This window comes from Apodemus sylvaticus, chromosome 22, assembly GCF_947179515.1.
Source record: "Apodemus sylvaticus chromosome 22, mApoSyl1.1, whole genome shotgun sequence".
Lineage (NCBI taxonomy): Eukaryota > Metazoa > Chordata > Mammalia > Rodentia > Muridae > Apodemus > Apodemus sylvaticus.
This window is the reverse complement of record NC_067493.1, coordinates 930,866-1,219,223: the sequence shown is the minus strand read 5'-3', so window position 1 is coordinate 1,219,223 and position 288,358 is coordinate 930,866. Positions and strand designations below refer to the sequence as shown.

Here is a 288,358-nt window from a genome sequence, read left to right as displayed (position 1 = left end):
TAACTTTAAGTAGTGACTTTAGGAAACAAGAGTTTTCTTTTCTGGCTTCATGCTGGGCTCAGGGAAATTGCAGCTCCCTTTCACTGGAAGACAAGTCCTTGATTTTGAAGTTTCCCTTGGCCTTGGCAGACAGCCATTATTAGAAGAAGAGGACAACTGTCTCTGAGACATTATAGTAAATCTTCTTTCTACATACACAGAAAAATTCACCCTCTCTATGAGATATTTTGATCTAGAGAATTTGTGCTAACACAACTGTGGGTTTTTTCTCCCACCTTGCCATGGAGAAAGATGTGCTGACTATAAGTAGTGTTCCACACTGTTTGTCATCTGTTTCCTGGTTTTCTCCCAGCTTTTATTAATATGTATCATCTAGTAGAAGGGAATTGTATGAAGCCACATAGCAAACACATGTTTCCTAAAATCCCTCTTTAATGTTAAGAGCCTGGGCTCTTAACTGGGCTTCTTCTACTGATGGGCCAGCTTTATACCTCCAGTGGAAGTCAAGTAACAGGTTATCCCCCTAGATGTCAGAAAGAAGAAGGGAAAACGCTGTGCGGAATTCTCAAACAAGCTATGTAGCCAGGTAATGATGAGCGCAGGATCACTGCCCACAAAGGGGAAGAGAATGCAGCTGAACAATTCCTCACAACCTCAGTTGCAATGGTGTGTCCTCCTCCAATGCTGGGTGGAAGTGCACATGGATGACATTCTTGGAGGACAGGCACAAATGCTATGTATGTGCAAACCTGAACTGACATATGTGAAAAATCTGGAATTGGACTGGAAACACATTCTAACCTTGAGGAGGAGTAAGACACTAGGCAGAACTGCCAGTCAGACTAAGAGGCAGGTTCTTCCTGGTGACATGTTAAAGTTTGTTTTTTGGCTTAACAGGTTTGAATGGTTCTCTGTGTCCTGTTTGAGTGCTAGTCTTGAGTGCTGTGTGGTGACTTCAAGTAGGTTCTGTTTTTGAGACATGTTGAGCACAGGGTCTCTGCCCATATTTAGGAGAATGTGGATGAGCAGTGGAGCTGGGATGGTGGATCCTCCCTGGTGCTGGATGGGAAGCATCAGTCACATGTAGCCAGATGTGGCCACCTGTGAGGTCCCTTGTGGTGCTCCTCATTTGGTACATCAGGTGGTGACCTCTGAATAACTTCACTACCAGGGCTGAATCTGCTCATAACATTTGGACCAGGGGCTTGCTTTTAGAAATGTCATGGGCAGGATGCCAAACATGGACAGCCCTAGTTTGTCTTGATTCTTATACAAGTCCTGCCCTCAGCATTTACCACTTATGTGTAAGATTCACCTGCAGTTAATTGTGTAGAGCTGATGAAAGGCATCTCATATATTGGGGAGCACTGTCATATTAACCTGTGATGACGAAGAGTAGAATTTATAATTGAAGGACTTACCAAGCTTAGGAAATAGTTACAGTCAGTAGCATTTACTTGATAGCGACTTCCTCAAAAACACCCCACAGATGAGTAGTGTGATAAGCAGTCTGGTTAGAGGCTAGGATGCTAGGATTCACATATTTGTTGACCAGGTTTCTCGAGATACATGGCTGCAAACCATAACAGGTGAGGCAACTGTAATGTACAACACAAATGTCCATTTTCTTGGCACATGCCCATAGCAAAAATCAGGACTGTAATAAGCATTTCCATGGGTCATTACAGCATCATAACCAACCTTAAGGCCTGGTGTGCCTCAAGTGCCCATTTTCTAATTGAGAAAAGCATAGTTCTGCCTCAGTGGAAAGACTACACTAGCTGACAGCCATTTGAGAGGGAAAAACACCTATGCACTCACAGTCAGGATCTGAGCATGACTGTCTTCTGAAAGGCTCTAACAACAACTGAGACAGATGCAAATACTTACAGCCAATCATTGGACTCAGGTCAGAGTTAGGGGAAAACTTAGGGGAAGGAAGGAAGAGGCTCTGAGAGACGCCAATCCCTTAAGAAGACCGACAGTGTCTAGTAACCCAGATCCCTGGGAGCTCACAGAGACTAAGCAATCCACCACAGAGCATGTATGGATAGGTGAATGGCCCCAGGAACATATGTAGCAGAGGACCGCATTGTGTGTACTCAGTGGGAGACTATACACCTAATCCTGCAGAGACTTGATGCCATCAAGGAGAACGGCAGATGTGAGGTGGTTCTGGGTGCATGGATAGCAGGAGTAGTGGTGGGGTGATGGAGCACCTCTCAAAGTAAAAGGGGAGGGGGTATTGGGTAAAGAATGCTGGAGCCTAAAACTAAAAGAGCATTAGCCAGACCTGAATTCATGCTGTCATTAGATATATTTTTAAGTAATATTTATTTGTGTATAGAATGATTTCTCCCTGGGAAGGCATATTAATTCTAAGACATCTGTATATTTAGCTGTTTTAGAAAAAAATGTTTCCAAAAAATGTTATGTTGACTCGTGTCACCTTGCTGTCTGTATGATGCTCCTCAGGGAAATGACCTTGCTTTCCTCTTGATTAAACTTCCTAAATTCTTCAGTTAAAAGGCTGTACCACAGCAAAGTTTTAAAATTACCCATTGAAATCAAGTATTGAACTATCCATTGCAGTAACAGTTAAAGGGATTTCATGTGAATGATGGTTTCTGATTTCAGACCAGAAAATGAGGAACAGGTTAGTGTGTATACTGCACAGAGAAATTGGATAGGCAATAGCTTCATCACAAATTTAAATTTAAGGGTGTCAGGTGTAGGTGACAACATTATGAAGAAATATCTGTTACAAGTAGGGTGAGTGATTTTGTAATTACCCAGCATGTATTAATTCATGGATCTGAATGAAAACACACCAAATTGTGGAGGTGTACAATTTGTGTAGGTTATCTTGAGCCAGTGAATACTGAATTACCAATGAGGGGAATATCCTGTAGAGATATGTGGAATGCTCACTGATATAGTTAAGTCAGCTCAGAAATTTGAGAAACAAACCTTTGGCTGTGCTGTGTTTGTCAGCAGTAACATTGCACATAAGAAAAAGGTCAAAACACTGTCTTATTAATGTCATTCCCTGGTAGTCTGCTCCTTTTCAAAGTTAGTATACCTATGCGTTTTTTAAAATATATTTTTTTAAAAATGTTAATTGTTAGTATTACTTTTTTGTATTTTATTTTCTTTATTTTCACTGCTCTAATCTCTTATTTGTTTCTATCATCCAAAGTTTCTTCATCATTAAGATTTGCATTCCATTTGCTCAGAAGCTTTGATATTTTAAAAGCAGAGTCCCCAGCAATGACGTCACTGTGTGTCAGCAGATCCAACTGTCAGCGCTTGGGCAGGCTGATGGGGTCAGGGTTTGCAAGGTCAGAAGTTACAAGGTCAGGGATTTCAGAGGGACTAGCTAATGAAATATCCATGTAATAAAGAATACACATGGAATGATTCAATGTCCTAAATAGACTTGTAGAAAAGAAATGACAAAATTATTTGTTTACACAGTTCAAGGCTCTTAGCCATTTCCTGAGGTGAAGTTTTGTAATGACATTCCTCCATGGGAACCTAGGGGGTAGTAGGGACGGGGACATACAAAATATGTGGTCAGGATAGGATCAGGTGTGCAAAAAGATGAGAGACAGTCAGAGGGTCAGGAAATAATATAAATATGTTGCACTGGAGGATGAGGAATGACCCAGTAGAGGAGGTAGCCTCTAGAAAGTCCCATATACCAGGGAAGTGAGAGGTTGCCAGGGCCCAAGGGTAATGACCTCAGTCAAAATATCCAACAAAGTGGAGATATAACCCGTAGAGACCACTTCCAAAACATAGGTCCAGGCACCATTTGAGGGGCAAGGCCACATATCCATATCAACACTTTAACCCAGAATTGTTCCTGTCTGAAGAAAGGAAAAACCCCATCAGAAGAGTGAGGGGAAGGACGGAAGGAGCTGAAGGGGATTGCAACTCCATAGGAAGGGCAATATCAACTAACCAGAGCCTGTCTATTGAGTCACCTATTATGCTTAGCTCTAGACAATTGCATCCAGAGTGAGGGGATTTTATTTTGAGAAGTGTCACATCCCATTTTTACCTGCTTGTTTTTTATTTTGAGCCTAGGTCACAGGAATAATTTTTTTTTAAGAAGTCTTCAGGCAATCTTAGGAAACCTGGTTCTCATGTGTCCTGGGCCATAAGATAACCAGCACACCGGGAGTAAACTTGAGAACTTTGAGAAACTTGTGTGCTGAATCAACGTGGATGACAACTGTTTTGAGAGTGTAGAGATCCAACACAGCCCAGAGATACTGAGAAACAATGGCAGCTGATAGGACCTAAAAACAAAATGAAACTGGGTCTGGATCACATTTCTCATATAATCGCACACAGGCGCCAGGGATTTTTGCAGTATTTCCTCCACTCTTTCTGGACTCTAGGTTTTTGCAAAAGATCCTAGTAGAGCCTGGAAAAGTCTGGTTCCTTTGGAAAACTAAAGCACCTAGAAACAACATCAACTATGCTGTTTGCAATCAAGGTGTGATTTAGGATCAGACTGCTGACAGCACAGCATCATATCTCCTGCACACTCACATTCTAATGCCAAGCATTTTGGTTGGTGTCTAGGCACATGGGGTCTAGATCTTGGGTTCACACACAATCCCATTGTAGCCTGCCTGGCAGTGTCTGATCCCGTCGGTAAAATAAAAGCACAAAATAATGTATGAGATCTGAAATCACTATCAGATTTCAGCTCAGAGGTTGTTGACAGCCTAGTGGAAATTGCATAAGCAGAAATTCTCAAGCACTCAGGGATAGGGCTGACCAGGGGGAACTGTCACAGTGCATTGTTAGCTCCTGAGCACCCTCCACTGGAAGCAATCACAGGCTTGCAACTGGGAGCCAAGAAACATTCATACTTCTGGCCAGAATTATTCATTGCCCAGGCTCCTCTTCTAGCTACTGCAGTTGTGGCCTTGAGATGCCAAATCTTTTAAGTTCAGCTCCATTTTAGATAACCTGACCTATGTTTGAACACAGGTAAAGTAACTGGCTGGTACCTAACATTAGTTTCCACATTGCCCCACAGCAAAACTCTGCCTCGAGGCTAATCCCCAACAAGACCAGCATTTCCAGGTTACACTTTCGAAAAGACCTCCATCTCCAGGTCATTCCCCCAACAAACACACACCCCCAGGTTGCAAGCTAACCCCTTGCCTAACCTTCACCAATTCAGAGGAGAACAGAAATTAAGTTTATAACTCCCAGCACCAGGCAACTTATTAAAGGCCACAGAAACTTTCCAATTAGATACTTACACCTGGACTCGCTGCTTACAGCTTTCTATAAAACTTTGCCATGAGAAACATACATGGTTTCCCTTCCAACACACACACACACACACACACACACACACACACACACACTCACACACACACACACACACACACACACACACACACACACACACACACACAAACTGTCCTGAGTGAAGGTGGTGCGAGGTAGGGATGACTACAAGCTAGCTGGAGTAAATACCCTGCTGTGAGTTGAAGCAATTAGCTCCTGTCTGTGTTTTGGAGCTCACTAACGTCTCCCTGACACTACAGACAAAGGAGTAGGTACATTAATTATGGACTTCACCAGGATCACAAAGCTGGCCCCAAACCCTGCATGTGTGAGTGAGAATCCATCAGTTAGCATCTTCTGGCATGTTACACACTGGACAAGTGTTCACCAGGAAGATAGCCATGGAGTGACTGCAGAAATGAAGCTAAGCTCGAGAAAGTCATCTCAGAGAGCAGAGCTTTGGTGTCCTGGACCTTGCTGTCCTGGAAAAGCCTCTTCACAAACAACCAAAAAAGCAGCTACAGTTTAGATTCAGGCAGAGAGCAGTTTATAGACCTCCAGAGGTGGGATGGGATGGGGGAAGGCAGCTGACTCTGTACACGTGCAGGGCCTAAAGGGTGCCTTTGTCAAGACTGCCTCACCATGCATTCAACAATGGAAAGAAAGTGGACAGATTTTCAGCATTTAGAAACAACATGAGTGCAGAGAGAACATGAAACAAACTCAAATTGCAGATTCTGCAGCTCATCTCCTTTATTCTCCCACCCAGGCACCTGGCATTTCTGTCAGCATTTAGTAGCACTTCTTGGTTTCTAATGAAATCTGACCACAGACCATCAGTATAAAGAGAATACCTAGAAACAAAATCCTAAAAGTGTTTTGAAATCATCTTCAGATTGCAGGTCAGGCCTGCTGACTGCCTAGCAGAACTTGTTTAATTTTTTTATTAGATATTTTCTTATTTACATTTATTTCTTTGTTTGGTAGAACTGTGGATCTGCAAATGGAGACTTTTGCCTTCTTGCCAGGACTCCTTCCTTGGCTCTGGCTCCTGCATTGCCCTCAATAACCACAACCACCTGATGTGAGTGAGCAGCTGCTTCACACTTCAGAGTGGCATTTCCCCACCATGAGGGACTTTACTGTGAACCGTGAGCTGGAATAAACCTGTTCACCTGACAGAGTATTTTATCAAAGCAGCAGCAGTGATTAAGATACTTGTGAATTGACCTTTATCCATTCAAGGTGGTCACAATGAGAGGTAATGTTGTGTTTTGTTTAAAGAATTAATTAGATGTTTTCTTATTTACATTTATTTTTTTTTTGCTTTTGTTTTTTTGAGACAGGGTTTCTCTGTGTAGCCCTGGCTGTCCTAGAGCTCACTCAGGCTGGCCACAAACTCAGAAATCCACCTGCCTGTGCCTCCCAAGTGCTTTTTTAAAATTATTTTTATTTTTATATTTATTTATATTTTTTATATATTTTATATTATATATTCATATGTTTATATTTATATTTTATTTACATTTCAAATGCTATCCCCTTTCCACATTTCCCCTCTGAAAACCCTCTATCCCATCCCCCCTCCCCATGCTCACTAACCCACCCACTCCTGCTTCCCTGACCTGCTTCCCCTACCCTGGGGCAATGAGCCTTCATGGGTCCAACGGCCTCTCCTCTTATGGATGTCCGACCAGGCCATCCTCTGCTACCCATGTGGCTGGAGCCAAGGGTCCCTCCATGTGTACTCTTCGGTTGGTGGTTTAGTCCCTGGGAGCTCTGGGGTTACTGGTTGGTTCATATTGTTGTTCCTCCTATGGGGCTGCAAACCTCTTAAATTCCTTTGGTCCTTTCTCTAGCTCCTCCATTGTTGACCCTGTGCTCAGTTCAATGGTTGGCTGACAGTGTCCCCCTCTGTGTTTGTCAGGCACTGGCAGAGACTCTCAGGAGACAACTATATCAGGCTCCTGTCAGCAAACACTTGTTGGCTGGCCCCGATATGCTTGCTTTACCCTAACTCACCCAGACAGGGATTGCAACACCATCGAAGGTAAGAGGAGGCCTTTTGTCCACCGTCCATCTCTGCTGCCTGATCTCAAGGTGGTCACAAGATGGCATGAAAATTTGACCAGGGTGTATATTAGGCAGAGAGAAAATAAAAGCCCTACAGATTTTTTATACAGGGTCATGGAGGCATTTTTGACAATACACACCCATGGACCCTGAATCAGCAGAAGCAAAGGAAGGAGACCTCAAGAAATTTTCAACTTGGGAGATGAAATAGATAAAATAGAAAGAACAATTCAGAGAATTAATGAAACATGGAGTTGGTCTTTGGATCCTTTTATTAGACAATATAAACAAACCCCTATTAAAAGATAAAGAATATACAAATTAATGAAATCTAAAATGAAATGGGGGATTAAATAACAGGTAATAAAGAAATCCAGAGAGTCGTAAAGACATAGTTTAAAAAGGGTGCATTCCACCAACTAGGAAATTCTAAAAGAAATAGCTAACTTCCTCAATAGATTCCACATCCCAAAATTAAACTAGAGAAAAACAACTTAAACTGACATAAACATGAAGGAAAACAGAATTCATTAAAAATATGTCCCCAGTATGATCCCACATCCATGAGTTTTAGGGTAGAGTCCTACCAGACTTTCAAAGAGAATTTAACAAGAATTCAGTGTATTCAACAATATAGAAACAAAATGAATATTAGTCAATTTATTTTCTGAACCCCTGATTACTCATATATCCAGTCAGGAAAGATTGAGCAATTAAAGAGAATTACAGACAAATTTTCCCTAAAACCACAGATTCAAAAATACTTAAAAGATAAAACAAATAAAATAAAATATAAAACTCATCAAAAGATCGTCTACCATTAACAGTGAGGAAGGCTTCATTCTAGAAACAGTGAGGTTCAACCAAATGGGATTAAAGTGTAAGAAAAACCAAGAATTGATCATCTCATGAGGTAATGTAAAATTCTATGACAATATTCAACACCACTTCATGATAAAATTCTCAGAGTTCTGGTGCTTACTGGGGCTGGAACGTGGCTCCTTCTATTCCATTATCAGCAGCTTTCAATATTTCAAATATATCACTGCCTGATCTTGGCTTTCCTGGAACTTGCTTAGAGATCTACCTTGATCTCAAAGATCTGCATGACTCTGTCTCGTGAATGGTGGGTTAAAAAGCATGTAACACCATGGCTGGAACTAAGTCTTTCTGCTTATATTTTAAACTCAGAACCCAGAATCCAAATCTATCTCTTGGCAATTTGACACATAATTGTATCTTCATGTGTCTACATCAAAACAGTATCCAGGTAATAATAATTCCTATCATGATACAGTTCACTTTCATACAACTGCAAATCCATATGTTTAGCTGAATGTAATCTTGTCCTAATGTAACCATTCCTTTAATGCCATTGAATATCCTTGATCACAAGATTAAACGTCATTCAACTTCCTAATGATGCCTTGTATTTTGAACCTTTCTTTTTTTCTTTTAATTTTACATTTTTATGCTTGTTAAAACCTTTCAGGCCAAATTCTCTGCAGTGAGTTTCATGATGTACTTTGCCAATACAATTATTATAAACAGTTTTACCTTTAACCTCAAGGAAACTCTTCAGACAAGGGCAGCAAACTTCTTTGCAAAAGCATCAAAAAACAACTCCAGAGTGGAAATAATCCCAAGCACCCACGTCTATCATATCCTACTATGATACCCTCCTAATTACCACTCAATTCATGATCATATTCATTACGATTTTCTCCAGTAAACAGAATTTGGAGACTTATCCCTGATAAAAACACTTTACCACTCTGATTACATTAACAAGGTTTCTGTCCGTTGTGTGTTCTTTTATGATATTTGAGATTACTGTGATAGGCAAAAGCTTTACCACATTGATTGCACTCATAAGGTTTCTCTCCAGTATGTGTTCTTTTATGATATTGGAGAGTACTGTGCTGTGTGAAGGCTTTACCACATTGATTGCACTCATAAGGTTTCTCTCCAGTATGTGTTCTTTTATGTCTTTGTAGATCATGGTGACATGCAAAGGCTTTATGACATTGATTACATTCATAAGGTTTCTCCCCAGTATGTGTTCTTTTATGATATTGGAGATGACTGTGCTGTGCAAAGGCTTTACCACATTGATTACATTCATAAGGTTTCTCTCCAGTATGTGTTCTATTATGTCTTTGTAGATCACTGTGACATGCAAAGGCTTTATCACATTGATTACATTCAAAAGGTTTCTCTCCAGTATGTGTTCTTTTATGTCTTTGTAGATCACTGTGACATGCAAAGGCTTTACCACATTGATTACATTCATAAGATTTCTCTCCCGTATGTGTTCTTTTATGATATTGGAGATGACTGGGTACTGCAAAGGCTTTACAACATTGATTACATTTATAAGGTTTCTCTCTATTATGTGTCATTTTATGTCTTTGTAGATAGCTGGGTCTTGCAAAGGCTTTTCCACATTGATTGCATTCATAAAGTTTCTCTCCAGTATGTGTTGTTTTATGATATTTGAGATTACTGCATCTTGTATAGGCTTTACCACATATATTACACTCATAGCGTTTCACTCCAGTATATCTTCTTACATGCCTGCAACGATAATTAACACATGTGAAAACTTTACAGCATTCATTACTCTAATCAATCATGTAATCAATATGAATTATGTTTACAATTTGTCTAATGGTAAAAAAAAGCATCAGATCTTAAGGATTTAGCACTTTATATGTTCATGGTGTTCTCACTCATCATGAGTTGTTCAAGACACCTGTGATGGTTATTACATAGCTCATATTTATAGTACCCTCTTTTTATATGATGTATTTTAGCTATCTGAAGAAAGTTATAAAAACTCTGATCTTTATAACACTGATTGTATTCATATTTTTCCTCTACTGTGAATTACAACATTTTTGACTGGGAACCAGGACCCAAAGAAAAATTTCCAAATTCCTAAGTGCCCATGAAGGTTTTCTACACTTTCAGTTTAGGGATATTCCATGTAAAACTAAAAAAACCAAGTAATTGCCAATGTCTTTCATATTCCTAATTACTTTCAAAGGCAGAATACTACATAACTTCTTCTTTCAGAACAAATATTTTATGTTTCTTTTTTCAATATCCCAATGCTCACATAATTATTATCCATTACAACACATGATATTCCTAATAAAAAGAGTCATAAGTGAAAGGTTTACACATTACATTCACAGTGTTTTAATTTTTATTTCTTATAACATGTGCAATATGGATTAATGTTTCTCCACAACAACATTCTTGATTCTCATAAAATGCCCTCTCACCAAACTTAACCATATTACTACAAGAATATGAGTATCACCAAATTTTCCGTGGACGATTTTCTTATTAAAATGTTTTGGATATAAATTTATCGCTATTCAATGTGCAGTTTCTAAATACTATGAGACACTACCGATTTGCAGGTCCACAGCATAGCTCTAAAGTAGCTACTTATCAAATGGATACACAAATCAGGTATCAGACCTTGAGGCACATGGTTTTGTAAGAATATTATAATCATAGTTACAGTTAAAGGACTGTTATTTTACACTCTTGTTTTTGCTGGAGATTCCATAAGATATTAAAATTTCCTCAGAGACAAATTTGTATCAGCTTGCACATGAAAATTACCTTTCATGTCTTCCAATACTATGAAAATGTTCTTCAAGATGATGGTCTTCCCAATTATAGCCTAAAATACAATACCGGAAATGAATGATAAACTATTAGAAATTAGGAAATAATCAAGGTACTGTGAATTTTCACTGCACCATGAAAGTTACAGTGAAAATTTAGTGAAACTGAATTATTCAGTTCAATCTTCATTATTCACAATGAAAATAATAGAAGATCATCAATAATGAATAAACATTTGTTTCCTTTAGAAAAAAATAACAATATTACCTATAGTTTTGAGGTTCAGGTAGGTTTCCAACATCACATCTTTGTAGAGATTCTTCTGGGAAGGATCCAGCAAATTCCATTCTTCCTCAGTGAAGTTCACATGCACATTATCAAAAGTCACTGCATTCTAAATTTCCCATACATGTGAACAACACAAAGCACGATACTAACATCAATGTAAAGGAAATACATGCTTTTTCAAAAACATATTCACATAATTTTGGCACTTGCTCCACTTATATTCTGACTCAGAATTTACAATCACTGTGTCATTTTAGAAGGAGCTTAAATTATAAAATTCATCTGTGTTGCTTTTGAACACTTTGTATAGGATAAAGCCTTGCCACAGAAATGCCAATTAAGAGGGAGATGCAGGAGAAACAGATCCACAACATTGAGCACACATCTGAAAAATTTTATGAACATTTACTAACTACAAGAGTGATGGGCAAGCTGGATGTATTTGCCCATGACTTCAATCACAGATGTACAAACATGTGTATGTCAGTGAGTTGGATGGCAGCATGGCATAAGTATCAGGATCTAGGAGATCAAAAGTTATATATTAAGACCCTCAATCCCTATAAAAATCAACCAAGGAAATAAAAATAATAGAGAACTCAGAGTTCTTTAGTAAAACTTCCCACAATGAATTATACATTCTCTTCAGATTTGTATTCATCTTGTAGAAGCATTAAGTGCAACAGTTTAAACTATAACATTAATAAAATTTTACTAAAGGGAAATGCATGCTTAACCAGTTACAAATGAACAGATGAAAATATAGTAATTTAAATGTTGATCATAAGTAAGCAATATAGGATATGAGAGATAGCTCAGCAATGGAAAGCTCTAGCTGGTCTTCCACATTGTGGTTGTCAATTTCTCACATACAGATGGAGACCAACAACTCCTCATTACTTCAAGATCAAGAGTTCTGAGGCCATCTTATGACAACAATAAAGAAGAGACATATGATATTCATATTCATGCACATAGGACAATACTATTTATTCAAACATTTCAGAACAATCACAAGTGTGAGGAAGTATATCATACACCTGGAATCCAAGGACCCTGAAGGCCCAGGTAGTATTGACGTAATGAACACATATCAACTTGAGAAATAGAATATAACCTATATATTTGGCCAAATTTCAAAGTGATACATGAGATTTAAAAGTTTCACAAAAGCATATCCTTATTTTGCAAAACCATGTCAGGTGGCTTATGTGGTTCCTATATCGACTATCAGGAGAGTAAGGATTTCACAGAGAGATTTTGTCTTGAAAAACAAAAACAAAGAAATAATATTTAAAAAATATTAAACCACTGGGATTGCAAAATGGCTTAGCATTAAATGCAAATGGGTTTAAAGCATTTTATGTGATTTATGGACAGAGTACAAATGTTGACTGTATGGGAGCATGTGAAGAATCCTGATGGATCAGTTTCAACTACAGCACAGTAGACACATAGAACAAAATTTGTCCCATCTAAAAGAAAGGCAAGGGCACACCTGAAGCACAGAATGAGGGAATTGCCAATGAAAACTCGCCCAACTGGAGACCCACCTTATGGGTAATCTCCAATCCTTAACATTATTATGGATACAATATTATGCTCACAGACAGGAGACATTCATAAGTGTCCAATGAGAGTCTTCAGCCAGCAGCTGACTGAAACAGATGCAGAGAACCAAAGTGAACAAGGGATGAACCTTGTAGATGCTTAAGGAAGAGTTGGGGAAGGATTGAAGGCCCTGAAAATGGTAAGAACTCCACAGGTAGTCTAGCAGACTCAATGAACTTTTAACCTTGGGGACATTGACAGACAGAGCCATCAACCAAATAGGAGACACAGGCTGGCCTAAGGCCTCTGGTACATAAGTAGCAGAAGTCCAGGTTAGTCTCCATGAGATTCCTCCAATAACTGGAACAGGCAGTGTCCCTAAAGCTGCTGCCTATCTTTGGTATCTGTTCCTTTAACTGGACTCCAATGTCTGGCCTCAGTGGGAGAGGATGCACTTAACCCAGCAGACAATTGAAACCCCACATTTTGGGGATACCCAGGGGACCCAATGAACTGCATTCTGAGCCTGGATGCTATAGGCTCATGTTTATCCTGTGATGAAAATGCATTCAGTGTACAGTGATCCTAATAGTCTGCAGGAACTCTTACACAGTTCAAATGTCTAAAGTGTCTTCTGACACTCAAGGCAATATCTAGAAAGTCGAATCTTTTAAAATCAGAAAGCAAGTCCTATCTTTCCAATATAAAAATGGTACAGAATAAACCCTTCCTCTTCCAGTAGACAGGAGTATACACTCCTTTTTCAACCTCATGCCATGCCTGCTAGGAGAAAATTTAGGCTTTCCATAAGATTCACCACACAATTTATTATCCCACATGCAATTTACACAGCTCTATCTAACACTGTACAAAAACCGGAGACAGCATAACCTCTCTCCTGACTAAGTCTCCTGGGGGATTGTTAAGATCATAATTTCCTGCCTGAGACTTCTGCCAGCTTTCAACATGAGCAAGCATTCCCTCTTGAACATACCCACCAAACAGGTCAGTAAAATGGGAAAAAACGCAGTTAACATTCTCTGAAAATACAGACAGCAAACAATACCATGGGAATAAAATTACCACCTAAACAAGACAAACCCAGAGACAAGTATCTAGACATATCACCACAAACCCAGATACTTAGATATCAGCATAGGAATATAATTAGCATAAACCAGGAAAATATGTCAACAAGAAATACAAAGTGTCCTGTCACAGCAGGTCCTCAAAAATTAAAACATGCAAGAGTTCTGATACAAAAGAAGTTGTTTGTGGAAAGGAGAGGAGTGAGAACCTGGGGAAGGGATAGGGATGCACAAGAGGGCCTGTGGACTGGAACACATATAGGAAGCAGAGAGCCTGGGATGAGAGTAGAGAAAGACTATAGCGGGGGCTTGTGTAGAGAACAGAAACAGGGAACAAATATAGAGAGCAGCTGAAGCTAGTGCTCCATGTATATAAAGCACACCTGACAACATCAGCAGCTGAGGGAGGCAGGTAATGACTTAAGCAGGTACTCAGTCCCTGAGAGCAGGCCATTGAAATTCCCTGCACGTTGACAACTACAGAGGCAAGGTTCACACACACTGAACAAGAAAGTAAGATAAATAGAATAAATGAGCTTATTGGTCAAAAAATAATTTGTGTATAAAATTTTACTGGCACTAAATAATGAGGAACACCACAATGTATCAAAAGCAGAGGCTTCAATTGACTGTAATAAAAGAATATCACCTCAAAGGTCAAGAAAACAGTTTTTATGAAATCTTACATGAATAATTTCTAAACTAAAGAAAAAGATTCCTATTACGGTACATGAAGCATCCAAACTACCAAATAGAGTGAAACAAAAAAAAGTTCCCTTGCCACAAAATATCCAAAACACTATACATGTAAAGAAATATGAAAACTGCAATAAAAAATGAAACAAAAACAAATCATAGTTTAAAATAGACCTATTAGTTTCATACCTGCCTTCTCAATGTGTAGTGTAAAACACAAAATGTTTTGGACATATCCTTCAGAATCAAGAAAAGCACCCATGATTCTTCTACAAGCAAACCAATGGTACAAATGATTTGGGAAGATCCAGTCTTGATAGTAATGATATTCAGAGGTCACCATCTTATTTAGCATGTAAGAAGCATCACTAGAAACCGCACAGGTAGTCACATCTAGCTGATGATTCCCATCCAACCACTGATAGGAGCCTGCACCTCAGCACCCTCTGATCAGCCACCTGTTCCTCCCCATTGTGGGGAGATATACTGTGCTTACCATTTTCAGATTTCAGGGCTTCCCTGAGGTCCTCTCACAGCACAACACAGAACAGCAGAGCTCAGATCAGGAAACAGTGAACTATCCTGGTCTGCAAAGCCACAGGGAACTTGAACAAAGGTACCCGGAAGACCTCGCCTCTTTCTTTGAATGGCAGGTCTGGCTGGAGGTCTGGATTGGCCAGTAAGCCTTACCACTCCTTAAGGTTAATTGCGCTTCTAATCCAGGGCAATTTTTTTTTCCAGATCTTAGGATTGGTTTGCACTCACTTAGCATTTGTGCCTGCCTTGCAAGAGCACTTTCACACCACCCAGGCCCAGGGGACAACCCACTATTCCAGCTCAGGCTACTCAGCTGCCTGCTACTCCCCTTGTGAGCAATGACCCTGCAGTTACTTACCAGGACTTAAATTCAGACCTTTCCTGAGATTTCCTCACAGCACTTGCCTTCCTCTTCCTGTAATCAAGGCGAATAGCTTGCATAGCCCATTCCTCAGGTGCAGTGAGGGAATCAATCTGACCCACAAGGGGAAGGGTACCCAGGCTATTAACTGTAAAGAGTGACTTTACAAAAAAGAGTTTTGTATTATAGCTTCATTCTGGGCTTAGGGAAGTTGCAGCTCCATTTCAACAGAAGATAAGTCTGTGATATTGAAGTTTCCCTTGTCACACAGTAATTATTAAAAGAAGAGGACTACTGTCTCTGAGAAATTATCATAAATCTTCTTTCTACATAATCAGAAAAAAATCACTCTCTCTATGAGATATATTGATCTTAAGAACCTGTGCTAACACAACTGTGTGTGTTTTTCCCCACCTTGATATTGAGAAAAGTGTGCTGACTAACAACAGTGGTGCACAGTGTTTGCCATCTGTTTCCTGATATTCTCCCGGGATTGTTTCATACCTATCATCTGGTGGGAGGGAATTGTATGAAGCCACAAAGTAAAACATGTATTTCCTAAAATCCCCCTTTAATGTTAAAAGCCTGGGAATCCTTCCACTGATGAGCCAGCTTTATATCTTCATTGAAAGACAAGTAACAGGTTATCCACCATGATTACACAAAGAAGAAGGGGAAGTGCTGTGAGGAATTCTCAAGCAAGCTATGAAGTCAGGTCATGATGAGTGCAGGATCACTGCCCACAAAGGGGAGGAGAAAGCAGCTGAACAGCCTCAGTTGCAATGGTGTGTCCTCCTCCAGTGCTGGGTGGGAGTGCAGATGGATGAGGTTCTTGGAGGACAGGCACAAATGCTATGGAAGTGCAAACCTGGCCTGAGATATGTGAAAGGTCCGGCCCAGGACTGGAAGCACATTCTAACCTTGGGGAGGGGTAAGACTCACTGGCCAATCAAGGACACCAGGTGGACCTGCCAGTCAGACTAAGAGGAGGGTTCTTTCTGGAACCTTGTTGAAGTTTGTTTTTGCTTAACAGGCTTGAATGGTTCTCAGTGACCTGCTTTGAGTGTTGCTCTTGGGTGCTGTGTGGTGACCTCAGTAAGTTCTGGTTTTGAGACATGTTGAACACAGGGTCTCTGCCTATAATGAGGAGAACATGGATGTGCAGTGGAGCTGGTGGTGGTGGGTCCTCCCTGGGGCTGGATGGGAAGCATCAGCCAGATGTTGCCAGATGTAGCCAGATGTGGACACCTCTGAGTTCCTTTGTGGTGCTCCTCACTACCTATATCAGGCTGTCAACTCTGAAAAACTAACTTCACCAGCAAGGCTGAATCTGCTCAAAACATGTGAGCCAAGGACTTGCTTCAAGTAATAATACAGGTAGGATGCTTAACGTGGAGAGCTCTATTTCCTCTTAAATCTACAAGCTCTGCTCTTAGCATTTACTACGTATGTATAAGATCCATTTGCAGTTTATTTTTTGGAGCTTTTGAAAAGCATCTCATGTGTTGGGTGGAACTCTAATATTAAATTGAGATACAGAAGAGTAGAACGGAAGATATAAAGGATTCACCAAGCTTAGGAAATAGTGACAGTAAGTAGCACTTAGCTGATTGAAGACGACCTTAAAATCACCCCACTGATAGTATATTAAGCAGGCTGGTGAGAGACTAGGATGCTGGGGGGTTACGTGTTTGTTCACCAGGTTTGTCTACAAATCAATCTCCAAACCATAACAAAGGAGACAACTGTAGTGTACAACCAGTGAAAGTGAACATGCTGACAGCAAGTTAATAATAATAATAATAATAATAATAATAATAATAAAAATTGTAGTAGTAGTAATAATAATAATTAATTAATAAAATAAACGTCTATGACAAGCTGCTCACAAAGTCATTAGAGAATCACAACCAACATTAAGACCTGATGCCCCCATTTTCTACTTGAGGAAAGCATAGTTCTGCCACATGGGAAGACTACACTGGGTGACAGCCATGTAAGATGGAAATACACCTTTGAACTTGCAGACAGGAGCTGAGCACGGCTGTCCTCTGAGAGGCAACACCAGCGATTGACTGAGACAGAGGCAGATACTCACAGCCAACCATGGGACCCAGGTCATGGATCCCTATGGAGAGTTAGGGGGAGGATGGAAGGAGCTGTAGGGGACACCAATCCCTTAAGAAGACCAACAATATCAAGGACCCCAGACCCCTGGGAGCTCGCATATTCTAAGCCATCAACCAATGAACAAGGGCTGTTCCATGGCCTCAGGAACATAAGTAACAGAGGACTGCATTGTCAGTACTCAGTGGGAGACTATACAGCTAATTCTGTAGAAATGTGATGCCCCTGAGAAGGAGAATGGGCGAGGTGAGGAGGTGGTGTGTGGGTGGCTGAGAGGAGTAGAGCTGAGTGTGATGAATCACCCTCTCAAATAAATGGGAGGAGGAATGGGGTAAAGAGCCCTGGGAGTGGAGACCAGAGAGTGGGGCAACAATTGGAATGTTAATAAGTAAACTAATTAAAAAGTAATTGAGAGAGAGAGAGAGAGAGAGAGAGAGAGAGAGAGAGAGAGAGAGAGAGAGAGACTATTGTATGGAGGGCTAGCCTTATCCAGCATGTCTTTCCATAAGGTATTCATGTATGTAGACTGAGATAGCTCTTCTCAAACCCAGGCACACACTTGGTAGAGACAATAACAGCCTGAGGCTTGGGCCTTGGGATCTTTTCCTGAGGCCACAATGCACTGAGAATAAAATAGAGCTCCTTGTCTAAAGCCAGGAATATGCTAGGAGAGCTGGTAATGATCTGGGGCCAGGGCCTTCAGGACATTTTATGTCCTCAGAACCCACCTCTGTCCACCATATGGGGCTGCGGTTGTCAGTCCTAAGGCCACTGTAGGCTTGGTCAGTAATGTTCCTGAGATAAGGTCGTTTCTCCAAGTGCAGAATTTTATGATAGCTTCTGCTGGCTTCCTGTTTATTTCCATTTTCCCTCTGTAAGTAATTCACAAGATGGTTTACTTAAGAGCTTTAATTAGCATAAGACAGGGCTTCTGCAAGATATCCTCATCACAATATTTATACATAATTTTATCATTTTAAAGATTTATTTTAAAAGGCTTATATATTTTTATATTCATATTTTTGTCAAAAATATATTTTATATTTATATAAATACATATTTATGTTTTATAATCATATTTTTATAATTTTATTTTTGTTTAAAATATAAAATAAATATGTAAATATAAATATATATATAATACAGAAATACATACACAATTATATGAATAAATATGTAAATATATGCTTTTCTTAAGAGCTTCATTTAGCATAAGGCATGGCTGCTGTAAAACCTCCAGCCCACAACTTTGATTCTTATGTTTTTTTCTTTTTAAGTATATATATATATATATATATATATATATATATATGCAGTACTTATTTACATACACTTCCTGAAAAATGAGGTTTGGAGAGCAGTATATACATATATATACAAACATATATATAAACACATATATACAAACATATATACATGTATATATCTATATTATGTATATATATGTATATGTGTACCATAAATAGGGACAGTCTCCTTTCCCTATTTAAATTGTGTCTATTTCATTTATATATTTTATTAGCATACAGAATAAAATCTGACTGGAGATGTTGCGAGTCTCTGGAGATACCCACTAAATGTCATTAAGGCTGCATCACATGGTGACACTTAAGGTAAAACCACACCACACATATTCAGTGTGAGCATCTGATGCATGGAGACCCATCACCCATGTACACACAATGCCATCACCACACACAAACATTTATGGGTGTGCACAGCTCAAGGAGTTCTCACAAAATTACAGAACCACCATAATTGTGGCCGCCACTGACACGGGAGGTGGGCGGAGCTCAGAGAGACTGACTGTTACTGTGGGCATCACTGACACGGGAGGTGGGCGGAGCTCATTGAGACTGACTGTTACTGTGGGTGTCACTTATAAGGGAGGTGGGTGGGGCTTCATGTTTTATAAGCCTTACCACTGTTGGTCTTTCTTAAAGTTTAACCCCTCAGTAGGCTAAGTCATGCACCAGACTAGAGAGTGGTCACAAACCTCTCAGTGTGAAGACGACAAATAAGTATCATTTCTTACAGTTTGCTCTCTGACCATCATTTTTCAGGAAGTGTGTGTAGGAAATAAAATAAACACTGCACAGAAATACTGAGCAAAATGTTTTTCCTTGAATATTCAACATTTTCTTTAATTCACACCACATGGAATTCTCAACAGAGATGGGAAGTTTCGGGTAATTCATCCTGCATTCACTGAGAGAATGACTCATCCCTGGGTATCAGGCTGCTCTGTCAGCATTAGTAGCTCACCCTGGGTTTGAATCAAGTCCCATTGAAGCTTGCTGGGCATAATCTGATTTGGTTGTTGAAACAAAAGCACCAAGAAACAAAATCACCCACACACTTGGAAATGATTTCAGCTTGCACAAGCCAAGAGCCAAGAAGAAATTGGCTGTGTGGGAAATTCGCAGTTAGCAGAGCCCTGAGCTTCCAAAGATGTGCGCAGACCATTGCCATTCCTCTCTGGAGGAAGAGCAGCCCCACAGCGACCCCTGCTGTGAAGAAGTAGCAGCACCTGGACCTCAGGGTCAGAGCTGTGGATCTATGGATCATTGTAGATACTGGCTTCTTGGTCCCTACTACAGCTGTGGCCTCGGCAAGTATAGACAAGCCAACAAGGGGACTAATTATGAACCTGCCATGCCAGGATTGCAAGACTCTCCAAAAATTCGGTGTGTGTGTGAGAGTCAACCGTGGTCATCCTGTGTTTTCCCTCTCTGGCAAGTATACTCTTGAGCCATGTCCCCAAGGCAACAGGGAAACTACAGCTAGATGAAAAGACCAGCTGGGACAGAATACCAGTTGAGCACTTGTCTGCGCCATCTGGAAAATCTTAGAACAGAAAGGAAAGCAGTTGCAAGGAGATTTTGTTTGCACTGAATTTGATGCACTGTGTGAGAGGGGGACAGTGTGGCAAGTCTTTGCAAACTTTGTAGGGCCGAATGGGTCATTTACCTAAGGCAGGCAGTTTGAAGCCTGCTTTTTGAAATGTCAGGAAGCTGAGCTGGTTAGAAAGCAAACCGAACCCACAGCACCTGCAATGCAACTCCATCCTTGAGCCCAGGGGCTAGGCGTTTGGGTCAGCCTTTAGGAGCACACATTCCAGAACCTGAGCTCCTGCAGAATTCCAACTCTCCCTGGCTGGCAGATTTCAATCTTGTCAGTGAATGTTTAGAGGAACAAAATCACATATGAGGTTTCAAATCACCTTTGGAAAACAATTAGGGCCTCCTGACACCCTAAGGGAATATGGCTTGGGTGACAGAAAAAATAGAAATAAAATAAAATAAAATAAAATAAAATAAATTAAGGAGCATAATATTAGTTACATCAGTTTGGCTCCAGTCTGTTATTTTGCAGATCACTAACATTTCCCTAGCACTACAAATATCTTCTCACCTCATTGGAACTCACTTTGTAGACCAGGCTACTAACAGAGAGATCCACCTGCTTGATTCTCTCCCATAGTGTTTGGATTAAAGGTCTGAGTCGCCACACCTAGCAAAAGACACTTGCCTTTAATCCAGAGATTGAATCTGGAACACACACCTTTAATTTGGGTCACACCTTCATCTTGAGGCCTATATAAAGACACAGAGGAAGTAAGTTTTCACATTGCGTGCTTGCTCTCTCCTGGATAGCAAGGATTAGGACTTCCCTGGCATTATTTCTTACTTGTCTGTGATTGCATCTTCTACTGAAGACCAGCTGAGACACCCAGCCTCAGGGACTGAGACCTTCTGGATTCTTGGACTTTGCTTCCCATCCAGCTGTTGTGGAATAAGGCAGCCTGCAGTCTGTAAGTCATTCTAATATAATCCCCTATCAAGAAAGAGAGAGTTAGTGAGAGATCATTCTATGTTATCTTTTACTCTTTAAAACAGGCAGCCCAAGTAGATTTTCTGACCCATGAGCCCTTCCCCCATTGCCTGTTTCATCAGTCCATTATAATTTTAACTCTAGACAATTGCATCCAGAGTGATAGGATCTTAGCTTGAGAAGTTTCACTCCTTTCCTGTTTGCTTGCTTTGATTTTCGAGCCTAGGTGCTCCTGTGTAGCGCTAGCTGTCTTGAAACTAGGTTTGACTACCAGTTTGGCCTTGAGATCAGAGATCCAAATGCTTCTACTTCTATGCCCAATCTGCTTCATTCCTATAGGTGCTGAAACTAAATCCTTGCACCACCAGACTGGGCACAATCTTGCCTCCTTAGGCAATGCAAATAGATGCTAGTATTGTGGGTTTAACACCCAATTTTGCACAGTGTAATGATTGAGAGGGTATTAATAACTAACTGGAGATTCCTCTATATCAGAAGGTCAAGTACTTTCCCTCGGCATTCCATGGATAACCTGAAGGTTCTAAAGGAGTACTGTTTCAGTTTTCTCAAAAATACAGAAGATTCCGAAGAGCATGGACTGCCGAGTGCACGAGACTTGCCAGCCCTGAGTACAAGATCTTCAAAATCTCAGCCACTTTCTTTCTGTGGAGAGCCAAACCACAACTTTGAGGCTGGCTGGATTTTTGATTGGGATCTATACCCCTTTTACTATGTATTTGAGAGTTTGGACAACCTGAGATACAGCAGCAGATCGAATTGTGTCATGAAGGGCACAGGGGTCTTTCAGACTGAGAGTCAGAGGGAGCCACAAGTGTCCTCAAGAGATGTGGACAATGACAAAAGCAAAGGTATAGAGGAGCCAGACAACCCTCGCCAAGTTTTCTCAGGGAGAAAGGCCTGGAACTTGAGACCTGTGATGGTGGAGGCTGCACTGACTAGGATCCTGCTTTTGACAGTCCCAGGAACCTAAGATGCTGCATGTGGCTTCAAAGGACTTTCAGCCAGAAGAAGAAGAAGAAGAAGAAGAAGAAGAAGAAGAAGAAGAAGAAGAAGAAGAAGAAGAAGAAGAAGAAGAAGGAGGAGGAGGAGGAGGAGGAGGAGGAGGAGGAGGAGGAGGAGGAGGAGGAGGAGGAGGAGGAGGAGGAGGAGGAGGAGGAGGAGGAGGAGGAGGAGGAGGAGGAGGAGAAAAAAATCACCCAGGATTCTGTTTGAGGCCCAGTAACCCTGATGCCTGCTAAGATTTGCAATTAGGAAATCTTCTGTCAGCTCCTGTATCACAAAAAAAGAACATACAAAGGCAGCCAGGTTTCTGCAGCCATCTACTTCATGTTTGGTTTTTTACAACTTTCTTAATAGCAGTGTTGAAATGCTGGAAATTTGTGTCCTTCTTGAAATGGACTTAGGGAAAAGGTGAAGTGTAGCGTGGATACAGATCATGATACACTGTTCTCTAAACCAGGCACCCGAAATAGATTTGTTGGCCCATTATCCCATTCCCTTTGCCTGTCTATTGAGTCAGCTATTATGCTTACCTCTCGACAATTGCATCCAGAGTGAGGGGATTTTATTTTGAGAAGTGTCACATCCCATTTTTTTTCCTGCTTGTTTTTTATTAGGAGCCTAGGTCACAGGAATAAATGGTGTTTTGTTTTTGTTTTTATTTTTTAAGAAGTCTTCAGGCAATCTTAGGAAACCTGGTTCTCATGTGTCCTGCGCCATAAGATAACCAGCACACCGGGAGTAAACTTAAGAACTTTGAGGAACCCCTGTGCTGAATCCACGTGGATGACAACTGTTTTGAGAGTGTAGAGATCCAACACGGCCCAGAGATACTGAGAAACAATGGCAGCTGAGAGGACCTAAAAACAAAATGAAACTGGGTCGGTATCACATTTCTCATATAATCACACATAGGCGCCAGGGATTTTGTCCAGTATTCCCTCCACTCTTTCTGGACTCTAGGTTTTTGCAAAAGATCCTAGTACAGCCTGAAAAGTCTGGTTCCTTTGGAAAACTAAAGCACCTAGAAACAAAATCAACTATGCTGCTTGCAATCAAGGTGTGATTTAGGATCAGACTGCTGACAGCACAGCATATCTCCTGCATACTCACACTCTAATGTCAAGCATTTTGGTTGGTGTCTAGGCACATGGGTTCTAGATCTTGGGTTCACACACAATCCCACTGTAGCCTGCCTGTCAGGGTCTGATTCCGTCGGTAAAATAAAAGCACAAAATCATGGATGAGGTCTGAAATCACTCTCAGATTTCAGCTCAGAGGTTGTTGACAGACGAGTGGAAATTGCATAAGCAGAAATTCTCAAGCACTCAGGGATAGGGCTGACCAGGGGGAACTGTCACAGTGCATTGTTAGCTCCTGAGCGCCCTCCACTGGAAGCAATCACAGGCTTGCAGCTGGGAGCCAAGAAACATTCATACTTCTGGGCAGACTTATTCATTGCCCAGGCTCCTTTTCTAGCTACTGCAGGTGTGGCCTTGAGATGCCAAATCTTTTAAGTTCAGCTCCATTTTAGAGAACCTGACCTATGTTTGAACACAGGTAAAGTAACCGGCTGGTACCTAACATGAGTTTCCACATAGCCTCGAGACAGAATTTTGCTGTGGGGCAAATTCCCAACAAGACCGTCATTTCTGGGTTCCACCTTCGAAAAGACCTCCATCTCCAGGTCATTCACCCAACAAACACACACCCCCAGGTTACAAGCCAACCCCTTGCCTAACCTCCACCATTTCAGAGGAGAACAGAAATTAAATTTATAACTCCCAGCACCAGGCAACTTATTAAAGGCCACAAAAGCTTTCCAATTAGATGTTTACATATGGACTCCCTGCTTACAGCTTTCTATAAAGCCTTGCCCTGATGGACATATGGGGTTAGCCGCCCAATACACACACAAACTCTCCTGAGTAAATGTGGTGCGAGGCAGGGATGACTGCAAGCTGGCTGGAATAAATACCCTGCTGTGAGCTGCATCAATCAGCTCCTGTCTGTGTTTTGGAGATCACTAACATCTCCCTGACACTACATTCAAAGGAGTGGGCAGATTAATTATGGACTTAAGTAGGATCACAAAGCTGGCCCCAAACCCTGCATGTGTGAGTGAGAAGCCATCAGTTAGCATCTTCTGTCATGTTACACACTGGACAAGTGTTCACCAGGAAGATAGCCATGGAGTGACTGCAGAAACGAAGCCAAGCTCGAGAAAGTCAGCTCAGAGAGCAGAGCTTTGGTGTCCTGGACCTTGCTGTCCTGGAAAAGCCTCTTCACAAACAACCAAAAAAGCAGCTCCAGTTTAGATTCAGGCAGAGAGCAGTTTATAGACCTGCAGAGGTGGGATGGGATGGGGGAAGGCAGCTGACTCTGTACACGTGCAGGGCCTAAAGGGTGCCTTTGTCAAGACTGCCTCACCATGCATTCAACAATGGAAAGAAAGTGGACAGATTTTCAGCATTTAGAAACAACATGAGTGCAGAGAGAACATGAAACAAACTCAAATTGCAGATTCTGCAGCTCATCTCCTTTATTCTCCCACCCAGGCACCTGGCATTTCTGTCAGCATTTAGTAGCACTTCTTGGTTTCTAATGAAATCTGACCACAGACCATCAGTATAAAGAGAATACCTAGAAACAAAATCCTAAAAGTGTTTTGAAATCATCTTCAGATTGCAGGTCAGGCCTGCTGACTGCCTAGCAGAACTTGTTTCATTTTTTTATTAGATATTTTCTTATTTACATTTATTTCTTTGTTTGGTAGAACTGTGGATCTGCAAATGGAGACTTTTGCCTTCTTGCCAGGACTCCTTCCTTGGCTCTGGCTCCTGCATTGCCCTCAATAACCACAACCACCTGATGTGAGTGAGCAGCTGCTTCACACTTCAGAGTGGCATTTCCCCACCATGAGGGACTTTACTGTGAACCGTGAGCTGGAATAAACCTGTTCTCCTGACAGAGTATTTTATCAAAGCAGCAGCAGTGATTAAGATACTTGTGAATTGACCTTTATCCATTCAAGGTGGTCACAATGAGAGGTAATGTTGTGTTTTGTTTAAAGAATTAATTAGATGTTTTCTTATTTACATTTATTTTTTTTTGCTTTTGTTTTTTTGAGACAGGGTTTCTCTGTGTAGCCCTGGCTGTCCTAGAGCTCACTCAGGCTGGCCACAAACTCAGAAATCCACCTGCCTGTGCCTCCCAAGTGCTTTTTTAAAATTATTTTTATTTTTATATTTATTTATATTTTTTATATATTTTATATTATATATTCATATGTTTATATTTATATTTTATTTACATTTCAAATGCTATCCCCTTTCCACATTTCCCCTCTGAAAACCCTCTATCCCATCCCCCCTCCCCATGCTCACTAACCCACCCACTCCTGCTTCCCTGACCTGCTTCCCCTACCCTGGGGCAATGAGCCTTCATGGGTCCAAGGGCCTCTCCTCTTATGGATGTCCGACCAGGCCATCCTCTGCTACCCATGTGGCTGGAGCCAAGGGTCCCTCCATGTGTACTCTTCGGTTGGTGGTTTAGTCCCTGGGAGCTCTGGGGTTACTGGTTGGTTCATATTGTTGTTCCTCCTATGGGGCTGCAAACCTCTTAAATTCCTTTGGTCCTTTCTCTAGCTCCTCCATTGTTGACCCTGTGCTCAGTTCAATGGTTGGCTGACAGTGTCCCCCTCTGTGTTTGTCAGGCACTGGCAGAGACTCTCAGGAGACAACTATATCAGGCTCCTGTCAGCAAACACTTGTTGGCTGGCCCCGATATGCTTGCTTTACCCTAACTCACCCAGACAGGGATTGCAACACCATCGAAGGTAAGAGGAGGCCTTTTGTCCACCGTCCATCTCTGCTGCCTGATCTCAAGGTGGTCACAAGATGGCATGAAAATTTGACCAGGGTGTATATTAGGCAGAGAGAAAATAAAAGCCCTACAGATTTTTTATACAGGGTCATGGAGGCATTTTTGACAATACACACCCATGGACCCTGAATCAGCAGAAGCAAAGGAAGGAGACCTCAAGAAATTTTCAACTTGGGAGATGAAATAGATAAAATAGAAAGAACAATTCAGAGAATTAATGAAACATGGAGTTGGTCTTTGGATCCTTTTATTAGACAATATAAACAAACCCCTATTAAAAGATAAAGAATATACAAATTAATGAAATCTAAAATGAAATGGGGGATTAAATAACAGGTAATAAAGAAATCCAGAGAGTCGTAAAGACATAGTTTAAAAAGGGTGCATTCCACCAACTAGGAAATTCTAAAAGAAATAGCTAACTTCCTCAATAGATTCCACATCCCAAAATTAAACTAGAGAAAAACAACTTAAACTGACATAAACATGAAGGAAAACAGAATTCATTAAAAATATGTCCCCAGTATGATCCCACATCCATGAGTTTTAGGGTAGAGTCCTACCAGACTTTCAAAGAGAATTTAACAAGAATTCAGTGTATTCAACAATATAGAAACAAAATGAATATTAGTCAATTTATTTTCTGAACCCCTGATTACTCATATATCCAGTCAGGAAAGATTGAGCAATTAAAGAGAATTACAGACAAATTTTCCCTAAAACCACAGATTCAAAAATACTTAAAAGATAAAACAAATAAAATAAAATATAAAACTCATCAAAAGATCGTCTACCATTAACAGTGAGGAAGGCTTCATTCTAGAAACAGTGAGGTTCAACCAAATGGGATTAAAGTGTAAGAAAAACCAAGAATTGATCATCTCATGAGGTAATGTAAAATTCTATGACAATATTCAACACCACTTCATGATAAAATTCTCAGAGTTCTGGTGCTTACTGGGGCTGGAACGTGGCTCCTTCTATTCCATTATCAGCAGCTTTCAATATTTCAAATATATCACTGCCTGATCTTGGCTTTCCTGGAACTTGCTTAGAGATCTACCTTGATCTCAAAGATCTGCATGACTCTGTCTCGTGAATGGTGGGTTAAAAAGCATGTAACACCATGGCTGGAACTAAGTCTTTCTGCTTATATTTTAAACTCAGAACCCAGAATCCAAATCTATCTCTTGGCAATTTGACACATAATTGTATCTTCATGTGTCTACATCAAAACAGTATCCAGGTAATAATAATTCCTATCATGATACAGTTCACTTTCATACAACTGCAAATCCATATGTTTAGCTGAATGTAATCTTGTCCTAATGTAACCATTCCTTTAATGCCATTGAATATCCTTGATCACAAGATTAAACGTCATTCAACTTCCTAATGATGCCTTGTATTTTGAACCTTTCTTTTTTTCTTTTAATTTTACATTTTTATGCTTGTTAAAACCTTTCAGGCCAAATTCTCTGCAGTGAGTTTCATGATGTACTTTGCCAATACAATTATTATAAACAGTTTTACCTTTAACCTCAAGGAAACTCTTCAGACAAGGGCAGCAAACTTCTTTGCAAAAGCATCAAAAAACAACTCCAGAGTGGAAATAATCCCAAGCACCCACGTCTATCATATCCTACTATGATACCCTCCTAATTACCACTCAATTCATGATCATATTCATTACGATTTTCTCCAGTAAACAGAATTTGGAGACTTATCCCTGATAAAAACACTTTACCACTCTGATTACATTAACAAGGTTTCTGTCCGTTGTGTGTTCTTTTATGATATTTGAGATTACTGTGATAGGCAAAAGCTTTACCACATTGATTGCACTCATAAGGTTTCTCTCCAGTATGTGTTCTTTTATGATATTGGAGAGTACTGTGCTGTGTGAAGGCTTTACCACATTGATTGCACTCATAAGGTTTCTCTCCAGTATGTGTTCTTTTATGTCTTTGTAGATCATGGTGACATGCAAAGGCTTTATGACATTGATTACATTCATAAGGTTTCTCCCCAGTATGTGTTCTTTTATGATATTGGAGATGACTGTGCTGTGCAAAGGCTTTACCACATTGATTACATTCATAAGGTTTCTCTCCAGTATGTGTTCTATTATGTCTTTGTAGATCACTGTGACATGCAAAGGCTTTATCACATTGATTACATTCAAAAGGTTTCTCTCCAGTATGTGTTCTTTTATGTCTTTGTAGATCACTGTGACATGCAAAGGCTTTACCACATTGATTACTCTATCAATGAGAGTATCATAAGATTTCTCTCCCGTATGTGTTCTTTTATGATATTGGAGATGACTGGGTACTGCAAAGGCTTTACAACATTGATTACATTTATAAGGTTTCTCTCTATTATGTGTCATTTTATGTCTTTGTAGATAGCTGGGTCTTGCAAAGGCTTTTCCACATTGATTGCATTCATAAAGTTTCTCTCCAGTATGTGTTGTTTTATGATATTTGAGATTACTGCATCTTGTATAGGCTTTACCACATATATTACACTCATAGCGTTTCACTCCAGTATATCTTCTTACATGCCTGCAACGATAATTAACACATGTGAAAACTTTACAGCATTCATTACTCTAATCAATCATGTAATCAATATGAATTATGTTTACAATTTGTCTAATGGTAAAAAAAAGCATCAGATCTTAAGGATTTAGCACTTTATATGTTCATGGTGTTCTCACTCATCATGAGTTGTTCAAGACACCTGTGATGGTTATTACATAGCTCATATTTATAGTACCCTCTTTTTATATGATGTATTTTAGCTATCTGAAGAAAGTTATAAAAACTCTGATCTTTATAACACTGATTGTATTCATATTTTTCCTCTACTGTGAATTACAACATTTTTGACTGGGAACCAGGACCCAAAGAAAAATTTCCAAATTCCTAAGTGCCCATGAAGGTTTTCTACACTTTCAGTTTAGGGATATTCCACGTAAAACTAAAAAAACCAAGTAATTGCCAATGTCTTTCATATTCCTAATTACTTTCAAAGGCAGAATACTACATAACTTCTTCTTTCAGAACAAATATTTTATGTTTCTTTTTTCAATATCCCAATGCTCACATAATTATTATCCATTACAACACATGATATTCCTAATAAAAAGAGTCATAAGTGAAAGGTTTACACATTACATTCACAGTGTTTTAATTTTTATTTCTTATAACATGTGCAATATGGATTAATGTTTCTCCACAACAACATTCTTGATTCTCATAAAATGCCCTCTCACCAAACTTAACCATATTACTACAAGAATATGAGTATCACCAAATTTTCCGTGGACGATTTTCTTATTAAAATGTTTTGGATATAAATTTATCGCTATTCAATGTGCAGTTTCTAAATACTATGAGACACTACCGATTTGCAGGTCCACAGCATAGCTCTAAAGTAGCTACTTATCAAATGGATACACAAATCAGGTATCAGACCTTGAGGCACATGGTTTTGTAAGAATATTATAATCATAGTTACAGTTAAAGGACTGTTATTTTACACTCTTGTTTTTGCTGGAGATTCCATAAGATATTAAAATTTCCTCAGAGACAAATTTGTATCAGCTTGCACATGAAAATTACCTTTCATGTCTTCCAATACTATGAAAATGTTCTTCAAGATGATGGTCTTCCCAATTATAGCCTAAAATACAATACCGGAAATGAATGATAAACTATTAGAAATTAGGAAATAATCAAGGTACTGTGAATTTTCACTGCACCATGAAAGTTACAGTGAAAATTTAGTGAAACTGAATTATTCAGTTCAATCTTCATTATTCACAATGAAAATAATAGAAGATCATCAATAATGAATAAACATTTGTTTCCTTTAGAAAAAAATAACAATATTACCTATAGTTTTGAGGTTCAGGTAGGTTTCCAACATCACATCTTTGTAGAGATTCTTCTGGGAAGGATCCAGCAAATTCCATTCTTCCTCAGTGAAGTTCACATGCACATTATCAAAAGTCACTGCATTCTAAATTTCCCATACATGTGAACAACACAAAGCACGATACTAACATCAATGTAAAGGAAATACATGCTTTTTCAAAAACATATTCACATAATTTTGGCACTTGCTCCACTTATATTCTGACTCAGAATTTACAATCACTGTGTCATTTTAGAAGGAGCTTAAATTATAAAATTCATCTGTGTTGCTTTTGAACACTTTGTATAGGATAAAGCCTTGCCACAGAAATGCCAATTAAGAGGGAGATGCAGGAGAAACAGATCCACAACATTGAGCACACATCTGAAAAATTTTATGAACATTTACTAACTACAAGAGTGATGGGCAAGCTGGATGTATTTGCCCATGACTTCAATCACAGATGTACAAACATGTGTATGTCAGTGAGTTGGATGGCAGCATGGCATAAGTATCAGGATCTAGGAGATCAAAAGTTATATATTAAGACCCTCAATCCCTATAAAAATCAACCAAGGAAATAAAAATAATAGAGAACTCAGAGTTCTTTAGTAAAACTTCCCACAATGAATTATACATTCTCTTCAGATTTGTATTCATCTTGTAGAAGCATTAAGTGCAACAGTTTAAACTATAACATTAATAAAATTTTACTAAAGGGAAATGCATGCTTAACCAGTTACAAATGAACAGATGAAAATATAGTAATTTAAATGTTGATCATAAGTAAGCAATATAGGATATGAGAGATAGCTCAGCAATGGAAAGCTCTAGCTGGTCTTCCACATTGTGGTTGTCAATTTCTCACATACAGATGGAGACCAACAACTCCTCATTACTTCAAGATCAAGAGTTCTGAGGCCATCTTATGACAACAATAAAGAAGAGACATATGATATTCATATTCATGCACATAGGACAATACTATTTATTCAAACATTTCAGAACAATCACAAGTGTGAGGAAGTATATCATACACCTGGAATCCAAGGACCCTGAAGGCCCAGGTAGTATTGACGTAATGAACACATATCAACTTGAGAAATAGAATATAACCTATATATTTGGCCAAATTTCAAAGTGATACATGAGATTTAAAAGTTTCACAAAAGCATATCCTTATTTTGCAAAACCATGTCAGGTGGCTTATGTGGTTCCTATATCGACTATCAGGAGAGTAAGGATTTCACAGAGAGATTTTGTCTTGAAAAACAAAAACAAAGAAATAATATTTAAAAAATATTAAACCACTGGGATTGCAAAATGGCTTAGCATTAAATGCAAATGGGTTTAAAGCATTTTATGTGATTTATGGACAGAGTACAAATGTTGACTGTATGGGAGCATGTGAAGAATCCTGATGGATCAGTTTCAACTACAGCACAGTAGACACATAGAACAAAATTTGTCCCATCTAAAAGAAAGGCAAGGGCACACCTGAAGCACAGAATGAGGGAATTGCCAATGAAAACTCGCCCAACTGGAGACCCACCTTATGGGTAATCTCCAATCCTTAACATTATTATGGATACAATATTATGCTCACAGACAGGAGACATTCATAAGTGTCCAATGAGAGTCTTCAGCCAGCAGCTGACTGAAACAGATGCAGAGAACCAAAGTGAACAAGGGATGAACCTTGTAGATGCTTAAGGAAGAGTTGGGGAAGGATTGAAGGCCCTGAAAATGGTAAGAACTCCACAGGTAGTCTAGCAGACTCAATGAACTTTTAACCTTGGGGACATTGACAGACAGAGCCATCAACCAAATAGGAGACACAGGCTGGCCTAAGGCCTCTGGTACATAAGTAGCAGAAGTCCAGGTTAGTCTCCATGAGATTCCTCCAATAACTGGAACAGGCAGTGTCCCTAAAGCTGCTGCCTATCTTTGGTATCTGTTCCTTTAACTGGACTCCAATGTCTGGCCTCAGTGGGAGAGGATGCACTTAACCCAGCAGACAATTGAAACCCCACATTTTGGGGATACCCAGGGGACCCAATGAACTGCATTCTGAGCCTGGATGCTATAGGCTCATGTTTATCCTGTGATGAAAATGCATTCAGTGTACAGTGATCCTAATAGTCTGCAGGAACTCTTACACAGTTCAAATGTCTAAAGTGTCTTCTGACACTCAAGGCAATATCTAGAAAGTCGAATCTTTTAAAATCAGAAAGCAAGTCCTATCTTTCCAATATAAAAATGGTACAGAATAAACCCTTCCTCTTCCAGTAGACAGGAGTATACACTCCTTTTTCAACCTCATGCCATGCCTGCTAGGAGAAAATTTAGGCTTTCCATAAGATTCACCACACAATTTATTATCCCACATGCAATTTACACAGCTCTATCTAACACTGTACAAAAACCGTAGACAGCATAACCTCTCTCCTGACTAAGTCTCCTGGGGGATTGTTAAGATCATAATTTCCTGCCTGAGACTTCTGCCAGCTTTCAACATGAGCAAGCATTCCCTCTTGAACATACCCACCAAACAGGTCAGTAAAATGGGAAAAAACGCAGTTAACATTCTCTGAAAATACAGACAGCAAACAATACCATGGGAATAAAATTACCACCTAAACAAGACAAACCCAGAGACAAGTATCTAGACATATCACCACAAACCCAGATACTTAGATATCAGCATAGGAATATAATTAGCATAAACCAGGAAAATATGTCAACAAGAAATACAAAGTGTCCTGTCACAGCAGGTCCTCAAAAATTAAAACATGCAAGAGTTCTGATACAAAAGAAGTTGTTTGTGGAAAGGAGAGGAGTGAGAACCTGGGGAAGGGATAGGGATGCACAAGAGGGCCTGTGGACTGGAACACATATAGGAAGCAGAGAGCCTGGGATGAGAGTAGAGAAAGACTATAGCGGGGGCTTGTGTAGAGAACAGAAACAGGGAACAAATATAGAGAGCAGCTGAAGCTAGTGCTCCATGTATATAAAGCACACCTGACAACATCAGCAGCTGAGGGAGGCAGGTAATGACTTAAGCAGGTACTCAGTCCCTGAGAGCAGGCCATTGAAATTCCCTGCACGTTGACAACTACAGAGGCAAGGTTCACACACACTGAACAAGAAAGTAAGATAAATAGAATAAATGAGCTTATTGGTCAAAAAATAATTTGTGTATAAAATTTTACTGGCACTAAATAATGAGGAACACCACAATGTATCAAAAGCAGAGGCTTCAATTGACTGTAATAAAAGAATATCACCTCAAAGGTCAAGAAAACAGTTTTTATGAAATCTTACATGAATAATTTCTAAACTAAAGAAAAAGATTCCTATTACGGTACATGAAGCATCCAAACTACCAAATAGAGTGAAACAAAAAAAAGTTCCCTTGCCACAAAATATCCAAAACACTATACATGTAAAGAAATATGAAAACTGCAATAAAAAATGAAACAAAAACAAATCATAGTTTAAAATAGACCTATTAGTTTCATACCTGCCTTCTCAATGTGTAGTGTAAAACACAAAATGTTTTGGACATATCCTTCAGAATCAAGAAAAGCACCCATGATTCTTCTACAAGCAAACCAATGGTACAAATGATTTGGGAAGATCCAGTCTTGATAGTAATGATATTCAGAGGTCACCATCTTATTTAGCATGTAAGAAGCATCACTAGAAACCGCACAGGTAGTCACATCTAGCTGATGATTCCCATCCAACCACTGATAGGAGCCTGCACCTCAGCACCCTCTGATCAGCCACCTGTTCCTCCCCATTGTGGGGAGATATACTGTGCTTACCATTTTCAGATTTCAGGGCTTCCCTGAGGTCCTCTCACAGCACAACACAGAACAGCAGAGCTCAGATCAGGAAACAGTGAACTATCCTGGTCTGCAAAGCCACAGGGAACTTGAACAAAGGTACCCGGAAGACCTCGCCTCTTTCTTTGAATGGCAGGTCTGGCTGGAGGTCTGGATTGGCCAGTAAGCCTTACCACTCCTTAAGGTTAATTGCGCTTCTAATCCAGGGCAATTTTTTTTTCCAGATCTTAGGATTGGTTTGCACTCACTTAGCATTTGTGCCTGCCTTGCAAGAGCACTTTCACACCACCCAGGCCCAGGGGACAACCCACTATTCCAGCTCAGGCTACTCAGCTGCCTGCTACTCCCCTTGTGAGCAATGACCCTGCAGTTACTTACCAGGACTTAAATTCAGACCTTTCCTGAGATTTCCTCACAGCACTTGCCTTCCTCTTCCTGTAATCAAGGCGAATAGCTTGCATAGCCCATTCCTCAGGTGCAGTGAGGGAATCAATCTGACCCACAAGGGGAAGGGTACCCAGGCTATTAACTGTAAAGAGTGACTTTACAAAAAAGAGTTTTGTATTATAGCTTCATTCTGGGCTTAGGGAAGTTGCAGCTCCATTTCAACAGAAGATAAGTCTGTGATATTGAAGTTTCCCTTGTCACACAGTAATTATTAAAAGAAGAGGACTACTGTCTCTGAGAAATTATCATAAATCTTCTTTCTACATAATCAGAAAAAAATCACTCTCTCTATGAGATATATTGATCTTAAGAACCTGTGCTAACACAACTGTGTGTGTTTTTCCCCACCTTGATATTGAGAAAAGTGTGCTGACTAACAACAGTGGTGCACAGTGTTTGCCATCTGTTTCCTGATATTCTCCCGGGATTGTTTCATACCTATCATCTGGTGGGAGGGAATTGTATGAAGCCACAAAGTAAAACATGTATTTCCTAAAATCCCCCTTTAATGTTAAAAGCCTGGGAATCCTTCCACTGATGAGCCAGCTTTATATCTTCATTGAAAGACAAGTAACAGGTTATCCACCATGATTACACAAAGAAGAAGGGGAAGTGCTGTGAGGAATTCTCAAGCAAGCTATGAAGTCAGGTCATGATGAGTGCAGGATCACTGCCCACAAAGGGGAGGAGAAAGCAGCTGAACAGCCTCAGTTGCAATGGTGTGTCCTCCTCCAGTGCTGGGTGGGAGTGCAGATGGATGAGGTTCTTGGAGGACAGGCACAAATGCTATGGAAGTGCAAACCTGGCCTGAGATATGTGAAAGGTCCGGCCCAGGACTGGAAGCACATTCTAACCTTGGGGAGGGGTAAGACTCACTGGCCAATCAAGGACACCAGGTGGACCTGCCAGTCAGACTAAGAGGAGGGTTCTTTCTGGAACCTTGTTGAAGTTTGTTTTTGCTTAACAGGCTTGAATGGTTCTCAGTGACCTGCTTTGAGTGTTGCTCTTGGGTGCTGTGTGGTGACCTCAGTAAGTTCTGGTTTTGAGACATGTTGAACACAGGGTCTCTGCCTATAATGAGGAGAACATGGATGTGCAGTGGAGCTGGTGGTGGTGGGTCCTCCCTGGGGCTGGATGGGAAGCATCAGCCAGATGTTGCCAGATGTAGCCAGATGTGGACACCTCTGAGTTCCTTTGTGGTGCTCCTCACTACCTATATCAGGCTGTCAACTCTGAAAAACTAACTTCACCAGCAAGGCTGAATCTGCTCAAAACATGTGAGCCAAGGACTTGCTTCAAGTAATAATACAGGTAGGATGCTTAACGTGGAGAGCTCTATTTCCTCTTAAATCTACAAGCTCTGCTCTTAGCATTTACTACGTATGTATAAGATCCATTTGCAGTTTATTTTTTGGAGCTTTTGAAAAGCATCTCATGTGTTGGGTGGAACTCTAATATTAAATTGAGATACAGAAGAGTAGAACGGAAGATATAAAGGATTCACCAAGCTTAGGAAATAGTGACAGTAAGTAGCACTTAGCTGATTGAAGACGACCTTAAAATCACCCCACTGATAGTATATTAAGCAGGCTGGTGAGAGACTAGGATGCTGGGGGGTTACGTGTTTGTTCACCAGGTTTGTCTACAAATCAATCTCCAAACCATAACAAAGGAGACAACTGTAGTGTACAACCAGTGAAAGTGAACATGCTGACAGCAAGTTAATAATAATAATAATAATAATAATAATAATAATAAAAATTGTAGTAGTAGTAATAATAATAATTAATTAATAAAATAAACGTCTATGACAAGCTGCTCACAAAGTCATTAGAGAATCACAACCAACATTAAGACCTGATGCCCCCATTTTCTACTTGAGGAAAGCATAGTTCTGCCACATGGGAAGACTACACTGGGTGACAGCCATGTAAGATGGAAATACACCTTTGAACTTGCAGACAGGAGCTGAGCACGGCTGTCCTCTGAGAGGCAACACCAGCGATTGACTGAGACAGAGGCAGATACTCACAGCCAACCATGGGACCCAGGTCATGGATCCCTATGGAGAGTTAGGGGGAGGATGGAAGGAGCTGTAGGGGACACCAATCCCTTAAGAAGACCAACAATATCAAGGACCCCAGACCCCTGGGAGCTCGCATATTCTAAGCCATCAACCAATGAACAAGGGCTGTTCCATGGCCTCAGGAACATAAGTAACAGAGGACTGCATTGTCAGTACTCAGTGGGAGACTATACAGCTAATTCTGTAGAAATGTGATGCCCCTGAGAAGGAGAATGGGCGAGGTGAGGAGGTGGTGTGTGGGTGGCTGAGAGGAGTAGAGCTGAGTGTGATGAATCACCCTCTCAAATAAATGGGAGGAGGAATGGGGTAAAGAGCCCTGGGAGTGGAGACCAGAGAGTGGGGCAACAATTGGAATGTTAATAAGTAAACTAATTAAAAAGTAATTGAGAGAGAGAGAGAGAGAGAGAGAGAGAGAGAGAGAGAGAGAGAGAGAGAGAGACTATTGTATGGAGGGCTAGCCTTATCCAGCATGTCTTTCCATAAGGTATTCATGTATGTAGACTGAGATAGCTCTTCTCAAACCCAGGCACACACTTGGTAGAGACAATAACAGCCTGAGGCTTGGGCCTTGGGATCTTTTCCTGAGGCCACAATGCACTGAGAATAAAATAGAGCTCCTTGTCTAAAGCCAGGAATATGCTAGGAGAGCTGGTAATGATCTGGGGCCAGGGCCTTCAGGACATTTTATGTCCTCAGAACCCACCTCTGTCCACCATATGGGGCTGCGGTTGTCAGTCCTAAGGCCACTGTAGGCTTGGTCAGTAATGTTCCTGAGATAAGGTCGTTTCTCCAAGTGCAGAATTTTATGATAGCTTCTGCTGGCTCCCTGTTTATTTCCATTTTCCCTCTGTAAGTAATTCACAAGATGGTTTACTTAAGAGCTTTAATTAGCATAAGACAGGGCTTCTGCAAGATATCCTCATCACAATATTTATACATAATTTTATCATTTTAAAGATTTATTTTAAAAGGCTTATATATTTTTATATTCATATTTTTGTCAAAAATATATTTTATATTTATATAAATACATATTTATGTTTTATAATCATATTTTTATAATTTTATTTTTGTTTAAAATATAAAATAAATATGTAAATATAAATATATATATAATACAGAAATACATACACAATTATATGAATAAATATGTAAATATATGCTTTTCTTAAGAGCTTCATTTAGCATAAGGCATGGCTGCTGTAAAACCTCCAGCCCACAACTTTGATTCTTATGTTTTTTTCTTTTTAAGTATATATATATATATATATATATATATATATATATATGCAGTACTTATTTACATACACTTCCTGAAAAATGAGGTTTGGAGAGCAGTATATACATATATATACAAACATATATATAAACACATATATACAAACATATATACATGTATATATCTATATTATGTATATATATGTATATGTGTACCATAAATAGGGACAGTCTCCTTTCCCTATTTAAATTGTGTCTATTTCATTTATATATTTTATTAGCATACAGAATAAAATCTGACTGGAGATGTTGCGAGTCTCTGGAGATACCCACTAAATGTCATTAAGGCTGCATCACATGGTGACACTTAAGGTAAAACCACACCACACATATTCAGTGTGAGCATCTGATGCATGGAGACCCATCACCCATGTACACACAATGCCATCACCACACACAAACATTTATGGGTGTGCACAGCTCAAGGAGTTCTCACAAAATTACAGAACCACCATAATTGTGGCCGCCACTGACACGGGAGGTGGGCGGAGCTCAGAGAGACTGACTGTTACTGTGGGCATCACTGACACGGGAGGTGGGCGGAGCTCATTGAGACTGACTGTTACTGTGGGTGTCACTTATAAGGGAGGTGGGTGGGGCTTCATGTTTTATAAGCCTTACCACTGTTGGTCTTTCTTAAAGTTTAACCCCTCAGTAGGCTAAGTCATGCACCAGACTAGAGAGTGGTCACAAACCTCTCAGTGTGAAGACGACAAATAAGTATCATTTCTTACAGTTTGCTCTCTGACCATCATTTTTCAGGAAGTGTGTGTAGGAAATAAAATAAACACTGCACAGAAATACTGAGCAAAATGTTTTTCCTTGAATATTCAACATTTTCTTTAATTCACACCACATGGAATTCTCAACAGAGATGGGAAGTTTCGGGTAATTCATCCTGCATTCACTGAGAGAATGACTCATCCCTGGGTATCAGGCTGCTCTGTCAGCATTAGTAGCTCACCCTGGGTTTGAATCAAGTCCCATTGAAGCTTGCTGGGCATAATCTGATTTGGTTGTTGAAACAAAAGCACCAAGAAACAAAATCACCCACACACTTGGAAATGATTTCAGCTTGCACAAGCCAAGAGCCAAGAAGAAATTGGCTGTGTGGGAAATTCGCAGTTAGCAGAGCCCTGAGCTTCCAAAGATGTGCGCAGACCATTGCCATTCCTCTCTGGAGGAAGAGCAGCCCCACAGCGACCCCTGCTGTGAAGAAGTAGCAGCACCTGGACCTCAGGGTCAGAGCTGTGGATCTATGGATCATTGTAGATACTGGCTTCTTGGTCCCTACTACAGCTGTGGCCTCGGCAAGTATAGACAAGCCAACAAGGGGACTAATTATGAACCTGCCATGCCAGGATTGCAAGACTCTCCAAAAATTCGGTGTGTGTGTGAGAGTCAACCGTGGTCATCCTGTGTTTTCCCTCTCTGGCAAGTATACTCTTGAGCCATGTCCCCAAGGCAACAGGGAAACTACAGCTAGATGAAAAGACCAGCTGGGACAGAATACCAGTTGAGCACTTGTCTGCGCCATCTGGAAAATCTTAGAACAGAAAGGAAAGCAGTTGCAAGGAGATTTTGTATGCACTGAATTTGATGCACTGTGTGAGAGGGGGACAGTGTGGCAAGTCTTTGCAAACTTTGTAGGGCCGAATGGGTCATTTACCTAAGGCAGGCAGTTTGAAGCCTGCTTTTTGAAATGTCAGGAAGCTGAGCTGGTTAGAAAGCAAACCGAACCCACAGCACCTGCAATGCAACTCCATCCTTGAGCCCAGGGGCTAGGCGTTTGGGTCAGCCTTTAGGAGCACACATTCCAGAACCTGAGCTCCTGCAGAATTCCAACTCTCCCTGGCTGGCAGATTTCAATCTTGTCAGTGAATGTTTAGAGGAACAAAATCACATATGAGGTTTCAAATCACCTTTGGAAAACAATTAGGGCCTCCTGACACCCTAAGGGAATATGGCTTGGGTGACAGAAAAAATAGAAATAAAATAAAATAAAATAAAATAAAATAAATTAAGGAGCATAATATTAGTTACATCAGTTTGGCTCCAGTCTGTTATTTTGCAGATCACTAACATTTCCCTAGCACTACAAATATCTTCTCACCTCATTGGAACTCACTTTGTAGACCAGGCTACTAACAGAGAGATCCACCTGCTTGATTCTCTCCCATAGTGTTTGGATTAAAGGTCTGAGTCGCCACACCTAGCAAAAGACACTTGCCTTTAATCCAGAGATTGAATCTGGAACACACACCTTTAATTTGGGTCACACCTTCATCTTGAGGCCTATATAAAGACACAGAGGAAGTAAGTTTTCACATTGCGTGCTTGCTCTCTCCTGGATAGCAAGGATTAGGACTTCCCTGGCATTATTTCTTACTTGTCTGTGATTGCATCTTCTACTGAAGACCAGCTGAGACACCCAGCCTCAGGGACTGAGACCTTCTGGATTCTTGGACTTTGCTTCCCATCCAGCTGTTGTGGAATAAGGCAGCCTGCAGTCTGTAAGTCATTCTAATATAATCCCCTATCAAGAAAGAGAGAGTTAGTGAGAGATCATTCTATGTTATCTTTTACTCTTTAAAACAGGCAGCCCAAGTAGATTTTCTGACCCATGAGCCCTTCCCCCATTGCCTGTTTTATCAGTCCATTATAATTTTAACTCTAGACAATTGCATCCAGAGTGATAGGATCTTAGCTTGAGAAGTTTCACTCCTTTCCTGTTTGCTTGCTTTGATTTTCGAGCCTAGGTGCTCCTGTGTAGCGCTAGCTGTCTTGAAACTAGGTTTGACTACCAGTTTGGCCTTGAGATCAGAGATCCAAATGCTTCTACTTCTATGCCCAATCTGCTTCATTCCTATAGGTGCTGAAACTAAATCCTTGCACCACCAGACTGGGCACAATCTTGCCTCCTTAGGCAATGCAAATAGATGCTAGTATTGTGGGTTTAACACCCAATTTTGCACAGTGTAATGATTGAGAGGGTATTAATAACTAACTGGAGATTCCTCTATATCAGAAGGTCAAGTACTTTCCCTCGGCATTCCATGGATAACCTGAAGGTTCTAAAGGAGTACTGTTTCAGTTTTCTCAAAAATACAGAAGATTCCGAAGAGCATGGACTGCCGAGTGCACGAGACTTGCCAGCCCTGAGTACAAGATCTTCAAAATCTCAGCCACTTTCTTTCTGTGGAGAGCCAAACCACAACTTTGAGGCTGGCTGGATTTTTGATTGGGATCTATACCCCTTTTACTATGTATTTGAGAGTTTGGACAACCTGAGATACAGCAGCAGATCGAATTGTGTCATGAAGGGCACAGGGGTCTTTCAGACTGAGAGTCAGAGGGAGCCACAAGTGTCCTCAAGAGATGTGGACAATGACAAAAGCAAAGGTATAGAGGAGCCAGACAACCCTCGCCAAGTTTTCTCAGGGAGAAAGGCCTGGAACTTGAGACCTGTGATGGTGGAGGCTGCACTGACTAGGATCCTGCTTTTGACAGTCCCAGGAACCTAAGATGCTGCATGTGGCTTCAAAGGACTTTCAGCCAGAAGAAGAAGAAGAAGAAGAAGAAGAAGAAGAAGAAGAAGAAGAAGAAGAAGAAGAAGAAGAAGAAGAAGGAGGAGGAGGAGGAGGAGGAGGAGGAGGAGGAGGAGGAGGAGGAGGAGGAGGAGGAGGAGGAGGAGGAGGAGGAGGAGGAGGAGGAGGAGGAGGAGGAGAAAAAAATCACCCAGGATTCTGTTTGAGGCCCAGTAACCCTGATGCCTGCTAAGATTTGCAATTAGGAAATCTTCTGTCAGCTCCTGTATCACAAAAAAAGAACATACAAAGGCAGCCAGGTTTCTGCAGCCATCTACTTCATGTTTGGTTTTTTACAACTTTCTTAATAGCAGTGTTGAAATGCTGGAAATTTGTGTCCTTCTTGAAATGGACTTAGGGAAAAGGTGAAGTGTAGCGTGGATACAGATCATGATACACTGTTCTCTAAACCAGGCACCCGAAATAGATTTGTTGGCCCATTATCCCATTCCCTTTGCCTGTCTATTGAGTCAGCTATTATGCTTACCTCTCGACAATTGCATCCAGAGTGAGGGGATTTTATTTTGAGAAGTGTCACATCCCATTTTTTTTCCTGCTTGTTTTTTATTAGGAGCCTAGGTCACAGGAATAAATGGTGTTTTGTTTTTGTTTTTATTTTTTAAGAAGTCTTCAGGCAATCTTAGGAAACCTGGTTCTCATGTGTCCTGCGCCATAAGATAACCAGCACACCGGGAGTAAACTTAAGAACTTTGAGGAACCCCTGTGCTGAATCCACGTGGATGACAACTGTTTTGAGAGTGTAGAGATCCAACACGGCCCAGAGATACTGAGAAACAATGGCAGCTGAGAGGACCTAAAAACAAAATGAAACTGGGTCGGTATCACATTTCTCATATAATCACACATAGGCGCCAGGGATTTTGTCCAGTATTCCCTCCACTCTTTCTGGACTCTAGGTTTTTGCAAAAGATCCTAGTACAGCCTGAAAAGTCTGGTTCCTTTGGAAAACTAAAGCACCTAGAAACAAAATCAACTATGCTGCTTGCAATCAAGGTGTGATTTAGGATCAGACTGCTGACAGCACAGCATATCTCCTGCATACTCACACTCTAATGTCAAGCATTTTGGTTGGTGTCTAGGCACATGGGTTCTAGATCTTGGGTTCACACACAATCCCACTGTAGCCTGCCTGTCAGGGTCTGATTCCGTCGGTAAAATAAAAGCACAAAATCATGGATGAGGTCTGAAATCACTCTCAGATTTCAGCTCAGAGGTTGTTGACAGACGAGTGGAAATTGCATAAGCAGAAATTCTCAAGCACTCAGGGATAGGGCTGACCAGGGGGAACTGTCACAGTGCATTGTTAGCTCCTGAGCGCCCTCCACTGGAAGCAATCACAGGCTTGCAGCTGGGAGCCAAGAAACATTCATACTTCTGGGCAGACTTATTCATTGCCCAGGCTCCTTTTCTAGCTACTGCAGGTGTGGCCTTGAGATGCCAAATCTTTTAAGTTCAGCTCCATTTTAGAGAACCTGACCTATGTTTGAACACAGGTAAAGTAACCGGCTGGTACCTAACATGAGTTTCCACATAGCCTCGAGACAGAATTTTGCTGTGGGGCAAATTCCCAACAAGACCGTCATTTCTGGGTTCCACCTTCGAAAAGACCTCCATCTCCAGGTCATTCACCCAACAAACACACACCCCCAGGTTACAAGCCAACCCCTTGCCTAACCTCCACCATTTCAGAGGAGAACAGAAATTAAATTTATAACTCCCAGCACCAGGCAACTTATTAAAGGCCACAAAAGCTTTCCAATTAGATGTTTACATATGGACTCCCTGCTTACAGCTTTCTATAAAGCCTTGCCCTGATGGACATATGGGGTTAGCCGCCCAATACACACACAAACTCTCCTGAGTAAATGTGGTGCGAGGCAGGGATGACTGCAAGCTGGCTGGAATAAATACCCTGCTGTGAGCTGCATCAATCAGCTCCTGTCTGTGTTTTGGAGATCACTAACATCTCCCTGACACTACATTCAAAGGAGTGGGCAGATTAATTATGGACTTAAGTAGGATCACAAAGCTGGCCCCAAACCCTGCATGTGTGAGTGAGAAGCCATCAGTTAGCATCTTCTGTCATGTTACACACTGGACAAGTGTTCACCAGGAAGATAGCCATGGAGTGACTGCAGAAACGAAGCCAAGCTCGAGAAAGTCAGCTCAGAGAGCAGAGCTTTGGTGTCCTGGACCTTGCTGTCCTGGAAAAGCCTCTTCACAAACAACCAAAAAAGCAGCTCCAGTTTAGATTCAGGCAGAGAGCAGTTTATAGACCTGCAGAGGTGGGATGGGATGGGGGAAGGCAGCTGACTCTGTACACGTGCAGGGCCTAAAGGGTGCCTTTGTCAAGACTGCCTCACCATGCATTCAACAATGGAAAGAAAGTGGACAGATTTTCAGCATTTAGAAACAACATGAGTGCAGAGAGAACATGAAACAAACTCAAATTGCAGATTCTGCAGCTCATCTCCTTTATTCTCCCACCCAGGCACCTGGCATTTCTGTCAGCATTTAGTAGCACTTCTTGGTTTCTAATGAAATCTGACCATAGACCATCAGTATAAAGAGAATACCTAGAAACAAAATCCTAAAAGTGTTTTGAAATCATCTTCAGATTGCAGGTCAGGCCTGCTGACTGCCTAGCAGAACTTGTTTCATTTTTTATTAGATATTTTCTTATTTACATGTATTTCTTTGTTAGGTAGAACTGTGGATCTGCAAATGGAAACTTTTGCCTTCTTGCCAGGACTCCTTCCTTGGCTCTGGCTCCTGCATTGCCCTCAATAACCACAACCACCTGATGTGAGTGAGCAGCTGCTTCACACTTCAGCGTGGCATTTCCCCACCATGAGGAACTTTACTGTGAACCGTGAGCTGGAATAAACCTGTTCTCCTGACAGAGTATTTTATCAAAGCAGCAGCAGTGATTAAGATACTTGTGAATTGACCTTTATCCATTCAAGGTAGTCACAATGAGAGGTAATGTTGTGTTTTGTTTAAAGAAATTTTTATTAGATATTTTCTTATTTACATTTACTTTTTTTGCTTTTGTTTTTTTGAGACAGGGTTTCTCTGTGTAGCCCTGGCTGTCCTAGAACTCACTCAGGCTGGCCTCAAACTCAGAAATCCACCTGCCTCTGCCTCCCAAATGCTTTTTTAAAATATTTTTATTTTTATATTTATTTATATTTTTTATATATTTTATATTATATATACATATGCTTATATTTATATTTTATTTACTTTCAAATCTTGTCCCCTTTCCTTGTTTTCCCTCTGAAAACCCTCTATCCCATCCCCCCTCCCCATGCTCACTAACCCACCCACTCCTGCTTCTCTGACCTGGTATTCCCCTACCCTGGGGCAATGAGCCTTCACGGGTCCAAGGGCCTCTCCTCCCATGGATGTCCGACCAGGCCATCCTCTGCTACCCCTGTGGCTGGAGCCAAGGGTCCCTCCATGTGTACTCTTCGGTTGGTGGTTTAGTCCCTGGGAGCTCTGGGGTTACTGGTTGGTTCATATTGTTGTTCCTCCTATGGGGCTGCAAACCTCTTAAATTCCTTCGGTCCTTTCTCTAGCTCCTCCATTGCTGACCCTGTGCTCAGTTCAATGGTTGGCTGAGAGTGTCCCCCTCTGTGTTTGTCAGGCACTGGCAGAGACTCTCAGGAGACAACTATATCAGGCTCCTGTCAGCAAACACTTGTTGGCTGGCCCGATATGCTTGCTTTACCCTAACTCACCCAGACAGGGATTGCAACACCATCGAAGGTAAGAGGAGGCCTTTTGTCCACCATCCATCTCTGCTGCCTGGTCTCAAGGTGGTCACAAGATGGCTTGAAAATTTGACCAGAGTGTATATTAGGCAGAGAGAAAATAAAAGCCCTACAGATTTTTTATACAGGGTCATGGAGGCATTTTTGACAATACACACCCATGGACCCTGAATCAGCAGAAGCAAAGGAAGGAGACATCAAGAAATTTTCAACTTGGGGGATGAAATAGATAAAATAGAAAGAACAATTCAGAGAATTAATGAAACATGGAGTTGGTCTTTGGATCCTTTTATTAGACAAGATAAACAAACCCCTATTAAAAGATAAAGAATATACAAATTAATGAAATCTAAAATGAAATGGGGGATTAAATAACAGGTAATAAAGAAATCCAGAGAGTCGTAAAGACATAGTTTAAAAAGGGTGCATTCCACCAACTAGGAAATTCTAAAAGAAATAGCTAACTTCCTCAATAGATTCCACATCCCAAAATTAAACTAGAGAAAAACAACTTAAACTGACATAAACATGAAGGAAAACAGAATTCATTAAAAATATGTCCCCAGTATGAGCCTACATCCATGAGTTTTAGGGTAGAGTCCTACCAGACTTTCAAAGAGGATTTAACAAGAATTCAGTGTATTCAACAATATAGAAACAAAATGAATATTAGTCAATTTATTTTCTGAACCCCTGATTACTCATATATCCAGTCAGGAAAGATTGAGCAATTAAAGAGAATTACAGACAAATTATCCCTAAAACCACAGATTCAAAAATACTTAAAAGATAAAACAAATAAAATAAAATATAAAACACATCAAAAGATCGTCTACCATTAACAGTGAGGAAGGCTTCATTCTAGAAACAGTGAGGTTCAACCAAATGGGATTAAAGTGTAAGAAAAACCAAGAATTGATCATCTCATGAGGTAATGTAAAATTCTATGACAATATTCAACACCACTTCATGATAAAATTCTCAGAGTTCTGGTGCTTACTGGGGCTGGAACGTGGCTCCTTCTATTCCATTATCAGCAGCTTTCAATATTTCAAATATATCACTGCCTGATCTTGGCTTTCCTGGAACTTGCTTAGAGATCTACCTTGATCTCAAAGATCTACATGACTCTGTCTCGTGAATGGTGGGTTAAAAAGCATGTAACACCATGGCTGGAACTAAGTCTTTCTGTTTGTATTTTAAACTCAGAACCCAGAATCCAAATCTATCTCTTGGCAATTTGACACATAATTGTATCTTCATGTGTCTACATCAAAACAGTATCCAGGTAATAATAATTCCTATCATGATACAGTTCACTTTCATACAACTGCAAATCCATATGTTTAGCTGAATGTAATCTTGTCCTAATGTAACCATTCCTTTAATGCCATTGAATATCCTTGATCACAAGATTAAACGTCATTCAACTTCCTAATGATGCCTTGTATTTTGAACGTTTCTTTTTTTCTTTTAATTTTACCTTTTTATGCTTGTTAAAACCTTTCAGGCCAAATTCTCTGCAGTGAGTTTCATGATGTACTTTGCCAATACAATTATTATAAACAGTTTTACCTTTAACCTCAAGGAAACTCTTCAGACAAGGGCAGCAAACTTCTTTGCAAAAGCATCAAAAAAACAACTCCAGAGTGGAAATAATCCCCAGCACCCACGTCTATCATATCCTACTATGATACCCTCCTAATTACCACTCAATTCATGATCATATTCATTACGATTTTCTCCAGTAAACAGAATTTGGAGACTTATCCCTGATGAAAACACTTTACCACTCTGATTACATTAACAAGGTTTCTGTCCGCTGTGTGTTCTTTTATGATATTTGAGATTACTGTGATAGGCAAAAGCTTTACCACATTGATTGCACTCATAAGGTTTCTCTCCAGTATGTGTTCTTTTATGATATTGGAGAGTACTGTGCTGTGTGAAGGCTTTACCACATTGATTGCACTCATAAGGTTTCTCTCCAGTGTGTGTTCTTTTATGTCTTTGTAGATCATGGTGACATGCAAAGGCTTTATGACATTGATTACATTCATAAGGTTTCTCCCCAGTATGTGTTCTTTTATGATATTGGAGATGACTGTGCTGTGCAAAGGCTTTACCACATTGATTACATTCATAAGGTTTCTCTCCAGTATGTGTTCTATTATGTCTTTGTAGATCACTGTGACATGCAAAGGCTTTACCACATTGATTACATTCATAAGGTTTCTCTCCCGTATGTGTTCTTTTATGATATTGGAGATGACTGGGTACTGCAAAGGCTTTACCACATTGATTACATTTATAAGGTTTCTCTCTATTATGTGTCATTTTATGTCTTTGTAGATAGCTGGGTCTTGCAAAGTCTTTTCCACATTGATTGCATTCATAAAGTTTCTCTCCAGTATGTGTTGTTTTATGATATTTGAGATTACTGCATCTTGTAAAGGCTTTACCACATATATTACACTCATAGCGTTTCACTCCAGTATATCTTCTTACATGCCTGCAACGATAATTAACACATGTGAAAACTTTACAGCATTCATTACTCTAATCAATCATGTAATCAATATGAATTATGTTTACAATTTGTCTAATGGTAAAAAAAAGCATCAGATCTTAAGGATTTAGCACTTTATATGTTCATGGTGTTCTCACTCATCATGAGTTGTTCAAGACACCTGTGATGGTTATTACATAGCTCATATTTATAGTACCCTCTTTTTATATGATGTATTTTAGCTATCTGAAGAAAGTTATAAAAACTCTGATCTTTATAACACTGATTGTATTCATATTTTTCCTCTACTGTGAATTACAACATTTTTGACTGGGAACCAGGACCCAAAGAAAAATTTCCAAATTCCTAAGTGCCCATGAAGGTTTTCTACACTTTCAGTTTAGGGATATTCCATGTAAAACTAAAAAACCAAGTAATTGCAAATGTCTTTCATATTCCTAATTACTTTCAAAGGCAGAATACTACATATCTTCTTGTTTCAGAACAAAAATTTTATGTTTCTTTTTTCAATATCCCAATGCTCACATAATCATTATCCATTATGACACATGATATACCTAATAAAAAGAGTCATAAGTGAAAGGTTTACACATTACATTCACACTGTTTTAATTTTTATTTCTTATAACATGTGCAATATGGACTAATGTTTCTCCACAACAGCATTCTTGATTCTCATAAAATGCCCTCTCACCAATCTTAACCATATTACTACAAGAATATGAGTATCACCAAATTTTCTGTGGACGATTTTCTTATTAAAATGTTTTGGATATAAATTTATCACTATTCAATGTGTAGTTTCTAAACACTATGAGACACTACCGATTGGCAGGTCCACAGCATAGCTCTAAAGAAGCTACTTATCAAATGAATACACAAATCAGGTATCAGACCTTGAGGTACATGGTTTTATAAAAATATTATAATCATAGTTACAGTTAAAGGACTGTTATTTTACACTCTTGCTTTTTGCTGGAGATTCCATAAGATATTAAAATTTCCTCTGAGACAAATTTGTATCAGTTTGCACATGAAAATTACCTTTCATGTCTTCTAATACGTTGAAAATGTTCTTCAAGATGATGGTCTTCCCAATTATAGCCTAAAATACAGTACCAGAAATGAATGATATACTATTGGAAATTAGGAAAAAATATCAAGGTACTGTGAATTTTAACTGCACCATGAAAGTTACAGTGAAAATTTAGTGAAACTGAATTATTCAGCTCAATCTTCACTATTCACAATTAAAATGATAGATCATCAATAACCAATAAACATTTGTTTCCTTTAGAAAAAATAACAGTCTTACCTATAGCATTGAGGTTCAGGTAGGTTTCCAATATCACATCTTTGTAGAGATTCTTCTGGGAAGGATCCAGCAAATTCCACTCTTCCTCAGTGAAGTTCACATGCACATCATCAAAAGTCACTGCATCCTAAATATCCCATACATGTACAACATCATTGTAAGGAAAACACATGTTTTCTCGAAAACATATTCATATAATTTTGGCACTCCACTTATATTTTGACTCAGAATTTACAATCACTGTGTCATTTTAGAAGGAGCTTGAATTATAAAATTCATGTGTGTTGCTTTTAAACAATTTGAATAACATACAGCCCTGACAGGGAAATTCCAATTGAGAGGGAAATGCACAGGAAACATCCACAATACTGATCAGACATCTGAAAAATTGTATGAACAATTCCTAACTACAAGTCTAATGGGTAAACTGGGTGTATTTGCACATGTCCTTAGTCATAGAGGTACAGGCAGGTATATGTCATACAGCTGGATGCTGGCATGGCCTATGTAATATGTTCTATGAGACCAAAAGTTATATATTAAGACCCGTAATCCCTACAAAAATCAACCAAGGAAACAAAAATGATAGAGAACTCACAGTTCTTTACTAAAAAATTCCCACCAAGAACTATTCATTCACTTCAGATCCGTACTCATCTTGTACAAGCATGAAGTGCAACAGTTTAAACTATAACATTAATAAAATTTTATTAAAAGGCAATGCATGCTTAAACAGTTACAAATAAACAGATGAAACTATAATAATATAAATTTTGATCATAAATAAGCAATGTAAGGCAGGAAAAAGAGCTCAGCAGTGGAAAGATCTAGCTGGCCTTCCACATTGTGTTTGTCAATTTCTCAGATACACATGGGGACTATCAACTACGAATTACTTCAAGATCAAGAATTCTGAGACCATCATATGACAAGTGTAAGGAAGAAACATATGATATACATATTCCTATACATAGGCAAAATATTATTTATTCAATCATTTCAGAACAGTCACAAGTGTGCAGAAGAACATCACACACCTGGAATCCAAGGGTTCTGAAGACTCCGGTAGTATTGATGTAATGAACACATACAAACTTGAGAAATAGAATATAACCTATATATTTGGCCAAATTTCAAACTGAAACATGAGGATTAAGAGTTGCACAAAAATATATACTTATTGTGCAAAATCATGTCAGGTGGCTTATGTGGTCCCTATGTCGACTATGAGGACGGGAAGGATTTCACAGAGAGAATTTGTGTTGAAAAACAAAAACAAAGGAATAAAATCAAAAAGTTAAGCCCCCAGGCTTTCAAAATAACTTAGCATTAATTGCAAATAGGGCTAAAGCTTCTTATGTGATTCAGGGACAGAGTTTAAATATTGGCTGTATGGGAGCATGAGAAGAAAGCTGAAGGATCAGTTTCAACTACAGCACAGTAGACACACAGAACAAAATGTTTCCCGCCTAATAGAAAGTCAGGAACACACCTAGAACACAGAATGATTGAATGCCCAATGAAAACTCGTCCAGCTAGAGACACACCTTATGGGCAATCTCCAATCCTTAACATTATTAAGGATACATTGTTATGCTCCCAGACAGGAGACTTTCATAAATGTCCAATGAGAGGCTTCACCCAGCAGCTGACTGAAGTAGATACAGAGAACCAAAGTGAACAAGGGATGGACCTTGTAGATGCTTAAAGAAGAGTTGGGGAAGGATTGAAGGCCCTGAAGATGGTAGGAACTCCACAGGTAGTCTAGCAGACTCAACTAACCTATAACCTTGGGGACATTGAGAGACTGAGCCATCAACCAAATAGCAGACACAGGCTGGACTAAGGCCCCTGGCACATAAATAGCAGAAGTTCAGGTTAGTCTCCATGCGGGTCCTCCAACAACTGGAACAGGCGGTGTCCCTAAAGCTGCTGCCTATCTTTGGTATCTGTTCCTTTAACTGGACTCCAAAGTCTGGCCTCATTGGGAGAGGATGCATTTAGCCCAGCAGACAATTGAAGCCCCACGTTTTGCGGATACCCATGGGACCCAATGAACTGCATTCTGAGCCTGGATGCTATAGGCTCATGTTCATCCTGTGATGAAAATGCATTCAGTCTACAGTGATTCTAATAGTCTGCTGGAGCTCCTAAACGGTACAAAGGTCTAAAGTGTTTTCTGACACTCAAGGCAATATCTAGAAAGTCGAATCTTTTAAAATCAGAAAGCATGTCCTATCTTTCCAATATAAAAATGGTACAGAATAAACCCTTCCTCGTCCAGTAGACAGGAGTGTATACTCCTTTTTCAAAAACATGCCATGCCTGCCAGGAGAAAAGTTAGGCTTTCCATAAGATTCACCACACTATTTATTATCCCACATGCAATTTACACAGCTCTACCTAACACTGTACAAAATCCAGAGACAGCATAACCTCTCTCCTGACTAAGTCTCCTGGGGGATTGTTAAGATCATAATTTCCTGCCTGAGACTTCTGCCAGCTTTCAACATGAGCAAGCATTCCCTCTTGAACATGCCCACCTAACAGGTCAGTAAAATGGGAAAAATGCAGTCAACATTCTCTGAAAATACAGACAGCAAACAATACCTTGGGAATAAAATTACCACCTAAACAAGACAAACTCAGAGACAAGTATCTAGACATATAACCACAAACCCAGATACTTAGATATCAGCATAGGAATATAATTCGCCTAAGCCAGGAAAATATGTCAACAAGAAATACAAGGTGTCCTGTCACAGCAGGTCCTCAAAAATTAAAACGTGCAAGTGTTCTGATACAAAAGAAGTTGTTTTGTGGAAAGGAGAGGAGTGAGAACCTGGGGAAGGGATAGGGGTGCACAAGAGGACCTGTGGACTGGAACACATATAGGGAGCAGAGAGCCTGGGATGAGAGTAGAGAAAGACTATAGCGGGGGCTTGTGTAGAGAACAGAAACAGGGAACAAATATAGAGAGCAGCTGAAGCTAGTGCTCCATGTATATAAAGCACATCTGACAACAGCAGCAGCTGATGGAGGCAGGTAATGACTTAAGCAGGTGCTCAGTCCCTGAGAGCAGGCCATTGAAATTGCCTGCACGTTGACAACTACAGAGGCAAGGTTCACACACACCGAACAAGAAAGTAAGATAAATTGAATAAATGGACTTATTGGTCAAAAAATAATTTGTGTATACAATTTTACTGGCACTAAATAACAAGGAACACCACAATGTATGACAAGCAAAGACTTCAATTGACTGTAATAAAAGAATATCAGCTCAAAGGTCAAGAAAACAGTTTTAATGAAATCTTACATGAATAATTTGTAAACTAAAGATAAAGATTCCTATTAAGGTACGTGAAGCATCCTAAATATCAAATAGAGTGAAACAAAAAAAAAAAAAAGGTTTCCTTGCCACAAAATATCCAAAACACTATACATGTAAAGAAATATGAAAACTGCAATAAAAAATGAAACAAAAACAAATCATAGGTTAAAATAGACCTATTAGTTTCATACCTGCCCTCTCAATGTGTAGTATAAAACACAAAATGTTTCGGACATATCCTTCAGAATCAAGAAAAGCATCCATGATGTTTCTACAAGCAAACCAATGGTACAATGATGTGGGGAGATCCAGCCTTGATAGTAATGATATTCAGAGGTCACCATCTTATTTAGCAAGTAAGAAGCATCACTAGAAACCACACAGGTAGTCACATCTAGCTGATGTTTCCCATCCAATCCCTGATAGGAGCCTGCACCTCAGCACCCTCTCATCAGCCACCTGTTCCTCCCCATTGTGGGACGATATACTGTGCTTACCATGTTCAGATTTCAGGGCTTCCCCGAGGTCCTCTCACAGCACAACACAGAACAGCAGAGCTCAGATCAGGAAACAGTGAACTATCCTGGTCTGCAAAGCCACCTGGAACTTGAAGAAAGGTACCCGGAAGATCCCGCCTCTTTCTTTGAATGGCAGGTCTGGCTTGAGTTCTAGATTGGCCAGTAAGCCTTACCGCTGCTTACAGTTAAATTGTGCCTCTACTCCAGGGTGAAATTTTTTGCAGATCTTAGGAGTGGATTGCACTCACTTAGCATTTGTGCCCTGCCTTGCAAGAGGGTTTTCACACCAAGCAGCCCTATTGAAGGACCCCACTATTCCACCTCAGGTGATTCAGCTGCCTGCTACTCCCCTTGTTAGCAATGACCCTGCACCTGACAGAACCTAAATTCAGACCTTGCTTGAGTTTTCCTCAGAGCAGTTGCCTTCCCCTTCATGTAATCAAGGTTAATAAGTTGCATAGTCCATTCCTCAGGTGCACTGAAGATATCAATCTGACTCACAAGGGGAAGGGTGCCCAGGCTATTAACTTTAAGTAGTGACTTTAGGAAACAAGAGTTTTCTTTTCTGGCTTCATGCTGGGCACATGGAAATTGCAGCTCCCTTTCACTGGAAGATAAGTCCTTGATTTTGAAGTTTCCCTTGGCAGACAGCCATTATTAGAAGAAGAGGACAACTGTCTCTGAGACATTATAGTAAATCTTCTTTCTTCATACACAGAAAAATTCACCCTCTCTATGAGATATTTTGATCTAGAGAATCCGTGCTAACACAACTGTGGGTTTTTTCCCCACCTTGCCATTGTGGAAGATGTGCTGAGTATAAGTAGTGTTCCACAGTGTTTGTCATCTGTTTCCTGGTTTTCTCCCAGGTTTTATTCATATGTATCATCTAGTAGAAGGGAATTGTATGAAGCCACATAGCAAGCCCACGTTTCCTAAAATCCCTCTTTAATGTTAAGAGCCTGGGCTCTTAACTGGGCTTCTTCTTCTGATGAGCCAGCTTTATACCTCCAGTGCAAGTCAAGTAACAGGTTATCCCCCTAGATGTCAGAAAGAAGAAGGGAAAATGCTGTGCAGAATTCTCAAACAAGCTATGAAGTCAGGTCATGATGAGTGCAGGATCACTGCCCACAAAGGGGAAGAGAAAGCAGCTGAACAACCCCTCACAGCCTCAGTTGCAATGGTGTGTCCTCCTCCAGGGCTGGGTGGGAGTGCAGATGGATGACATTCTTGGAGGACAGGCACCAATGCTATGGGAGTGCAAACCTGACCTGAGATATAAGAAAGTTCTAGCACAGGACTGGAAGCACACTCTAACCTTGAGGACAAGTAAGTCTCACTGGCCAATCAAGGATACCAGGCAGACCTGCCAATCAGACTGAGAGGGAGGTTCTTCCTGGTGCCTTGTTGAAGTTTGTTTTAGCTTAACCAGCTTGAATGACTCTCTGTGTCCTGCTTTGAATGATATTCTTGGCTGCTGTGTGGTGACCTCAAGAAAGTTCGATTTTTGACAGATGTTGAGCACAGGGTCTATCTCCATGAAGAGGAGAAAGTGGGTGAGCACTGGAGCTGGGGTGGTGGGTCCTCCCTGGTGCTGGATGGGAAGCATCAGTCACATGTAGCCAGATGTGGCCATCTTTGAGGTCCCTTGTGGTGCTCCTCATTTGGTACATCAGGTGGTGACCTCTGAATAACTTCACTACTAGGGCTGAATCTGCTCAAATCATTTGGACCATGGGCTTGCTTGTAGAAATGTCATGGGCAGGATGCCAAACATGGATATCCCTATTTTCTCTTGATTCTTAAACAAGTTCTGCCCTCAGCATTTACTACTTACATGTAAGATCGACCTGCAGTTAATTGTGTAGATCTGTTAAAAGGCATCTCATATATTGGGGAGCACTACCATATTAACCTGTGATGTAGAAGAGTAGAATTTATAATGTAAATGACTTAACAAGCTTAGGAAATAGTAACAGTAAGTAGCATTTATTTGATAGAGGACTGCTTCAAAAACACCCCACAGATGAGTAGTGCGCTAAGCAGTCTGGCTAGAGACTAGGATACTAGGATTCACATATTTGTTCACCAGGTTTGTCTAGATATATGGCTGCAAACCATAACAGGTGAGGCAATTGTAATGTACAACACAAATGTACATTTGCTTGGCACCTGCCCACCGCACAAATCAGGACAGTAATAAACATATCCATGGGTCATTACAGCATCATAACCAACATTAAGGCCTGGTGTGCCTCAAGTGCCCATTTTCTAATTGAGAAAAGCATAGTTCTTCCTCAGTGGAAAGACTACACTAGCTGACAGCCATTTGAGAGGGAAAAACACCTATGCACTCGCAGTCAGGTGCTGAGCACGACTGTCTTCTGAAAGGCTCTAACAACAACTGAGACAGATGCAAATACTTACAGCCAATCATTGGACTCAGGTCAGAGTCAGGGGAAGACTTAGGGGAAGGAAGGAATAGGCTCTGAGAGATGCCAATCCCTTAAGAAGACCAACAGTGTCTAGTAACCCAGATCCCTGGGAGCTCACAGAGACTAAGCAATCCACCACAGAGCATGTATGGACGGGTGCATGGCCCCAGGAACATATGTAGCAGAGGACCGCATTGTGTGTACTCAGTGGGAGACTATACACCTAATCCTGCAGAGACTTGATGCCATCAAGGAAAATGGCAGATGTGAGGTGGTTCTGGGTGCGTGGATAGCAGGAGTGGAGGTGGGGTGATGGAGCACCCTCTCAAAGTAAAAGGGGAGGGGGATGGGGTAAAGAATGCTTGGAGGTGGAACAGGACAGTTGGGCAACATTTATAATGTAAGTAAAAGTAAAACAATTGAGAGGGGTTTGGAGAGAGAGAGAGAGAGAGAGAGAGAGAGAGAGAGAGAGAGAGAGAGAGAGAGAGAGAAAGAGAGAGACTATTGTATGGCGGGCTAGCCTCATCCAGCATGTCTTTCCATAAGGTCCTCGTGTGTGTAGACTGACATAGCTCTTCTCAGACCCAGACACACACTTGGCAGAGACAATAACAGGCTGGGGCCTGGGCCTTGGGATCTTTTCCTGAGGCCACAATGTACTGAGAATAAAATAGAGCTCCTTTTCTAAAGCCAGGAATATGCTAGGAGAGCTGGTCATGGTCTGGGGCCAGGGCCTTCAGGACATTTTATATCCTCAGAACCCAACTCTGTCCACCATATGGGGCTGCCAGTCCTAAGGCCACTGTAGGCTTAGTCAGTGATGTTCGTGAGATATGGTGTATTCTCCTAGTGCAGCATTGTTGAGACTCCCTCACCCAGTGTGTCCTATTGTTTGCTTGTTTCTGCTGTCTTCATAGACGTCTCCCATTTCCTTTTTCCCTCTGTAAGTAGTTTGAGAGAAAATGGGTCTACACAGAAAAAAGAAAGAAATCAGAGACTTTCTAGAGTTCACTTTTCTTATTAAATTAAACCAAATAGTACACATGCAGGAACTCTTGGGTCCAGCCACATATGTATCAGAGGATGGACTTGATGGATGTCAGCAGGAAGAATGGCTTTTGTGCCTATAAGGGTTCGAGGCAGGAAGATTTCTGGTTCGAGGCCAGCCTGATCTACAGAATGAGTCCCAGGACAGCCAAGGCTGCACGGAGAATCCCTGTCTTGAAAAACAAACAAACAAAAAAAGGTTTGATGCTGCAATGTAGGGGAGTGCCAGGGCTGGAAGATGAGAGTGGGTAGATGGGTAGTGGGGGTGCACCCTCATAGAGGCAGTGGGAAGTGGAAGTGCATAGGGGGTTTCTGGGGGAGGAGACATGAAAAGGGTATGACATCTGAAATATAAAGAAAACATTCAATATAAATATAAACATCATATATATATGATGCATATATCACATACATATATACATATATAATTTGTACATACATATATATTCATATATATACAAATTAAAAATGAAAACCTTGAATCTAGAGAAAGATTTCTGTTAATGAATACATACTATTTTTAGTTTGGCTATAAACATAAACATAAATATAAATATAAATATAAATATAAATAACACAGAGTCTGCAAATTCTGTAGTTTAAATATAGTTGTAAAATTGAAATTATATTTACAAATTTAATAAATACATTACTGAGAGGTGAATAAGCATGTGTGCACAGTTGAACATGGAATCCAGAACCCTTGATCCCTAACACCAGATTTTTATGAAATTGAGAGACATCAAATTTTGGTGTGTGTAACCGAGAATGGTCTTTTGCAAGCATAGCAGTTGGTCTTAAGACAGAGCTAATACTTCATCACCTCATATTTTAAAATGTAGATAAACTGAAAAAAATAAAAACTGTACCCACTGATGTTCCTCCCGTGGCCCACTCAAAGTTTTCAGATATATGAAGTTTTTGGCTCCGTAGAAAACAACTAAAATAGCTTCCGATTTTCACTTTTAATCCAAGGCCTTGTGGAAAATTCCAAATGATGAAAATTTCATACACTGCACACTGGTTTTCACTATGGTTCATGCTCACCAGTTCTCCAACAGGATTAGTAAATACCCTGGTTTTCAGCAAGGAAGACACCTAAATTAGACCCATCTCGAAATGCTTACATATGCACATCAATAAAGGGAAGAAAAATTTGAGATTTTCCCCTAAATTTTTAATGACTTTATGAAAAGACAGTGTATTAAAGAAATCACATAGTAAAGGCAATACAGGTCATGGATAGTTGAACATTAATATACTTTTTATTAATGTTCAATACTAAAACATGCTAGAAAAAATGATTATGAGATAAAAACTAACATGGTGTGTCAGTGTGTGTGTGTTTGTGTGCACCCATTTTTCAAAAATACTTTTTTTTTAAAAAAAAATGAAGCCATGTATGTACAAATAAAGAGGGATTCTGAATGTGTGTAAAAATAAACATTAGTTGTGAGTCTTTCATGTATAGACTAAATATATGAGATAATAGAAACTTAATAACATGTATAGTCTTATTCACATATGGTTTTGTAAATATTTGTTAATTTTAATGAGTAACTATAAGTTAATACACATGTATTGATTCTTTAGAAATTATTCTTTGAAAGAGTATTCCAGTCTTATCATCACTTACGGTTTTCATGACAAAACTCTTGTCTCCTATTTTAAATTTTGAAATCACTTGTGAAAATGTTGAGACACGTTTTCACAAAAGGCACTGCTATCTTATAAAAATGTATTGTCTCCTATTAAATGTAAACCTTGAAATTCATATTAACCCATGTAAAAATTAATTGGAGAGTTTTTCAGTGTAGAAATATTTCTAATGAAAGAATAATCTTTAATGGACAGGTGTTTCTCTGGGGCCATTTAAAAGATCACATTGCTATCTCTAAGCATAATGAAATGTATGAAACTTTACCTGCTGGCAGTCAGTGAATTCTCCTTTGACACCTGTTGTTTTCTGAGACTCTGCTTGCTGAATAAGTAGTTCATGGTAGGTGTGGGCCACAGCATACACAGCATTATACAAATTGTAACCTTCTTCACTCAGGGCCATATCATTTTTGTGCAATGCTGTCCATTCCAGTGTATTATTGAATACAAAATGATCCCATTTATTGCCGTTTTTAGAGACTGAACAATTAAAATAATTCCACCCCAGTATAGACTCAGAAATGTTTACTGGGTTTTTGTTATAGTTCTGTGTTTTGATAAAATTCCTAAATTTAGCAAGCTCACCTCTGTGGTGAGCAAAAGTGATGGTCCCATGGAAGAGATCAAGACTGAATTCTTTTTTAATTGTGATAACATCCCATTGTGAGGTTGTGACCCAGGTTCTCTGAGAAGACAAATATTCCCATCTTCTAAAGCTGACTTCTAAAGTAGAGTTCATTTCACCATAAATGATAACAAACTTTGCTGAAGATGTCATAATTTGTTTATCATATATCATAACATTTGTCATGTATGTCTGCAAGGTTTCTGGGATCACATTTAGAAAAGCTAAACAGATCCCATGCCTTTGCATTTCTTCTCTTAAATCTGAGAGAAACTGAATACCCTGGTCATCATCTGAGATGACCACACCTATCCAAGTCCATCTGAAATGAAGAAACAAGGAGACCATGCCATGGGACAAATGTGTGTCCTTGGTGGCTATCTGATGGACATAGGAAAACTGGTCATGGTCACTTAGGCTAGGAATAAATGGTCCAAAGAAAACCTAAAGAATGTAGAAGAGAAGAGGAAAGATGCACATGTTAAAAATGATTGCTAAGATGTTTGAATTTTAAACAAATAATGTGAATCACCTTTCCAAACTCCTATTAATGTTACTACAAAAATACTTTAAATATCATGTATTATTCCTATTATATTCTAGACTATTCATAACAGGTTTGAATTTCTAGAACACAGTTTTTTCCTGTTTGCCCAGTACATCTATGATCTGATTATTTATTTCATACAAATGAATTAAATATTTATGAATTAAATAATTCATCACACATAGTATGTATATCACTATATAATACACAAACTATGTGTGTTTGTGTGTGATAGAGAGAGAAAAAGAGAGTAAAAGAGAGAAAGAGAAAGAAAGAGAGAGTGTTTACCATTGCACTCAAAAAAACATGCTGTTAAAGTGTTCTTGTAAGCATTTGTAAATGGAATTTAATTTAACTTATTTAGTATCATACTCTCTTACCTTTGGTTTCCTAGTGAGAACTGTCAGTATAGAGGTTGTTTTCCATGATGGTCCTGTAAGCTAGATGTCACAAATTAGATCTTTTCCACAGATATAATTATTCAAATACCCACTATTGTTTTGTTGTGCATATACTCTATCCAGAATCCCCAATGTATCTTCACACAGATCAACAGCAGTGGAGAATTTCAAAGACATGTTTGGTAAAAGAAAAGGAATCTTATTGATCTCATCAGTAGCAAAAAACATTACCAGAAAAAAAAACTCATATCTTCTCGTTGGTATTCTAAAACAAGGCATAGTGATGATTAAGGGAAATGTTTGATAACTAAAATTTCAACTGCATTAAGGTTTACTCTAAGGGAATTGCTAAATTTCTAACTAAGTGTTTTACAATAAGCCTTATAAATTAGAGATCTTTAGAGTTGATTAAAATTTAAAAATTCATGAACATAGTAGACTACAATATGCTAAATTTTGTATTTATGAATAACAATAAGGAGATTTTCTATCTCTCAGTGCCATCCTTGAACTAGAATACAGTCCTATTGAATAAGACTAGTGTAATAATCTGGGAGTTGTAATTCAACATATATATTTTTTTAAATGTATGACTTAAACCACATATAAAATACACAATATATTATCCTCAAATCGGTTTTTTATTTAATTGCATTTTATACATCAAACATTTTTACAATATTGAGTATTTTGAGAATCAAATCATACATCAAACTTCAACTTCTATATTTCATACCCTGAAAAACAACATTAATGCATACTTAATAATATTCATAGATGATGATTCTTTATCTAATAATGAATATCAAATTACTTGAAAACATACAAAGTGTTTGTTGGGAATTAGGAATAGCAAAAGAACATAAAATATTGAAAATTGATCCATTAAGAAATATATTGGTATTTTCTCAAAACTGACTGTGTAATTAGACACAAAACAAACCAAAACAGATACAAGGACATGGAATTAATCTCATGGATTCTATGGAATACATAATGGACTACAGCTGGTATTCAAAAACAACAAAAGCAGCAGAAAGCCCACATTCACATGGAAGCTTTTTCCTCAATAATAGCTTGGACAGAGAAGAAATAAAGAAATTAAAGACTTTTTAGAATTCAATGTGAATAAAAGCAGAACATATCCAAATTGTGGGACATAGTGAAAACAGTAAAAAGAGGAAAATTCACAGCTCTGAACTCCTCCATGAAGAAAGTGAAGATGTCATACAGTAAGAGCTTAACAGTTCATTTGAAAACTCTAGAACAAAAATAATCTTGAGTGAAACAATGTAAGTGTGTTGCTTCAGATCTGGCCAAATTATTTGTAGTCACAGGTTACATTTGGTATTCTTGATTGTTTTCAAAGACTATTGTAATATGTAAGGGCTTTAGTAGATTGATTGCATACCAAAGAGTTTCCTCTTGTACAAGGATACCACAAAGTGCAAAATATTAACCCATCGTCTATGTTTATGGGGTTTATCTGAATTATGAATTTTTCTTATGACTTTTTCATAGTCTTTTTCTAAGACTACTATTACATACTTTAACACATTGCTTAAGCACAGCGTTTCTCTACAGGATGTGTTCGTTTATATATTTATAGATAAATGTGTTGTAAAAATGTCTTATCACACTTATTGCATTTGTAAGATGTGTTCTGTTGTACATTTGATATGATGACTTACATATATATGTATGTGTATATATGACTTACGTATATATGTATGACTATAATATATAAATGTTGGGAACAAGCAAAAAGAAATTTGTCCTAAGGACTGCCTTTTTGTTAACAACATTCATTTAAACGTAACTTCAAACTAAATTTAAGGGCCAGGTTATAGTTGACTTTAGTACTTATAACAATATCTCGGTAGCTTTCATTATTCATGTTCTGTTCCCCAAAACCTAACAACTATTCATAACTGTAATTTTCATTACTCCTGTTTTATTCCTCAAGATATAATGCCTGTCCCTATCCACAAAAGAACATATGGCTATGATAGGCAAGAACATAACATCTATATTCTGTATCAGTTGAAATAGATAAAGAATAGAAAAAGTGTAGCGATCCAGGGTAAAATGTATGTATAACTTGTCACCGGTATTTGTGGATTTCAAAAACGGAAGCTCTGTAACTTTCAGACTCGGTGTGGATAGGAGTAGAATATTTCAGATAAGCATGGGAGTGTGTTTTTCTCACCCAGATTTATCAGTACTGACTTGATCACAATAATTTCTTATAATTTCCTTTCTTCTCATGTTTGAGTTGTGATGGACTTTAATGAACCCACAAAATAAATGCTTTACCACATTGCTGTATTTCATATAATTTCTCTCCAGCATGCATAATTTCATAATGATAAAGATTCCAGATTTTGCAAAGCCTTCACCATACCAAATATTTTCACAAGGATTATCAGCAGTACTAATTCTTAGATGATGAAGAAGACTGCAGAATTGTGCAGAAGGTTCACCAATCTAAATTCACTCACTTTATTCTAAATTAAATTTTAATTACTAAGAATAGATGAAATGATCAATGCAAACTTTATGAGTGCAAACATTTAACTGGGGCCACCTTACATTTTCAGAAGGTTAATACATTTTCCTCATAGGAGGGAACATGGTACGCATACAGGCAAAGAATGCTGGAAAAGAATATAAGAGTTCTACATCTTGATCCAAAGAAAGTTAGGAAGAGCCATCTTCCACGGTGGTAAAAGGTGGGTTTCTTCAGCACTGGGAGGAACCCCAAACCCACCCCAACACTGTTAAACTTTCTTCCAAAAAACCACACCTCCTATTATTTCCACTCCCTCCCCCACATAAATCATACCTACCACATTCTACTGCCTGGCCCCATATGATTGTTCAAACACAAGAGTGTATGGCAACCATACTTAAAGAAAGCATATTGCAAAATCCATGATCTCCAATGTCAAAAGGTACTATCATCTATCAATGTCTCAAAAATGTTAAAAGTCCAAACGTCAAAGACTCTTCTGTGACTAATCCTATCATGCAAGAGGAATCCGCTATATTTTTGGAAACAATAAAGCACATCATATACCTTGAAATTCACAGGATATACTTTATTAATCCTAAAGGTAATCATGAGGAAAAACTGGACCTAAAGAAGACCAAAGCCAGCAGAACAATCTCCAAACTCTGCATCTCCATGTCCGATGTCAAAGTGTTCTTCAGGTCTCCAACTCCTTTCTGCTTTGTTCACAGAAGCACAATTTGTTCTCTTTGCTTTTATCCAATTCCTGGGCAGGTATCATATAGTTCTAACATCTCAAAAACTTGGGGTCACTAAGATAACTTCAGTTTCACAGGTTCTTGTTTCAATGTCCTGGATCCACACATGATCTTCTCTGCTCCTCCAAAGAGATTGGGTCACTTTTCCAGCTCTGGCCTCTGTATCACTTTAAGCTCTGGTTGACTCCATTCTCCTGCTTCTGTTGTTCTTGCTGTTCATCACATGGTACTTCCATCTTCAAGATGCTGGGTTCTTCTGCTAGAACAAGTCTTGACCCCATAGCATCCCTTATGCTTGCTCAATGGTGCCAAGCCTCAGCTGTTCTGCATGACAAGTTCATGAACTCGAAGGCAGTACCAGCTCGGTTATTCTTACACATGACCAAGACCAGCTGAACCATTAGGTACAATCTTGGTGAGCTCTAGAAAGCACCTTTTTGGTCACTCAGAAAATACCAGTCAGTTTTCCCCAAAGTGATGCTGATTTCTTCTTCATCACCTCTAATTAGTAGCTAGCCAGCATCAATTGTCTCAGTATTATTACCATTTAAGACGGAGCTGCTGAGTTATGCTGCTTACTGGGGCTGGAACATGGCTCCTTCTATTCCATTATCAGCAGCTTCCAATATTTCAAATACATCACTGCCTAATCTTGGCTTTCCTGGAACTTGCTTAGAGATCTATCTTGATCTCAAAGATCTGCATGACTCTTGTGTCATGAATGGTGGGTTAAAAAGCATGTAACACCATGCCTGGAACTAAGATTTTCTGTTTGTATTTTAAAATCAGAACCCAGAATCCAAATCTATCCCTTGGCAATTTGACACATACTTATATGTTCATATGTCTACATCAAAACAATAACCTGGTAATAATAATTCCTAACATGATACAGTTCTCTTTCATACAACTGCAAATCCATATGTTTAGCTGAATGTAATCTTGTCCTAATGTAACCATTCCTTTAATGCTATTGAATATCCTTGATCAGAAGATTAAAATTCACTCAACTTCCTGATAAAGCCTTGTATTTTGAACCTTTCTTTTTTTATTTTTCCTTTCTTAGTTTCTATGTTTGTTAAAAATTTTCATGCCTAATTCTATGCGGTGATTTTTGTGACTTACTTTGTCAATACAATTAATGTAAACATCTTTACCTTAACCTCAAGGAAACTCTTCAGACGAGGGTAGCAAACTTCTTTGCAAAAGCATAAAAAAAAATAATAATAATAAAAAAAAATTCCAGAGTGAAAATAATCCCAAGCACCCATGTCTATCATATCCTACTTTATGATACCCTCCTAACTCCCACTTAATTCATAAACATATTCATTAATTTTCTCTCAAGCACACAGAATTTGGGGACTTATCCCTGGTGAAAACACTTTACCACATTGATTACATTAATATGCTTTCTGTCCGGTGTGTGTTCTTTTATGATACTGGAGATGACTAGGTCTTGCAAAGGCTTTACCACATTGTTTACATTCATAAGGTTTCTCTCCAGTATGTGTTCTTTTATGATATTGGAGATTACTGTGACATGCAAAGGCTTTGCCACATTGTTTACATTCAAATGGTTTCTCTCCACTATGTGTTCTTTTATGATATTGTAGATTACTGTGATGTGTAAAGGCTTTACAACATTGATTACACTCATAAGGTTTCTCTCCAGTATGTGTTCTTTTATGAATTTGGAGATGACCATGACCTGCAAAGGCTTTACCACATTGTTTACATTCATAAGGTTTCTCTCCAGTATGTGTTCTTTTATGATATTGGAGATTACTGTGATGTGTAAAGGCTTTACAACATTGATTACACTCATAAGGTTTCTCTCCAGTATGTGTTCTTTTATGAATTTGGAGATGACCATGACCTGCAAAGGCTTTACCACATTGTTTACATTCATAAGGTTTCTCTCCAGTATGGGTTCTTTTATGATATTGGAGATTACTGCGTTGTGCAAAGGCTTTACCACATTGATTACATTCAAAAGGTTTCTCTCCAGTATGTGTTCTTTTATGTCTTTGGAGATGAATGCGCTGTACAAAGGCTTTACCACATTGATTACATTCATAAGGTTTCTCTCCAGTATGTGTCATTTTATGTCTTTGGAGATAACTATGAAATGCAAAGGCTTTACCACATTGATTACATTCAAAATGTTTCTCTCCAGTATGTGTTCTTTTATGATATTGGAAAGTATTGTGATGTGCAAAAGTTTTACCACATTTATTACATTTATAAGGTTTCTCCCCTGTATGTGATCTTTTATGTCTTTGTAGATAACTGTGAGCTGTAAAGGCTTTACCACATTGATTACATTCATAAAGTTTCTCTCCAGTATGTGTCATTTTATGCTTTTGGAAATCACTGGGTCTTACAAAGGCTTTACCACATTGATTACATTCATCAGGTTTCTCTCCAGTATGTGCTATTTTATGATATTGGAGATGACTTGATCTTGTAAAGGCTTTACCACATATATGACACTCATAGAGTTTCACTCCAGTATATCTTCTTACATGCCTGCAACGATAATTAGCACATGTGAAATCTTTACCACATTCATAACTCTGATCAATTATGTAATCAATATGAATTATGTTTACAATTTGTCTAATGGTAAAGAAGCAGCAGATCTTAAGGTTTTAGCAATTTATATGTTCATGGTGTTTTCCCTCATCATGATAAATTCAAGACCCCTTTGATAGTTATTACATGGCTCATACTTATAACACCCTCTTTTATATGATGCATTTTAGCTATCTGAAGAAAGTAATAAAAACTCTGATCTTTATAACACTGATTGTATTCATATTTTTCCTCTACTGTGAATTGCAACACTTTTGAATGGGAACCAGGACACAAAGAAAAATTTCCAAATTCCTATTGCCCATAAAGATTTTCTACATTTTCAGTTTAGGGATATTCCATGTAAAACTAAAAAAAACAAGTAATTGCAAATGTCTTTCATATTTCTAATTACTTTCAAAGACAGAATACTACATATCTTATTTCAGAACAAAATTTTATGTTTCCTCTTTCAATATGCCTATGCTCACATGATTATTATTCATTATGACACAAGATATACCTAATAAAAAGAATAATAAGTGAAAGGTTTACACATTACATTCACACTGTTTGAATTTTTATTTCTTATAACATGTGCAATATGAACTAATGTTTCTCCACAACAACATTGTTGATTCTCATAAAATGCCCTCTCACCAAACTTTACCATATTACTACAAGAATATGAGTATCACCAAATTTTCTGTGGACAATTTTCTTTTTAAAATGTTTTGGATATAAATTTATCACTATTCAATGTGCAGTTTCTAAATACTATGAGACACTACAGATTGGCAGGGCCACAGCATAGCTCTAAAGAAGCTACTTATCAAATGGATACACAAATCAGGTATCTGACCTTGAGGTTCATGGTTTTGTAAGAATATTATAATCATAGCTACAGTTAAAGGACTGTAATTTTACACTCTTGTTTTTGCTGGAGATTCCTTAAGATATTAAAAGTTCCTCAGAGACAAATTTGTATCAGTTTGCACATGAAAATTACCTTTCATGTCTTCTAATACTTTGAAAATGTTCTTCACGATGATGGTCTTCCCAATTATAGCCTAAAATACAGTACCAGAAATGAATGATATATTATGGGAAATTAGGAAAAAATCAAGGTACAGTGAATTTTCACTGCACCATGAAAGTTACAGTGAAAATTTAGTGAAACTGAATTATTCAGCTCAATCTTCACTATTCACAATTAAAATGATAGATCATCAATAACCAATAAACATTTGTTTCCTTTAGAAAAAATAACAGTCTTACCTATAGCATTGAGGTTCAGGTAGGTTTCCAACATCACATCTTTGTAGAGATTCTTCTGGGAAGGATCCAGCAAATTCCACTCTTCCTCAGTGAAGTTCACATGCACATCATCCAAAGTCACTACATCCTAAATATCCCATACAAGTACAGCATCAATGTAAAGAAAACACATGTTTTCTCGAAAACATATTCATATAATTTTGGCACTCCACTTATATTTTGACTCAGAATTTACAATCACTGTGTCATTTTAGAAGGAGCTTGAATTATAAAATTCATGTGTGTTGCTTTTGAACAATTTGAATAACATACAGCCCTGACAGGGAAATTCCAATTGAGAGGGAAATGCACAGGAAACATCCACAATACTGATCAGATATCTGAAAAATTGTATGAACAATTACTAACTACAAGTCTGATGGGTAAACTGGGTGTATTTGCACATGTCCTTAGTCATAGAGGTACAGGCAGGTGTATGTCACACAGCTGGATGCTGGCATGGCCTATGTAATATGTTCTATGAGACCAAAAGTTATATATTAAGTCCCTCAATCCCTACAAAAATCAACCAAGGAAACAAAAATGATAGAGAACTCACAGTTCTTTACTAAAAGTCCCTACCAAGAACTATACATTCACTTCAGATCTGTACTCATATTGTACAAGCATGAAGTGCAACAGATTAAACTATAACATTAATAAAATTTTACTAGAAGGGAATACATGCTTAAACAGTTACAAATGAACAGATGAAAATATAGTAATATAAATTTTGATCATATATAAGCAGTGTAAGGCAGGATAAAGAGCAGTGGAAAGCTCTAGCTGGTCTTCCACATTGTGTTTGTCAATTTCTCAGATACACATGGGGACTATCAACTACGAATTATTTCAAGATCAAGAATTCTGAGGCCATCTTATGACAAGTGTAAAGAAGAGACATATGATATACATATTCCTATACATAGGCAAAATATTATTTATTCAAACATTTCAGAACAATCACAAGTGTGAAGAAGTACATCATACACCTGGAATCCAAGGACTCTGAATCCTCGGGTAGTATTGATGTAATGAACACATATCAACTTGAGAAATAGAATATAACCTATCTATTTGGCCAAATTTCAAAGTGAAACATGAGGATTAAAAGTTCCACAAAAGCATATCCTTATTTTGCAAATCCATGTCAGGTGGCTTATGTGGTTCCTATATCAACTATCAGGACAGTAAGGATTTCACAGAGAGATTTTTGTCTTGAAAAAAAAAACAGAGAATAATATTTTTTAAAAAAATATTAAACAACTGGGTCTGCAAAATAGCTTAGCATTAAATGCAAATGGGTTTAAAGCATTTTATGTGATTTATGGACAGGGTACAAATGTTGACTGTATGGGAGCATGTGAAGAAACCTGATGGATCTGTTTCAACTACAGCACAGTAGACACATAGAAAAAAATTTGTCCCATCTAAAAGAAAGGCAAGGGCACACCTGAAGCATAGAATGAGGGAATGCCCAATGAAAACTCGCCAAACTGGAGACGCACCTTATGGGCAATCTCCAATCCATTACATCATTATGTATATAATGTTATGCTCCCAGTCAGGAGACTTTCATAAGTGACCAATGAGAGGCTTCACCCAGCAGCTGACTGAAAAGGATGCAGAGAACCACAGTGAAACATGGGATGGAGCTTGGAGATTTCTAATAAAGAGTTGGGGAAATATTGAATGCCCTGAAGATGGTAGGATCTCCACAGGGAGTCTAGCAGACTCAATGAACCTTTAATCATGGGGATACTGAGAGACTGAGCCACCAACCAAATAGCATACACAGGCTGGACTAAGGCCCCTGGCACATAAGTAGCAGAAGTTCAGGTTAGTCTGCATGACAGTCCTCCAACAACTGGAACAGGCACTGTCCCTAAAGCTGCTGCCTATCTTTGGTAACTGTTCCTTTTACTGGACTCCAAAGTCTGGCCTCAGTGGGAGAGGATGCACTTAACCCAACAGAAACTTGAAGCTCCACAGTGTGGGGATATCCAGGGGACCCAATCAACTCCATTCTGACCCTGGATGCTATAGGCTCATGTTTATCCTGTGATGGAAATGCATTTGGTCTACAGTGATCCTAATAGTCTGCATGAGCTCCTACACGGTTCAAATGTCTAAAGTGTCAAATGTCTGACGCTCAAAGTAATATATTGATAGTCGAATCTTTTAAAATCAGAAAGTAAGTCCTATCTTTCCATCATACAAGGGTACCGAATACCCCTTCCTCTTCCAGTAGAAAAGAATGTACACTCCTTTTTCAACCATATGCCATCCCTGCCAGGAGACAAAGTAGGATTTCTATAAGATTTACCACACTATTTATTATCCCACATGCAATTTACACAGCTCTCCCTAACAGTGTACAAATACCAGAGACAGCTTAACCTTTCTCCTGACTATGTCTCCTGGTGGATTGCTAAGACAATTTCTTCCTGCCTGCCACTTCTTCAAACTTTCAACATTAGCAAGCATTCCCTCTTGAACATACCTACAAAAAAGGTCAGTAAAAGGGGCTATACTCAGCCAACTTCCAGTGAAAATACAGACAAAAAAAGTAACTCAGGAATAAAATTACCACCCAAACAAGACAAACCCAGAGACCAGTATCTAGACCTATTATCACCTCAAATCCAGGTACTTATACATCAGCATTGGAACATAATGAAGAAAAGCCAGGGAAATATTTCACCAAGAAATCCAATTTATCCTATCACAGCAGGTCTACAAAAGTTAAAACATGCAAGACATCTGATACAAAAGAGGTTGTTTTTTGAAAAGGACAGGAGTGAGAACCTGGGGAAGGGATAGAGGTACACAAGAGGACCTACAGACTGTAACACATATAGGGAGCAGAGAGAGTGGGGTGAGAGTAGAGAAAGACTATAGAGGGGGCTTGTGTAGAGAACAGAAACAGGGAACAAATATAGAAAGCAGCTGAAGCTAGTGCTCAATGTATATAAACCACACCTGACAACAGCAGCAATTGATGGAGGCAGGTACTGATTTAAGCAGGTGCTAAGTCCCTGAGATCAGTCCATTGAAATTACCTGTGTTGATACCACTCCTGAGGCAAGGTTCACGTACCAAACAGGAAAGGAGATAAATAGAATAATGGACATATTGGTCATAAAATATTTGGAGTCTAAACGTTTCCTAGCACTCAAAAACCAGGACCACTGCAACATATCAAAACCAAATTCTATAGTTGACTGTTATAGAAGATGAATATCATCTCAGAGGACACAGAAGTAGTTTTAATGAAATCCTAAATGAATAGCTTCTAAACTAAAACTTTGATTCCTATTAAGGTACAAAAAGAATCCAAAATACCAAACAGATTGGAACAAAAAATGTCCCCATGCCACCCAATATTCAAAAAACTATACATGGAAAGAAATAGGAATAGTGCAAAACAAAACAAAACAAAAACCAGCCACATATTAAAATAAACCTATTAGATTCATATCAGCCCTTTCAGTGTGTAGTGTAAAACACATGGAGTATATATATATACTCCATGATATTCCTAAAAGGAAACCAATGGTCCAAATGATTTGGGAAGATTCAGCCCTAATAGGGAAGATATTCAGAGGTCACTGCCTGATTTAACAAGTAAAAAGCACCACTAGAAACCTCACACAGTCATATGTAGCTAAAATTTCCCATCCAACCCCTGGTAGGACCCTCCACCTCAGCACCCACTGCTCAGCTGCCTGTCCTTCCCCATTGTGGGCAGATATTTTGTGCTTACCATGTCTCGACTTCAGAGCTTCCCTGAGGTCCCCTCACAGCACAGCACAGAACAGCAGATTTCAGAGCAGGAAACAGCGACCTATTCAGGCCTGTACAGCCACAGGGAACTTGCAGAAAATTTCCCGGAAGATCCCTTCACTTTCTTTGATTGACAGAGATCTGGATTAGCCAGTAAGCCTTACCACTCCTCAAGGTTAAAGTGTGCTTCTAGTTCAGGCCCAAACTCTTTTTCAGATCTTAGGAGTGGTTTGCACTCCCTTAGCATTTGTGCCTGCCTTGCACGAGGACTCTCACAGCACCGAGGCTCAGGGGAGAACCCACAATTCCAGCTCAGGCTACTCAGATGCCTGCTCCTCTCCTTGTGAGCAATGACCCTGCACCTTTCAGGACCTAAATTCAGACCTTGCCTGAGCTTTCCTCACAGCACCTGCCTTCAATTCATGTAATCAAGGTGAATAGCTTGCATAGAACCATTCCTCAGGTGCAGTGGAAGTATCAATCTGACCCACAAGGGGAAGGGTGCCCAAGCTATTAACTTTAAAGAGTGACTTTAAGAAACATGAGTTTTGTTTTCTGGCTTCATGCTGGGCTCAGGGAAATTGCAGCTTCTTTCTCCCAGAAGATAAGTCCTTGATTTGAAGTTTCTCTTGGCAGACAGCCATTATTTGAAGAAGAGGACAACTGTCTCTGGGACATTATATAAATCTTTCTACATACTCAGAAAAAAATCACTCTATGGGATATGTTGATTTAGAGAACCTGTGCTAACACAATTGTGTTTTCCCCCCAGCTTGCCATTGAGAAAGATGTACTGACTAACAATAGTGCTCCGCAGGGTTTGTCATCTGTTTCCTGGTTTTCTCCCAGGTTTGTTTCATGCCTATCATCTGGTGGAAGGGAATTGTATCAAGCCACAAAGCAAAACACGCGTTTCCTAAAATCCCTCTTTAATGTTAAAAGCCTGGACATCGTTCTGCTGATGGGCCAGCTTTATACTGCTCATGCAAGTCAAGTAACAGGTTATCCAACTTGATTTCAGGAAAAATAAGAAGGGGAAGTGCTGTGAGGAATTCTCAAGCAAGCAATGAAGTCAGGTCATGATGAGTTCAGGATCACTGCCCACAAAGTGGAGGAGAAAGCAGCTGAACAACCCCTCACAGCCTCAGTTGCAATGGTGTGTCCTCCTCCAGTGCTGGGTGGGAGTGCAGATGGATGAGGTTCTTAGAGGACAGGCACAAATGCTATGTGAGTGCAAACCTAACCTGAGATATATGAAAGGTCTGGACCAGGACTGGAAGCACACTCTAACCTTGAGATGGGGTAAGACTCACTGGCCAATCAAGGACACCAGGTAGACCTGCCAGTCAGACTAAGAGGAGGATTCTTCCTGATGCCATGATGAAGTTTGTTTTGGCTTAACAGGCTTGAACAGTTCTCTGTGCCATGACTTGAGTGCTGCTCTTGGGTACTGTGTGGTGACCTCAAGTAAGTTCTGTTTTTGAAACATGTTGAGCACAAGGTCTCTGCCCATAATGAGGCGAATGCGGACGAGCACTGGAGCTGGGGTGGTGGATCCTCCCTGGGGCTGGATGGGAAGCATCAGTCACATGTAGCCAGATGTGGCCACCTGTGAGGTCCCTTGTGATGCTCCACATTTGGTACATCAGGTGTTGACCTCTGAATAACCTCACTACCAGGGCTGAATCTGCTCAAAACATTTGGACCAGGGGCTTGCTTGTAGAAATGTCATGGGCAGGATGCTAAACTTGGACAGCCCCAGTTTCTCTTGATTCTTATACAAGTTCTGCCCTCAGCATTTACCACTTACGTGTAAGATCAACCTGCAGTTAATTTTTTCGAGCTGTTAAAAGGCATCTCATATACGGATACAACTAGAAACTATCATACAGACTGAGAAAATCCAAACACAAATGGAAAAACGTGTATGTACTCACTTAGAAGTGAATTATTAACCATAAAGTACAAGATATCCACACTACTCTCCATTGACCAAAAGAAGGTAATCAAGAAGGAAGATCCAAGTGAGCATGGTTCAATCTCAGAGGGGGAATAAAGCAGTCATAAGAAGCAGATGGAAGAGAGAGAACTGGATAAGAGAGCGGGTAAGAAAGAGGAAGTGGAAACTGGGGGCGGGGGGGTTGGCACACACCTTTAATCCCAGCATTTGGGAGGCAGAGGCAGGCAGATTTCTGAGTTCGAGGCCAGCCTTATCTACAGAGTGAGTTCCAGGACAGCCAGTGCTATTCAGAGAAACCCTGTCTGGAAAACTAAAAGGAAGGTAGAGAGAACAGGAACAGGTGTGTGAGAAAACAGAGGACCAGAGGCCAGGAAAAGGAATTGAAACCTACAGTGGGGGTAGAAGGGTGGGGTATCTTTAGGAAGTGCCAGAGATGACAAATTGGAGGGCACCAAGGAGTCTATGGGGGGGGGGGGTAATCTTAGCAGAAATGCATGAAAAGATGGATCAGAGAATGAGGGAATGGCCGAACGATACCCTGCCCTACTTGAGACCCATCAAATGGGCAAGCACCAATCCCTGACATTACTGAGGGTATATTTTCTTACACTTCCAGAGAGTACCTTAGTATAATTTTCCTCTGACAGTCTCCACCCAACACCTGACTGAAACAGATGCAGAGGCCCACAGCCTAACATTGGGCTGAACACGGAATCTTTTAGAAGAGATGGGGAAAGGATTGAGGGCCTTTGAAGGAACAGGAAGTCCATAAGAAGACCCTCAGTGTCAACTAACCTGGACACTGGGAGACTCTCAGGGACTGAATTAGTAACTAAAGAGCATGCACAGGATGGACTGAGTCTCCTACCATGTATGTTTTACACAGTCTCAATAATTTCTCTCTCTCTCTCTCTCTCTCTCTCTCTCTCTCTCTCTCTCTCTCTCTCTATATATATATATATATATATATATATATATATATATAATATGCTTAATAATAATAACATGCCTAATAATAATAACGTAGTTAATATTAATAACAATATAGTTAATAATATAGTCAATAATAATAATGATAATGTACTTATGAATAGCAATAAACAATAATCATAGTAATAATATAGTTAATAATACCGATATAGTCAATAATAATACAGTTAATAATAATAATATACTTAATAATGATAACAATACAGTTAATAAGAACATAGTTAATAGTCATAACATTGTTAATAATAATTGTAGTAATATTAATAATAAAGTTCATAATATAGTAAAATTAATCAATTCCATTTCTTATTTTGTTTGTTTCAAGGCAGAATTTTTACAGATACATTTAATTACAATAATAATAGTAGTAATAATTATGTTAAGAATAACAATAATTACATAATGAATAATAATAATTATAATAACAACATTGTTAATGATAATAAACATAATAATAATAATAAATTTACTTAATAAATAATAATAATAAAGTTAATAATATAGTGAAACAACAACACAAACAGCAAAAGAATCACATCAAAGCCATCATCAATAAAAAGTTTTCTCCTTATGTGACTGAGAAGTCATCATCTGTATTGTGTGGTTATCGCTGATTCAATAATACAAGAAAAATTTACCAAAATGTTGTGCATTTCTGGGTCTGTTTCACGCTGTCCTGTGAATATTTTTATTTCCTTGGTGTCTGCAGAGTGAAGTGACTGCATTTCTCATAACTGAGTCCCCAGAGCCAATAATGAATGTGGGTTGTAGAGCACACATTTTAGAGGTAACAATAAACATGGCGGTATGACTATAGTTTGATACGGATTACATCATAAATTGTTTGTCCATGGAGTAAGCCACGCCACCCACACACAATTGACACAACTGTCTGAGTTGGCCTCGCTGGCTGAGAATTCACTATAGAGCCCCGTGTGCCCATAATTTACAAGGAATCCTCTTTTTGTATAGGCCTGAATAACTAAGATGGCTGTGAGGGTGAACATTAGAAATAAAATAAAATATCTAATAATAATAATAATAATAATAACTTTTATAAAAGTATATGGGTTTATTAGAAATATTGTCTAAGAACATTTTCAATTCTATCAGAAAATGTTTCTACTACCTTTTACAATATTTTAGATGTTTTTATGTCTACCACTTTACCTGAATTATTTTCCATGAAATATTCAATTTTACCACTTTTGTATATATATTTCTTCAAAAATATGACAAAAAAGTTCCATCAAAATATTCATTTTTTATCAGAAAATGTATCTACTTAACTCTTTAACTAGTATAGGTGTTTTCTATGTCTACCGTTTATTTTAATTTTATTATTTCCAAGAATTCTATTTTAACTTTTTAATATAATTCTATTTTTATCAGAAATATTTTCCATCAACACCTTAAATTTTATCAGAATATTTTCTATGTGTTTGTTCACTTAGTATAGATATATTTCTATGTTAACCATTTTACCATTATTACTGTTCATCAAATTTTTCAATTTAACACTTTTTCTTGGTATTTATTTAATTTTTGTATACCGTTCTTCAATTTTATCAATAATATTTTTTATGCAAATGAATTTTATCAGAAAATGTTTGTGCTTCCTTCTTCAATTATTTTAGAGCTGTTTAATATGTCTACCCTTTATTCTGTATTATTATACATGAAAACCTTCAATTTGAACACATATTTATATATTTCTTCATTTTTTTCAACAATATATTCGATGTAAACCTTTAATGTTATCAGACTATATTTTGACTCAATTCTTGAATTAGTTTAGGAATATTTTCTATGTCTACAATTTTATTTGTATTATCTTCCATGAAAATCTTCAATGTTAACACTTTCTTCTATGCTTCTTCAATTTTATCAGAAATATTCTCCATTAATATCTTTAATTATTCAGAAAATATTTCTATGTCCTTGTCAATAAGTAAAGATATATTTTCTATGTTGTCTATTTTACCATTATTATTTCAGAATGCATTCTAATCTTTTAACACTTTTTTCTCTATATTTCTTCAATAGTTTCAGAAATAGTTTCCATGTAAATCTTCAATTTTAACACGTTTTATACATATTTCTTTAACTTTATTGGAAACACATTCAATGTAACTCTTCAATCATAACACTGAGTATGTTAGATGCAAAATGTTTAAAAATGCATATTAAAATTAAGAGAACATGTGTGTGTGTGTCTTTCATTCACAATTCCAAAACATTTGGGCAGGTCTAGAGAAGACATACACACCCACTGAAAACAGAACACCATCATATCATACGGCCATCTTATATAAGTGTATCAGGATGCTTGTCTGGACATGGTTCCTTTATAGTCAAGTTTGCTCAATAAAATTAATTTTATGACTAGGTCTACTGAAGAATCCATTCTTGATAATAAAATTATTAATTTTGAGATTGTGATTAGGGTTTTAACCATGAAGGGCAAAAAATATCTTTTCCATGAGAATATGAAATTTATAACTAGACGGCCATGTAGGGCTTCACAGCTATATCCTTCCCATGCAAGGAAGGACTCTAGAAGTACACTGTGGTTAATTCAGTTATAGAGTAGGTTGGAAGTGTCTAAGGGGCTGAAGAGAGCTGTTTAGGAAATGGAGAATTTGGACATTTGTTGACAAATTTGGACACACGACTGTTGGGGAGTGTCTGGTGAGATGAGTCTCTCACAGCCTGACTTACAGAGCATGGAATACAGAGATATATCCTATACAATATACTATATAATATATACAAGATTACTGAGATCTGACACTCTGACCAAAGAGAACAAAACAGAATAATCTTGTTTTCCTGATCACTGTCCGCAGGCATCATCTCCAAGCAAGACCGTCCTGAGATCGTCCCTCCCGTCCTGAATCTCCACATGCTGAAGGTGACCCTGGAACTGCCTTCTAACAAGTTCATGCGGCCAAAGCCTAGGAAGAAAGTGGACATCTCAAGTCTTCTGCTGCCAACGTGATGGGCTGGCTCTTCTCTCCATCCTGACCCAGGTCTCCATAGCTAACACATTTGGAAATAAAGCACAGCACTTTCCCATTGTTCTGACACTGACAAATCTCAGTGGCTGAGACCTGTGGCTTTTGAAATGGAGGTGATCAACATTTGTGTCCCAGGAGAGTCTCCCGGAATGGGCCCCTCAGCTTCTGTTCAGTAGAGGGAGAGCATTAACAGGAAGAAAAAGCCTGTTCCCCATGCCATAAACAATCGCTTGTCTGAACATTCTAGTGAATCCTGGAGAGTTCTAGGCATCCCTGTGATGTCACCAGTGATGTCACAACATCCACTGCTCTCAGGGCTTTCAATTAGTCCCTAGAGAGTTCACCCATATTTATGTCTGCAAGATGGAGGAGGTGTGTACTTGAGAGTGAGAATAGGGAGCTTAGAGAAATGAGAGAGAGGACGAAGGAAGCTGGCTTTCCATCTCACTGTAAACCAGCAAGGAAGATGTGGTCCTGGGAAAGGCTCAGTGAGTCATGGAACAGTAAAGTAAAAAATCCTGAGGTAGGCACACTTGAGCCTGGCTTCCTAGGAGTGTGTAACAGGAAATAGTGCACCCAGGTCAGCAATGCACTGCCCTCCCAGCCTCTATCTCGGTCCCCATATGCAGCCTTGACCTCGCCTGAGCATCCCAGCCTGTAGCATGCAGATGTTGTTGAAGCTATGACAGAAAATCGATTGCTAATTGATCAATAATCATCAATCGATTGATAATTGATACTTATTCGACAATTGAGTCATAGTTGCTATACAGCCAGTCATGGAATAAACCACAGCCTGTCAATAATTAATTTGTGATCAATACTGAGGTTGATTGATACTTGATAAATGAATGATAATTTATCAATAGCCAACAATCCGGAGCTCACATCCAACCCCCTGCCTCACACACATCACACACTGCACTTGTAATCATACCCATGCCTCACTTCCCTCACTTATGGACATCCCCCTGACTCGTGCCATCACTTTTGGTCATCCCAGAAGATAGGGGCTGGGTATTCCAAAGATATTATATAGTGAATTTTTATATTTCCTTGTTACTGGCCATCGGGGTGTTACCTGGGGATATAAGGAGACAATAAATATCCAGGGAGAAATATTTCACAGTTTATATCAGTTCAACACTTTACTCCCAGTGTGTTTTTCTAGGTATAGTGGCTATCAGACTATAGCAACACAGAGCAAAATATTATTTTGACCCCTTACATTCTCAGACCTCCTCTGACAACTTTACCCCTGAGAATGACGCCCTGAGTTTCCTGAATCAGCAGATTGGGTGTCAGACTTATCTCTAATGCAGCCAACAACTGCCAGGATCAGAGACTGGGTACTTTCTCCAGCTCAGTATTGTTTTAGTCTTTCAGTTGCATAAAATTTTCAGGTTTTGACGGTGGTTTGTCACACATGACTATTTAATGCACAGTCATGAGCCTAGAACCCATGACAGGGCATCTGGTTATGAACACTGCATATGGGTGCTATGGGACTGCGCCATTATTCCTGGTTTCTGTAGCTACATGGTTGGGGGCTGTGAACCTGAGTTGTACCCTGTGCAGTTGTTAACAAGGCCCTCTGTGAGGTCATCATTAGCATGTGTAGGGAGGCAGATAAAACACCTGGCTGCATAGACACCCAAATCTCTACAGGATGACGGGAGACTCCGCTGAGATCCACAGAGCGGGCATTTCGAGCCTGTGAAAAATCTTTGGTGTCTCACTGGATTCCAGGCATTCTCTCTTTCTGTGTGGGCCTCAGCCTTGTGTGTCCACACTCTACGCCTTCTCATTAAGCAAGTTCAATTGTGTTCCTCTAACTACAGAGGTTGGCATTTGCCACAACCACCTCCTACCAACAATTGTTATCAAGAAACAGGAAAAGAAAGCTGGGTGGGGGTGTGACACACACCTGTAAACCAAGCACTCTGACAGGAAGAGGCAGGTGGATTTCTGAGTTTGAGGCCTGGTCTACAGAGTGAATTCCAGGACAGCCAGGGCTACACAAAGAAGCCCTGTCTTGAAAAAACCAAATCCAAAAAAAAAAAAAAAAAAAAAAAAAAAAAGAAGCAGGAAAAGTAAATAGAGGCATTCTCTCTTTCTGTGTGGGCCTCAGTCTGGTCTGTCCACCCTCTACCCCTTCTCATTAAGCAAGATCAATTGTGTTCCTCTAGCTACAGAGGCTGGCATATGCCACAACCACCTCTTACCAACAATTGTCATCAACAAGCAGGAAAAGAAAATAGAGAATCTGACCACTTACCTGATGCCCAGTGAGAGAAATGAGCTGCAAGATCGCTTGACAGTCATCACTGATGGATCCCTGGACTACAGCAATTCATTAGTTCAAATCCCATAGTGTCATCCTTGGGTATGCAATGCCCCACTCATATTGTTTAGGTCTTTTGTTCTGAGTGGCTGCACCTCCAGGATGTCACTATGCCCCATCTCATATCCATAAATGCTTCTCGAAGGAAGAGTCCACCTTGGTACACTTTTGAGACCCTTGGCAGTTTATAAAGTTGTTCTGTTCTTGGTTCTCATCCCCAAAATAACTTGCAATTTCTGACTGACTTTGCTCCTGAGAATCTAATGGGATAGACTGCATTTCCAGTCCTACTGAGTGTCTACATGCAACCCCGGCATCCCCCAGTTGGACACATACCCTTTGTTCACTTAGTGTCAGTATAACATGTTTGATAATTGTCATAATTTGGCAGTACACAGGATCCAGGATATTTCACCCCATGGTGTGTGTTCTTTGAGGACAACCCTGTGCTGATGTGATGTTGTAGGGCCAGTGTTCATGTGAGTCTACACTCCTAGGGAAATGTCCTACCACAGGGCGTATTCTTTCAAGAAGATTCTGAAATTAGGTCATGAGCAGGTAATTTCACACCTGCGGAGATTTGCAAATGAGAACAGTGGAGCCTCAGAGAACGGCATGAAGCTCAAGAAGAAGAAATGCTTCTACTGCTAAGGGCCTCTCAGGGAGCCCACCAGTTGTGGAATGGATGTTTCTGCATTTTGAGGGGGGCTGAATAATCTGTAGGCCTTATTTTATCCCTTCTGTCTCTTGTCCATCAGATAACCTTATGGGATTTGGGGTAAATTTTGCTAAATATGAACGAGACTGTTGTCCCTCCCAGAATTGTCTTGTCAGCCTAATGAGCCTCAAGAATAAAGAAAAAAAAATGTTTGGCAGCTCTTAGATCAGGCAGAGTTTAGAAAGCATATTGTTATTGAATAGGTAGAATATTCTATGTAGAATATCCTCTACTTGTGTCTACAGTACTATTTTGAGAGTATTTATACCGCACATAATTTTTGTTGTTTTCCCATTACCTTTATCAGTCAGGGAAAGCTGGAGATCCCTCCTTGTTTTGGAGGAACATCTATACCTAATGTTTATGGTCTTGGCATAAGAGCTCTCAGGGCTTTTTCTGCCCTTTTCTAGTCTTCATGGGTTCCTGTGTCCTGGCTGTGTTCTCACAACAAAAGTGTCCTTTTATCTGATCATTATTTTTATTTCTGAGACAGGGTTTCTCTGTGTAGCCCTGGATGTCCTGGAACTCACTCTATAGATTTGGCTGGCCTCGAACTCAGAAATCTGCCTGCCTCTGCCTTTCAAGTGCTGGGATTAAAGGAATGTGCCACCACCACCTGGCTATCTGATCATTTCATGCAAGGAATTTTACAAGGTCTTCATCTATTTTTATGTTATATATATATATATATATATATATATATATATATATATATATATATATATATATATATATATATATATACATATATATAAATCCTGGTAGGACCAGTGGAGGATTGAGGTTAGAGTGAACTATAGTCTCTATAGAGACACATCTTTTCTTGAAGCCTACACCTTAGCTGTAAATTGGTCTCTTCATTATCATTTGCCTGGATTCTCTTGGGATAGGATTGATTGATCATAGGGCACTGTACATGCTATTTAAATACTCTAACAATGAGTTGTAGTACAAAATCCCATTTATCTTCCACAAAATCGCAGGGTAGGCTGAGTGAAGGCATTTAGCTTGGCATCTGTCCATGCATAGATTGGACATCGTAGAGAACGACTGAAAGGATGCCCTCAAGATTGGCAGTGTTTAGCTGCCTGATAGAGAAACTCGACTCCACAGTGTGTAATAAGGAGATTTCAGTCTGGGAAAGTCTGGTATGAACCTGTTCTATTCCTGCACATGTGCCAGTAGAAGATGCCAGGTTAATCTATTCATCTATTAGCATTGTCCAAAGCAAACACACATTACGCTGAGGACCCACAGGAGAATATGTCATAGCCAGGTCCAAGCTCCTTCCAGGTACTAGTATTGACATAAAGACCTACTTAGTATACTAGTTCCTTGGTACTGTGTCTTAAACCTACTCTCCGCCAAGCGTGGTGGCACACGCCTGTAATCCCAGCACTTGGGAGGCAGAGGTAGGTGGATTTCTGAGTTCGAGGCCAGCCTGGTGTACAGAGTGAGTTCCAGGACAGCCAAGACTACACAGAGAAACCCTGTCTCAAAAAACCAAAAAAAAAAAAAAATAATAATAATAAATAAAAAATAAAAAAAAATTCAAAAAAAAACCCTAGTCTCATAAAGTTTCTAGTGTGTCCTTTCTCTGTCAGAGTCAGCTTAGAAAGACAAGGTGACTCTCTTAAGGCAGAGAGTTACAATGGATGTTGATTTTGAAAAGTCCCTGTGTGCCCGGAACTCTCTGGGTGTCCATCATATCACTTCCTCCACGATTTACTCTCTGGCTTACATTCAGTCTCAGTAAATCAGCGACACTTTATGAATCATAAATCATTTGTCAAGGAACAGACTTAGCTTAGAGAGAGATTCTAGTGAAGAGATGTCTGATAGTAGGAAAACAAATGGTTAAATTACTAAAAAAATATGTCTCAGATTGTTTCTAGGGCATCGTTATTGTAAGAGAAATACTCTACCACTGAGGTAGACTTCAGGACTCCAACCTCATTCTTTGACAGTTACAGGGCGGACTGGATGGAGACACTCGGTTTCTGTGTTGGCCGTCCCTAATCTGGTCCGTGGGAATGGCTGACAGGATATCATGAAGACAGGGAATGGTTTGCCTCCTGGAGAGAATAGATGTCCCTCAGGCCACACTGTTCACTAAGGAGGGTTTCGTCTGGGAAATACTGATATCAAACAACCATCTAACAGAACATGGCACTCGTAGAGGTCGCGAGGTCAGTGTATCCACCTGGTATTATTTACCAAAAACACTAAACACTATAGAGAGGACCCCGGGTGAGTAAGGTACAGTAAGGCTCAGGATATTTACAGGGACTAGGATAGACAAGGACACACACTCTGTGTAAGAGTCACTTAAGCCGGGCGGTGGTGGCGCACACCTGTAATCCAGGCACTCTGGGAAGCAGAGGCAGGTGGATTTCTGAGTTCGAGGCCAGCCTGGTCTACAGAGTGAGTTCCAGGAAAGCCAGGGCTACACAGAGAAACCCTGTCTCAGAAAAAACCAAAAAAAAAAAAAAAAAAAAAAAACCAAAAAAAAAAAAAAAAACCCAAAAACAAAACAAACAACAACAACAAAAAAAGAGTCACTTAGTTGTGGGTCCCAGTGCTAGTCTCACCTAGATTCCAGTGTGTCTGTAGATGGGACTTTCTGCGCCTGGGTCAGTTCATAAAGACAATTTCATAAAGACCACAGAGGCCGCCTACACCTGAGCAGTAGGGATACACAGCAAGGGTTGCCATTTGGAGTCCCAATATGGAAAACCACACTGGGCCAACACAAATTATTATTATTATTATTTTTTTTTTGGATTTTTGGATTTGGTTTTTTCTGAGACAGGGTTTCTCTGTGTAGCCATGGCTGTCCTGGAACTCACTCTGTAGACCAGGCAGGTCTCGAACTCAGAAATCTGCCTGCCTCTGCCTCCCAAGTGCTGGGATTACAGGCGTGCGCCACCACCGCCCGGCGCCAACACACATTATTAACACAAGATTGGTATTCTCGTAGGCATACAACATATACACAGGATCAAAGGATCCTGACACAGCGCCGTTCATCAAGTCTTCAGAGAGATGCAGTGCTGGCATAGATAGTGAACGGATTTGTAACAGATTCTGAAATTCAATCTGCAATGTCGTCTAATATTTCCCCCTAAGCATATCCTTATGTAAGATATTCATGGAGGGATGGACCGTGACACAGAACAGCCTGAGGGTTCTCTGAGAAGCCATCTTAGCTGCACGACTCCGCTGCCCATGGCAACGAGCAGAGGATGCTGAAGCCCTCACCATACTCAACATCTTTGGAGGCATCAGGAGTCTTGCTTGTGCTTACATTTTCTATTTTCTTGCTCAGTGTCTTCATTTTTAAATGCCAGTCAGACAAAAATAACAGTGCTAATAGCAGGCAAAATTTAAGTAAAAGAGCAAAAAATAAAATAAAATAAAATAAAATTTTAAAAAAAGGAAAAGAAAAGAAAAAAAAAAAGAAAGAAAGAAAAGAAAATATGTTATCAAGGACAAAACTCCATCAGTAAACTGAAAACCCTAAGAGGGAAAAGGCAAAAACATAGTCAGAGGGGAGGTACAAACATATATTAGAAAAGTGTAATGTACAAAAGCACAAGGGTGAATTAGGACACGCTCACACCTATAAAGTTAACTCAAATCAGCAGCCTTAATTGTTAAAAGTATGATAATCCTCCAGAAAGAAAAAATTAGGGGTAGGACTTCCTTCACAAGAGGTGTAAATAATTGAAAACATTTTGATGTAACTCTAACCAAGCAAGTGAGATGTTGGTGTGATAAGAACTTGAAGTTCCTGAAGAAAGACATTGAAGAAGTCCTCAGAAGATGGAAAAGTCACCCATGGTCCCAGACAGTAGGATTGAAATATTAAAAAAAAATAGCTATCTTACTAAAAGAAATATACAGATTCAATATGATTCAAATCAAAATTGCATTACATATTTTAAAACCTTGAAATAGAAACTCATAAATTCATATGGAAAAAAGTCCTCAGGATAACAAAACAATCCTGGATAATAAAAAATAAATCTGGAGGAATCACCATCCCTACCTTCAAGCTCTATTACAGAGCAATCTTGATATAAAATGCATGGTTTTGTTACTAATCAATGGAATTGAACCAATACCCAGAAATAAACCCACATATATATGGCCATTTGATTTTTTACCAAGAACCAAAAACCATCCTATAGAATGAGGACAGCACCGAGAATAGATCCAGCTGACTTTACTGGCTCTCTGCGTGTATAAGAAGGAAAATAGCTTGATATTTATCATCCTGCACAAATTTCAAGTACAAGAGGATCACGGACCTCAATATAAATCCAGAAGTAATAGAAGAAAAAATAGGAGTAGTCTTGAAGTGGAGACAATTTTTTCCTAAACAGAACACATGTATCCTAGACTCTAATAGCAAATATAAATAAATGTGATCTCATGAAATTCCAAAGTTTCTGTAAGGCAAAAAAAGTGTCAGCTGCAGGAAATGGCAGCTGAAACATTTTAATAATCCAACATACAACAGAGGGCTCGTGTATATGTATGTGTGTATGCATAAGTGTAAGTATATATACATGGACATGGACATGTATGTGTACATTTAAAATATGGTACACATAAACAATGTATTGATTTTTAGCTATTAAAAACAAAGACAATAATTTTGAAGGCAAATGAATGGAACTAGAAAATATTACCCTGGGTGAGATATGCTAGGACAAAAACAACATGCAAGGGATGTACATAGCGATAAGTGAATATTATGTCAGACGTATGTGTGTGGGAATCTTTAGGAAGTTCCAGAGATCTGGATGATGGAAGCCACCAGGACTCTCTGTAGATGACCTCAGCAGAAACACACAACAGTTGGAATAAGAAATCTAAAGACACAACCAGACAGGACTCCCAGTGGAGGGATGGGGACACAAACTCACCTAGAAAACATCTGCCCTGTTGTGGAGAGGGCAAAATATGTCCTGTTCAAAAGAAATGCAGGTTAAAAAAAATGGAGCACAGACTGCAGGTATGGCTGACCAGTGACACGCCCAACTTGAGACTGATGTCATAGGCAGGCGACAATCCCTGACACTGTTAGTGATTCAGTGCTGTGGTGACAGAGAGGAGTCTAGCATAGCTGTCTTCTCAGAGGCTGTAATTAGCAGCTGACTAAGAAAGATTCAGATTCCCACAGCTATACTTCAGGTGGATATTGGGGATCACATGTGTGAGTTTGGGGAAAGACTGAGGCCCTGACGACTTACAGTGTCAGCTAACATGTACACCTCGGCGCTCGCAGAGATTGAGCCACCAAAATAATAATAATAATAATAATAATAATAATAATAATAATAATGAGACTTGTCCAAGGTCCCCTGGAATTTATGTAGTATTAGACTGCCTTGTGTGGTTTCAATGGGTCTGGCTGTGCCTAATCCTGCAGAGACTTGATACACTAGGGTCAGGGAATACCCAGGGATGAGGTGAAGAACACTGTAAGGAGGGACAAGGTTGGTACAGCAATTGGGATGTAATAAATCAATTAATAAATAATAATAAAATAATTTCATTTATCTCAATTCCAAGGGATGATGAACATACTTTTCTTCCTTTTGTGTTAAATATACGGAGGACTCAGTACGCTGTTATCCAATCTCCTGAACTCAGCACGCATGCATTCTTCCGTGATGAGTTGATCTAAATTTAAACGGTGAGCGTGACATTTAAAAGTAAGTGAACACTTCTTAATTTCAATGTTCTACATATAGTACGGGACTTCTATGAGTCATACTGTTTTTGGTTTACCAAAATAAATATTAGTCTCTGGGATGAATGGGAGACCTGAGACGCTGATGCTCACAGGAGTTCATTGTGTGACCTTAACGACGATTCATAGCAGAGTGGACATGGAGACTGAGGTGGCAACAACTTACAGCCAGGTGAGAATTCCAGTGGGGAAAGGAAGACATCACACAACCCACACACCCTTGGGCTGATATTTTGCCCTGATGACATGATTCACACGGATAAAGATGGATCCGTGGTTCCCTGAATGCCCAACCATTGCGTTGCTCAAATGAATACCCATCCCATGGCAGCGAGCCAAAGATTGTCGCTATTCATGACACTCTGTTGTGCTTGCACAAAGGAGACTCACACAACTGTCTCCTTAGAGAGATCCAGTCGCTGGTGTAGACAGACGCAGAGACTCCAAAACAAACCCCGGGCGTGGCTTAGAGAGTGTTTTGGAAGAACCAGGGAGAGAATGAAGTGATGTAAAATGTGTCAAGGATACCAAAAAAATAAATACCTACACAATCAACAAACCTTGGTCCGTGGGTCTCACAGAGACTCAGTCAACAACCAATGATCACGCAGAGGTTGGACGCAGGTCTGGTACCCACGTGTGTCTGATGTGCAGCATGGTCTTCATGTGAATTCTTTTTAAAAGTTATTGATTTTTATTCTTTAATCCTTTTGTACAGTCCAGACTTTATCCCCTCCCTGGTCTGCTGCCTGACTACTCCCAATCCTATACCTTTACCCCTTCTCTAAGAGGATGTCCCCAGCCCTCACCCGCACCACAATAGTCCTCCACACACCCGGAGACCTCAAGTCTCTCATGGATTAGTGGCATCTTCTCTCACTGAAGCCACAACTTGACAATATACAACACCCCTTCTTTTGAAAAGTATTTAGATCAGGTACCTGAAGATAATAAAACCAATACACAGCAAACAAAAATAAAATCTCAAATTAAATGGAGAGATATTTGAAGAAACCCTACTAAAATCAGGGTAAAGACAAGGATGTTCACTCTCCCCATATGTATTCAATAGAGTATTTGAATTTCTAGCTGAAACAATAAGGCAACAAAAGGAGATTAGGGGGATACAAATGGCAAAGAAAAAGTAAAGGTGCCACTATTTGCAAATGATATGATAGTATATGTAAGAAACCTCCAAAATCCAACCAGACAACTTCTACAGCTCAGAAACAAATTCAGGAAAGTGGCTGGATATAAAATTAACTCAAATACATAATTTGGATCCTTTAAAAATTATGTGGGGATGTTTCTGATTTTTTTGTCAGAACACTTATCTCTACCTGGACTGATGTGTTGTGTTTCTTTGGGAAAGGACATGATTTGCCTTGCCTAGACTTGAAGCTCCAAGGCTTCATTGTAGCTGAGGGGGGTATTTCCTGTGAGGTTAAGGGGAGGATGTATTTCGTGGAGTGATTTGGGAAGTTGAGACTGGGAGAAAAAGGGTCAGGGGTGAGAGCACCCTGGATGTAAAGTGAAAAAATATATAAATGAAAGAAATAATAAAAATTAACTGACTATTTTCAGCCATCAAAATGTAACATGGACATATTGTGCTTCTTGGTGTTGTTGGCTTACATAGAATAATTATTTGTGTCCTGCTTTGCCCAGCCTGTATGAGAAAGCTGGAAGAAGAACTGACATTACATGCTATTGCTTTCCTTGCTTCTTTTGTAAATGATCTTTAATAGGTTATTTATATTTTAACTGAAGAATTTAGTTATGATTAATGTTGAATGTTATGTCTCAAGGTCATATTTACAGAGCTATTATATTACAGGTGCATATTTGGTCTAGATTTCAGACAAAAATATTAAAAGTCCAAAGGTCAAAGACTCTTCTGTGATTAATCCTATCATGCAAGAGTAATCCACAATATTTTTGGAAACAATAAAGCACATCATATACCTTGAAATTCACAGGATATACTTTATTATTCATAAAGGTAATCATGAGGAAATACTGGACCGAAGGAAGACCAAAGCCAGCAGAACAATCTCCAAACTATGCATCTCCATGTTTGATGTCAAAGTATTCTTCAGATCTCCACCTCCTTTCTGCTTTGTTCAATGAAGCACAATTTGTTCTCCTTGACTGGTTTTATTCAATTCTTGAGCAGGTATCATATAGTTCTAACATCTCAAAAACTTGGGGTCTCTAAGATAACTTCAATTTCACAGGTTCTTGTTTCAATGTCCTGGATCCACACATGATCTTCGCTGCTCCTCCAAAGAGATTGGGTCACTTTTCCAGCTCTGCCCTCTGTATCAATTTAAACTCTGGTTGACTCCATTCTCCTGCTCCTGCTGTTCGTGCTGTTCATCCCATGGTACTTCCATCTTCAAGGTGCTGGGTTCTTCTGCTAGAACTAGTCTTGACCCATAGCCTCCCTTATGCTTGCTCAATGGTGCCAAGCCTCAGCTGTTCTGCATGACAACTTCATGAATTCGAAGTCAGTACCACCTGGGTTATTCTTACACATAACCAAGCCGAGCTGCACCATTAGGTGCAACCTTGGTGAGCTCTAGAACACACCTTTTTGTCACTCATAAAATACTAGTCAGTTTTCACCAGAGTGATGCTGATTTCTTCTTCATCACCTCTAATTACTAGCTAGCCAGCATCAATTGTCTCAGTATTATTACCATTTAAGACCGAGCTGCTGAGTTCTGCTGCTTACTGTGGCTGGAACATGACTCCTTCTGTTACTTTATCAGCAGCTTTCAATATTTCAAATATATCACTGCCTGATCTTGGCTTTCCTGGAACTTGCTTATAGATCTACCTTGATCTCAAAGATCTGCATGACTCTGTCTTGTGAATGGTGGGGTAAAAAGCATGTAACACCATGCCTTGAACTAAGATTTTCTGTTTATATTTTAAAATCAGAACCCAGAATCCAAATCTATCTCTTGGCAATTTGACACATAATTGTATCTTCATGTGTCTACATCAAAACAGTATCCAGGTAATAATAATTCCTAACATGATACAGTTCTCTTTCATACAACTGCAAATCCATATGTTTAGCTAAATGTAATCTTGTCCTAATGTAGCCATTCTTTAATGCCATTGAATATCCTTGATCACAAGATTAACCTTCATTCAACTTCCTGATGATGCATTGCATTTTGAATCTTTGTTTTTTTTTTTTTTTTTTTTTCCTTTCTTAGTTTCTATGCTTATTAAATCCTTTCAGGCCAAATTCTATGCAGTGATTTTAATGTCTTACATTGTCAATACAATTAATGTAAACAGTTTTACCTTAACCTCAAGGAAACTCTTCAGACAAGGGCAGCAAACTTCTTTGCAAAAACATCAAAAAAAAAAAAATCTCCAGAGTGGAAACAATCCCAAGCACCCATGTCTATCATATCCTACGATGATACCCTCCTAATTCCCACTTAATTCATGATCATTTTCATTATGTTTCTCTCCAGCACACAGAATTGGGAGACTTATCGCTGGTGAAAACACTTTACCACATTGAATACATTAATAAGTTTTCTGTCCGGTGTGTGTTCTTTTATGATACTGGAGATGACTGCGCTGTGCAAAGGCTTTACCACATTGATTGCATTCATAAGGTTTCTCTCCGGTATGTGTTCTTTTATGTATTTGGAGAGTACGGTGATGTGCAAAGGCTTTACCACATTGATTGCATTCATAAGGTTTCTCTCCGGTATGTGTTCTTTTATGTATTTGGAGAGTACGGTGATGTGCAAAGGCTTTACCACATTGATTGCATTCATAAGGTTTCTCTCCAGTATGTGTTCTTTTATGTATTTGGAGATAATTGGGTCTTGTAAAGGCTTTACCACATTGATTGCATTCATAAGGTTTCTCTCCAGTATGTGTTCTTTTATGATTTTGGAGATGACTGCGCTGTGCAAAGGCTTTACCACATTCACCGCATTCATAAGGTTTCTCTCCAGTATGTGTTCTTTTAAGTATTTGGAGATAACTGGGTCTTGTAAAGGCTTTACCACATTGATTGCATTCATAAGGTTTCTCCCCTGTATGTGATCTTTTATGTCTTTGTAGATAACTGTGAGCTGCAAAGGGTTTGCCACATTGATTACACTCATAAGGTTTCTCTCCAGTATGTGTCTTTTTATGTTTTTGGAGATAAATGGGTCTTGCAAAGGCTTTACCACATTGATTACATTTATAAAGTTTCTCTCCAGTGTGTGTTGTTTTATGATATTGGAGATTACTGCATCTTGTAAAGGCTTTACCACAAATATTACACTCATAGAGTTTCACTCCAGTATGTGTTGTTTTATGATATTGGAGATGACTTGATCTTCTAAAGGCTTTACCACATATATTACACTCATAGGGTTTCACTCCAGTATATCTTCTTACATGCCTGCAATGATAATTAGCACATGTGAAAACTTTACCACATTCATTACTCTGATTAAACATGTAATTAATATAAATTATGTATACAATTTGTCTAATGGTAAAGAAGCATCAGATCTTAAGGTTTTAGCACTTTATATGTTCATGTTTTTCTCCCTCATCATGAGTTGTTCAAGACACCTGTGATGGTTATTACCTGGCTCTTATTTATAATACCCTCTTTTTATATGATGTATTTTAGCTATCTGAATACAGTTAGAAAAACTCTGATCTGCATAACACTGGTTGTATTCATATTTTTCCTCTAGTGTGAATTACAACACATGTGACTGGGAACCACGACACACAGAACAATTTCCAAATTCCTAGTACCCATAAAGTTTTTTTTACACTGTGAGTTTTGCGATATTCCCTGTAGAGCTAAAAACCCAACTAATTACAAATGTCTTTCATATTCCTAATTTCTTCCAAAGGCAGAATACTACATATCTTCTTGTTTTATGTTTCTTCTTTCCATATCCCTATGCTCGCATGATTATTATCCATTGTGACACATGACATACCTAATACAAAGAATGATAAATGAAAGGTTTACTCATTGCATTCACACTGTTGGAATTTTTGTTTCTCATAACATTTGCAATATGGACTAATATTTCTCCACAACAATATTCTTGATTCTCATAAAATGCCCTCTCACCAAACTGAACCATATTTCTACAAGAATATTAGTATCACCAAATTTTCTATGGACTATTTGCTTATTAGAATGTTTTGGATATAAATTTATCACTATTCAATGTGTAATTTCTAAATACTATGAGACAATACATATTGGCAGATCCACAGCACAGGTCTAATGGAGCTACTTATCAAGTGGATACACAAATCAGATACCGGATCTTGAGGTACATGGTTTTGTAAGAATATTATAATCATATCTACGCTTAAATGACTGCTTTTTTACACTCTCGCTTTTTGTTGGAAATTCCATAAAATATTAAAATTTTCTCAGAGACAAATTTGTATCAGCTTGAACTTGAAAATTACCTTTCATGACTTCTATTATTTCGATAATGTTCTTCAAGATGATGTTCTTCCCAATTATAGCCTAAAACACAGTACCAGCAAATGAATGATATAGTATTTGAAAACAGCCAAATTTAAAGGTACTGTGAATTTTAACTGCACCGTGATAGTTACAGTGAAAATTCAGTGAAAGTGAATTATTCAGCTCAATTTTCATACAAGTAAAATAATAGAAGATCATAAATAACCAAGAAACATTTGTTTCCTTCTCAAAGAAAAATAACAGTCTTACCTATATCTTTGAGGTTCAGGTAGGTTTCCGACATCACATTTTTGTAGAGACTCTTCTGGGAAGGATCCCCCAAATTCCACTCTTCCTCGGTGAAGTTCACATACACATCATCAAATGTCACTGTATCCTAAATATTCCATACATGTGTACAACACAAAACATGAGACTATCATCACTGTAAAGGAAATATATGCTTCCTCAAAAACATATTCATATAATTTTGGCACTTGCTTCACTTGTTCTCTGACTCAGAAGATATAATCAATGTTTCATTTTAGAAGGAACTTGAATTATTAGTTACACCTGTGTCACTTTTGAACACTTTGAATAGGATACAGCTTTGCCAGAGAATTGCAAATTGAGAGGGAGATGCAGAGGAAACAGATCCACAATACCGAGCACACAATTGTATGAACAATTGCTAACTACAAACATGATGGGCAAGCTGGGTGTATTTTTTCATGTCTTTAATCACAGAAGCACAGGCAGGTGTATGCCATTTAGCTAGACACCAGAATGACCTTTGTAATGTGTTCTAGGAGACTAAAATGTATATTTTAAGACCCTCAATCCCTACAAAAAACAACCATGGGAAAAATGATACTGAACTCAAAGTTTTTTAGGAAAGTTCTTACAAAGAATTATAAATTCACAGAACATCTGTATTCATCTGGCAGAAATATGAAGTTTAGTCTATAACATTTGATCAAATTTCAATACTAAACATATGGATGAAAAACCACAGAGTCAGGCAGTGGTGGCGCACACCTGTAATCCCAGCACTCTGGGAGGCAGAGGCAGGCGGATTTCTGAGTTCGAGGTCAGCCTGGTCTACAATGTGAGTTTCAGGACAACCAGGGCTATACAGAGAAACCCTGTCTTGAAAAAACAAAATCCAAAAAACAAAACAAAACAAAAAAGAAAAACCACACAAAAATATGCTTATATTACAAATACAAGACAGGTGTCTTTTGTGGTTTCTCCACTACTTTAAGGACAGAGAAAGCTACACAGCAAAATTTGTTTTGGAAAAGAAAAGCAAAAAATAGAATAAATATAAAAATATAAAACAACTAGACTTGTAAAATATATTATCACTGATTAGCAAATGTATCCATTGTATTTTATATGATTTAAGGAATGAGATTATCGTGAATATATGGGAGCATGAGAAGAAAGCTGAAGGGTCAGTTTCAACCACAACACAGAACACATCAAGGACACAATGTTTCCCCTCTAAAAGAAATGCTGGGTAAAATCTGGAGCAGAGTCTGAGGCCATGGCCAATGAAAATTTGCCCCACTTGAGAGTGCCATCCTATGGACAGGCACCAATCCATGACACTATTAACGACACTCTGTTATGCTCCCATACCGAAGCCTTGATTAATTGTCTATTGAGAGGATCCACCCACCAGCTGACTGAAAAAGCTGCACAGATCCAGAGTCAAACCTTGCATGGACCTTGGGGAATCTTATGGAAGAGTTGGCAGGAAGACTGAAACCCCTGAGGAGGATAGGAACTCCACACGAAGACCAAGAGACTCACGTAACAAGCACCCTTGGGGACACTCAGAGACTAAGCCACAAACCAAATAGCATACACAGGACAGACTAAGGCCCCTGGCACATATATAGCAGATGTGCAGTGAAGAGGCTCAGAACGTCGTCTAAAACATGTAGCAAGGGTTTTCCCTATAGCTGTGTGGGGGATATCTTTCCAATCTGTTTCTTTAACTGGGCTGCCATGTCTGGCCTCAGTGAGAGAGGATGTACTTAACTCACAAGAGAATTGATGCACCAATTTTAGGGATACCTGGGGGCCCCACAACCTCACAAAGAAAAACAGAGGAGACTGGAGGAGGGACTCTGCCATAGCAAGGGACATATAATGGGGATAGTGATAAGGGTGACAATGAATATATAAATTATTGGAAAAGCAAAAAAAGGGAGAAAAAATAAATTTTTCATTCCATAAACACTATTCTGGAAGGTATCTGGAATGGCTCCTACCAGAAGATCTTCCACAAGCTTCACAAAGAAAGCCAGACAGGACAGACAAGCAACCAAATATATCATCCTATCTAGAAGCTTTTTGTTTCAATCAACTGCATCCTGACCCTTGACACTATGGGCAAATATTCATCCTGTGATGAAAATGCATTCAGTCTTTCTTCAGGGATCCTAACAGTCTGTAGGAACTCCTACACTGTTCAAACATCCAAAGTCTCTTCTGACACACAAGGCAAAATCTTGAAGGTCACCTCTTGTAACAGCTTGGGTACTTCCTCTCCTTGTATACATCTCTCCATGGCAGATTTACCAATGCTTTAGTTATCTCAACAAGCTGTGGTCGCAAAATGAAATTCAAGCATCATCCTCATAATTTCAGTGCAATGAACTCTCATGGAGTCTTCCCATGGTTCTGACTCTGCCAAAAGATGTCTGGATTCGGGCCAAATTTAAACCATACAGGAAAAATCCAAGAACTCGAATTTATCATCTATCAGTTTTCAGAAGCCACACCATATGAAAGATCCTCTTAAGTTTGGCTTCTAAGGTGATGGACTCTGCCTCACCTGATCCACTTATAACAGCTAGAAACTGAAAAAAATCAAGATGTCCCTCAACCAAAATTTGGATAAAGATTATGTGGTTCATTTACAAAATGGAATTCTATTCAGCTAGTAAAAACAAAAACATTATGAATCTTGCAGGCAAATGGATACAACTAAATATTATCATCCTAAGTGAACTATCCCAGACCCAAAGGGACATGCATGTATGTACTCACGTACTAATGAATAATAACCATAAAGTACAGGATATCTGCATGATATTTCTTTGTCCTGAAGAAGCTAAACAAGAAGGAATGCTAAGGGACTAGATAGATGGCTCAGTTGGCAAAAGCACTGATTGCTCTTGTGAAGGTCCTGAGTTCATATCTCAGCAATCACATGGTGGCTCAAAAACACCAGTAATGAGATCTGATGCCCTTCTCTGGTGTGTGTGAAAGCAGATACGGGGTTCTTACATATAAATATATATATATATATATATATATATATATATATATATATATATTTAAAAAGAAAGAATGCTAAAATGAGCATGGTTGAATCACACTCTGAAGTGGAAATAAAACAGTCAAAGGAGGCAGATGAAAGAGAGAGAGAACTGGAAGGGCCAGTAGTTAAGAAAGTGGAAGGGGAGGTAAGGAACAGCTGTGGTGAGAGAAAAGGAAGGGCCATAGGACAAGGAAAATGAATTGAAATCTCCAGCTGACAGGGATCTAAGAGCTTAGGCATCTTTAGTATCTGCTACAGACCATGAAAGGGAGAGCAACAGGCAGTCTATGGGGGGATATAATAGCTGAAATACATATCAGTGAGATTTGGACACTGAAGAGGGTCACACCCTAAAGACAGGCAGAACTCCCAGTGGAAAGTTAACTACGCCAACCAAACCAAAAACCTTTCCAACCAAAATTTATCTTCTCTACAAGAAATGCAGGCAAAAATATGGAGTAGAGAATGAGGGACTCACCAAACTATACCCTACCCGAGTTGAGACCCATCCCATGGGCAATCACCAATCCCTGACTATACTGAGGATATACATTGTTATGCTTCCAGAGAGTAGCTTAGCATAATTGTTCTCTGAGAGTCTCCACCCAGCCCTTGACTGAAACAGATACAGAGCCCACAGCCTAACATTGCACAGAACACAGGGGATCTTTGGAAGAGTTGGAGAAAGAAATGAGGGTCTCCAAAGAAAAAGAAACCCATAAGAAGTCCCTCAGTGTCAACTAACCTGGGCACGAAGAAACTCTCAGAGCCTGAGCCACCAGCCATCCTTCAGATGACTGTAGCTCTGAAAGATTGAAATGCTATCAACTTCACCTCTCTACTGATTATGTTTCCTTATGGATTGCTAGGATTTTCATACCCTCCCCACCTCCTCTCCTAGCTTCCAACATCAACCAGCAATCTCTCTTGAACATAGCCAACAGGTCAGTAAAAGAGCCAGCACTCAGCCAACACTCTAAAAATATACAAAGAAAACTGTAATACAGAAATAACACTCCCACAAAAACAAGACAAACTGAGAAACTAGTACCTAGACCAATAATCACCAAAAATGCAAATACCTAGGACCAGCATAGAAAGATATGTAATACCAGCCAGGAAAATAAGTCACCATCCTCAGGCTCTCACTCCTCTCCTTTCCCACAACCAACCTCTTTTGTATCAGAGCTCATGTGTGTTTTACTTTTGCAATATATGTTAGAGAAAGAGGAGGAAGAAGAGGAGGAAGAGGAGGGGGGACGAGGAGGAGGAGGATTAGGAGGAGAAGGAGAAGAAGAAGAAGAAGAAGAAGAAGAAGAAGAAGAAGAAGAAGAAGAAGAAGAAGAAGAAGAAGAAGAAGAAGAAGAAGAAATCAGCATAAAGAAAATATTTCCAAGAAAACTACAAATGAAAGCTTTCATTGACTAAAGGAATGTGCCTGTTAATGTACAAGAAGCATCAAAAATACCAAACAGATTAGGAAAGAGACTTTTGCCACATCATAATCATAACACTAAACATATTAGTTAAAAAACAACAACAAAAATTACAGCAGGAAAAAATTAAAATTAAGGGGTTAAGATAGGATTAGAGATTTAGGAAAAGTCCCTGGGTTAGCCTCAGGGTTAGGGTTAAGGTGGCCACCATTATTCTTGATGGTCCCACCGAGTCAATCGTATTCCTGTTACACAACGAAGAAATGTTAGGGCTGAGGTCAGTCTCAGGATCAGGTCAAAGGATTTGTTTGTTGTTGTATGTGAACTCAGTTTCTATCTTTCTGCTCATCTGCCTTCCTAGTCCTCATTTTTTTATAATATCAAAATCTTTCCTGTCCCAGTGAAAGTGGAAAGTTAGTTATCCATGAACCTAGAATTCCCAGATGGGAAATATCTTTACATTATTATGAGGTCCTGTTCACATAAAACAGAAAACCACTACTCCTTTAGTTTTTCTAAGTTTCATCTGGGGATCTTTTGGTAATATCATAAGTATTGCATGGGCCATTTGTCTTCACCACATCTTTAGTAAATATAACCAAATGGTACAAGACAAAATGGTGTCCATCATTACTCTTGCTGGTCTCACTGAGTCAATAGGAACCCAATTACACAAAATACCACAACTATAAGCTATTCATTTTATATCTTAATGTTTTGTTCTGTTCTTACTCTGATAGCTTCTACCTTATTCACTCAATGGTTTCTCTAAAGAACCTAAAAGTTTATCCATACCACTTCCAAACTAGCATACTGAAAAAGGAAGTGATGACTCTGATATTCACAAAATCAAACAGATAATCAAGGGACAAATTGCCAAGGGCAAGACCGACTGCTGCCAGCAATGAATATCTGTGCTACTCTGTGTTGGGTTTCAGTATCAGTTATTTATGCAGCTAATTCCCCTCAGTGATAAAATGGCCTTCAGTAATCTTCTGCTCTAGATATGTATGGTTTACTTTCTGTCCAAATTAAAAATATGCTTACTAAAGATTTTTGTGAAGTTTTCACAAAATAATCCATGAAAATTATGGAAAAAAATCTTGGACAAGCAATAAACATAAATTTGTGGCTTAATGAAATTTGTCTATTATTACTTATTTATAGAATATCCACATGGGATCATGGTTTATTCTTCACATCTTTTTCTTAATACCAAATAGATTACAAGTAAAGTAAACTGGTTAACTTAGACTAAGTTATTTTTATTCAGAATAAATAAAACTTAAAAATTAATATGAATAGACAAATGTATATTTAATCAATAAATCCCCACAGGTAAAATAAATATGAAATGACATTATATCTCTGAATCTTTATTTGTAATGGGTAACATGAGGATATATATTTAAATTGTAATGTCTACTTTTAAGTACCTGATATATGTAAACATACAGATCTGGTCACAGTGATATCTCTATGAACCGTATCCCAATTCTAGTACACAACATGGTCACTATCCCTTAGGGTTCTAAATTAGTTTTAAAGATTTTTGTTTTCCTAGAGCAGGATTTGTTATTCATATTGGATATTGTCTTCATTCAATGTAAGAATGATACATATGAGTGCTTTTAAAAATGAAATATACATGTGTAAATATTTATATAGATAAAAACACTTTAATAATTTAAACAATATTTATTTCCCAAAATGCCTCATTAAAAACCAATAAATATACTAAGATAGAAAGATCAGCACAGGGCTTCTGACTTATTTTCTAAATTAAACAACAACCATTTTCATATCTTCAACTCCCTTGAATTAATATAATCACAGAAGGGCTTTTTGAATGTTATTAAAACTCTGTGAAATGAGGGGACATGGGTGGCCAGTATTTCTATAATTTGTAGGGGGAATAACTAGTTAGGTCATGAGAATTTGTCTAAAGATATCCTGAGTAAATTGTTTTTGATATATAGAATGTACTTCAGGGCTGGAGAGAAGGCTCAGCGTTTAAGAGCACTGGCTGCTCTTCGAGAGGTTCTGAGTTCAATTCCCAGCAACCACAAGGTGGATCACTATGATCTGTCACAGGATCATATGCCCTCTTCTTCTGTGTCTGAAGACAGGGATATTATGCTCCCATACATGAAATAAATAAATAAATCTTTTTTTAAAGAAATGCTTTGTCAATTTTCTTTAGGAAAAAACAATAATTTTACCTTTTAACCTTTGATAAACTATGATACTTTTAAAATGTAGTATCATTGAAACTTAGAAATGGGGAATAAAAATATTTTATTCCCTATTCCTGAATTAATGTTCTGACAATAAATTGTGGATTTATTTGTTAAAACTATTTTAACTTATGGTGTTAACATTTAACAGTCTTAAAAAAGAAGTATTTATATAGAGAGACTTCTATGTCTTCTACTCTGATCCTATATAGTTGGAGTTCAAGGTCATCATTTTATCTTCTTAAAAAGCTTTCTGAAAGCACATTTTCTAGAAAGAAAAAGAGCCAGGACTACTGAGTATCATTGGCCATCTTATTTTTCATTCCAATCATTGGACAGAAAGAATAATTAAAGCCACCTTGTTGTGGTAAATATTATTATTTTTTTTACCACAATTGAATGATAAGGATTCCAAGTAAAAGACACAAAAGACTTGGTATTTATAATAAGATTTAAAGCACTAGAGTTGGACGGACTATTTTGTATAGTTCCTGTTAATAACTGTGAGATATCATTTGTCCGCAATGGGGGAGCTAGAGAAAGGACCCACGGAGCTGAAGGGCTTTGCAGTGCCACAGAAGGAACAGCAATGAGTCACCCAGTACTCCCAGAGCTCCCAGGGACAAAATCATCAACCAAAGAGTACACATGGAATCACTCATGTCTCCAGACACATAGGCAGCAGAGGATGGCATTGTTAGACACCAAAGGCAGGAGAGGCCCTTGGCCCTGGAAAAACTTGATGCCATAGTGTAGAGGAATATCAGAAAAGAGGAGCAGTTTAGGGTTGATTGGGGAGGGGAGATGGCTTAATGGATTTTTGGGGGAGGGGGAACCAGGACAGGGGACCAAATTTGAAATGTAAATAAAGAATATAATATAAAAAAGAAAAAAATGAATAGAAAAAATTGGATACAATGGTCAAAAATAAATTTGGATTATAAAACTTTACTGGGACTAACCAACAAAGAGTTCTGTAACATATGAGAAAGCAAAGTTACAAACAATTGGAGAAAGGAAGAAGAAGAAGAAAAGGAAGAAGAAGAAGAAGACGAAGAAGAAGAAGAAGAAGAAGAAGAAGAAGAAGAAGAAGAAGAAGAAGAAGAAGAAGAAGAAGAGGAGGAGGAGGAGGAGGAGGAGGAGGAGGAGGAGGAGGAGGAGGAGGAGGAGGAGGAGGAGGAGGAGGAGGAGGAGGAGGAAGAGGAGAAGAAGCAGGAGGAGGATAAAGTCTGGAAAATATTTCCAATAAAATCATAAATGAAAATTTTGCTAAACTAAAGAAGGTGTCTGATAATGTACAAGAACCATCAAAAATTCTAACCAAACTGAGAAAAAGTCCCTTTGAAACATAATAATCAAAACACTAAACATATAAGATAAGCAAATATTAAAAAAAACTGCAGCAGAAAATTTAACAAACTAAGCAAAACAAAAATTAGAAATGTATGAAACCACAACTATTAGCTTCATATCCATCTTATTTTTATGGAATTAATTCATTACATACACAATGTTCTCCCTGCATTTATTCCTGCAGGCCAGAAGAGGGCACCAGATCCCATTACATATGGTTGTGAGCCACCATGTGGTTGCTGAGAATTGAACTCATGAACTGTGTAGGAACAGCCACAGCTCTTAACCTCTGAGCCATCTCTCCAGGTCTATTCCTGCTTTCTTCTTGTATATTATAAAAGACAAAAAGATGCTGCATAGTCACAGAAACCACCCATGCTTCTATAAGAAAGCAACTTGTCCAGATGTTTTGGACAGAATTACAATCAGCCATGATATTGAAGTTATTCATAGGTCATGGCCTGACCTATCAAGTAAGAAGCAACCACTAGAAACCTCACAGGTGTTCACATCTAGCTGATCAATCCAATCCAACCCCATAGAGGACACACTGCTCAACCACATGTTCCTCCCCATTGTGGGCAGTGATCCTGTGCTCACCATGTCTTGATTTCAGAGCTTCCCTGAAGTCCCCTCACAGCACACAACAGCAGAGCTCAGAGCAGGACATGAGGAATCATTCAAGCTGCACACCCACAGGGAACACCTCAGAAGGAGAAGGTGAGGGCGAGAGTGAAGAAGATCAATCAGCATAGATGTCTGGAAAACATTTCCAATAAAACCATAAATGAAAACTTTCTTAAACTAATGGAGGTGCCTGTTAGTGTAAAAGAAGCATCCAAAATATCAAACAGATTGTAGAAAAGTGTCTTTGCTGCACAATAATCAAAACAGCAAGCATCAAAGGAAAACAATATAAATAACTACGGCATAAATAACTAACAAAACTAAAGAAAAAAAAATTGCCTGGGATGTATCCCCGTCCATCCCACAGCCTTTGACCCCAGCCAGCTCCAACCTGATTATTTATGTTCCTTGGGAAAGCGCCAGCCCAGACCTCTGTAAACTCTACCAGGTCTTTGTCGTTTCACAGCCCAGCCTGTGTCATTAAGGAACAGGATGCAGTTTATTGGCCTGTGAATTCCCTTCCTGTCTCACCAGCTCACAGCCAGAATCCAGGGCTGGGTGCACAGCCCAGCGATCCATGGCGGCCAGGCTTGGCTTCCGTTCCCACAGGAGGGTCGTGCTAGGAGGCCACTGTGCCAGCCTGGAGGAGCACAGAGAGGGTTTGCACTCCGCCCCACTGCAAACTTTCCAGAGCGGGAAGCCAACATCTTTCCCAGCCCCTGTCCCTGCCTGGAGCACAGAGAGCTTTGCACCCCGCCCCAGTGTAAACTTTCCAGAGCAGAGTGGGAAGCCTGTGCCTTTCCCATCCATTGTCCCTGCCCAGAGGAGCACAGAGAGGGTTTGCACTCGGCCCCGCTGCAAACTTTTCAGAGCGGGAAGCCTGCACCTTGCCCAGCCACTGTCCCTGCCCAGAGCACAGAGAGGGTTTGCACTCTGCCCCGCTGCAAACTTTACAGAGTGGGAAGCCCGCGTCTTGCCAGGCCTCTCCAAACTTACAGACTGTTTCTGTGGAGACAACAGGAGGATAGCGCGGTGTGACTTGAGAGCTCACAGACACCCACAGCATGGAGCACTATCTTCATCTGGATGCACATGCAAATGTGGTCCCATTCCATAATTCCAGGCCCAGCTGCTCAGAGCCCGGGAAGCTCTGCAATCCCTGCAGTCGCTAAACGCGTGTACTCACCTCCTTCCCGCCTCTGCCAGACCTCCAACCAATGCACACATTCAAATTCCCAGCCCACTTTCATTCATAAAATAGAAGACAGGAAATGACAATATTCCAGGAGACTGGAAGCAGGGCGGGCACTGTGGTGACGTCAGGGGTGGTGCCAGCGGTTGCCGGGTGACAGACAGGGACGCCAACATGGCAGCCACCAGGGGCTGAGATGCATGGTCACGGGGAGGGGGCGGGGCGCGGGTGATGTCAGGGGGCGCGGCCAGCAGTTGCTGGGTGACAGTCAGGGAATCCAACATGGCTCCCGCCCGGGGCTGTGATAGATGGGCGAGGGGCGGGGTTGACGTGATGTCAGGCGCAGGGCCAGCAGTCTCTGAGTGACTGACAGTGATGCCAATGTGACATTTTCACTGAATTTGAAGAAATATGTAAATATGTGTGTTAAAATTGAAGAATTTGATGTACAATAATACACATGAAAGTGTACACATAGATAATACATCAAAACAGATTGACAAACCATGTAAAAAAATTCGAATCAAATTGATGGCTTTCATGGAAAATACTTCTTATACAATTGAAGAAACATACAGAAAATTTATTTAAAATTAAGATTTGGCATTGAAAATAAATACACATAAAAAGTTGACAAAGAAAACTAACTGAATGCAAACTCAATTTTAGGAAAAATTGAAAAATAAAGTGTTAAAATTGAAGAATCTGTTGGAAAATAATAATGGTAAAGATAAATCATCTTTACTATTTCAAGCACTTACAAACATTTTCTTATTAAATTAATGATTTTCATGGAAAATATTTCTGATAAAATTGAAGCAGTGTATAGAAAAGCAGTGTTAAAATTTTTCATGGGAGATTATTCAGATAGTAGTGTGTACATAAAAATATCTCTAAATAATTGAAAAATTAAATAGAAATGTTTTCTGATAAAATTAAAGTTTCTCTTAACTAATATTCAAGTAATACTGAAGAAATATATATAGATATGTGTTAAAATTGAAGAATTAGTTAGAAAATAATAATAGTAAAATAACCTAAACCAAACCTTTATGTTTATGGGATAAAAATATCCATCAAAGCATTTTCAGTGCTTTGCTTTGTTATTAAGCTACATTAACTTAGATAAAGCTTGATGTCAGGAGATTTTCTGTAAAGTTAGTTTTGGTAGGGGTGAAAAAATTTTAATAAAAAGTTTTCTAATACTAAAATATAAGTCTTTTTTCGTGAATTACTAGAATAGAAAATATCTTAAGGGAATTAAGTTAAAAGTTCTTTAATGTTTTTAGGGATTGGCATTAAAGTTGGGGGTGGGAGGTTGGAGAATAAATCCATTGATATTAAAAATTTTAATTATAGAAATTAAGTGAAATAAAGTAATATGTCTAAAAAGCATTAAGATATTAGCCTTCGATGATTTGGTTATGTGGACTAATGATCCTTCACTTAATGTCCAGCTACATGATAAGTTGCCCTTCATGCCTTGACGGCTATGCTGAGTCACAGCATCCTAAAAATAAAAAAATACCAACTGCCCGAGACAGTTATGGAAGTCTTGGCTGATTAGACCCGTACCATCGAGATGTCTTATTTAAGGGGAACGTATGGGCGATAACACATTCAATGGCCCTGAAGTAAGAAGCAGATGTCTGATAAAGTTTCAGTTTAGCTACCCCCAAGTGTTATGGGCCCGGAGCGAGAAGAGGGGCATGGGTGGGCGGGTTGATGATTTCACGGAGGATGGTAGATTAATAGACCAAATGGGGAAGGGGATAGTGATATGGAAGAGAAGAGTTTATGACAGAATGGTGTATGTATGATAACGCAGATATGTCTATTGAGCATTAATTATAAATGTAATTAAATAATATTCATGTTATGAAGGGTCTTATGTACGATTAAGATGATATATGTGCTATTACATTAACTTAATTTACTTGCTTATATGCTAGGGGAATGTAATTTAATGTACTATATACATAAATGTAATAATGTACTATATAAATTTATGTACTCAAGAAGTAGTTTAACAAGAATATCAGCTTTGGGTGTTGATGGTGGGGAGGCAGTCCTTCTTCTTGATGCCCTGAGAAGATAGTTCTTCATTTTTTGGTTTACAAGACTTTATACTATCAGGACATAGGTTTCATTTTAATATTTTATCTTCGATGATTCCTGAGATAGGTATAAGGATGAGGATAATAGAGAAGTAGCTGATTGAGGCTAGTTGGCCGATGATAATGAATGGGTGTTCTACTGGTTGACCTCCAATTCAGGTTAGTACAAGAAGGTTGGCAACTACGATTCAGTACAGGGTTTGGGTAATTGGGTGAAATATTAGGCTACGTTGTTTGGAGGTGTGAAGAAATGGTAATAGGGCTAGGATTAGAATAGATAAGATTAGAGCTAGAACCCCACCTAGTTTATTAGGGATGGATCATGGATTGCGTAGGCGAATAGGAAGTATCATTTTGGTTTGATGTATGGCGGAATATTTAGTGGGTTGGCAGGCATGTAGTTGTCTGGATCACCTAGTAGATCTGGAAAAGAAAGGACTAAGGTTATTAGGAATGAGACTATTATGAGCACACCTAGGATGTCTTTAATTGTATAGTATGGGTGAAATGCGATTTTATCGGCATCTGAATTAAGGCCTGTTGGATTATTTGACCCAGTTTCGTGAAGAAATAAAAGGTGGACAACTACTAGGGCGGTAATGATGAATGGAAGAATAAAGTGAAAAGGGAAAAAAACGTGTTAGTGTAGCTTTGTCTACTGAGAACCCTCCTCAGATTCATTCTACTAGGGTAGTTCCGATGTATGGGATTGCTGATAGTAAGTTTGTAATTACTGTTGCTCCTCAGAAGGACATTTGTCGTCATGGAAGAACATATCCTATGAATGCTGTGGATATTACTGCAAATAAAAGGATTACACCGATGTTTCATGTTTCTATGAAAGTATAGGATCCGTAGTTTATTCCTCGTCCTACATGTAGAAATAGGCAAATGAGGAATATTGAAGCTCCGTTTGCATGTATATATCGGATCAATCATCCGTATTTTACGTCTCAGAAAATATGAGTTACTGAAGAAAATGCTGTTATTATGTCTGATGTGTAGTGTATTGCTAGAAATAGGCCTGTGAGCATTTGGATTATAAGGCAAATTCCTAGTAGAGAACCAAAGTTTCATCATGATGAGATGTTAGATGGGGCTGGGAGGTCGATGAAAGAGTGGTTAATAATTTTTAGTAGTGGGTGTGTTTTTCGAATGTTTGTCATTAGGTTTCTATAGTTGAATTACAACGATGATTTTTCATGTCATTAGGTGCAGTTAAGTGCTGTGTGGAAATAATGATAAATTATATTTCTGTTTTAAGTTTATTATTTTTGACTGGATGTCTTGGGTTGGCTTTAAAACCTTCTCCTATTTATGGTGGACTTGGATTAATTGTTAGTGGGTTTGTAGGATGCTTAATGGTTTTAGGGTTTGGTGGTTCATTTTTAGGGTTAATAGCGTTTTTAAGTTATTTGGGTGGTATAATGGTAGTGTTTGTGTATACTACTGCTATAGCTACTGAGGAATTTCCTGAGACTTGAGGGTCTAATTGAATGGCTTTTAGTATTCTGGTTGTTGGAGTATCAATGGAGTTGTTAATTATGTATATGTTAAGTTATTATAGTGAAGTGGAGTTGGTAAATTTTGATAGTTTAAATGATTGATTAATATACGAGATTGATGATGTAGGTGTGATGTTAGAGGGAGGAATTTGTGTTGCCGCTATATATAGTTGTGCTACTTGAATAATAGTAGTTCTGGGTGGTCTTTATTTGCTGGAATTTTTATCATTATTGAAATTACTCGAGACTAGTAATGTAAATTAAGATTACTAGAAGTAGGGAAATTAAAAATGATAAAAAATATAACTTTACTAATCCTTTTTGATTGGTTAGCAGTTTTGAAATATGGGAGTGGATTGTTGAAGTGGATTTTGGGATAGATTTTTCTAGTCATGATAAATGTAGAAGGTTAAGAGATACTTTAAAACTTGATATTAGAGTACTAGTGGGGATAATTCGGTGAATAATTAGTGGGAAGTATCCTAGTGATGTAGAGATTGATGAGTATGGATTTTTTGTTAATAGAGAGGTTTACTGTGAGGTTATTAAATTCTAGGGCTATTAGGAATCCTAAAATGGAGATTGCTAGAGCTGTAATTTTTAGATATCATGGTATTGTGAGAATTTGGATGTTAGTTGGTGGGATGTTATAAGAGATAAAAAAATCCGGCTAGACGTTTAATTGGGTTTATGAGGTCTGGATTGTTTTCGTTAATTGAGATTATTGGTGGGAATTGTGGTTTTGATATTACTACAAAGTAAATGATTCGTATGCTGTATATGGCTGTTATTGATGTAGCGATTAGTGTAATTAATAGGGCTCAGGCATTGGTATTACAAGTGTTGATAACTTCAATAATTAGGTCTTTTGAGTAGAAGCCTGTGAGGAATGGTATTCCTGTTAAGGCTAGGCTGCCGATTGTAAGGCAAGATGATGTGAATGGTATAGTTTTTATTATATTCCCTATTTTTCGGATATCTTGTTCGTCGTTTAGGCTATGAATGATTGATCCTGAGCATATAAAGAGTATAGCTTTAAAGAATGTGTGAGTGCAAATGTGAAGGAAGGCTAAATAGGGTTGGTTAATTCCTAAGGTTGCTATTATTAGTCTTAGTTGATTGGATGTGGAAAATGCTACAAATTTTTTTAATGTCGTTTTGGGTGAGGGCACAGATGTCAGTGAATAGAGTGGTTAGGGCTCCAAGACATAGTGTTATTGTTAGAATGGAAGGGTTGTTTTATGTCAGTGTGTGAAATTGAACTAGTAAGAAGATGCCTGCTACTACTATAGTGCTAGAGTGAAGGAGGGCTGATACTGGTGTTGTTCCTTCTAGGCCGGATGGGAGTCATGGGTGGAGGCCAATTTGGGCTGATTTCCCTGTTGCTGCGATTAGTAGACCTAGAAGGGGGATTATATTATTATCATCTGTAAGCATAATTTGTTGTAGTTCTCAGGAGTTTATATTTAGCCAGAATCATGTTATGGCTAAAATGAATCCGATATCTCCAATTCGATTATATAAAATTGTTTGTAGGGCTGCTGTATTTGCATCTGCTCATCCGAATCATCATCCAATAAGTAGGAATGACATGATTCCAACTCCTTCTCATCTAATGAATAGTTGAAATACGTTGTTAGCTGAGGTTAAAATTAGTATGGTAATAAGGAAGAGTAATAAGTACTTGATAAACCGGTTGATGTTAGGGTCTGAGTGTATATATCATGATGAAAATTGAATAATAGATCATGTAACGAATAATGCTACGGATATAAATATAATTGAGTAATAATCTATTTTGAAGCTCATTGATAGTTCGATAGAATTTATTGTTGTTCAATGTCATGAACTAATTATATATTCTGTATTATAGTAGAATAGTATTATTAGTGGAAGTAAGCTTAGAAAGAATGAGAATTTAATTGATAGCATTGCATGAATGGAAAAGTTAATATATTTAGATATGCTAGTTATAGATATTATGATTGGTATAAGTAGTGTCATAAAATAGATAAAATAGAAGATGTTATGGTGTTTATTACTTTCATTTAGATTTACACTAAGATTTTTGGTTCCTAAGAGCAATGGATTACTTTTGTCCTATAAAAGTAAGAAAGCCATGAATTTAAGCATGGTAGCATGAATTAGCAGTTCTTGCATACGTTCTTGGTAAATAAAGAGGGTTAGTTCTTATTTTTAGATTCACAGTCTAATGTTTTTTTTAAACTATATTTACATATTGTTAGTCCTGTAATAAGTTTTGGGCTGACAGTTAATAGAGTTAGGGGGATAATGTGGAGACTTATGAGTGTAAGTTCTCGTGTATGTGATGGTTAAAGGTTATTTATATGGTTGGTTAGTTTTCCTCGTTGGGTTGTAATAATTATATATATTGAGTATATGCCCGTAATAATAATATTAATTCCTATGAGGATAATAGAGAAATTTGATCAGGAGAAAAGTGATATTGTGATAAATAACTCTCCAATTAGGTTAATTGATGGAGGAAGAGCAAGGTTAGCTAGGCTTGCAATTAGTCATGAGGTTGCTATAAGTGGGAAGATTATTTGCAGGCCTCGGGCTATAATTATGGTTCGGCTGTGGATACGTTCGTAGTTTGAATTTGCTAGACAGAATAATAATGATGTTAATCCGTGTGCGATTATTAATATAGTGGCTCCTATAAAGCTTCATGGGGTTTGAATTATAACAGATGCAATAACTAGGGCTATATGACTGACTGAGGAATATGCAATTAGTGATTTTAGGTGTGTTTGACGTAGGCAGATTGAACTTGTTATAATTATACCTGATAAAGATAGGAGAATAAATGGATAAGCTATATATTTGGTTAGAGGGTCTAGGATAATGGAAATTCGTATTATTCCATAGCTTCCTAATTTAAGTAGGACAGCTGCTAGAATTATAGATCCTGCGAATGGAGCTTCAACGTGAGCTTTTGGGAGTCATAGGTGAACTCCACATAATGGTATTTTAATGAGAAATGCTATCATGCATGGTAGTCATATAATAATATTTGATCATGAGGGGTTAAGGGAGTTAGTAGTTAATGATAAAATTATAATGTTGAGTGTTCCTGTGAAATTTTGAATATGAATTAGAGCAATTAGGAGGGGAATTGAGCCAATTAATGTATAAAATAAGAACTAAAGTCCTGCATTTAAGCGTTCTGTTTGGTTTCCTCATCGTGTAATAATGATTAATGTGGGAATGAGAGTGGCTTCAAATAGAATATAGAATATGATTAGTTCGGTTGCTGAAAAAGTTATGACTAATAAAATTTGTAGGCTAGTAAGTAAAGAAATGTAGAGTTTTTGATATAATATTTTTTTTATTTTTTTAGGTGATTTTGGCTGCCTGTAAGTATTAGTGGTAATAATGGAGTGGATAATGGATCTGAGGAAAATACAAGTGAGAAATTTAAATAATTTTCATCTGTTTGTCATAAAATTGATAGGCTAATTAGACTAACTAAAAAGCTGTAGGAGGTTACATATGTTCATACTTTTTTGGATTAGAGAGTTAGGTTAATGGAAGAAGTATTAATGATGGAATGATAATTTTTAGCATTGTAGTAAGTTGAGGTTTTGTATGTAATCAGTTCAATATGTGATTGATACTTTTACTAGAAGAGCTAATCCTACTGCTTCTTCGCATGCGGCAAATACTAGAATTGTAATTGGGATTGACATTGATGCTATTGAGTTGGAATTTAAGGTAGCTATAGAGGTTATGATAAATAGGGATACTATTAGGCCTTCTAAGCATAGAAGTGTAGATATAAGGTGAGAGCGGAACATGAGGGTGCCTAAGAGTGATAAAGTAAAGGCTAGTGTGAGGTTAAGGAAGGCAGATGTCATTTTGGTAATTATGAGTATATTCATAATCTAATGAGTCGAAATCATTAATTTTGTTTAAACTAATTACCAGTTACTCAGTTCATTCTAGTCCTTTTTGAGTTTATTCGTAAGCTAATCCTAATGTTAGAATGGTTAGTAAAATTAAAGCTGAGATTATTATTGTTAATGTTTTTGTTGTTTGAATTGCTCATGGAAGGGGAAGGAGTAAGGTTATTTCAAGGTCGAAAAGTAGAAACATAATAGCTACAAGGAAAATTTTTATTGAAAATGGTAGGTGGGCAGAGCTAGTTGGGTCAAATCCGCATTCATATGGGTTTGCTTTTTCTGCATATAAGTTCATTTGAGGAAGTCCAAATGCAATTATAATAAGAATAAAAGATAGAATAGTGTTAATAGAAATAATAATTAATAAATTGATTATTCTTTTCGGAGGGTTTTCAGAATTTACTAATTGGAAGTCAGTTGTATTATTTATACTAAAAGAGTAAGATCCTCATCAATAAATAGACACGTAAAGGAATAATCAGACTACGTCTACAAAGTGTCAGTATCATGCTGCTGCTTCAAACCCGAAATGGTGTTTAGATGTAAAGTGAAATTTTAGTTGTCGAAGAAGGCAGACGATTAGGAATGTAGATCCAATAATTACATGTAGTCCATTAAATCCTGTTGCTATGAAGAATGTAGATCTGTAAATTCCATCTGAGATGGAGAATGAGGTTTCGAAATATTCAGAAGCTTGAAGAATAGTGAAGTAAAGTCCTAGTATAATAGTAATTAGAAGAGCTTGATTTATGTGATTGCGTTTTCCTTCTATCAAGCTGTGATGGGCTCATGTAATTGAAACTCATGATGCTAGAAGAACTGATGTGTTTAGTAGTGGTACTTCTAGTGGATTAAGAGGGGTAATTCCTGTTGGTGGTCAGCATCCTCCAAGGTCGTGTGTAGGTACTAAGCTTGAGTGGTAAAATGCTCAGAAGAAACCGGCGAAGAAAAATACTTCAGATACAATAAATAAGACTATTCCATATCATAATCCTTTTTGGACAATGGGGGTATGACGTCCTTGGTATGTTCCTTCATGAAAGATATCTCATCATCATTGATATATTGTGAGAGTATTAGCTTCGGTGACTGAGATCTTCTGGATTCTTGGACTTTCCATCCTATCCAGTTCTTGTGGAATAAGACAGACTGCATCCTGGAGGTCAATCTAACATATCCCCCTATCAGGAAAGAGAGAGTGAGTGAGAGATCATTTTATGTGATCTTTTGCTCTCGAAAACAGGCACCCCAAATAGACTCGCTGGCCCATGAGCACTTTCCCCATTGCCAGTCTAATCAGTTGCCTATAATGTTTAACTCTAGACAATTGTGTGATGTTGAAAGATATTTCCTATCCATTCACTTTGACGTGGTGAGGGGCTAGTGATTAGGAGGGAGTGAGGAGGAGGAGCTAGGGAGAGAGACACAGGGAGATGCAGGCAGGAGCCATGAGAGCGAGAGGAGAGAGATACAGGGTACTAAGGTAAGAGTCTGTTCTTCTGGGCAATTTGAGGCACCTTGGTTGGGGAACCAACAGAACTGGTGTCCCACAGGTAGTGTGACATGTGTGAAACGTGGGTCCCCTGCATATGGCAGAGAGAGAACTCAGCTGAGATGCTGAGAAAGCTAGTTGGAGGAGATTGCCTCAGAGGCAAAAGTGAGAGCACCTCTGAAGGTGGAGCAGCTGTGGAGACCTGGTAAGTGTCTGGTGAGGCAAGAAGTGGCCCGGACTGCTCTAGAATGTCTGAGGCAGTGACCAGATTCTTGATAGCCCGGCTTGACCCTAACAAAGGGTTAGATTGCTACCCCTTCCAAGGACTTCACTGAGTGGGCTGGTTGTCTCTCCTGTAGTTATGGTGGGTGAGGAATGTATTGTCTCATTTTTTAATTAAATATCATTACAAAATCCAGAGAGATATCATCTTATATTGATCAGATTCACACCTTTGTATTTTGTTTTTTGTTTTGTTTTATTCTTTGAGCATAGGCATTCCTGTATAGCCATGGCTGTCATGAAAGTAGGTCTGACTACCAGGCTGGCCTTGAGATCAGATATCCACATGCCTCTGATTCTGTTGTTCCAGATGTGCTTTTTTCCCTTAGGTTCTGGGATGACAGGATTTTGCCCTCAGACTGAGCAGAATCTTGCCTACTTAGGGAATGCAAACAGATGCTAGGATTGTGGGTTTAATCCCCAGTTTCAGACTGTGTAATGGTTGGGAGAAGCCATGGAGTATAGAGTAAAATCCACTAACTAGAGTCTTCTCTGAATCAGAAGGTCAAGAACTTGGCCACTGAGTTCCATAGATAAAGCCAAGGAGATGATGCAGTCCTCTCCCAGTTTTGACAGAGATACATTAGATTCTGAAGAACATGCACTGACAAGTTCACCTGTCTTGCCAGCCCTGAGTAAAAGCTGTTCCATGTCTGATCCATGTTGTTTCTGTGGAGAGTCAAGCCACTGCTCTGAGGATGGCTGTTTTGCAGACTGGGATCTATACTCCTTTTGTGTATTTGCGACCTTGGGATACCTGAGATATGACCAAAGATAGAATTGTGCCATGAAGAAGAGGACAGAGGTCTCCCAGATTTTGAGTCAGAGGAACACAAGTGTGGCTTCAGGAGATGTAAACAACAACAACAACCAAGACAAAGATATAGAGGAAGTATACCAACCCTCACCAAGCTTGCTGAGGGAGAAAGGGCTAGAACTTGAGACCTATGATGGTGGAGACTGCCCTGACTAGCATCCTGCTTCTGACAGTCCCAGGAACCTAGGATGCTGGGCAGGGCTTCAAAAGGCTTTTGGCCTAAAGAAGACAAAGAAGTGAACAAGCCACCCAGAACTCTGTTTGGAGTCCAGGAGCCCTGATGCCTGCTAAGAGTTGAAATTAGTGGATCTTCTGTCAGCTCCTCTATTACAGCAAAGGCACACACAAGGCAGTTCTTTCTTTGCATCCTTCTGATGTTTGTTTGCTTCTTTATTTACAGTTAAAAAGCTGGAAATTTGTTTTCTTTTTGAAATGGCCCAAGGGAAAAGATGAAGGGTAGAGTGGACCCAGATGAGGATATTCTACACTTTCCTACCTTTGGTTACAGGAGTAACTGGTGGTTTGTTTTTAAAAAGTCCTTAGGAGACTTTGACATCCTGGTTTTCATGTGTGCTGGGACACAAAAGAACCAGCACACAGGGAGTAACGTTGAGCACGTTGGGAAACCACTCTGCTTAATCAGCATGGTTGAGGAGTGATCCGCCCACGGGCTTCCTTTACAAATTAATCTAGGGACCACCTACAACTTCCATTTTACCCCTTCTTCCTTCCGTGTAGACTAGGCTAGTCCTGAACTCAGATTTACTTTGCTTTTTCTCTCTAGTATATGGATTAGAGGCCTGTGCCACCACTTCTGCACAGGAGAATATTTCTATTTTCCGCAATTTCCTTTGGAAATTTCTGCTTCACAAGGGAACTCACGTGCAGAAACCCGACAGGCTAAGTTGGAAGCTCAGGGCAGTGCTGGCCCTGACACAGAAAACCCAGCTCCAAGGCCTCAACTGTGTATCTTTTAAGTGCTTCCAGTCTTGGAAGAGCTTCACCTCTTACAAGCCTTACTTCTATTGTTGGTCTCCCTAGCAGTTGAATCCCTCAGAAGGCTAAGCCGTGTACCAGGCTAAAGAATGATTTCTTATATTTGACTCTCTGAACTTCATTTCTCAGGAAGTGTATGTAGCAAACAATAGACACTGCACAGAAATACTGACAAGCATGTTTTCCTTTGAATATTGAATATTTTCTGTAATTCACATCACCTAGAACTTTCAACAGAGGTGTGAAGACTCAGGTAATACATCTTGGATTCACTGAGAGAATGACTCATCCCTGGGCACCAGGATGTTCTGTCAGCATTTAGTAGCGCACCTTGGGTTCAAATCAAGTCCCATTGCAGCTTGCTGGGCATAATCTGATTGATTGACAAAATGAAAGCACCAAGAAACAAAATCATGGATACTGTTGGAAATGATTTCAGCTCACGTAAGCCAACAGCCAAGAAGAACTTGGTTGTGTGGGAAATTCACAGTTAATAGAGCCCTGAGCTTCCAAAGATGTGCACAGACCATTGCCATTCTTCTCTGGAGGAAGAGCAGCCCCACAGCGACCCCTGCTGTGAAGAAGTGGCAGCACCTGGAGCTGAGTGTCAGAGCTGTGGATCTATGGATCATTGGAGCTACTGGCTTCTTGGTTCCTACTCCAGCTGTGATCTTTACAAGTGTAGACAAGTCGGCATGGGGACTAACTATGGACCTGCCGTGCCAGGATTCCTAGACTCTCCAAAAATTCAGGGTGTATGACTGAGTCCACTGGAGTCGTCCTATGTATTTCCTGTCTGTCAAGTGTATTCTTGGACCATGGCCCCAAGGCAACAGGGAAACTACAGCTAGATGAAATGACAAGCTGAGGCAGAAAACCAGTTGAGCACTTGTCTGTGCCATCTGGAAAATCTTAGGCAAACAGAAAGGAAAGCAACTGCAAGGAGATCTGTGTTTGCAATGAATATTTTACATTGCGTGAGAGGGGGGACAGTGTTGGAAGTATTGACACACTTGTAGGGCTGAAGGTGTCATTTACCTATGGTAGACACAATAAAGTCTGCTTTTTGAAAGTCAGAAGGCTGAGCTGTCAGGAAAAAATCTCTGCACCTGAAATGAATCTCCATCCTTGAACCTGGGCACCATGCGTTCTGGTCAGTCTTTAGGAGCACAAGTTCCAGAACCAGAGCTCCTGCGGAATTCCACCTCTGCCTGCCTGTCACAATCCAATCCTGTCAGCACAGCGAATGTTCAGAGGAGCAAAAACACATATGAGGTTTCAAATCACCTTCGAAAAACAACTCAGGCCTGCTGACAGCCTAGCTGAACTTGGCTTGGGGGACAAGTCATAGCTACTAGAGAAGGGGATCCAAGGTGTGAGCACTGCGATAATCACCACCTGGAGCGCCAGTGCCTCAGAACTCTCTGTGGTGAAGAAGTCGCTGGGCTGCAGCTCTGTAGGAGAACTGAAGATCTGCAAAAGGAAACTTGAAAAAAAAACATGAAAGAATAATTATCTGGAATTTTAGAGGAATAATCTCAAGCAAGAGATTACAGCAGTGATGCATTTGAAATTAATTATTGACTTACTAAACAAATAAAGATAGAATGGATTAGGCAGTATTCATTCTGTTTCTATCATGGTTTCTTAGCTGGTCCCCACAATAAATTTCTTTGTATGGAAACAAACAGAGTATCAATTTCATCCACAAGAAAAGGAATTTTCATTTTGAGAAGTGATAACACCATTCCATTCCACGATGTTGGCAAAAGATGATGTAATAAGGACCAACATTGATCCCTCTCTGGTTAATGACTGTGAGTCCATTTATATTACCAAAGAAGGTCTTAAATATCCCAACATTGCTGCATTATAAGACAAAGGCATTGAAGCCAACTATAAGAAGTTCCTGGAGCTCCTTAAAGAGGAAATGGCAAAATCACTTACAGAATTCCAGGAAAACACAAACAATTGGAGGGAATCAATAAATACCTCAAAGTCACCCAGGAAAACAGAAACAAAAAAGTGGATGACACCAATAAATTCTATAAATGAAGAAATCATAAACCAAGTGTTGAAGGAAACAAACTATTAGAGACCAAGATGTACGAAAAAATGAAGCAAACACAAACTGAGGGAATACTGGAAATAAAAGTTTAGGAGTGCGCATTGGAACTACAGGCAAGGCTCAGTGAGAGAATACAGAGATGAAAGACAAATCTCAAGCACCGAAATTAAAATAGTAGGGATGGACTCATCAGGAAATAAATGTTGTATCTAAAACTTCCTGACATAATATCCACAAAATCCAGGACATTGTGTAAGATCAAAGCATTAGAAGACTAGCAATAGAGGAAGAACACTCGATCAAAGTCTCAGAAAGTATTGACAACAAAATCATACAAGAAAAATTTCCTAACCTAAAGAGTGAGGTACCTAACAAAGTACAAGAATCATCAAAACACCACACAGAATGGACCATAAAATGAAGTCTCTTCCCTGAATAATAATCAAAACATAAAATACAAAGAACAAATACTAAATGATACAATGGTATAAAAACCAAAAAAACATATAAAGGAAGATCTGTTGAAATCACAGATGACTTCTCATCGGAGTCTGTTAATGCCAAAAGGGTTTGCACACACCTGTTGCAGAATGTACACATGCCCATAATATTATATGTAGAAAATATTTAATTACCACAAATGAAAATAAAATAGTCTATGATAAAGTTAAATTTGAACACTATCTGTCTACAAATACAAACCTTCACAAAGTAATCGAAGAAGAATCTAACCCAAAGAAGTTAATGATACACAGGTAGTCAAAAGTCTTCTGTTATCTACAAAAAAAGGGAAAGCACACACACACACACACACACACACACACACACAAAACCACACACACTCACACCAATACCAAAACACCCTGCAGTATCAAGAAGAAGAAGAAGAAGAAGAAGAAGAAGAAGAAGAAGAAGAAGAAGAAGAAGAAGAAGAAGAAGAAGAAGAAGAAGAAGAAGAAGAAGAGCAACAACAACAACAACAACAAATTCCAGGAGTTAAGTATCCCTGTTCATGAACCATTCCAATATCCATAATCTCAGTGTACCAATGAAAAGACACAGGCTAAGAGAATGGATATTAACACAAACCTATCCTTCTATTGCATACATGAATTAAAGCTCAACAGCAACAACAATAGGCATTGCTTCAAGATAAAGGTGAGTAAATATATATTCTAATCAAATGGACAAAGAACCAGGCTGGTGTAGCCATTTTAAAAATTATCAAAATAGATTTTGATCAAAGTATAATCAAAATAATTCAAGTAGACTGCATATTCCTCAAAGGAATAAATATTACTATAGATGGCATCGTAATTTTTTTTTAATATTTGCCTTAAATATATGGTCACCAACCTATGTATAAGAAACATTTTAAGACCAAAATGATGTATTAAACCTCATACACTTAGAATTATTGATTTCAATACCCCTCTCTTACCAAGGGACACATTCTCCAGACCAAAATTAAACAGAGAAATATTCAAACTAACTGAGAGCCAGGACATGAATCCAGCTGATATTTTGAAAACATTGTACTGAAATATAAGATAATATACCTTCTGTTCACCACCTCACAAAACTTACTCATAAACTGACCACATATTCAGACACATTGAAAGTCTTTACACATACAAGGAAATTGAAACAACACCGTGTGTCTCATCAAACCACCAAGAATTACAGCTGCATATCAACAAAACTAGAGAGAACACAAGGTTTACAAACTCATGGGAACTGCACAACACACAACTGAATGAAAAATAGGTTAAAGCAGAAATAGAGGAAGAAATAAGAGATTTTCAGGAATTCAATGAATATGAATATGCAACATGCACAATCCTATTTAAAACAAAGAAAAATAAAAGTGGTGCTTAGAAGAAAGTTCATTGCACAAATGCCTACATTAAAAAAAAAGGAGAACTTACACATATTGGCAATTTAAGAGCACAAATTTAAGTCTAGAACAGAAAGAAGTGAATGAGCTATTATAAAATGGAGTACACATCAAGAAATTATCCAACTGGGGGGGGGAGGCTGAAATCAATAAAATAGAAAGAGAAGAAAACAAGGAAACAATGAAACATGGAGTTGATCCTTTGAACATTTTATTAGAAAAGACGGGCAATCCCTTATTGACAGATAGAGAATATCAAAATTACTGAAATCTGAAATAAAAATGGTGAAAAAATAAAAGACAATAAAGAAATTGAGAGAATGATAAAAACCTAGACTTGAAAAAAAAAAAACATGTCTTCCACTGAGTTGGATATTCTAAAAGAAATGAGAAAATTCCTGGACAGCATCCACTTACCATAATTAAATCAAACTATGACAAACAATTTTTAAAAAGATATATTTCTCTATCTATCTATCTATCTATCTATGTATCTATCTATCTATCTATCTATCTATTTAATATATATGAGTACACTATCACAGACTTCAGACACACCAGAAGAGGGCATTAAATCCAATTATGGATGGTTGCTAGTGATCATGTATTATCTGGGCATATAACACAAGACCTATGGAAGAGCAGTCAGTGCTCTTATCCACTAAACTATCTCTCCAGCCCTAGGATAAACAACTTAGACGTAAACATCTAGAAAAAGAGAAGGCACTACAAATCTTCCACCAAAAGGAACCCCGGATTATGAGTTTCAGGTTAGAATTCTACCAGACTTCCAAAGAAGAGTTAATGAGAATACTCCTTAAAGTACTTAACAATATAAACACAGAACAAACATTAACTGGTTTATTTTGTGAACCCATGGTTGCTCAAGTAGCCAGTCAAAAAAGACTAAGCAACAAAAGAGAATTACAGAGCAATTTTCTTTAAATCCACAAATGCAAAAATACTTGAAGAAACAAAACAAATAAAAAAAGCAATCTTTACACGTTACCTAGGTCAAATATGGGCAATTTCTGGAACACATGTTCTTTGCCACTAAGAAAACACTACCCAGAAGATTTAACCTCAGAAATGCTGATTTCTTCATCATCACCTCTATTACTTAGCTGTAGCTAGCTTGCATCTATTGTTCCATTAGTTCCTTCTATTCTTACAACTAAGACAAAGCCACATGGACAAAGCTTCTGAGTTCTGCTACTTCCTGAGGCTGGAATATGGATGGCCCCTTCTATTACATTATCATCAGGTTTTTTCCCCCAAAACTTCACTGCCTAAGCTTGGGTGTCTTGAAACTTGCTCAGAAATCTAACTTGATCTCAGAGATCTGTATGGCTCTGTCTCATGAATGCTGGAATAAAAAGCAAGTAACAAAATGCCTGAACCTAAGCTTTTCCTTTTAGAACTTAAATTGAAAACACAGAATAGCAATCAAACCCATCCCTTTTCACTTTGACACAAATTTGTATCAACATATGTCAACATGAAAACGATAACCAGGTAATAATAATTCCTAACATGACACATTTCTCTTTCATACAACTGCAAATCTGTAAGATTAGATGGATGGAATCAGGCCCTAATATAACCATTCCTTTAGTATCTTTGGCTATCCTTGATTACAAGATTTACCATCATTCAACTTCCTGGTGATGCTTTGCTTTTTGAACCTTAAATTTTGTATTACTGCGTTGGGAGATTGCTATGCTTGATCGAAACAGTCAGTCCAAATTCTATGCGGGGATTTTTGAGACTTCCTTTGTCAATGCAATCAACATAAACCTCTTTACCATAACCTCAAGAAGACTGTTCAGACAAGGGTAATAGGCAGCAACATTCTTTACCAAAACATCCTAAGAAACAGATAAAGGTAATCATGAGGAAATACTGGACCTAAAGAAGACCAAAGCCAGCAGAATAATCTCCAAATTCAGCATCTCCATGTCTGATGTCAAAGTGTTCTTCAGGTCTCTAACTCCTTTCTGCTTTGTTCACTGAAGCAGAATTTGTTCTCGTTGACTGGTTTTATTCAATCCCTGAGCAGGAATCATATAGTTCTAACATCTCAAAAACTTGGGGTCTTAAGATAACTTCAATTTCACAGGTTCTTGTTTCAATGTCCTGGATCCACACATGATCTTCTCTGCTCCTCCAAAGAGATTGGGTCACTTTTACAGCTCTGCCCTCTGTATCACTTTAAGCTCTGGTTGACTCCATTCTACTGCTCCTGCTGTTCTTGCTGTTCATCACATGGTACTTCCATCTTCAAGATGCTGGGTTCTTCTGCTAGAACAAGGCTTGACCCATAGCCTCCCTTATGCTTGCTCAATGGTGCCAAGCCTCAGCTGTTCTGCATGACAACTTCATGAACTCAAATTTAATACCACCTGGGTTATTCAAAGCCCAGTTGCACCATTATGTCCAACCTTGGTGATCTCTAGAACACACCTTTTTGTCACTCAGAAAATACCAGTCAGTTTTCACCACAGTGATGCTGATTTCTTCTTCATCACGTCTAATTACTAGCTAGCCAGCATCAATTGTCTCAGTATTATTACCATTTAAGATCGAGCTGCTGAGTTCTGCTGCTTACCGGGGCTGGAACGTGGCTCCTTCCATTCGATTATCAGCAGCTTTCAATATTTCAAATATATCACTGCCTAATCTTGGCTTTCCTGGAACTTGCTTAGAGATCTACCTTGATCTCAAAGATCTGCATGACTCTTGTGTCGTGAATGGTGGGTCAAAATGCATGTAACACCATGCCTGGAACTAAGATTTTCTGTTTATATTTTAAAATCAGAACCCAGAATCCAAATCTATCCCTTGGCAATTTGACACATACTTGTATGTTCATATGTCTACATCAAAACTATAACCTGGTAATAATAATTCCTAACATGATACAGTTCACTTTTATACAACTGCAAATATGTATGTTTAGCTGAATGTAATCTTGTCCTAATGTAACCATTCCTTTAATGCCATTGAATATCCTTGATCACAAAATTAAACTTCATTCAACTTCCTGATGATGCCTTGTATTTTGAACCTTTCGGTTTTGTTTTTTTTGTTGTTGTTGTTTGTTTGTTTTTTTTTTTTTTCCTTTCTTAGTTTCTATGCTTGTTAAAAACTTTCAGGTCAAATTCTATGCGGTGATTTTCGTGACTTACTTGGTCAGTACAATTAATACAAACATCTTTACCTTAACCTCAAGGAAACTCTTCAGACGAGGGCAGCAAACTTCTTTGCAAAAACATAAAAAAAAAAAAAAAAATCTGCAGAGTGGAAATAATCCCAAGCACCCATGTCTATCATATCCTACTATGATACCCTCCTAACTCCCACTTAATTCATGATCATATTCATTATGTTTCTCTCCAGGACACAGAATTTGGAGACTTATCCCTGGTGAAAACACTTTACCACATTGATTACATTAATACGTTTTCTGTCCGGTGTGTGTTCTTTTATGATACTGGAGACGACTGGGTCTTGTAAAGGCTTTACCACATTGTTTACATTCATAAGGTTTCTCTCCAGTATGTGTTCTTTTATGTCTTTGGAGAGTACTGCACTGTGCAAAGGCTTTACCACATAGACGGCACTCATAAGGTTTCTCTCCCGTATGTGTACTTTTGTGATACTGGAGATGACTGGGTCTTGTAAAGGCTTTACCACATTGTTTACATTTATAAGGTTTCTCTCCGGTATGTGTCCTTTTATGATATTGGAGATGAATATGCTGTGCAAAGGTTTTACCACATTGTTTACATTCATATGGTTTCTCTCCAGTATGTGTTCTTTTATGATTTTGGAGATGACTGTGATAGGCAAAGGCTTTACCACATTGATTACATTCATAAGGTTTCTCTCCAGTATGTGTTCTTTTATGTGTTTGTAGATTACTGTGACATGCAAAGGTTTTACGACATTGATTACATTCATAAGGTTTCTCTCCAGTATGTGTTCTTTTATGATATTGGAGATGACTGTGCTGTGAAAAGGCTTTACCACATTGATGGCACTCATAAGGTTTCTCTCCAGTATGTGTTCTTTTATGTCTTTGGAGATCACTGTGCTGTGCAAAGGCTTTACCACATTGATTACATTCATAAGGTTTCTCTCCAGTATGTGTTCTTTTATGTGTTTGTAGATTACTGTGCCATGCAAAGGTTTTACCACATTGATTACATTCATAAGGTTTCTCTCCAGTATGTGTTCTTTTATGATATTGGAGATGACTGCACTGTGCAAAGGCTTTACCACATTGATTACATTCATCAGGTTTCTCTCCAGTATGTGTTGTTTTATGATACTGCTGATGACTTGATCTTGTAAAGACTTTACCACATATATTACACTCATAGGGTTTCACTCCAGTATATCCTCTTACATGCCTGCAACGATAATTAGCACATGTGAAATCTTTACCACATTCACAACTCTGATCAATCATATAATCAAAACGAATTAAGTTTACAATTTGTCTAATGGTAAAGAAGCAGCAGATCTTAAGGTTTAAGAAATTTGTATGTTCATGGTGTTCTCCCTCATCATGAGTAGTTGAAGACCCCTGTGATAGTTATTACATGGCTCATATTTATAACACCATCTTTTTATATGATGCATTTTAGCTATCTGAAGAAAGAACAACTCTGATCTTTATAACACTTATTGTATTCATATTTTCTCCTCTCATGTGAATTACAACACTTTTGACTGTTAACAAGGACACACAGAAGAATTTGCAAATTCTTAATACCCATATTTTCTATACTATGAGTTTTGGGATGTTCCCTGTAAAACTAGAAAACCAACTAATTGCAAATATCTTTCACATTCCTAATTTCTATCAAAGTCAGAATACTATGTATCTTCTTGTTTTAGAACAAAAAAATTTATGTTTCCTCTTTCAATATCCCTATGCTCACATCATTTTTATCCATTGTGACACACGATATACCTAATAAAAGAATGATAAATGAAAGTTTTACACATTGCATTCACACTGTTTGAAATTTTGTTTCTCATACCATGTGCAATATAGTCTAATGTTTCTCCACAACAACATTCTTGATACTCATAAAATGGTCTCTCACCAAACTTAACCATATTACTACAAGAATATGAGTATCACCAAACTTTCTATAGACTAACTAATTATTAGAATGTTTTGGATATAGATTTATCATAATTCATTACGCAATTTCTAAATACTTTGAGGCTATACAGAATGTCAGGTCCACAGCATAGCTCTAATGGAGCTATTTATCAAACGGATACACAAACCAGATATTGGAACTTGAGGTACATTGTTTTGTAAGAATATTATAATCATAGCTACACCTAAAGGACTGTTATTTTATAGTCTTGCTTTTAACTGGAGATTCCATATGATATTAAATTTTCTTCAGAGACAATTTTGTACAAGCTTGCACATGAAAATTACCTTTCAGGTTTTCTACTACTTTGACAATGTTCTTCAAGATGATGGTCTTCCCAATTATAGCCTAAAACACAGCACAAGAAAATGAATGATATACTATTGGAACATAAACAAAATTAAAGATACTGTGAATTTTAACTGTACTGTGAAAGTTACAGTGATAATTCAGTGAAACTGAATTATTCAGCTCTATTTTCATACAATTAAAATAATAGAAGATCATTAATAACCAAGAAACATTTGTTTCCTTCTGAAAAAAATAATAACAATCTTACCTACAGCTTTGAGGTTCAGGTAGGTTTCAAACATCACATTTTTGTAGAGACTCTTCTGGGAAGGATCCAGCAAATTCCACTCTTCCTCAGTAAATTTCACATGCACATCATCAAAAGTCACGGCATCCTAAATATACCATGCTACGCCTACAGCCGCTGTAACGCCTGTGTAGCTGTAGCAAGATGCTGCTCTACTGGGGCCCGGCAGCTGAAGGGTTGAGGTCAGAGCTTCACGGAGCGGAGCCTCAGGCAGTTCCTTAGCAAGATGACCCGATCTCATGACCACAAAAAATGATCTCGAGACGCCTGCGATGCTGAGCCTGTGTGTGTGTCTGTTCTTTGTGCATTTCTCTGTATCTCAATATCTGATTAATGGGCAATGGTGGACAGCCCCCAGTGGTCCCAAAGTAGTGGAAAGTACCTTAAGCTTCTCCCATATACAGGAAAGATTAGCTAGAAGCAGAAAGCCTTGGTGTCTTTATAATAGGAAAGAGAAATAAAAGATATTAGATAATATGAAGCCTGCTTTAATATATTGGCATAAATTAAGGTGTGAACATGATAGATATCTTCATTGGAGACCTCCAGCTTTGGAAGAATATATTAAGAAATTTCTTGAGGGAGAATATAGTTTAGCTCCTTGATAAAAAGAGGAAGTTGGTGCCCATCTTTGCTATGTGAGAGACAAAATTCTAAGAAAAGAAAGTTCATGACCAACCGCAGGAACCACAGTCTCTGTCTTGATATGAGATCATTGTATATCCAGATAGAAATAGTTATTTTGCAGATTTGTTGCTGATTCTTAGAGATTGTAAAATTAGCCTTTGTGTATTGTCTGATGCCGAGTTCCTTGTTTGTAATACTATATAAAGAAAGAATCATGCTAAGTAAAATTGCAGCAGTTCACTAAGCAATTTGGTGTCTGTCTGTCATTCCTGCGCCGTATCCTGACTTCTCCTGATACCTTCGCCCCTGGGCTCCCGCAGTCTGACGGTCTCCCCCTGAGTGGTCTGCGGCAGCTGGCGCCCAACGTGGGGCTTGAAGGACAGGTAATTCTTTCTCTTCTTCATTTCTAGTGGTCAGGAACGGATCTCACCAGGGAGCTGCAGTCCCGCCGGTAAAGGCTGACCGGTTAAGCGTGAGTAATAAAAGGACCAGGAATAAAAACCATGGGGCACGCACTGACTAAAAATGAGAACATGTTGGTGTTTATGTTGCATAAAATGTTGTCTAATTCTGGGTTTCATATATCAAGAAAAGACCTAGAGCACTTTGCATTGTTTGTTCAAAAGACTAGCCCTTGGTTCCTGGAAGGAGGTTCTCTGTCACTGGAGGATTGGAAGAGGGTAGGCAAAGAAATGCGTAGGTATGTGCAAGAAAATGGGGAAAAGACCTTGCCAGTACAAGCATTTCCCTTGTGGATACATATCCGAGAGATTCTTACAGAGTCAACTCCCTTTCAAGGGTTGTGCAGGGAGACAGCTTCTGAAACTAATGACACCCCTATTTATGATGAGGTAGCCATAGAAGAGGGCACCTCTGAAGAACTCAAACCGCTCCAGAAAAAACATAAACACAAGAAACCTCCTCCCAAGAATGATACTGATCAAGACTATTTGGATGATCAAATGGAGGAGGAGGACTGGGAGGATGATTATAGAGATCATACTGATCATCTTCCCTATGCCACTATGGCAGTAGCTACAAAACCCGTGCCGAAGCCTAGAAAGAACCCGCCACTACCCCCGGTGGGCTTTCAGGGTGCTATGGCTGAGGCTAGAAAGAACGGAGATACTACCTTTGGTATCTTCCCAGTTACAGAGGTTTGGGATGAAGAGCCTGTGTGGGAACCCCTTTCGTTAAAAATATTAAAGGAATTACAACAAGCAGTACAGACCTCTGGGCCTTCTGCTCCATTTACATTGCAGATTGTAGACATGGTGGCAAGCTCCTGGCTTACCCCCTATGATTGGATGCAGACTGCCAAAGCAACCCTGTCACCTGGAGATTATATTCTCTGGAGGACGGAATATGAGGACAGATGTAAGGAAGCTGTAGTACAATCTTTTAAAAAGAGGGGACCTAAACCAACTATGTCTATGCTTATGGGAGCAGAGGACTATGCTTCCCCCCAGTCTCAGACAAAGATCCCTCGGGATATTCTGCAATTGATAACTACTAACGCCGTCCAGTCATGGCGTAAAATACCTCCTCCAGAGACCAAAGGCGGGGCATTGGCTAGTATTAGGCAAGGAACAGAGGAGACTTATCACAGCTTCATTGCACGTTTAGAGGAAGCTGTGGGCAGAATGATGCCTCCCTCAGAAGGAACAGATATACTGATAAAGCAACTAGCATGGGAAAATGCCAATGCCCTGTGTCAAGATCTGATTAGGCCTATAAGAAAGACAGGAACGTTACAAGATTACATAAAAGCATGTCAGGATGCCTCACCAGCAGTAGTACAAGGAATGGCTTATGCTGCAGCAATGAAAGGACAAAAGTTTAGTGCCTACGTCAAGCAGACGTATGGAGGAGGGAAAAGAACTCCCTCTCAGCCCACATGTTTTCTTGTGGGATGGAAGGGCACATGCAGAAGGCATGTCCCCAGAATAATAGAAACAGGAGTAATCAAAAAGGAACTCCAGGTCTTTGCCCTAGATGTAAAAAGGGAAAGCACTGGAAGAACGAATGCAAGTCCAAGTTCCACAAGGATGGGACTCCTTTGTCAAATGATGACAAAGAAGAGGCAAAAAACTAGGAAAGGGGCCGTCTCCTAGCCCCGCATCCAAGGGAGAGGAGGAGCTTGTAGAAAGCTCTCTTAACCCTGAAGCACCAGAATTTACAATTCATGACTTGCCTAGAGCTACCCCAGGCAGTGCTGGGCTGGACCTTACCTGCTTGGAGGATTTGGTACTGTCTAGGTGGGATGGGGTGGCAATAGTCCCCACCAACATAAAAGGAACTTTGCTACCACAAACAGTGGGGCTCATTATTGGAAGAAGTTCTAATATTAAAAAGAATTTTGAAGTAATACCTGGAGTATTGGATTCAGACACAGAAAACACTATTAAGGTGATGGTAAGGCCATTGTCTGAAACCATACAGCTACATAAAGGACAAAGAATAGCTCAACTCCTGCTCTTACCATACATACATTTACCTAATAAGATCATGACAAGAGAAAGGGGTCAAGGTCAGTTTGGCTCCTCCGAAGGGGCTTATCTGGTACAAGACCTTGATAAAAGACCCTTTAAGGAAATAATCTTAAATGGAAAAAGCTTCAAGGGGCTGTTGGATACTGGGGCAGATAGAACATGTATTAGTGCTACAGAATGGCCTAGAACGTGGCCTGTTCACAGGACAGGTTCCTCTTTATTGGGTCTAGGATCAGCCTCTGGAGTCATGCAAAGTACAGGGTTACTTAAATGGAAAATTGATGGTAAGGAGGGATTAATACAACCATATGTGTTGCCTACCTTACCATTCACATTATGGGGAAGAGATTTATTGGATTCTATGAATCTTAAATTGGTGTCCGCTGATGAGCTAGACTCGCAGCATTTTTCATAGGGGCCACTGCAGAACACCTTTATGCGGATAAAATACAATGGCTGACTCAAGACCCCCTGTGGGTGAGTCAGTGGCCCCTGACAGAAGACAAAATACAGGCTCTTGAGCAGCTAGTACAGGAACAATTAGAAAAGGGACATCTAAAAGAGTCCAACAGTCCCTGGAATACTCCAGTTTTTGTAATAAAAAAGAAGTCAGGAAAATGGAGGTTGTTACAGGATCTCAGAGCTGTAAATGCTGTTATGAAAGATATGGGAGCCTTACAGCCTGGCCTGCCATCTCCAGTGGCGGTGCCTCGGAATTGGAAAGCCTATGTGATAGACTTACAAGATTGTTTCTTTACAATAAAACTTCACCCAGAGGACAGTGAGTATTTTGCCTTTAGCGTACCCTCTGTCAATTTCAAGAAGCCTTTTAAAAGGTATCAGTGGGTGACCCTGCCTCAGGGTATGAAGAACTCTCCAACTTTGTGTCAGAAATTTGTTGCAAATGCTATAGAGCAAATAAGAGTTCAATATAAAGATGCTTATATTGTTCATTATATGGATGACATCCTTGTAGCCCATCAACATGAAGTAGTATTGGAAAAATTATTAACAGATATGATAAGGGCTCTCACAGCCAATGGACTAGTGATAGCTCCTGAAAAGATTCAGAAAAACAAACCTTTGAATTATCTAGGTCAAGTAATTTATGAAGACTTCATCACCTCTCAGAAGGTAGCAATAAGGAGAGATAAGTTAAAAACATTGAATGATTTCCAAAAATTATTGGGAGATATTAATTGGCTAAGACCCTATTTAAAAATTACAACAGGAGCCCTAAGCCCTTTATATACTATCCTGCATGGGGATTCCGACCCTAAATCATTAAGAGAGTTAACTCCAGAAGCGGTCAAAGCTTTGCAGCTTGTTGAGACTGCTCTCACTTCAGCTAGAGTCAAGCAAATCAAATATGATTTCCCTTGGATATTGTTAATTTTCTCTACTTCATATACCCCTACAGCCTGCCTTTGGCAGGAAGGAGTATTAGAATGGTTACATTTACCCCATACTCAGACAAAAATGGTTGCTGAATATCCCTATCTGTGCTCCTTATTAATAATCAAAGGTAGAAATAGATCTAAAGAATTATTTGGGAAGGAACCAGCTGAAATTGTGACTCCTTATAACAAAGGTCAAGTGGAACAATTACTACAAAATAATGAAGATTGGGTATTAGCATTATTAAATTATACAGGTCAAATTAAATATCATTACCCACGACATCCTCTAATAGAATTTGCAAGGTGTGTGGAACTTATCTTCCCTGTATGCTTTTCTCATGAGCCTTTAAAACAGGCTCTCACAGTTTTTACTGATGGTTCGTCTACAGGAAGAGCTGCGGTCTATACTGCCGACCGCGGCTACTGGGTAGAGGATGGACCGCAGACGTCTGCTCAGCAGGCGGAAATAAGAACGGTTATTCTTGCCCTACAGAAGTTTCCCCAAAGCCTTAATCTTTATACAGATTCAAGATATGTAGTGAACTTATTTCCAGCCATAGAAACAGCTGTTTTATCAGGGAAGTCTCCTATTCTGCATCTTCTAAAAGAATTACAAGCTTTGATTCATCACAGAACAGAAAAGTTTTATGTAGGCCATATCAGGGGCCACAGTAAGTTACCAGGCCCTTTATCCTATGGAAATAATATGGCAGATTTATTGACACAACCGTCAGCTTATATTCATCCTGTGACAGAAGCTCAAGAGAGTCACCTTGTTCATCACCAGAATGCTAATGCATTAAGAAGAATGTTTTCCATCACTAGAGAACAAGCAAGGCAAATAGTCAAAAATTGTGAGCAGTGCCCAGTGGCAATTTCTGTTCCTAAGATGGGGGTGAACCCTCGGGGACTCAAGCCTAATGTAATTTGGCAGATGGATGTTACACATATTTCATCCTTTGGAAAATTAGCCTATTTGCATGTCACAGTAGATACATTTTCTCATTTTGTACATGCTTCAGCTAGGACTGGAGAAGCAGTTAAAGATGTAATTCAGCATTTACTACAATGTTTTCAAATAATGGGTATCCCCTCTCAAGTCAAAACAGACAATGGGCCTGCTTATGTTTCCAAGGCCTTTGAATCCTTTTGTCAGCAATGGAAAATTGTTCATGTTACAGGAATTCCCTATAATCCACAAGGACAGGCTATAATAGAAAGAACACATCAGATTTTAAAATCACAAATAGAGAAATTACAGAAGTCAAGTAATGTATATTTTTCTCCACATCATATGTTATCTCATTCATTATTTGTTATTAATCATCTAAATGTATCTGATCAAGGGCATACGTCTGCCCTACTTCATTGGGACAAAGAGATTTACAAATCTCCTTTGCCTAAAGTAATGTGGAAGAATCTGCTTTCTGGAACTTGGAAAGGTCCAGATGTTTTAATAACCGCGGGACGAGGGTATGCTTGTGTGTTTCCTCAGGATGCCGACTCCCCTATCTGGATCCCGGATCGGCTCATTCGACCCGCTGGAGAACAAAAGGAAACAAAAGCGGCGTTGGAGGAAACAGCAGAAGCGGCTCGTCACTCAGATGAAGAAAATGAAAGTAGACCTCGAAAAGAAGCCGACGTGGACGCAGATTCGTCATTTGACTCATGAAGCTAAAGAACTTTTACTAAGTGCGGGGAAACCCCTAACCCCTGCATGTTATTTTTTGGCCTTTCTGTCCATTCTTTTCGCTGCCCCAGAAACCGTGCAAGGAATTTCCTATTGGGCATATGTTCCTAATCCACCTATTATTCAGCCTGTGGGCTGGCTTGACAGGGAACCCATCAAGGTGTTAACAAATGATTCACTTATAGTAGGCGGTGCACAAGGCTCTGACACACGGCCTATGACCTCCTCTTATATAACCTTTGAAGGTAGGGCTGATTCTTTACCAATCTGCCTGACGCTGCAAGGGAAAGCTCCTCGTGGCTGCTTTACCACTGGGTATAGGACTTTCTTGACTGATTCGCCAGACAGAGAAAAGGAAGGTAAAAGATGGATGTGGGAACTTCAGTTACAAACCTTGGGTGATCCTTTATACAAAGAGAAATTCCTTGATCGTAGTCTTAGTCCTATAGAACAATGCATTCAAAAATATAGAGACAAGGATCAATATTGGGATTCTTCTTTGACCAAAACTCCTACTTGGTTACAATGTGCTTTTCCACATACCGCTACGTGGTATGTTCCTAATAATATGTCAAATATAGGATTAAAAATTTGGGACTATTCTAATTCTAATAAGGGGTCAGTCTATGAGAATTATCTTAAACAGAATAAGGAAAAATTTCACAATTATACATTTAATGGTAAAGGAGAACCCCTTAGGAGATGGTTCTCACCAGGATATGTGGAGCCAATTTGGTTTATAGAACAAGGGAATGAAACCAGGAGGCAGCCAGACCTGTTCAGATTAGTGGCAGCAGCTAACATGGTGCTTGAAAAGAAGCCAACAGATGCCAAATCTAATGCCTTGGGAATTAAGGCTTGTGTTTCCTATCCATATGCTATGCTTTTAGCTCAACAAACTTTTGTTAATATTTTGCAAGAAAGTGGAAATTCATTCAAAATCTATTGTCATTCATGTAAGCTTACCAATTGTATTTTTTCTTCTGAATCTAAGGAGCTCGGCACAATTATTATAGTTAGGCGTCCATCTTATGTTATGTTGCCTGTAGAGTTAGGAAGTGAACCTTGGTATGATAATGCTGCATTACAGGTATTAGAAGATTTAAAAGCTTTAATTAGGCCAAAAAGGTTTGTTGCTGCACTTATTTTGGGAATTACTGCATTAATAGCAATTTTGACCACTTTTGCTGTGGCTACGGTTGCCTTAGTAGAAGAGATTAATACAGCTCATTTTGTTAATGATTTGAATAAGAATGTTTCTTTAGCTCTTTTAGAACAGGAAGCTATAGATAAAAAATTAGAGGCAAGGATAAATGCTCTAGAGGAAGTGGTTCTTGCACTTGGTCAGGATATGGCTAATTTGAAAAGCACTCTCGCAGTTCGTTGCCATGGGAATTTTAAGTCTATTTGTGTAACTCCATTGGTCTATAACACTTCAGAACCTTGGGAGAAAGTGAAGGCTCATTTGCAGGGAGTATGGCAGAATAGCGATATTACACATGATATACAGTCTTTACAAAAGGACATTTCAGCCATGAGTCAATCTTATTTACAGTTGGGCAGCTTACAGGAGCTGGCTACTGATTTGGAACAAGGATTGAAGACTATGAATCCTTTAGATTGGGTTCAGTACTTCATTCTCATAGGAGTACTTGGGCTTATTCTCATCTTGGTCATTTTCTTGTTTCCGTCACTCATTAAATGTTTGTTCAACTCTCTTAAGGCTGTGCAGCAGGACGTTTTTGAGCTTCATTTTAAAAACAAAAAAGGAGGAACTGCTACGCCTACAGCCGCTGTAACGCCTGTGTAGCTGTAGCAAGATGCTGCTCTACTGGGGCCCGGCAGCTGAAGGGTTGAGGTCAGAGCTTCACGGAGCGGAGCCTCAGGCAGTTCCTTAGCAAGATGACCCGATCTCATGACCACAAAAAATGATCTCGAGACGCCTGCGATGCTGAGCCTGTGTGTGTGTCTGTTCTTTGTGCATTTCTCTGTATCTCAATATCTGATTAATGGGCAATGGTGGACAGCCCCCAGTGGTCCCAAAGTAGTGGAAAGTACCTTAAGCTTCTCCCATATACAGGAAAGATTAGCTAGAAGCAGAAAGCCTTGGTGTCTTTATAATAGGAAAGAGAAATAAAAGATATTAGATAATATGAAGCCTGCTTTAATATATTGGCATAAATTAAGGTGTGAACATGATAGATATCTTCATTGGAGACCTCCAGCTTTGGAAGAATATATTAAGAAATTTCTTGAGGGAGAATATAGTTTAGCTCCTTGATAAAAAGAGGAAGTTGGTGCCCATCTTTGCTATGTGAGAGACAAAATTCTAAGAAAAGAAAGTTCATGACCAACCGCAGGAACCACAGTCTCTGTCTTGATATGAGATCATTGTATATCCAGATAGAAATAGTTATTTTGCAGATTTGTTGCTGATTCTTAGAGATTGTAAAATTAGCCTTTGTGTATTGTCTGATGCCGAGTTCCTTGTTTGTAATACTATATAAAGAAAGAATCATGCTAAGTAAAATTGCAGCAGTTCACTAAGCAATTTGGTGTCTGTCTGTCATTCCTGCGCCGTATCCTGACTTCTCCTGATACCTTCGCCCCTGGGCTCCCGCAGTCTGACGGTCTCCCCCTGAGTGGTCTGCGGCAATACCATACATGTACAACACAAAGCATGATACTGACATCACCGGGAATAAATATATGCTTTCTCAAATATGTATTCACATAATTCTCGTGCTTGCTCTGCTTATTTTCTGACTCAGAATTTATAATCACTGTGTCATTTTAGAAGGAGCTTTAATTATAAGATACACTTCTGTCACTTTTGAACACTTTGAATAGGATACAGCTTTGCCAGAGAAATGCGAATTGAGAGGGAGATGCAGAGGAAACAGATCCACAATACCGAGCACAGATCGGAAAAATTGTATGAACAATTACTAACTACAAACATGATGGGCAAGCTGGGTGTATTTTCTCATGTCTTTAATCACAGAGGCACAGGCAGGTGTATGTCATTTACCTAGACATTGGCATGGCCTTTGTAATGTGTTCTAGGAGACTAAAATGTATATTTTAAGAACCTTAATCCCTACAAAAAAAAAAAAACAACCATGGGAAAAAAACGATACTGAACTCAAAGTTCTTTATGAAAGTTCCTACAAAGAATTACAAATTCATAGCACATCTGTATTCATCTGGCAGAAATATGAAGTTTAATCTATAACATTTGGTCAAATGTCAATATTAAAGATATTGATGAAAAACCACAGAGCCAGGCAGTGATGGCGCACACCTGTAATCCCAGCACTCTGGGAGGCAGAGGCCGGCGGATTTCTGAGTTCGAGGCCAGCCTGGTCTACAACGTGAATTTCAGGACAACCAGGGCTATACAGAGAAACCCTGTCTCGAAAAAACAAAATCCAAAAAACAAAACAATACAAAACAAAACAAAACAAAAAAGAAAAACCACACAAAAATATGCTTATATTACAAATACAAGACATGTGTCTTTTGTGGTTTCTCTACTACTTTAAGGACAGACAAAGCTACACAGCGAAATTTGTTTTGGAAAAGAAAAGCAAAAATTAGAATAAATATAAATTATAAAACAACTAGACTTGTAAAATAGATTATCACTGATTAGCAAATGTATCCATTATATTTTATATGATTTAAGGAAAGAGATTATCGTGAATATATGGGAGCAACAGAAGAAAGCTGAAGGGTCAGTTTCAACCACAACACAGAACACACCATGGACACAATGTTTCCCCTCTAAAAGAAATGCTGGGTAAAATCTGGAGCAGAGACTGAGGGCATGGCCAATGAAAAATTGCCCCACTTGAGAGTGCCATCCTATGGACAGGCACCAATCCATGACATTATTAATGACACTCTGTTATGCTCCCACACCAAAGCCTTGATTAATTTTCTATTGAGAGGAACCACCCACCAGCTGACTAAGAAAGCTGCACAGATCCAGAGTCAAACCTTGCATGGACCTTGAGGAATCTTATGGAAGAGTTGGCAGGAAGACTGAAACCCCTGAGGAGGATAGGAACTCCACAGGAAGATCAAGAGACTCAAGTAACAAGCACCCTTGGGGACACTCAGAGACTAAGCCACAAACCAAATAGCATACACAGGATGGACTAAGGCCCCTGGCACATATATAGCAGATGTGCAGCTAACAGGCTCAGATGGTCCTCTAACAACTATAGCAGGGGCTTTCCCTATAGCTGTGGGGGTGGGATATCTTTTGAATCTGTTTCCTTAACTGGACTGCCATGTCTGGCCTCAGTGAGAGAAAATGTACTTAACTCACAATAGAATTGATGCACCAGTTTAGGGCTACCTGGGGGCCCCACAACCTCTCAAAGGAAAACAGAGGAGACTGGGGGAGGGACTCTGCCATAGCAAGGGACATATAATGGGGATAGTGATAAGGGTGACAATGAATATATAAATTATTGGAAATGCAAAAAAAGGGAGAAAAAAATAAAATTTTCATTCTATAAACACTATCCTGGAGGTATCTGGAATGGCTCCTACCAGAAGATCTTCCACAAGCTTCACAAAGAAAGCAGACAGGACAGACAAGCAGCCAAAGACATCATCCTATCTAGAAGCTTTTTGTTTCAATCAACTGCATCCTGAACCTTGACACTATGGGCAAATATTCATCCTGTGATGAAAATGCATTCGGTCTTTCTTCAGGGATCCTAACAGTCTGCAGGAACTCCTACACTGTTCAAACATCTAAAGTCTCCTCTGACACACAAGGCAAAATCTTGAAGGACACCTCCTGTAACAGTTTGGGTACATCCTCTCCTTGTATACATCTCTCCATGGCAGATTTACCATTGCTTTAGTTATCTCAACAAGCTGTGGTCGCAAAATGCAACTCAAGAATCATCCTCATAATTTCAGTGCAATGAACTCTCATGGAGTCTTCCCTATGGCTATGACTCTGCCAAAAGATGGTTGGAATCGGGCAAAATTGAAACCATACAGGAAGAATCCAGGAACTCGAATTTATCATCTATCAGTTTTCAGAAGCCACACCATATAAAAGATGCTCTTATGTTTGGCTTCAAAGGTGATGGACTCTGCCTCACTTGGTCCATATTTGCAGCAGGTTTTATTTAAAGTTCCTTCTTGGGACTAGGAAACACATTGCCTACTTCTTCCATGAATTTAAGATTTAGTAGGAGGACATGTTACACTTAGGATATGTTCTTAGGACATCTACCCACTAGAGCATGTGTTCCACTAAGTTCATATCTGTTTTCCTTATAACAGCTGGAAACTGAAAAAAAATCAATAAGGCCGCCAACCAAAATTTGGATAAAGAATATGTGGTTCATATACAAAATGGAATTTGATTCAGCTAGTTAAAGCAAGAACTTTATGAATTTTGCAGGCAACTGGATACATCTAGATACTATCACCCTAAGTGAAGTATTCCAGACCCAAAAGACAGGCATGTATGTACTCACTTGCAAATGCATAATAACCATAAAGTACAGGATATCTACATGACATTTCTTGTTCCGGAAGAAGCTAAACAAGAAGGAATGCTAAGGGACTAGATAGATGGCTCAGTTGGCAAAAGCACTGATTGCTCTTGTGAAGGTCCTGAGTTCATATCCCAGCACCAACATGGTGGCTCACAACCACCAGTAATGAGATCTGATGCCCTCCTCTGGTGTGTCTGAAAACAAATACAGGGTACTTACATATAAAAAAATAAATATATTTTTAAAAAGAAAGAAGGCTAAAATGAGCATGGTTGAATCACACTCTGAAGTGGAAATAAAACAGTCAAAGGAGGCAGATGAAAGAGAGAGAGAACTGGAAGGGCCAGTAGTTAAGAAAGGGGAAGGGGATGTAAGGAACAGCTGTGGTGAGAGAAAATGAAGGGCCATAGGACAAGGAAAATAAATTGAAATCTCCAGCTGACAGGGATCTAAAAGCTTAGGCATCTTTAGGATCTGCTACAGACCATGAAAGGGAGGGCAACAGGAAGTCTATGGGGGGGGGTGATCATAGCTGAAATACATAGCAGTGAGATTTGGACACTGAAGAGGGCCACACCCTAAAGACAGGCAGAACTCCCAGTGGAAAGTTAACTACACCAACCAAACCAAAAACCTTTCCAACCAAAATTTATCTTGTCTACAAGAAATACAGGCAAAAATATGGAGTAGAGAATGAGGGACTCACCAAACTATACCCTGCTCAAGTTGAGTCTCATCCCATGGGCAATCACCAATCCCTGACTATACTGAGGATATACTTTGTTATACTTCCAGAGAGTAGCTTAGCATAATTGTTCTCTGAGAGTCTCCATCCAGCACTTGACTGAAACAGATGCAGAGCCCACAGCCTAACATTGCACAGAACACAGGGGATCTTTGGAATCGTTGGGGAAAGAAATGAGGGCCTCCAAAGAAAAAGAAACCCATAAGGAGTCCCTCAGTGTCAACCAATCTGGGCACTAGGAAACTCTCAGAGACTGAGCCACCAGCCATCCTTCAGTTGACTGTAGCTCTGAAAGGTTGAAATGTTATCAACTTCACCTCTCTCCTGATTATGTTTACTTATGGATTGCTAGGATTTTCTTACCCTGCCCACCTCCTCTCCTAGCTTCCAACATCAACCAGCAATCTCTCTTGAACATAACAAACAGGTCAGTAAAAGAGCCAGCCCTCAGCCAACACTCTAAAAATCTACAAAGAAAACTGTTACACAGGAATAACACTCCCACAGAAACAAGACAAACTGAGAAACTAGTACCTAGAACAATAATCACCAAAAATCCAAATACCTAGGACCAGCATAGAAAGATATGTAATACCAGTGTCAGTGCTGTAATCTCTTATTTCTATTCTCCATGGTCTCTTCATCATTAAAAATTATAATTAGATGCTTTGATTTTTTTAGCTGGAATATTTCTGTTTAGTTTTGGTCTGGAGAATTTGTCCATTGGTGAGAGAGGGGTATTGAAATCACTGAGTATAAGTGTATGAGGGCTATTATGTGCTTTTGTTTTGTTTAGAGGAGTGTCTTCTGTAACTGACAGAATGAATATGAATCCATCTGATATTTAGAGAACATTCTACTGAAATATAAGAGAATATACCTCCTCAGGTTCTTGCTCCTCTCCCTTGCCCCATATATCCATTTTGCATCAGACATCTTCCATTAGGATATTGTAGAGGAAGAGGAGAAGGAGATGGAAGAAGAGGAGGAAGAGGAGGAGAAGCTGAAAAAGAAGAAGAGGAGCAAGAAGAAGAAGAAGAAGAAGAAGAAGAAGAAGAAGAAGAAGAAGATCAATCAACATAAAAGTCTAGAAAATATTTCAAATAAAATCATAACTGAAAATTTTTCCTAAACTAAAGAAGGTATCTGTTAATGTACAAGAAACATCAAAAATACCAAAGAGATTGGGAAAGAGTCCCTTTGACACATAATAGACATAACACTAAAATTTAAAAGAAATATAAACTGTTTAAGAAATCTAAAAAAAAAAAAAAAAAAAAAAACAAAAAAAAAAAACTACAGCAGGAAAATCAGGAAAAATTAAGAAACTAAACAAAACAAAAACTAGAAATGAATGAAATCAAAACTATTAGATTCATATCCATCTACTTTATTTTCAGGAATAAATTCATTACTTATATAATGTTCTCCCTGCATATTTTCCTGCAGGCCAGAAGAGGGCACAAGATTCCATTACAAATAGTTGTGTGGCATCATGAGGTTGCTAAGAATTGAACTCATGACCTGTGTGGGAACAGAGCTCTTAACCTCTGAGCCATCTCTCCAGGCCTAACCCTACCTTTTTTTTTTTTTTTTTTTTTTTTTTTTTTTTTTTTTTTTTTTTTTTGAGAAAGGGTTTCTCTGTGTACGCGTGGCTGTCCTGGAACTCACACTTGTAGTCGAGCAGCCTGGCCTCTAATTCAGAAATGTGCCTGCCTCTGCCTCCCAAGTGCTGGGATTATAGGCGTGTGCCACCACCACCTGGCTTAACCCTACCTTCTTAATGTATATTATAAAAAACAAGATGGCTTGGACAGAGGCGCTACAGATTCACAGAAACCATCCATGCTTCTATAAGAAAGCAACTGGTTCTGATATCGTGGACAGATTTACAATCAGCCATGGTAATGAAGTTATTCAGAGGTCATGAACTAGCATGTTAGAAGCACCATTAGAAACCTCACTGGAGGTCACATCTGGCTGATGTTTCTGATCCAACCCGATAGAGGACCCACCACCCCTGGTCCCACAGCTCAGCTGCATGTTCCTCCCCATTGTGGGTAGATATCCTGTGCTCACCATGTCTTGATTTCAGAGTTTCCCTGAGGTCCCCTCACAGCACCCAACAGCAGATTTCAGAGTAGGACACAGAGAACCATTCAAGCTGAGCAGCCCCAATTAACACATAGAAAAACACCCGGAAAATCCTGCCTCTTTGTCTGACTGGCAGGTTTGCCTGGATCCCTTGATTGGCCAGTGAGTCTTAGCGCTGGAGAGAAATAAGAAGTCTATGGGGGTCATCTTAGCTAAGATTCATAGAAGCAGATCTGGAAATAGAAAAGGCCAATTCATACAACCAGGCAGGACCACCAGAGGAGATCTAAGGACAGCAATCAAACAAAAAACATTTCCACATAAAATTTGTCCTGATTACAAGAAATGCAGGCACAAAGATGGAGCAGAGAATGAGGGAATGGCCAAACTATATCCTGCTTAAATTAAGACCCATCCCATGGGCAATCCCTGACATTACTGAGGATATACATTGTTATACTTCCAGAGAGTAGCTTAGCATAATTGTCCTCTGATAGTGTCCATCCAGCACCTGACTGAAACAGATGCAGAGACCCACAGCCTAATATTGGACAGAGCATAGGGAAACTTGTGGAAGAGTTGGGCAAGAGGATTGAGGTCCTCTGAAGGAGCAGGAAGTCGATAAGAAAACCCTCAATATTAAATAACCTGGACACTAGGAGACTCTCAGAGATTGAGCCACCAACCATGGTACATTCACAGGATGGAACAAGTCCGCACCATATATATAGTATATGAGCTACTCAGTCTTCATGCGTTTCCCCCAATAAATGGAGCAGAAGCTGTACCTTATGGCTTCTCGGCCTTTTGTCTAGTAAGATTAAGTGTAGGAGATGCCCCTTATGCTGTTGATTGTCTGTTCAAGCTATTCCCCTAAATCGGCTACCTTTTATGACATCAGTATGCCCAACCATGCAGAATTTGAAATGCCATGCTTGGTGGATACCCCTGTGGTCCCGACTGTCCTTGGAGAGGTAAAAGGAGTTAGGGATGAAGGACTGTGTAAGTTGGAATGGAGAGATGGGAGAGAGTGGAATTTAAATCACAAAAACAAATGATAAATAAATAAGTTGGGAAATTTAACAAATACATACAAATAGAACGAAAATAAAGAAATCAGCCCATTAATTTTAAATGTTACCCCACTCAGTATTGCAGGGTGTAAGCCAAGGAGAAGAAGTTTGGCAAAAATATCACACAAATGACCTATCACTAAAATTTACCCAATGTCTATTTTCCTCTGAAATGCTATGATCTCAACTACATTTGGCTGCATACTGTCAACACTCCCATCTTCTAAATCCTATGAGAACAACTGATTAAGCTCCATGGACAGCTTTCTCTGACTTTCACCAACTCAATTTCTGATATTTTCCACATTCATTCAAAAAAAGAACATAGGTTCTGTTCAGTAGCAAAATCAACTATTGATAGCAGCTTTATTCTTCTTTTTGTTCTAACTTGCTACTCTGCTGCTTTGATGGAATCCTCTTAGCAAAAGCATCTCTTGTAATACACAGTTGCTGTGAATGGTTCTGTCAGATCATAGTTAACCACTTTGGGAGCTTAGGGTAGAAAATGAAAGTACAAACTGAAGGTTAAAGCATGAACAAATATTGTCTCCTGGATTGCTCTCCTGTTTTGTCAGTGTCCCATGCTCAGGTAGCTCTCTCATCCAGGTCAGGCCCACTTGCTTATGAATATTGTCACCCTCAGTGCAAGAGCTTCCCACACCAATCATCCACACTATCTCACACAGACATAAACAAGCCATTCTGATGGGCAGACCCACAACATAGGCCAATCCGATGACTGTAACTCTGAAATATAGAAATGTTGGCAGCTTCACTGCTCTCTTGCCTTCATTTCTGGTGGATTGCTAAGATGAAACCTTCCAGCCAACCACCCTCCTAGCTTTCAACATTAGCCAGGAATCCCTCTTGAGCATATGCACCAAACAAGTAAGGAAAGAGAAAACACTTAGTCAACACTCTCTGAAAATCCAGATGGCAAACTCTAACCCATGAATAAAACTCACACCCAAACAAGATAAGCCCTGTAAGTAATACCTAGAGCTATTATTACCACAAACACAGATGGCTAGAAACCGAAATAGGAATATAATGAACAACAGCAAGGAAACTAAGTCACCAAGAAAGCCAAGTTATGCTTGCATAGCAGGTCCTGAGAAACTAAAACATGCAAGAGACATGATGCAAAAGATGTTGTATGAGGGAAGGGATAGAAGTGAGAACCTGAGGATGGGATAGAGGAACACAAGAGAACCTGAAGACATGCAGACAGACATGGAGCAGGGAAAGAGCAATAAAGGAAGAGAAAGAGAATAAAGAGAGTGCACGTGCAGGGAACAGAGACAGGAAACAAAAATAGCAGGCTGCCCATGTATATAATGCACAAACTAGAAATAGCAGCAGATGATGGAGGCAGACATTGGCTTAAGAATTTCCTATGTCGCTAAGAACAGGCCATTGACATTTTTGGTACACTGACAATTATTGAGGCAAGGCTCACCCACAGAATAAGAATGGAAGAGAGGAGCCGGGCATGGCAGCGCATGCCTGTAATCCCAGCACTTGATAAAGACAGTGGGATTTCTGAATTCAAGGACAGCCTTATCTACAGAGTGAGTTCCAGGTCACAGGGCTACACTGTGAAACCCTGACTTGAAAAAAAAAAAACAAAATCAACCAACCAACAAACAAACAAACAAAAAAAAAACAACAAAAAATATTGAAGAGAGAATCACAAGCATTAAAAATGAATAGAAAAATGGATTAATTATTCAAAAAATCTGGATTCTACAACTTTCATGGCACTAAACAACCAAGACTTCAACAACATATGAGAAGTCAAAAACACAAATGTTTGGAGAAGAAGGGAGAAAGAGGAAAAGAAGGAAGGAGGATGAGAAGCAAGAGGAAGTAGAAGAAGGAGAAGGAGTGCCAGGCGTGGGTGGCACACATCTTTAATCCCAGCACTTGGGAGGTGGTTGCTAAGTATTGAACTCATGACCTGTGTAGGAACAGCCAGGACTCTTAACCTCTTAGCCATCTCTCCAGCCCTATTCCTGCCTTCTTGATGTATGTTATAAAAGTCAAAACAGTTTGGACACAGTTGCTGCATAGTCACAGAAAGCACCCATACTTCTACAAGAAAGAAACTGGTCCAGATGCTTTGGACAGATTTACAATCTGCCATGATACTAAAATTATTAAGAGGTCATGGCCTAGTCGGCGGTGGAGGCGCACGCTTGTAATCCCAGCACTTGGGAGGTAGAGGCAGGCAGATTTCTGAGTTCGAGGCCAGCGTGGTCTACAAAGTGTGCTCAAGGACAGTCAGGGCTACACAGAGAAACCCTGTCTCAAAACAAACAAACAAACAAACAGCAGACCAAAAAAAAAAAAAAAAAAAAAAAAAAGAGGTCATGGCCAGAACAAACAAGTAAGAAGCATCACTAAAAATCTCACAGGAAGTCTCATGTGGCTGATATTTCCCATACAAACCCATACCGGACCCACCACCCCAGTACCCACTGCTCAGCTGCCTTTTTCTCCCCTTTGTGGGTAGACAGCCTGCGCTCACCATGTCTCGATTTCAGAGGTTCCCTGAAGTCCCCTCACAGCACCCAACAAATGAAATCAAAGCAGGACACAGAGAATCATTCAAAGCTGCACAGCCACAGCAAACACCACAGAAAGGAACCTAGATGATCCCGCCTCTTTGTTTAACTGGCAGGTCTGCCTCGTGGCCTTGATTGGCCAGTGAGTCTAATCCTTCCTAAAGGTTAAAGTGTGCTTCCCGTTCAGAGCCAGACCCTTTCCAGATCTCAGGACTGGTTAACACTTAATTAGCGTTTAAGCCCACCCTCCAGGAGGAATCTCACCCCACCCAGCCCTGGGGGAGGACTTAACATTCCGGCTGCCAGCTCCTCCCACCTGTTAGTAATAATCATGATTTTAGACATTTAGACCTTTCCTGAAATTTAGACCTTTCCTGAAATTTCCCCACAGCACTTGCCTGCTTCTTCCAGAAATCAAGGCGAACAGCTTGCATAGCCCAATATTCAAGGTGCAGTGGAGCTGTCAATCTGACTCAGGAGGGGAAAGTTAACCAGGCTATTAGCATTAAAGAGGTATTTTAGGAAGCAAGAATTGTTTTGGCCTGGCGGTGGTGGCACACACCTTTAATCCTAGCACTTGTTAGGCAGAGGCTGGCCGATTTCTGTGTTCAAGGCCAGCCTGGTCTACAGAGTGAGTTGCAGAAGAGCCAGGGCTATACAGAGAAACCCTGTCTCAAAAAACCGAAAAAAAAAAAGTAAGAAAGAAACAAAAAGAAAAAAGAGTATTTTTTTAAAGGGTCTGGTGAGATGGCTCAGCTGTTAAGAGCACTATCTGCTCTTCCCAAGGACCTGAGTTCAAATCCCAGCAAGAACATGGTGGCTCACAACTATCCGTAATGAAATCAGACATCTTCTTCTGGGGTCTCCGAAGACAGCTACAGTGTACTTACACGTAATAAATAAATAAATAAATCTTCAGAAAAAAAGGATTTTGTTTCTTGGTTTCATTCTAGCCTCAGGAAAATTGCAGCTCCCTTTCACCAGATGATAGGTATCAAACAACCCTGGGAGAAAAGCCAGAAACCTAAGGGAAACCCTGTTGAGCAATATTGTTTGCCAGCACATCTTCATCAGTGGGTAAGTGGAGAAAAAACACAGTTGGATCAGTATAGTTTCTCTAGATAAACATATCTGCAATCATAAAGGAAATAAATCTAAGTATATAGAAAGGTTATTTAATAGAATGTCCCAATAAAGGCTGCCAGCCAAAGAGAATGAGAAAAATCAAGGACTGGTTGATTTTATGTTGCAGGATATTACAACTGATTTTCTGTATATACCAGAATTTTGAAGAAATAAGGACATACTAATGCCAGTTTCAAAAACAAACAAAAAATAAACAAAGGAACAAACAAACAAAAAACAAAGAAATCAACTATTTTTGTTAAAAAATAGAGGGTCAGAACCAAAAAAAAAAAAAAAAAAAAAAACAAAACAAACAAAAAAAATCACTGTGTTCAATTATCCTTTATATATGTAGGTAGCCAAGAGAATCTACAGCATAGATCAAAAGTAAAATTAAGAAGTATCCCACTGGGCGGTGGTGGCACACACCTTTAATCCCAGCACTTGGGAGGCAGAGGCAGCCAAATTTCTGAGTTCGAGGCCAGCCTGGACGACAGAGTGAGCTCCAGGACAGCCAGGGCTACACAGAGAAACCCTGTCTCAAAAAAAAAAAAAAAAAAAAAAAAAAAAAAAAAAAAAAAAAAAAAAAAAAAAAAGGAAAATGAAATATCCCATCAGTAAGGAGGGTTTGTATAAGAGTTACATGATTAGAGGGTTATAGTGAGGATCAGGGTAAGGTTGTTAGGGTTTGTGTGATTAGGAAATTTAGGGGTTAAGATAGGACTAGAGCTTTATAGTAACTCCCACGGTGAGGGTCAGGGTTAGGGTTAAGGTGGTCACTGAGTCTATAGTATGCACATCACACAAAGATAAAATATCAGGGTAAGGGTTTGGCTCACAGTTAGTGCAAAGGATTTGTTGTGGTTTGAGAAATCAGCTTCTATCTTTTCTCTCCTCTGCCTTCCTTGTCCTCATTTTCATAATCATATCAACATCTGTTTTCCTTCCCCAAGGAAAGTGGAAAGTAAATTATCCAAGAATCTGAGATTTCCTTATCCAAGAATTTTGGATTTCCTGATTGGAAACATCTTTACTACTGTGGGGAGGAGGTCACATAAAATAGAAAACTGCAACAGCTTTGATTGTGCTGTGCTACATTTCACTTGGGGATCCTCTCTCATTAGATGGAAGCAATCATGGAACTTGGTGCTCTTCTTTGATAATGACCTATCCCCGCCCATCCCACAGCCCTTGACCCCAGCCAGCACCAACCTGATCATTTAAGTTCCTTGGGAAAGCACCAGCCCAGTCCTCTGTAAACTCTACCAGGTCTTTGTCATTTCACAGCCTAGCCTGTGTCATTAAGGAACAGGATGCAGTTTATTGGCCTGTGAATTCCCTACCTGTCTCACCAGCTCACAGCCAGAAGCCAGGGCCGGGCGCACAGCCCAGCGATCCATGGCAGCCAGGCTCAACTTCCATTCCCACAGGAGGGTGGTGCCAGGAGGCCACTGTCCCTGCCTGGAGGATCACAGAGAGAGTTTGCACTCTGCCCCGCTGCAAACTTTCCAGAGCGGGAAGCCCGTGCCTTGACCATCCACTGTCCAGGCCTGGAGGAGCACAGAGAAGGTTTGCACTCCGCCCCGCTGCAAACCTTCCAGAGCAGGAAGCCTGTGCCTTGCCTGGCCACTCCAAACTCATGGACCATGTCTGTGGAGACAGCAGGAGGATAGCGCGGAGTGACTCCAGAGCTCACAGACACCTTCAGCGTGGAGCACTATCTTCATATGAAAGAGCATGCAGATGTGGTCCCGTCACCCCATTCCCCGCCTGGCCATTCCGTGCCCGCGCTTGAAGTTTGGCAATCCCAGTAGTCGATAAAACATGGGCTCACCTACCTCCCCCCTCTGCTACACCACTAACTGATACTCACGTTCAAACTCCCGGCCCACTTTCATTCATAAAAATGAAAGACAAAAAATGAGGTTCCAGGAGGCTAGAAAACAGGCAGGGCTAGCGTGAGTGACATCAGGGGTGGGGTCAGCCATCTCCAGGTGACGGACAGGAACACCAACATGGCGCCCACAAGGGGCTGAGATTGACAGAAGTGGGAAGGTGGTGGGGTAACGTCAGGGTGGGGCCAGCAGTTGCCAGGTGACTGACAGGGGTACCAACTGAGCACCTGCCTAGGGCTGAGGTGGATGGACAGGGGCCATGGGTGGGGCTATGGATGGCATCAGGGGTTTGTGCCTGCGGTCACCAGGTGACAGGGATGGTAACACAGCTCCAACCTGGGGCTGAGGTATGGATTAGGTGGTGACACACAGAAACACACACAGGGGCAGTTTGAATCTGAGTGTATTTCGCAGCTCTCAAGCAATGGTTTTTATACATAAAGAAACTGCAGGGGCCAACCCTAACCCCTCACCAACAAATTCAATTTTAACACATTTACTACATGTTTACTATTATACAATTATTATTTTTGAAGAAATTCTTTAGTGTTAACACATTTTCTATATATTTCTACCAGAAAAGGTTTCTACTTACCACTCAATTAATTCAGAAATGTTTAATATATCTAACATTTTACCTGTATTATTTTCCATGAAAATCTTCCATTTTAACACATATTTGTTTATATTTCTTCTTCAAATTTATCAGAAATATATTGAATCAAAATCTACAAATTTCTTCTTTTCTTTTCTTTCTTTCTTTTTCCTTTTTTTCTTTTTTTTTTTTTTTTTTTTTTTTTTTTTTTGTTATTCGGATTTGGTTTTCTCGAGACAGGGTTTCTCTGTATAGGCCTGGCTGCCCTGGAACTCACTCTGTAGACCAGGCTGCCCTCGAACTCAGAAATCCACCTGCCTCTGCCTCGCAAGTGCTGGGATTACAGGCGTGTGCCACCACTACCCACCTTACAGCTTTCTTAATAAAACTGCTAAAAGCTGGAAATTTGTATTCTTATTGAATAGCCCAAGGGAAAATATGGAGGTAGAGTGGACCCAGATGAGGATGATTTACTCTTTCCTACCTTCAGTTACAGGAGTGACTGGTGGTTTATTTTAAAAAAGTCCTTAGGAGACTTTGACATCCTGGTTTTCATGTGTGCTGGGACACAAAAGAATCGGCTCACAGGGAGTAAATTTGAGCACTTTGGGAAACCTCTCTGCTTAATCAACATGGTTGAGGAGCGATTTACCCAGTGTTTCCTTTACAAATTAATCTATGGGTCCACCTGCAACTTCCATTTTACCCTTCCTCCTTCTGTGTAGACTAGACTAGCCCTGAACTCAGATTTACTTTGCTTTATCTCTCCAGTATGGGGATTAGAGGCCTGTGCCACGATGTCTGCACAGGAGATTCTTTCTATTTTTAGCAATTTCCTTTGGAAATTTCTGCTTCACAAGGGAACTCACCTGCAGAAACCGGACAGGCTAAGTTGGAAGCTCAGGACAGTGCTGGCCCTGACACAGAAAACCCATCTCCCTGGCCTCGAGAGTGTGTCTTTTAAGTGCTTCCAGCCTTGGAAGAGCTTCAGCTCTTACAAGCCTTACTTCTATTGTTGGTCTTCCTTACAGTTGAATCCCTCAGTAGGTTAAGCCATGTACCAGGCTAAAGAATGATTTCTTACATTTGACTCTGTGAACTTCATTTCTCAGGAAGTGTATGTAGGAAAAAAATAGACACTGCACAGAAATACTGACCAGCATGTTTTCCTTTGAATATTCAATATTTTCTGTAATTCACATCACCTAGAACTTTTAACAGAGGTGGGAAGACTCAGGTAATACATCTTGCATTCACTGAGAGAATGACTCATCCCTGGGCACCAGGCAGTTTTGTCAGCATTTAGGAGCACACCCAGGGTTCGAATCAAGTCCCATTGCAGCTTGCTGGGCATAATCTGATTTGCTTGTCAAAACGATAGCAACAAGAAATCATGGACACAGTTGGAAATGATTTCACCTCCTGCAAGTCAACGGCCATGGAAACCTTGGCTGTGTGGGAAATTCACAGTTAGTAGAGCCCGGGGAATGCAAACATGGGCACTGAACATTGCATTCCTCTCTGGTGGAAGAGCAGAGCCCATGGTGACCCCTGCTGGGAAGAAATGTCAGTGCCTGGAGCTCAGAGGCAGAGCTGTGGAACTAGGAAGCTTTAGAGCTTCGGGATCCTTCCTTGGTCCCTGGTCTAGCTGTGGTCTCTACAAGTATGGACATGCAGACAGGGGAACTAAATATGGACCTGCCTTGCCAGGATTGCAACACTCACATAAAACTCGGGGTGAGTGAGTCAGTCAACCATGGTTGTCCTGTGCTTTCCCTGTCAAATGTTCTCTTGGGCCATGACCCCAAGGCAACAGGGAAACTACAGCTACATGAAAAGACCAGCTGAGACAGAATACCAGTTGCGCACTTGTCTGTGCCATCTGGAAAATCATAGAAGATCAGAAAGGAAAGCAGCTTCAAGGAGATTTATGTTTGCACTGACATTGTTGCATTCCATGATGGGGGGGGGGATGGGTTACAAGTCTTGGCACACTTGTAGGGCTGAATGGGTTATTTACCTAAGGTAGACAGAATGAAGTCTGCTTTCTGAAAAGTCAGGAGGCTTAGTGGAGCAGAAAACAAATGAACCCGTGGCACCTGCAATGCATCTCCTTCCTTGAATCCGGGCACCAGGCATTTTGGTCAGCCTTTAGCAGCACACCTTCTAGACTCTGAGCTCCTGCAGAATTCCACCTCTGTTCACTCAGCAGAGTCCAATCCTGTCAGCACAGTGAATGTTCAGAGAAACAAAAACACATATGAATTTTCAAATCACCTTCGGAAAACAACTCAGGCCTGCTGACAGCCTAGAAGAACTTGGCTTGGAGGACAAGTCATAGCTAACTAGAGAAAGGAGCGCACAGTGTGACCACTTAGGTCCACACCACCTGGAGCGCCAATGCCACAGCAACCCTTGTGGTGAAGAAGTCGCTGGTCTGCAGCTCTGTAGGAGAACTGAGGATCTGAAAATGGAGACTTTAGGAATCTTGCCAGGCCTCATTCCTTGGCTCTGGCTCTTGCATTGCCCTCAACAACCACAACCATGCTGCATGACAGTGGTTCCTTGGATGGTCCAAGCTAATTCAAATAATATAAAATAATAAAATATCAACCCTACTCTGAGTTAAATAAGATTGGCTCCTATCTGTTATTTTGTAGATCACTAACTTTTCCCTAGCACTACACTTTTCTTCTTAAATCTTTGGAACTCACTTTGTAGACCAGACTACTAACAGAGATCCACCTGCATGATTCACTCCCACAGTGCTTGGATTAATGGTCTGCGTTGCCACACCCAGCAGAAGACACTCAGCTTTAATCCAGAGAATGAATCTGGAAAACACACCTTTAATTTGGGCCACACCTTCATCTTGAGGCCTATATAAGAACACAGAGGAAGAAAGCTTTCACAGTGCCTGCTTGCTCTCTCCTAGATGGCAAGTATTATTACTTTGCTTGCTTAGATCTTGCTTGACTATTATTCCATCTTCTTCTGAAGACCAGCAGAGAGTTCCAGCCACAGAAACTGAGAACATCTGGATTCTTGGACTTTCCTTCCTATACGGCTGTTGTGGAATAAGGCAGACTGCATCCTGTAAGTCATTCTAAGAAATCCCCTTTCAGGAAAGGTAGAGTGATTGATAAATCATTCTATGTGATATTTTACTCTTTAAAGTAGGCTCCCCTAGGAGATTTGCTGGCTCATGAGCACTTTACCCTTTGCCTGTCTCATCAATCGCCTATAATGGTTAAGTCTGGACAATCACATCCAGAGTGATAGGATCTTAATTTAAGAAGCTTCTGCCCCATTTTTCCTATTTCTTTTGTCTTTCGAGCCTAGGTCAGAGTACTCAATGGTGTTTTTTTAAAGAAGTTTTCAGGAAGTCTTAAGAAATCTTATTCTCATGTGTACTGGGCCATAAGATAACCACCACACAGGAAGCAACCCTGAGAACTTTGAGAAACCCCTCTGCTGAGTCAACATGGATGGCAGCTGTTCTGAGAGTGTAGAGATTCAACACACCCCAGAGATACTTAGAAATGATAGCAAACAGAGAGTACCTGAAAAAAATGAAATTGTGTCTGGATCACATTTCTTGTATACTGGCACACGGGCGCTAGGGGTTTCATCCAGGGTTTCCTCCACACCTTGTAAACCCTGGTAATGGGTTTACAAAGGGTCTCACTGCAGCATCCCTGGAAAAGTCTGGTTCCATTTGAAGAGTAAAGCACATAGAAACAAAATCAACTATGTTGTTTGCAAGCAATATCTGAATTAGATTCAGCCTGCTGAGAGCACAGCATCACATCTCCTGCACACTCACAATCAGATACCAAGCATTTTGGTCAGTGTTTTGGTGCATGGGTCTACATCTTGGGTTTGCACAGAATCCTACTCACCCTACCCAGCAGGGTCTGATCTCATTGGCAAAAGGATAGCACCTAGAAACAAAATCACCAGTGATGTTTGAAATCATTATGCAATTTCAGCTTGGAGTTGTTCTCAAGTGGAATTTAGCTAGACTTCAAGTCTCAAGTTGAAGTAGTTATTGGCTTTCATCTCACAGCCAAGAAACATTTAACCTCCTTGCCAGACTCATTTCCTGGCCAGGCTCCTTAGAGACCACAGAGTGTATTGCTCTGTGTAACCGTGGCTGTTCTGAAAATCGCTTTTGCTTAATTACATCATGAATTATGGAAAATCCAAAAGTTAAGGACACAACTTCAAGGGATTTGTTGTTTAATTTGTAGAAGTTAATCAGGTTCTTTGAAGTAGGAACACTTCAATTCAATGCAGATCTCTTTGAGATTGAAAGACACAGGCCTTTAATCTGAATATGGAGCAAGAATGCCACATAACTGTGTCATTGTGATAGTTATTTTTCTATGAACCAGGGTTTGTCTGCAATACCACTCGCTGTATAGGAACACTATTTGTAGACCAGGCTACACACAGAGATCCACCTGCAGTATTCACGCCAATAGTGCTTGGATTAAAGGCATGATTCACTACACCCAGCCGAAGACACCCACCTTTAATCCAAGGACTGAGTCTAAAACACACACCTTTAATTGTGGCCACACCTTCATCTTGAGGCCTACATAAGAACACAGAGGAAGCAAGCTTTCACATTGCATGCTTACTCTCTCCTAGCTATCAAGTCTTATTACTTAGCAGGCATTAGAGCTTGCTTGTCGGTGGTTTCAGCTGTTACTGAAGAGTAGCTGGGACATCCAGCCTCAGGGACTGAGAACTTCTGGATTCTTGGACTTTGCTTCCTATCCAGCTGCTGTGTGATAAGGTCGACTGCATCCAGTAAGTCATTCTAATATATCCCATTTCAGGAAAGGGAGCTGGAGTGAGAGGTCATTCTATTTGATCTTTTATTCTGTAAACCAGGCACCCCAGATTGATTTGCTGGCCCTTTAGCACTTTCTAAATTGCCTGTCTATTCACTTGCCTATAATGTTTAATAATTCTAGACAATTGCATCCATAGTGAAAGTATTTTCACTCCTTTTGGGTTTGCTTGTTTTGTTTTTTGAGCCTAGGTTTTCATGTGTAGCACTAGCTGTCCTTAAACATGGTCTGACAACCAGTGTGTCCTTGAGATCAGAGATCCACCTGTCCCTGCCTCTGTTCTCGTTCCTTTCTCATAGGTGCTGGGACTAATGCTTTATACCACCAACCTGGGAAGACCCTTGCCTCCTTTTGCAATGCCAATAGCTGCTAGGATAATGGGTTTAAAACCCAGATCCATGCAGTGTAATGGTTGGAAGGGTATAATTAATTTACTGGAATCGTCTCTGTATCAGAGGGCAGGTACTTGCTCTCAGTGGTCCATGGATAAAGCCAAGGCGAAGAAGTGGTTCTGTCTCAGTTTTTTCAAAAATAGATCAGATTCTGAAGAGCATCGACTACCAAGTACATGTGTCTTGCCAGCCCTGAGTACAGGATCTTGCACATCTGTGCCACTTTCTGTCTGTGGAGACCCAAACATCTGCCCTGAGGACAGTTGGACTGTTGAATGGGATCCTTACTCCTCTCCATCTGTGTATTTCAGATCTTGGACTACCTGAGATACCGCCACATAATGAATCGTGACATCAGAAAAGCCACAGAGGTCTTCCAGAGTGAGAGTCAGAGGGAGCCACAAGTATCCCCGGGAGATGTAGCCAACGACAAAGATAGGGAGGAGTCAGACCGACCCTCCCCTAGCCTGCTCAGGGAGAAAGGCCTGGAACTTGAGACCTGTGATTGTGGGCACAGCACTGACCAGGACCCTGCTTCTGATAGTCCCAGATGTCTAGGCTGCTGGGCACAGCTTCCAGAAGAGTGGGAGGAGGAGGAGGAGGAGGAGGAAGAGGAGAAAGAAAAAGAGGAGGAGGAAGGGGAGGCAGCAGAGGAGGAAGAGGAAGAGGAAGAAGAAGAAGAAGAAGAGGAGGAGCAGGAGGAGGAGGAGGAAGAAGAAGAAGAGGAAGAGGAGGAGGAGGAAGAGGAGGAGGAAGAGGAAGAGGAGGAAGAGGAAGAGGAGGAAGAGGAGGAGGAGGAGGAAGAGGAGGAGGAGGAGGAAGAGGAGGAGGAGGAGGAGGAAGACGAGGAGGAGGAGGAGGAGGAGGAGGAGGAGGAGGAGAAAAAGCCCAGATCTCTGTTTGGAGCCCAGGAACACTGATGCATTCTAAGACTTGCAATTAAGGGAACTTGTGTCAGCTGCTCTGACAGCTGTGTCAGAAAAGGCACACACAGGACACTTGTTTCTTTGCAGCCATCTGATGTTCGTTTCTTTATTTGTTTACAGCTCTCTTAATAAAAGTGTTTAAAACCTGGAAGTTTACATTCGTCTTAAAATGACCCAAGGGAAAAGATGAAGAGTGTATTGGACACACATGAGGATACTCTACAGTTTCCTAATGCTGGTTACATGAGTAACAGGTGTATTTTTTTTAAAGGAAATCCTAAGAGGGACCTCAGGCATCCATTTTCTCATGTGCGATGGGCCATAAGATAACCGGCACACTGCAGACAACCTTCTGCTGAATCAGCATGAATGATGACAGATCTAACAATGTGCTTCCACTCCAAATTTATCTAGCGGCCACCTGCAACTTCCATTTTAGACCTTCTTTCTTCTTTATAGAATAGTCTAGCCCTGAACACAGATTCACATTGCCTTGCCTCTCCACAAAAGGGATAAGAGGTCTGTGACACCACAGGTGTCACATTCTACACAGGTGAATTTTTCTATTTTTACCAAATTCCAGAACACATTTCTGCATCAAATTTGTAGTGCTGGACCTAACACAGAAAACCAAGCCACCTAGCCTTGAGAGGGTGTGTGTCTTTTATGTGCTTCCAGTCTTGGAAGTGCTTCTCATTTTATAAGCCTTACTTTACCTCTTAGTCTTCCAGGAAGTCTAGCCTCTCAGCAGGAAATGTATCTAAGGTAGGTATGTTCACGCAGGCAGGTGGATCCCTGTGAGTTCCAGGTCAGTCTGATTTGCACAGAGTATTCTAGGACAGACAGGAATATATAGTGAGAGGAACAAATGAATGATGGATGGGTCTGAATGACAGTCCTTGCTGCATTTGTGGAGTATAAAAGAAAACATCTGTGTAAAACAGTGCTTAGCAACTGGGAGAGTCAGCTATGCTCTTTCTCCTGGGATTTCACCTGCACAAGACAATGCCTAGGAAGTTAGTAGCTGTCATTCTGCAGCCCAAACTTTCCCTCCAGTGCTCACTGAGTTCTTGACACCATGCTGAAGATGTGGGTGCTAGTACTCAGGCAGCATGGTCAACATCCGCTGTGATTCCAAGATAGTGGTTTTGTACTTTCTTGGACTGTGGGTTTCAGTTTCATCTTTTCAGTATTCCCAGAAATTTTAAGGCATTTTCCCCACCCCCCAGAAAGACCTAAGCTGTGAAGTAAGTCATGTCCCAGGCTAGAGAGTGATCACACAGCTGTCAGCGTGAGAAGGAGGATTAAGTAGCATCCCCTTCCTTTCAAACTCAGGAGTGCAGAAAAGGTTTTACTGCTAAAAAAAAAATGATTCAGCATTCAGAATTCTTTTAGAAATATATCCATAACGAAAACAGAGAAAGGTAGGCAGGACTTTTTTGGGAATTTGGATGGACGTTCAGTGAAGAAAGCTGTTGCCCATTTAAAAGACAGTTCTGGTCCCTGCCAGTAGATTTTATTCTGAAAAACTGTGCTAGAGGAAATCAGCCAGGACAATCAAGTAGATACACACACACACACACATACACACACACACACACACACACACACACACACAAAGAAAATTTATCTTACAATAGATCTCAGGAATGCAGATCTCAGCTGAGTCACCATGGTCCTTGGATTTCCAGACCCATTCTGTCTTATTCAGGGTTTCTAGTCCTGCACAAACATCAAGAACAAGAAGCAAGTTGGAGAGGAAAGGGTTTATTCAGCTTACACTTCCAAATTGCTGTTGTTTGCCAAAGGAGGTCAGGACTGGAACTCAAGCAGGTCAGGAAGCAAGAGCTGATGCAGAGTCCATGGAGGGATGTTCCTTACTGGCTTTCTTCCCCTGGCTTGTTCAGATTGCTCTTTTATTGAACCTAAGAATAGCAGCCCAGAGTTGGTACCATCCACAATACTCCCCCATCACTAATTGAGAAAAAGCCCCACAACTGGATATCATGGAGGCACTTTCCCAGCTGAAGCTCCTTTCTCAGTGATAACTCCAGCCTGTGTCAAGTTGACACAAAAACCAGCGAGTACACCTTCTAAATCAGGCATCTCTGAACTGTCAAACCCCAGAGGCTGCTGTTGTTGATGGATTAGCCATGTCTACATCCTTTCGGACAACTACCCTAAACTGTTTCACTCCTATGGATGTGGAACTCAAGGGTTTCCTAGAGTGGGACAGGATGATTAGCTGTCTCAGTTGCTGCTTTGCATTGTGTCTGACTCCTTCCCTGATCTGATCAGCTCAGAGACCTTTCCTGTAAGTCTATTAGCATAAGGACTTATTTCCTTGTCCTGACAGTTGCTACCAATCTTCACCATTTCTCTGCATACAGACTTCCCCACATTGCCAAGCAAGTGCTTGGGCTATTTAAAAAAAAAAAAAAAAAACAAAAAACAAAAAAAACAAAACAAAATAGAAAAAAAAAAAAAAAAAAAAAAACTAGTGACCTGTCTACCTCTATTGTGTTAGGATTAAATGTGTGCACAACCGTGTGTTCCTCTGCAAATCCTTGTTATTTGATTACAAACCTTAAAGTTCTTTGCTGTTCCTTGGACCCCATGAGCCTGATTTGGTGGATGTGGCAGTCAACCTTATACATTAAAGACATGGATTAAAGGGAAGTGTTTTGTGCTTGCCTAGACCTGATCATCTGTCACCTCTTGGTTGCCAGTTTGGAAGATCTATAATCAGATTGTTCCTTTCTTGTCATTATAAGCTGCAGGTCAATTACCACACTCACCATCCCCCCAACCCCGACCACCCACTTTTACCCACATTTCCACTCTGCCCTCTTCTAGAGAATAATATAAGAAATCCTAGTGGGTGGAGCACACTTTTGTCCCTACCAAGCCTGTTTGTTTCCACGTCCCAAACCTAATGAAACTCCACACAGAGAAATTTCTCTGACTTAATTAGTGAACACTTCCTACCACCAATTTGAATCCTGATTTTGACACTGAAAGACAATTACACAGGTGGTTGAGAGAAAATATTTTAATTATGTACATTTTCCATCAGAATGCAATGATTCTACATAGATTTAAGGAAAAATCCCTCAACATATCAATTGAACTGTCAGAAGGGCAAAATAAACAGACTTCAAGGCTCCTGGGCATGTGGGGCACAGTCCCAGCTCATAAATCCGGAGAGACAACATGAGGCTCTTGTTCAGTTTTGCTTTGGCTCCTCCCAGGGAATATATTGAAGGATTCAAGGTGTATGTTCTGTACAATGCTTGGGTGTCTTTCCTTTCCAGGTTCCTCTCTCACTAAGGCTCTGTTTTTAGTCGTTTCTGGGAACTGCCTTGGCTCCAGAATTCACCTGGGTCAAGCATGTCTCCACCGCTGTCTGATCTGTCATCTTCTGCCTGGTTCAGAGCCCATTGAACCCTTCTTCTGGAAGTGGCTCCGACTTCTAGAGGACCCCAAAGACTCTCTGAACTCTCAGCCATTGGCTCCTCTCCATGATGCTCTCTAGAGCGTTTCTGTCCCCTCTCTTCTCCAAATGCAGCTTCATCCAGCACTGTGGCTATGCTGGGGTTCCCAGGCCCACAGCACCAAGGGTGCTGGCAAGAGGGATGACTCAAGGCCTCAAAATTATCCATTGCCCAGGCCCATGTCTGTTCTCGGGTCATGTCTGGAGGCATGTCAGGCTCTGGGTGCTCCTTCCTTCTAGGCGCCTCTTCTAAGTGTGATGCAACCAAAGCCATGGCTTCTGTTTTCTGAACAAATATCAGAGTTTAGAATGTGATGTTTTCAAATTATTTTATAATCTGAGAGAAATGGAAAATATTATATATATATATAAATATAATTTTATATGTTTATATCTCCTTTTAATATGTATTTAATATATTTACTCAAGGACTGGTAACAGACATATCTCGTTTATGAGGTGTATAAACAGGTGCAGAGGCTAAACCTGTAGAGGTAAATACATTAAATACTTTCGACTGATATCTGTTTTATGATAGCTGCTTTCTGTATTTTGCCTGTATTCAAAGACAGAATGCCATGTTAGTGACTGTTGATATAGCACATTGATAAACACAGAGAAATAGACCTTCTTTTCATCACCTAAATGATCCTTCTCCAAACTGACCATATCCTAAATCCCAAATCAACAGACACAAGAAAATTGAAATAACACCGTGTACCTTGTCAGACCACCATGGGTTAAAGCTGCCCTTCAACAACAATAGAAACACCAGAAAGACTATACAACTCTCTGCTCACTGATCTCTGTGTCAGGGAAGAAATTAAAGACTCTATAGAATTCAGTGATAATGAAGGCACATTCCTGAAACTCAGTAAAATCAGTCTGTATTAGTTTGGGTTCTCTAGAGTCACAGAATGTATGGGCAGTCTCTATATAGTTAGGGAATTTGGTGATGACTTACAGTCTGTAGTCCAACTCCCCAACAATGGGAAGCAGCAGCTGTGGATGGAAGTCCAAGGATCTAGCAGATGCTCAGTCCTCTGAGGCAAGCAGGCAAGGAAGAGTGAGTAAATCTTCCTTCTTCCAAAGTCCTTATATATCTGGCTACGGTGTAGCCCAGATTAAAGGCTTTAAATCTCCAACAGAGGGTGTGGCAGAGATTAAAGGTGTGTGAGTCTCCAGCAGAGGGTGTGGCCCAGATTAAAGGTGTGTGCCTCCCTGCCTTTAATCCCACATGATCTTGAACTCTGGGATCTTGTCTTAATCTTCTGGAATTCATAGCCACTATGCATCAAGACCTCCTTGCCAAGATCCTGGTCAGAAACTTATATCTCTGAGCCTCCAGATTAGGATAATAGGTGAGTGTAACCGCCAGCGGCTACATGTGAACCAGGTTACCTGTTGAGAGAATCTTGGGGTACAGGGACAGAGACAAGGGATTTGAGTCAAGCCTAGGATTCTGGTCAAGACTGCTTTTAATAAATTGAAGACAGGTTTTATAGACATTTGGGGGATCGGCCAACCCCCCAGAAGTCGGTAGCTTCAAAGGCGGTGCTGTGAATCCTCTGGCTCCAAGTCTCAGCGGGTCGTCTGCCTTCTGCCTGGCAGCTCAGGTGAACGCCGGCCTGGGGGCGGTGTCGATAGCCGAGGTGTGGAGCCCCTTTGTTTGCAGAACAAAGGCCGGAGGTAGCCATCGGAAGAGTTGGGTGCCCGCTAGCCAACTAGTTGCAGGGGGGGAAGGATACAATTCCCCCTTAATTATTAATTTAAAACCACTCAGTGGAAATGATTAAGTTCATCCAATGGATGACGGGCATTCACCAGTGAGTGAAAGCATTGGCCGCAGCCCCCTTAAGCGTTACCGACATCTTTTTTCAGGGGGGGGGGGCTAGACCGCCTTTTTCAGGACGGTCTTACGATGTCAAACCCCCATGCAGCTGGGCGTGCTTTTCAAGGAAACTCGGAGCCAGGAATTTTTTCCCTTTCCCTTGCAGTGCCTCGCCTCGCACCTCAACTGATGCCCATGTTTGTTGTGACAACAAACACGCATGATTCCGAGTATCAAGCAGCCTCATCTCCGAGGATTTCCACTGGCAGAGTAAATTCTCTGCGGCTAAGCGTTGGCTAGCTGAAAAGGCAACCCATCCTCCACCTAGGGCCACTGCTGAAGGAATTTCGTCTTCTGAGTGTTATCTGCTTCAAATATAAAAGGAGATTAAGAGAACCTGTCTGGTTAGTCTTGGGAGGTCAAACCGGTTTTTGGTTTAATTGAAATTCAGTGGCCTCAGGGAAGAGCCCTGGCCGGCAACTTAGTTTGCATGAACACAAAGGAACTATGCCTCCCCAAGCAACTGGGAGGTGGCTTGAAAAACAGCCTTTGAATTAATTATACTTACCTACAGTTTGGGGGTGGAATCCACTCAGGCAAAAGGCCTGGCTTGCAACTTAATTTGCAAGAAGACAAAGGAACTATATCTCCCCAAGTGAATGGGAGGCAAAGGAACTATATCTCCCCAAATGAATGGGGGGGCGGCTTGAAAAACAGCCTTCTGACCTAAATAGACTTACCAACCGTTTTTGGGGTCGAATCCACTTGTCTTACCAATCTCTCTGGCAACCAACGCGCTTCGTCCTGTTCTTGTGAAAAAACGCATACCGCGCCTCTTCCCCATATCAAAACGGGGTCTGGGCCTTTCCAAGAATTATTTAAAGGATCCCGCCACTTAACCATGGCGTAGGAATTGGAAGTAGCCGGATGCCAATGTCTGTCAGCGGCAGACTGGCCTTCCGCATCCGTTTGGAGAAAATTTAAAACGAATAGAACAAAGGCAAGATGTGACTTTGGGGACCGAGGGGGATATAAATTTCCCTTCTTAGTTTTAATAAGCCAATTTTTAAGCGTGCGATGGGCGCGCTCCACTATTCCTTGCCCCATTGGATTATAAGGAATTCCAGTTTTAAGTTTTATATTAAATTCTTTACAAAATGAGATAAAGTTCTTACCAGTGTAGGCTGGTCCATTGTCTGTCTTAATGACCTTGGGTACTCCCATGGTATTAAAGGCTTGTAAACAATGATCAATTACATTTCTAGAGGCTTCTCCGGTATGCAGGGAAGCAAAAATAAGTCCTGAGCACGTATCAATGCAAACATGTATAAATTTTAATTTCCCAAACTCCGCATAGTGAGTTACATCCATTTGCCAAATTTGATTGGGCACCAGGCCACGTGGATTAACCCCTAAATGGGGCACTGGTGCTAAAGTGAGACAATTAGGGCATTGCTTTACGATCATTCTAGCTTGCTCCTTTGTGATTTTATGACGGAGCCTCAACGTATGACTAGAAAGATGAAATTTATCATGATCACGTTTTGCCAATTCTATGGGTGTGAGTGCCAAGACTTGACCAATTAGTGCTTTGTCAATGCACTCATTGCCCTGAGCCAGAGGTCCAGGGAGACCCGAGTGAGATCTAATATGTCCTATATAAAAAGGATTTTTTCTAGCAAGAATGATACCTTGCAATTGTGAAAACAAGGATCCAGCTGGCGTATTAAAATTAAACATGCCACAGGTTTCTAGTTGCGGTATAGAAAATGCAACATAAGCACTGTCAGTAAAGAGATTAAACGTACTATTTACAGTTTGAAAAACACACAGCACTGCTGTAAGCTCTGATAACTGAGCAGATAACCCAGGCGTTTCTATGACCACCTGTTGATTGTTAACACGATATCCGGCTTTTCCTTTTGATGAACCATCTGTGAACACTAGGAGTGCATTCTGCAGCGGCTGTAGAGATGTCATTTTTGGAAATACGACCTCATGCATATTTAAAAACTTTATTAACTTATCTTGAGGATAATGATTGTCTATACACCCTTTAAAACCAATCTGAGCCAGCAGCCAATCTGTGCTATGCTGTTTTAGCCATTCATCCTGATTTACACTGTAAGGTTGTATAATAAAGTCCGGTTCCTTACCAAAATAAGTCAATGCCTGCTTTCTACCAAGCATAATTACTTGGGCCACTGCTTCAAAATATGGCAAGATATTACGCCTAGAAGACACCCTCAAATGAATCCACATCAGAGGAGCCTTTTGCCATAATAATCCTGTAGGCGAATGAGTAGTATTAAAAATTAGCAGATGCAGAGGTAAGGAATAATCTATATAGGTAATAAATTGGTTCTCAATAGCTTTCTCCACTGTCTGTAAGGCAAAAAGTCCTTCTGAAGTTAATACCCTAGGGGATGTCGGATCAGCATTTCCTTTAAGAATATCAAATAAAGGTTGTAATTCCCCTGTGGTAAGTTTTAAATACGGCCGAAGCCAATTAATGTCACCCAATAATTTCTGAAAATCATTTAAAGTTTTCAAATTGTCCCTGCGGATAATTATCTTCTGGGAAAAAAATTGACTGGTCCGTAAGTTTAAAACCTAGATAGTTATATGGCTCCTGAATCTGAATCTTTTCTGGAGCTATCTGCAGCCCTTTAGCGACCAGGGCTTGCTGCAAATCTCTAAAACATAAAAGCAAGGTCTGAGGATTTTTTTCCTGCAATTAGAAAATCATCTGTGAAATGGGTAAAGTAAATATCTGGCCATTTCTGTCTCACAGGTTGAATGGCCTGTGCTACGAATTTCTGGCACAAGGCGGGGCTGTTTGCCATGCCCTGGGGAAGCACGGTCCATTCAAACCTTTTCATAGGCTCTGCAAAGTTAATAGAAGGAACACTGAACGCAAACCTTTTGCAGTCTTCAGGGTGCAAAGGAATGGTAAAGAAACAATCTTTTAAATCTATGACTATTTTATGAAACCCTTTTGGAATAGCCACGGGAGATGGAAGACCCTTTTGTAAGGTTCCCATGGGCAACATTGTTTCATTTACCTTTCTTAAATCCTGTAACAATCTCCATTTGCCGGACTTCTTTTTAATTACGAATATCGGCGTGTTCCATGGAGATAATGACTCTATAAGATGTCCTGCCTCTAACTGTTCCTGCACCAAAAGAGAGGCAGCCTCCAATTTCTCTTTAGTTAAAGGCCACTGATCAACCCACACTGGAATGTCGCTAAGCCATTGAATTTTATCGGCGTGGGGTGCAGGCGAGATAGTGGCCATTACTGAAAATGCCCCAGACTTCTAGAGTTAGGGTTTGCCTGGGGGTTTTTAAACCTACTAGTGCCTTGTCCTTCATATCCAAGCCCCCGAGTAGGTTCGGATTCCTCCGACACTGTCTTTTGCTTAGAGGCAATTTCATTAGGATTACACAGAATTAAATTCATCTGAGATAACAGGTCTCTGCCCCAGAGCGTGGTAGGCAACTTCTGCATCATGAAAGGCCGAATTTGTCCTGAATTTCCATCTGCATCTTTCCAAGTTAGAAGTCTAGCGCTCTGTTTCGGATTATTTGCATAACCGATCCCTTGCAGATGCGTTAGGGTCTCTGTCAATGGCCAGTTAGATGGCCAGTCCTGTCCCTTAATAATTGTAACATCAGCTCCCGTATCTATTAATCCTTCAAAACTCTTTCCTTCAATAGTCAATTTAAGGTTAGGTCTTTTATTAGTAATAGACTGAACCCAGAACACTCCGGAGGAGCCAAAGCCCTCCTCCCCTCTCTTATCTTTAATGAATTTGGAAGGCAGTGGATGTAAGGGCACCAAGACTAACTGGGCAATTCTTTGATTAGCTGGTATACTTATGACACCACGAGAGGAAGCAGCCATAATTTTAATTTCTCCCTCATAATCACTGTCTATGACTCCTGGATAAATCTGCAGTCCCTTCACAGTAGAACTGCTTCGTCCTAACAACAATCCCCAAGTACCTTCAGGTAATGGTCCAAAAACTCCCGTGGGCAAAACCTGAACTCCCATCTCTGGAGCTAGTACGGCATGGCAGATGCAACAGAGGTCCAACCCTGCACTTCCTGGTGTAGCTCTGGCGAGGTCAAGGATGGATTTCCTTGGCTCGGCAGTAGCTGTGCCCCGCAGACAGTCTGATGCATCGGGGCCTGGGGCTGACCCCTCCCCCCAACCCGACACGGGTATACCTTGGAAGTTATTTTTTGACTTGTCTCTCTTAACCCATTGATTTCCTTTTCTACACTTATGGCACGTTCCTGGTGGACCACCTGATTGCCCGTTTATACTGGGCTTATTATCAGGACAATCACTTTTAAAATGACCCAGACTACCACATTTAAAACATCTCCTATTTCCTCGTCTTTGTGACAGAATCCCTTGAATAGTTGTTCCCTGCAGCGCTGCAGCTATAGCTAAACCCTGATTATAGGATGGACCGATCTCAGAACAAAGGCGAATGTAACCGGCTAGGTCTGTCTTTCCCCTCTGGGGTCTAATGGCCTCTCGGCAGGCCGCATTAGCATTCTCATAGGCTAGTTGCGTAACCAGCGGATTCTCTGCCTGAGAGTTTCCAAAAATTCTATTAGCCGTTTTCAGCAATCTGTCTACGAAATCCTGAAAGAGTTCGTCGGGAGCCTGTTTCACAGCTGTTAGATTTCCACTAATATCTCCCTTAGCTGGTAACAGAGTCCAAGCACGGCGGGCGGCCACCGCAATCTGCTCATACACTGCGATGGGAAACCCAATCTGGTTATTATTTCCTTCAAATAGGCCTTCCCCCAACAACATCTCCGCATTCCATTCTGGATGGCCTGCTTGAGTGTTAGTGGCGGCGGTTCTTTTGCAAGCCTCACGCCATTCAGAACTCCAGAGCAAGAAATCTCCCCCCGACAACGTAGCTTTACACAGCGTTTTCCAATCCTGTGGAGTTAGATTCGACTCAATCACAGTATCCAACAACGCCTGTGTAAAGGGAGCTGTCGGGCCGTACTGGGCTACGGCTAGCTTTAACTCTTTTATCACCTTAAATTCCAAGGTCTGATATTGTCTGACCACATTGTCCTGGTCTTCTATCTCAAGGACTGGAAAAGCTAAGATTTCTGACGTATCCTGCCCTTCTCCGCGGGCCTGGTTTATAACTCTTTCTAATGGCGACTGGCGGGTCTCCGAGTTATTGTTCTCTCTAGTATTAGAGACCCTTTTTAGCTCCTGTAACTCATTAGTCAATTTCTGCAATTTAATTTCAAACTCTAACTTTTGTAATTGCATATCCTTCTGGATTTCGGCCTCTGCCATCAAGGTCACAGGCGGCGCGGATGGCGCTACAGGGGGCCAAGTTTCTCCATGAACTTCAATCGCTCCTTTCTCGGGATGAGCTATTTTTTTCCTAACCACAGACTCATCAGAACTGTCTCTTTGTTTACGAGACTCAGGTTGTGGAGAATTTTCTATAACAGGGATCCTCTCCACATGGCCTTTTACTTGAAAATCCTCACTTTCATGAATAACACCTAATTCTTCCAAACTCCCTTCATCTATGATGTCCTTAATCAGAGTCCAAAGGCAGAGGGTGATATTGTCTGCCTTGGCTGCCTTTACCGAATTACCAATTCTCAGCCAAGTTCTCTCATTTAACGTTCGTTTTTCTCGGAACCAAGGACAACAGGAATATATCTGGTCCAAGAAATCTTCTAATCTTTCCTCTTCAAACCCAATCCCTTTTGCCTGAAGCAACTCTTGAATGTTGCGTGCGCAGATCTCGCGCGAACTTTCCTGTCCCATTTTTTCCTATCCTTTTAACCCAAGCAACTCCTGTGTCGGGTGCACACAGTATGCTTGAAAAACAGTATCCCTTCCTTGCACTCACAACAATAGACACGAATTCACTAGCGCTAGTTTTGACTTCTATGTTGGTTACCGTGCGGATACCATTAATTTTCACCTTTTTCTGCGAAGCTTCGCTGGATAGGGCTACCTCAGGAATTCTCTCGTGCCAGGTGCCCCACGTTGGGCGCCAATATGTAACCGCCAGCGGCTACATGTGAACCAGGTTACCTGTTGAGAGAATCTTGGGGTACAGGGACAGAGACAAGGGATTTGAGTCAAGCCTAGGATTCTGGTCAAGACTGCTTTTAATAAATTGAAGACAGGTTTTATAGACATTTGGGGGATCGGCCAACCCCCCAGAAGTCGGTAGCTTCAAAGGCGGTGCTGTGAATCCTCTGGCTCCAAGTCTCAGCGGGTCGTCTGCCTTCTGCCTGGCAGCTCAGGTGAACGCCGGCCTGGGGGCGGTGTCGATAGCCGAGGTGTGGAGCCCCTTTGTTTGCAGAACAAAGGCCGGAGGTAGCCATCGGAAGAGTTGGGTGCCCGCTAGCCAACTAGTTGCAGGGGGGGGAAGGATACAGGTGAGCCTTCCAAATCTAGACTGTAGTTCATACCAGATATTGTCAAGTTGACAACCAGGAATAGCCACTACAGACAGCATAGCCACTAAGAGCATAGTTCATAATACAAGGCCTCCTTAAAGAAAGTAGAAAGTTCTCATATCGGCAATGTGAAAGTCACATTAGATAGGGTGATCTGGAGCCATTGAACCGATGGACAGTCTCTCTATGCTAAGGGAATTAATTGTAATGACTTACAATCTGTAGTCCAACCAAGCCAAAAATGGGCAACTGTGAATGAGATGTCCAATAATAGTCTATTAGTTTCAGCGGGTGTCCTGTACAAGCTGGAATCCTGAAGAGCTAGGTTCCAATACATGTGCTGGAAAGTAAGTGAAAGCAGGCAAAAAGTGTGCCTTCCTTCCACTGTTCTTATTTAGGCCTCCAGCAGAAGGTGTGGCTCAGATAAAAGGTGTGTCCCACCACGCCCGGATATGGAATTTGATTTTTCCAAGACTGACCTGGAACTCAGAAATCTAATTCCCACAGTCTCCTAGGATTAAAGCATGGACTACTTTGCCGGGGTTATGCTTTTCCTGGCTGCTCTGCTTCTAGATCTCCTTGCCAAGATCCAATTCAGAAGACTGTATCGTTCAGTCTCAAGCTCTGGATCAAAGTTGTGCCCTTCATTTCATTATTATAGTCCATTCTAGATGTAGTCAAATAGGCAACCAGGGATAGCCATCCCAAAAGTACATCTGAAACTCCCGGGGGTTGGGGGAAAGCAATAATACCAAAGAGGAGTAGAAGGCAGGAAATAATGAAAATCCTGGATGAATGGAATAGAAACAAAGAAAAATAGAGCTCCTTTTCTAAAGCCAGGAACATCCTTGGGAAAGCTGGGAATGATCCAGGGCCGGGGCTGTAAGGACATTTTATATCCTCAGAACCCAGCACTTTCTACCCTGTGGGGCTGCAGTTGTCAGTGCTTAGACCCCTGTAGACTGGGTCTGTCATGTTGTTGAGATGAGGTCTGCTCTCCTAGTGCAGCATTGTTTATACGACTCCTTCCAATTTTGTCCGATTGTATGATGTTGACTTCTGGCTTCATAGGAGTCTCCCATTTATTTCCATTTTCCCTCTGTAAATAATATACAAGATACACTTCTTCAGGGCTTTGCCTAGAATAAGTCATGGCTTCTCTAAGACCTCCCCACCACAACTTTTATATATTTTATAATAAGTTTTATTCTACTTTTCCTCTATTTCATACTCTGAGACCTCTGACCTACGACCCTGTCACTAAAGAATGACCCTTTGTATGAGGGCGCTGGTGTGTGTAGAAAATAGTTTGAGGAATGTCTTTGCTATGTAAATCTTACGTCTTCCTAAATGACTAGACTTGCAGTCTCCTGTCCCTGTTTAATTGTCTAAAGTGTAACACGGGGAGTGAAACTAACAGAGCGTTAGCCGGAGCTGAACTCATGCTGTCATTACAGATGTGTTTAAATAATGTTTAAATGTTTGTAGAGTGATTTCTCCTTGGGAAGGTGTATTAATTCTAAGATAGCAGTATCTTCATCCTTTTAGAATAATGTTTCTAAAAAAACATTATATTGACTCAGGACACCTTGCTGACAGTTTGATGCTGCCCAGGTAAGTGACCCTGCTTTCCTCTTGATTAAACTTCCTAAATTCTTTAGTTCAAGGGCTGCACCCGGAGGTTCACATCTCCTGTGCAGATGTGGATGCAGCTTTGTCTTCAACACATTGGACTTCAGTTTCTAAAGGATTCGATGCTCCTCTTCCTGTCCATTCTCCATCTCCGAGTTCGGGTCTTTCTTTTCCTTGTACGCCTGTCTTCTTAGGAAATTCATTAACGCCTGAAGTATCTCAACACCTTCTGGTCACAAAACGCCACTTAAGCATCGTCCTCACGTCTTCAGGAGTTCAAGGCCCAGATATAAACATATTAATAATGATTTACTGCAAGCCAGCAGCCATTATCAAATTAAATGGAGACACAATTGAGGGAATCCCACTGAATTCAGGGACAAGACAAGGATGCCCACTCTCCCCTTATCTATTCAATATAGTATTCAAAATGCCAGCTAGAACAATAAGACAAAAAACAGATGATACAAATTGGCCAAGAAGAAATAAAGGTATCACTGTTCACAGATGATAAGTTAGTATAAACAAGCAACCCCAAAAATTAGAGTAGAGAGCTTCACTAGCTGGTCAGCAAAGTAGCTGGATATAAAATTACCTCAAATAAATCAGCAACCTTCCTTTAGACAAATAATAAACAAGCTGAGAAAGAAATTATGGAAGCAGTTCGCTTCACAATAGTCACAAATAATATAAAATACCTTGGTGTGACTCAAACCAAAGAAGTAAAAGACCTGTGTATAAAGAACTTCAAGTGTCTCATGAAAGAAATTGAAGAATATTTCAGCAAATGGAGAGATCCTCCATGATCATGGATTGACAGAATTAACATAGTAAAAATGGCCATCATACCAAAAGCAATCTATAAATTCAGTGAAATCTCCACAAAATCCTAACACAATTCTTCAAAGACATGAAAAAACCAATTCTCAAATTCGTATGGAAAGGCAAAAACTCAGAATAGTGAAAACAATTCTCAACAATAAAAGGCTGCCCTTCTTCAGTTCTCAGAGGCCCTGTGGTCCTGGCTGTTGTCATTTTGTCTACGCCCTGCCCCACATTGACCTGGCAACAGCCTGGTGTGGAAACTCAGTCTAAATGGGGCTGACTCGGCCTCTGAGAGACACGCCCACAGTGTGGGCCACGCCCCTCTGTAGGCCCAGCCTCTCCCAACCATTTCCATGACTGATGTGGTTCATTGGGTGCAGGAAGCTCCCGGAGGCCCCGCCCCCTAATCAGGAAGTCCTGGCCCCATATTGACTCGGGCTCTCAGAGACACGCCCACAGTGTGGACCACGGCCCCTTCCTCCCCACCCCATACCGCACCTCCACCTAACACACCCTTGACTTCCTTTTACAAAACACAACACTGACAACCCTACACAGAGATGTGAAGAAGTCAACAGTGGAGTCACTTTGGGGGAAAGAGTGGAGGTGGAGACCATTTTTGCTCACGGTGGAAATGCCATCTGGGAAATCCAAGTCACCCACACAGTCCTTAGGGAGCCATGTTTCCCTGGCAGGACTGCCACCAGGTGCTCCCTCCACCCACGAGTCAGTTCTTGAGTCCTTGCCCTTGTTCTCATCTGTGGAGTGGGAGGGGTCATCCTAGGCTAACTAGCAATTTGCCCCTCCCAGACCAAGGGGAGAAACTGAGGTAAAGCTTATGAAGAGCTTTGATCTGTGTGGAACGAAGTCACTTGGCAGCCATATTGATTACAGTAATGAATGAAAATACTACCCCTGGTGAGGAGGGAAATGAGCGGGGAGCAAGGGGCAGAATATGTAGGAGTCTCTACGCCTGGTTTGTACCCACCCCGCCCCTTAACTTTTGAATGTCTATTTGGTCAGGCACAGTCACACAATACATTTAAGATCTGGTGGGAAAGCTAGTGCATGCACAAATTCCAATAAATAGATTATAGAAATATAAAATATTTTAATATAAAATCTATTATTTCTTATTATTTATATATTATATATTATAATATATTATATATCATTATATATATATATTATTATATATTATAATTAATCTGAGAAAATGATTTCATATTCTCTTGCAAGGCAAGACAGAGGGCCCCAGTGTCTAGATAAATAAACCGAGCGTCACAGCCACCATGATGGTCAACCTCAATTGTCTACTTGATAAGATCTAGAGTGGCCAGGGGTGTTGTGATCATAAAAAGAGAAAGAGGTGAGAGACTATGTTCTAATGGCAGTGTGGGGGAAGGGCGTGCCTCAGTGGGCCTACGCCAAGGCATTGCTTCCTCCTGAGGTTACCAGACACAAGACAAGTTATAGTACAGAAGAGAGTTTATTCAGGGCATGGAGAGGGGAGTCAAGAGGGAAGTAGAGGCAAAGAGAGGCAGAGAGAGGGAGAGAGTAGAGAAGCAGAGGCGGCCATGACCATGTGGAGAGAGGAGGGAGGGGAGAGGAAGGGAGGGGAACCCAAGAAGGGGCAAGAGAGAAGCTGAGAGCGAGAGGATAAGAGAGGGGGAGGGGCAAGCAGCCCCTTTTATAGTGCACCAGACCTACCTGGCTGTTGCCAGGTAACAGTGGGGAGGGGCATAGCTGGATGTTGCCAGGTAACTGTGTGGAGGAGCTTAGACAGAATCCTAACAAGGGGGAGGTTCCTCGGGGCGTGGCTGTAAGGGACGGCCTTGGTTGTCTTAACTGGTGTGGGAAGCCCCACCCACTGTGGGCGGCACCATTCCCTGGCTAGAATCCCGGGCAGTGTGTGGAAAGGGGCTGAGCAGCAGCAGGCGTTCTTTGCTCTTTGCATCCTGATTATTTACACACCTGATGTGAGTGCGCAGCTGCTTCACACTTCAGAGTGACATCCTCACCATGAGGGACTTTACTGTGAACCGTGAGCTGGAATAAACCTGTTCTCCTGACAGAGTATTTTATCAAACAACAGCAGTGATTAAGATACTTGTGAATTGACCTTTATCCAGTCAAGGTGGTCACAATGAGAGGTAATATCGTACTTTGTTTAAAGAAATTTTTATTAGATATTTTCTTATTTACATTTATTTTTTTGTTTTTGTTTTTTGAGACAGGGTTTCTCTGTATAGCCCTGGCTGTCCTGGAACTCACTCTGTAGATCAGGCTGGCCTCAAACTTAGAAATCCACCTGCCTCTGCTTCCTAAGTGCTTTTTTAATTTTTTTTTTATTTTTATATTTATTTATATTTTTATATATTTTTATATTATACATACATATGTTTATATTTAATTTTATTTACATTTCAAATGCTATCCCCTTTCCCCATTTCCCCTCTGAAAACCCTCTATCCCATCCCCCCTTCCCATGCTCGCTAACCCACCCACTCCTGCTTCCCTAACCTGGTATTCTCCTACCCTGGGGCAATGAGCCTTCATGGGTCCAAGGGCCTCTCCTCTCATGGATGTCCGACCAGGCCATCCTCTGCTACCCATGTGTGTGGAGCCAAGGGTCCCTCCATGTGCACACTTCGGTTGGTGGTTAGGTCCCTGGGAGCTCTGGGGTTACTAATTGGTTAATATTATTGATTCTCCTATGGGGCTACAAACACCTTAAATTCCTTGGGTCCTTTCTATAGCTCCTCCATTGTTGACCCTGTGCTCAGTTCAATGTCTTGTCTGAGAGCGTCCACTTCTGTGTTTGTCAGGCACTGGCAGAGACTCTCAGGAGACAACTATATCAGGCTCCAGTCAGCAAACACTTGTTGGCATCCACAATAGTGTCTGGGTTGGGTATATGAGCTGGTTACTGGCCCCAATATGCTTGCATTACCCTAACTCACCCAGACTGTTATTGCAACAACACTGAAGGTAAGAGGAGGTCTTTTGTCCACTGTCCATCTCTGCTGCCTGGTCTCAAGGTGGTCACAAGATAGCTTGAAAATTTGACCAGAGTGTATATTAGGCAGAGAGAAAATAAAGGCCCTACAGATTTTTTATACAGGGTCATGGAGGCATTTTTGACAATACACAACCTTGGACCCTGAATCAGCAGAAGCAAAGGAAGGAGACATCAAGAAATTTTCAAGTCGGGGGATGAAATTGATAAAATAGAAAGAGAACAATTCAGAGAATTAATGAAACAGGGAGTTGGTCTTTTGATCCTTTTATTAGACAAGATGAACAAACCCCTATTAAAAGATAAAGAATATACAAATTAATGAAATCTAAAATGAAATGGGGGATTAATTAACAGGTAATGAAGAAATCCAGAGAGTAGTAAAGACATAGTTTAAAAAGGGTGAATTCCACCAACTAGGAAATTCTAAAACAAATAGCTAACTTCCTCAATAGATTCCACATCCCAAAATTAAACTAGAGAAAAACAACTTAAACTGACATAATCATGAAGGAAAACAGAATTCATTAAAAATATGTCCCCAATATGAGCCCATGTCTATGAGTTTTAGGGTAGCGTCCTACCAGACTTTCAAAAAGGATTTAACAAGAATTCAGTGTATTCAACAATATAGAAACAAAATAAATATTATTCAATTTATTTTCTGAACCCCTGATTACTCATATATCCAGTCAGGAAAGACTGAACAATTAAAGAGAATTACAGACAAATTATCCCTAAAACCACAAATTCAAAAATACTTAAAAGATAAAACAAATAAAATAAAATATAAAACACATCAAAAGATCGTCCACCATTAACAATGAAAAAGGCTTTATTCTAGAAACAGTGATGGTTCAACAAAATGGGGTTAAAGTGTAAGAAAAACCAAGAATTGATCATCTCATGAGGTAATGTAAAATCCTCTGACAATATTCAACACCACTTCATGATAAAATTCTCGGAGTTCTGGTGCTTACTGGGGCTGGAACACGGCTCCTTCTATTCCATTATCAGCAGCTTTCAATATTTCAAATACATCACTGCCTAATCGTGGCTTTCCTGGAACTTGCTTAGAGATCTACCTTGATCTCAAAGATCTTCATGACTCTGTCTTGTGAACGGTGGGTTAAAAAGCATTTAACACCATGCCTGGAACTAAGCTTTTCTGTTTATATTTTAAAATCAGAACCCAGAATCCAAATCTATCCCTTGGCAATTTGACACATTCTTGTATCTTCATATGTCTACATCAAAACAATAACCAGGTAATAATAATTCCTAACATGATACAGTTCTCTTTCATAAAACTGCAAACCCATATGTTTAGCTGAATGTAGTGTTGTCCTAATGTAACTATTCCTTTAATGCCATTGAATATCGTTGATTACAGGATTAAACTGGATTCAACTTCCTGATGATGCCTTGTATTTTGAACCTTTCTTTTTTTTATTTTTCCTTTCTTAGTTTCTATGTTTGTTAAAAATTTTCATGCCAAATTCTATGCGGTGATTTTTGTGACTTACTTTGTCAATACAATTAATGTAAACATCTTTACCTCAACCTCAAGGAAACTCTTCAGACGAGGGCAGCAAACTTCTTTGCAAAAGCATAAAACAAACAAACAAACAAACAAACAAAAAACCATCTCCAGAGTGGAAATAATCCCAAGCACCCATGTCTATCATATCCTACTATGATACCCTCCTAACTCCCACTTAATTCATCATCATATTCATTAATTTTCTCTCCAGGACACAGAATTTGGGGACTTATCCCTGGTGAAAACACTTTACCACATTGATTACATTAATAAGGTTTCTTTCCAGTATGTGTTCTTTTATGTCTTTGGAGATGACTGGGTCTTGCAAAGGCTTTACCACATTGATTACATTCATAAGGTTTCTCTCCAGTATGTGTTCTTTTATGTCTTTGGAGATGACTGGGTCTTGCAAAGGCTTTACCACATTGGTTACATTCATAAGGTTTCTCTCCAGTATGTGTTCTTTTATGATATTGGAGATCACTGTGACGGGCAAAAGCTTTACCACATTGATTACATTCATAAGGTTTCTCTCCAGTATGTGTCCTTTTATGATATTGGAGATAACTGTGACATGCAAATGCTTTACCACATTGATTACATTTATAACGTTTCTCTCCAGTATGTGTTTTTTTATGTCTTTTGAGAACACTGTGACATACAAAGGCTTTACCACATTGATTACATTCATGAGGTTTCTCTCCAGTATGTGTTCTTTTATGTCTTTGGAGTTGATTGGGTCTTGCAAAGGCTTTAACACATTGATTACATTCATATGGTTTCTCTCCAGTATGTGTTCTTTTATGATATTTGAGATTACTGGATCTTGCAAAGGCTTTACCACATTGATTACATTCATATGGCTTCTCTCCAGTATGTGTTCTTTTATGATCTTGGAGATGACTGGATCTTGCAAAGGCTTTACCACATTGATTACATTCATATGGTTTCTCTCCAGTATGTGTTCTTTTATGATATTGGAGATGACTGGGTCTTGCAAAGACTTTACATTCATATGGTTTTTCTCCACTATGACTTCTTAAAGGCCTGCAACAATAATTAGCACATGTGCAACCTTTATTGTATTAATTACTCTTATGAATCTTGTAATCAGTTTGAATTATGTTTACAATTTGGTATATGGTAGAAAAGCATCAGATCCTAAGGTTTTAGCCCTTTGCATGTTTATGGTGTTCTCCCTCATCATGAGTTGTTCAAGTCACTTGTGATCGTTATTACATGGCTCATATTTATAACATCCTCTTTATATAAGGGATTTTTATATAATATATTTCAGCTATCTGAAGAAAGTTTGAACAACTCTCATCTTTGCAACACTAATTACATTCATAATTTTCCCTATAGAGTGAATTACAACACATTTTACTGTGAACCAGGATACACAGAAAAATTTCCAAATTCCTAGTACCCATAAAGATTTTCTACACTATGAGTTTGGGGATATTCCCCGTAAAATTATAAAACCACTTAGTTGCAAATGTACATCATATTCCTAATGTCTATCAAAGGCAGAATGCTACATATCTTTTCATTGTTCTAGAACAAAAAAAATTGTTTCTTCCTTCAATATCCCTATAATCTTACTATGGACAATATGCTTATTAGGATGTTTTGGATATACATTTTTCTCTATTCAATATACAATTTCTAAGTACTATGAGACTATACAGATTGACAGGTGCATAGCATAGTTCTAGAGGAGCTACATATCAAATGGATACACTAACCAGATATCAGATCTTAAGGTATATGGTTTTGTCAGAATATTATAATTAGACCTACTCTTAAAGGACTGTTATTTTACACTCTTGCTTTTCAATGGAGACTCCAGAACATATGGACACTTCCTCAGAGGCAAATTTGTATCAGCTTGCACATAAAAATTACCTTTCATGTCTTCTACTAATTTGACAATTTTCTTCAAGATGATGGTCTCCCCGATAATAGCCTAAAACACAGTACCAGAAAATCAATGATATACTATTGGAAATTAGGCAAAATTCAAGGTACTCTGAATTATCACTGCATTATGAATGTTACAATTAAAATTCAGTAAAACAGAATTATTCAGCTCAATCTTCATTATTCACAATTAAAATAATAGAAGATCATCAATAACCAAGAAACATTTCTTTCCTTTAGAAAAAAAATAACAGTCTTACCTATAGCTTCGAGGTTCAGGTAGGTTTCCAACATCACATCTTTGTAGAGATTTTTCTGTGAAGGATCCAGCAAACTCCACTCTTCCCCAGTGAAGTTCACATGTACATCATCAAAAGTCACGGCATCCTAAATATCCCAAACATGTGTATAACACAAAGGATCATATTAACATCACTGTAAAGGAAATATACGCTTCCTCAAAAACATATACATATAATTTTGGCACATGATGCACTTGTATTCTGACTCAGTATTTATAATCACTGTGTCATTTTAGAGGGATCTTGATTTATAAGATTTAGGTATGTCAATTTTGAACATGTTGAATAGGATACTGCCTTGCCAGAGAAATGCCAATTGAGAGGTTGATGCAGGGGAAACAGATCCACAAAACTGAGCACACATCTGAAAAATTGTATGAACGATTACTAACTACAAAACTCATGGGCAAGCTGGGTGTATTTGCTCATGCCTTTAATCACAGAGTTACAGGCAGGTATATGTCATTTAGCTTGACGGCAGCATGGCCTATATAATGTGTTCTAGGAGACCCAAAATTATATATTAAGTACATCAACACTCTACCAAAATCAACCAAGGAAACAAAAATAATAGAGAACTCACAATTCTTTACTAAAAGTTCCTACAATGAATGATGCATTCATTTCAGATCTGTGTTAATGTTGCAGAAACATGAAGTGCATCAGTTTAAACTATAACATTAATAAAATTTTACTAAAAGAGAATGCATGATTAAATAGTTACAAATGAACAGATGAAAATAATAGTAATATAAATGTTGATTATAAATAAGCAATGTAGGTTTGGAGAGAGAATTCATCAGTGGCGAGCTCTTGCTTGTCTTCCACATAATGGTGGTCAATTTCTCACAAACACACAGGACCAACAACTACTCATTACTTCAAAACAAAGAGTTCTGAGGCCATCTTCTGACAATAGTAAAGGTGAGAAACATGATATTCTTATTCATGCACACATGCAATAGTGTCGTATTAATACAAACATTTCAGAACAAAGAGAAGACTGAGGCAGAATGGCATACACCATGCACACAATGACCCTGAAATTTCAGATAATATTGATATCATGAACATATGCAATCCTTAGAAATAGAAAGGAACCTATATATTTGGCTATATTTCAAAACTAAAGATATGGATATAAAACAGCTTATCCTCTGATACATCTCCCCAGGCCTGACTCTGCCTTCTTAATGTATATTATAAAGGAAAATATAGTTTGGACACAGGTGCATAGACACCACCCATGCTTCTACAAGAAAGCAACTAGTCCAGATGTTTCGAACAGAATTACAATCAGCCATGATATTGGAGTTATTCATAGGTCATGGCCTCAACTTCCAAGTAAGAAGCACCAGTAGAAATCTCACAGGAAGTCACATCTGGTTGATGCTTCCAATCCAACCCCACAGTGGACCTACCACCCCAGCACCCACTGCTCAGCTGCATGTTCCTCCCCATTGGTCAGTGTCCCATGCTCAGGTATCTTTCAAATCCAGCCCAGGCCCACTGGCTTATGAATAGTGTCACCCTCAGTGGAAGACACTTCCCACTTCAATCATCCACACTATCTCACACAGACATTGCAACCAGCCATTCTGATGAGGGCACACCCTCAACTGAGGCTCCTTCAGATGACTGTAGCTCTGAAATAATGAAATGCTCGCAGACTTACCTCTCTCTTGACTATGTCGCTTTGTGGATTGAGAAGAGCATCTCTTACTGCCCACCTCCTCTCCTAGCTTTCAACATTAACCAGCAATCTCTCTTGAACATAACAAAAATGTCAGTAAAAGAGGCTACACTCAGCCAACACAATGAAAATCTAGACAGAAAACTATAACACAGGAATAAACACCCTCACAAACAAGACAAACTGAGAAACCTTACCTAGACCAATAATCACTACAAATGATGCTGCCTAGACACCTGCATGGAAAGATAAGCAATACCAGGCAGGAAAATAAGTCACTATCCTCAGGGTCTCACTCCTCTCCTTTCCCACAAACAACCTCCTTCACATCTGACTCTTACATGTTTCAGTTGCGTTTAGTTTCTCAGTACATGATAGAGAGGGAGAAGGAAGAAGAAGAACAAGAAGAGGAAGAAGAAGAAGAAGAAGAAGAAGAAGAAGAAGAAGAAGAAGAAGAAGAAGAAGAAGAAGAAGAAGAAGAATTAGAGGAGGAGGAAGAGGAAGAGGAGGAGAAGGAGGAGGAAGATGTAAAAGATCAATCAGCATAAAGGTCTCAAAAATATTTGAAATGAAATAATGAATGGAAAATTTTTCTAAAGCAGAAAAGGTGCCCGTTAATGTACCAGAAACATCAAAAATACCAAACAATGGGAAAAAAGTCCCTTTGCTACGAATAATCACAACACTAAACATATTAAATAAATATAAAAAAGCTACAGCCAAAAAAACAAAGTAAACAATAGAATGAGTAATGTATGAAATCAGACCTATTAGATTCATATCTGTCTTCTATTTTTTAAGGCATTAATTCATTACTTATACAATGTTCTCCCTGCATGTATTCCTGCAGGCCAGAAGAGGGCACAAGACCCCATTCCATACAGTTATGAGCAACCATGTGGTTGCTAAGAATTAAACAAATGGCCTGTGTAAGAACAACCAGAGCTGTTAACCTTTGAGCCATCTCTCCAGCCCTAACCTTGCCTTCTTAATGTATATTATAAAAGACAAAAAGGTTTGGACCCAGATGATGCATAGTCATAGAAACCACCCATGCTTATACAAAAAAGCAACTGGTCCCAATGTTTTGGACAGAATTACAGTCAGCCATGATACTGAAATTATTCAGAGATCATGGCCTGAACTATGAAGTAAGAAGCACCCCTAGAAACCTCACAGAAAGTCACATCTGGCTGATGCTTCTGATCCAACCCCATAGAGGACCCACCACCCCAGTGCATACAGCTCAGCTGCATGTTCCTTCCCATTGTGGGCAGTGATCCTGTACTCACCATGTCTTGATTTCAGCGTTTCCCTGAGGTCCCTTCACAGCACACAACAGCAGAGCTCAGAGCAGGACACAGAGAACCATTCAAGCTGCACACCCACAGGGAACACCTCAGAAGAAGAAGATGAGGGCGGGAGTGAAGAAGATCAATCAGCATAAATGTCTAGAAAACATTTCCAATAAAATCCTAAATGAAAATTTCCTAAACTAAAGAAGGTGCCTGTGCAATAGCCAGAGTTATTATAAATATATAGCCAGAGTTAATGTAAAAGCATGCAAAATACCAAACAGATTGGGGAAAAGTCCCTTTACTGCACAATAATTGAAACACTAAGCATCTAAAGTAAAGCAATAAAAAAAAAAAAACTACTACAAAAATTAACAAAACTAACAAACAAACAAACAAACAAACAAACAAAAATCAAGTTACCCTGGGTCCTAGCCCCGCCCATCCCACGGCCCTTCAGCCCAGCCAGCTGCAACCTGATTATTTATGTTCCTTGGGAAAGCGCCAGCCCAGACCTCTGTAAACTCTACCAGGTCTTTGTCATGTCACAGCCCAGCCTGTGTCATTAAGGATGAGGATGCAGTTTATTGGCCTGTAAATTCCCTACCTGTCTCACCAGCTCACAGCCAGAAGCCATGGCCGGGCGCACAGCCCAGATATCCAGGGTGGCCAGGTTCGGCTTCCATTCCCACAAGAGGGTTGTGCTAGGAGCCCACTGTGCCCGCCTGGAGGAGCATAGAGCGGGTTTGCACTCTGCCCCATTGCAAACTTTTCAGAGCGGGAAGCCTGCGCCTTGCCTGTCCACTGTCCCAGCCTGGAGCACAGAGAGGGTTTGCACTCCGCCCAGCTGCAAACTTTCCCGAGCGGGAAGCCCGTGTTATGCCCATCCACTGTCCCTGCCCAGAGCACAGAGAGGGTTTGCACTCTGCCGCACTGCAAACTTTACACAGCAGGAAGCCTGTGTCTTGCCCATACACTGTCCACACCTGGAGCACAGAGAGAGTTTGCACTCGGCCCCGCTGCAAACTTTCCAGAGCGGGAAGCCTGCGCCTTGCCCGTCCACTGTCCCTGCCAGGAGCACAGAGAGGGTTTGGACTCCGCCCCACTGTAAACTTTACACAGCGGGAAGCCCGAGTCTTGCCAGGCCTCTCCAAACTTACAGATTGCTTCTGTGGAGACAACAGGAGGATAGCGCGGTGTGACTTGAGAACTCACACACACCCACAGCATGGAACACTATCTTCATCCGGATGCAGATGTGAAAGCGGTCCCGATCCAAAATTCCAGGCTGGGCAGCTCAGAGCCCGGGAAGCTGAGCAATTCCAGTAGCTGTAAATGTGCGCGCTCACCTCCTTCCCGCCTCTGCCAGACCTCCGACCCACGTGCACATTCAAACTCCCAGCCCACTTTCATTCATAAAATAGAAGACAGGAAATGACGACATTCCAGGAGGCTGGATGCAGGGCGGGCTCTGTGGTGACGTCAGGGGTGGTGCCAGCGGTTGCATGGTGACGGACAGGGACACCAACATGGTGCCCGCCAGGGGCTGAGGTGCAAGGTCACGGCGCGGGGTCGGGGCTCAGGGAATGTCAGGGGGCGTGGCCAGCGGTTGCTGGGTGTCAGTCAGGGAATCCAACATGGCTCCCGCCCCGGGCTGAGATAGATGAGCAAGGGGCAGGGATGGCGTGATGTCAGGCGCAGGGCCAGCAGTCTCTGAGTGACTGACAGTGATGCCAATGTGACATTTTCACTGAATTTGAAGAAATATATAAATATGTGTGTTAAATTTGAAGAATTTGATTTGCAATAATACACATGAAAGTGTACACATAGATAATACATCAAAACTGATTGACAAACCATGTACAAAATTCTAATCAAAATGATGGCTTTCATGGAAAAATACTTCTTATAAAATTGAAGAAATATACAGAAAATTTATTTAAAATTAAGATTTGGCATTGAAAATAAATACACATAAAAAGTTGACAAAGAAAACTAAATGTGTAGGCAAACTCAATTTTAGGAAAAAATTGAAAAATAAGTGTTAAAATTGAAGAATATGTTGGAAAATAATAATGGTAAAAGATAAATCATCTTTACTAAATCAGGCACTTACAGACATTTCTTATTAAATTAATGATTTTCATGGAAAATATTTCTGATAAAATTGAAGCAGTGTATAGAAAATTAGTGTTAAAGATTTTTCATGGGAAATTATTCAGATAGTATTGTGTACATAAAAACATCTCTAAATAATTGAAAAATTAAATAGAAATATTTTCTGTTAAAATTAAAGTTTCTCTTAACTAATATTCAAGTAATATTGAAGAAATATATATAGATATATGTTAAAATTGAAGAATTAGTTGGAAAATAATAATAGTAAAATAGTAAACATAGAAAATATACTTAGAACATTGTCCAAGAACCTAGAAACAATTTTAGTAAAATTGAAGATTTTGATGGAAAATATTTCTAATACAATTGAAGTAATATACAGGAAATATATTATAATTTAAGATATCAGAAAAGATAATACAGATAAAATATTAGACATATAAAATATTTCTAAACTAATTGAAAAAGGTAGTAGAAAGATTTACAGAAAATATTTGTGAAAAAATTAAGTAGAACTTGAAATAGTGAAGGTTTTAATTGAAAAATAATACAGATAAATTGTAGACATTGAAGGGAGCTAGGATTTTTCAGAATCCATAATTGAGGCAGCAGGCCGACTTAGAGCCCAGGCATGCTGCACAAGCTTGAAGCAAGGTTGTGGTTGAGTCATTCCACAAACAGACAGGCCATAAAAGATAACACATTGCCCAGCAACATATATGATATTATTTGTGAATTAGGCATAGAAAACAAGTATAAAATGTTAATACCTGAACCCTTAAGGATTATATAGTTACATTCTCAAAAATTGACCATATTATTGGACACAAAACAAACTTCAGTAAATACAAGGATTTTGCATTAATCCCTATGGGACTACCATGGATTTAGGCTGGTATTCAATAATGAAAATAACAACAGAAAGCCCACATATACTTGGAAGCTTAACAACTATCTCCTCTATAAAAACTTGGTCAGAAAATAAATACAGAAATAAATCAAAGGTTTTTTTTTTTTAATTCAATGAATATAAAGGCGTGGCAGATCCAAAGTATATTACAACATGAAAGCAGTGCTAAGAGAAAACTCATAGCTCTGAGTGCCTCCATAAAAAAAGTGGTGAGAACATACACTAGTACCTTAACAGCTCATCTGAAAGCTGTAGAAGAAAAAGAAGCAAATATACACAAGAGGAATAGACAGCAAGAAATATTCAAACTCAGGGATGAAATCAACCAAGTAGAAACAAAAAGAAATGTACAAAGAAAACCAGGAGCTGGTTCTTTGAGAAACTCAGCAAGATAAACACTTAGCCAGACTAACCACACGGGACAGAGATAATATTCAAATTAACACAGTAACAAATGAAAAGGGAGGCATAATGACAGAAAGTGAGGAAATTAAAAAAAAATAATTTCTTAAGATCCTACTATAAATGCCTATATTAATAAAATTCACAGAGAAAAAGGAGGGAGGTGATTGGAGAATGGATGGAGAGAAGAAGTTTTACGGGACATATGGGGAGGGGGATTTGGGCAAGGGGAAATCATTTGGAATATAAACAAAGAACATAGAAAATAAAAATATTAAAAAAGAAAAACTCTAAGAGGTGGAGTAAATAGATTAATTTCCTAGACAGAAAACTGGTGACAAAGATAATCAGGATGAGGTAAAACATCTAAAGAGTCCCAGAATATTTAATGAAATAGAAGCAGTCATTAGAAACTTCTCTATCAAAAAACAAAGCCAAGGTCCAGATGATTTTAGTTCAGAAATGTATCATACCTTCAAAGGAGATCTTATAGCATTTTACACTATTCCATAAAATAGAAACAGAAGGAATACTACCCAATTCTTTCTATGAAGTTACAGTTACACTGATACTTAAACCACAAAAAGACACGGTAATAAAGAAAAGTACTCACCAATTTCCCTTGTGAATGTCTATGCAAAATTACGCAATAGTATACCCACATACCGAATCCAAGAACACATTTAAATGATATTCCAACAAGAACAAGTAGGCTTAATCTCAGGGATTCATGGATGGTTCAATATGGAAATGCGTCAACATAATACAAAATATAATCAAATTAAAAAATAAACAACCAACATGATCATCTTATTAAATGGTGATAAATCATTTGACAAAATTCAACACCCCTGCATGGTAAAAGTGGTACAAAGATGAAAAATTCAGGGTCCATACCCAAACATAGTAAAAGTAATATGCAGCAAATAAATAGCCAATATCAAACTAAGTGGAGAGAAAATTGACGCAATTCTACTAAAATCAGGCACTAAATTAGACTGCCTTCTCGCTCGTTATCTATTCAATATAGTACTAAAAGTTCTATCCAAAGCAATTAAACAACAAAAGGAGGTGAAAGGGATAAAATTTAGTAAGTAAGAAGTCAAAGTATCACTATTTACAGATGATATGATAGTATAGTTACGTGACTCCAAAAATTTCACCAGAGAACTCCTTAACCTGATAAACAACTTCAGAAAAATGTCTGAATAGAAAATTAACTAAAATAAATCAGTAGCCTTCCTCTACACAAAAGATAAAAAGGCTGAGAAAGAAATTTAGGAAACAACAACCTTCACAATATTATCAATTAATATAAAATGCCTTGGTGTTACTTTAACAAAGAAATTGAATGATCTGTATGACAAGACTTCAAGTCCCAGGAAAAGAAATCAAAGAAGACCTCAAAAGGTGGAACGGTTTCCCATGCTCATGGATTGACAGGATTAATATATTAAAAATGGCCATCTTGCAGAAAGCAACATATGGATTTGGTGTAATCCCCATCAAAATTCCAAATCAATCCATAAGAGTTAAAAAGAGCAATGTGCAAATTCATCTGGAATAACTAAAAACCCAGGATAGTGAAAACTATTCTCAGCAGTAAAAGAACATGTGCGGGAGTCATGGTCTCTGACCTTACACTGTATTACAGAGCATTAGCGATGGAATCTGTTTGGTATTGGTAAGAGTCAGGAAGATTGTTCGTTGGAACAGAATTGAAGTCCCAGAAATTAAGTCACACGCAACTATGGTCGTTTGATCTTTGATAAAGTAGCTAAAATCATCCAGTGGAGAAAAACAAACAAACAAACAAAACAAAAAACAAAACAAAACAAAAAAAAGCAAACAAACAAAAAAAAAAAACCTCAGCATTTTCAAGATATGATGTTGTTTCAACTGGTGGTCAGTATGTAGAAGAATGCAAACTGATTTATTCTTTTCTCCCTGCACAAAGGCTAAGTTCTAATGGATCAAGGATCTCTGCATAAAGCCAGATACACTGAATCTAATGGAAGAGAAACTAGGGAAGAGCCTCAAACACGTACGCACAGGGAAATTTTTCCTGAGCAAAACACCAATGGCTTTAGCTCAAAGATTACAAATAGAAAAATGTGTCCTCATAAAACTGCTGTCAATAGAACAAAACAGCAGCCAAAAGATTTAGAAAAGATCTTATTAATCATACAAACGATAGAGGGCTAATATCCAATATATAAAAAGAACTTAGGCAAATGGATGCAGCTAGAGAACCTCATACTAAGTGAGGTAACCCAGTCTCAAAAGATGAATCATGGTATGTATTCACTAATAAGTGGTTATTAACCTAGAAAACTGGAATACCCAAAACATAATCCACACATCAAATGAGGTATAAGAAGAAAGGAGGAGTGGCCCCTTGTTCTGGAAAGACTCAGTGAAGCAGTATTCGGCAAAACCAGAACGGGGAAGTGGGAAGGGGTGGGTGGGAGGACAGGGGAAGAGAAGGGGACTTATGGGACTTCCGGGAAGTGGGGGACTAGAAAAGGGGAAATCATTTGAAATGTAAATAAAAAAATATATCAAATTAAAAAAATAAGGCTGCTATGAACATAGTGGAGCATGTGTCCTTATTACATGCTGGGGTGTAATGTGGGTATATGCTCAGGAGTGGTATAGTGGGGTCCTCTGGTACTATTATGCCCAGTTTCTGAGGATCTGCCAGACTGATTTCCAGAGTGCTTGCACCAGCTTGCAATCCCACCAGCAGTGCAGGAGTGTTTCTCTTTCTCCACATCCTCTCCAGCATCTGCTGTCACCTGAGTTTTTGATCTTAGCCTAACCAGGTGTCCCTCAACAGACGAATGTATACAGAAAAGGATTTACATTTTCACAATGGAGTTGTAGTATTCATGTATAAAAAAGACTGAATTCATGAAATTTCCAGGCAAATGGATGGAACTAGAAAATAGCATCCTGAGTGAGGTAACCTAGACACAAAACAAACAAACAAAAAACAACAAAACATAAAACCAAAACCAAAACCAAACCAAACAAAAACAATAACAAAAACAAAAAAACCCTTCACAACAAAGGAATGTTGCTTCAATTGAGATTCTGGAAGATACCAATTTTATAGACCTTCAGAGATGGGCAGTGGTGGGGAGAGGCAGATACCTTGATACCCTTGTAGGGCCAAAAGCCTGTCTTTACCAACGAGAGTTTCGCCATTCTTCTAGTAAATGGAAAGAAACTGGATGGATTTTCAGGGTTTAGAAATGACAAGGAACTGAGCGGACAGAAACAATCAGAAAACACGGGGTCTGCAGCACATCTACTGCATACTCACAGCTGAGCACCAAGCTTTTCTGCCAGCATTTAGTAATGCGCCCTGGGTTCAAATCCAATCCCACCTCATCCTGCCAGGAACAAACCGATCTGGATAACAAGACAAAAGCACCAAAACAAAATCCCCCACGAGGTTGGAAATGACCTTCAGACTTTCAGCCAGGGCCTACTAACAGCCATGAAGAACTTGACTCAGTGGGAAAGTCATAGTTATTTGCACCCTGAGAATGGAAAAGGTGGACGCTCACCACAGTCATTCCTTTGTGGAGGAAGAGCTGCCCCACGGCGACCCCTGCTGTGAAGAAGAGGCAGTGCATGGAGCTCAGAGGCAGAGCTGTGGATCTAGGGAGCTTTGGAGCTTCCGGCTCCTTCCTTGGTCCCTGCTCCAGCTGTGGCCTCTACAAGTCTGGACAAGCGGACAGGGGGGCTAACTATGGACTTGCCCAGGATTGCAGGGTTTGCCTAAAACTCGGGGTATGCAAGTACGTCATAAGGGGTCATCTTCTGTTTTCCCTGTCAGTCACGTGTACCCTTGGGTCTTGTCTCCAAGGCAACAGGCCAAAGTACAGTGAAATGGAAAAGACAAGCTGAGAGGTAAGAACAGTAGACCCCTAATCCGTGCCATCCCGGAAACCTTAGGCAAACAGAAATGAAAGAAGCTGCAATGAGATTTGTGTTTGCACTGAGTTTGTCATGTTCCTGGAGAAGAGGGTGGTGTCCCGAGTCTTGGCAAACTTGTAGAGCTGAAAAGGTCATTTATCTAAGGTAGACCAAAAGAAGTGCAGCTTCAACCGAGATTCAAGCAAATACTAAGTTTGTAGACCTCTAGTATTGGGTGGTGGAGGGGTGGGGAAGATGCTTTGGTATGCCCTGTGTGTCCGTTGTTTTATGTCCCAGCACACATGAAAACCAGGATGTCAAAGTCTCCTAAGGACTTTTTTTAAAAACAAACCACCAGTTACTACTATAACTGAAGGTAGGAAAGAGTAGAATATCCTCTCCTGGCTCAAAGAAAACATTTAATTGGGGTTGTCTTTCAATTTCAGAAGTTTAGAACATTTTCCTCATAGGAGGAAACATGGTACACATAAAGGCAAACATAATGCTGGAGAAGGATATGAGAGTTCTGCATCTTGATCCAAAGAAAGTTAGGAAGAGCCATCTTCCAGGGTGCTAAAAGGAGGGGTTCTTCAGAACTGGGAGGATCCCCAAAGCCGACCCCAACACTGTTAAACTTTCTTCCAAAAAACTACATCTCCTATTATTTCCACTCCCTCCTCCACATAAATCATACCTACCACATTCCACTGCCTGGCCCCATATGATTGTTCAAACACAAGAGAGTATGGGAACCATACTTAAAGAAAGCATATTGCAAAACATTCTGTCAGCCATTCTCTAGGTTAGCCAATATTTGGATGGGCAAATTCCAAGGCAAATGCATTTATTCAAAACACACGGTCTCCAATGTCAAAAGGAACCATCATCTATCAATGTCTCAAAAATGTTAAAAGTCCAAACATCAAAGACTCTTCTGTGATTAATCCTATCATGCAAGAGTAATATACTATATTTTTGGAAACAACAAAGAACATCATATACCTTGAAATTCACAGGATATACTTTATTAATCCTAAAGGTAATCACGAGGAAATACTGGACCAAAGAAGACCAAAGCCAGCAGAACAATCTCCAAACTCTGCATCTCCATGTCTGATGTCAAAGTGTAATTCAGGTCTCCAACTCCTTTCTGCTTTGTTCACTGAAGAACAATTTGTTCTCTTTGACTGGTTTGATTCAATTCCTGAGCAGGTATCATACAGTTCTAACATCTCAAAAACTTGGTGTCTCTAAGATAACTTCAATTTCACAGGTTCTTGTTTCAATGTCCTGGATCCACACATGATCTTCTCTGCTCCTCCAAAGAGATTGGGTCACTTTTCCAGCTCTGCCCTCTGTATCACTTTAAGCACTGGTTGACTGCATTCTCCTGCTCCTGTTGTTCTTGCTGTTCATCCCATGGTACTTCCATCTTCAAGATGCTGGGTTCTTCTGCTAGAACAAGTCTTGACCCCATAGCGTCCCTTATGCTTGCTCAATGGTGCCAAGCCTCAGTTGTTCTGCATGACAAGTTCATGAACTCGAAGGCAGTACCACCTGGGTTATTCTTACAAATGACCAAGCCCAGCTGCACCATTAGGTCCAATCTTGGTGAGCTCTAGAAAGCACCTTTTTGGTCACTCAGAAAATACCAGTCAGTTTTCACCAAAGTGATGCTGATTTCTTCTTCATCACCTCTAATTACTAGCCAGCCAGCATCAGTTGTCTCAGTATTATTACCATTTAAGACCGAGCTGCTGAGTTCTGCTGCTTACTGGGGCTGGATCATGGCTCCTTCTATTCCATTACCAGCATCTTTCAATATTTCAAATATATCACTGCCTAATCTTGGCTTTCCTGGAACTTGCTTATAGATCTACCTTGATCTCAAAGATCTGCATGACTCTGTCTCGTGAATGGTGGGTTAAAAAGCATGTAACACCATGCCTGGAACTAAGCCTTTCTGCTTATATTTTAAATTCAGAACCCAGAATCCAAATCCAATTTGACACATAATTGTATCTTCATGTGTCTATATCAAAACAGTATCCAGGTAATAATAATTCCTAACATGATACAGTTCTCTTTCATACAACTGCAAACCCATATGTTTAGCTGAATGTAATCTTGTTCTAATGTAACCATTCCTTTAATGCCATTGAATATCCTTGATCAGATGATTAAACTTCATTCAACTTCCTGATAAAGCCTCGTATTTTGAACCTTTCTTTTTTTATTGTTCCTTTCTTAGTTCCTATGTTTGCTAAAAATTTTCATGCCAAATTCTATGCAGTGTTTTTCGTGACTTACTTTGTCAATACAATTAATGTAAACACCTTTACCTTAACCTCAAGGAAGCTCTTCAGATGAGGGCAGTAAAATTCTTTTCAAAAGCATAAAAAAAAATCTCCAGAATGGAAATAATCCCAAGCATCCATGTCTATCATATCCTACTATGATACCCTCCTAATTCCCACTTAATTCATGATCATATTCATTATGTTTCTCTCCAGCACACATAATTTGGGGACTTATCCCTGGTGAAAACACTTTACCATATTGATTACATTAATAAGTTTTCTGTCCGGTGTGTGTTCTTTTATGATACTGGAGATAACTGGGTCTTGTAAAGGCTTTACCACATTGTTTACATTCATAAGGTTTCTCTCTAGTATGTGTTCTTTTATGATATTGGAGAGTACTGCGCTGTGCAAAGGCTTTACCACATTGATTACATTTATAAGGTTTCTCTCCAGTATGTGTTCTTTTGTGATACTGGAGATGACTGGGTCTTGCAAAGGCTTTACTACATTGATTACATTCATAAGGTTTCTCTCCAGTATGTGTTCTTTTATGATTTTGGAGATGACTGTGACGTACAAAGGCTTTACCACATTGATAACATTCATAACGTTTCTCTCCAGTATGTGTTTTTTTATGTCTTTGGAGATTACTCTGACATGCAAATGCTTTACCACATTGATTACATTCATAAGGTTTCTCTCCAGTATGTGTTCTTTTATGATACTGGAAATAACTGGGTCTTGCAAAGGCTTTACCACATTGATTACATTCATAAGGTTTCTCTCCAGTATGTGTTCTTTTATGATATTGGAGATGACTGGGTCTTGCAAAGACTTTACCACATTGATTACATTCATATGGTTTCTCTCCAGTATGTGCTCTTTTATGATATTGGAGATGACTGGATCTTGCAAAGACTTTACATTCATATAGTTTCTCTCCACTATGACTTCTTAAATGCCTGCAACAATAATTAGCACATGTGAAACCTTTACTGTATTAATTGCTCTTATGAATCATGTAATCAGTTTGAATTTTTTTACAATTTGGTATATGGTAGAAAAGCATCAGATCCTAAGGTTTTACCCTTTGCATGTTTATGGTGTTCTCCCTCATCATGAGTTGTTCAAGTCACTTGTGATCATTATTACATGGCTCATATTTATAACATCCTCTTTATATAAGGGATTTTTATATAATATATTTCAGCTCTCGTAAGAAAGTTTGAACAACTCTCATCTTTGCAACACTAATTACATTCATAATTTTCCCTATAGAGTGAATTACAACACATTTTACTGTGAACCAGAATACACAGAAAAATTTCCAAATTCCTAGTACCCATAAAGATTTTCTACACTATGAGTTTGGGGATATTCCCCGTAAAACTATAATACCACTTAGTTGCAAATGTAGATCATATTCCTAATGTCTAGCAAAGGCAGAATGCTACATATCTTCTCATTGTTCTAGAAAAAAAATTTGTTGCTTCCTTCAATATCCCTTTAATCTTACTATGGAGTATATGCTTATTAGGATGTTTTGGATATAAATTTTTCTCTATTCAATATACAATTTCTAAGTACTATGAGACTATACATCTTGACAGGTGCATAGCATATTTCTAAAGAAGCTACATATCAAATGGATACACTAACCAGATATCAGATCTTAAGATATATGGTTTTATCAGAATATTATAATTAGAGCTACTCTTAAAGGACTGTTATTTTACACTCTTGCTTTTCAATGGAGATTCCAGAACATATGGACACTTCCTCAGAGGCAAATTTGTATCAGCTTGCACATAAAAATTACCATTCATGTCTTCTACTAATTTGACAATTTGCTTCAAGATGATGGTCTCCCCGATAATAGCCTAAAACACAGTACCAGAAAATCAATGATATTCTATTGTAAATTAGGCAAAATTCAAGGTACTATGAATTATCACTGCATTATGAATGTTACAATTAAAATTTAGTAAAACTGAATTGTTCAGCTGAATCATCATTATTCACAATTAAAATAATAGAAGATCATCAATAACCAAGAAACATTTCTTTCCTTTAGAAAAAAAATAACAGTCTTACCTATAGCTTCGAGGTTCAGGTAGGTTTCCAACATCACATCTTTGTAGAGATTTTTCTGTGAAGGATCCAGAAAATTCCACTCTTCCCCAGTGAAGTTCACATGTACATCACCAAAAGTCACGGCATCCTAAATATCCCATACATGTGTATAACACAAAGGATCATATTAACATCACTGTAAAGGAAATATATGCTTCCTCAAAAACATATACATATAATTTTGGCAGATGATGCACTTGTATTCTGACTCAGTATTTATAATCACTGTGTCATTTTAGAGGGATCTTGATTTATAAGATTTAGGTGTGTCAATTTTGAACATATTGAATAGGATACAGCCTTGCCAGAGAAATGCCAATTGAGAGGTTGATGCAGGGAAAACAGATCCACAAAACTGAGCACACATCTGAAAAATTGTATGAACAATTACTAACTACAAAACTCATGGGCAAGCTGGGTGTACTTGCTCATGCCTTTAATCACAGAGTTACAGGCAGGTATATGTCATTTAGCTTGATGGCAGCATGGCCTATATAATGTGTTCTAGGAGACCAAAACTTATATATTAAGAACATCAACACTCTACCAAAATCAACCAAGGAAACAAAAATGATAGAGAACTCATAATTCGCTACTAAAAGTTCCTTCAAAGAATCAAGCATTCATTTCAGATCTGTGTTAATGTTGCAGAAATGTGAAGTGCAACAGTTTAAAACTATAACATTGATACAATTTTACTAAAAGACAATGCATGATTAAATAGTTACAAATGAACAGATGAAAATAATAGTAATATAAATGTTGATTATAAATAAGCAATGTAGGTTTGGAGAGAGAATTCATCAGTGGAGAGCTCTTGCTTGTCTTCCACATAATGGTGGTCAATTTCTCACAAACACACAGGACCAACAACTACTCATTACTTCAAAATCAAGAGTTCTGAGGCCATCTTCTGACAATAGTAAAGGTGAGAAACATGATATTCTTATTCATGCACACAGGCAAAAGAGTTGTATTAATACAAACATTTCAGAACAAACACAAGTCTGAGGCAGAATGGCATACACCAGGCACGCAATGACCCTGAAATTTCAGATAATATTGACATCGTGAACATATGCCATCCTGAGAAATAGAAAAGAACCTATATATTTGGCTATATTTCAAAACTAAAGATATGGATATAAAACAGCTTAAAAATATGTTTATTTTACAAAAATTTTTGCAGGCAAATGTGTACAACTAGATAATATCATCCTGAATGAGGAATCCCAGACCCAAAAGGACATGCACATATGTACTTACTAACAAATGAATAATAACCATATAGCACAGGATATCCATAGTACATTTCTTGGCCCTGATGGAGATAAACCAGCAGTAAGGCTCAGCTAGTAAGAGCACTTACTGCTCTTGTGAAAGTCCAGCCTTCAAATCCCTCACCCACATGGTGGCTCACAACCACCCATAATGAGATCTGATACCCTTTTCTGGTGTGTCTGAAGACATACCCTGCTTATAATAATAAATAAATAAATAAATAAATAAATTAATTAATTAATTAAATGAATCTTTAAAAAAGAAAAGGAAGGCTAAAGTGAGCATGGTTGACTCTCACTCAGAAGTGGAAATAAAGCAGACATAGGAGGCAGATGAAAGAGAGAGCACTGGAAGGACCAGTAGTAAAGAAATGGGAAGGGGAAGCAAGTAACAGGTGTGGTGAGAGAAAAGGAAGGGCCATAGGGTCAGGAAAATGAACTGAAATCTGTAGCTGTCAGGGTTCAAAGGGTGCAGGCTTAAGGATACGCCCACAGACAATGAAAGGGATGGCAAGAGGGAGTCTATGGAGGTGATCTTAGCTGAAATGCATAGTAGTGAGAATTAGACACTGAAGAGGGCCACATCCTAAAGTCAAGCAGGACACCCCCCCCCCCAGTTGAGATTTAATTATACCAAACAAACCAGTTTACATACAACAAAGGAAGCATCCCCCACAGAAATCAGGGTTTCAGTTAGGGGATTAGAGGGTAATGGTTAGGATCAGGATAGGGGTTGTTAGGGTTAGGAAATTAAGGGGTTAAATGGGATTAGAAATTTAATTTCTAATAAGTCCCAGGATTAAACTCAGGTTTAAGGTTAAGCTGACCATCATTATTTTGATGGTCCCACTGAATCAATAGTATTCCTATTACACAAAGAAAAAATGCCAGGGTTAGGGTTAGTATTTTCATAAGGAATTAATTCATTACTAATACAGTGTTCTCCCTGCATGTATTCCTGCAGTCCAGAATAGGGTACCAGATCCAGATCCAATTACATATAATTATGAGCCACCCCGTGGTTGCCTAGAATTGAACTCATGGACTGAGTAATCATAGCCAGAGCGCTTATCCTCTGAGACATCTCCCCAGGCCTGACCCTGCCTTCTTAATGTCCCATACTCTTTACATATTAAAAATTCAATTCTTTAAAAGGTCCAATTTCTGTTAAAATTCAAAGTATTTTAAAAATTCAAATTCTCTTAATTGTGGGCTCCACTAAAAAACTTTCTTCCTTCAAGAGGGAAACATATCAGGGCACAGTCACAATCAAAAGCAAAACTCAAACTTAAATGCTTAAATGCTTCCATGTCTGGAATCCAACTCAAAAAGTTCTAGGCTCCTCTAAGGCCTGGGGTCATTTCTCCCACTCTGCCCTTTGTAGCACACAACTTTTCTTCTATGGTCCAGCTGCCTGTACTCCACTGCTGCTGCTGTTCTTGGTGGTCATCTCATGGTACTGGCATCTACAAAACACTGCTGTTTTCTGCCTTAACTCGGCTTCACATATGAAGGCACTTTTCATGGTGCCAAGCCTCAGCTCCTATGCATGACACCCTTATGTCCTGGCCCATCATTTGCAACTGAGATTGCACCATCACCAAAGGGCTTACAAGGCCAGCCTCTCACAGTGCTTCGCTCCAGCTGTCCTCAATGACACCTTCACACCTCCAAAATTAGTACTGTCTGTGTTACACATATGCACATTATCAATTCCAACCACAGCAAAAAAAATACAACTGTGGTTATCACTGGAACACAGCCTCTGTACTCACAGAAAACACTTCCCAGAAGATTTCAGCTCAGTGGTGCTGGGCTCTTCTTAATCACTGCTAATTTCTTAGTTCCAGCGAAGGAGCCATCAATAGTCCCAGTAATGCAAAAGGTTTTGCTTTAATAGTTTAGTATCTTGTTAATCTCACCTATTTCTTCAGCACCAGCTAACCAAAATCACAGAATCTTCATAATCAAAACAACAACATCCCTGAAAAGAATCTTAAATTTTCCTTCTGAGATTTCACGAGACAGGCCATCATTTTTGAACTGTTCTCAACATATTATCATACAAGCTCCTACAGAAAATTCCACAGAGCTCTTAACAACCAATGGCTCTTCTAACCCAAAGTTCCAAAATCTTTGCACAGTCCTGCCCAAAACAATGGCCCAGGTTGTCACAGGAATACCCCACTACGCTGGTACAAATTTCTCTTAGTCAGGGTTTCTATTCCTGCACAAACATCATGGCGAAGAAGCAAGTTGGGGAGGAAAGGGTTTATTGAGCGTATACTTCCATACATCTGTTCATTACCAAAGGAGGTCAGGATTGGAACTCAAGCAGGTCAGGATGCAGGAGCTGATGCAGAAGCCATGGAGGGATGTTTCTTACTGGCTTGCTCCCCCTGGCTTGCTCAGTCTGCTCTCTTATAGAACCCAAGAACACCAGCCCAGGGATGGCACCACCCAAAATGGGCCCTCTCCCCATGATCACTAATTGAGAAAATGCCCCAAAGTTGGATCTCATAGAGGCACTTCTCCAACTGAAGCTCCTTTCTCTGTGATAAATCCAGTCTGAGTCAAGTTGACACACAAACCAGCCAGTACACTCTTTCACTCACTTGGCTGCCTTGTCAAAATTCAGTAAGAGAGCTATGCCGAACTATGCAGAGAGTTGAAATGCTATAGATGTTTGATACGCCAGTGGTGCCAATGCTTCTTGAAAAGATAAAGGAGTTAGGGATGACTGTGTAAAGTGGAAAAGAGAGATGGAAGAAAGTGGAATCCAAATTAAATAAATAAACAAATAAATAAATTAATAATAAGTAGGGAAGTGACAAACGAATACATATAAATAGAGTAAAAATTTAGAAATCAGATCATCATTTTTAAAATTTACCCCACTCCATATGCAGGTATTAGACAAGGAAAAAGGATTTTTGGCAAAATATCACACAAATGACCTCTCACTAAAATTTACAGTTTCTGTATTCCTCTGATATGCTATGTTCTCAATTTTCTCTGGCTGCATACTGTCAAGACTTCCATCTTCTGGGTCCTATGAGAAAAAATGATCAAATACCACCCAGAGATTTCTATGAATTTCACCATCTCAATTTCTGATATATTCCATATTCCTTCAAAAGAGAACATAGATTCTGTCCAGCAGCAAAATCATATATTGATACCATTTGTTGTTGCTGTTCTAACTTGCTATTCTGCTCTGTGCTGGAATCCTGTGCGCAAAAGGATCTCAGGTAATAAATGGTTGTTGTGAATGCTTCTGTCAGACCACAGTTCACCACTTTGGGAGCTTAGTGTAGAAACTGAAGCTACAAACTGAAGGTCAAAGCATGGACAAACATTGTCTCCTGGCTTGCTGTCCTGCTTCGTCAGTGTTCCATGCACAGGTATCTCTCTCATGCATCCCAGACCCACTTGTTTATGAATATTGTCACCCTTAGTGGAAGAGCCTTCCCACATCAATCATCAACAATATCTCACACAGATAGAGCAACCAGCAATTATGACAAAGGCAAACCTTCAACTGAGGCCCATTCAGATGACTGTAGCTCTGGAATATTGAAATGTTGGCATTTTCACCTCTCTCCTGATTACATCTCCATGTGGATTGCTAAGATTATGTCTTCCTGCCAACCTCCTATCCTAGCTTTCAACATTGGCCAGCATTCCCTTTTGAACATACCCAACAAACAGAGCGGTAAAAGGGGCAACACTCAGTCAACACAATCTGATAATCTAGACAACAAACTATAACCCAGTAATAACTTCCTATCCATACTAGACAAACTGAGAAACATTACCTAACCTAAAATAACCACAAATGCTGATGCCTAGACACCAGCACAGAAAGATAAGGTATTCCAGCTAGGAAAATAATGCAACATCCTCCAAATTTTAATACTCTGCCTCGCTTCATACAACCTCTTTTGCATCATTTAGTTTAGTTTAGTTTCTCAAGAAATATTAGGGAAGGAGGAGGAGAAAGAGAAGGAGAAAGGAGATGAGGAGGAGGAGAAGGAGGAAGAGAAGAAGAAGAAGAAGAAGAAGAAGAAGAAGAAGAAGAAGAAGAAGAAGAAGAAGAAGAAGAAGAAGAAGAAGAAGAAGAAGAAGAAGAAGAAGAAGAAGAAGAAGAAGAAGAAGAAGAAGAAGAAGAAGAAGAAGAAGAAGAAGATCAATAAACATAAAGTCTAGAAAATATTTCCACAGAAAATAATAAAGGAAAACTTTCCTAAACTAAAGAAGATGACTGTTAATGTACAAGAAGCATCGAAAATACCAAACAGATTGGGAAAGTGTCTCTTTGCTACAATCAAAACACTAAAGATAATTTAAAGACATATAAAAAAAAATAAAACTACAGGAGTAAAAATAACAAACTAAACAAAATAAAAATAATTAATGTATGAAATCAGAACTATTAGATTCATATCCATCTTCTTTTTTTAAGGATTGAATTCATTATTTATACAAAGTTGTCAGTACATGTATTCCTGCAGTCCAGAAGAGGCCACCAGACCCCATTACATATAGCTATGAGCCACCATGTGGTTGGTAAGAATTGAACGCATGGCCTGTGTAAGAATAGCCAGAGCACTTAACCTTTGCGCCATCTCTCCAGGCCTAACCCTGCCTTCTTAATGTATATTATAGAAGACAAAAAGCTTTAGGCCCAGGTGCTGCATAGTCACAAAAACCACCCAAGCTGCTACAGGAAAGCAACTAGTCCAGATGTTCTGGACAGAATTACAACCAACCACGAAGACTGTATTTAGATTTCATGGCCTGAATTAGCAGCTAAGAAGCAGCAATAGACACCTCACAGGAAGTCACATCTTAATGATGCTTCCGACCCAACACCATAGAGGATCTACAACACCAGCACTCACTGCTCAGCTGCATGTTCCTTCCCATTGTGGGCAGATATCCTGTGCTCACCATGTCTTGATTTCAGAACTTCCCTGAGGTCCCCTCACAGCACAGAACAGCAGATCTCAGAGCAGGACATGAAGAACCATTCAAGCTGCACACCCACAGAGAACACCTCAGAAGGAGAAGACGAGGGCGAGAGTGAAGAAGATCAATCAGCATAAATGTCCAGAAAACATTTCCAATAAAATCATTAATGAAAATTTCCTAAACTAAAGAAGGTGCCTGTGTAAGAATAGCCAGAGTTATTATAAATATATAACCAGAGTTAATGTAAAAGCATGCAAAATACCAAAGAGATTGGAGAAAAGTCCCTTTGCTACACAATAATTGAAACACTAAGCAACTAAAGTAAAGCAATAATAAAAAAACAAAAAACAAAAACAAAAAACTACCACAGAAATAATTAACAAAACTAAAAAAAAAAAAAATTTACCCTGGGACCTAGCCCCACCCAACCTACAGCCCTTGCGCCAGCCCAGACCTCTGTAAACTCTACCAGGTCTTTGTCTTTTCTCAGCCTGGCCTGTATCATTAAGCAACAGGATGCAGTTTATTGGTGTGTGAATTCCCTACCTGTCTCACCAGGTCACACCCAGAAGTGAGTGCCCGGCACACAGCCCAGAGATCCATGGCAGCCAGGCTCTGCTTCTATTCCCACAGGAGGGCGTGCCAGGAGGCCACTGTGCCCGCCTGAAGGAGCACAGAGAGGGTTTGCACTCTGCCCCACTGTAAACTTTCCAAAGTGGGAAGCTTGCGCCTTTCCCAGCCACTGTCCCTGCCTGGAGGAGCACAGAGAGGGTTTGCACTCTGCCCCACTGTAAACTTTCCAGAGAAGGAAGCCTGCATCTTTCCCGTTCACACTCCCCGCCTGGAGCACAGAGAGGGTTTGCACTCCGTCCCCCTGCAAAGTTTCCAGAGCAGAGCGGGAAGCCTACGCCTTACCCTGCCATTGTCCCTGCCTAGAGGAGCACAGAGAGGATTTGCACTTTGCCCGATGCAAACTTTCCAGAGCAGGAAGTCCACGTCTTGCCAGGCCTCTCCAAACTTACAGTCTGCTTCTGTGGAGACGACAGGAGGATAGCGCTGAGTAACTCCAGAGCTCTCAGACACCCGCAGCATGGAACACTATCTTCATCCAGATGCGCACGCGAATGCAGTCCTGTGCCACAATTCCAGGCCCGGCTGCTCAGAGCCCTGGAAGCTCAGCAATCCCTGCAATCACTAAATGCGCGCACTCACCTCCTTCCCGCCTCTGCCAGACCTCTGTCCATCACGCACATTCAAACTCCCAGCCCACTTTCATTCATAAAATAGAAGACAGGAAATGACGACATTCCAGGAGGCTGGATGCAGGGCAGGCACTGTGGTGACGTCAGGGGTGGTGCCAGCGGTTGCCAGGGGTGTGACAGACAGGGACACCAACATGGCGCCCGCCAGGGACTGAGATGCAGGGTCATGGGGAGGGGGGGGCTGGGGGACGTCAGGGGCGTGGCCAGCGGTTGCTGGGTGACAGTCAGGGAATCCAACATGGCTCCCGCCCAGGGCTGAGATAGATGAGCGAGGGGTGGTGTTGGCATGACATCAGGCGCAGGGCCAGCAGTCTGTGAGTGACTGACAGTGAAGCCAATGTGACATTTTCACTGAATTTGAAGAAATATATAAATATGTGTGTTAAAATTGAAGAATTTGATGTAAAATAATACATATTAAAGTGTACACATAGATAATACATCAAAACGGCTTGACAAACCATGTAAAAAAATCTAATCAAATTGATGGCTTTCATGGAAAATATTTCTATAAAATTGAAGAAATATACAGAAAATTTATTTAAAATTAAGATTTGGCATTGAAAATAAATACACATAAAAAGTTGACAAAGAAAACTTCTGTGTAGGCAAACTCAATTTTAGGAAAAAATTGAAAAATAAAGTGTTAAAATTGAAGAATCTGTTGGAAAATAATAATGGTAAAAGATAAATCATCTTTACTAAAACATGCACCTAGAAACATTTTCTCATAAAATTCATGATTTTCAAAGAAATTTTTTCTGATATAATTGAAACAATATATAGAAAAGTAGTGTTAAATTGAAGATTTTCACTGGAAATTATTCAGATAACTTTGTGTACATAAAACATCTCTAAATAATTGAAAAATTAAATAGAAATATTTTCTGATAAAATTAAAGTTTATCTTAACTAATATCTGTAGTGATATTGAAGATATGTGTGTTCAAATTGAAGAATTAATTGGAAAATTATAGTAAACATAGAAAATATACCTAGAACATTCTCCAATGACCTAGAAAAAAATTTTGATAAAATTGAAGATTTTGATGGAAAATATTTCTAATACAATTGAAGTAATATACAGGAAATGTATTATTATTGAAGATATCAGAAAAGATAATACAGATAAAATATTAGACATAAACATTTTCTAAACTAATTGAAAAAGGTAGTAGAAACATTCAATGAAAATATTTGTGAAAAAATGAAGTAGAACTTGAAATAATGAAGGTTTTAATTGAAAAATAATACAGGTAACAGTAGACATAAAAAATTCCTAAAATGATTGAAAAATAAACTAGAATCATTTTCTGATAAAATAGAGGGTTTACATGTAAAACATTTCCGAGAAAATTGACGTAATATATAGAAAAATGTGTTAAAATTGAAGAATTTCTTGGAAAATAATGTTAAAAAATGTAGATAATTTTATTTTTACTGAATGACGAAGGATATAGAAAAATTTGGGATGAAAGGGAAGATTTTCATGGAATATATTCCTGATAAAATTGAAGAAATACATAGAAAAAAGTGTGAAAGTTGAAGATTTACAAGGAAAGGGATGCTTTTAAAATGATAGAAATAAAAATATTTCTAAATTAAATAATTAGAGAATTAGAAAATTTTGATAAAATTGGAGAATTACATGGAAAACAATTCTAGCAGTGGGCCTTTTTCTAGTTTCATTTAGCTGTGAATTTCATAATTTATTCATGTAAATGTCTATAGCAAGCTCCGTTTTTGAGGTATGTTGACCACAGTGTCACTGCCCATAGTCAGGAGGAGCAGACATATGAGCAGTGGGAGCAGTGGTTGTTTGTCCTCCCTAGAGCTGCATGGGAAGTGTCTGCCAGGTGTAGCCAGATGTTTGCACCTGTGAGGTCCCTTGTGGTGCTCCTCCCTTGGTAGATCAGGCTGTGACCTCTGAATAACTTCACTATCAGTGCTGAATCTGCTCAAAATACTTGGACCAGGGGCTTGCTTGAAGAAATGCGATGGGCAGGATGCCAAACTTGGACAGCCCTGGTTTCTCTGGAATCTTCTACAAGTTCTGCCCTTAGCAGTTAACACCAAGGTGTAAGATCCACCTGCTGTTAATTTTGCGGAATATTTAAAAGGCCTCTCATGTGTTGGGTAGCACTGCAATATTAAACTGAGGTGTAGAAGGTTGGATTTGGTGAAGGAAAGGTCTTACCGAGCTTAGGAAATAGTGACAGTAAGTAGCATTTATCTGAAGGAGGACGGCCTTAATCACACCCCACAGATAGGATGCTGAGCAGGGTGGTTAGAGACTAGGATGTTAGGATTCCCATGTTCCTTCATCAGGTTTGTTTAGAAACCTGTCTCCAAACTATAACAATGGAGACAAATGTGATGTACAACCAGCTACTTGATACATGCTCATAACAAAAAACAGGTTTGTACAGACTGCTCAAAGTGTCAGTATTGAGTCACCACCAACATCAAGGTCTGGTGGGCCTGAAGCCCCCATTTTCTGATTGTGAAAACATAGGTCTGTCTCATTGTGAATACTACATTGGAATTGTAAACATTTTCTGATAAACTCGATGATTTACGTGGAAAATGTTTCTGATAAATTTGAAAAAATACATAGAAAAACATGTTAAAATTGAACACTATAATGGACATTATACAGATAAAATGATAGGTATAAAATAATTCTAAGTTGACTGAAAGAGGGATTACAAATATTTTCAGGTAAAATTGAAGATTTATGTAAAAATATTTCTAATAAAATTCAAGAAATATATAGACAAACACGTTAAAATTAAATATTTCCATAGCAATTTTATAAATAGAATGGTATATAAAAACATTTCTAAGTTAATTGAAGGTGGTTGCCTACCATTATTTTATCTATATAAAATTTTCCATGATAATCTTCAATTTTAACATATTTCTTCTAAAATTTTCTATTTTATCAGAAATATTTTACATGTACAACTTTAATTCAACCGTAAAAGATTCTATTTTATTTTTGAATTAATATAGCAATGTTTTATATATATCATTTTACTCTTTAACTTTCCATGAAAATTTTAAAGTTTAAACTTTTTTCTATATATCTCTTCTATATTGTCAGAAATATATTCCAAGAAAATCTTCAATTTTATCATAAACTGTTTTCAATTCTTTTTTTCAATACGAACATCTATATTGGGAGAGAGCCATTTGAGAAGGGAAGATACCCTATGTTCTTGCAGACAGGAGCCTAGCATGGCTGTCCTCTGAGAGGCTCTGACAGCAACTGAGACAGATGCAGATACTCACAGCCAATCATTGCACTCAGGTCATGGATCCCTATGGAAGAGTTAGAAGAAGAATGGAAGGAGCTGTAGGGGATTCCAATAACTTAAGAAGACCAACAGTATCAGTAACCCAGACCCCTGGGAGCTCACAGCGTCTAAGCCATGCAGCAAAGAGCATATTTGGGCTTGGTCGGGACCCCAGTCACATATGTGTCAGAGGACGGCATTGTCTGTAGTCAGCGGGAGACTATTCACCTAATCCTTGTTTTTTGTGGGAATTACAATTAATCACATCTGTGAGTTTTCTTATTAGCACTGCGTCCATTGTGTGTCAAACGTTTCGATTTGTTTTGCCTTCATTTTCACTAAATTCTAATCGTTTTTTTCTTTAATTCATCCTTGTCCAAGTTATCATGGAGTAGGGTATTGTTTGGCATCCATGTTGATGTGGGACTTCTCTTATTATTTCAAACCCAGCCGAAGTCTTTGTTGATATGATAGGACGCATGGGATTATCGTCACACTTTTTGTGTCTCCTTAGGCCTGTTTTATGAAACTGGAGCTACAAACTGAAGATAAAAGCATGGACAAGCACTGTCTCCTGGCTTGCTCTCCTGCTTGGGCGTTGTCCCATGCTCAGGTCGCTCTCTTATCCAGCTTACACCCACTTGCTGATGAATACGGTCACATTCAGAATCATGAACACTACCTCACATGGACATAACAACCGCCATTTTGATGACAGCACACCCACAACTGAGGCTCCTTCAGATGAACATAGCTCTGACATGGAGAAATGCCGGCAGATTTACCTCTCTCCTGACTATGTCCCCTTGTGGATTGAAAACATGATCTCTTGCTGCCCACCTGTTCTCCTAGCAGTAAGCATTAACCAGCAATCTCTCCTGAACATATCAAAGAGGTCAGTGAAAGAGGCCACACTCAGCCAACACTCTATAAATCTAGACAGAAAACTGTAACACAGGAATAGCAGCCTGACCTACAAAGTGAGTTCGAGGACAGCCAGGGCTATAGAGAAAATCTGTCGCAAAACAAACAAACAAACAAACAAACAAACAAACAAAACAGGAGGTAACTATTTGACTACAAAAGATTCTTGTTATGTGCATTGTCCTGGTGTTTCAATTGTGTTGGAACTCAGTAAATATCATGACATAAAGGTTTTACCACATTGCTAAAATTTGTAGAATTTCTCTCCAATATGAATACTTTCATAAGGATGAAGACTATAGAGGTGTACAAAGGCTTCATTACACTAAACACATTCATGAATTTTCGCTGTAACACATGTTCTTTCATGAAAAGAAACAATACAGAACTGTGCAAAGTCTTGGGCACATTAAAAGACCTCATGGTGTTTCTGTCCTGTCATGTCCACTGCTATGAAAAGTCATCATGGACAAGGCAACTCCTATAAAAGCAACCATTTAATTGGGGCTGGCTTACAGTTTCAGAGGTTTAGTCCATTTTCCTCATAGCAGAAAGAACAGCAGGCATGTAGGCAGCCATGATGCTGGAGAAGAAGCTGAGAGGTCTGCATCTTTATCCAAAGGCAGCGCGGAAGAGACTGTCTTCCAGGGACCTAAAGGGGGTTCTCATCCTCCAACAAGGCCACAACACCTCATAAGGCCACACACTTAGCGTGGCATATTTAAATTACCATATTCCACTGCCTGACCCCCCCTATGATTACTCAAACACATGAGTGTATAGGGATCACACTTAAACATGTAGAACACATGAGTTCCAACTTCAAAAGTCCCCATCGTCCATAGCAGTCTCAAAAATATAAAGAGTTCAAAGGTCAAACACCCTTTTGAAATTAATCCTTTCATGTAACCATGTTCAAAAACATAAAAGCAATTCATAAACCTCCACATTCACAGTATACACGTCACCATGACTAAAGGCAGCATGAGGAAATAGTGGGCCTAAATAAGACCAAAGCCAGTTGAGCAATCTCCAAACTTGAAAGATACAGGGCATTAATCTGGATATTGAGCAAGAAAGCCACATAACTGTGCCATTGAGATTGGTATTGTTTCTATGAGCCAGGGTTTGTCTGCAATACCACTGGCTCTATAGGAACACACTGTGTAGACCTTGCTACTCACAGAGATCCACCTGCATGATTCACTCCAATAGTGGTTGGATTAAAAGCATGAGTCACCACTCCCAGCCGAAGATACTCACCTTTAATCCAGAGATTGAATCTGGAACACACACCTTTAATTTGGGCCACACCTTCATCTTGAGGCCTATATAAGAACACAGAGGAAGCAAGTTTTCACATTGCCTGCTTGCTCTCTCCTAGCTAGAAAGACTCATTGCTTAGCTGGCATTAGAGCTTGCTTGGCTGTGATTCCATTTTCTACTGAAGATCAGGTGAGATATCAAGTTTCGGGGACTGAGATCTTCTGGATGCTTGGACCTTGCATCCTACCCACCTCTTGTGGAATAAGACAGACTGTATCCTGGAGGTCAATCTAATATATTGCCCTATCAGGAAAGAGAGAGTGAGTGAGAGATCATTTTATGTGGTCTTTTGCTTTCAAAAACAGGCACTCCAAATAGACTCCCTGGCCCATGAGCACTTTCCCCATTGCCGGTCTAATCAGTTGCCTATAATGTTTAACTCTAGACAATTGTGTGATGTTGAAAGATATTTCCTATCCCTTCACATTGAGGTGGTGAGAGGCTAGTGATTAGAAGGGAGTGAGGAGGAGGAACTAGGGAGAGAGACACAGGGAGATGCATGCAGGAGCCATGAGTGCGAGAGGGTAGAGATACAGGGTGCCAAGGTGGAATCAGAGGTAAATATATCTAAAAGTTAGACTATTGGAATAGAACTTTTACTATCATAGATGGCTTTGTTATTACCTTATTGACATCTAGAAATTTTTAAACATATACTTAAATCTAATTGGCAAATTAATTTATTAAGTGTTGAGAGTCTGTCCTTCTGAGTAATTGGAGGCACCTTGATAGGGGAACAGCAGAGCTGGTGTCCTAAAGGTAGTGTGACATGTGTGAAATGTGGGTCCCCTGCATACGGCAGAGAGAGAACTCAGCAGAGGTGCTAAGAAAGCTAGTTGGAAGAGATTGCCTCAGAGGCAAAAGTGAGATCACCTCTGAAGGAGACCCTGTGGAGACCTGGTAAGTGTCATGTGAGGCAAGAGAGATGCCCAAAGTGGCCCAGACTGCTCTAGAGAGTCCAAGGCAGTGACCAGATTCTTGATAGCCAGGCTTGACCCTACCAAAGAGCTAGATTGCTGCCTCTGCCAAGGACCTCACTGAGCACACTGGCTGTTTCTCTGGCAGTTGTTGTGGGTGAGGAATGTGTTGGCTCATTTTTAAATCAAATACCATTACAGCATTCAGAGTGATAGCATCTTATGTTGAGAAGCTTGATTCTTTTTGTGTTTGCATGTTTTATTCTTTGAGCCTAGGTTATCCTGTATAGCCCTGGCTGTCCTGAAAGTAGGTCTGACTACCAAGCTGGCCTTGAGATCAGAGATCCACCTGCCTCTGCTTCTATCCCCAATCTGCTTCATTCCTATAGGTGCTGAGATTAAAGTTTTACACCACCAGACTGGGCAGAATCTTGCCTCCTTAGGCAATGCAAATAAATGTTAGTATTGTGGATTTAACTTCCAATATACCAGAGTGCAATGCTTGGGAGGGTGTAATTAACTAACTGGAGACTTCTTTATATGAGAAGGTCAAGGACTTACCCTCAGCATTCCATGGATAATCTGAAGGTTCTGAGGGAGTACTGTCTTAGTTTTGTCAAAAATACAGCAGATTACAGAGAGCATGGACTGCCAAGTGGACGTGACTTGCCAGTCATGAGTTCAGGATCTTCCACGTCTCAGCATCTTTCTTTCTGTAGAGAGACAAACCACAGCTTTGACGATGGCTGGATTGTTGATTGGGATCTATACCCCTTTTACTACGTATTTGAGAGCTTAGACAACTTGAGACACAGCAGCAGATTGAATTGTGCCATGAAGGGCCCAGAAGTCTTGCAGACTGAGAGTCAGAGGAAGCAATAAGTGTCCAGAAGAGATGTGGACAACATTTAAGACAAAGGTATAGAGGAGCCATACCAACCCTCGGCAAGCTTGCTCAGGGAGAAAATGCTGGAACTTGCGACCTGTGATGGTGTAGTCTGCCCTGACCAGAATCCTGCTTCTGACCATCCCAGGAACCTAGGATGCTGGGCATGGCTTCAAAGGGCTTTCAGTTAGAAGAAGAAGTGAAAAAACTCACCCAGAATTCTGTTGTAGTCTTGGAACCCTGAAGCCTGCTAAGACTTGAAATTAGGGGATCTTCTGTCAGCCCACGCCAAGGCATCCTTTCCTCCTGAGGTTACCAGACACAAGACAAGGTATAGTACAGAATAGAGTTTATTCAGGGCATGGAGAGGGGAGGTAAGAGGGAAGTAGAGGCAGAGAAAGGCAGAGAGAGGGAGAGAGTAGAGAAGAAGAGGCGGCCATGACCATGTGGAGAGAGGGGGAGGGGAGAGGAAGGAAGGGGAGCCCAAGAAGGGGCAAGAGAGAAGCTGAGAGTGAGACGATAAGAGAGGGGGAGGGGCAGGCAGCCCCTTTTATAGTGCACCAGACCGACCTGGCTGTTGCCAGGTAACAGTGGGGTGGAGCATATCTGGCTGTTGACAGGTAACTGTGGGGTGGAGCTTAGACAGAATCCTAACAAGGGGGAGGTGCCTCGGGGCGTGGCTGTAAGGGACGGCCTTGGTTATCTTAACTGGTGTGGGAAGCCCCACCCACTGTAGGCGGCACCATTCCCTAGCTAGGATCCCGGGCATTGTGTGGAAAGGGGCTGAGCAGCAGCAGGCGTTCATTGCTCTTGGCGTCCTGACTATTTACATACCTGATGTGAGTGAGCAGCTGCTTCACACTTCAGAGTGGCATTGCCCACCATGAGGGACTTTACTGTGAACCGTGAGCCGGAATAAACCTGTTCTCCTGACAGAGTATTTTATCAAAGCAGCAGCAGTGATTAAGATATTTGTGAATTGACCTTTATACAGTCAAGGTGGTCACAATGAGAGGTAATGTTGTGTTTTGTTTAAATAATTTTTATTAGATATTTTCTTATTTACATTTATTTTTTTGCTTTTTTTTTTTTTTTTTTTGAGACAGGGATTCTCTGTGTAGCCCTGGCTGTCCTGGAACTCACTCTGTAGACCAGGCTGGCCTCGAACTCAGAGATCCACCTGCTTCTGCTTCCCAAGTGCTTTTTTTTAAATTTTTAAAAATTTGTATATTTATTTATATTTTTATATATTTTATATTATATATTCATATGTTTATATTTATATTTTACTTACATTTCAAATGCTATCCCCTTTCCCCATTTCCCCTCTGAAAACCCTCTATCCCATCCCCCCTCCCCATGCTCACTAACCCACCCACTCCTGCTTCCCTGTCCTGGCATTCCCCTACCCTGGGGCAATGAGACTTCACAGGTCCAAGGGCCTCTCCTCTCATGGATGTCCGACCAGGCCATCCTTTGCTACCCACGTGGCTGGAGCCATGGGTCCCTCCATGTGTACTCTTTGTTGGTGGTTAGGTCCCCGGGAGCTCTGGGGTTACTAATTGGTTAATATTTTTGATTCTCCTATGGGGCTGCAAACCCCTTCAGCTCCTTGGGTCCTTTCTCTAGCTCCTCCATTGTTGACCCTGTGCTCAGTTCAATGGTTTGCTGACAGCATCCACCTCTGTGTTTGTCAGGCACTGGCAGAGACTCTCAGGAGACAACTATATCAGGCTCCTGTCAGCAAGCACTTGTTGGCATCCACAATAGTGTCTGGGTTTGGTATATGAGCTTGTTACTGGCCCCAATATGCTTGCTTTGCCCTAACTCGCCCAAACTGTTATTGCAACAACACTGAAGGTAAGAGGAGGCCCTTTGTCCACAGTCCAGCTATGCTGGCAGATCTCGAGGTAGCCACAAGATGGCTCACAAATTTGGCCAGAGTGTCTGAAAAAATAAAAAAGGGAAAATAAAAGCCTTACAGCTTTTTTAGATTGTGTCATGGAGACATTTTTGACAATACACCCCCATGGATCTTGATTCACCAGAAGCAAAGGCAGCAGTGGCTTGAGCTTTTGTCAATCAGGGAACACCAGCTATGAAGACAAAACCCCAGAGGGTGGAGTAGTTAGGAAAGAGTTGTCTAAGAGATTTGAGGACAGTGGCAAAGAGAGTATTTAATGGAGGACAGACTGCAGAGGAGACGCAGATGAGAGGACAGAAGCAACAGACTGGAGCCTCAATAAAGGAGATGAGGGGGCTCTGAGAATCAAAAGTGCCCCCACCACAAGATCAGGGTAACCCTAAAAGTGAAATGTAAACCCACCAGTTTTTGTTGATAAAATTCAACATTCCGTTTTGCTAAAACAGACAGATAGAATTTCTTTACCAGCTTACAAGTGACTTCCCAGTGGCTACAGAAACAAAACAAACATGGAGCACTTCGTAGATGCCTTAAAAATTCACACTATTTAAGACTCTGCTAAAAAAAAAAAAGCCTTACTCTGCCAACATCAGGTGACCTTTGTAGACCTGTGGACTGCATACTCAGACCAGGGGTCCTGGCATTAGACAATGTCCAATGTGTAACCAATGGCACAAGCTAACAACCACTCTATTTACACCTCAGTCACAATTGTTTCTGGGTAAAAATTATACCAGAAGGACTCATTACCAGCCACCATTCTTGAATCTCCCCAGAGTATCTACTCAGCTGTCCTGCTGTCAGAACCTGACCTCACTGGATGGGCCTCTGTATGACGGCTCATATAGATGTAGGGGTAACGGGGTTCACCAATGGCAACTGTCTCATTCAGGATGGACAGGGGTATGCTGGGGCAGCGGTGGTGTCAAATACCGAGATCACATGTGGAGGACCACACCTGGCAGGAATGTCAGCCCAGGAAGTTAAACTGGCAGCTCTGAAATGTCATTTGAGCGAAGAAAGGACATTAAAGTCATTAGCGCCACATCCTGTGGTGTAACAACACTTACTGTTATGTTACAGTCGCTTCATATCAAGCCACAGCCACTTCCTGTGACAGTGAAGTTCATGTCCGGTCATAGAATGGGCACTTTCTGTAAAACTTGAGACAATTCCTGTGATATACACTCACTTTCGGTTAGGGCCAGTCCCTTCCTGTGACATCCACTTCTGGGTGTGGCATGGACACTTCCTGTTCCTCAAATGGTCACTTCCGGTTCTGATGTGTCCACTTCCTATGGGTTCGTAGACTTAGGTATGCCTTCCTCACTGTGGTAAGGTTATCTTTTCCCCAGGGTCAAGACACAGAGGGCTGTTGTGCCATTGCTACCTCTCATTTCCATGGGGCCATTTGTAAGGAGAGGACCCTTCTGATGAGCAAGGACTAAACTCCATCCCAGAGAGCAACAAGAAAGCCCAGTAGGGTAGGTGGCCCCTAGAAATTGGGTTCCTCATGTTCTTGACTGCACCAGACCCAGGAGTCCCCACACTCTCTGATGAGACAAAATATATTATCTGGGCCAAAAAAATCTGCTGATATCTAAGTGTTGTAAGAGATGAGGGAGGGCAGCTAATTGACTACAAACTAATGTTTGAGAAAAATGGGTCTACACAGAAAAAAGGGAAGAAATCAGAGACTTTCTAGAGTCCATTGGAAATGAATATGCAACATCCACAATTTCATGGAACACAAAGAAAATGAAAGTAGAGCTAAAAGAAAGTTCACAGCACAAAATGTCTACAAGAAAAAATTGGAGAACTCCCATGCTGGCAATTTAACAGCATGCTTTAAAGGCTACAGCAAAAAGAAATGAGGGAGCAAAGAAAATGAGGAGGAGACATCAAGAAATTTTCAAGTTGGGGGATGAAATTGATAAAATAGAAAGAGAACAATTCAACTAATTAATGAGACATGGAGTTGGTCTTTTGATCCTTTTATTAGACAAGATAAACAAACCCTTATTAAAAGATAAAGAATATACAAATTAATGAAATCTAAAATGAAATGGGAGATTAATTAATAGGTAATGAAGAAATCCAGACAGTCGTAAAGACATAGTTTAAAAAGGGTGCATTCCACCAACTTGGAAATTCTAAAAGAAATAGCTAACTTCCCCAATAGATTCCACATCCCAAAATTAAACTAGAGAAAAACAACTTAAACTGACATAAGCATGAAGGAAAACCGAATTCATTAAAAATATGTCCCCAGTATGAGCCCACGTCTATGAGTTTTAGGGTAGAGTCCTACCAGACTTTCAAAGAGGATTTAACAAGAATTCAGTGTATTCAACAATATAGAAAAAAAAATAAATATTAGTCAATTAATTTTCTGAACCCCTGATTACTCATATATCCAGTCAGGAAAGACTGAGCAATTAAAGAGAATTATAGACCAATTATCCCTAAAACCACAGTTTCAAAAATACTTAAAAGATAAAACAAATAAAATAAAATATAAAACACATCAAAAGATCATCCACCATTAACAATGAGGAAGGCTTCATTCTAGAAACAGTGATGGTTCAACAAAATGGGATTAAAGTGTAAGAAAAACCAAGAATCGATCATCTCATGAGGCAATGTAAAATTCTCTGACAATATTCAACACCACTTCAGGATAAAATTCTCGGAGTTCTGGTGCTTACTGGGGCTGGAACATGGCTCCTTCTATTCCATTATCAGCAGCTTTCAATATTTCAAATATATCACTGCCTAATCTTGGCTTTCCTTGAACTTGCTTAGAGATCTCCCTTGATCTCAAAGATCTGCATGACTCTGTCTTGTGAATGGTGTGTTAAAAAGCATGTAACACCATGACATGAACTAAGCCTTTCTGCTTATATTTTAAATTCAGAACCCAGAATCCAAATCTATCTCTTGGCAATTTGACACATAATTGTATCTCCATGTGTCTACATCAAAACAGTATCCAGGTAATAATAATTCCTAACACGATACAGTTCTCTTTCATACAACTGCAAACCCATATGTTTAGCTGAATGTAATCTTATCCTAATGTAACCATTCCTTTAGTGCCATTGAATATTCTTGTTCACAAGATTAAACTTCATTCAACTTCTTGATGATGCCTTGTATTTTGAACCTTTCTTTTTTTATTTTTCCTTTCTTAGTTTCTATGCTTGTTAAAAACTTTCAGGCCAAATTCTATGCGGTGATTTTCATGACTTACTTTGTCAATACAATTAATGTAAACATCTTTACCTTAACCTCAAAGAAACTCTTCAGACGAGGGCAGCAGTCTTCTTTGCAAAAACATAAAAAAAAAAAAAAAAAAAAAAAAAAAAAAAATCTCCAGAGTGGAAACAATCCCAAGCACCCATATCTATCATATCCTTCTATGATACCCTCCTAATTCCCACTTAATTCATGATCATTTTCATTATGTTTCTCTCCAGCACACAGAATTTGGAAACTTATCCCTAGTGAAAACACTTTACCACATTGATTACATTAATAAGTTTTCTGTCCGGTGTGTGTTCTTTTATGATACTGGAGATAACTGGGTCTTGTAAAGGCTTTACCACATTGTTTACATTCATAAGGTTTCTCTCCAGTATGTGTTCTTTTATGATATTGGAGATTACTGCGCTGTGCAAATGCATTACCACATTGATGGCACTCATAAGGTTTCTCTCCAGTATGTGTTCTTTTATGTCTTTGGAGAGCACTGTGCTGTGCAAAGGCTTTACCACATTGCTTACATTCATAAGGTTTCTCCCCAGTATGTGTTCTTTTATGAATTTGGAGATAAATGTGCTGTGCAAAGGCTTTACCACATTGATTACATTCATAAGGTTTCTCTCCAGTATGTGTTCTTTTATGATATTGAAAATTACTGTGCTGTGCAAAGGCTTTACCACATGGATTGCATACATAAGGTTTCTCTCCAGTATGTGTTCTTTTATGAATTTGGAGATGACTGCGCTGTGCAAAGGCTTTACCACATTGATCACATTCATAAGGTTTCTCTCCTGTATGTGTCATTTTATGTGTTTGGAGATGACTGGGTCTTGCAAAGGCTTTACCACATTGATTACATTCATGAGGTTTCTCTCCAGTATGTGTTGATTTATGATATTGGAGATTTCTGCATCTTGTAAAGGCTTTACCTCATATATTACACTCATAGGGTTTCACTCCAGTATATCTTCTTACATGCCTGCAATGATAATTAGCACATGTGAAATCTTTACCACATTCATTACTCTGATCAATCATATAATCAATATGAATTATGTTTACAATTTGTCTAATGGTAAAGAAGCATCAGATCTTAAGGTTTTAGCACCTTATATGTTCATGTTGTTCTCCCTCATCATGAGTTGCTCAAGACACTTGTGATGGTTATTACATGACTCATATTTATAATACCCTCTTTTTATATGATGTATTTTAGCTATCTGAATAAAGTTAGAAAAACTCTGATCTGTATAACACTAATTGTATTCATATTTTTCCTCTTGTTTGAATTACAACACATGTGACTGGGAACCAGGACACACAGAAGAATTTCCAAATTCCTAGTACCCATAAAGTTCTTTTTACACTATGAGTTTTGGGATATTCCCTGTAAAGGTAAATACCCAACTAATTACAAATGTCTTTCATATTCCTAATTTTTTCAAAGGCAGAATACTACATATATTCTTGTTTTAGAACAAAAATTTTATGCTTCTTCTTTCCATATGCCAATGCTCGCATGATTATTATCTATTGTGACAAATGATATACCTAATAAAAAGAATGATAAATTAAAGGATTATGCATTGCATTCACACTGTTTGAATTTTTGTTTCTCATAACATGTGCAATATGGACTAATGTTTCTCCACAACAATATTCTTGATTCTCATAAAATGCCCTCTCACTAAACTGAACTATATTACTACAAGAATATTAGTATCACCAATTTTTCTATGGACTATTTGCTTATTAGAATGTTTTGGGTATAAATTTATCACTATTCAATGTGCAATTTCAAAATAGTATGAGACTATACAGATTGGCAGATCCACAGCACAAGTCTAATGGAGCTACTTATCAAATGGATACACAAATCACATATCGGATCTTGAGGTCCATGGTTTTGTAAGAATATTATAATCATATCTACACTTAAAGGACTGTTATTTTACACTCTAGCTTTTTGCTGGAGATTCCATAAGATATTAAAATTTCCTCAGAGACAAATTGGTATCAGCTTGCACATGAAAATTACCTTTCATGACTTCTATTATTTTGAAAATGTTCTTCAAGATGATGCTCTTCCCAATTATAGCCTAAAACACAGTACCAGAAAATGAATGAAATACTATTGGAAAATAGGCAAAATTAAAGGTACTGTGAATTTTAACTGCACCGTGAAAGTTACAGTGAAAATTCAGTGAAACTGAAATATTCAGCTCAATTTTCATACAATTAAAATAATAGAAGTTCATCAATAACCAAGAAACATCTGTTTCCTTCAGAAAAAAATAACAGTCTTACCTATAGCTTTGAGGTTCAGGTAGGTTTCCAACATCACATTTTTGTAGAGACTCTTCTGGGAAAGATTCAGCAAATTCCACTCCTCCTCAGTGAATTTCATATGCACATCATCAAAAGTCACGGCATCCTAAATATCCCATACATGTACAACAGAAAGCATGATACTAACATCACCAGAAAATAAATATATGTTTTCTCAAATGTATATTCACATAATTCTCCTGCTTGCTCTGCTTATTTTCTGACTCAGAATTTATAATCACTGTGTCATTTTCAAAGGATCTTTAATTATAAGATACATCTCTGTCACTTTTGAACACTTTGAATAGGACACAGCCTCGCCAGAGAAATGACATTTGAGAGGGAGATGGAGGGGAAAAAGATCCACAATACTGAGCACACATCTGAAAAACTGTATGAACAATTACTAACTACAAACATGATGGGCAAGCTGGGTGTATTTGCTCATGTCTTTAATCACAGAGGCACAGGCAGGTGTATGTCTAATAACTTGACACTGGCACGACCTTTGTAATGTGTTCTAGGAGACTAAAAGCTATATTTTAAAACCCTCATTCCATACAAAAATCATCCAAGGAAATAAAAGTGATATAGAAATAACAGTTCTTTACTAAAGTTCCTACAAAGAATTATACATTCACTGCACATCTGAATTCATCTGGCAGAAACAGGAAGTGTAACAGTTTAAACTATAACATTAATAAAATTTTACTAAAAGAGAATACATGATTAAATTGTTACAAATGGATGGATGAAAATAATAGTAATATAAATTTTGATCACAAATAAGAAACATAGGGCAGGAGAGAGAGCTCAGCATTGGAAATCTCCTGCTCATCTTCCACATAATGGTGGACAATTCCTCGCAAACACATGGTGACCAACAGCTACTCATTACTTCAAGATCAGGAGTTCCCAGGTCATCTTCTGACAACAGTAAAGATGAGGCACACATAATATTCATATTCATGCACACAGGCAAAATATTTTCATTTATTCAAACATTTCAAAACAAACAAGGGACAGAGAAAGAACATCATTCATTTGAAACCTAATGAACATGAATGCTCAGATAATATTGATGTCATGAATATATGCCATTCTGAGTAATAAAATATAGTCTATATATGTGGCCAAATTTCAATACTAATGATGTGGATGAAAAACCGACCAAAAATATGCTTATATTACAAGCACAAGACATGTGTCTTTTGCGGTTTCTCTTCCTACGTTAAGGACAGACAAGGTTCACAGAGAAATATGTTTTGGAAGAGAAAAGCAAAAAATAACATAAATTTAAAAATATAAAACAACCAGACTAATAAATAGATCATTATTGAATAGCAAATGTATCTATTGTATTTTATATAATTTAAGGAAAGAGATTATAGTGAAGGTATGGGAGCATGAGAAGAAAGTTGAAGGGTCATTTTCAACCACAACACAGAACACACCAAGAACACAATGCTGCCCCTCTAATAGAAATGGAGTGTTAAATCTGGAGCAGAGACTGAAGAAATGGCCAATGAAAATTTGCCCCACTTGAGAGTGCCATCCTATGGACAGGCACCAATCCATGACATTATCAACGACACTCTGTTATGCTCCCATACTTAATCCTTGAGCAATTGTCCATTGAGAAGATCCACCAAGCAGCTGACTGAAAAAGCTGCAGAGATCCAGAATCAATCATTGCATGGACCTTGGGGACTATTATGGAAGATTTGTTGGAAAGAGTGTAAACCCTGAGGAGGATAGGAACTCCACTGGAAGACCAAGAGACTCAAGTAACAAGCACCCTTGGGGACACTCAGAGACTAAGCCACCAACCAAATAGCATACACAGGACGGATTAAGGCCCCTGGCACATATATAGCAGATGTGCAGCGCAGAGGCTCAGAAGGTCGTCTAACAACTGTAGCATGGGCTATCCCTGTAGCTGTGTGTGTGTGTGGGGGGGATATCTTTTGAATCTGTTTCCTTAACTGGGCTGCCATGTCTGGCCTCAGTGAGAGAGAATGTACTTAACTCACAAGAGAATTGATGCACCAATTTTGGGGATACCTGGGGGCCCCACAACCTCTCAAAGAAAAACAGAGGAGACTGGGGGAGGGACTCTGCCATGGCAAGGGACATATAATGGGGATAGTGATAAGGGTGACAATGAATATATAAATTATTGGAAAAGCAAAAAAAGACTGAAAGAATAAAATTTTTCATTTTATAAACACTATCCTGGACGATATCTGTAAAGGCTCCTCCTTCACAATCTTCCACAAGCTCTGTAAATAAATCCAGACAGGAAAGACAAGCCCCCAAAGAAATCATCCAATCTAGAAGTTTTTTGATTCAATTAACTACATCCTGACCCTTCACATTATAGGCAAATGTTCATTCTGTGATGTAAATTCATTCAATCTTTCTTCAGGGATCCTAACAGTCTGTAGGAACTCCTACTCTGTTCAAACATCTAAAGTCTCTTCTGACACACACGGCAAAATCTTGAAAGTCACTTCTGGTAACAGTTTGGTTACTTCCTCTCCTTGTACATATCTCTCCATGGCAGATTTACCAATGCCTTAGTTATCTCAACAACCTCTGGACACGGGGATTGAACTCCTTTCTCAGAGTGAATATTAAACAACACTGGCTAACCTCACAGCTCTACAATGATAACAGCAAACACTGTCAAAAAAAAAAAAAAAGCATGGACCACATGAGCAAAAGGGTTGGTTGTTGAAATAATCTCCCTTCTAAATCCCTCCAATATCCCTACTGCTTCAACTACACAGTAGGACAGAACGAACAGGTTTTGCGCTTAGCAGTTTCCATGTGGTCTCAGGTCTCAGGTGGCTCTCAATATTAGTCTATGTCCTCTCATATTTAAACAAAACATGGAAAGCCAAGCAGCAGTGGTTCAAACCTTTAATCCCAGAACGTGGTGGGGCAGAGTCAGGTGGATCTCTTGTGAGTTTGAGGCCAACCTGGTCTATAGGGACAGCTCAGGCTAATGATGAAACCCTGTCTCAAAAAGAGAGAGAAAAAAAAAAGAATTAAGAAAACCTAACAAACCAAAACCCTTGACAAGCACACAAAATGCCCCACCTGTCTCAAACATGCTCCAAGGCCATATGACCCATCCAGATCATCTTCCCCCACAGCCTCATTATCTGTCAACATGTTAAAAGCACTGCTGTTATTTTTAAAATATATGTGTGCATACTTGAATAAAGCTCAGCCTAAACTTTCCATGTAACCATTCCCTGGGCACTCGATAATTTATTAGATGCCAGGCTCCCTGCTTAACACATCAACTGCAGTGTCTCATTTGTTTACCAAATAAATTGCCATCATCTCTGCCATGCCAGGCATAAGCAGCAGCCATGATAATAATCAAAGTGATATCTGTACCAGATACTGGTGTTTTGCAGAATCCCTAATGCCTAACACACACGTGTTATCCAATTCAGCCCATATTGCTGTCAGCACAGACATCATCAGCAATGCTGAGGGAGCTGCAGTGTCTGAGATCTGTGGTAGCACAACAGGGAAAGGCATTATGAAGTGATGTCAACTCACATTCCTTTCTACAGGTAGATGAACATCATCTTAACCACCCAGATACTTAATTCCCATCATAACTGTAAATTAAACTTCCCCAAACATGATGATCAGCATGTCACAAAAAAATGAAATTCTCTTCTCCTGAACTCTTAAGCCTGGTATTGGTAGTGCAAGGTTTTATTCCCAGCACTCTGTAGGCAGTGGCAAGCAGATCTCTAGTGAGTTCAAGGCCAGCTTGTTCTACAGAGCAAGTTCCAGAACACCCAGGGCTGCACAGAAAAAAAAAAACTATCTTGAAAATCCAAAATAACAATAATAATGATGATAAAGTGTTGATAGAATTTTTTTTTTCAGTTTTGACATCCAGACTCAACAGATGGGCAATTCTAGTTTTGTTTTCTTTTGATTTTAAAGGAAAGTATCAATGTTGTTTCCGATAAGATTTACAATTGCTTTCCTAATCGCAAAACTGTGTTTCCAAGTTTCTCCAAAAGCAATTAGGGGATGGAAAGGAAGAATACACGCGGACGTAAAGCATGGTAAACCTCCAAAATAAGACAATAGAAAACAAACAAACAAGCAAACAAAAACGGGTAACTGGACCAGGAGTAGCATGTCCCCCCCAACACACACACACACACACACACACACACACACACACACACACACACAAACACACAGACACACAGCTCTGCAAGACGCAGCTTCATTTTAAAATCTCGTCAGTCCTGAATCTACAACTGCCCCTGTGTCTTCACCTCTCCACTGATCTTTCCCAGCCTCTCATACTGGCAAGGCTCAACTGCTACTCATTTTCATTACCCTTATCTTAGTCAGGGTTTGTATTCCTGCTCAAACAACACGACCAAGAAGCAAGTTGGGGAGGAAAGGGTTTATTGAACTTACACTTCCATGTTGCTGTTCATCACTAAAGGAAGTCAGGACTGGAACTCAAGCAGGTCAGGAAGCAGGAGCTGATGCAGAGGCCATGGAGGGATGTTTCTTACTGGCTTGCTTCCCCTGGCTTGCTCAGTTTGCTCTCTTATAGAACCTAAGACTACCAGTCCATGGATGGTCTCAATCTACAATCTCCCCTCTTGATCACTAATTGAAAAAAATGTCCCACAGTTGGATCTCATGGATGCACTTCCCCAACTGAAGCTCCTTCCTTTGTGACAACTCCAGTCTGTGTCAAGTTGACCCACAAAACCAGCCAGTACATTTGACCCCTTGTCAACTCGACACACCAACATATCACTGTTAATCCCCAACCCTTATTTCCTTATTCATCCCCAAGATCTAAATAACTTTAAAAGTCTCAAAGTCTTTACATATTAAAAATTCCAACTCATTAAAATATCCAATATCTTTTAAAAATTCAAAGACTCATAAGTGTGGGCTCTACTAAAATACATTATTCCTTCAAGAAAGAACAATATCAGGGCACAGTCACAATCAAAAGCAAAACTCAGACTCCAATAAATGTAATCCAACTCACCAGCTCACCATGTTCTGAGCTCCACCAAGTGCTTGAGGCACTTCTGCAGTTCTGCCCTTTGTAGCACACAGTGTGTTTTCTAGGCTCCAGCTGCCTGTACTCCACTGCGGCTGCTGTTCTTAGTGCTCATCTCATGTTACTGGCATCTCCAAAACACTGCTGCTTTCTGCTGTAACTAGATTTCACCAATCGCCTCTCATAGGTTCTCTTCATGGTGCCAAGCCTCAACTTCTATGCATTACCCCTTCAGTTTTGGGCTATCAATTGCATCTGAGGTTGCACCTTCACCAATGGCCTTCCGTGGCCTCTCACAGTGCCAAACGTTATCTACACTATCTCACACAGACATAGCAGCCAGCCATTCTGTTGAGGGCACACCCTAAACTGAGGCTCCTTTAGATGACTGTAGCTCTGAAATATTGAAATGTTTGCAGCTTTAACGCTCTCCTGACTATGTCTGTTTGTGTATTGAAATTATCTCTTCCTTCACACCTCCTCTCCTAGCATTCAACATTGACCAGCAATCTCTCTTGAACATAACCAAAACATCAATAAAGATGCCACACTCAGCCAACACTATAAAAATCTAGACAGAAAACTGTAACAAAGAAATAAACAACCACACAAACAAGACAAACTGAGAAACCTTACCTAGACCAATAATCACCACAAATGCAGTTGCCCAGACATCAGCATAGAAAGATATGTAATACCAGCTAGAAAAATAAGTCGCCATCCTCAGGTTCTCACTCCTCTAATTTCCCACAACCAACCTCTTTTGCATCAGACTCTTACATGTTTCACTTTGGTTTAATTTCTCAGGACATGTTAGAGAGGGAGAAGGAAGAAGAAAAAGAAGGAGGAAGAGGAGGATGAGAAGGAGGGGGAGGAAGAGGAGGAGAAGAAGAGAAGGAGGAGGAGGAGAAAGGAAGAGAAGAGGAGGAGGAAGAGGAAAAAGATCAATCAGCATAAAGTTCTAGAAAATATTTCAAATTAAATCATAAATTAAAATTTTTCATAAACCAAAAAGATGCCCATTAATGTACAAGAAACATCAAAAATACCAAATATTGGGAAAATAGTCCCTTTGCCACGTAATAATCAAAACACTAAGCATATTAAAGAAATATAAAAAAAACTACAGCAAAATATAACAAAATAAACAATAGAATGAGTAATGTATGAAATCAGAACTATTAGATTCATATCTGTCTTCTATTTTTTTAAGGAATGAATTCATTACTTATACAAATTTCTCCCTACATATACTCCTAAAGGCCAGAAGAGGGCACCATATTCCATTACATAAAGTTATGAGCTACCATGTGCTTGCTAAGAATTGAACTCATGGCCTGTGTAACAACAGTCAGAGCTCTTAAACTCTGAGCCATCTCTCCAGGCCTGACCCTGTTTTCTTAATGTATATTATAAAAAGAAAAATAGATTGGACACAGGTGATGCATATTCACAGAAACCACCCAGGCTTCTACAAGAAAGCAACTAGACCAGATGTTTTGGACAAAATTACAATCAGCCATGATACTGAAGTTATTCATAGGTCATGGCCTGAACTTACAAGTAAGAAGCAACCACTAGAGATCTCACAGGAAGTCACATCTGGCTGCTGCTTCCGATCCAACCCCATAGTGGACCCACCACCCCAGCACCCACTGCTCAGTCACATGTTCCTCCCCATTGAGGGCAGATATCTTGTGCTCACCATGTCTTGATTTCAGAGCTTCCCTGAGGTCACCTCACAGCACACAACAGCAGAACTCAGAGCAGGACACAGAGAACCATTAAAACCGCACAGCCACAGGGAACACACAGAATGAATCCTGGAAGCTCCCGCCTCTTTGTCTGAATGGCAGGTCCAAAGTGTGCTTCCTATACAGGACCACACCTACTCAAGATCTCAGGAGTGGTTTGCATTCCATCAACATTTGAAATAAGATATCAAGAGGCATCACACCCCACACAGCCCTGAGGGAAGAACAACATTCCAGCTTAGGCTGGTCAGCTTCCTGCTTCTCCCCCTCTGATGCCAGGACCCTGCATTTACCAGTACCTGTGCCTGAGCTTTCCTCAAAGCACTTGTCTTCTTTCCATAATAATGATGAAAAGTTTGCCTAGACCATTACTGAAGGTTCATTGGATGTATCAATCTGACCCAGGAATTGATGACCCAATGTAACACCAGCCTGGTCTACAGAGTGAGGTCCAGGTCAGCCTCTGCTATACAGAGAAACACTTGTCTCAAAAAAAAAAAAAAAAAAAAGAAAGAAAGAAAAAAAATATAACAAAAATAAACCAAATGGCTTTTTTTGTTTGTTTTGTTTTGTTTTGTTTTGTTTTGTCTAAATCCTGGGCTCAGGGAAACTGAAGCTCCCTTCTCAAACAACCCCATAAGAAAAGCAAGAAACATAAGGGAAACATAATGGAAACACTCTTGAGCACTATTACTAGTCAGCACATTTTCAACAGTGGCAAATTAAAAAACAAAATACAGTTGTATTAGTACGGATTTTCTAGATAAGCCTATCTCATATCATAGAGAAAAATGAATCTTTCTATGTATATAGAAACGGTAGTTAACAGAATGTCCTGATAAAGGCTGTCAGCAAAGGGGAGTTAGAAAAATCAAGGACTGGTGGATTTCATGTTGCAGGATATTACAGCCGATGTTCAGTGTATACCAATATATTTAAGATATAAGTGCTTCCTAATGCTAGTTTAAAAAAAAAAACAAACAAACAAATCACCTTTGCTTTATAAAATAAAAAAGTACAAGTACCAAAACAAGAGAACTGCTTTTTCATGATACTTCTATATGTAGTTTGCAAAAAGCACATATAGCCTAGATCAAAAGTGGATAAGAACATCTCAAAAGATCAAGATTAAGAAAGGGTTTCTCACTTCAAAAGGTATAATTAAGAAATATCCCCCAGAGTAAGCAGGGTGAGAGTTAGGGTTAGGGGATTAGGGGGTTATGGTTAGGATCAGGACAAGGGTTGTTAGGGTTACGATGCTTAGGAAATTAAGTTGTTAAGATAGGATTATAGATTTAGTAAAAGTCCCAGGGCTAGGCTCATGGTTAAGGTTAAGGTGGCCACCATTATTCTTGATGGTCCCACTGAGTCAACCGTATCCCTGTTACACAATGAAGAAATGGTAGGGTTGTGGTCAGTCTCAGGATCAGGTCAAAGTATTTGTTTGTTGTTGTATGTGAACTCAGTTTCTATCTTTTTGCTCATCTCCCTACCTAGTCCTCATTTTTTATAATACCAAAATCTTTCCTGTCGCAGTGAAAGTGGAATGTGAGTTATCCATGAACCTAGTATTCCCAGATGGGAAATATCTTTATATTATTATGAGGTCCTGTTCACAGACAACAGAAAACCACTATTCCTTCAGTTTTTCTAAGTTTCATCTGGGGATCCTCATAAGATGGACAAAATCATGGGACATGGTGCCCCTCTTTGGTAATATCATAAGTATTGCATGGGCCATTTGTCTTCACCACATCTTTAGTAAATATAACCAAATGGTACAAGACAAAATGGTCTCCATCATTACTCTTGCTGGTCTCACTGAGTCAATAGGAACCCAATTACCCAAAATACCACAACTATAAGCTATTCATTTTATATCTTAATGTTTTGTTCTGTTCTTACATTGATAGATTCTACCTTATTCACTCAATGGTTTCTCTAAAGAACCTAAAAGTTTATCCATACCACTTCCAAACTAGCATACTGAAAAAGGAAGTGATGACTCTGATATTCACAAAATCAAACAGATAATCAAGGGACAAATTGCCAAGGGCAAGACCGACTGCTGCCAGCAAAGAATATCTGTGCTACTCTGTGTTGGGTCTCAGTGTCAGTTATTTATGCAGCTAATTCCCCTCAGTGATAAAATGGCCTTCAGTACTCTTCTGCTCTAGATATGTATGGTTTACTTTCTGTCCAAATTAAAAATATCCTTACTAAAGATTTTTTTGTGAAGTTTTCACAAAATAATCAATGAAAATTATGGAAAAAATCTTGGATAAGCAATAAACATAAATTCATGGCTTAATGAAATTTGTCTTTTATTACTTATGTATAGAACATCCACATGGGCTCATGGTTTATTCTTCACATCTTTTTCTTAATACCAAATAGATTATAAGTAAAGTAAACTGGTTAACTTTGACTAAGTTTTTTTTATTCAGAATAAATAAAACTTAAAAATTAATATGAATAGACAAATGTATATTTAATCAATAAATCCCCTTAGGTAAAATAAATATGAAATGACATTATATCTCTGAATCTTTATTTGTAATGGGTAACATGAGGATATATATTTAAATTGTAATGTCTACTTTTAAGTACCTGATATATGTAAACATACAGATCTGGTCACAGTGGTATCTCTATGAACCCTATCCCAATTCTAGTACACAACATGGTCACTATCCCTTAGGGTTCTAAATTAGTTTTAAAGATTTTTGCTTTCCTAGAGCAGGACTTGTTTTTTATATTGGACATTGTCTTCACTCAATGTAATAATGATACATGAGTGCTTTTGAAAATGAAATATACATGTGTAAATATTTATATAGAAAAAACACTTTAATAATTTAAACAATATTTATTTCCCAAAATGCCTCATTAAAAAACCAATATACTAAGATAGAAATATCAGCACAGGGCTTCTGACTTATTGTCTAAATTAAACAACAACCATTTTCATATCTTCAACTCCCTTGAATTAATATAATCACAGAAGGTCTTTTTAAATGTTATTAACACTCTGTGAAATGAGAGGACATGGGTGGCCAATATTTCTATAATGTGTAGGTGGAATAACTAGTTAGGTCATGTGAATTTGTCTAAAGATATCCTGAGTAAATTGTTTTTGATGTATAGAATATTTCAGGGCTGGATAGAAGGCTCAGCATTTAAGAGCGCGGCTGCTCTTCGAGAGGTTCTGAGTTCAATTCCCAACAACCACAAGGTGGATCACTACCATATGTCACAGGATCATAAGCCCTCTTCTTCTGTGTCTGAAGACAAGGATATTATGCTCCCATACATGAAATAAATAAATAAATCTTTTTTTAAAGAAATTCTTGGTCAATTTTCGTTAGGGAAAAACAATAATTTTACCTTTTATCCTTTGATAAACTATGATACGTTTAAAATGTGGTATCATTGAAACTTAGAAAAGGGGAATAAAAATATTTTATTCCCCACTCCTGAATTAATGTTCTGACAATAAATTGTGGATTTATTTGTTAAAAGTATTTTAACTTTTGGTGTTAACATTTAATGGTCTTAAAAAAGAAGTATTTATATACAGAGACTTCTATGTCTTCTACTCTCATCCTATATAGTTGGAGTTCAAGGTCATCCTTTTATCTTCTTAAAAAGCTTTCTGAAAGTACATTTTCTAGACTGAAAAAGAGCCAGGACTACTGAGTATCATTGGCCATCTTATTTTTCATTCCAATCATTGGACAGAAAGAATAATTAAAGCCACCTTGTTGGGGTAAATATTATTATTATTTTTTACCACAATTGAATGATAAGGATTCCAAGTAAAAGACACAAAAGACTTGGTGTTTATAATAAGATTTAAAGCACTAGAGTTGGACGGACTATTTTGTATAGTTCCTGTTAATAACTGTGCGATATTTGTCCGCAATGGGGGAGCTAGAGAAAGGACCCACAGAGCTGAAGGGCTTTGCAGTGCCACAGAAGGAACAGCAATGAGTCACCCAGTACTCCCAGAGCTCCCAGGGACAGAATCATCAACCAAAGAGTACACATGGAATTACTCATGGCTCCAGATGCATAGGCAGCAGAGGATGGTATTGTTAGAGACACCAAAGGGAGGAGAGGCCCTTGGCCCTGGAAAAACTTGATGTCATAGTGTAGAGGAATATCAGAAAAGAGGAGCAGTTTAGGGTTGATTGGGGAGGGAAGATGGCTTAATGGATTTTTGGGACAGGGGACCAAATTTGAAATGTAAATAAAGAATATATTATAAAAAAGAAAAAATGAATAGAAAAAAAAATTGGATACAATGGTCAAAAATAAATATGGATTATAAAACTTTAGTGGGACTAAACAACAAAGATTTCTGTAACATATGAGAAAGCAAAGTTACAAACAATTGGAAAAAGGAAGAAGAAGAGGCAGAAGAAGGAGAAGAAGGGGAAGAAGAAAAGGAAGAAGGAGGAGCAGGAGAAGGAGAAGCAGGAGAAGGAGAAGGAGAAGGAGAAGGAGAAGGAGAAGGAGAAGGAGAAGGAGAAGGAGAAGGAGAAGGAGAAGGAGAAGGAGAAGGAGAAGGAGAAGGAGAAGGAGAAGGAGAAGGAGAAGGAGAAGGAGAAGGAGAAGAAGAAGAAGAAGAAGAAGAAGAAGAAGAAGAAGAAGAAGAAGAAGAAGAAGAAGAAGAAGAAGAAAAGGAAAAAGAAGAAAAAGAAGAAAAAGAAGAGGAGGAGGAGGAAGAGGAGAAGAAGCAGGAGGAGGATAAAGTCTGGAAAATATTTCCAATAAAATCATAAATGAAAATTTTGCTAAACAAAAGAAGGTATATGATAATGTACAAGAACCATCAAAAATACTAAACAGACTGAGAAAAAGTCCCTTTGAAACATAATAATCAAAATACTAAACATATAAGATAAGGAAATATTAAAAAAAAACTGCAGCAGAAAAATTTAACAAACTAAACAAAACAAAAACTAGAAATGTATGAAATTACAACTATTAGCTTCATATCCATCTTATTTTTATGGAATTAATTCATTACACACACTATGTTTTCCCTGCATATATTCCTGCAGGCCAGAAGAGGGCACCAGATCCCATTACATATGGTTTTGAGCCATCATGTGGATGCTAAGAATTGAACTCATGAACTGTGTAGGAACAGCCACAGCTCTTAACCTCTGAGCCATCTCTCCAGGTCTATTCCTGCTTTCTTATTGCATATTATAAAAGACAAAAAGATGCTGCATAGTCTCAGAAGCCACCCATGCTTCTACAAGAAAGCAACTGGTCCAGATGTTTTGGACAGAATTACAATCAGCCATGATACTGAAGTTATTCAGAGTTCATGGCCTGAACTATCAAGTAAGAAGCAACCACTAGAAACCTCACAGGTGTTCACATCTGGATGATCATTCCAATCCAACCCCATAGAGGACACACTGCTCAACCACATGTTCCAACCCATTGTGGGCAGTGATCCTGTACTCACCATGTCTTGATTTCAGAGCTTCCCTGAGGTCCCCTCACAGCACACAACAGCAGAGCTCAGAGCAGGACACGGAGAAGCATTAAAGCTGCACACCCACAGGGAACACCTCCGAAGGAGAAGGTGAGGGCGAGAGTGAAGAAGATCAATCAGCATAGATGTCTGGAAAACATTTCCAATAAAATCATAAATGAAAACTTTCTTAAACTAAAGAAGGTGCCTGTTAATGTAAAAGAAGCATCCATTTATCAAACAGATTGTAGAAAAGTGTCTTTGCTGCACAGTAATCAAAACAGCAAGCATCAAAGGAAAACAATATAAATAACTACTACATAAATAATTAACAAAACTAAAGAAAAAAAATAGCCTGGGACCTAGCAATGTCCATCCCACAGTCTTTGACGCCAGCCAGCTCCAACCTGATTATTTATGTTCCTTGGGAAAGCACCAGCCCAGAACTCTGTAAACTCTACCAGGTCTTTGTCATGTCACAGCCCATCCTGTGTCATTAAGGAACAGGATGCAGTTTATTGGCCTGTGAATTCCCTTCCTGTCTCACCAGCTCACAGGCAGAAGCGAGGGCCGGAGCACAGCCCAGTGATCCATGGCGGCGTTCCCACAGGAGGGTCGTGCTAGTAGGCCACTGTCCCCGCCTGGAGGAGCACAGAGCGGGTTTGCACTCCGCCCCACTGCCAACTTTCCAGAGCGGGAAGCCTGCACCTTGCCCATCCACTGTCTCTGCCTGGAGCACAGAGAGAGTTTGCACTCTGTCCCCCTGCAAACTTTCCAGAGCTGGAAGCCATACCTGCCCGGAGCACAGAGAGGGTTTGCACTCTGCCTCGCGGCAAACTTTCTAGAGTGGGAAGCCTGTTCCTTGCCTGCCAATGTCCCCACCTGGAGAACAGAGAGAGTTTGCACTCCTCCCTGCGGCAAACTTCCCAGAGCAGAGCGGGAAGCCTGTGCCTTGCCTGTCCACTGTCCCTGCCTGGAGGAGCACAGAGAGGGTTTGCACTCGGCCCCTCTGTAAACTTTCCAGAGCGGGAAGCCCGCGCCTTGCCCGTCCACTGTCCTGGCCGGGAGCACAGAGAGGGTTTGCACTCTGCCCCACTGTAAACTTTACAGAGCGGGAAGCCCGCATCTTGCCCAGCCTCTCCAAACTCACAGACCGCATCTGTGGAGACGACAGGAGGATAGCACGGTGTGACTTGAGAGCTCACAGACACCCGCAGCATGGAGCACTATCTTCACCCGGATGCCCATGTGAATGCGGTCCCGTTCCACAATTCCAGGCCGGGCTGCTCAGAGCCCAGGAACCTAAGAAATTCCACCAGATGTAAATGCGCTCACTCACCTCTTTCCTGCCTTTGCCAGACCTCCAACCAACGTGCACATTCAAACTCCCAGCCCACTTTCATTCATAAAAATTAAAGACAGGAAATGACGACATTCCAGGAGGCTGGATGCAGGGCGGGTGCTGAGGTGACATCAGGGGTGGGGCCAGCAGTTGCTGGGTGACAGACAGGGACGCCAACATGGCGCCTGCCAGAGGCTGAGGTGCAAGGTCACGAGGCGGGGGCGGGGCTCAGGGAACGTCAGGGGGCGTGGCCAGCGGTTTCTGGGTGTCAGTCAGGGAATCCAACATGGCTCCTGCCCCGGGCTGAGATATATGAGCAAGGGGCGGGGTTGGCGTGATGTCAGGTGCAGGGCCAGCAGTCTCTGAGTGACTGACAGTGATGCCAATGTGACATTTTCACTGAATTTGAAGAAATATATAAATATGTGTGTTAAATTTGAAGAATTTGATGTACAATAAAACACATGAAAGTGTACACATAGATAATACATCAAAACTGATTGACAAACCATGTAAAAAGTTCTAATCAAATTGATGGCTTTCATGGAAAAATACTTCTTATAAAATTGAAAAAATATACAGAAAATTTATTTAAAATTAAGATTTGGCATTGAAAATAAATACACATAAAAAATTGACAAAAAAACTAAATGTGTAGGCAAACTCAATTTTAGGAAAAAATTGAAAAATAAGTGTTAAAATTTAAGAATTTGTTGGAAAATAATAATGGTAAAAGATAAATCATCTTTACTAAATCAAGCACTTACAGACATTTTCTTATTAAATTATTGATTTTCATGGAAAATATTTCTGATAAAATTGAAGCAGTGTATAGAAAAGTAGTGTTAAGGATTTTTCATGGGAAATTATTCAGATAATATTGTGTACATAAAAACATCCCTAAATAATTGAAAGATTAAATAGAAATATTTTCTGTTAAAATTAAAGTTTCTCTTAACTAATATTCAAGTAATATTGAAGAAATATATATAGATATGTGTTAAAATTGAAGAATTAGTTGGAAAATAATAATAGTAAAATAGTAAACATAGAAAATATACTTAGAACATTGTCCAAGAACCTAGAAACAATTTTAATAAAATTGAAGATTTTGAAGGAAAATATTTCTAATACAATTTAAGTAATATACAGGAAATACAGTATAATTTAAGATATCAGAAAAGATAATACAGATAAAATATTAGACATATAAAATATTTCTAAACTAATTGAAAAAGTTAGTAGAAACATTTACTGAAAATATTTGTGAAAAATTAAGTAGAACTTGAAACAGTGAAGGTTTTAATTGAAAAATAATTCAGATAAATGGTAGACATTGAAGGGAACTAGGATTTCTCAGAATCCATAGTTGAAGCAGCAGGCAGACTTAGAGCCCGGCCTGCTGGACAAGCTTGACGCAATGCTGTGATTGAGTCATTCCACAAACAGACCAGCCATAAAAGATAAGGGGCATGCCTGGGAAAACTCCTATGGGTCATACACCATCTGGACTGGAGTCTCCTGTCTCTTGGATGCAGTTTACTAACCTCGAAGTGACCTCCTGCTAACAAAATAAATCACCCTCTTACATTGCTGATGGCCTAAGCTGTATGTATGCCAAAAAGCCCCCTCTGCGCACCAGAATCCCCCATCAACGTTTGGATCAGCAAATCATGTGTGACCATGCCAAAACCCCTTGACTTTTCCTATATGATCCCCTAACTTTTCAGCCTCAGGGTCGACACCTCTGTCTCCTGTGTGAGATATATGTCGGCCCGGAGCTCTGAAAATAAACTGCCTCATGTGTTTCCATCAAGTTGGTCTCTCATGTTTCCTTGGGTGTACACTATCCCGAGAATGGAGTGGGGGACTCCCCAAAAAGGAGGCCCTACATTTGATGGCCCGTACGGGGATATAGGTGGCACCCAGGATCCTCGAAGACCCCCTTGGAGGTATGCTTGTGTGTGTGTGTGTGTGTGCTGGCAATGTTTTTGTTCTAAATGTCCTGAGTGTCTGAGTGCGGCACCTCTGTGTGTGTGTTTTGGTTTCAGTTTGTTAACAGATAGGAGTGGAAGCAGAATTCCACTCCACAGTTTGTTTGCAGCTGCCGCTGCGGGCCATAAGAACCCAGCTGCTGCAGAGGGAGACGTCCTAGAGTCCCGGAGGCTGCAACCTGGGAGAACTCTCCAAGGGTGAGGGACAGTCAGGGGGACCTGACTGTGGTTTTCAGAAACGAAGGGGACAGAGTGCTTCTTCTACCGAGAAGGGAGTGGAAGCAGAATCCCACCCCGTCAGAAGTTGCGTTTGGCTGTTTAAGTCCAGACACTGATGAGTGTGCTTGGTCGTGCTAGTGTTCACTGTTTCTGTTTTGTTCTTGTACCTTTTGTTTTTTGTTTTTGTCATGGGGCAGACATTGACAACCCCTTTGTCTTTGACTAAGGACTATTGGATGGAAATTAGGTTAAGAGGACGGAATTTATCAGTAGAAATTAAGAAAAAAAAACAGTGGCAGACCGTTTGTGCCTCTGAATGGCCTGATTTTGGGGTAGGATGGCCGCCCATAGGAACTTTTGGTTTGCCTACCATTAGGGCCATGAAGGCCGTTGTTTTTCACAAAGGACCGGGATCACATCCAGACCAACAGCCGTACATCACGGTATGGAAGGACTTGGCACAATCCCCACCTCAGTGGGCCCAACCATACCTCCCACCCCGTCGTTCTGGCTCCAGGATCCTGGCTGCCAGAGGAGATGCTGCAGATAAGAAAATGAAACTGAAGCCTAAGGAGGGGAGCAAGCACAGCACTCCACTAGCACCTGTTCCTAAGATCTACCCTGAAATAGAAGAACCCCCTGAGTGGCCTGCTCCCCCACCCGCACTTTACCTTGCAGCCCCACTACCAGATCCCAACCCACAGCTCCACTAGCCCCCCCTTCTAGCTCCAGTCTCTGGGGCTGGAGGAAGGGGTCCCACTGCAGGGACAAGGAGTCGACGGGGAGCCACCTCTGAAAGACTGACTGACTCCATTGTAGCGTCCCTGGGTGTGGCGCTTCCCCTTAGGGTTGTTGAACCACCTCCAAATCCAGATGACCAGGATGGTTGACAACTTTTACAGTACAGGCCTTTCTCTTCCTCTGATTTTTATAACTGGAAAGTTAATCCCCTTCCCTTTTCAGAAAACCCTGCAGGGCTTACAGGTCTAATAGAGTCCCTGATGTTTTCGCATCAGCCTACCTGGGATGACTGCCAACAACTTTTACAAACCTTGTTCACCACCAAGGGGAAAGAAAGAATTCTCGAAGCTCAGAAGAATGCCTGGGACAATGCCGGATGTCCTGTCCAGACTCCGGCTGGGATAAATGAAGGATTCCCCTTGATGCGTCCTCAATGGGACTATAACATGGCACAAAGTAGGGAACAGCTGTCCAATTAGCGTCCGGCTCTAGAAGTGGGTCTCAGGGGTGCACACAAAGGCCCACAAATCTGGCTAAGGTGAGAGAGGTGATGCAGGCGCTGACTGAACCCCCTTCAGTCTTTCTGGAGAGGCTCATGGAGGCTTACAGAAGTTACACCCCTTTTGACCCCATGTCTGTAGGGCAGCGAGTCTCTGTGATTATTGCCTTTATTGGGCAGTCAGCTCCTGACATCAGAAAGAAATTGCAGCGGATTGAGGGATTGTAAGATTGTACTGTAAGGGATGTGGCTAGAGAGGCTGAGAAAGTGTAACACAAGAGGGAGACAGAGGAAGAGAAACAAGAAAGAGAAAAGAGGGAGAGGAGAAAAGACAAAGCAAGAAAAGACTTTGACTTGAATACTGGCCGCAGTAGTAGACAGAGATAAGAGAGACAGGATTTGGCAGTCAGGGGACCTGGGAGACAGAAAATGGCAGGAGACAAGGAGACCCAGAAGAGGTAAACCGCACTTGGAAAAAGATTAATGTGCACACTATAAAGTCAAAGGGCACTGGGTTCAACCTTTTACTCTAAGGTAGTATCTGTCTTTGTCACTGGGGTGTGTTTCCAGTATGCAGCAAAATGCTGGATCTTGTTTGCATATCCAGTCCAGTAGTCTGTCTTTTTATCGGCCATTGATATTAATAGATATAAAGGAATAGTGTTTGTTACTTCCTGTTATTTTTATGTTTGCATGGTTATCTTATTTTGATCTTTTTGAAAGACTACTTTATTGCTTTTTCTAGGGCGGAGTTTCCATCCTTGTGTTGGCATTTTCCATTTATTATACATTTTAGGGCTGAATTTGTGGAAGTATATTGTGTACATTTGTTTTTGTCATGGAATATGTTGTTTCTCCATTTATGTTAATGTTGAGTTTTGCTCGGTATAGTAGCCTGGGCTGGCATTTGTGGTCTGTTAGGGTCTATATGACTCCTGCCCAGGATCTTTTGTCTTTCATATTTTCTGATAAGAAGTCTTGTGAAATTCTTATACACCTGTGTGTATATGTTACTTGACCATTTTCCCTTACTGCTTTAAATATTCTTTCTTTGAATTGTGCATTTGGTGCATAGATTATGTGAGAGTAGAAATTTCTTTTCTAGTACAGTCTATTTGGAATTCTTTAGTCGTCTGGTATATTCATAGGCATCTCTTTCTTAAGGTTAGGGAAGTTTTCCTCTGTAATTTTGTTGAAGATATTTACCGGCCCTTTAGGTTGGGAATTTTTGCTCTCTTCTCCATCTATTACCTTAGATTTGGCCTTCTCATTTAGTCCTGGATTTCCTGGATATTTTTCGTTAAGGAATTTTTGCATTTACATTTTCTTTGACCTTTCTGTCAGTATTTTCTACGGCATCTTCTACACCTGAGATTCTTTCTTCTCTTTCTTGCATTTTATTGATGTTTGTGTCTATGACTCCCGATCTCTTTCCTAGGTATTCTATCTCCAGGGTTATCTCCCTTTATGAATTCTTTATTGTATCTATTTCCATTTTTAGATCCTGGATGGTTTTGTTCAATTCCTTCCCCTTTTTATTTGCCTTTTTCTGAAAATCGTTAAGGGATTTTTGTGTGCCCTCATTAAGGGATACTGGATGTTGTCCTGTGTTCTGTATTTCTTTAAGAGAGTTATTTATGCTCTTCTTAAAGTCTTCTATCGTCATCATGAGATATGATTTAAAATCAGAGACTTCCTTTTCTTGTGTTTTGGGGCATCCAGGGCTTGCTCTTGTGGGAGAACTAGATGCTGATGATACAAACGTGCCATGGGTTCTGTTGCTTATGATCTTGCCCTTGTGTCCTGCTCTCTGGTAAGCTCTGATGTTAGCTGATCTGTCTCTGATTGAGGCTTGTCTCCCCTGTGAGTCTGTGTGTGTGTCAGTACTCCTGAGAGAACAGTTCTCTCCAGGAGAAATTTTTGTATGGAAATAATTGGCACATAATCAGCTACCTCCAAGGTGCAGACAGAATCCAGAAGGATCCTGTCCCCAGCTGTCCCTTGGTTCCTGGGTTCTGATGGCTCTGTGTGGCTCTCTCATTGTCCGGGGATTTGAGCAGATGTGGAGCTTACAGGTGTGATGTAATTTCTGGGAGATCAACTCTGTCCACACAGAATTTGGATGTGGGGCACTGAGGCAGGGAATTGGCTCTGGGTGAAGGCAGAGAATAAAAGGATCCTGTCCCAGGCTGCTGCTCAGTTCTTTCCAACTGAGTGCTCTGTCGGGGTCCCTTTGAGCAGAAGTGGTTTTCTTACCTCTCCTCATAGGCTTGACAGAACTCCTGGGAAACCCGCTCTCTCACTGCAGTATTTAAGTATGGAGAACTGTGACACAGGATCAGCTCTCACATTTAGTGTTTGGAATATTGTGTGACAAGAAAATTTTATTTATGATCTAAATTATTTGGGGATCTATAGGCTTCTTATATATTGACTGCCCTTTTTTTTTTTTTAGTTTGAAGAAGGGTTTTTTAATGAGTTTTTTTGGAGATTTTTTTTCTAATACTTTGAGCTGTGTGTTGGAGGATTGAGACATGCTATTGGAGATAGAGGAGAAGAGGAATGGGGTGGGGAATTCTAGGATTGTGTACCAGGAGAGTGGTAACAACTGAACTAAAAAAAAATGGAAGTAATAAAAAGTAAAAAAGTAAATAAAAATAAGACTGAAACATCTCTAATATTCAAAAATATGTGGATTTAAAAATACGTAGATTTAACCTAATATGGTGACAGCAATCCAAAAGCAGTCATCAGATTTAATACAAGCCCCCTCAAATTCTCAGCTCAATTTTTTGCAGACATTTCAAAGTCAAATAACACAGATAGCGTCAAGGAAAAGTGTTCTAATAGCACTGTGGTTGCAGATCTCAGATGAACATCTATGTTCTGCTATTCTATCCTTAGAATATGGCCGGTTTTGACTCTAAGGAGGAGGGTTCTAAGGATGGCCACAGCTGCGCCTGAATCCAGACCAGACGGAGTCCATTTTAACCCGCCCTGACTGTGCTCTGTCTCGGGGCTAAGACAGGAAGGACTATAGTGAATTCATTATTAGTGTCATTTTTATTTTATGTGCTTGGATGTGTTGCCTGCGTATATCTTTGTGCAGTCCCTGCAAGGCCGGGGGAGCATCAGATCCTTTGGGACTGCATTTACATGAGTGGATCACCTACCAAGTTGTTCTAGGAATGAAACATGTTTTCTTAAAGTTCACAATATCCATCACTAGCATTCTGTCTGTCTACCTGCACTTTTATTGAAAAATTATTTGACCTTCTAATAAAAGTATATTTTTGTTATGTCTTTGCTCTCTCATTGCTCTCACTACATCTTCCAAATCAATTACTTTAAGTATGTTTTAGAAAGTATGTTCAAATATAAGAATACAATATGCTGAGTGAATTTCTGTTGGTTGTGTGTATATGGTCCAGGGATGAACAATTAGGTGAAGACGTGCATAGGATAAGCAATCAGAAAAGTCTCTCTGCCTCAGGCTAATTCTCCCACTTGAGAGACACTTGCTGTGTTTCCAAGTTCATGGTCAACCCATATCCCTCTGGCATAATAAAACAAATTAAACTTTTTTTACACATAGCCTTAGACATTATATTTTATCATTACTACATAAAAGGCACAAATTCACAGCCATAGTTTTTTTTATACCTGCAAAAGTTCCTTCATGTAACTTAAGGGAATTGTGAAATACAAAAAGGATTCCTTCATGTGTCTTTTCTCAATACATGTTTACACGTGCAAATAAAATCGAGGGACATCATAAAGTCTAAATTGATTCGTGACACTTGTCTCAGTTTTTTTTTTTTTTTTAACAAAAATAATCTTGAGTGAAACAATGTGAGTGTTTTGCTTCAGATCTTGCGAAATTCTTTGTAGTCACAGAATATGTTTGGTATTCTTGATTGTTTTCAAAGACTACTTTAACATGGAAGGGCTTTAGTAGATTGATTGCATACCAAAGAGTTTCCTCTTGCACAAGAATACCACAAAGTGCAAAATATTAACCCATCGTCTATGTTTATGGGGTTTATCTGAATTATGACTTTTTCTTATGACTTTTTCATAGACTTTTTCCCAAGACTACTGTTACATACTTTAACACATTGCTTAAGCACAGCGTTCCTCTCCAGGATGTGTTTGTTTATATATTTATAGATAAATGTGTTGTGAAAATGTCTTATCACACTTATTGCATTTGTAAGATGTGTTCTGTTGGACATTTGATATGATGACTTACATATATATGTATGTGCATATATGACTTACGTATATATGTATGACTATAATATATAAATGTTGGGAACAAGCAAAAAGAAATTTGTCCTAAGGACTGCCTTTTTGTTAACAACATTCATTTAAAGGTAAGTTCCAACTAAATTTAAGTGCCAGGTTATAGTTGACTTTAGTACTTAACAATATCTAGGTAGCTTTCATTATTCATGTTCTGTTCCCCAAAACCTAACAACAATTCAAAACTGTAATTTTCATTCCTCCTGTTTTATTCCTCAAAATATAATGCCTGTCCCTATCCACAAAAGAACATATGGCTATGATAGGCAAGAACATAATATCTATATTCTGTATCAGTTGAAATACAATAAGAATAGAAAAATGTACTGATTGAGGGAAAAATGTAGATATAACTTGTCACTGGTATTTGTGGATTTCAAGAATCTAAGCTATATAACTTTCAGACTCTATGTGGATAGGAGTAGAATATTTCAGATAAGCATGGGAGTGTATTTTTCATGCCCAGATTTATCAGTACTGACTTGATTACAATAATTTAATATCATTTCCATTCTTCTGATGGTTGAGTTGTGATGGATTTTAGGGGACACACAACATAAATGCTACACCACATTGCTGTATTTCATATAATTTCTCTCCAGCATGCATAATTTCATATTGATAAAGACTACAGATTTTTGCAAAGCCTTCACCATACCAAATATATTCACAAGGATTATCTGCAGTACGAATTCTTACATGATGAAGATTGCAGAATTGTGCAGAAGCTTCACCAACCTAAATTCACTCACTTTATTCTAAATTAAATTTTAATTACTTAGAATAGATGAAATGATCAATGCAAACTTTATAAAAGCAAACATTTAATTGGGGCCACCTTACATTTTCAGAAGTTTAGTACATTTTCCTCATAGGAGGAAACATGGTACGCATACAGGCATAGAATGTTGGAAAAGAATATAAGAGTTCTACATCTTGATCCAAAGAAAGTTAGGAAGAGACATCTTCCACGGTGGTAAAAGGCGGGTTTCATCAGCACTGGGAGGAACCCCAAACCCACCCCAACACTGTTAAACATTCTTCCAAAAAACCACACCTCCTATTATTTCCACTCCCTCCCCCACATAAATCATAACTACCACATTCCACTGCCTGGCCCCATATGATTGTTCAAACACAAGAGTGTATGGGGGCCATACTTAAAGAACGCATCTTGCAAAATCCATGATCTCCAATGTCAAAAGGCCCCATCATCTATCAAAGTCTCAAAAATGTTAAAAGTCCAAACGTCAAAGACTCTTCTGTGATTAATCCTATCATGCAAGAGTAATCAGCTTTATTTTCGGAAACAGTAAAGCACATTATATACCTTGAAATTCACAGGATATACTTTATTATTCATAAAGGTAATCATGAGGAAAATCTGGACCTAGAGAAGACAAAAGCCAACAGAACAATCTCCAAACTCTGCATGTCCATGTCTGATGTCAAAGGGTTCTTCAGATCTCCAAATCCTTTCTGCTTTGTTCACTGAAGCACAATTTGTTCCCTTTGACTGGTTTTATTCAATTCCTGAGCAGGTATCATACAGTTCTAACATCTCAAAAACTTGGGGTCTCTAAGATAACTTCAATTTCACAGGTTCTTGTTTCAGTGTCCTGGATCCATACATGATCTTCGCTGCTCCTCCACTGGGTCACTTTTCGAGCTCTGCCCTCTGTATCACTTTAAGCTCTGGTTGACTCCATTCTACTGCTCCTGCTGTTCTTGCTGTTCATCCCATGGTACTTCCATCTTCAAGATGCTGGGTTATTCTGGTAGAACAAGTCTTGACCCATAGCCTCCAGTATGCTTGCTCAATGGTGCCAAGCCTAAGCTGTTCTGCATGACAACTTCATGAATTCGAAGTCAGTACCACCTGGGTTATTCTTACACATAACCAAGCTGAGCTGCACCATGAGGTGCAACCTTGGTAAGCTCTAGAACACACCTTTTTGTCACTCATAAAATACTAGTCAGTTTTCACCACAGTGATGCCCATTTCTTCTTCATCACCTCTAATTACTAGCTAGCCATCATCAATTGTCTCAGTATTATTACCATTTAAGACCGAGCTGCTGAGTTCTGCTGCTTACTGGGGCTGGAATGTGGCTCCTTCCATTTGATTATCAGCAGCTTTCAATATTTCAAATATATCACTGCCTATCTTGGCTTTCCTGGAACTTGCTTAGGGATCTACCTTGATCTCAAAGATCTGCATGACTCTGTCTCGTGAATGGTGGGTTAAAAAGCATGTAACACCATGACATGAACTAAGATTTTCTGTTTATGTTTTAAAATCAGAACTTATAATCCAAATCTATCCCTTGGCAATTTGACACATACTTGTATGTTCATATGTCTACATCAAAACAATAACCACGTAATAATAATTCCTAACATGATACAGTTCACTTTCAATCAACTGCAAATCGATGTGTTTTGCTGAATGTAATCTTGTCCTAATGTAACCATTCCTTTAATGCCATTGAATATCCTTGATCACAAGATTAAACTTCATTCAACTTCCTGATGATGCTTTGTATTTTGAACCTTTCTTTTTTTATTTTTCCTTTCTTAGTTTCAATGTTTGTTAAAAATTTTCATGCCAAATTCTATGCAGTGATTTTCGTGACTTACTTTGTCAATACAATTAATGTAAATATCTTTACCTTAACCTCAAGGAAACTCTTCAGACGAGGATAGCAAACTTCTTTGCAAAAGCATATAAAAAAAAAAAATCTCCAGAGTGGAAATAATCCCAAGCACCCATGTCTATCATATCCTACTTTATGATACCCTCCTAATTCCCACTTAATACATGATCATATTCATTATGTTTCACTTCAGCACACAGAATTTGGAGACTTATCCCTGGTGAAAACCCTTTACCACATTGATTACATTAATAAGTTTTCTGTCCGGTGTGTGTTCTTTTATGACACTGGAGATGACTGGGTCTGGTAGAGGCTCTACCATATTGATTACATTCATAAGGTTTCTCTCCAGTATGTGTTGTTTTATGTCTTTGGATATCACTGGGTCTTGCAAAGGCTTTACCACATTGATTACATTCATAAGGTTTCTCTCCAGTATGTGTTCTTTTATGAATTTGGAGATGACTGTGCTGTGCAAAGGCTTTACCACATTGATTGCATTCATAAGGTTTCTCTCCAGTATGTGTTCTTTTATGAATTTGGAGATTACTGTGCTGTGCAAAGGCTTTACCACATTGATTACATTCATAAGGTTTCTCTCCAGTATGTGTTCTTTTATGAATTTGGAGATACCTGTGCTGTGCAAAGGCTTTACTACATTGATTACATTCATAAGGTTTCTCTCCCGTGTGTGTTCTTTTATGTATTTGGAGATGACTGTGATATGCAAAGACTTTACCACATTGATTACATTCATAAGGTTTCTCTCCAGTGTGTGTTACTTTATGATATTGGAAAGTACTGTGACATGCAAAGGCTTTCCCACATTGATTGCATACATAAGGATTCTCTCCAGTATGTGTTCTTTTATGAATTTGGAGATACCTGTGCTGTGCAAAGGCTTTACCACATTGATTGCACTCATAAGGTTTCTCTCCCGTGTGTGTTCTTTTATGTATTTGGAGATGACTGTGATATGCAAAGACTTTACCACATTGATTACATTCATGAGGTTTCTCTCCAGTATGTGTTCTTTTATGATATTGAAAATTACTGCGCTGTGCAAAGGCTTTACCACATTGATCACATTCATACGGTTTCTCTCCTGTATGTGTCATTTTATGTGTTTGGAGATGACTGGATCTTGTAAAGGCTTTACCACATTGATTACATTCATGAGGTTTCTCTCCAGTATGTGCTATTTTATGATATTGAAGATGACTTGATCTTGTAAAAGCTTTACTACATATATTACACTCACAGAGTTTCACTCCAGTATATCTTCTTACATGCCTGCAATGATAATTAGCACATGTGAAATCTTTACCACATTCATTAATCTTATCATTCATGCAATTAATATGAATTATGTTTACAATTTGTCTAATAGTAAAGAAGCATCAGATCTTAAAGTTTTAGCACTTTATATGTTCATGGTGTTCTCCCTCATCATGAGTTGTTCAAGACCCCTGTGACGGTTATTACATGGGTCATATTTATAATATCCTCTTTTTACATGATGCATTTTAGCTATCTGAATAAAGTTAGAAAAACTCTGTTTTGCATAACACTAATTGTATTCATATTTTTCCTCTAGTGTGAATTACAACACATGTGACTGGGAACCAGGACACACAGAAGAATTTCCAAATTCCTAGTACCCATAAAGATTGTTTTACACTATGAGTTTTGGGATATTCCCTGTAAAGCTAAAAACCCAACTAATTACAAATGTCTTTCATATTTCTAATTTCTTCCAAAGGCAGAATACTACGTATCTTCTTGTTTTAGAACAAAAATTGTATGCTTCTTCTTTCCATATCCCAATGCTCACATGATTATTATCCATTGTGACACATGATATACGTAATAAAAAGAATGATAAATGAAAGGTTTACGCATTGCATTCACACTGTTTGAATTTTTGTTTCTCATAACATGTGCAATATGGACTAATGTTTCTCCACAACAATATTCTTGATTCTCATAAAATGCCTTCTCACCAAACTGAACCATATTACTACAAGAATATTAGTATCACCAAATTTTCTATGGAGTATTTGCTTATAGAATGATTTGGATATAAATTTATCACTATTCAATGTGCAGTTTCTAAATACTATGACACTATACAGATTGGCAGATCCAGAACACAGGTCTAATGGAGCTACTTATCAAATGGATACACAAATCACATATCGGATCTTGAGGTCTATTGTTTTGAAAGAATATTATAATCATATCTACACTTAAAGGACTGTGATTTTACACTTTTGCTTTTTGCTGGAGATTCCAGAAGAAATTAAATTTTCCTCAGAGACAAATTTGGAACAGCTTGCACATGAAAATTACCTTTCATGACTTCTATTATTTTGAAAATGTTCTTCAAGATGATGCTCTTCCCCATTATAGCCTAAAACACAGTAATAGAAAATGAATGATATAGTATTGGAAAATAGGCAAAATTAAAGATACTGTGAATTTTAACTGCACCGTGAAAGTTACAGTGAAAATTCAGTGAAACTGAATTATTCAGCTCAATTTTCATACAAATAAAATAATAGAAGATAAGCAACAATCAAGAAACATTTGTTTCCTTCAGAAAAAAAATAACAGTATTACCTATAGCTTTGAGGTTCAGGTAGGTTTCCAACATCACATTTTTGTAGAGACTCTTCTGGGAAAGATTCAGCAAATTCCACTCCTCCTCAGTGAATTTCACATGCACATCATCAAAAGTCACAGCATCCTAAATATCAAATACATATACAACACAAAGCATGATACTAACATCACCGGAAAATAAATATATACTTTCTCAAATATATATTCACATAATTCTCGTGCTTGCTCTGCTTATTTTCTGACTCAGAATTTATAATCACTGTGTCATTTTAGAAGGATCTTTAATTATAAGTTACATCTCTGTCACTTTTGAACACTTTGAATAGGATACAGCCTTGCTAGAGAAATGCCAACTGAGAGGGACATGCAGGGGAAACAGATCCACAGTACTGGGCACACACCTGAAAAATTGTATGAACATTTACTAACTACAAACATGATGGGCAAGCTGGGTGTATTTGCTCATGTCTTTAATCACAGAGGCACAGGCAGGTGTATGTCTAATAACTTGACACTGGCATGACCTTTGAAATGTGTTCTAGGAGACTAAAAGTTATATTTTAAAACCCTCAATCCATACAAAAATCAACCAAGAAAATAAAAATGATATAGAAATCACAGTTCTTTACTAAAGTTCCTGCAAAGAATTATACATTCACTGCACATCTGAATTCATCTGGCAGAAACAGTAAGTGTAACAGTTTAAACTATAACATTAATATAATTTTACTAAAAGAGAATACATGATTAAGTTGTTATAAATGGACAGATGAAAATAATAGTAATATAAATTTTGATCATAAATAAGCAACTTAGGGTAGGAGAGAGAGCTCAGCATTGGAAAGCACCTGCTGGTCTTCCACATAATGGTGGAAAATTCCTCATAAACACATGGGGGACCAACAGCTACTCATTACTTCAAGATCAGGAGTTCTGAGGCTATCCTCTGAGAACACTAAAGATGAGACAAAGATGGTATTCATATTCATGCACACAGGCAAAATATTTCCATTTATTCAAACATTTGAGAACAAACACAAGACTGAGAAAGAACAGCATTCATGTGAAACCTAATGAACCTGAATCCTCAGATAATATTGATGTCATGAATACATGCCATTATGAGAAATAGAATATAATCTATATATTTGGGCAAATGTCAACACTAAAGATGTGGAAGAAAAAACCGCACAAAAATATGCTTATATTGCAAGCACAAGACATGTGTTTTCTCTTCCTACGTGAAGGACAGATGAGGTTCACAGAGAAATATGTTTTGGAAAATAAAAGCAAAAAATAAAGTAAATTTAAAAATATAAAGCAACCAGACTAATAAATAGATTATTATTGAATAGCAAATGTATATATTGTATTTTATATTATTTAACAAAAGAGATTATAGTTAATATATGGGAGCATGAGAAGAAAGCTGAAGGGTCAGTTTCAACCACTACACAGTAGACACCAAGAACACAATGTTTCCCTCTAATAGAAATGGTGGGTTAAATCTGGAGCAGAGACTGAAGAAATGGCCAATGAAAATTTGCCCTACTTGAGTGACATGCTATGGACAACCACCAATCCATGACATTATTAATGACACTCTGTTATGCTCCCATACTGAATCCTTGAGCAATTGTCCATTGAGAGGATCCACCAAGCAGCTGACTGAAAAAGGTGCACAGATCCAGAATCAAACATTGCATGGACCTTGGGGAATCTTATGGAAGATTTGTTGGAATGATTGAAATCCCTGAGGATAGGAACTCCACACAAAGACCAAGAGACTCAAGTAGGAAGCACCCTTGGGGACACTCAGAGACTAAGCCACCAACCAAATAGCATACACAGGATGGACTAAGGCCCCTGGCACATGTATAGCAGATGTGCAGCGCAGAGGCTCAGATGGTCGTCTAATAACAACTGTAGCAAGGGCTTTCCCTATAGCTGTGGGGGGGTGGTATCTTTCCAATCTGTTACTTTAACTGGGCTGCCATGTCTGGCCTCAGTGAGAGAGGATGTACTTAACTCAAAATAGAATTGATGCACCTATTTTCGGGATACCTGGGGGCCCCACAACCTCTCAAAGAAAAACAGAGGAGACTGGGGGAGGGACTCTGCCATAGCAATGGACATATAATGCGGATAGTGATAAGGGTGACAATGAATATACAAATTATTGGAAAAGCAAAAAAAGGGAGAAAAAATAAAATTTTCATTCTATAAACACTATCCTGGAATGTATCTGGAATGGCTCCTACCAGAAGATCTTCCACAAGCTTCACAAAGAAAGTCAGACAGGACAGACAAGTAGCCAAAGACATCATCCTATCTAGAAGCTTTTTGTTTCAATCAACTGCATCCTGACCCTTGACACTATGGGCAAATATTCATCCTGTGATGAAAATGCATTCAGTCTTTCTTCAGGGATCCTAACAGTCTGCAGGAACTCCTACACTGTTCGAACATCTAAAGTCTCTTCTGACTCACAAGGCAAAATCTTGAAGGTCACCTCTTGTAACAGTTTGGGTACATCCTCTCCTTGTATACATCTCTCCATGGCAGATTTACCAATGCTTTAGTTATCTCAACAAGCTGTGGTCACAAAATTAAATTCAAGCGTCATCCTCATAATTTCAGTGTAATGAACTCTCATGGAGTCTTCCCTTTGTCTCTGACTCTGCCAAAAGATGTCTGGATTCGGGCCAAATTTAAACCATACAGGAAGAATCCAGGAACTCGAATTTATCATCTATCAGTTTTCAGAATCCACACCATATGAAAGATCCTCTTAAGTTTGGCTTCTAAGGTGATGGATTCTGCCTCACCTGATACACTTATAACAGCTAGAAACTGAAAAAAATCAAGATGTCCCTCAACCAAAATTTGGATAAAGATTATGTGGTTCATTTACAAAATGGAATTCTATTCAGCTAGTAAAAACAAAAACATTATGAATCTTGCAGGCAAATGGATACAACTAAATACTATCATCCTAAGTGAACTATCTCAGACCCAAAGGGACATGCATGTATGTACTCACTTCATCCTTCAGATGACTGTAGCTCTGAAAGGTTGAAATGCTATCAACTTCACCTCTCCCCTGATTATGTTTCCTTATGGATTGCTAGGATTTTCTTACCTGGCCCACCTCCTCTCCTAGCTTCCAACATCAACAATCAATCTCTCTTGAACATAAGAAACAGGTCAGTAAAAGAGCCAGCACTCAGCCAACACTCTAAAAATCTACAAAGAAAACTGTAACACAGGAATAACACTCCCACAAAAACAAGACAAACTGAGAATATAGTACCTAGACCAATAATCACCAAAAATTCAAATACCTAGGACCAGCATAGAAAGATATGTAATACCAGCCAGGAAAATAAGTCACCATCCTCAGGCTCTCACTCCTCAACTTTTCCACAAACGACCACTTTTGTATCAGAGCTCTTCTGTGTTTTACTTTCTTAATACATGTTAGAGAAAGAGGAGGAAGAGGAGGAAGAGGAGGGGGAAGAGGAGGAGGAGGAGGAGGAGGGGGAGGAAGGAGCGGGAGGAGGAGGAGGAGAAGGAGGAGGAGGAGGAGGAGGAGGAGGAGAAGAAGAAGAAGAAGAAGAAGAAGAAGAAGAAGAAGAAGAAGAAGAAGAAGAAGAAGAAGAAGAAGAAGAAAATCAGCATAAAGAAAATATTTCCAAGAAAACCACAAATGAAAGCTTTCATTTACTAAAGGAAGGTGTCTATTAATGTACAAGAAGCATCAAAAATACCAGAATGGGAAAGAAACGTTTGCCACATCAAATTCAAAACAATAAACATATTAGTTAAAGAAACAAAAAAAAATTATAGCAGAAAAAAATTAACAAACCAAGCAAAAGAAAAACTAGTAATGTTTGAAATCAGAAATATTAGATTCATATCTGTGTTATTTTTTTAAGGAATAAATTCATTCCTTATGCAATGTTCTCCCTGCATGTATTACTGCAGGCCAGAAGAGGGCACCAGGTCCCATTACATATGATCATGGAACACCATGTGGCTGCTGAGAATTGAACTCATGGCCTGTGTAAGAACAGCCAGAGCTCTTAACCTCTGAGCCATCTCTCCAGGCCTAATCCTGCCTTCTTAATGTATATTGTAAAAGACAAAAAGCTTTGGACACAGTTGCTGCATAGTCACCCAAGCTTCTACAAGAAAGCAACTAGTCCAGATGTTTTGGACAGAATTGCAATCAGCCGTGATACTGAAGTTATTAAGAGGTCATTGCCTGAACTAGTAGGTTAGAAGCACCACTAAAAACCTCACAGGTGGTCACATCTGGCTGATGTTTCTGATCCAACCCCATAGAGGACCCACCACCCAAGTGCATACAGCTCAGCCGCATGTTCCTCCCCATTGTGGGCAGATATCTTGTGCTCACCATGTCTTGATTTCAGCGTTTCCCTAAGATCCCCCTCACAGCAAACAACAGCAGAGCTCAGAGCAGGACACAGAGAATCATTCAAACTGCATAGCCACAGGGAACACATCAAAAGGCACCCTGAAGATCCCACCTCTTTTTCTGCCTGGCAGGTCTGCCTAGTGTCCTTTGATTGGCCAGTGAGTCTTAAAAGTGTGCTTCCTATCCAGGACCACACCTACTCAAGATCTCAGGAGTGGTTTGCATTCCATTAACATTTGAAATAAGATATCAAGAGGCATCACACCCCACACAGCCCTGAGGGAGGAACAACATTCCAGCTTAGGCTGGTCAGCTTCCTGCTTCTCCCCCTCTGATGCCAGGACCCTGCATTTACCAGTACCTGTGCCTGAGCTTTCCTCAAAGCACTTGTCTTCTTTCCATAATAATGATGAAAAGTTTGCCTAGACCATTACTGAAGGTTCATTGGATGTATCAATCTGACCCAGGAATTGAGGACCCAATGTAACACCAGCCTGATCTACAGAGTGAGGTCCAGGTCAGCCTCTGCTATACAGAGAAACACTTGTCTCCAAAAAAAAAAAAAAAAAAAAAAAAAACAAAAAAAACAAAAAAAACAAACCAAGTAGGTTTTTTTTTGTTTGTTTGTTTGGTTGGTTTTGTTTTGTTTTGTCTAAATCCTGGGCTCAGGGAAACTGAAGCTCCCTTCTCAAACAACCCCATAAGAAAAGCCAGAAACATAAGGGAAACATAAGGGAAACACTGTTGAGCACTATTACTAGTCAGCACATTTTCAACAGTGGCAAATTTAAAAACAAAATACAGTTGGATTAGTACAGATTTTCTAGATAAGCCTATTTCAAACCATAGAGAAAAATGAATATTTCTATGTATAGAGAAAGGGTAGTTAACAGAATGTCTTTATAAAGGCTGTCAGCCAAGGGGAGTTAGAAAAATCAAGGACTGGTGGATTTCATGTTGCAGGATATTACAGCTGATCTTCAATGTATACCAGTATATTTAAGAAATAAGTACTTTCTAATGCCAGTTTAAAACAAACAAACAAACAAACAAATCACCTTTGTTTTATAAAATAAAAGAGTACAAGTACCAAAACAAAAGAACTGCTTTTTCATGACACTTCTATAGGTAGGTTGCAAAAAACACATATAGCCTAGATCAAAAGTGGATAAGAACATCTCAAAAGTTCAAGATGATGAAAGGGTTTCTCACATCAAAAGGTATAATTAAGAAACATCCACCAGAGTAAGCAGGGTGAGAGTTAGGGTAAGAGGATTAGGGGGTTCTGGTTAGGATCAGGACAAGGGTTGTTAGGGTTAGGATGCTTAGGAAATTAAGGAGTTAAGATAGGATTACAGATTTAAGAAAAGTCCCTGGGTTAGCCTCAGGGTTAGGGTTAATGTGGCCACCATTATTCTTGATGGTCCCACTGAGTCAATCGTATCCCTGTTACACAACGAAGAAATGTTATGGTTGTGGTCAGTCTCAGGATCAGGTCAAAGGATTTGTTTGTTGTTGTTTGTGAACTCAGTTTCTATCTTTCTGCTCATCTGCCTTCCTAGTCCTCATTTTTTATAATATCAAAATCTTTCCTGTCCCAGTGAAAGTGGAATGTGAGTTATCCATGAACCTAGAATTCCCAGATGGGAAATATCTTTGCATTATTATGAGGTCCTGTTCACAGACAACAGAAAACCACTACTCCTTTAGTTTTTCTAAGTTTCATCTGGGGAGCCTCATAAGATGTACAAAATCATGGGACTTGGTGCCCCTCTTTGGTAATATCATAAGTATTGCATGGGCCATTTGTCTTCACCACATCTTTAGTAAATATAACCAAATGGTACAAGACAAAATGGTCTCCATCATTACTCTTGCTGGTCTCACTGAGTCAATAAGAACCCAATTGCACAAAATACCACAACTATAAGTTATTCATTTTATATCTTAGTGTTTTGTTCTGTTCTTATTCTGATAGCTTCTACCTTATTCACTCAATGGTTTCTCTAAAGAACCTAAAAGTTTATCCATACCACTTCCAAACTAGCATACTGAAAAAAGGAAGTGATGACTCTGATATTCACAAAATCAAACAGATAATCAAGGGACAAATTGCCAAGGGCAAGACCGACTGCTGCCAGCAACGAATATCTGTGCTACTCTGTGTTGGGTTTCAGTATCAGTTATTTATGCAGCTAATTCCCCTCAGTGATAAAATGGCCTTCAGTAATCTTCTGCTCTAGATATGTATGGTTTACTTTCTGTCCAAATTAAAAATATGCTTACTAAAGATTTTTGTGAAGTTTTCACAAAATAATCCATGAAAATTATGGAAAAAAATCTTGGACAAGCAATAAACATAAATTTGTGGCTTAATGAAATTTGTCTATTATTACTTATTTATAGAATATCCACATGGGATCATGGTTTATTCTTCACATCTTTTTCTTAATACCAAATAGATTACAAGTAAAGTAAACTGGTTAACTTAGACTAAGTTATTTTTATTCAGAATAAATAAAACTTAAAAATTAATATGAATAGACAAATGTATATTTAATGAATAAATCCCAACAGGTAAAATAAATATGAAATGACATTATATCTCTGAATCTTTATTTGTAATGGGTAACATGAGGGTATATATTTAATTTGTAATGTCTACTTTTAAGTACCTGATATATGTAAACATACAGATCTGGTCACAGTGATATCTCTATGAACCGTATCCCAATTCTAGTACACAACATGGTCACTATCCCTTAGGGTTCTAAATTAGTTTTAAAGATTTTTGTTTTCCTAGAGCAGGATTTGTTATTCATATTGGATATTGTCTTCATTCAATGTAAGAATGATACATATGAGTGCTTTTGAAAATGAAATATACATGTGTAAATATTTATATAAAAACACTTTAATAATTTAAACAATATTTATTTCCCAAAATGCCTCATTAAAAACCAATAAATATACTAAGATAGAAAGATCAGCACAGGGCTTCTGACTTATTTTCTAAATTAAACAACAACCATTTTCATATCTTCAACTCCCTTGAATTAATATAATCACAGAAGGACTTATTAAATGTTATTAAAACTCTGTGAAATGAGGGGGACATGGGTGGCCAGTATTTCTATAATTTGTAGGGGGAATAACTAGTTAGGTCATGAGAATTTGTCTAAAGATATCCTGAGTAAATTGTTTTTGATATATAGAATGTACTTCAGGGCTGGAGAGAAGGCTCAGCATTTAAGAGCACTGGCTGCTCTTCAAGAGGTTCTGAGTTCAATTCCCAGCAACCACAAGGTGGATCACTACCATATGTCACAGGATCATATGCCCTCTTCTTCTGTGTCTGAAGACAGGGATATTATGCTCCCATACATGAAATAAATAAATAAATCTTTTTTTAAAGAAATGCTTTGTCAATTTTCTTTAGGAAAAAACAATAATTTTACCTTTTAACCTTTGATAAACTATGATACTTTTAAAATGTGGTATCATTGAAACTTAGAAATGGGGAATAAAAATATTTTATTCCCTACTCCTGAATTAACGTTCTGACAATAAATTGTGGATTTATTTGTTCAAACTATTTTAACTTTTGGTGTTAACATTTAATGGTCTTAAAAAAGAAGTATTTATATAGAGAGACTTCTATGTCTTTTACTCTGATCCTATATAGTTGAAGTTCAAGGTCATCATTTTATCTTCTTAAAAAGCTTTCTGAAAGCACATTTTCTAGAAACAAAAAGAGCCAGGACTACTGAGTATCATTGGCCATCTTATTTTTCATTCCAATCATTGAACAGAAACAATAATTAAAGCCAACTTGTTGTGGTAAATATTATTATTTATTTTTTTACCACAATTGAATGATAAGGATTGCAAGTATAAGACACAAAAGACTTGGTGTTTATAATAAGATTTAAAACACTAGAGTTGGGCAGTCTATTTTGTATAGTTCCTGTTAATAACTGTGAGATATTTGTCCGCAATGGGGGAGTTAGAGAAATGACCCAGGAAGCTGAAGGGCTTTGCAGTGCACAGAAGGAACAGCAATGAGTCACCCAGTACACCCAGAGCTCCCAGGGACAAAATCATCAACCAAAGAGTACACATAGAAATACTCATGGCTCCAGACACATAGGCAGCAGAGGATGGTATTGTTAGACACCAAAGGGAGGAGAGGCCCTTGGCCCTGGAAAAACTTGATACCATAATGTAGAGGAATATCAGAAAAGAGGAGCAGTTTAGGGTTGATTGGGGAGGGGAGATGGCTTAATGGATTTTTGGGGGAGGGGGAACCAGGACAGGGGACAACATTTGAAATGTAAATAAAGAATATATTTAAAAAATAAATAGAAAAAAATTGGATACAATGGTCAAAAATAAAGCTGGATTATAAAATTTTACTGGGACTAAACAACAAAGCGTTCTGTAACATATGAGAAAGCAAAGTTACAAACAATTGGAGAAAGGAAGAAGAAGGAGGAGAAGAAGGGGAAGAAGAAAAGGAAGAAGGAGGAGGAGCAGGAGAAGAAGAAGAAGAAGAAGAAGAAGAAGAAGAAGAAGAAGAAGAAGAAGAAGAAGAAGAAGAAGAAGAAGAAGAAGAGGAGGAGGAGGAGGAGGAGGAGGAGGAGGAGGAGGAGGAGGAGGAGGAGGAGGAGGAGGAGGAGGAGGAGGAGTAGGAGGAGGAGGAGGAGGAGGAGGAGGAAAAGGAGGAAACGGAGGAGGAGGAGGAGGAGGAGGAGGAGGAAGAGGAGAAGGAGGAGGAGGATAAAGTCTGGAAAATATTTCCAATAAAATCATAAATGAAAATTTTGCTAAACTAAAGAAGGTGTCTGATAACGTACAAGAACCATCAAAAATACTAAACAGACTGAGAAAAAGTCCCTTTGAAACATAATAATCACAAAACTAAACATATAAGATAAGGAAATATTAAAAAAACTGCAGCAGAAAAATTTAACAAACTAAACAAAACAAAAACTAGAAATGTATGAAATCACAACTATTAGCTTCATATCCATCTTATTTTTATGGAATTAATTCATTACACACACAATGTTCTCCCTGCATATATTCCTGCAGGCCAGAAGAGGGTACCAGCTCCCATTACATATGGTTGTGAGCCACCATGTGGTTGCTAAGAATTGAACTCATGAACTGTGTAGGAACAGCCACAGCTCTTAACCTCTGAGCCATCTCTCCAGGTCTATTCCTGCTTTCTTCTTGTATATTATAAAAGACAAAAAGATGCTGCATAGTCACAGAAACCACACATGCTTCTACAAGAAAGCAACTGGTCCACGTGTTTTGGACAGAATTACAATCAGCCATGATACTGAAGTTATTAAGAGGTCATGGCCTGACCTATCAAGTAAGAAGCAACCACTAGAAACCTCACAGGAAGTCACATCTGGCTGATCATTCCAATCCAACCCCATAGAGGACACACTGCTCAAACACATGTTCCTCCCCATTGTGGGCAGTGATCCTGTACTCACCATGTCTTGATTTCAGAGCTTCCCTGAGGTCCCATCACAGCACACAACAGCAGAGTTCAGAGCAGGACACGCAGAAGCATTCAAGCTGCACAGCCACAGGGAACACCTCAGAAGGAGAAGGTGAGGGCGAGAGTGAAGAAGATCAATCAGCATAGATGTCTGAAAACGTTTCCAATAAAACCATAAATGAAAACTTTCTTAAACTAATGGAGGTGCCTGTTAGTGTAAAAGAAGCATCCAAAATATCAAACAGATTGTAGAAAAGTGTCTTTGCTGCACAATAATCAAAACAGCAAGCATCAAAGGAAAACAATATAAATAACTAGTACATAATTAACTAACAAAACTAAAGAAAAAAAATAGCCTGGGATGTAGCCCCGTCCATCCCACAGCCTTTGACCTAAGCCAGCTCCAACCTGATCATTAATGTTCCTTGGGAAAGCGCCAGCCCAGACCTCTGTAAACTCTACCAGGTCTTTGTCGTTTCACAGCCCAGCCTGTGTCATTAAGGAACCTGATGCACTTTATTGGCCTGTGAATTCCCTTCCTGTCTCACCAGCTCACCGGCAGAAGCCAGGGCCGGGCGCACAGCCCAGCGATTCATGGCGGCCAGGCTTGGCTTCTGTTCCCACAGGAGGGTCGTGCTAGGAGGCCACTGTGCCCGCCTGGAGGAGCACAGAGCGGGTTTGCACTCTGCCCCACTGCAAACTTTCCAGAGCGGGAAGCCTACATCTTTCCCAGCCCCTGTCCCTGCCTGGAGCACAGAGAGGGTTTGCACTCTGCCCTGCTGCAAACTTTACATAGCGGGAAGCCCGCATCTTGCAAGGCCTCTCCAAACTTACAGACTGCTTCTGTGGAGACAACAGGAGGATAGCGCGGTGTGACTGGTGAGCTCACAGACACCCACAGCATGGAGCACTATCTTCATCCGGATGCGCATGCAAATGCGGTCCCGTTCCACAATTCCAGGCCTGGCTGCTCAGAGCCCGGGAAGCTCAGCAATCCCTGCAGTCACTCAATGCGTGTACTCACCTCCTTCCCGCCTCTGCCAGACCTCCGACCAACTCGCACATTCAAACTCCCAGCCCACTTTCATTCATAAAATAGAAGACAGGAAATGACAACATTCCAGGAGACTGGAAGCAGGGCGGGCACTGTGGTGACGTCAGGGGTGGTGCCAGCGGTTGCCGGGTGACGGACAGGGACGCCAACATGGCGGCCACCAGGGGCTGAGATGCGTGGTCACGGGGAGGGGGCGGGGCGCGGGTGATGTCAGGGGGCGCGGCCAGCAGTTGCTGGGTGACAGTCAGGGAATCCAACATGGCTCCCGCCCGGGGCCGAGATAGATGGGCAAGGGGCGGGGTTGACGTGATGTCAGGCGCAGGGCCAGCAGTCTCTGAGTGACTGACAGTGATGCCAATGTGACATTTTCACTGAATTTGAAGAAATATGTAAATATGTGTGTTAAAATTGAAGAATTTGATGTAAAATAATACACATGAAAGTGTACACATAGATAATACATCAAAACTGACTGACAAAGCATGTACAAAAATTCTAAACAAATTGATGGCTTTCATGGAAAATATTTCCTATAAAATTGAAGAAATATACAGAAAATTTATTTAAAATTAAGATTTGGCATTGAAAATAAATACACATAAAAAGTTGACAAAGAAAACTAACTGAATGCAAACTCAATTTTAGGAAAAATTGAAAAATAAAGTGTTAAAATTGAAGAATCTGTTGTAAAATAATAATGGTAAAAGATAAATCATCTTTACTAATTCAAGCACTTACAAACATTTTCTTATTAAATTGATGATTTTCATGGAAAATATGTCTGATAAAATTGAAGCAGTGCATAGAAAAGTAGTGTTAAAGATTTTTCATGGGAAATTATTCAGAAAATATTGTGTACATAAAAACATCTCTAAATAATTGAAAAATTAAATAGAAATGTTTTCTGATAAAATTAAAGTTTCTCTTAACTAATATTCAAGTAATATTGAAGAAATATATATAGATATGTGTTAAAATTGAAGAATTAGTTAGAAAATAATAATAGTAAATTAACCTAAACCAAACCTTTATGTTTATGGGATAAAAATATCCATCTAAGCATTTTCAGTGCTTTGCTTTCTTATTAAGCTACATTAACTTAGATAAAGCTTGATGTCAGGAGATTTTCTGTAAAGTTAGTTTTGGTAGGGATGAAAAAATTTTAATAAAAAGTTTTCTAATACTATAATATAAGTCTTTTTTCGTGAACTACTAGAATAGAAAATATCTTAAGAGAATTAAGTTAAAAGTTCTTTAATGTTTTTGGGGTTTGGCATTAAAGTTGGTGGTGGGGGATTGGAGAATAAATCCATTAATATTAAAAATTTTAATTATAGAAATTAAGTGAAATAAAGTAATATGTCTAAAAAGCATTAAGATATTAGCCTTCGATGATTTGGTTATGTGGACTAATGATCCTTCACTTAATGTCCAGCTACATGATAAGTTGCCCTTCATGCCTTGACGGCTATGCTGAGTCACAGCATCCTAAAAATAAAAAAATACCAACTGCCCGAGACAGTAATGGAAGTCTTGGCTGATTAGACCCGTACCATCGAGATGTCTTATTTAAGGGGAACGTATGGGCGATAACGCAATCAATGGCCCTGAAGTAAGAAGCAGATGTCTGATAAAGTTTCAGTTTAGCTACCCTCAAGTGTTATGGGCCCAGAGCGAGAAGAGGGGCATGGGTGGGCGGGTTGATGATTTCACGGAGGATGGTAGATTAATAGGCCAAATGGGGAAGGGGATAGTCATATGGAAGAGAAGGGTTTATGACAGAATGGTGTATGTATGATAACGCAGATATGTCTATTGAGCATTAATTATAAATGTAAGAAAATAATATTCATGTTATGAATGGTCTTATGTATGATTAAGATGACTTATGTGCTATTACATTAACTTACTTTACTTGCTTATATGCAAGGGGAATGTAATTTAATGTACTATATACATAAATGTAATAATGTACTATATAAATTTATGTACTCAAGAAGTAGTTTAACAAGAATATCAGCTTTGGGTGTTGATGGTAGAGAGGCAGTCCTTCTTCTTGATGCCCTGAGAAGATAGTTCTTCATTTTTTGGTTTACAAGACCAAGGTAATTTTTATAATATCAGGACATAGGTTTCATTTTAATATTTTATCTTCGATGATTCCTGAGATAGGTATAAGGATGAGGATAATAGAGAAGTAGCTGATTGAGGCTAGTTGGCCGATGATAATGAATGGGTGTTCTACTGGTTGACCTCCAATTCAGGTTAGAACAAGAAGGTTGGCAACTAGTATTCAGTACAGGGTTTGGGTAATTAGCCGAAATATTAGGCTACGTTGTTTGGAGTTGTGAAGAAATGGTAATAGGGCTAGGATTAGAATAGATAAGATTAGAGCTAGAACCCCACCTAGTTTATTAGGGATGGATCATAGGATTGCGTAGGCGAATAGGAAGTATCATTCTGGTTTGATGTGTTGCGGAATATTTAGTAGGTTAGCAGGCATGTAGTTGTCTGGATCACCTAGTAGATCTGGAAAAGAAAGAACTAAGGTTATTAGGAATGAGACTATTATGAGCACACCTAGGATGTCTGCAATTGTATAGTATGGGTGAAATGCGATTTTATCGGCATCTGAATTAAGGCCTGTTGGATTATTTGACCCAGTTTCGTGAAGAAATATAAGGTGGACAACTACTAGGGCAATAATGATGAATGGAAGAATAAAGTGAAAAGCGAAAAAACGTGTTAGTGTAGCTTTGTCTACTGAGAACCCTCCTCAGATTCATTCTACTAGGGTAGTTCCGATGTATGGGATTGCTGATAGTAAGTTTGTAATTACTGTTGCTCCTCAGAAGGACATTTGTCCTCATGGAAGAACATATCCTATGAATGCTGTGGATATTACTGCAAATAAAAGGATTACACCGATGTTTCATGTTTCTATGAAAGTATAGGATCCGTAGTATATTCCTCGTCCTACGTGTAGAAATAGGCAAATGAAGAATATTGAAGCTCCGTTTGCATGTATATATCGGATCAATCATCCGTATTTTACGTCTCGGCAAATATGAGTTACTGAAGAAAATGCTGTTATTGTGTCTGATGTGTAGTGTATTGCTAGAAATAGGTCTGTGAGCATTTGGATTATAAGGCAAATTCCTAGTAGAGAACCAAAGTTTCATCATGATGAGATGATAGATGGGGCTGGGAGGTCGATGAAAGAGTGGTTGATAATTTTTAGTAGTGGGTGTGTTTTTCGAATGTTTGTCATTAGGTTTCTATAGTTGAATTACAACGATGATTTTTCATGTCATTAGTCGCAGTTAAGTGCTATGTGGAAATAATGATAAATTATATTTCTGTTTTAAGTTTATTATTTTTAACTGGATGTCTTGGGTTGGCTTTAAAAGCTTCTCCTATTTATGGTGGATTGGATTAATTGTTAGTGGGTTTTTAAGATGCTTAATGGTTTTAGGGTTTGGTGGTTCATTTTTAGGGTTAATAGTGTTTTTAATTTATTTGGGTGGTATAATGGTAGTGTTTGGGTATACTACTGCTATAGCTACTGAGGAATTTCCTGAGACTTGAGGGTCTAATTGAATGGCTTTTAGTATTCTGGTTGTTGGAGTATCAATGGAGTTGTTAATTATGTATATGTTAAGTTATTATAGTGAAGTGGAGTTGGTAAATTTTGATAGTTTAAATGATTGCTTAATATACGAGATTGATGATGTAGGTGTGATGTTAGAGGGAGGAATTGGTGTTGCGGCTATATATAGTTGTGCTACTTGAATAATAGTAGTTGCTGGGTGGTCTTTATTTGCTGGAATTTTTATCATTATTGAAATTACTCGAGACTAGTAATGTAAATTAAGATTACTAGAAGTAGGGAAATTAAAAATGATAAAAAATATAACTTTACTAACTCTTTTTGATTGGTTAGCAGTTTTGAAATATGGGAGTGGATTGTTGAAGTGGATTCTGGGATAGATTTTTCTAGTCATGATAAATGTAGAAGGTTAAGAGATACTTTAAAACTTGATATTAGAGTACTAGTGGGGATAATTCGGGCAATAATTAATGGGAAGTGTCCTAGTGATGTAGAGAATGATGAGTATGGGTTTTTTTTTTTTTTTTTGTTAATAGAGAGGTTTAGTGTGAGGTTATTAAGTTCTAGGGCTATTAGGAATCCTAAAATGGAGATTGCTAGAGCTGTAGTTTTTAGATATCATGCTATTATGAGAATTGGGATGTTAGTTGGTGGGATGTTATAAGACATAAAAAATCCGGCTAGACGTTTAATTGGGTTTATGAGGTATGGATTGTTTTCATTAATTGAGATTATTGGTGGGAATCGTGGTTTTGATATGACTACAAAGTAAATGATTCGTATGCTGTATATGGCTGTTATTGATGTAGCGATTAGTGTAATTAATTGGGCTCAGGAATTGGTATTACAGGTGTTGATAGCTTCAATAATTAGGTCTTTTGAGTAGAAGCCTGTGAGGAATGGTATTCCCGTTAAGGCTAGGCTGCCGATTGTAAGGCAAGATGATGTGAATGGTATAGTTTTTGTTATATTCCCTATTTTTTGGATATCTTGTTCGTCGTTTAGGCTATGAATGATTGATCCTGAGCATATAAAGAGCATAGCTTTAAAGAATGTATGAGTGCAAATGTGAAGGAAGGCTAAATAGGGATGGTTAATTCCTAAGGTTACTATTATTAGTCCTAGTTGACTGGATGTGGAAAATGCTACAATTTTTTTTAATGTCGTTTTGGGTGAGGGCAGAGCTGGTATTGAATAGAGTGGTTAGGGCTCTACGACATAGTATTATTGTTAGAATGGAAGGGTTGTTTGATGTCAGTGGGTGAAATCGAACTAGTAAGAAGATGCCTGCTACTACTATAGTGCTAGAGTGAAGGAGGGCTGATACTGGTGTTGGTCCTTCTATGGCGGATGGGAGTCATGGCTGGAGGCCAAATTGGGCTGATTTCCTTGTTGCTGTGATTAGTAGACCTAGAAGGGGGATTATATTATTATTATCTGTAAGCATAATTTGTTGTAGTTCTCAGGAGTGTATATTTAGGCAGAATCATGTTCTGGCTAAAATGAATCCGATAACTCCAGTTCGATTATATAAAATTGCTTGTAGGGCTGCTGTATTTGCATCTGCTCATCCGAATCATCATCCAATAAGTAGGAATGACATGATTCCAACTCCTTCTCATCCAATGAATAGTTGAAATAGGTTGTTAGCTGAGGTTAAAATTAGTATGGTAATAAGGAAGAGTAATAAGTACTTGATAAATCGGTTGATGTTAGGGTCTGAGTGTATATATCATGATGAGAATTGAATAATAGATCATGTAACGAATAATGCTACGGATATAAATATAATTGAGAAATAATCTATTTTGAAGCTCATTGATAGTTCGATAGAATTTATTGTTGTTCAATGTCATGAAGTAATTATATATTCTGCATTATAGTAGAATAGTATTATTAGTGGAAGTAAGCTTAGAAAGAATGAGAATTTAATTGATAGCATTGCATGAAGGGGAAAGTAAATATATTTAGATAGGCTAGTTATAGATATTATGATTGGTATAAGTAGTGTCATAAAATAGATAAAATAGAAGATGTTATGGTGTTTATTACTTTCATTTAGATTTACACTAAGAATTTTGGTTCTTAAGAGCAATGGATTACTTTTGTCCTATAAAAGTAAGAAAGCCATGAATTTAAGCATGGGAGCATGAATTAGCAGTTCTTGCATACTTTCTTGGTAAATAAAGAGGGTTATTTCTTATTTTTAGATTCACAGTCTAATGTTTTTTTTAAACTATATTTACATATTGTTAGTCCTGTAATAAGTTTTGGGCTGATAGTTAATAGAGTTAGGGGGATAATGTGGAGACTTATGAGTGTAAGTTCTCGTGTATGTGAAGGTTGAAGGTTATTTATATGGTTGGTTAGTTTTCCTCGTTGGGTTGTAATAATTGTATATATTGAGTATATGCCTGTAATAAAAATATTAATTCCTATGAGGATAATAGAGAAATTTGATCAGGAGAAAAGTGATATTGTGATAAATAACTCTCCAATTAGGTTAATTGATGGAGGAAGAGCAAGGTTAGCTAGGCTTGCAATTAGTCATGAGGTTGCTATAAGTGGGAAGATTATTTGCAGGCCTCGGGTTATAATTATGGTTCGGCTGTGGATACGTTTGTAGTTTGAATTTGCTAGACAGAATAATAATGATGTTAATCCGTGTGCGATTATTAATATAGTGACTCCTATAAAGCTTCAGGGAGTTTGAATTATAATAGATGCAATAACTAGGGCTATATGGCTGACTGAGGAATATGCAATTAGTGATTTTAGGTCTGTTTGACGTAGGCAGATTGAACTTGTTATAATTATACCTGATAAAGATAGGAGAATAAATGGATAAGCTATATATTTGGTTAGAGGGTCTAGGATAATGGAAATTCGTATTATTCCATAGCTTCCTAATTTAAGTAGGACAGCTGCTAGAATTATAGATCCTGCGATTGGAGCCTCAACGTGAGCTTTTGGGAGTCATAGGTGAACTCCATATAATGGTATTTTAATGAGAAATGCTATTATGCATGCTAGTCATATAATATTATTTGTTCATGAGTGGTTAAGGGAGTTAGTAGTTAATGATAAAATTATAATGTTGAGTGTTCCTGTGAAATTTTGAATATGAATTAGAGCAATTAGGAGGGGAATTGAGCCAATTAATGTATAAAATAAGAACTAAAGTCCTGCATTTAAGTGTTCTGTTTGGTTTCCTCATTGTGTAATAATGATTAATGTGGGAATGAGGGTGAATTCAAATAGAACATAGAATATGATTAGTTCGGTTGCTGAGAAAGTTATGACTAATAAAATTTGTAGGCTAGTAAGTAAAGAAATGTAGAGTTATTGATATAATATTTTTTTCTTTTTTTAGGTGATTTTGGCTGGCTATAAGTATTAGTGGTAATAATCAGGTTGTTAAAATAATTAATGGAGTGGATAATGGATCTGAGGAAAATATAAGTGAGAAATTTAAATAATTTTCATCTGTTTGTCATAAAATTGATAGGCTAATTAGACTAACTAAAAAGCTGTAGGAGGTTACATATGTTCATACTTTTTTTGGATTAGAGAGTTAGGTTAATGGGAGAAGTATTAATGATAGGATGATAATTTTTAGCATTGTAGTAAGTTGAGGTTTTGTATGTAATCAGTTCCATATGTGTTTGATACTTTTACTAGAAGAACTAATCCTACTGCTTCTTCGCATGCAGCAAATACTAGAATTGTAATTGGGATTGGCATTTGTGGGAAGCCGTCCTGAGATATTTGGACTTATGCTTACTCTTGGCCCTAAGGTGGTCGCTGCTAAAATATAAGAACAATTAACTAGAGCCTTCTCCTTGAGCTTGCGGTGTGAGAAGATTCCGAGAATACCACAAGATGTTCCTGCCCTAACCACGGAATATACCTGCTGGCGTTAACTCCGGGTGTCCTCTCCAGATGACCAGATGACCTCCTCACTTGCTTCCTGCTTCGACCCCTAGGGGTGTCTCTGCCCTTCCCTCCTTTGTCTGGTGTGAAGGTTATTTCCTTCTCTGTAAGACTTAAAACCCACTTACCTCCCCGACATTAAATGAAGCCATGGCACAACCCAGACTGACTCTGACTTTGTTAGCGTGCTTAGCTTCCTTTCTCTCTTCCCCCCATTTTTGACCCTCGGGTAGTGCCCCTTCGGGACCCGGGAATAACTGGACCTGCTGGCCGGGTCATAGTGGTGCCTGAACAGGGACCCGAAGTACGGTCAACTACCGGACAACGGAGGAGAAATCCTGGGAAAAGGACTGAAGGACCCCACAGACCGCATCACACATGTGTCGCTGGAGGGGCAGGTAAGTGGACAAACATTGTCGTCCGATTGTCATAGGGAAACAATTATTAAAAGAGGCTAAAGAGGCTTGATTCATAGGAGAAATCAAGCAATCATTAAGGGAGAGAGGAGTAAGAGTTAAGAAAAAAGATTTAATTAAGTTGTTTTGTTTTGTCATGAAAAACGTCCTTGGTTGGTTTTAAGTGGACCTGGCATTCACCCGCTAACATGGACTAGGGATGGTAAAGAAATTAATAAGATTTTGAAAACAGGTACAGGTGAACCAATGTCTGATACATTCTTTAGTTACCAGGGGCTAATTCAGAGTGCGAACAATGACCCTGCTGAATATTGCCTCTACCCTTTGTCGCGGGCAGCTTCTGTGACCTCACTTTCCCCTAAAAAGAACTCTGCAAAACCTTCCTCAGTCGTTATAGACAGGCCTGAGTGCCCGTAATCAGCTCCTGAAACTTCTCTTTATCCTCCGATCCTGAGGGACCCATCCCTTGCTGATATGCCATTAAGTTAAGAGACCCCCCGGGGAGAAAGCCAACTTGGAGGAGAAAAGCTGCAGAGAGCAAGTAGCCCTCTTAAAGGAGCTATGAGGGACAAATGGTCACTCTAACTTCAAGATTTATTTCAAACTCAAATGCCTAGAAAAAGCCAGAGCCAAAACAAGCCCCTCCACATGGCCTGCCACCCTATACCCAGCGATAGGCATGCAGCGTGGCTCCTCTCAGTCAGGTTCCTCAGACCTTTACTGGATCCAGGCAATCACCAGAGATCGTCCTATACTATCAGCTTTAAAATAAATGGTAAAAGCTTTGAGGGCATCTTAGACTCAGGTGCCGATTCTACTGTGATCTCGCAAAGTGCTTGCCCACCCCCCCGCCCCCAATTGGCATTTGCAAGCCTCTCTGACCCATCTGCAGGAGATTGGACAAGCAAAAAATACTCTGCAGAGCTCACAGTTGCTGACTTGGGAGGACAGAAGGAAATACTGGCTCTACTCAGCCCTTCGTGGTCCCTGGTCTGCCTGTTAACCTCTGGGGAAGAGAAATTCTCTCTCAAATGAAAGTCCTTATGTGTGGTCCTAATGAGGTTATTGCTCAGCAAATGCTCTCCCAGAGCTATCTCCCTGGACAGGGACTAGGCAAAAATGGACAGGGGAGACCCATACAGGTACTGGAGACCCATACAAGTCAGAGACTGCTGCTGAAGCAGCCAAGGAGAAGCCTCTCACAGGCAGCATGTAAGACCTGGACTGCAGAGAAATTCCTGGGCTCGACTTCCCTCTCCACAGGTGTGTGTGTTTAACTAGGCATCCTCCTTTCCCCTTGTTAAATATTAAGAGAAAAAGCAGGTTTCAGAAAAGCAGTTTTTCCATGTGTAGGACACAGTATTAAAAAAAAAGAATGGTTGGAAGCTATCTCAAAACTCTCCTGGTGAGGACAGGAAAGCGGGAGATGTCCTGTTTTCTCTCTGAAACCTACTGGAGATCACTTTAGTTCAGGTTAAGATATTTGGATCTCTTTGTGACATCAAGTTTCCTTGCTGTCTGTTTTTTGTCTTTTGGCGCACCAAAACTTGTCAATATGTGTGTCAGTTTGTGTTGTCTATTGTTTTGTTTGGCTGAATGATTGGTCGTTTTTCTGTTTTCTGTTAAAAAGAAAAAAATGGTAAAAAAAAAAAAAAAAAAAAACAACAACAACAACAACAAAAAAAAACTTTATCTTGCTGGCAGTCCTGCCAATTGCAGTTTACACAGAGTAGGCTAATTTGAGGTGCCCCACATTCATAAGTAGGCGTAAAACACAGCTAAAGGAAAAAAAATTATGTGCAGCAGTGACAATGTGGCACACGCCTTTAATCCCAGCACTTGGGAGGTAGAATGCAGGGCAGCGCATGGCTCGCGGGGCACAGGCAATAACGGCGGCCGCCAGAGAGCCCGGAACTCTGCGGGCCATGAGCCGGTACACCCGGCAGCGGCAACGTGCTCAACTTTTCTCTTGAAGGGCCAATAATCTCCAGTTTGGGAAAACTCTGGTTTAACTAATAAAATTCGTGTAATCGCTTTATTTTGTTTTTAATTAGGTCTTAATGGTATAAGGTTTTACATATCTTGACTATAGAGTTATAAATTAATTGGCTATGATTTAAAAGATATAGTGTTATTAAGAAAAGGTTAGTTTAAAACTGGTGATTCAGTGTCAGAGCCATCTTAACTAGCTACACGTGGCATGATGCAACCTAGGAAATACAGGCCTCTAAGATGCTTCTAAATTGGCTTGGTGTTTCGTGTGAAAATCTTGGCCTGGAGCAGTAATGGTACCCAATGGTACTTGTATTCAGGAGCATAGAATGACTCTCTTCTAAAAGGCTACATTCAGCGGCTATACACACAGCCAATGGCTGAATGAAGATGGAGGGCGTCCATGGAAGAGTATGCAGAAGGCTTGTAGCCTTGAAGGGGAAAGGAGAAATAACAGAATCACCTAAACTGAACACTGGGTGCTTTCCTAGCCTGAATCACCACCACCCAAACAACGTGTGTGGACTGGATCTAGTCCTCTCTGCACAAATGACGGAAATGGGCAACTCGGCCTTCATGAGGACAATTTCACAGCCTGTTGCCTCTCTGTGGTATATGTTGTAGCTGTGGTGCCTTGTGTGGCTTCTGTGGGAGAGGATATGCATAGCCTCAAAAAGACTTGATGAGCAGTGTGAGGGTGTATCCTTTAGAAACACTTACTCAGAGGAAAAATTTCAAGGGTTGGGAAGCGTTACGGCAGGTGGTGACTGGGAGGGGAGCAGTGAGTGGGATATAAAAAATTAAAATAATAATCTAAAGGATAAAATAAACTAGTAAACTTTGTAAAATACAATATTTAAAAGTCACTGCACCATTCAAAGATATGGCAATAATATGTCACCACTTCATTTTTCCCTACTGTTTCATTGAAGGCAAATACATATTGCTTAAAAAGAGTTCTCAGGTAATTCTAGCAATGAACACTAAAGACACTGGAGGTTGAAGATAGAGCTTGAGAGCTTCATTTTATCGGGTTCCCTTTGGATTCTGGCTTTTCTCATTACTTTTATTGATAGAATACTTTAAAATTAGAAGGGTAGGGGGAGACTTTTCTGTCTTAATTTATTCAGAGGAAAATGGAGGGATCGGAAGGGGTTTGCAGGGTGGGGCCCAGTGTGTTTTATCTTGATGACATAAGAAAACAATCTGGGGAAGACCCTGGGGAGGAAGCCTGTAAGCAGTGCTCCTCCGTGGCTTCTGCTTTGGGTTTTGCTCACAGGGCCTGACTCGAGTCCTCTTCACAACGGACTGCACGCTCTGACACAGAACACACACTTCCCTCCCCGTGTTCCTTTACATTATGGTGATGTTCCACAACAATAGAAACGGAACTCATGCACAGGTGATGTTTGTTCTCTTTATGAAATGTGTGTCCTTCACAAACCTCACTGCCTCTGCACAACCACAGTGACTCATGGAGGGAGACACTGACGTCAGTGGATGCTGATGGCTGCACGTCTATCGAGGGGTTAAAGTTTGTTTCTTTACTTAGGGTTTCTTTACCTTTATGCTAGGTTAGAGATCTTAGAAAAGAGGCCTTATAAACTTCTTACACTAAGAAATGATGGGTTAAGGGTTTTTACCTGGGGCCTGGATGGTCAGTGAATTAATTTATTTTGACGTTATCTGTGGCCGGTTAATAAATAACCATATTATCTGAATGATATCTTTTGGTTGGAAGTCACAGAGCTAAGAAAAACAGGAGCCTGGGATGTCTGATTGGCATATTTCTGGGAGTACAGGGTCCATGTGAGGTTGTGCTTTCCTTCCTGGATTGGCAGGGAGCTGCACAATCCCATCCATAAATCACACTGCTTGGTTACGCACTCTGCTGAGGTTTCATCATGACGGACACAGAATGATAGGCTGGGATTATCACAGTCTTCACGGATACAGGGGAGGTGTCTGAATGAACTTTATCTGCTCACATTATCATCCAGGGATGTGTTTTGAGAGAAGTGCAACTGGGGGAATAGACACTCTTCCTGGTGCAGACCCTAGAACTTCGTTCCTGAGGGAACCCCTTTTGCATCCTCTCACATGTAGTCACCATCAAACGCCTTTAAATCTGATCTGAAAAGCCAGCCAAGCTCTTATATTATCAAATATAATATAATATATATAATTATATATATATATATATATCACTGCATAAGTAGCTGTCATGTGTTGGACGTAGAATGTGGTCTTGTGGCCGATTTCAAGAGGCAACTCTGTGGCCCAAGGGTCTAAATTTCCCTTTTCATGTCGCCAATATTCCTGAGCCTCACAGCATCCAGGAGAGGGGGAGGCGCACACAGAACCTGGTGAGGTTCAGATGATGGGCGTTGGGAGAGGATCTGCATGTAAACCAAAGGAGGAGTCCCTGTACAATATTCCCTAGGACCTCAGGTCGTAGCATAGCACACACACACACACACACACACAGACATACATACAAACACAAAGACACATACACATGCACATACATATACACAAAACACACAAACACAAATACACACACACACACACATGCACATGAGCTTGAAAACACACACACACACACACATACATACACATACACACACAAGGAGTACAGTAGAAGCACATACTTTCTTTTCTTCATCCACATTCTGAATAATCTAACCACTGTAAAACACACTGAGAGGATCTGCAAGTAAACCGAAGGAGGAGTCCCTGTACAATATTCCCTAGGACCTCAGGTCCTAGCATAGCGCGCACATACACACACACACACACACACACACACACACACACACTGAAGTATACACAAACACACACACACACACATGCACATGTACTTGAAAACACACACACACACACAGACACACACACACACACACACTCACACACACACACACACACACACAGAGCACAGACACACACACACACACACAGAGCACAGTAGGGGCTCATACTTTCTTTTCTTCAACCACATTCTAAATAATCTGACCACTGCAAAAGAAAACACAGCGCAGCTCTACACACTGAACAATAAAATCCTGGCATGACTGGAGACAGTGACCTGCTAATACCGCAGTCTCTTTTTTTCACAATCACACCGGAAACAATAATCTCTCTGAGAGACTTTTCCTACTGAGATCCATGGGTTAACCCGTGGGGAGTCAACATGGAATGAGTCTTGGCTATGTAGGCGGAGTTCCTTACAGTTGTCATTGCCAGTCTCACTGTTCATACATCACACACACACAGCCGCACTCTGAGCATGGAGATCAGGGTGGATATTGTTACTTTCCTTAACAATATGTCTGTCCTCTCACCGGACTTGCTGTTGTCATTTTGAGGGTTGGATATTCTACTTACCGGTTTGCTGAATTCCAGCATCACGGGTTGGTGAACTTGAGTTCTTCTCTAGCACTGAAGCTTGGGTAAGTAGAATGTTCTCTGATGTGTGTGTGTGTGTGTGTATTTTCTGTTCCTACTGTGTGTTTTTTTTTCAAGCCAGAGAAATGACATTCACAGGTCACAGCCTTTTATTTTACAAGGAGAAATAATAGTAGACCACGATTAATCAAAGGAAATGACATTCACAGGTCACAGCCTTTTATTTTACAAGGAGAAATAATAGTAGACCACGATTGATCAAAGGAAATGACATTCACAGGTCACAGCCTTTTATTTTACAAGGAGAAATAATAGTAGACCACGATTAATCAAAGGAAATGACATTCACAGGTCACAGCCTTTTATTTTACCAGGAGAAATAATAGTAGACCACGATTAATCAAAGGAAATGACATGCACAGGTCACAGCCTTTTATTTTACAAGGAGAAATAATAGTAGACCACGATTAATCAAAAGAAATGACATTCACAGGTCACTGCCTTTTATTTTACAAGGAGAAATAATAGTAGACCACGATTAATCAAAAGAAATGACATTCACAGGTCACAGCCTTTTATTTTACAAGGAGAAATAATAGTAGACCACGATTAATCAATAGTGATGTTGGTCCAAACCAGAATCGTGTTCTAAACCAAGACACGTTGATCATAATTTTCCCATTTTTTAAATTCCTGTGTTCACTTTGTCATCCTGACAACACTCCCCTCGTCTCCTACCCCTCGCCTGGTCTCTAACCTGAACAGCTCCCCTTCCCCTTTGAGAAGATGGAGGAACCCTCCAGTGTACACACTCACCCTGGGACGTCAATCAACTACACGACAACGCACACCCTCTTCCACCGAGTTTACACAAGTCAGTCCGGTTAGAACAGGACTCACAATAACACAACAGAGTCAAGGTTAGCACCTGTACAAGTTGTGTAGCAGCCCACATGAGCACCAAGCTGCACATTTAATTCTCATGTCAGGGGGAGGGCGAGGCCCAGCCCTTGTATGCGCTCTGGTTGATGAGTGAGTATCTGAGAGCCCACGGAGTTGACTCTTGTTCTTCTACTGGAGTCCCTGTTCCTTGGAGTTCCTCAGTCCTGCCACAACTGCGTACACAACATTTCTCAGGCTTGGTCTAATATTTTTGTGTGTTTCTGCTTCTCCTTTGGTCAGCTGATGTGCTGATGTGTTCTGAGGGCAGTTATGCTCCGCTCCTGTCTGTGAATCCAGGCTGTCAGATGCAAACAGAGCCTGAGTTTCCAAACTTGTTGAAGGAGAAAGGAAGCCTTGAAATGCGTCACTATTGATAATCTAAGAAAAATTCAGCACATAAATCCAAATTGTCAGGGTTGCTACTGCATTTGTGATGTGGACATCACAAAGGTTTCCATATGTAATCAGACTCGTAGTGACATATATAGTATAGAGAAGAAGGACTTGGGATGGTTGATCTAGAGGGAAGCAGTGAGCAGTATGTAATGTGAATAAGTACAACAAATAAATGAATGAATATATAAATATATTAATCATAAGAAGAAGAATCACGAACACATCCACACATATTCTTGTACTCACACATCCTGTGTAGTATGTAATAAGCTATGAGGAAATATGCACAGCTCTTTATGTCCCTGTGTGTATGATGGAGAGATGTGACTGATGTACTTGAGTGCTCCTTTTATCAACTGTATTTCGTTTGCTCCTAGGAAACCTTAGTTGGCATATTCTGAAATGGAGTGAACAAATCTAATTTCTTAAAACATATGCACTTCAGCGTTTCTGCCTCATATGGGGAGTTACAGTTAGGTATATGGGCATCTACTATATATTTTAAAAATATTAATAAGTGCTTATACTCAACAAATTTTGAAAATTATGACCAGATGGATACTTCTCTAGACAGATACCACTTATGAAACGTAAATCCAGATCAGGTAAACTAAATAAAAATGTTATAACCCCTAAGAAAACAGAAGCACTCATTAAATCAAAACACGCCAAATAAAAAAAAGCCAAACAAACTCAACCAAAAAGAAAAAGACAAAACAAAAGAAAACTAAAAAATTTTAAAAAATTAAAAAAAAAAAAAACACCAACAGAAAAACAAAAACAAAACAAAACAAATAACTGGGCTATATAGGTTCAGGTGAGAATTCTCCAAGACCTTTAAAAAAGAGCTAATAATGATTCTCTTCAATCTATTTTACAAACTAGAAATAGAAATAATAACACTAATTGATTCTAGGATGGTACAGTTATTCTGACATCTAGACCACAGAAAGACACAACAAAGAAAGTGATTTTACACCATATTCAATTATGAATATTGATGCTAAAATACTCCTTGTAGCAGAGGATGGCTTTATCTTATATCAGTGGGAGGGGAGGCTCTTAGTCTTATGGAGGCCTGATGGTACAGCATAGGTGAATGTAAGAGTGTCAAGGCAGGAGTGGATGAGTGGGAGAAGGAGTATCCTCAAAGAGGCAAATTGGACAGAGAATGGGATGAGGGTTGTACAGGTGAACTTGACAAGGTGAATATCATTTGAAATATAAACAATAAAACAATTAATAAAAATCAAAAATTAAAAAAATTGCAAACCAAATCCATGAACACATCCAAACCATAATTCCTCACAAACAAGTAGTCTTCATCCCATGAATTCAGGGATGGTTTACTATATGATAATCTGTCAACGTAATGCAGTATATAAACAAACTCAAAGAAAGAATAATATAATCATATCATTAGATGCTGCAAAAAGACTTTGATAAAATCCAACATGCTTTAGTGTTAAATGTCTTGATGAAAACAAAAATGCAAGGCACCTACGAAAACATAATGACAGTAATATACAGGCAACCAACAGTCAATATCAAATAAATGGAAAGAAACTTTAAGAAATTCCACTAGAATCAGGGATAAGGCACACCATTCTGTTCCTATCTATTCAATATAAAATTTGTAGTTGCAGGTAAAGCAATAAGTCAAAAAAAGGGAGATCAAGTGGATAAATTGGAAAGAAAGAAATATTACTGCTGGTAGAAGATAAAATAATATACACAAGTTACCCACAATATTCTACCAGAGAACTACTACAGCTGATTAAGAACTTCAACCAAATGGCTGGATATAAAATTTACTCAAAGAAATCAGCAGCCATCAATTTAAAAAATATGATGAAAATGCTTAGCAAAAAAATTAGGGAAACAACTTCCTTCACAATAGCTGAAAATAATTTAAAACATTTTGATGCAACTCAAACCAAACATTTGACTTCCTGGTGTGGTAAGAGCTTAAAGTTCCTGAAGAAAGACATTGAAGAAGCCATCAGAAAGTAGAGAGATTACCCATGGTCATGGACTATGTATTGAAATAGTAAAAATAAAAAAAGAAAATCAAGAAATAGACATCTTACCAAAAGAAATGTTCAGTTTCATTGCAATTCACATCAAAAATTCCATTACATATTTTAAAACTTTGAAAAAGGAACTTCATATGGTAAAAAAAAAAAAAAAAAAAAAAAAAAAAAAAAAAAAAAAAAAAAAACAAGGATAACCAAAACAATCCTGGAAAATGAAAAAAAAAAAAAATCTGGATGATTCACCATCCCTACCTTTCAAGCTGTAATACAGAACAATCTTGATAAAAACTGCATGGTTTTGGTACAAAAAAGACAGGTTGATCAATAGATTAGGTCCAATACCCAGAAATAAATGCACATGCATGTGGACACATTTTTTTAATAGAAGCAAAAACTGTCCTATAGAATGAAGACTGTACCTAAAATGAATGGTGCTGGTCTTACTGGCTCTTTGTGAGTACAAGAAGAAATATAGCGTGATATTTATCACCCTGCTCAAAGTATGAGTCCAGGAAGATCATGGACATCAATATAAATCCAGACCCTTTGAAAGTAATGGAAGAGAAACTAGGAATAGACTTGAAGACATTGGCACAGGAGACAATTTTCCATAACAGAACATACATATCCAGGCCATTATAGCCTCAATTAATAAATGGGATCTCATGAAATTTCAAAGCTTCTCTAAGGCAAAAGAAAGTGTCAGGTGCAGGAAATGGCAGCCTAGATATTTTAATATTCATACATCCAACGGAGAGGTTGTGCATGTGTATGTGCATATGTATATGTGTAAATACATGGACATGGAGATATATGTGTATGTGTACGAGTTTATGTATATGTAAAATATGGTACAATTACAAAATGGAATGAATTTTGACTATTAAAAACAAAGACATCATGAAATTTGCAGGCCAACGTATAGAACTAGAAAATATTATCCTGGATGAGATATCACAAACCAAAAACAACATGCAAAGGATGTACATATTGATAAGTGAGTATTACCCCAAAAGTACAAAATACTCATGATAGACCTCACTGACTCCAAGTTAAACAAGAAGGAATAACTAAGTGATGTTATTTTAATCCCATGTCAAAGGAATAAAATAGCCATGGGAGACTGAAGGAGGGAAAGTCCTGGATGGGAGACAGGAAGGGGAAAGCAATAGGGGTAGAATCAGGTATGGGGAGAAAGACAGAGAGCCACAGAGAGCCAGAAGAGTGAATGGTAATATACAGCTCTCAGAGGTATGGGTGTGGGAATATTTAGGAAATTTCAGAGAACTGGATGATGTAAGCTCTGGGGAGTCATGGCAAACACCTTAGCAGAAATGCCCAACAATTCGAATAAGAAATCTAAAGAAACAATCTTCAGTAACCAGATAGGACTCCCAGTGTAATGATGGGGACACAAACTCACCTAGAAAACTTCTGTCCTATTAATAAGAAATGCAGGTAAAAAAAAAAAAAATGGAGCACAGACTGCAGGTATGGCTGAAGAGTGATAGGCCTGCATTCAGACTGATCCCATGGGCAGGCGACAATCCCTGGCACTGTTAGTGATTCAATGCTGTGGTGGCAGAGAGGAGTCTAGCATAGCTGTCTTCTCAGAGGCTGTAATGAGCACCTGACTAAGAAAGATTCAGATTCCCACAGCTATACTTGAGGTGGATATTGGGGATCACATAGGTGAGTTTGGGGAAAGATTGAGGCCCTGACGACTTACAATGTCAACTAACATGTACACCTCGGCGCTCCCAGAGATTGAGCCACCAAAATAATAATAATAATAATAATAATAATAATAATAATAATAAAGAGACTTGTCCAAGGCCCCCTGGAATTCATGTAGTATTAGCCTGCCTTGTGTGATCTCAATGGGTCTGGTTGTGCCTAATCCTGCATAGACTTGATACACTAGGGTCAGGGAATACCCAGGGATGAGGTGATGAACACTGTAAGGAGGGACAAGGTTGGTACAGCAATTGGGATGTAATAAATCAATTAATTAATAATAATAAAATAATTTCATTTATCTCAGTTCCAAGGGATGATGATCATACTTTTCTTCCTTTTGTATTAAATATACTGAGGACTCAGTACGCTGTTATCCAATCTCCTGAACTCAGCATGCATGCATTCTTCTGTTATGAGTTGATCTAAATTTAAATGGTGAGCGTGACATTTAAAAGTAAGTAAACACTTATTAATTTCAATATTCTACATATAATATGGGACTTCTATAAGTCATACTGTTTTTTGTTTACCAAAATAAATATTTGTCTCTGGGGTGAATGGGAAACCTGAGACGCTGATGCTCACAGGAGTTCATTGAGTGACCTTAACTACGATTCATAGCAGAGTGGACATGGAGACTGAGGTGGCCACAACTTATAGCCAGGTGAGAATTCCAGTGCGGGAAGGAAGACATCACACAACCCACAGACCCTTGGGCTGATATGTTACCATGATGACAAGATTCACACGGATAAAGATGGATCAGTGTTTCCCTGAATGCACAACCATTGCGTTGTTCAAATGAAAACCCATCCCATGGCAGCGAGCCAAAGATTGTCACTATAAATGACACTCTGTTGTACTTGCACACAAGAGACTCACACAACTGTCTCCTTAGAGAGATCCAGTCGCTGGTGTAAACAGACGCAGAGACTCAAAAACAAACCTCAGGCGTGGCTTAGAGAGAGTTTTGGAAGAATCAGGGAGAGAATGAAGTGATATAAAATGTGTCAAGGATACCAAAAAAAAAATACCTACAGAATCAACAAACCTTGGTCCATGGGTCTCACAGAGACTCAGTCAACAACCAATGATCACGCAGAGTTGGACGCAGGTCTGGTACCCATGTGTGTCCGATATGCAGCACGGTCTTCATGTGAATTCTTTTTAAAAGTTATTTATTTTTATTCTTTAATCCTTTTGTAAAGTCCAGACTTTATCCCCTTCCTGGTCTGCTGCCTGACTACTCCCAAACCCATACCTTTACCCCTTCTCCAAGAGGATGTCCCCATCCCTCACCCGCACCACAAAAGTCCTCCACACCATGAGACGTCAAGTCTCTCATGGATTAGCGGCATCTTCTCTCACTGAAGCAACAATTTGACAATATATAACACCCCTTCTTTTGAAAAGTACTGAGATCAGGTATACAAGGTCCCTACCTGAAGATTATAAAAGCAATACACAGCAAACCAACATACAATCTCAAATTAAATGGAGAGATATTTGAAGAAACCCCACTAAAATCAGGGTAAAGACAAGGATGCTCACTCCCCCACATGTATTCAATAGAGTATTTGAATTTCTAGCTGAAACAATAAGACAACAAAAGGAGATTAGGTGGATACAAATGGCAAAGAAAAAGTAAAGGTGTCACTATTTGCAAATGATATGATAGTATATGTAAGAAACCTCCAAAATCCAACCAGAGAACTTCTACAGCTCATAAACAAATTCAGGAAAGTGGCTGGATATAAAATTATCTCAAATACATAATTTGGATCCTTTAAAAATTATGTGGGGATGCTTCTGATTCTTTTGTCAGAACACTTATCTCTACCTGGACTGATGTGTTGTGTTTCTTTGGGAAAGGACATGATTTGCCTTGCCTAGACTTGATGCCCCAAGGCTTCGTTGTAGCTAAGGGGGTCTTTCCTGTGAGGTTAAGGATGTATTGAGTGGAGTGATTTGGGAAGTTGAGACTGGGAGAAAAGGGGTCAGGGGTAAGAGCACCCTGGATGTAAAGTGAAAAAAAATATATAAATGAAAGAAATAATAAGTAACATTGGCTATTTTCATCCATCAAAATGTAACATGGACATATTGTGCTTCTTGGTGTTGTTGGCTTACATAGAATAATTATTTGCGTCCTGCTTTGCCCAGCCTATATGAGAAAGCTGGAAGGAGAATTGACATTACATGCTATTGCTTTCCTTGCTTCTTTTGTAAATGATCTTTAATAGGTTGTTTATATTTTAACTGAAGAAAGAATTTAGTTATGATTAATGTTGAATTTTATGTCTCAAGGTCATATTTACAGAGCTATTGTATTACAGGTGCATATTTGGTCTAGATTTCAGACAAAAATATTAAAAGTCCAAAGGTCAAAGACTCTTCTGTGATTAATCCTGTCATGCAAGAGTAATCCGCTATATTTTTGGAAACAATAAAGCACATCATATACCTTGAAATTCACAGGATATACTTTATTATTCGTAAAGGTAATCATGAGGAAATACTGGACCGAAGGAAGACCAAAGCCAGCAGAACAATCTCCAAACTATGCATCTCCATGTTTGATGTCAAAGTATTCTTCAGATCTCCAACTCCTTTCTGCTTTGTTCACTGAAGCACAATTTTTTCTCTTTGACTGGTTTGATTCAATTCCTGAGCAGGTATCAGACAGTTCTAATACCTCAACAACTTGCGGTCTCTAAGATAACTTCAATTTCACAGCTTCTTGTTTCAATGCCCTGAATCCACACATGATCTTCGCTGCTCCTCCAAAGAGATTGGGTCACTTTTCCAGCTCTGCCCTCTGTATCACTTTAAGCTCAGGTTGACTCCATTCTCCTTCTCCTGCTGTTCTTGCTGTTCATCCCATGGTACTTCCATCTTCAAGATGCTGGGTTCTTCTGCTAGAACAAGTCTTGATCCCATAGCGTCCCTTATGCTTGCTCAATGGTGCCAAGCCTCAGCTGTTCTGTATGACAACTTCATGAACTCGAAGTCAGTACCACCTGGGTTATTCTTACACATAACCAAGCTGAGCTGTACCATGAGGTCCAACCTTGGTGAGCTCTAGAACACACCTTTTCTGTCACTCAGAAAATACCAGTCAGTTTTCACCACAGTGATGCTGATTTCTTCTTCATCACCCGTAATTACTAGCTAGCCAGCATCAATTGTCTCAGTATTATTACCATTTAAGACCGAGTTGCTGAGTTCTGCTGCTTACTGGGGCTGGAACAAAGCTCCTTCTGCTACTTTATCAGCAGCTTCCAATATTTCAAATATATCACTGCCTAATCTTGGCTTTCCTGGAACTTGCTTAGAGATCTACCTTGATGTGAAAGATATGCATGACTCTGTCTTGTGAATGGTGGGTTAAAAAGCATGTAACACCATGACATGAACTAGGCCTTTCTGTTTATATTTTAAAATCAGAACCCAGAATCGAAATACATCCCTTAGCAATTTGACACATACTTGTATCTTCATATGTCAACATAAAAACAATAACCAGGTAATAAAAATTCCTAACATGATACAGTTCTCTTTCATACAACTGCAAATCCATGTTTAGCTGAATGTAATCTTGTCCTAATGTAGTCATTCTTTAATGCCATTGAATATCCTTGATCACAAGATTAAACTTCATTCAACTTCCTGATGATACCTTGTATTTTGAACCTTTCTTTTTTTTATTTTTCCTTTCTTAGTTTCTATGCTTGTTAAAAACTTTCAGGCCAAATTCTATGCGGTGATTTTCGTGACTTACTTTATCAATAAAATTAATGTAAACAGCTTTACTTTAACCTCAAGGAAACTCTTCAGACAAAGGCAGCAAACTTCTTTGCACAAGTATCAAAAAAAAAAACAAAACAAAACAAAACAAAAAACAAAAACGAAAAACAAAAACAAAAAAATATCTCCAGAGTGGAAATAATCCCAAACACCTATGTCTATCATATCCTACTATGATACCCTACTAATTCCCACTTAATTCATGATAATATTCATTATGATTCTGTATAGCACACAGAATTAGAAGATTTATCCCTGGTGAAAACACTTTACCATATTGATTACATTAATAAGTTTTCTGTCCGGTGTGTGTTCTTTTATGATACTGGAGAAGAGTGGGTCTTGTAAAGGCTTTACCACATTGATTGCATTCATAAGGTTTCTCTCCAGTATGTGTTCTTTTATGATATTGGAGATTACTGCGCTGTGCAAAGGCTTTACCACATTGATTACATTCATAAGATTTCTCTCCAGTATGTGTTCTTTTATGTCTTTGGAGATGACTGTGCTGTGCAAAGGCTTTACCACATTGATTACATTCATATGGTTTCTCTCCTGTATGTGTTCTTTTATGTCTTTGGAGACTACTGTGATATGCAAAGGCTTTACCACATTGATTACATTCATAAGATTTCTCTCCAGTATGTGTTACTTTATGATATTGGAAAGTACTGTGACATGCAAAGGCTTTCCCACATTGATTGCATACATAAGGATTCTCTCCAGTATGTGTTCTTTTATGATATTGAAAATTAATACGCTGTGCAAAGGCTTTACCACATTGATCGCATTTATAAGGTTTCTCTCCAGTATGTGTCATTTTATGTCTTTGGAGATGACTGGGTCTTGCAAAGGCTTTACCACATTGATTACATTCATGAGGTTTCTCTCCGGTATGTGTTATTTTATGATATTGGAGATTACTGCATCTTGTAAAAGCTTTACCACATATATTACACTCATAGAGTTTCATTCCAGTATATTTTCTTACATGCCTGCAATGATAATTAGCACATGTGAAAACATTATCACATTCATTACTCTGATCAATCAAGTAATCAATATGAATTATGTTTACAATTTGTCTAATGGTAAAGAAGCATCAGATCTTAAGATTTTAGCTCTTTATATGTTCATATTGTTCTCTCTCATTACGAGTTGTTCAAGATAAGTGTGATGGTTATTACATGGCTCATATATATAGTACCCTCTTTTTATATGGTGTATTTTAGCTATCTGAAGAAAGTTTGAAAATCTCTGATTTGTATAACACTGGTTGCATTCATATTTTTCCTCTAGTGTGAATTACAACACATGTGACTGGGAATCAGGACACACAGAAGAATTTCCAAATTCCTAGTACCCATAAAGGTTTTTTACACAATGAGTTTTGGGATATCCCCTGTAAAGCTAAAAAAAAAACAACTAATTGCAAATGTCTTTCATATTCCTAATTTCTGTCAAAGGTAGAATACTACATATCTTCTTTTTTTAGAACAAAAATTTTATGTTTCTTCTTTCCATATCCCTATGCTCACATAATTATTATCCATTGTGGCACATGATATACCTAATAAAAAATGATAAATGAAAGGTTTACTCATTACATTCACACTGTTTGAATTTTTGTTTCTCATAACATGTGCAATATGGAGTAATGTTTCTCCACAACAATATTCTTGGTTCTCATAAAATTCCCTCTCACCAAACTGAACCATATTTCTACAAGAATATGAGTATCACCAAATTTTCTATGGACTATTTGCTTATTAGAATGTTTTGGATATAAATTTATCACTATTCAATGTGCAATTTCTAAATACTATGAGACTATACAGATGGGCAGATCCACAGCACAGGTCTAATGGAGCTACTTATCAAATGGATACACAAATCAGATACTGGATCTTGAGGTACATGGTTATGTAAGAATATTATAATCATATCTACACTTAAAGGTACATGGTTATGTAAGAATATTATAATCATATCTACACTGTTATTTTACACTTTTGCTTTTTGCTGGAGATTCCATAAGATATTAAAATTTCTGCAAAGACAAATTTGTAACAGCTTGCACATGAAAATTACCTCTCATGACTTCTATTATTTTGACAATGTTCTTCAAGATGATGCTCTTCGCAATTATAGCCTAAAACACAGTAATATAAAATGAATGATATAGTATTGGAAAATAGGCAAAATTAAAGGTACTGTGAATTTTAACTGTACCATGATAGTTACAGTGAAAATTCAGTGAAACTGAATCATTCAGCTCAATTTTCATACAATTAAAATAATAGAAGATCATCAATAACCAAGAAACATTTATATCCTTCAGAAAAAAAATAACATTCTTACCTATAGCTTTGAGGTTCAGGTAGGTTTCCAACATCACATTTTTGTAGAGTCTCTTCTGGGAAGGATCCAGCAAATTCCACTCCTCCTCAGTGAATTTCACATGCACATCATCAAAAGTCACTGCATCCTAAATATCCCATACATGTACAACACAAAGCATGATACTAACATCACCAGAAAATAAATATATGCTTTCTCAAATATATATTCACATAATTCTCGTGCTTGTTCTGCTTATTTTCTGACTCAGAATTTATAATCACTGTGTCATTTTAGAAGGATTTTTAATTATAAGATACACCTCTGTCACCTTTGAACACTTTGAATAGGATACAGGCTTGCTAGAGAAATGCCAACTGAGAGGGACATGCAGGGAAAACAGATCCACAGTACTGAGAACACACCTGAAAAATTGTATGAACATTTACTAACTACAAACATGATGGGCAAGCTGGGTGTATTTGCTCATGTCTTTAATCACAGAGGCACAGGCAGGTGTATGTCTAATAACTTGACACTGGCATGACCTTTGTAATGTGTTCTATGAGACTAAAAGTTATATTTTAAAACCCTCAATCCATACAAAAATCAGCCAAGGAAATAAAAGTGATATAGAAACCACAGTTCTTTACTAAAGTTCCTGCAAAGAATTATACATTCACTGCACATCTGAATTCATCTGGCAGAAACAGGAAGTGTAACAGTTTAAACTTTAACATTAATAAAATTTTACTAAAAGAGAATACATGCTTAAATTATTACAAATGGACAGATGAAAATAATAGTAATATAAATGCTGATCATAAATAAGCAAATTAGGGTAGGAGAGAGAGCTCAGTATTGGAAAGCACCTGCTGGTCTTCCACATAATGGTGGAAAATTCCTCGTAAACACATGGGGGACCAACAGCTACTCATTACTTCAAGATTAGGAGTTCTGAGGCTATCCTCTGACAACACTAAAGATGAGACAAAAATGGTATTCATATTCAAGCACACAGGCAAAATATTTCCATTTACTCAAACATTTGAGAACAAACACAAGACTGAGAAAGAACAGCATTCATGTGAAACCTAATGAACCTGAATCCTCAGATAATATTGATGTCATGAATATATGCCATTATGAGAAATAGAATATAATCTATATATTTGGGCAAATGTCAACACTAAAGATGTGGAGGAAAAAACCGCACAAAAATATGCTTATATTGCAAGCACAAGACATGTGTCTTTTGCGGTTTCTCTTCCTACGTTAAGGACAGACAAGGTTCACAGAGAAATATGTTTTGGAAAAGAAAAGCAAAAAATAAAATAAATTTAAAAATATAAAACAACCAGACTAATAAATAGATTATTAATGAATAGCAAATGTTTCTATTGTATTTTATATAATTTAAGGAAAGAGATTATACTGAAGGTTTGGGAGCATGAGAAGAAAGCTGAAGTGTCAGTTTCACCCACAACACAGTAGACACCAAGAACACAATATTTCCCCTCTAATAGAAATGGTGGGTTAAATTTGGAGCAGAGAGTAAAGATATGGCCAATGAAAATTTGCCCTACTTGGCTGCCGTTGTCTATTGAGAGGATCCACCAAGCAGCTGACTGAAAAAGCTGCACAGATCCAGAGTCAAACCTTGCATGGACTTTGGGGAATATTATGGAAGAGTTGGCAGGAAGATTGAAACCCCTGAGGAGGACAGGAACTCCACAGGAAGACCAAGATACTCAAGTAACAAGCACCCATGGGGACACTCAGAAACTAAGCCACAAACCAAATAGCATACACAGGACGGACTAAGGCCCCTGGCACATATATAGCAGATGTGCAGCACAGAAGCTCAGAAGGTCGTCTAATAACAACTGTAGCAAGGGCTTTCCCTATAGCTGTGGGGGGGGTATATCTTTTGAATCTGTTTCTTTAACTGGGCTGCCATGTCTGGCCTCAGTGAGAGAGGATGTACTTAACTCACGATAGAATTGATGCACCAATTTTTGGGCTACCTGGGGGCCCCACAACCTCTCAAAGAAAAACAGAGGAGACTGGGGGAGGGACTCTGCCATAGCAAGGGACATATAATGGGGATAGTGATAAGAGTGACAATGAATATATAAATTCTTGGAAAAGCAAAGAAAGAGAGAAAAATAAAATTTTCATTCTATAAACATTATCCTGGAAGGTATCTGGAATGGCTCCTACCAGAAGATCTTCCACAAGTTCCACAAAGAAAGCCAGACAGGGCAGACAAGCAGCCAAAGACATCATCCTATCTAGAAGGTTTTTGTTTCAATCAACTGCATCCTGATCCTTGACACTATGGGCAAATATTCATCCTGTGATGAAAATGCATTCAGTCTTTCTTCAGGGATCATAACAGTCTGCAGGAACTCCTACACTGTTCAAACATCTAAAGTCTCTTCTGACACACAAGGAAAAATCTTGAAGGTCAACTTTTGTAACAGCTTGGGTACATCCTCTCCTTGTATACATCTCTCCATGGCAGATTTACCAATGCCTTAGTTATCTCAACAAGCTGTGGTTGCAAAATGCAACTCAAGAATCATCCTCATAATTTCAGTGCAATGAACTCTCATGGAGTCTTCCCATTGCTCTGACTCTGCCAAAAGATGGCTGGAATCGTGCCAAATTGAAACCATACTGGAGAATCCGGGATCTCGAATTTATCATCTATCAGTTTTCAGAAGCCACACCATATGAAAGATCCTCTTAAGTTTGGCTTCTAAGGTGATGGACTCTGCCTCACCTGGTCCACTTATAACAGCTAGAAAGTGAAAAAAATCAAGATGTCCCTCAACCAAAATTTGGATAAAGATTATGTCGTTCATTCACAAAATGGAATTCTATTCAGCTAGTAAAAACAAGAACATTATGAATCTTGCAGGCATATGGATACAACTAGATACTATCATCCTAAGTGAACTATCCCAGACCCAAAGGGACATGCATGTATGTACTCACTTCATCCTTCAGATGACTGTAGCTCTGAGAGGTTGAAATGCTATCAACTTCACCTCTCTCCTGATTATGTTCCTTATGGATTGCTAGGATTTTCTTACCCGGCCCACCTCCTCTCCTAGCTTCCAGCATCAACCAGCAATCTCTCTTGAACATAACCAATAGTTCAGTAAAAGAGCCAGCACTCAGCCAACACTCTAAAAATATACAAAGAAAACTGTAACACAGGAATAACACTCCCACAAAAACAAGAAAAACTGAGAAACTAGTACCTCGACCAATAATCACCAAAAATGCAAATTTTCTAGGACTAGCATAGAAAGATATGTAATACCAGCCAGGAAAATAAGTCACCATCCTCAGGCTCTCACTCCTTTCCTTTTCCACAAACAACCTCTTTTGTATCAGAGCTCTTGTGTATTTTACTTTCTCAATATATGTTAGAGAAAGAGGAGGAAGAGGAGGGGGAGGAGGAGGAGGAGGAGAAGGAGGAGGAGAAGGAGGAGGAGGAGGAGGAGGAGAAGAAGAAGAAGAAGAAGAAGAAGAAGAAGAAGAAGAAGAAGAAGAAGAAGAAGAAGAAGAAGAAGAAGAAGAAGAAGAAGAAGAAGAAGATCAGCATAAAGAAAATATTTCTAAGAAAACCACAAATGAAATCTTTCATTGACTATAGGAAGGTGTGTATTAATGTACAAGAAGCATCAAAAATACCAGATAGGCAAAGAGACGTTTGCCATATCATAATCAAAATAATAAACATATTAGTTAAAGAAACAAAATAAATTATAGCAGAAAAAATTAACAAACCAAGCAAAAGAAAAACTAGTAATGTTTGAAATCAGAAATATTAGATTCATATCTGTGTTCTTTTTTTTAAGGAATAAATTCATTCCTTATGCAATGTTCTCCCTGCATGTATTACTGCAGGCCAGAAGAGGGCACCAGGTCCCATTACATATGATCATGGAACACCATGTGGCTGCTGAGAACTGAACTCATGGCCTGTGTAAGAACAGCCAGAGCTCTTAACCTCTGCACCATCTCTCCAGGCCTAATCCTGCCTTCTTAATGTATATTGTAAAAGACAAAAAGCTTTGGACACAGTTGCTGCATAGTCACAGAACCCACCCAAGCTTCTACAAGAAAGCAACTAGTCCAGAGGTTTTGGACAGAATTACAATCAGCCGTGATACTGAAGTTATTCATAGGTCATTGTCTGAACTAGCAGGTTAGAAGCACCACTACAAACCTCAGATGTGGTCACATCTGGCTGATGTTTCTGATCCAACCCCATAGAGAACTCACCACCCCAATGCATACAGCTCAGCCCCATGTTCCTCCCCATTGTGGGCAGATATCTTGTGCTCACCATGTCTTGATTTCAGCGTTTCCCTGAGGTCCCCCTCACAGCAAACAACAGCAGAGCTCAGAGGAGGACACAGAGAATCATTCACACTGCATAGCCACAGGGAACACACCAAAAGGCACCCTGAAGATCCCACCTCTTTTTCTGCCTGGCAGGTCTGCCTGGTGTCCTTTGATTGGCCAGTGAGTCTTAGCCCTCCTCAGGTTAAAGTGTGCTTCCTATCCAGGACCACACCTACTCAAGATCTCAGGAGTGGTTTGCATTCCATTAACATTTGAAATAAGATATCAAGAGGCATCACACCCCACACAACCCTGAGGGAGGAACAACATTCCAGCTTAGGCTTGTCAGCTTCCTGCTTGTCCCAATCTGATGCCAGGACCCTGCATTTACCAGTACCTGTGCCTGAACTTTTCTCAAAGCACTTGTCTTCTTTCCATAATAATGATGAAAAGTTTGCCTAGACCATTACTGAAGGTTCATTGGATGTATAAATCTGACCCAGGAATTGATGACCCAATGTAACACCAGCCTGGTCTACAGAGTGAGGTCCAGGTCAGCCTCTGCTATACAGAGAAACATTTGTCTCCAAAAAAAAAAAAAGAAAGAAAAAAATAACAAAAACAAACCAAGTGGGTTTTTTTTTGTTTGTTTGTTTGTTTTGTTTTGTTTTATCTAAATCCTGGGCTCAGGGAAACTGAAGCTCCCTTCTCAAACAACACCATAAGAAAAGCCAGAAACATAAGGGAAACATAAGGGAAACACTGTTGAGCACTATTACTAGTCAGCACATTTTCAACAGTGGCAAATTAAAAAACAAAATACAGTTGGATTAGGACAGATTTTCTAGAGAAGCCTATCTCAAATCATAGAGAAAAATGAATCTTTCTATGTATATAGAAAAGGTAGCTAACAGAATGTCCTGATAAAGGCTGATGTCCTGATGTCAGCCAAGGCGAATTAGAAAAATCAAGGACTGGTGGATTTCATGTTGCAGATTATTACAGCTGATCTTCAGTGTATACCAGCATATTTAATAAATAAATACTTTCTAATGCCAGTTTAAAAGAAACAAACAAACAAATCACCTTTGATTTATAAAATAAAATACTACAAGTACCAAAACAAAAGAACTGTTTTTTCATGACACTTCTATAGGTAGGTTGCAAAAAACACATATAGCCTAGATCAAAAGTGGATAAGACCATCTCAAAAGTTCAAGATGAAGAAAGGGTTTCTCACTTCAAAAGGTATAATTAAGAAACATCCCCCAGAGTAAGCACGGTGAGAGTTAGGGTTAGGGGATTAGGGGTTTCTGGTTAGGATCAGGACAAGGGTTGTTAGGGTTAGAATGCTTAGGAAATTAAGGAGTTAAGATAGGATTACAGATTTAAGAAAAGTCCCTGGGTTAGCCTCAAGGTTAGGGTTAATGTGGCCACCATTATTCTTGATGGTCCCACTAAGTCAATCGTATCCCTGTTACACAACAAAGAAATGTTAGGGTTGTGGTCAGTCTCAGGATCAGGTCAAAGGATTTGTTTGTTGTTGTATGTGAACTCAGTTTCTATCTTTTTGCTCATCTGCCTTCCTAGTCCTCATTTTTTATAATATCAAAATCTTTTCTCTCCCAGTGAAAGTGGAAAGTGAGTTATCCATGAACCTAGAATTCCCAGATGGGAAATATCTTTGCATTATTATGAGGTCCTGTTCACAGACAACAGAAAACCACTACTCCTTTAGTTTTTCTAAGTTTCATCTGGGGATCCTCATAAGATGTACAAAATCATGGGACTTGGTGCCCCTCTTTGGTAATATCATAAGTATTGCATGGGCCATTTGTCTTCACCACATCTTTAGTAAATATAACCAAATGGTACAAGACAAAATGGTCTCCATCATTATTCTTGCTGGTGTCACTGAGTCAATAGGAACCCAATTACACAAAATACCACAACTATAAGCTATTCATTTTATATCTTAATGTTTTGTTCTGTTCTTATTCTGATAGCTTCTACCTTATTCACTCAATGGTTTCTCTAAAGAACCTAAAAGTTTATCCATACCACTTCCAAACTAGCATACTGAAAAAGGAAGTGATGACTCTGATATTCACAAAATCAGACAGATAATCAAGGGAAAGTTGCCAAGGGCAAGACCGACTGCTGCCAGCAAAGGATATCTGTGCTACTCTGTGTTGGGTCTCAGTGTCAGTTATTTATGCAGCTAACTCAGTGATAAAATGGCCTTCAGTACTCTTCTGCTCTAGATATGTATGGTTTACTTTCTGTCCAAATTAAAAATATGCTTACTAAAGATTTGTGGTAAAGTTTTCACAAAATGATCAATGAAAATTATGGAAAAAAATCTTGGACAAGCAATAAACATAAATTTTTGGCTTAATGAAATTTGTCTTTTATTACTTATATATAGAATATCCACATGGGATCATGGTTTATTCTTCACATCTTTTTCTTAATACCAAATAGATTACAAGTAAAGTAAACTGGTTTACTTAGACTAAGATATTTTTATTCAGAATAAATAAAACTTAAAAATTAATATGAATAGACAAATGTATATTTAATCAATAAATCCCCACAGGTAAAATAAATATGAAATGATATTATGTCTCTGAATCTTTATTTGTAATGGATAACATGAGGATATATATTTAAATTGTAATGTCTACTTTTAAGTACCTGATATATGTAAACATACAGATCTGGTCACAGTGGTATCTCTATGAACCCTATCCCAATGCTAGTACACAACATGGTCACTATCCCTTAGGGTTCTAAATTAGTTTTGAAGATTTTTGTTTTCCTAGAGCAGGATTTGTTTTTTATATTGGATATTGTCTTCACTCAATGTAAGAATGATACATGAGTGCTTTTGAAAATGAAATATACACGTGTAAATATTTGTATAGACAAAAACACTTTAATAATTTAAACAATATTTATTTCCCAAAATGCCTTATTAAAAACCAATAAATATACTAAGATAGAAAGATCAGCACAGGGCTTCTGACTTATTGTCTAAATTAAACAACAACCATTTTCAAATCTTCAACTCCCTTGAATTAATATAATCACCGAAGGTCTTTTTAAATGTTATTAAAACTCTGTGAAATGAGAGGACATGTGTGGCCAATATTTCTATAATTTTTAGGGGGAATAACTAGTTAGGTCATGTGAATTTGTCTAAAGATATCCTGAGTAAATTGTTTTGATGTATAGAATGTACTTCAGGGCTGGAGAGATATTATGCTCCCATATATGAAATAAATAAATACATCTTTTTTTAAAGAAATGCTTGGTCAATTTTCTTTAGGGAAAAACAATAATTTTACCTTTTATCCTTTGATAAACTATGATACGTTTAAAATGTGGTATCATTGAAACTTAGAAAAGGGGAATAAAAATATTTTATTCCCCACTCCTGAATTAATGTTCTGACAATAAATTGTGGATTTATTTGTTAAAACTATTTTAACTTTTGGTGTTAACATTTAATGGTCTTAAAAAAGAAGTATTGATATAGAGAGACTTCTATGTCTTCTACTCTGATCCTATATAGTTGTAGTTCAAGGCCGTTCTTTTCTCTTCTTAAAAAGCTTTCTGAAAGCACATTTTCTAGAAAGAAAAAGAGCCAAGACTACTGAGTATCATTGGCCATCTTATTTTTCATCCCAACCATTGGACAGAAACAATAATTAAAGCTACCTTTTTTGCGGTAAATATTATTATTATTTTTTACCACAATTGAATGATAAGTATTCCAAGTAAAAGACACAAAAGACTTGGTATTTATAATAAGTTTTAATGCACTAGAGTTGGACGGACTATTTTGTATAGTTCCTGTTAATAACTGTGAGATATCATTTGTCTGCAATGGGGGAGCTAGAGAAAGGACCCACGGAGCTGAAGGGCTTTGCAGTGCCACAGAAGGAACAGCAATGAGTCACCCAGTACTCCCAGAGCTCCCAGGGACAAAATATCAACCAAAGAGTACACATGGAATTACTCATGGCTCCAGACGCATAGGCAGTAGAGGATGGTATTGTTAGACACCAAAGGGAGGAAAGGCCCTTGGCCCTGGAAAAACTTGATGCCATAGTGTAGAGGAATATCAGAAAAGAGGAGCAGCTTAGGGTTGATTGGGGAGGGAAGACGGCTTAATGGATTTTTGGGGGAGGGGGAACCAGGACAGGGGACCAAATTTGAAATGTAAATAAAGAATATATTATAAAAAAGAAAAAAATGAATAGAAAAAAATTGGATACAATGGTCAAAAATAAATCTGGATTATCAAACTTTACTGGGACTAAACAACAAAGAGTTCTGTAACATATGAGAAAGCAAAGTTACAAACAATTGGAGAAAGGAAGAAGGAGAGGAAGAAGAAGAAGGAGAAGGGGAAGAAGAAAAGGAAGAAGGAGGAGAAGGAGAAGAAGGAGAAGGAGAAGAAGAAGAAGAAGAAGAAGAAGAAGAAGAAGAAGAAGAAGAAGAAGAAGAAGAAGAAGAAGAAGAAGAAGAAGAAGAAGAAGAAAAGGAAAAAGAAGAAAAAGAAGAGGAGGAAGAGGAAGAGGAGAAGAAGCAGGAGGAGGATAAAGTCTGGAAAATATTTCCAATAAAATCATAAATGAAAATTTTGCTAAACTAAAGGTGTCTGGTAATGTACAAGAACCATCAAAAATACTAAACAGATTGAGAAAAAGTACCTTTGAAACATAATAATCAAAACACTAAACATAAGATAAGGAAATATTAAAAAAAACTGCAGCAGAAAAATTTAACAAACTAAACAAAACAAAAACTAGAAATGTATGAAATCAGAACTGTTAGCTTCATATCCATCTTATTTTTACGGAATTAATTCATTACACACACAATGTTCTCCTTGCATGTATTCCTGCAGGCCAGAAGAGGGCAACAGATCTCATTACATATGGTTGTGAGCCACCATGTGGTTGCTAAGAATTGAACTCATGAACTGTGTAGGAACAGCCACAGTACTTAACCTCTGAGCCACCTCTCCAGGTCTATTCCTGCTTTCTTCTTGTATATTATAAAAGACAAATGGATGCTGCATAGTCTCAGAAACCACCCATGCTTCTAAAAGAAAGCAACTGGTCCAGATGTTTTGGACAGAATTACAATCAGCCATGATACTGAAGTTATTCAGAGATCATGGCCGGAACTATCAAGTAAGAAGCAACCACTAGAAACCTCACAGGTGTTCACATCTGGATGATCATTCCAATCCAACCCCATAGAGGACACACTGCTCAACCACATGTTCCTCCCCATTGTGGGCAGTGATCCTGTACTCACCATGTCTTGATTTCAGAGCTTCCCTGAGGTCCCCTCACAGCACACAACAGCAGAGCTCAGAGCAGGACACGGAGAACCATTCAAGCTGCACAGCCACAGGGAAAATGCTCAATCAGCATAAATGTCTAGAAAACATTTCCAAATAAAACCATAAATGAAAACTTTCTTAAACTAATGGAGGTGCCTGTTAATGTAAAAGAAGCATCCAAAATATCAAACAGATTGTAGAAAAGTAATCAAAACAGCAAGCATCAAAGGAAAACAATATAAATAACTACCACATAAATAACTAACAAAACTAAAGAAAAAAAAATAGCCTGGGACGTAGCCCCGTCCATTGCACAGCCTTTGACACCAGCCAGCTCCAACCTGATTATTTATGTTCCTTGGGAAAGCGCCAGCCCAGACCTCTGTAAACTCTACCAGGTCTTTGACTTTTCTCAGCCCAGCCTGTGTCATTAAGGAACAGGATGCAGTTTATTGGCCTGTGAATTCCCTTCCTGTCTCACCAGCTCACAGCCAGACGCCAGGGCCAGGCACACAGCCCAGCGATCCATGGTGGCCAGGCTCGGCTTCTGTTCCCACAGGAGGGTCATGCCAGGAGGCCACTGTCCCCACCTGGAGGAGCACAGAGCGGGTTTGCACTCTGCCCCGCTGCAAACATTCCAGAGCGGGAAGCCCATGCCTTGCCCAGCCAATGTCCCTGCCTGGAGGAGCACAGAGAGTTTGCACTCCGCCCTGCTGCAAACTTTCCAGAGCGGGAAGCCTGTGCCTTGCCTGTCCACTGTCTCTGCCCAGAGCACAGAGAGGGTTTGCACTCCACCCCGCTGCAAGCTTTCCAGAGCGGGAAGCCCGCGTATTGCTGGTCCACTGTCCCAGCACAGAGCATAGAGAGGGTTTGGACTCCGCCCCACTGTAAACTTTACAAAGCAGGAAGCCCGCTTCTTGCCCGGCCTCTCCAAACTTACAGACTGCTTCGGTGGAGAGGATAGGAGGATAGCGCGGTGTGACTTGAGAGCTCACAGACACCCACAGCATGGAACACTATCTTCATCCAGATGCGCATGCGAATGCGGTCCCGTTCCACAATTCCAGGCCCGGCTGCTCAGAGCCCGGGAAGCTCAGCAATCGCAGCAGTCACTAAATGCGAGCGCTCACCTCTTCCCGCCTCTGCCAGACCTCCGACAGACGCACACATTCAAACTCCCAGCCCACTTTCATTCATGAAAATTAGACAGGAAATGACGACATTCCAGGAGGCTGGATGCTGGGCGGGCGCTGCGGTGACGTTAGGGGTGGTGCCAGCGGTTGCCGGGTGACAGACAGGGACGCCAACATGGCGCTTGCCAGGGGCTGAGGTGCATGGTCATGGGCCTGGGGCAAGGCTCGGGGGACGTCAGAGGGCGCGGCCAGCGGTTGCTGGGTGACAGTCAGGGAATCCAACATGGCTCCCTCCCGGGGCTGAGATAGATGGGCAAGGGGCAGGGTTGGCGTGATGGCAGCCACAGGGCCAGCAGTCTCTCAGTGACTGACAGTGATGCCAATGACATTTTCACTGAATTTGAAGAAATATATTAATATGTGTGTTAAAATTGAAGAATTTGATGTAAAATAATACACATGAAAGTGTACACATAGATAATGCATCAAAACTGACTAACAAACCATGTAAAAAAATTCTAATCAAATTGATGGCTTTCATGGAAAATACTTCTTATAAAATTGAAGAAATATACAGAAAATTTATTTAAAATTAAGATTTGGCATTGAAAATAAATACATAAAAAGTTGACAAAGAAAACTAAATGTGTAGGCAAACTCAATTTTAGGAAAAAATTGAAAAATAATGTGTTAAAATTGAAAAATCTGTTAGAAAATAATGATGGTAAAAAGATAAATTATCTTTACTAAATCAAGGACCTAGAAACATTTTCTCATAAAATTCATGATTTTCAAGGAATTTGTTTCTGATATAACTGAAACAATATATAGAAAAGTAGTGTTAAATTGAAGGTTTTCACTGGAAATTATTCAGATAATTTTGTATACATAAAAACATCTCTAAATAATTGAAAAATTATATAGAAATATTTTCTGATAAAATTAAAGTTTATCTTAACTAATATCTGTAGTGATATTGAAGATATGTGTGTTCAAATTGAAGAATTAATTGGAAAATAATAATAGTAAAATGGTAAACATAGAAAATATACCTAGAACATTGTCCAAGAACCTAGAAAAAATTTGATAGAATTGAAGATTTTGGTCGAAAATATTTCTAATACAATTGAAGTAATATGTAGAAAATGTATTAAAATTCAAGATATAAGAAAAATAATACAGATAAAATGTTAGACATATAAAATATTTCTAATCTAATTGAAAAGGGTAGTAGAAACATTCAATGAAAATATTTGTGAAAAAAATGAAGTGGAACTTAAAATATTGAAGGTTTTAATTGAAAAGTAATACAGATAAATGGTAGACATAAAAATTCCTAAAATGATTCAAAAATAAAGTAGAAACATTTTCTGATAAAATTGAGAGTTTACATGTAAAACATTTTTGAGAAAATTGAAGAACTATAAAGAAAAATGTGTTAAAATTGAAAAATTTATTGGAAAATAATGTTATTAAAAATTAGGCAATTTTCTCTTTATTAAATGACCAAGGATATAGAAAAAAATTTGGGATGAAAGGGAAGATTTTCATGGAATATATTCCTGATACAATTGAAGAAATACATAGAAAAAAGTGTGAAAGTTGAAGATTTACAAGGAAAGGGATGCTTCTAAAAGGATAGACATAAAAATATTTCTAAATGAAATAAAGAGAGAATTAGACAATTTTGATAAAATTGGAGATTTACATGGAAAATAATCCTAATAAATTTGATGTGCTGTAAGGGAACCTCAAGTAAGCTCCATTTTTGAGACATGTTGAGCACAGTGCCACTGCTCATGCTGGCAGCTCCAGGTTCTGCCTGGCAGAATGCACGTAGCAGCACCCGACCCCACCCTGTGACTGAAGGCTTCATCAGACTGCCCCACTGTCCATCACAGTGCCCTACTGTCCATCACAGTGCCCCACTGTCCATCACAGTGCCCCACTGTCCAATCACAGTGCCCCACTGTCCATCACAGTGCCCCACTGTCCCATAGTGCCCCACTGTCCCATCACAGTGCCCCACTGTCCATCACAGTGCCCCACTGTCCATCACAGTGCCCCTCTGTCCATCACAGTGCCCCTCTGTCCATCACAGTGCCCCACTGTCACATCACAGTGCCCCACTGTCCATCACAGTGCCCCACTGTCCCATCACAGTGCCCCACTGTCCCATCACAGTGCCCCACTGTCCATCACAGTGCCCCACTGTCCATCACAGTGCCCCACTATCCCATCACAGTGCCCCACTGTCCATCACAGCGCCCCACTGTCCATCACACTGCCCCACTGTCCATCACAGTGCCCCACTGTCCATCACACTGCCCCACTGTCTCATCACAGTGCCCCACAGTCCATCACACTGCCCCACTGTCTCATCACAGTGCCCCACAGTCCATCACACTGCCCCACTGTCCATCACACTGCCCCACTGTCCATCACAGTGCTCCACTGTACATCATAGTGCCCCACTGTCCCATCACACTGCCCCACTGTCCCATCACAGTGCCCCACTGTCTGTTCATAGTGCGCCTCTGTCCCCTCACAGTGCCCCACTGTCCATCACAGTGCCCCACTGTCCATCACAGTGTCCCACTGTCCATCACAGTGCCCCACTGTCCCATAACAGTGCCCCACTGTCCATCACAGTGCCCTGCTGTCCATCACAGTGCCCCACTGTCCCATCACAGTGCCCCACTGTCCCATAACAGTGCCCCACTGTCCATCACACTTCCCCACTGTCCATCACAGTGCCCCACTGTCCATCACACTGCCCCACTGTCCCATCACAATGCTCCACTGACCATCACAGTTCCCCACTGTCCATCACAGTGCCCCACTGTCCATCACAGTGCCCCACTGTCCCATCACAGTGCCCCACTGTCCCATAACAGTGCCCCACTGTCCATCACACTTCCCCACTGTCCATCACAGTGCCCCACTGTCCATCACACTGCCCCACTGTCCCATCACAATGCTCCACTGTCCATCACAGTTCCCCACTGTCCATCACAGTGCCCCACTGTTCATCACAGTGCCCCACTGTCCATCACAGTGCCCCACTGTCCATCACAGTGCCCCACTGTCCATCACACTGCCCCACTGTCCATCACACTGCCCCACTGTCTCATCACAGTGCCCCACTGTCCATCACAGTGCCCCACTGTCCATCACACTGCCCCACTGTCCATCACACTGCCCCACTGTCCATCACACTGCCCCACTGTCCATCACAGTGCTCCACTGTCCATCATAGTGCCCCACTGTCCCATTACACTGCCCCACTGTCCCATCACAGTGCCCCACTGTCTGTTCATAGTGCGCCTCTGTCCCCTCACAGTGCCCCACTGTCCATCACAGTGCCCCACTGTCTCATCACAGTGCCCCACTGTCCATCACAGTGCCCCACTGTCCATCACACTGCCCCACTGTCCATCACACTGCCCCACTGTCCATCACACTGCCCCACTGTCCATCACAGTGCTCCACTGTCCATCATAGTGCCCCACTGTCCCATTACACTGCCCCACTGTCCCATCACAGTGCCCCACTGTCTGTTCATAGTGCGCCTCTGTCCCCTCACAGTGCCCCACTGTCCATCACAGTGCCCCACTGTCCCATCACAGTGCCCCACTGTCCATCACACTGCCCCACTGTCCCATCACAGTGCGCCACTGTCTGTTCATAGTGCGCCTCTGTCCCCTCACAGTGCATGTATTTGATAGGGTTTTCCTGAGTCAGTATTTACTCAGGGAAATTTATTTTTTTATGATTTATTTATGTATTTATTATAATTATCATTGATTACTAATTATATTAAGCATTTATTATTTATTGTCACAAGTTATTTATCATTTATTATTTATTAATATGTTCGTTTATTATTTACTATTTATTATTGTTTATTGGTTATTATTACATATTATGTATTATGTTATATGCATTATGTATTATGTTATATGCATTATGTATTATGTATTATGTGTTGGTATTCTATATTATGTATTATTTATTTATTTTATTTATTATTATTATTTTTTACTTTGGACACTCTCTATTTACTCAGGGAATGTCTGGATGACTTAAAATCTGTCGTCCAGCTCACCAACCGTCCAGCTCACCAACCATGGTCAGGAGCATTTGTGGATGGAAAAATATTACAGTTAATTGGTTGACATGAAAAACATTTCAAAATGATTAAAAGGAATTTTAAATATAATATTTTCTGATATCATTGAAGAAATATATAGAAAAAAGTCTTAAAATAGAAGAATTCAAAGGGAAATGAGATAGTCAAAATGCTAGTAGTAGAAAACGTATCAATACTAAATGCCAAAACATGTAGAAAATATTTCTGATAAAATTCCAGATTTTTCTGTAAAGCATTTCGGAAAGAATGGAAGAAATATATAGAAAGACATGTCAAATTGAAGAATTGGATAGAAAATAATATAGATAAAATAGTTCTAATAGAAAATATATCTATACTAACTAGCAAGCAATGTAGAAAACTTTTCTGATATAATTGAAGATTTCGTGGAAAATATCTGATAAGATTTAAGAAATATATAGGGAAAAAGTTTTACAGTGAAGAATTTGATAAAAATAATGTAAATTAAGGTGTATATATAAGTAGTATATCAAAACTAATTGACATTACATTTAGTAAAATATGAAGATGAAATTGAAGATTTTCATGGAAAATTGTTTTGATAACATTGAACAAATATATAGAAAAATATGTTAATATTGAAATTTGGAATCCAAAATAAAACAAATAAAATTGAAGAAGAAAACATTCCTAAACTAATTGAATACTCACACTGAAAATTTTGAATTAATTGAAAATTTAAATGGAAAAACATTTCTGAAGAAACTGAAGAAATAAATAGAAAAACGGGTTGACATTGAAATATTGCTTGGAAAATAACTTCCACATAAAATGGTCATAATAGAATATGTATTAATGCAAACTGACAAAGTTTGTAGAACAATTTTGAGATAAAATAGGAGATATCATGGAAAATATCTGATAAAATTGAAAACATATATAGAAAAATGTTAAAATTGAAGATTTTATTGGAAATTGATATTTGTAAAATAGTAATCAGTGAAAACCTTTACAAATTGAAAGAGGAAGAAGAAAATTTTCTGAAAAAAAGTTTCATAGAATACCTTTCCGATGAAATTGGAGATTTATATAAATATATATGTTAAAAGTGAAGAATTTGATGAAAAATAATACACATGAAATTATACACATAGATAACACATCAAAACTGACAAACCATATTAAAAAATTTCTAATCAAATTGATAGCTTTCATGGAAAATATTTCTGATAAAATCGAAGAAATATATAGAAAAATATTTCAAATTGAGATTTGGCATTGAAATAAAAACACATTAAAAGAATGACAAAGAAAACATATCTAAAATTAGTGCACAGGCAAATTTTAGGAATAAATTGGAAAAATAAAGTGTTAAAATTGAAGAATTTATTGGAAAATAATAATGGTAAAAAGATAAACAGAAAATGTATTTTACTAAATGATCAAGCACATACAAAAGTTTTCTGATAAAAGTGATGATTCTCATGGAAATATTTCTGATAAATTTTGAAGATATATAGAGAAGAATTGTTAAATTGAAAATTTTCATGGCAAACAATTCAGATGAAATTGTGTAAATAAAAATTTAAGAGTTAAAATTGAAAAATGGAAAATCAAAATGGTAAAAGAGTTTACATAGAAAATATACCTATACAATTTGTCTAAGGACATAGAAAAAAATTGATGAAATTGAAGATTTTGATAGAAAACCCTAGATGCGTGGAATACCCAAGACACAATTCACATAACAAATGATGCCCAAGACTTAGGAAGAACAAAGTACGGATCCTTGGGTCCTTTGTTGAAAGGGAAAAAATACCCACAGAATGAGATACAGGGACAAAAGTTTGAGCAGAGTCTGAGGGAAAGACCATCCAGAGACTGCCCCGCCCAGGGATGCATCCTATATAGTTACACAACCCAGACACTATTGTGGGTGCCCACAAGTGCTGGGTGACAGGAACCGGATACAGCTGTCACCTGGGAGGCTCTGCTAGTGCATGACAAACACAGAGGGGGACACTCTCAGCCAGCCATTGCACTGAGCACAGGGTCAACAATGGAGGAGCTAGAGAAAGGACCCAAGGAGCTGAAGGGGTTTGCAGCGCCACAGGAGGAACAACAATATGACTCACCCAGTACCCCCAGAGCTCCCAGGGACTAAACCATCAACCAAAGAGTGCACAGGGAGTTAGTTACCCATGATCCCAGACGCATCGGCAACAGAGGATGAACTTGTTAAACACCAAATGGGGGAGAGGCCCCTGGTCCTGGAAAGACTTGATGCCTTAGTGTAGAGAAATGAAAGGCCAGGAAAGCGGGGGAGGGTTGATTGGGGAAGGAGGGATGGCTCATGGGATTTTTGGGGGAGGGGTGAACCAGGAAAGTGGACAACATTTGAAATATAAATAAAAATATACCAAATAAAAAATTAAAAAACAATAAATTTGACCAGAAAGGTATTCTATGTTCTTAGTCAATTTGTACAGGAATATTTTCTATAGGTATATTTAATCATTATTATTTTTCACCATATTCTTCAATTTTGACATATTTTCTATACCTTTCTTCAATTTTTTCAATAATATTTTCCATGTTAATCTTTAATTTTAACACTTTTCTATACTTCTTTAATTTTATCAGAAATAATTTACATCAAAACCTTCAGTTTTATCACCATATTTTTCTGTGTTCTTGGACATTTAGTAAAAGTAAATGTCATATATTTACATTTTTACC

The 288,358-nt window shown here is 39.2% G+C and overlaps 1 protein-coding gene across 1 annotated transcript; it reads right to left on the bottom strand.

Moving 5' to 3' along the window:
* Nucleotides 1-47,197: 47,197 nt before the first annotated feature.
* LOC127673189 (uncharacterized) lies at nucleotides 47,198-281,382 on the bottom strand. The gene is given in 17 exon segments (XM_052168797.1): nucleotides 47,198-47,715; nucleotides 64,478-65,369; nucleotides 89,071-89,957; nucleotides 119,763-120,658; nucleotides 145,179-145,189; nucleotides 169,164-169,902; nucleotides 178,783-178,799; nucleotides 184,039-184,693; nucleotides 206,291-206,887; nucleotides 208,019-208,079; nucleotides 208,288-208,408; nucleotides 209,500-209,534; nucleotides 232,710-233,617; nucleotides 268,632-269,300; nucleotides 270,397-270,457; nucleotides 270,667-270,781; nucleotides 281,122-281,382. Coding segments are annotated over 17 exon segments (7,443 nt in total).
* Between the last annotated feature and the right edge of the window lie 6,976 nt (nucleotides 281,383-288,358).